Source organism: Dasypus novemcinctus, chromosome 8 (genome assembly GCF_030445035.2).
Source record: "Dasypus novemcinctus isolate mDasNov1 chromosome 8, mDasNov1.1.hap2, whole genome shotgun sequence".
Lineage (NCBI taxonomy): Eukaryota > Metazoa > Chordata > Mammalia > Cingulata > Dasypodidae > Dasypus > Dasypus novemcinctus.
Genome location: NC_080680.1, coordinates 119,266,162 through 119,554,519, shown reverse-complemented (window position 1 = coordinate 119,554,519; position 288,358 = coordinate 119,266,162). Strand labels below are relative to the sequence as shown.

At 38.0% G+C, this 288,358-nt stretch overlaps 1 protein-coding gene, 2 long non-coding RNA genes, 1 other non-coding gene and 1 pseudogene across 5 annotated transcripts; 2 read left to right on the top strand and 3 right to left on the bottom strand.

Moving 5' to 3' along the window:
- Positions 1–5,778: 5,778 nt before the first annotated feature.
- Positions 5,779–5,882, top strand: LOC111767305 (U6 spliceosomal RNA). The gene has a single exon (XR_002799157.1). It is a non-coding gene; the product is annotated as a U6 spliceosomal RNA (small nuclear RNA).
- Positions 5,883–61,781: 55,899 nt separating this feature from the next.
- LOC101440520 (translocon-associated protein subunit gamma pseudogene) lies at positions 61,782–62,339 on the bottom strand (annotated as a pseudogene).
- A 7,515-nt stretch (positions 62,340–69,854) lies between these two features.
- On the top strand, positions 69,855–203,612 carry LOC131279526 (endogenous retrovirus group K member 13-1 Env polyprotein-like). Of its 2 annotated transcripts, XM_058302591.2 has the most exons (5): positions 69,855–70,133; positions 154,852–155,037; positions 196,992–197,100; positions 201,356–201,445; positions 202,337–203,612. In XM_058302591.2, the coding sequence occupies exons 4-5, from the start codon at positions 201,359–201,361 to the stop codon at positions 203,126–203,128; spliced, it is 879 nt and encodes a 292-aa protein (XP_058158574.1). In that variant the 5' UTR covers positions 69,855–70,133; positions 154,852–155,037; positions 196,992–197,100; positions 201,356–201,358; the 3' UTR covers positions 203,129–203,612. The 2 variants fall into 2 exon arrangements, with proteins under 2 accessions (XP_058158574.1, XP_058158573.1); XM_058302590.2 differs by lacking the exons at positions 69,855–70,133; positions 154,852–155,037; positions 196,992–197,100 and having other exon boundaries at positions 197,117–201,445.
- Positions 203,613–214,623: 11,011 nt separating this feature from the next.
- On the bottom strand, positions 214,624–219,358 carry LOC131279635 (uncharacterized). The gene is made up of 3 exons (XR_009187032.1): positions 219,276–219,358; positions 216,174–216,312; positions 214,624–214,857 (listed from the first exon to the last, which is right to left on the bottom strand). It is a non-coding gene; the product is annotated as an uncharacterized lncRNA (long non-coding RNA).
- Positions 219,359–283,721: 64,363 nt separating this feature from the next.
- On the bottom strand, positions 283,722–285,243 carry LOC131279634 (uncharacterized). The gene is made up of 3 exons (XR_009187031.1): positions 285,160–285,243; positions 284,789–284,905; positions 283,722–283,951 (listed from the first exon to the last, which is right to left on the bottom strand). It is a non-coding gene; the product is annotated as an uncharacterized lncRNA (long non-coding RNA).
- Between the last annotated feature and the right edge of the window lie 3,115 nt (positions 285,244–288,358).

Below are 288,358 nucleotides of genomic sequence, written 5' to 3'. Positions count from 1 at the left end.
CTTAGACAATGCTTATGACATTTTACCAAAGAAGGTGGGGGTGTGGATGGAGAGCCCAATCATCTCAAAGCACTGTGGAAGTGTTATTTGGTTGCTTAAGAAGAGTGTTCAGAGGCAAGAGTGAGTTGAAAGTTAACTGGTTTATGTATCAAACTTTGTTTGGCCTCCAGGTAACCAAGAGCCTGTGCAGAGGGACAAATGGAGCTGACACACTCTCTGATCCAGTCTCAGTGTTTTGTTTGTTTGTTCATTTTGTTTTCAAAATAGAGGGTTTTGGAATCACTAGAACAGTGGTTCAGATAGATAAACCCTTGGGAAGCTTTTGCTTTGTGTCATGCTGCTGGGTCAGGCTTTGTATTATTAATGTAAAAAGGATGGTAAACATTGAGACACTAAGAGTTTAATGCTGTAGATAGGTTCAGAGATCATTTTCTGGCAATATGAGCAGGACAATGTAGAAGGAGATTCTAGATTTGATAAGGATTGAACAGAGGGCAACTTGGCTTTCTCTGTAAATCAAGGAATTAGCTAGAGGAGATACAGTAGTTTCCTATTGCTGCTGTAACAAACACAAACTTAGTGGCTTGAACAATATGAGTAATAATTCATAGTTCTTGAGATTAAAGCTTTGACATGGAGCTCACCAGACTAAAAGCAAGGTTTCAGCAGGGCTGCCTTCCTTTCTGGATGCTCTGCATAGGATCCATTCCCTGACTTTTCCAGCTTGTAGAGCCCACCCACATTTCTTGACTCATGGCCTTCAAGTCAGCAACTTCGGGTTGAGTCCTTTTCCCATTATATCACTCTGATTCTACATTTCAGCCTCCCCTTTCCACTTCAATGATTCATGTGAGGAGATTGGGCCCACTAGATAATACCAGATCATCTTCATATCTCAATGACTTGCACATGTGTAAAGTCCCTTTTGCCATGTGTGGCAGCATATTCTCAGGATGACTAGGTTGTGGACATCACTGTGGATCATTATTTTGCCTACCACAGGAAACATAAGCTCGGCTGAATTTCACAGCATTGGAGAGCTAACCAGGCCAGTAATGGGGTGAAAGGGGATCCAGGTAAAGGGAACAGAATTTGAAAGCCATCTGTGGTGGTCTGAGGCTTAGGGATAATCCACTCTTATAGGTGTGAACCTATTGTAGGTGGGAACTTTTGATTAGGCTACTTCAGTACGGCATGATGCAGTGTGGGTTTTAATCCTCTTACTGGAGTCCTTTATCAGTGGGATGAACATATAGAGAGACACAGAGAGAAAAGCCCCAGAAGCTGAGAGAAAAAGCCAGAGGATTTTAGAAGCTGAGGCAATGAAACCTGGAAGAGAAGGCAGAGACCAGCAGATGCTGCCATGTGCCTTCCCATGTGACAGAGGAGTCCAGGATTGCCTGCAGCTGTTCCTCAGGGTGAAAGCATCACCTGATGATGCCTTAGTTTGGACCTTTACTCAGCCTTGAAACTGTAAGCTTGCAACCTAAAAAGTCCCCATTGGAAAAGCCACCCCATTTCTGGTATACTGCATTCCAGCAGCCTAGCAAACTAAAACGCCATTCTAGTTTGGGCAGAGAACTTCAAATAGGCAGGGACTTGGACAGTGATGACTAGAAGTCAAGGTTGTCTTCTGAACACATTGGACTAATGATAAGAAGTACAAGTAAACATTTATTTAATGTGTATAATATCCTAATGCTATGTATTATGTTCTAGGTTTTATTCTATTCATTTTACATGTTTCAACCTCTTAAATTCCCCCAACAAGCTTATAAGAAAGGAAGTATTTATATGCCTTTTACAAGTAAAGAAAAAAGGCACAAATAGTAACTTGACCAAGGTCATGAAGAAAAATGTCCAGGGTTTGATTTCAGGAAGTTTGGTTCCAGGGTTTATTCTCTTGACCATGCCATCAGTCATGATTAGGGCGTCCGTCCACCACATGGGAGGTCTATTGTTCAAACCCCAGGCCTCCTTGACCGGTGTGGCGCTGGCCCATGTGCAGTGCTGATGCAAGGAGTGCCCTGCCACGCAGGGGTATCCTCCGTGTAGGGGAGCCTCACGGGTAAGGAATGCACCTCGTAAGGAGAGCCGCCCAGCGCGAAAGAAAGTGCAGCAGCCCAGGAATGGTGCCACACACACGGAGAGCTGACACAAGATGACGCAACAACAATAACAAAAAGAAACACAGATTCCCGTGCCACTGACAACAACAGAAGTGGACAAAGACGACGCAGCAAATAGACACAGAACAGACAACCGGGGTGGGGGGGAAAGGGGAGAGAAATAAATAAATAAATAAAATCTAAAAAAAAAAAGAGACGTATCACAAAGAATTGGTTTATATGAATGTGGGGCTGGCTACGCAAGTCTGAAAGTTAGAGCAAACCATCAGGAAGGGCAGGCTGGAACTCTGGGGCATTGGCTGCAGCTGCTGTCCACACTCTGCTTTTCCAGGGATGTCTCTGCTCTGCTTTTAAGGCATTCCAACTGATTAAATCAGGCCCATCCACCTTATCTAAGTATATATATCTTATATATTTAGGGTAATGTCTTTACTTAAATTCAATTGATTGTGGACTTTAACCTCATCTACAAAGTACCTTTGCAGCAACATCTAGATTCATGTTTTAGGGAAAAACTATAGCCCAGTTATTTGACACATCAAAAGACCACAGTGACCATTATACTATATTCCCTGTTCTGATCAATCAAATCTACATAAATATTTACATTGGAATGAAAATACCAAAGAAAAAGAGCTAAGCACATTGTCTTATCTCATTTTGTTTCAATTAAATATAGAATTTGATGCACTTTCAAATGAGTTACAAATCAAGGAATGTTGGTATATTAAAAATAGTGTAAAATCTGATATTAGTAAAGGATTAGCTTTGATGGATCAGGCTTTGCCCCTGTAGCAAAAATCAACCAAAGAACTATCCATCCAACCAAATAAATGCTTAAACAGTCTGCATCATGGGAAAACACATGATAAAATTTTCAGTGCAGCATATTCTGTATCAGATAGTGTATTCAATGGATTATATAATATATATATACAATAATAGATAAAAATATGAAATAAAATATAGCATAGCATATTTTCAATGTAATATATTTGATATTAAGTCCAGTATAACAATATAAATTTAGGCCTAACTTCATCTCTTACCTTCCCAAAAAGAAACTGGGAAATTCCCAAAGCAAATAATCCTGAAAATAAAAAATCAAGCCAAAAAGCGAGAAAGGCAACAATGTACTCATAATACAGTGACATTATTTCCCCTCCTCACTATTTTTAATGTCACAAATTGGGCTGAGGAGAACATTTTGATGAAGGAGTAAAGGTGTCTCAAACTTACATGAAAAACTTCTAGAATTTCTTTGGCAAACCACTTGGGATGAAGTGTTTTGAGGTGTTTTGGGTTCCATTGCACATATCTCTTGCTGTATTTTGATTGCAAGTAATAGAAGACTATTCTGGAAAACTTAAGCAGATGGGAACTTATTGAAAGGATCTAGAGAAATTCAGAAACTGAACCTCAGGAAGGATTTGAATCAAAATAGTTCAAGGACTGTGAGGAGCAGAAACCAATGAACAAGCTCTCCAGTCAATCCCCTAACTAAGATATTGTTTTGCCATCCTAATGTCCACTTATTTCTTCTTTAAAGTCCCTGCTCACATTGTACTGAAATCTTCTATTCACATCTTTGCCTTTTGACTGAATCATATCCATCCCACCACGTCTGTTTGAGTGTTACAGATTGCACAGACCGAGCAGGTTTTAACACAATATCATTTAATAGCTCAGAGTTCTTCAGGTCAGAATTTGAGGCATTATGTGATTAGATTCTGTGCTCAGGGTGTCAAAGACTAAAATGAAGATGTCAGCAGGGCTGAGGTGTAATATGGAAACTCTGGGAAGTATCCACTTCCAAGTTTATTCAGATGGCTGGCAGAATTCAGTTCCTTTCAGTTGTAGGATATAGGAGCCATTTCTTTGCTGCTTGTCAGCCAAGGATCTTTCTCATCTCTTAGGGGCTACCCTCAATCCTTGCCATGTTTCCCCTTCAATCTTCAGACCAGCAATGGTGACTCTTCTTCATGTCAAACTCTTTCCCTTGTGTTAAATTCCTCCCTTACTTTGAATATATCTCTTCAAGGGAAGCTCAGTTGTTTTTAAGAGAGTACTGATTAGATCAGGCCCACCAAAGATAATCGTCCTTTCAGCTGTCTTGGGACCTTGATTACATCTTCACAATCCTTTTAAATTCTACCTACCACTTTGCTCTACATTGTTTAAGCTTCACATTCCAAAGATAGTTGTTGGACTTAGCCTGGGTCACAGGTTCACCTTTTGGTTAAGGGAAATTGGGGCACCTTGGTTAATGTGTCCACCAGACTGATTGCAATGGAGGGCATAATATCCTTACAGAATATTGATGTTTTTCCATCAAACAAATGAAGCAGAAGGAAAAGAACAAATGTCTCTCCAGGACTCCTGGGGTTTTTGAGACTTCTCTCTTTGTGTAAAGAGATTGAAAAAATTCATTCTCTAAGGCAGGAAAGAAAAGAGGTTCTGTTTCCAAAAGAAAGAGGAGTCCCATTCCTTAATAATGCATATAGCATCTCCTTCATTTTCTCTCCTAGGTGAGAAAGTGAGATGACTGAAACATACAGTAGGAGAAGGAAATGCCCAACAGAAACACAGCAAAGTTATAGAGGTTTGGTGTTTCTGTAGAAGTATATAGGAAGATTTCTTCAGTGAGATGAATGCAGAAAGGGGTTATCAGGCTAAGCAGAATTTTAAAAATGCAACATGTGAAAAATACATTCAGCCAGTGTTACTGAAATGCTCCCTGGAGAAAGGAATATTCATTCTAGTTGGTAAAAGTGGGCACGCACGGACATGAAGTCTGAACAATCTTAATTTAGAACATTCTTTAAAATATATGTGACTATTTCACTTTCATCTTTGTGCTGCTTGAGCAATAACAAAGCACAGTTCTGGAGTGCTCTTAAGGCAGTCCTAGCTAATGAGGTTCAAAGATTTTTAAGATTCCTAAATGACAATGGAAATACTGAAGCCATCCACCTAAGGCCTGATTCTTCGAAATTGCTGCCCCTGTTATTTCTAATTCTATACTAATTCCTAATTTTAAGTATTAGGCTGCTTTTCTATTCTCCCTCTCTGGTTAAATAATCAGCCATTTGGAAAAGGAGTATCTGTATTGAGTTTATTAAAGAAAAATGGGCACAAGAGCCTTTGAAGGATCCTATAATGGAAGACTATAATGTCTCCCTTTTGGTGCTAAATAACTTAGAAACATGCACAAGTAAAGAAATGAGTTCACATTTAGGTAGATTTAATTCACTATAATTCCATCAACCTTTAAATTAAATAACAACACTATCCAATCTTGTATAATGACAGAAAATCTATGTGAAAATAAGTTGGAGATTGAAGTAAATTAGTCAGTATTGACTAATAAGTTGGAGATTGAAGTAAATTAGTCTGAAGATATGCCTGATATATCAGGAACTGAACCTCTACAATTTATTTTATTGTACCTTCATAAGAACTGTTTCACTGAATGAAATATATACCTTTAAATAGTTTGTTTTAACTTATTATATCAGCTCTGATATGCAAAGAGCTTGGAAGTTATTGTTCCAAGTGACCAAAAAAAAAAAAAAAAAAAAGGCAATACAAACTGAAAATCTGAAAATCAATGATTTTTCACTTGGACCCATCAAAAACCTTAAAGGCAGTGCTTGCTTCGGCAGCACATATACTAAAATTAGAATACAGAGAAGATTAGCATGGCCCCTGTGCAAGGATGACACACAAATTCATAAAGTGTTCCATATAAACAATAACAACAAAAACAACAAAACAACTTAAGGGTACAGGGTAAAATGCCTCTCCAAACTCTGGAGAGACAGGCAAATACGGAGAATCACAGCTATCTGCTTACCTAGAGTAGAAGCTGCTGGAATCAGAATGTTTAAATGGGAATTTTGATGAATTGTGGAGGGATGAGTTTGGACTAGTTTGAGAGTGAGAAGCTCCTGGGAACCACAGTCTTCCTCTCAGGGGAACCCCCACACTCCCCTCTCCCCTTCCGCCCCCCCCCCCCCCCCCCCCCCCCGGGCTACTATCAGGTTCCAGGTTCTTAGAGTGAAGATCTGGGAATGACCCCCTCCTCTTGGCTCTGGCAGGTGGGGAGTAGGGAAGGGAGTACCTCTGTGAAATACTCACAGAACTGTCTCCTTAACAACGTCCTATTTTCCAAGAGAAAGAACTTCACCAGACTGCAATTCTAAAACTTGATCCCATCTGGGTTAAAATTCTTCCCTACTCCAGCCCTTTCCAGCCTTTCTGTCTCACTTACAGGATGATATGGGAAGAAACCAGTCATCAGGATCTAGGGGTTCACTTGGGAATGTTGCAGTCTGGAAGGTAGTAGAGAACAGGGTGGGTGTGGGGAGTACACCACTAGAAGAAGGAAAGAAGCACTTTGAAGGCCACAGTCCCAAGACACAGCCCAATAAAAGACTGAGATTTACTAGAAGCCATAGAACCTTCTCCCAAACAAAGATTTGAAACACTGTATGTCTTAGTTTCCTAGCTCCTAAAAACAAATACCATATAATGAATTGGCTCCAAGAGTGGGGATTATTAGCTCACAGTTTTGAGGCATCAGCAAGGCGATGTTTTCTCCCCAAAGACTCTTCTGGGGCTGGCTTCCAAAGATCCTTGGTCCTTGGCTTTTCTGCCCCATGATGATGTGCATGATGGTGTTTTTTCCTTTCTCCTCTGGGTTCCCTTGACTTATGGCTTCTTCCTGTGGCTTTTTCTCTGTGCTTGATTTTCATTCTGCATATAAAGGGCTCTCAATCTGAATTAAAACCCAACAAGATTCAGTTGTGCACATCTTATGTGAAATAATATCCTCAAGGTATCCTATTTATATTGGGTCCATACCTACCAGGATGGAGACCAATATGTAAGAACATATCAAAACTGGGATATAATTTAACCCACCACACTGTAACCAAAAAAAAAAATTTCCACATCTAAATTCTGTTATCTTGTTAGCACTGGTAATATAAAATCTCTTTAATAAGAATACCAACTTCTGGTTTCATCTTTGACATATAAAGAGCTTAGAGTTTGTCACACCCTTAAAAGAAGATAAATCTGGTTAAACTGAAATCTATAACTTGTTTTGGACCCAGCAGAAAATTACCACCCCTGAATCTTGAGACACTGTTGTCACATACAGATTAGACACAGTTCAGATCTGCTTACCAGGATCAGAGGTGGCTGGAACAATAAACTGGTAAGAACACTTAAATGGTAATTCATCATCTCTGATGAATTCCTGGAAGTTGGCTGTGAACTAGTATGAAAGTGAGAGAGTCCTGGGAGCTTTGGTCTTAGGCAGCTCCCCATAATCTTTGGGGATTCACTTCTAGGAACACTGCCAGGTTCACACTGCAAAGATTCCAGAAAGAGTCCTTCCTTACCTTTGTCAGGAGAAGGGGAATAATAATCATTGTGAACTACACCTGGAGATGTCTCCATAGCAAATGCCTGTTTTCCAAGGGGAAAGACTTTACCAGAGTCTTATCCCATCTGGGCTAAGAAAATTCCACCCATTCCAGCTACTTACATATTTCCTACCTCACATAAGAGAAAAATAGTTAACAATGGTCAGGGATTCAAGAAAGTATATTGGGAGTACTACAACTAGGAAAAGAAATAGAGGGCTGGGCATAAAAGGAAAAAAAATGATACAACTGGAGAAAAACTTGTGAAAGACAAGGCACTGGTCCATTTAAAGGCAGATTAATCAGAAAACCACAGAATGCACCCATTCCCTACCATACCCACAGTGAATTACCATCGAAATTGCTGAAAGGTACAAACACTGCATGATGAGGTGTACTTAAAGAAGCCCAAAGTCCTGAGGAAAGAAAAACAATACTAGAGGAATTTAAAGTCTCTGGAACCTATAGCTATCACAAAATTAAAAACAGTCTAGCTCCTAGGCAGATCAACATAAATCCTTATACTAATGGTTTGACACAGTTATTATACAACTTGTCTGACTTTCAAGAAAAAATTTGCTATGCTTGCCAAAAGATAAGAAAAATGCAACTCTGATTTTGAAGAGACAAAGAATAGTCAGAATCAGATTCAGGTATAATTCAAATATTGGAATTGGATCTGGAACTTAAAATTGTTATGACTGATATGTTAAAGGTGCTAATGGAAAAAATATGCAACATAAAAGAAAAGATGGGTAGTGCAAGCATAGAACACCTAAAAGGAAAAAAAGGAAGAAAAGTTAGAACTTAGAACAACTGTAACACAAATAAAGACTGTAATCTATGGGCACATTCATAGACTGAAACAGTTGAAGAAAGAATAAGCAAGCTTGACACAGGACATAAAGAATCCCCAATTTTAAAAGCAAAGAGAAAAAAAAAAAAAGAATGAAAAAGCAAAACAAAACAGAACTAACATCCAAGAATTGTAGGACAATATCAAAAGATTTAACATGAGTGTAATGGGAATATTAGGAGAAAATATAGCGAACGGAGCAGAAAAACTTTGGAAGTATGTGGGAGTCCAGGGCTGGAACTTTCCCTCCTTGCCCCAAAGCATGTAGGTATCGGCATAATCTGGACACTCACTAGTCAAAAAAAAACAAGACTCCCATAGAAAAGAATATGCAGATGGTACTGCAAACTCTACTCTTTTCAAGGCTGTATGTATATTCCTTTCCCAGCCATAGCATCACCAAAGCACCCATTTGTGAACTCTTGCAGAAACTGTTCTCATACTCTATTGAATGTCTTTGTCCTGAGACTCCTTATATTGTCCCATCTATTCTCACCTCTTTGCAGAGTGTTACTGTCATTCTTTGGCCGCCATTAAAGAGCCTCTCCTGTTCCTAAGTCCCAATAAAACTCATGTCTATCCCTTTGCCGGTGCATTCTTTTCTCTTATGGCTGCCCCAAATTGTGCCCTTCAAAGTTGGATTGAAACAATGTATCAATGTCCAATAATTTTCTAAAGTTAATGACAGCTACTATGATACAGATCGGAGAAACACAGAGAACACCAAGTACCGTAAATGCCGAAAACCCACACATAGGCATGTCATATTTAAAGTGCAGAAATCCAAAGACAAATAGAAACTTTGGAAGAACCCAGAGGTAAAAGATAATCTTATCTAAAGACAAACAAGGAAAAGGATTATAGCAATTTCTCATCAAAATCCATGCAAGAAGATACTGGAGTGAAATATTTAATGCACTGATGGAAAAAAAAAAAGGAAAAAAAAACAACTTAGAATTCTCTATGAAATTATCCTTCAAAAGTAAAGGAGATATAAAGACTTTTTCAGACAAAATGTGGGAGAATTCTAAAGTAGAGAAAATTCAGTTACAGCAAGCAGAAAACTACAAAACAATGATGAAAAAAATCAAAATACTTATATAACACCAAATGCTGGTGAAGATGTGGAGCAGCAGGAACTCTCTTTCATTGCTGGTGGGAATGCAAAATGGTGCAGCCACATTGGAAAAGAGTTTGGCAGTTTCTTACAAAACTAGACTTAGTGTGACCATATAACCCAGTAATAGCACTCTTAGATTATTTACCCAAATGATGTGAAAATTTATGTCCACACAAATATCTGCATATTAATGTTTGTAACAGATTAATTAATAATCACCAAAATCTGGAAGCCACCAAGATGACCTTCAATAGATGTGTGGATAAACAAACTGGTATATTCATACGATGGAATTCTAATCAGTTATAAAAAGGAATGAGCTATCAAGCAACACAAAAATGTGATGAATCTTAAATGCATTTTATTAAGTGAAAGAAACCACTCTGAAAAGGCTACACTTTGAATGATTCCATTTATATTACTTTCTGGAAAGGCAAAACTACAGAGATTGTAAACAGATCAGAGAACACCAGACATTATGGTAGTGGTAGTTTTAGTAGGTGAAGTACAGGTTTTATTTTGTTTTGTTTTGTTTTTAGGGTAATATATTTTGTTAGATACATGACATTCTGAGCCCTTTTGGAGTAGAAAAAGTGAATCTTAGTAAATGGAAATTGATGATCTTCTCAAAAAACCAGCTCTTGGCCTTGTTTATCTTTTCAAGTGCTTTCTTATTTTCTATTTCATTTAGTTCTGCTCTTATCTTTGTTATTTCCTTCCTTTTTCTTCCTGTTGGGTCACTTTGTTGTTGTTTTTCTAATTCCTTCAAATGTGCAGTTAATTCTTCAATTTTTGCTCTTTCTTCTTTTTTGATATATGAATTTATGGCTATAAATTTCCCTCTCAGTCCTGCTTTTGCTGTATCCCATAAATTTTGGTATGTTGTGTTATCATTATCATTTGTTTCAAGGTAGTCATTGATTTCTTTTGAGATTTCCTCTTTGACCCACTGTTTTTCTACGAGTGTGCTGTTTAATTTCCAAATCGTGGTGTGAAACCTGGGCCTCTGTCCCTTGCAAATTTCCAGCTTGACTCCACTGTGGTCAGAGATATTGTTTTGTATGATTTCAATCTTTCTGAATTCATTCAGTCTTTCTTTGTGGCCTAGCATATGGTCTATCTTGGAGAATGATCCATGTGTGCTTGAGAAGAATGCATATCCTGCTGTGTTTGGGTGTAATGATCTATATGTGTCTATTAGTTCCAGCTCCTCTAATATACTGTTCAAATGTTTTATTTCTTTAGTGATTCTCTTTTGAGATGTTCTGTCCAAGGTAGATAGTGGTGTATTAAAATCCCCCACTATGATTGTAGATGCATCTATTGTTTCACTTAGTTTTTCCAGCGTTTGTCTCACGTACTTAGAGGCACCCTTGTTAGGAGCATAAATATTTATGATTGTTCGATCTTCTTGACAGATTTTCCCTTTCACTAAAATGTAGCATCCTTCTTTGTCTCTCACAATTGTTTCACATTTAAAGCCTATTTTGTCTGATATTAATATAGCTACTCCTGCCTTTTTTTGGTTATTGTTTGCGTGTATGATTGTTTTCCAGCCATTCACTTTCAATCTCCATGCATCTCTGGGTCTAAGATGTGTCTCTTGTAGACAGCATACAGATGGGTCATATTTCCTTATCCAATGTCCCAGTCTGAATCTTTTGATAGGTGAGTTTAATCCGTTGACATTCAGTGTTATTACTTTCAAGGAATTATTTGTGTTAGCCATATTTTTATTGGATTTGTGTTTGTCATATTTTGTTTGTATTTTTTTCCCCCGTCTAGTTTGTCTTTTTTTGTTGCTCTTATACTCTCCTCCAACTCTGCCTGTCCTGTTTTTTCCTTTCTTCCTGCAGAACTCCCTTTAGAACTTCTTGAAGGGGAGGTTTCTTGTTGGTATACTCTTTCAGTTTCTGTTTATCTGCAAATATTTTGAACTCTCCATCATGTTTGAATGTTAGTTTAGCTGAATATAGTATTCTTGGTTGGAAATTTTTTTCCTTTAGTACCTTGACTATATCATACCACTGCCTCCTTGCCTCCATGGTTTCAGATGAGAAATCAGCACTTAATCTTATGGAGCTTCCCTTGTATGTGATGGTTTTCTTTTCTCTTGCTGCTTTTAGGATTTTCTCTTTGTGTTGAGCATTGGATAATTTGATGAGTATATGTCTTGGGGTGGGCCTGTTGGGGTTTTTGACCAGTGGAGTGCGCTGTGCTTCTTGGATATGTACGTCTGTCTCTTTCAGTAGATTTGGGAAGTTTTCAGCCATTATTTCCTGCAACACTCCTTCTGACCCCTTTCCCTTCTCTTCTCCTTCTGGAATACCTATACTACGTATATTTGAGCGTTTTGCATTGTCATTCAGGTCCCTAAATCCTAGCTGGATTTTTTCTATCTTTTTATCGACCCCTTCTACTATCTGTTTGATTTCTGATGTACTGTCTTCCACATCACTAATTCTCTGCTCTGCCTCTTCTAGTCTGTTGATATTTGTTGCAAGTGTATTTTTGATTTCTTGAACTGTGGTGTTCATTCCCATCATGTCTGTTATGTTTTTGCGTATGTCTGCAATTTCCCCTCCCAGTGTTGTCTTCATGTTGTTAACCTCTTTCATTACTTCATCAAATTTGTTGGTGATAAATGTTCTGAGATCTTTCATTGCTTGTGCGAAGTTCTGCTCCCCTTCCTGATTTTTAGTTTGTTGATTGGATTCAGCCATGTTTTCCTGATTACTGATTTGGTTTGTCAATTTTTGTTGCTTTCTGGTCATCCTTTTATCTTGACGGGTTTAATGAGTTCCTTAGCTTCTTTGTCTAGTCTTGGAGATTAATTAGCTGTTATTTTTGCGTAAGTGTTATATCTTCTTTTTGTCACTTTGTTCTTCTTTTTCTAATTTCTTGTTGCTGGTTAAGTTCACTTTAAAGGAAAGTATTAGTGCCGGGGAAAGGCAATTGTGTAAGCAAGGAAAAGTGTAGAGTAGTATTGGTGATATATATTAACAAAGCAAGAATATGAGATCTGGGAGGATGGAGGTTAGATTCATTTAGATTGTGTAGAGTTATAGCTGTAGGTAGAGTACCTATTATGAGGTAGATGACTGAATATGGGAGGAATATGGTATGAGCTACAAAGCTATTGTTTTCGTGAGAGAGGGAAAAAGAAAAGAAAGGTAATAGTTTCAAGAGTGGATACCAGACAGAAAACAAAACAAAGGTATTAGAAATTAAGAGTTAGACACTTTGTGGATCAAAGAACGGGAGGTGGGGGGTGGAATATAGGAGAGACAGTAGATGATAGCAGATATCAAGATGCAGGGGAAGGGGGATAGTGTAGGTAGCCTAAATCAGTTCACACAGAAATGAGGCAGTGGAGGATGGGAAAACCCAGCAAATGTGAGGTGTTCCCTGTAGCACCTATTGTATACTTGAATTAAAATAAAATAAGTGGAAAATGAGGGACAAGAGGGAGAGAGAAAACTGAAAAAGAAAAACTAATAATAATAAAGAAAAAAAGAAAGACGAGAAGAAAGGAAGAAAGAAAAAGAGGGTGGGCAAACGGTGGGGAACAGGTAGGGGGAAGAGAAATACAGGTATACACGAGCCACAATTGCAACACTATCTAAAACAACAACTAAAAAACCCCTAAATAGCTGTATAAAAAAAGGACTTTGGGGGACACGCTAGGAGAAAAGACTAGGGGATAATGCAATATTAGCAATCAGGGCATCAAAAAGAGTAAAAAATAAGATAAAATGAAAATAAAAACAAAACAATATGAACCAATAAAGATAAAATGCAAACGTTAAGGTCCAGGGCACTCAAGGACCCCAGGTAGACCCCAGGGCGTGATGGATTCAGGGGTGGCAAGTCTGAGACACTGAAGACTCAAGAGGTGTGAGTCTGGGGTGTGGACCACCAGAGTCCAGGGGACCCAGACCTGGCAACCTCAAATCTGGTCAACAGGAAGCTTAGGAGCCCCGCAGTGCAACACAGCCCTCAGGGATCCCCGTAGCTGGGTGCCAGCCCCACGGGGGAAGCCAGATCCGCAAACTCTATATTTAATGTCTGAACCCTGCAATTCACCTACTCCTCAGGGTTTCAGCCTTTGGACAGCTCCCTCCCTGTGCTCCCACGCAACGGCCACTTGAGGGCGCCTCTACACCACAGCCAGTTCAATGACCCAGCTCCCAAGCCCCGCTGGGGGGCTGGAAACGCCAAAAACAGACTCCAAAACCAGAAGTCCCAAACTTCGCAAAATATTCCCCAATCGGCTTCCAGACGTGTCCCCCTCCCTCACTGGACCCTGCAACAATCTCCCAATTGTGTCCCCTTATTGCCAAAAATCCAATTCCGTTGCAGATCGGCAGCCGGACCCGTGGGGATGGGGCTCCAGGCGGAAGCGCTACCACCCCTGTCCGCAACCAAAACGTCCCCCGCTTCACAACAAAACACTGTCTGTCTCCCCAAATCGATCTGCAAAGGAGTCCTGTCCCATCAACCCCTCACCAGTCCGCCCAGTACCCGCAAATTCCTCAGCACCGCAGAGCCTCCAAAAAAAAGGGGAAAAAAACCCTGGCCGTGGTGGCTCCCGAGCTGCAGCAGCGCCCAATACCGCGGCTCCACCCACCCAAGGAGGGAACTTTCCACGCCCAGCTGGGACCTCCGTTTATATATTATAGACGTATCCTCTCTGTTACCTTCCCACTAAATCGACGTCCAGACACCTTCCAACCAGCAAAAATCCCCGAAACAGCGCAGTCCCAAAGAGCCTTCAACGCTGCCCAGCCGCCCCCTGCAGAGACATTACCAGGCAAGCTCACGCAGCCACCATCTTGCCCCCTCTCTCCAGTAAATGGAAATTGAAAGAATCATTTAGGAAGTTGGGGAGCCACAGGATGGAATGGAAAATTGTGACAGAACAATCCAGTTGTACTACAAATGGATGAAACAACCTCAATGATGGGGCAGAGGAAAAATACCTGACCAAAGCAAATTTGGAAATGACTATAGACTGTAAGTATAAAGGCAAGTGAAACTGTGTATTAAGTACTGTAATCTAGGTGGTAAACCATAGGTTAACCATTTTGACCACTTCCCATGGAAACTGGAATTAAGCATTTGATTAAGTGGGTGATCAATTGTGGGAGCCAGGTTTCTCACTCTCGGGTTGGGAGATTACCCAGAAGCAAGAAGTGAAAGTTAGAAAGATCCACATGGTAAAGGATTAGAGTTGGTGAAATCAGTATGAATTCATATTTAGCTTAAAATAGATGGGTACATATAGAAATATTTATAGATACGCGTCCAAATGTAGGTAAGTACACACTTGTACAAAGTCGCTATGTTAGTTGAGATGGCTTGGAACCAACAAAACCCCAGTAACAATGACAAGAGCTTGCTCTGAGACCTTCATTTTTGATGTCATTGTCCAATAAAAGCAATCAGGGCTTCTTGGAGAAATGGCTGATTCTAGGGTTGGGACAGGGAATATACAAGATGAGCATCTTGTAGTGCCAAAGAGTAAGGAAGTGCTACAAAAACCACAACATCAGCAACAGCTAAAAAAACCACAACGCAATGATAGGATACATCAAAAGGACACAGACACCAACTGAAGGAAACCCCAGTGACCAAAGCTGAAAGAGTTTGAGCAAGAAAATATATCAAGCACTACTGGATTATAATATTTCAGTGTTTAAAATAAATATCAAAGAGTTTGGTGCTAATATAAATAAATATATGGCGAAGAAGAGACAAGTCTCCTGTCCAGAAAAATTTCAAGCTACTCCAATTCCAGGGATGTGAGGCAGAACTTCCTACTCAACTGTGGCTTGGGCATAATGAAATAGGCATGATGTGGCTTGTGCACAATGAATCCTCCAAAGAGCATAGTATGGAAAGAGATTACAAGAGGAACTTCACCAGTGGTGAAACCCAACAAAGCCTATAGCCAAGTGATCAAATTTCAGATCACAGTGACAAGTCATGTTGATAAAGAATGGACCCTAGCAGTAATAATGTATCTTCATTAGTTCATTAGTTGTGACAAATAGACCATAGGAACATAAGATGTTAACAATAGGGGGAACTAGGTGCGGGGTGTATGGGAACTCTCTGTACTATCTTTGCAACTTTTCTAGGAATCTAAACTATTCTAAACTATAAAATTTATTAATTAAAAAAATCTATTAATAATTGGGAGAAGTATAGGGAAACTGCCAAAAGCTAAGTAAAGAGAGAAAAGGACTTTAGAATTTAAATTTGAAGGATTGACTCATGACAATGAAGAACCAGCGTGTGTCTTGTCCCCTGTTTACTAGATGGTGAAGCTGCTCTAGATCATGAACCCTGAATACTTCCTTTCACACACACACACCCTGCCCCCCATGCCATGCCCACCCACTACGTGCACAGCTTAAATGGGTGTTACTGAGCAACAGATTTTTCCTGGTCAATCCTGAATGAGTACAGCTCCAAACACAGCTTCCACTCTTGATCTGGGCATTAAAAATAAAATAACCCATTCTACTGCCTCTCCAGGGTAGCCCTGGCTTCCAACCCTAGCTCTCTACCTTTTTAACCTTGGGCAAAGCACTCAGCTCCTATAGCCTTAGCGTCAGCATTCTCGTCTCATAAATGAAGCTTTCCATGCCTAAGCCCAGAGGAGTCAAAGACAAAGTGATCAGGGAAGTACCTAAGAGAAACTACCCAGACAATGTCATAGCCGCTGTCTGCATAAGCCAGGTTCTCCAGAAGCAGCCCTTGGAACAAGGATTTTTTTGTAAGTGATTTATTTAAAGAAAAGGCCCAGGAGAAACTGGTAAGGAAATGGGTACAGGAGGACAGGGCAAGGGACAAACCAACCAAGGATATGATCTTAGGCACAGTCACAGCCTCCACTGCATCTTGCTGGGATGCTGCATTCCTGCCTATAGAGCAGGGGTTCTTAATCTTTTGCGTTCCATCGATCCCCCTTTGCCAGTCAGGTGAAAACCATGGACCCCTTACTAAGTCCACACTCTACTGTGTATTATTTGATAAATAGATCACATCTGCACCAACACATCCCCACAAGAATAATATTTTTTCAATTTCCATTCAAGCTCACAGACCTCTTTGTTAAGAACCCCTGCTTTATAGTGTCAAAAGTAAACAAGTGAGTGTGGCCATGTTCCAAATAAACTTTATTTACCAAAACAGGCATTGCACAGGATTTGCCTTGAAGGCTGAATTTGCTCAACTTTGCTCCAGTGCATAAATGTTACCTCAGAGAATGTCGGCCTCAAAGCCAGGAACTTGGCTTTCACACCAGGGGCAGCACCATGGAGGGACTTTGGGTGTGTGTGGACTGAGGCAGCAGATGTACAGATGGAGGTAATTTTGGTTTTCTGGGCTTGCAGCCTAAGGAAATCCAGAAGCCCATGGAGAATCCTCTAAAGGACAGGTGCAGACAATCAGAAGGAAAGCCAACAGAAGTTGGCAGGAGGAGCACAGGGGGCTACAGAGAACTAATACTGTGCCTCTCACTCCTCTCTAATAGCTTTGCTTTATTCCTTCCTCCCCACTTATTTCTGTTCTCCACTTCTTTCCTCATTTGCCCTTAGTTCTTATACCTGAGACTACCTCTTAATTTCCTTTGTCCAATTTCCTAGCCCCCATACCTTCTACTGTCTGGGAACCCTGTCTTAATACCACCAGATTGCTTAAAAATGACTAAAGACCTGTATCTAAAAGCTACCTGAGTCCTGGACATTTGCTATCTTAGAAGAGTTTCCTTGGGAAGCGGACTTGGCCCAGTGGTTAGGGCATCCGTCTACCACATGGGAGGTCCGCAGTTCAAACCCCGGGCCTCCTTGACCCGTGTGGAGCTGGTCCATGCGCAGTGCTGATGCGCACAAGGAGTGCCCTGTCACGCAGGGGTCTCCCCCGCGTAGGGGAGCCCCACGCGCAAGGAGTGCGCCCGGTAAGGAGAGCCGCCCAGCGCGAAAGAAAGTGCAGCCTGCCCAGGAATGGCACCGCCCACACGGAGAGCTGACACAACAAGATGACGCAGCAAAAAAGAAACACGGATTCCTGTACTGCTGACAACAACAGAAGCGGACAAAAAAGATGACACAGCAAACAGACACAGAGAACAGACAACCGGGGCAGGGGGTAGGGGGAGAGAAATAAATAAATAAATCTCTAAAAAAAAAAAAAAGAAGAGCTTCCTTAATGCCAATTGTTTTCCTGCCTTTCTAAGTATTCCTTGCTTTTTTTTGTTCTTCCCTTATCATTCATCTAGATTCCTACTGCAGGTTTCCGGGCTGTGTCTGGGGTTCCTTGTCCTACCTTCTCGTCCAACCCACTTACTGAATCAAATGTTTTTTAAAACAACAACTTGGCAAGGACCTGCAAGGATATGAGACTCCCAAAGCTCTAACCATCCACACTGGGTCATACCGGGATTGGGTGCAAGACCTTCCCTGCCTATCCCAGGTTGCTCTAAGTAAGGAAATTTACCTCGATGAATTTAGAGACATGATTGTGTAGTATTTTTATGGTTTCGTCATATCATGTTTTCAGAGAATCATTGACCTAAATTGAAATGCTTCCATCTCAATTGACAGATTTTATAAAAATATAAATGCTACACATGGACTAACTCACTTGACGCTTCCTCACAAAATTATAAAGTGATTCATTATGTTTTCAGGCAAATAAGCTGTAAGAAGCAGTTTCTCTTTTCTTTATCAATGCTAGATGAAAAACACTGGACATTTTGTCTAACGTAATGGGGATGAGTAAATCCATCCAAGAAGCATGCAGCTCCTTCTTTAAAGGCAGTAGAACCTAATAAGGAGAAATAGTGAAGCTGCGGGGAGAAGGAGGAGGGTCCAGAGCTTTCTGTTCAGATACTTCTCATCTCATGGATGCATTTCTATTAGATTTTCCATCCCTGTGAGCATGCCTAGGCTGAGAGGCAAGCATTCCCATTTCTTTGGATCACAATTAGTCTCCTTGATTCTTTTTCCATTTAATGTGTTCCAGCAGAGTATAACAAATACGTAGAAGTTTCGAATTTTTTTTCATGTACAGGATTTTGTCCTATTCAAGAACAAGAAAATAAGTACAAAACTGCAGTTAAATAGACTTTATGATATATTATAGTGTTTTCTATATATTGTTATAAATTTTAGGGTTATATCCTAATGTCTATAGTTATAGGCATTAGATTAGAGGAAGGGGCTCATTTATAATCATAAGATTTGTGGGATTTATTAATGTTTTTATGCTCCTCATAACTATTGTTTGGTGAATGAATGTGGTAAATTAGATTATTGTACAGCAAATAAATATTTCCTCCTTTTCATGGAGAGTGTATAATTCTGTGCCAGGTGATACTGCATTTGGTCATGTAACTTTCTTTGGTCAATGAGATGTGGACACTAAGAGAGATCATGTCTCTCTACTTGTACCTCGGGGAACTTATGACTTCTGTTATGACAACAACATGCTCCTGTAGCTGCAGCCCCTCCAGCCTGGGCCCCAGAATGAGGATGGAGTAGAGTGGCCCCAGGTAGCCCATAGACCTGCAGTCTGAAGCAGAGCCATCCCAGCAGCCCTGGAGACCCACAGCTAGCAGAAGAGCTGCTCTAGCCAGCTGTATTAGTCAGCCAAAGGGGTGCTGATGTAAAATACCAGGAACTGGTTGGTTTTTATAAAGAGTATTTATTGGTGGTAGGAGCTTACAGATACCAGGCCATAAGGCATAAGTTACTTCCGTCACCAAAGTCTATTTTCATATGTTGGAGCAAGATGGCTGCTGATGGCTGCAAGGGTTCAGGTTTCCTGGGTTCCTCCTTCCCAGGGTCTTGTTTCTCTCTGGGTTCAAAGTTTTTTCCTTCCTAGGGCTTGCTCAGCGTTCCTCTCTTTCTGGGGTTGGCTTCTCTTTCCTCTGAGAGCTTACTTCCTGGGACTCCAGTTTAAGACTTCAGCATCAATCTTCAACATCAAAACTCCAACATCAAAAACCCTCACATCAAAAACTCCAACTCTTTCCTTTGCTATGCCTTTTATCTGTGAGTTCCCACAAAGGGGTGGGGACTCATTGCCTTAATGACATGACCCAATCAAGGCCCTAATCATAACTCAATCATGCACAGTAATAGACCAGATTACAAACATAATCCAGTATCTATTTTTGGAATTCATAACTATATAAAACTGTTACACCAGCCCACAGGTCTTTGAATAGGAGGATAAATGTTTTTTGTTTTATGGCATTGGCTTAGGGGTTGGTTGACCATGCAGCATCATCATCACAAATATGTGGCAGTGGCTTGGAGAGCATCTGGTAGACGATGGGGACACTGGAGATGGAGGAATGATGATACATTATTATAAGAAGCTGAAAAATAGGAAATCACTTAGTAATGTATTTAGTCAATATCATGATGGCAGAAAAATGTACATAAGAAGCTGTTTGGATGAGAGAAATTCAAGGGAAATAATAAAAACGTAAACTAGTACAATAGTACAGAGTTAAGCTCAAGAATGAATTGGTTGAGGTGCAAATGAGAGGAAGTAAAAAAGCCCCCAAATTCTGGGATGCAAGGTAAAGGAAAAAACTCATAAAATTTAATTGTACAGAGTTTTTTTTTGTATTGATATAAGATTTTGGAAATGGCTGGTGGTGATGGTAGCACAGCATTCTGAACATGATTAACAAAACTGGATTTTATCTGAATGCTGTTAAAAGGGAAAATTTTAGGTTGTATGTATGTTACCAGTATAAAATTTTAAAAAAACATCACCACACAAATACTTAATACCAACAGGGAACTCTATTGTAAATGATAGACTTTAGTTGCTGGTATATTTATAAAAATGTTCTTTCATGAATTGTAACAAATGTACCACATGAATGCAAAGTATCAATAATAAGTATGGGAATGCTGCATTTTATGCATGATTTTTCTGTAAATCTACAACTTCTTAATTAAAAAAAAACCCAACCAAACAAACAAAGAAACAAAAATAGACCCATAGAGAACAATAACTGAGGTGAAGGAATATCCCTGTACCCAGGGGAGAAATATGTCTGTCTCCTAGGCAGGGGAACCTGTCCATAGTTGCCCAGAGGGATTTCAGAAACTGGGATGCTATTTGCTACTTCCCTTTTATAGAATGGAGGGTTTGTTCTATTGTTTGCACATCCAGTTGGGAAGTAGATCACAAGATCCTGTTTCATGAAACTGATACTGAGATTGGGTGAGACTTTTGGGGTTATTAGGATAAAGGAGAATATATTTTCAAACACAATCTCAAGGTTTTTATTCTTGAAGAATTATCAGAGATGAAATGTCACTGTTCAAAAATTACTTGATCTACCTAATTATAGGGCTAATTAATTTTTTATTCTTCCTTTAGCATTTACTGTATAACTAAGCTGAACGGGCTGCAAAATAAGGAAGAACTCTTCTATTTTAAGGACCTCATAATTTAGTTGGTAAAGAGGGATGTAAATGAGCACTCAGTAGTGAGAACTTGACGGCTGGGGAGAAAATTTGAAAGAAAAGATGGGTTAGCTTGAATTCAATATTTATTTGCTAAGTTGCACTGAAGTTCTTACCAACATAGACTCTACACACTGTCACAGAATTTCAGAGCTGGAGGGGATCTCTGTGTTATTTAATCTAAGTCTGTTTTGTGTATCTCATGAAGGAATTCCTTGGCAACCAATTTATAAGACAATGAGAATGCTTTTATTGAAAATGAAAGCATTAAAATCCTGAACAAAGAAATGTATTATTCTGATCATTAAAAAAAAAAATGAATGCAAAGATCTTTAAACTGATTTTAAATGAAAGGTTATATTTGAAATCCAGACATGATGAAATAATTAAATAGTAAAATCCAGGCTGCTGTTGAAGTAGGTATTTCATAGTGAATCACAAACTATATTTTATATTAATGACATACCTAATCACTGACACAAAGGGAACATTTGGATCTTACATTTATAATTTGGACTCAATTTCATAACTCAAAAAAGCTTTAGCAATATACAAGGGCCACCTCACCAAAATGGTCCAGGCAGATAAACCAAAGCCAGCAGGGTAAGAAGGAAAGCTTTTTTACTGTGAAAACAAAGACACCATTGCCTAGCAGCAAATATTTTTCAGAGTGAATGGATCAGCCTCAGTGGGTCTCCTTAAATACTATTGCACCTTCTCTCTTCACCCCATTCTCCAGTCCCATGAGGATGTATTTATTTCTATTCCAGATAAAAAGAATGCCTTGATACATACCTACCATTCATACCTTTGGCTTTTGAACCAGCTTGCCTCACTTTATGGATTATACCTCAGTCCTCAGTGGGTTCTCTTGATTTTCTCAGCTACTCTCCTCTTCAATTATATTCCTATTTCAGTTTCATTCTTCATTTTGATGCACAATTAAATCTTTCTTTTCTTCTGACAGTGGCTTCTCTCCAACAGGTTCTTTGAGCATCCTTTATTCTAACTTTCATTGAGTTTTCTCAGGTAACAGTCTTCTTAGCTCAACTCGACATCATTGGAGAACTGAATATTTAGTCCTTCATAAAACCTACCATTGACCCTGTCCTTTTAGTAGAGGCAAATAAGGTTTAATTAAGTTCCTGGCAATTAATTAAGTGAAGGATTAACTAAAGGTGTGGGAAATAGCATTTGTGAATGTCTCAATAGTAATCTATACTTATAATAATTGTAGATGGAGAAAATGAATATTTTTCAAGTTGAATTACTATTTCAGCACAGACAAAAGGTGCCAAGGATAATCTGGCAAGAATAAAAGTGGAATAAGAAAATTCAGAATGGGAAAGTTAACTTTCCCTAACCATACGATTTAGTCAAGTTTCTCTAGGGCAACAGAGCCAGCAGGAGATATATGTAAATATCATGAGACTTATTATAAGATTGTCTCATGCAACTGTGGAGATAGGCAAGTCCAAATTCCATAGGGCAGGCCTCAAACTAGGAATGCCTATGAAGGTTTTTGATGACTACTCTGGGAGAGGATGGCTAGCTCAAGTAGAGACGGAAATGCTTTCTTCTGACTGCTGAAAGCATCGCTTCTCCTTTCAAAGCCTTCAACTGATTGGATGAGATGCCTCTCATTGTTGAAGATAATCTCCTTAGTTGACTGTAGATGTCATCAGTCATAGATATAATCAACTTATTAATGATGTAAGTCCATGAAATATCATCACAATAACAATCAGATCAGTGTTTGCTTGACTAAATAAATGGATACCATAACACAGCCAAGTTGACATATGAACTTAACTGTCACAGCATACCGACAATATATTCTTTTAATCTGCCAACATGACAGACTAGGTAAAAACATTAAATACTGGATCCAATATTAAAACACCTCTTTAAATTTGTGCCTGAGTTAGAAAGAAAGTCAGAAAAATCCCTAGAGGTCAAAAACAGCAACAACAAATAAGTTTGGACATTTACTAATTGCTGATGCCAACATCTGACTAGAGAGCATCTTCCAAAGGTCGGGAGCCTTTGGTTTTACAATTTTGTTTTGTTTTGCTTTTAGGAGGTACCAGGGAATGAATTCAAGACCTCATATAAGTGGGAAGCAGGCACTCAACCACTGAGTTACATCTCCTCCTCAGCCTTTGGTTTTTAATAGACCTCATGAGAGAAACAATTGGCAATGCTCAGAGCCTGCACAACATGGAAAGTCACAAAAGGTTACCTATGTAAAACCTATGTAAAACTGAAAGATAATTTCAATGAAAAGGTGAACTAGGAGCAACATTGCCCTATACAGAGTGTCACAGTATGGAAACTTCCCTATCTCGGCCTTGGGACTGCATACAAGTGAGAAAAAGTCTCCTGTAAAAATTCCTTATGAAAAACTGGAGCAAAAATTGTTTTGATTCCAGAATTTACATTACCCATGTGTATCAGTCAGAGTTCTCTAGAGCAAAAAAAAAGCATGACAGATAGATAGATAGATAGATAAATAGATAGATAGATGATAGAAAAGGAATTGGCTTATGTAATGTAGAGGCTCACAAGGTCCAAATTCCATAGGGTACATTGCCACAGCCTAGAAATTCTGACAATGATGATGTTGAAATCTTTAGACCAACTTCCTGAGGGGAGCTGGCAGGCTAAAATTCTGATAAAAGTTGAGCTTGAAGTCTTGAGGTAGAAATTCCTCTGAGCACAGGAGCCCTGAGTTCTTCCGGTTAAGAATTCCAACTGATTATATGGGGCCCATCCACATTATGGAGGGTCATCTCCTTTACTTAAGATCACCTGAGTATAGATGTTAGTCCCATCTACAAAGTAAGGACTAGGTCAAGTTGACACATGAAACTAACTATCCCACTATGTGATCTCAAAATAAATTTTTTAAGGTGGTCCATGTAACTGTACTCCAGACACTGATGAAAGCAAATATGAGAACTCTCAGGATTGTGGGAAAATGGCCATTGGGTTAGGCAGATAAGGTTTAGCTCTCACTAAAATAACAGAGAAAGAGCCAAAGGCTGCCTTGTGGAACTGCTTTGGGGGACGGTAGACCAGGACACTGCTTCACAACTCCCAGGAGAGTGAGGGGCAGAGAGATGAAGAAAGCAAAACAACAAACTGTGGGTTTTTAATATGAAACCTCCCCAGCCACTGTGAAGGACTCCCATTCACCATCCCCAAGATTAAGTGAGGGTCAAATTCCTGGTGAATTGCATCTAACTGAGAGGAGAGCAGGCATCTTCCTCCCTGCCAGCTGCTTTGGATATATATAGAATGGGAAGGAGCTCTGAGTCATCTAGGAGGGTACTGGAAAAATAAAGAAGTCAAAGGAAAACTGTGATTGCTCATCAATATGGCTGGAAGCAGCACATATACTTCGCCCTCAGGGCAAATAGCCTAGGTGGAGCCCTGGCTCCCTACGCCAAACCCAGTGTGAGGGCAGATTCCCTGGGAGGAAGAGGGGTCCTGGAGGGTAGGGAGTGGTCTCTTTGCAGTAAGTTTGGCCAGCTGAATCCCCTATGAATATTGGAAGGGACTCAGACTCAACAGAGAGATGGAAGAGGGATCTCTTCAGGCAGATTGTCACATCCAGTTGCCCAGCTAAAGAGAGGAATTAGATTAGAGAGGAGACAGGAACAGACAGGTGCCTAATTATTAGGACTCTGGCAAACTGCAAGGAATTTAACCTACCCGAGGGAAAGTGGTCTGATAGTCTCCTGAAAGGCTAACCAACCTAAGAAGACACTTTAACTCAGTGGAAGAATTCCTTCCTTGCATGTACTAGGTCCCTGGTTCTATTTCTGGCTCTTCTTAGAGAAGTGATCCACTGGGTTATCAGGCATCCAGCTGAAACTCTATGATAGGGAACATATAGATATTCTTTTAGCTTTTATTGGATCTCTTAATTTTTTTAAAAAAAAGTTTCCTTTTTAAAATTTTCCTGACTTTACTCACTAAAACACAGTTCAAACCCTGCAGGGGACAGGTTGCAGGTTAATGGATTGATGGACACTGGCAGCCTGAGAAGATCCTTAGGGGTCTAAGAGGGAAGGCTTTTTTCCCATGTTTATTTTTGTTTTTTGTTCTTTTGTTCTTTCTCTTTTTAAAAAAATTAGTTGCAACTGTCTTGTTTGTTATGTTTCCCTTTCCTTTGTTTCCCTGTATTTTTTTCTTTTTTTAGTTTACCTACTTTTCCTACCTGTGCTATTATTTCTTTTCTTTCCTTTGTCATTCAATCTTCTGTTTTCTGTCGCTGTTCTTTCATTCCATCTCTTTTTGTTTGGTCTTCAATTTCTTGCATTTTTTTCTCTCTTTCTTTTTTTCTCTGTTTTATTTCTTTTTTAATTTTTTTCCTTTTTAATATTTTCTTTCTCTTTTATTTACCTCTCTTCCCATCATTCTGGCATTTTAATTCATTCCATACATTTTTCTCTATTCTGTTTCTCATTTCATTGTTTCTATTCCACTTTTTTATTCTTATTCCTCTGTACTTCTTACTCATGCTAAGTATTCATTTTCCTAGGTCTTGTACAGTTCCTCTCCTACCTTTTACTATTACTATTATTATTATTATTCTCTTCTTATCTCTTTCCTATTCTCTGGTTGTAGTTTTTTTCTTTCAAGGGAAGGTAGATAACAGCAAGGAAATAGAATAAGAGGAATGAAGTATCAAAGTGAAACCTTACCACAAACACAAAAACAACAAAATAAAACCTTAGAGTAGAGAGAGAAGCTAAGCAACTGAATAAACACATCAAGATAAACAGAAACTTAGACACTAACAACAAAAAAAAACCAAAAACCAAAAACAAGTCATACTAAGAAACAGGAAGACATGGTCCAGTTAAATGAACAAATTAAAAATGAGGAGGAGATGCAGAACATGGAAAAACTAATCAGAGATGTCCAAACAAATATCATTAATCAACTTAATGAAATGAAGGAAGAGATTAAGGATATTAAGAAGACACTGGGAGACCATACTGATGAAATTGCAAACATACATAAAAACATAATAGAAATGATGCTGATGAATGGCACAATCCAAGGAATCAAAAATACACTGGAAGCACATAACAGATTTGAACAAGCTGAGGAAAGAATCAATGATGTGGAAGACAGAACATCTAAAATTGGACAGTAGAACAGATAGATAAAAAGATAGAAAAATCCAACAGGCGCTTGGGGATTTGAATGACAACATGAAAGGCCCAAACAGGCATTTTAGGCATCCCAGAGGGAGAAGAAAAGGGAAAGGGGACAGAAGGTGTGTTGGAGGAAATAATAGCTGAAAACTTCCCAACTCTATTGAGGGAAATGGATGTACATGTCCAGGAAGTGCAGTGCACCCTAAACAGTATAATTCCTAACAGGCCTACTCTAAGACATATACTTGTCAAATTGTCCAGTGCTCAAGACAAAGAGAATACTGAAAGCAGGAAGAGAAAACAGATCCATCACATATAAGGGAAGCTCTATGACATTAAGTGGTGATTTTTCATCTAAAACCATGGAGGCAAGAAGGCAGTGGTATGACATAGTTAAGATGCTAAAAGAAAAAAACTTCCAACCAAGAATTCTCTATCCAGCAAAGTTGGCATTCAAAAATGAGGGAGAGTTCAAAATATTCACAGATAAACACAAATTAAGAGGGTATATCAATAAGAAACCTGCCCTTCAAGAAATACTAAAGGGTGTTCTGCAGGTTAAAACAAAAATACAGGAGAGAGAGAGAGTTGGAGCAGAGCATAAGAACAACTGAAAAAATAAAAAGATAAATAAAAACAGCATATGGCATACATAAACCTAAAGAAAATATTGCTAATGTAAGTAATTCCTTGACAGTAATAACATTGAATGCTATTGGATTAAATTCAAATCAAGAGACACAGATTGGCAGAAAGGATAAGGAAATATAGCTCATCTATATGCTGTCTACAAGAAAGCCACCTTCAACCCAGGGATGAAAGAAAGCTGAAAGTGAATGGTTGGAAAACAATTTTGCATACAAACAATAACCAAAAAAGAGCTGGAATAGATATACTAATATCAGACAAAATAGACTTTAAATGTAAAACTATTGTAAGAGACAAAGAAAAATTCTATAATAAATAAAAGGGTAATCTATTGAGAAGAAAGAATAATAATCATAAACATTTATTCACCTAATTAGGGCACTTCAAAATACATGAGGCAAACCCTGGAAAACTAAGTGGAGAAATATATGCCTCTACAATTATAATGAAGGGCTTTAATACACCATTATCACCAGAACATCTTGACAGAGAATCAGTAAATAAACAAAGACTTTGAATAATGCTTTAGAGTATCTGGACCTGATAGACATACAGAACACTACATCCAAATACAGAGGGATATACATTCTTCTCAGTTGAACATGGGTCATTCTCCAGGAGAGAGCACAAGCCAGACCACAGAACAACTCTCAAAGAGTTCAGAAAGATTGAAGTTATACAAAGTAACTTCTCTGACCATGCTGGAATGAAGCTGGAAAACCGTACAGGGAAGAGAACCAGATTAGGCAAAAAGATATTGAAGTTAAGCAATATACTCTTAGACAGTGGATCAAGGAGAAAATCACAAAAGAAATCAGTAACTACCTTAAAATGAATGAAAATGGCAACACAATGTATCAAAACTTGTGGGATGCACCAAAAGCTGTACTGTGAGGAAAATTCATAGCCATAAATGTCTATATTAACAAAGAAGAAAGAGCTATTTAAGTTGGTGTAAAAATAATTGCAGTTTTATACTGTTGAAATTTGCTGTTTGATATTGGAATTCATTCTTAAGTAAATGTGGTTATGTTATATATCACTTTAGTGTGCATTTCTCACTTCATGTTTTTTGCTAATTATTACTTGCCATTTATTTTATATTTATTGTAGATGATGGAAATGATGTTACCAAAAAGCAAATTTGAATGCTTTTTATTGAGTTCAAAATGGGGTCATAAAGCAGCAGAGACAACTCGCAACATCAACAATGCATTTGCCCAGGAACTGCTAATGAATGTACAGTGCAGTGGTGGTTCAAGAAGTTTTGCAAAGGAGATGAGAGCCTTGAAGATGAGGAACACAGTGATTGGCCATTGGAAGTTGACAACAACCAGCTGAGAGCAATTATTGATGCCAATTCTCTTACAATTACATAAAAAGTTGCCAAAGAACTCAACGTTGACCATTCTATGTCTTTCATCCTTTGAGGCAAATTGGAAAGGTAAAAAAGCTCAATAAGTGAGTGCCTCATGAGCTGACCAAAAATTTTTAAAAATCATCATTTTGAAGTGTTGTCTTCTCTTATTCTATGCAACAACAATGAACCATTTCTTGATCAGATTGTGACATGCGATGAACAGGGGATTTTATACAACAACTGACAATGACCAGCTCAGTTTTTGGACTGAGAAGAAGCTCCAAAGCATTTTTCAAAGCCAAACCTGCAACAACAACAACAAAAAAGGTCATGGTCACTGTTTGGTGGTCTGCTGCTGATCTGATCCACTACAGCTTTCTGAATACTGGTGAAACCATTACATATTAGGAGTATGCTCAGCAAATCAATGAGATGCACCAAACACTGCAATGCCTGCCGCTGGCATTGGTCAACAGAAAGGGCCCAATTCTTCTCCATAACAACACATGACCACGTGTCACACAACCAATGCTTCAAAAATTGAGTGAAAATGATGTTTTGCCTCATCTGCCATATTCAACTGACCTCTCGCCAACTGACAGCCACTTCTTCAAGCATCTCAACAACTTTTTGCAGGAAAGCTGCTTCCACAGCCAGCAGGATGCAGAATATGCTTTCCAAGAGTTTGTTGAATCCCAAAGCATGGATTTTTATGCTACAGGAATATAAAAACTTATTTCTCACTAGCAAAAATGTGCTGATTGTAATGGTTACTATTCTGATTAATAAAGATGTATTGGAGCCTAGTTATAATGATTTAAAATTCGTGGTTGCAAACTGCAATTCCTTTTGCACCAACCTAATAAAATCAAAGACCTACATGCACACCTGGAAAAATTAGAAAAATAACAAAAAACTAACACCAAAGGAAGTAGAAAGAAGGAAATAACAAAGATTAGAGCAGAGCTAGATGAAACTGAAAATAGGAAAGCACTAGACAAAATAAACAAAACCAAAACTAGAGATTTCGGCATTCAGAGAATTTCCCAGCTAATCTTTGGACAGCCAATGTCTCCTGGAAACTCATCAAGGACCTTCACTGGATTTTCATTAGTGCCCCTGTTTGTAGCCTGCCTGCGGAACCTGGACTGGTGCATCCCCACGTTCATGTGCAAGACTCTTATAAAATCTCATGCAATTTACAGATATCTCCTTGATTCTGTTTTCCTAGAGAACCCTGACTAATGCACCAACTATTAGAGAAATGTAAATCAAAACTACAATGAAATATCACCTTACACCCATTAGATTGGAGGCTATTAAAAAACAGAGGACTACAAGTTTTGGAGAGGATGTGGAGGAATGGAAACCCTTATCCATTGCTGGTGGGAATGTGGAATGGTGCAACCATTGTGGAGGACTGTTTGACAGTTCCTCAGGAAGCTAAGTATAGAACTGCCATACGAACCAGCAATCCCATTGCTGGGTTTATACCCAGAAGAATTGAAAACAGGGACACGAACAGATATATGCACACCAATATTCATAGTGACATTCTTCACTATTGCCAAAAGTTGAAAAACAGACCAAATGTCCATCAATAGATGAATGGATAAACAAATTGTGGTACATATATACAATGGAATATTACTCAGGTGTAAGAAGAAATGCAATGTTAACACACAGGATAACATGGATGGATCTTGAAGACCTTATGTTGAGTGAAGCAAGCCAGGTCTTGAAGGACAAATATTACATGACCTCACTGATATGAATTAAGTAAATTGACCAGACTCACAGAGCTAGAGTCTCGAAAATAGGTTTATGGGAGACAGAAAGGAAGACGGATGTTAGCCAATGCCCATATGGGCAAAATCTATGATAAGGTGGAAGGGTGCGGTCATGCAGTGGATGGGCATAGCAATGGTGCAGTGATGCTATTGGGCTGGATGGTGCTGGTCTGTGAGGGGGGTCAGTTGGGGAGGGTGGGTTAGACTGCCCATGGAACAAGGATGAGGGTTGGGGGAGGGAGCAGGTGAACTCTGGGGATTTGTGGGTATGTTGCTGAAACGACAAAGCTGGGAATGTTCTTTTGACAAAAATGGCAGGGGAGGGTTACTGGTTAAAGGTTTTGGATATGGGAGGCATGCAGGACAGATCATACCTGGGGCAGGCTTCTAGGGAGTGGGTAGCATTCTTCTTGTCAGAGTGTGTTGTATCGTTGTATGGGGGGGGGTTGGAAACTCACATAATGAGCAGAAAGGTGTTTGGCTCCCAACGTGGAAAGTCCTGCAATGAACTCATTTAAAGGGGCAGGAGTCTCTTGAGGACATAAGCAGTGTCTAATAGGAGAGGACAGGCCAATATGTTAAGTCCTCAATGTTGTTGCATGTTGTTATGAATCTGGTACTTCAATGAGTTAATCTTGGTGGTTTACCATGGGTCCGGAAGGGAGAGGGAGGGAGGAATAGAATAGATGAAATGCAGGACATTTTTGGGGTGATGGAATTGTTTTACAAATCCTGCAAGGATGGATACAGACCATGTCAAACTTCATCAAGATCTATGAAAGTGTATGGTCAAAAACATAAACCACAATGTAAATCATTGACCATGGTTAGTAGCAATATTTTAATATTTGTACATCAATTGTAACAAGTGTATCATCCACATGTAAACCGTTATTAGTAGGGGAAAGGGGAAAAGGGAGAGGGTATATGGGAATCACCTATATTCTGTACATGACTTTTCTTTAACCTAAAGCTTCTTTGAAGACAAAATGAAAAAAAAATTAGGCTAATAAATGGAAGCATATGTCACTGTACAAACAAGATAACAGATCTTACAGTGATGAAACACATAATGCTAAGAATTTTGTAATTTTATAATTTTATTTATATGTTATTTCAAGCTTTTAAATTTTTTTTTAATATTCTATTCATTGGTTTTAAAACCATCATTATTATATCATTTTCCTGTTAGTTGTATCTGGTTACTTTGTTTGGCTTCAATTTTGAAGAAGTTTTGGATCACAGAAAGGTTAGAACTGTGTCAGGGGAGGATCATTGGTGCGGGGTGTCACAGATGGAGGATGCATGGGAGGATGTTCACCTGGGGCATACTGTAAGGCACAGAATGTGTTCAAGTATTTATGGAGCATTGTTACAGTGGGTGGAGGTCCACACAGTAACCAAAGAAATATTGAATTCCCATCCTGGGAAATTCTGTCACATTTTCTAATGAGACAATAAGAATCCCCTGAGTACAGGGGAAGTGACTACTGAAGGAGAATGGACCATCAATGGGCCCTTGATTGTGATGACTGTACTTATGAACCTTTACTTTTGAAATGGAAATTTAGCCTACTATTATATACTGCCTAAGACTTACCTCCTGAGAGCCTCCTGGTTGCTCAAATGTGGCCTCTCTCTAAGCCAAAACTCAGCATATAATGGCGTTACCTTCCACCAACAAGGACCATGATTCCTGCGGATGAGTCTCCCTGGCACCAAGGGATTACTAAGAAAGCACCAACTAGTAATACAACTGGGAAAAGACCTTGACCAAAAGGGGGGAAATGCAAAGACAAATGAATTTATATGGCTAAGAGACTTCAAAGTGAGTTTGGAGGTCACTGCAGGGGTTGTGCTTGTGCACATCTCAGCAGGAACTCACTGACTGCCACAGTAAATGCTACCTCACATAGTGAGGTTCCTGGGGGCTCTGAAGACATCCAAACACTATAGGCAGAACTGATAGCTCAGGTATTTGGTGCCCTGCCAGAGAACCCTACTTTGGAATTTATGCTCCCCTGTATATAGAGTTCAACTCAGTTGTGTCTTCCCTACTCATGACTCTGTTGCCTCTCTATTTGAACCTATAATTAGTACGAGAGTTGATAGTTGTATGTCCAAGTGACTTGAATCTTTGGGCTGCTCATGTGCCAGCTGGGGCCTAAATATCAACAGACTTTCAATATCTACTCTCCAGTTCATTGAACTCACCCAGGACTACTAACAAGGAGATGATGACTGACAACAACCATCTCAAGTTAAAGAGAGAGTCCATAACTGTAAGCAAGAAAGTCCCATCCATCTGCTCCATGGAATGTAAGGCCCCTCTTAATTAGAGGTGGAGTGGGTATCATCATCACAGAATCCTCAGGACTGGGGAATGGGTGATAGACTAGAGTGGACTTACAGTTGTTCTACTATAGACTTGTTGTGATCCTAGCAATGGAAGAACTTTTATCATGGATGTGGCGGCAGTGGCCACTCGAGGTTCTGAGGGGAAGGAGAGGGAAAAATAGGTGTAATGTGACATTGACATTGCAATGACAGATACAGGTCATTGTATATCTTATAATAACTTGCAAAAATGTGTGGGAAAGAGTGTAAACTACAATGCAAACTATAGCCATCGCTGAATGGCAATGCTCCAAGGTATGTTCATCAGTTGTGGCAAATGTACCACACTAACGAAGGATGTTGTTGATGTGGATAAATGTGGGAGGGCTAGGGAGCAGGGCATATGGGAATCTCCTATATTTTTTGTGTAACATTTACGTAATCTAAGTGTCTTCAAAAAAAAATAAGTATATTTTTTAAAAATCTAAGTCTTAAAGGATTCTTACATAATAAATAAAAAAGAGTTTCTAGATATCATTTGTTATGTGCTTGACTTCCACTTTTGGCCATAATGAATTCATTGGTATTGGATTTACCTTCCTACCTTAAGACTATAAATCTAGACTAAAATAAAAATGAAACCAGTGTTTTCAGCCATTGTCTAATAAGTAGCACAGAATTATGATCCTAAAGGAATGAGAAACAGGACATGGACCTCTCCTCAGCTTTCTGCCAAGAATCATGTTTCCAGCAGCAGCAGAACAAAGTAGAACCTGAGATGCATCATAGTCTCGCTAAGATGAAGAACAAGAGATCTGGAGCTTGGGATTCATGAGGTGGTTGTTGGAATTTTCAGTGTAGGGCACTGGAGAGAAGGAAGCTATAAATGGGTGGGGCAACAGTGTTCAAGGGGTTTCTTTTCAATCCTTGGCTGTCTGCTAGAAATCTGCACAACAAAACTCCAAAAGAACAGCTGCTGCAAGAATGAGAGATACATAGAGATTCCAGGAGTTGCCTGGTGCTGGGAGATGTTGGATTATAGGCCTGTGCAGGGTGGAGGGATTTCACTGAGAACCCTGAGCATTCAGATATGAATCTAGAAAGGCCATATTTTAGGAGTAAGAGCCAAGCCCTGTGGCTCCTTTGGAATACTGATGAAACTCAAACAGATCTGCCTTAAGAAAGCATAAATCCAAGCCACCATGATCAACAGAATCCATGAGTTGTCTATAACTGTGTGCCAAAACAAAATACAATATCCTGAAAAGTTAATTGAGGGAAGCAGTTGTGGCTCAATCAGATGAGCTCTTGTCTACCATATGGGAGGCCCTGGCTCACATCCCAGGGCCTCCTTGTGAAAGCAGACTCTCCCGCAGATACCTTGGAGCGCCGCCAGGTCCGCAGGTGCTGTAGAGAGCCAACTCAGCAAGGTGACGCAATAAAAAAGAAGGGAGACAAGCAAGAACACAGAAGAGCCTGCAGTGAATGGACACAGAGAGCAGACAGCAAGCAAGCCACAAGGAGGGGAGGGGTTGGAAATAAAATAAATACAGACACAGAAGAACGTACAGCAAATGGACACAGAGAGCAGACTGCATGCAAAAAGCCGCAAGGGGAGGGGAGATAAAAAGAAAGTTAATTGAAACTATCCTTAGTGTATCACCAATGATATCCAGTATGTAATAAAAATTACTAGACAAGCAAATGTGATTCACTAAACAGTTATGGAAACAAAAATACTAGTACAAAGAAGAAAATTACAGTGTATAGTATACACTGAAGAAATAAATCAAATGGCTGAATTTGGTAGAAACAAAAAACAGCAAAGAGAATGAAGCCTAGATCTTCAGATTAAAATGTTCAGATACAGACTATGAAATGTTTTTAATGTATTTAAAAATTGTTTAAAAATCTTCTAAATTTTGACCAAGGAATAAAAAGATTGTATAATTTAGCCAGATGGGGGAAAAATCCAAATAGGAGTTCTGAACTGAATAACATATGAGGAAGAGAAATTCAGTGGGTGGGCTAAACAGGAGATTTGACACCAGAAGAATTAATAATAACCTGTAAGATAGATGTTAAGAAATTACCAAAAATTTGGCACAGGAAAAGAAGAGGTAGGAAATATGAGTGTTTTTTGAGGAGACAGTGAAGATAGACTATATCTTATTGGAATATCAAGAGATAATTGAGACAATGGGGAAGAGACAATATATGAGTGGACATTAGCTGAGAATTTTCCAAAACTGATGAAAAACATGTTTCTTCAGATTAAGGAATTTCAATAAATCCCAAACTGAGTTAAAAAAAATCTAGTTATAAATGTAGCATAGTAAAACTGCAGAGCACTAAAAATGAAGGAAAGGTACTAAAAACAGCTAGAGAAAATGACAGGTTATCCATAGAGGAACAACAATTTCACTGTTAAATATTTTCTTTCAAATGAAAGCAATGCAAGCCAGAAACTGTATTATAATCAAACTTCTAAGAGAAAATAATTGGCTACACAAAATTGTATGCCCAGTGAAACCATCTTTCTAGAGTTAGAACAAAACAAGGACGTTTTCATACCACCAGAAATGAGAGTATGCTACTAAAAGAATCTCACTAAAGGGACTAATAAACAGTGAAGAAAAATTAGTCTGGAAGGAAAAGTCTGAGAGCAAACAATGGTGAGAAAATAAGAGTAACTATGCAAACATGTTTTAAACAAAGGTTTCAAAATAATAACATCATATCCACCCATTAAAAGTAAACGTAATATAAATGAAACAGGCAATATTTGAATTTAACTTCTTTATGGTGATCAGAATATGTGTTTTATTTTCTTTGTAATGTGTATAAAGAGGCTAATGATATGGATTATTTTGAGTAAGTTCAACATACATTTTAACATTCTATAATAACTGCTAAAATTAACATAGAATGTATAATGTGCACATATCTAAAATGAAAAATCAGACTTAGAATAAAAGCAAATTTAACTAACACAACAAAAAGCAAAAAAGGTAGAAAAACCATAAAATGTGTCACAGACAGAAGGTACAAAGTATGACACTAAAATAAATCATTATCTGTGATGATAATAAATTCAAGTGGAGCATATCACCAGCTTCAAAAAAGAGAAGGTTGGATGTTAAAACCAGAACTGTAAGATATTTAATTTTTACTTCACTGAATAGCAATGCCTAAGATAACACTGAGGTAAAAAAAAATCCTTTATTGCGTTTAGAAAACATAAGTTAAGAAAATCCTTACATTGCTTGAATAGGTGGATATTTGAAATATGTTGCTATAATGTGATAATTGCAGTCAAGATTTTTTTTTTTTTTTTGAGATGCCGGGGCTGGGGATTGAACCCGGGACCTTATATTTGGGAAGCCAGGACTCAATTACTGAGCCACATCACCTTCCCTGAGTTAGTTTTTTCACTTTTTTTGCTTGTCATTTTGTTTTTGTTTTTTTCAGGAGGCTGCAGGAACTGAACCTGGACCTCCCATGTGGGAAGTGGGCGCTCACCACCTGAGCCACATCCACTTTCTGCAGTCAAGATTTTTTTGGTTAAAGTGAGCATATGGCTTAAGTGGGCTCCTTTGCAAAATGAAACCTGAATAATATATATTCTTATTTGAGTGTGGCTCATGTTGTATGAGAGCATATATAATAATACATTGATTAAAATAGTGAGATAATTGGTAACAAATAATTATTCAAAAACTTATTTAATATGGAGCCCATTAGATTACAAACTCCATATTCCAGGGATTTTATTTTTCTTAGCTGTCACATCTTCAGGGCCTAGCTCAAGGCTGACAAATAGAAGGTACTCCATAATATTTGTCAAATGAATGACATGGAGAGTGTGTTTGTCAGAAAAAAATTATACTGGGCTGTGGTAATAAATGGTCCCTAAATCTCAGTAACCTAAAACAAACAAACAAACAATGTTTATTTCTTACTCATGCTGAATCTACTAATAGTCTGGTCGTTCATGCAGAAATTCAGCAATCCAGGTTATTTAGATATTACAGATCCACCACTTCAAATATATGCCCTTCTCTGAGATCAGTAAAGCAGAGGAGATGAAAAACTGACAGTTGTACAGGAACTTTTCATTGTTTTTCACTGTCTTAACCTAGAAGGGACACAAGTTATTTAAGCTCACATATAAAGTATAAGAACTAGTTACATGATTTCCCTTAACTGCCAGAGACTGAGAAATAGAGGGAAGCCAACAATATTTGGTGACCATCATTGTTTCTCTTTCTGTAAGTAATTTCTAAAATTAATAAAGATCAAAAACTGAATCATATATTTATCACTTAGCCCTGTGTCTGGCACTTGCCATTAGTAAACAAATGTCTGAGAAATTTCAACTCTTTTAAATTTGATTACTGTTGTAGGGTGGCACCGTGTGGGAGCGCGGCGACAGCAAGGGTCGGCTCGTCTCCAGGCACCGGTGCGAGTCGGACCCGGGTGGCGGGAACGGGCGTTAAGGCCCTCCGCTTGGGGTTCGGGCATACTGCCCGCCCCTCTGCCCAGCTGCACCCACTTCCCCCTCGGTGGCCTAACCCCGCCTCTCCCCCGAGGGCCACCGCCGCACCATGACAGCCCCACCTCGCTGCCGCCGAGAACCCTGGCTACCCCGTCTTCTGCCCGCAACCAGTGATGCACCCCTGCACGAACCTATCAGCCGTCTGCCGCCCCCCGGCCACGCCCCCTGCCCCTCCCCCGTCTTCGCCCTATATTAACCGCTGTACTTCCTGCATAAATCAGACTTGCGCACAGATCCTGGTCTCCTCGGTAGTCTTCTTCCTACCGCGCGTCCTCCTCACCTTGCCGGCCCCGGAGCGCCTTCTCGGAAGGCCCCTCCGTGTGTTGCAGCCCTCCGCCCGAGCCCACACCGCCCCTGCAGCGGCCCTCCGGGCGAGCCCACACTGCGACAACTGTATGTAATTAATTGGTCATTTCCTATTAAGGGTGATTTCTAGATTACGCAATCTTACACATTTCAAGGTTCTCAATTTTTAATTCTTTTTCACTTTATAAATATGTAATGATTCTGACATCTTTCATCAATAGCAACTGTCTTTAAAGACCTTTTCTGCATGGATCATCTGCTTTAATGATGTTCACTTTTATTCTTCTTTATTCAAAGTCTATCATGTAGTATGATAAATAGAAACCAAACAGGAAATGACTTTCTTTGATGACCACATTTATAACAGAAATTCTGTTCAACAATTTCATTCATCATGTTTCAGATCAGTTTATAAAGAGACTTTGAAATTTGGCTTCTTAAGGTCTTTGAATATAAACCAATTTCCATTTCTAGACAGAAAGTACCTAAAACACTTATTCCTTTAATAATTAATTTTTTGCTATGATATCAAACCTGTTTCCTAAGGAAGAATAAAAGAACTATTACAGAGAAGGGCAAAGAGCAGGTAAGACTTGAATAGGCTGTAAAAAATGAAAGAAAATGCTAACTGGGCTGCTAGAACCAACGCAAAGTCAGACCCTTACATATCTATGAAAAGGAAATTGAAACTTCCTTTTTTTTAATATTATCCACAGGATCTTAGGAAAGGTAAATCCAGTATTATACTTACAAATCTGGGGTCCCAGAATCCTTTTAAATCCCCTAAAGGCAATAATGGTTATTTTCAATATTTCACAAAAGCTAATGGATAGTATCATCCTCCCCTTAAGCTGCACAAACTAACTGAAAGGAAATTCCTTTGATTTTGAATGCGTTTATAATCTGTCAATGTAGTGACATGGGCCATGTCATGTCTAAGGAAGCAAAGCCATAAGGTGAACCCTACTGACTGGATTCCAAATCCTGGTTCAAGTGCGTCTCTTTTGGAGTGCTTCCTTAGTTTGCCAGGGCTGTTGTAACAACCACAGGTGAGTTGGCTTAAATAACAATTTATTATCTCACAGTTTTGGACAGGAGAAGTCCAAAATCAAGGTGTGAGCAGGGCCATGCTTTCACTTAAAGAGTGGGTTCTGTGCTGCTCCCCTGGTTTCTGGGGTAGCCAGCAATCCATGCTGCTCCTGGACTGTGGTATGTGACCCAGTCTCTGCCTCCATCACATGGCTGGCGCTCTGACTCTTTTTTTCTCTGCTGCTGCCTGTCTCACTGTGTCCACATTTCTTCTCCTCCTGGGACCCCTCTCATACTGCCTTAGGAACTTAATCCAGTTTTGCCTTCTTTTAACTAATAATACCTTCGAAGATCCTATTTAAAAACAAACTCACATTCACAGAATGGGGGATTAGGACTTGAACGTGTCTTTTTGAGGGAGACAGTTCAATTCATAGCTCTACCTTGTGAAAATTAAGCTTTCTGATCTTCAGTTTCCTCATCTCTAAAATGGGAATCCTAATAATCACACATCATACTTTTGAGGATCAATGAGATATCAAATGTTAAGTGTCCAATATTTTCTAAGTGCTTACCTCATCATAAACTCTGAGTTGAAAAAATTAAAATTGCTATGAATGACAATATGCTTATAATATTAAAGGAATTGAAAGTCTGTAAATCCAACTACTGTAAAATCCAGTAGTTGAGAAAACTGATTTCTCAGCCCTGAAAAAAAGAAGTGATAATTCAATTGGGGGCAGACCAAAAAGTAATTCATAGCTTTCTCCAAATTCAAAGTGCACTGTGAAATTGTGGAAAATTTATCAAGGCAGAACATCCAATCTTGCAAAAACACATGGCCTTTCAGAAAAGGCCCTTTAAGAGTCAATGAATGAATGAATGAGTGAATACATGTCATAAATATTTATGTCAAAGTGTTTGACATTTGAGGAATTGATGTGAAAACCAACATCTTCTAGGCTTACTCAGTATTCACATGCAATAATCATACTTAGTATTTGTCATACTTACACAATATTAACAATATAAAATAGATTTAACTCCCAAATATAGCCCTTTTCTTGTTTGTTGAATTTCTCGCATAGGTTTAGGCCTAATGCAAAGGTGTATGGTAAATGCTAATATCCATGAAAAAAAAAATAACCACAAGAATAGCCTGATACATCATAGATACACAATAGACATTTGTTTTTCAAGGGTTTTCTGAATGAATTCATGATTTATGGTGCTGAAATCAATAACATATTTTGTTTAATTAAATATAAAAAAGAACAGGGTGACATGGGCAAGCAGTTCCAAGGTCACGTCCACAGAAACTGTAGATAACTTTTTAGGGGATCATTCCCTTCTGGGGTCCTGGAGAGAACGTGATGAAGGGCACCGTGATGGTGGAGGGAAGGGACTTCACTAATTGGGTCTACAAAACCAGTTGGGGAAGAAGGAATTTTAAAATTGGATTTATAGTGAGAGAGTTCAAAGTTAAATGCAATGATGGAGAGCTGGAAGTGTCTTTTCCAATCATAGTGTACAGTGTTCTGATTTTGCCAGGAGATTTTTTCTCTTGAAGTCATTTGGTTATCAGAGTCAGGCCAAAATTAAGATATTCTGGCTTCTGATCAAGGGTCTTTTCTATCACTGCACATTATGCTAACATGCGGCTCTTAAGAATATGCATATGCATGTATAAATCTTGAATAAGGAATCCTATTAGGGAATCCTAATTGGATTGTTGTTCAGCTGGAAGTAACAAACTCAATCCTACCAGTCATGAGAAAAGGTGTGAAGTGGAATAGAGCTGAAATAAATCAAACTTATAATTGTCTGCCTGTAAAATACTTTGCATCCCTCATAAAGTGGAGAATAGTCAGGAGGAAGCATTAATTATAGTATGGAAGAGAAATAAATTGTTGTTGTCAGACAGCCAGACATTACTATCTACTCAGCATCTAGTATATTCTCACTTCTGTCTTCTATTTAGAGGTCAGGAGCTTCAGGAATGGTTTAGCAGATCTTTTGGATCTTAAGAAGAAATTCCAAAAAGGGATTCTTAGCTTCCTGCTACTTGCAAAAATATGCTTTTGAGCTAACTGAAAAAAGAAAATTACTTTAAGCTAAACTATAGAGCTATCTGTAAGAGAGGGGCAGGTTGGCTGCTTTCTGGGTTCACAAGGAATTTAAAAAATACATTTTAAAGAGAGAGATATATATATAAAAGAAGCTTTAGACTACATAAATGATACATCAAAAGTAAAGGGGATTCCCATCTTTCATTAGTGTGGTACATTTATTACAACTGATGAACACATATTGAAGCATTGTACTAGCCAAGGACTATAGTTTACATTATAGTTTACATTTTGCCCTGCATAGTTCTATAGATTCTAACAAAATGCACAATGGCCTGTATCCATCATTGCAATGCTATGCAAGACAATTCCAATGCCCCCAAAATGCCCCCATGTTACTCTGGTGGCCACTGCCTTTACATCAATGATATAAGTTCTTCCATTGCTAGAATAATCATAAATCTACTTCAGTCCATAGTTGCTTTACACCCTTATGTTTGTTCATTCTTCAGTCTTGAAGATATTGGGATGGTGATGTCCACCCTGTCTCCAGTTGAGAGAGGGTTTAGATCCCACAGGGCAGATGAATGGAACTGTAATGCTTGCGGTTGCAGACACTCTCCACTTCCTGGGATGGGCATTGTCCACCATCATCTTTTTGTTAATTGTCCTGGGTGAGTCCAATGAACTGGAGAATAGGTGTGGCAACTCTGCTGAGATTCAGGGCTCAACTGGCATATGAACAGACACACACACAGATACAGATGTATTCTCTGGGTCATACATCCAACAAATATATACACACACAGGAAATTTGCATCTGGTTCTGTTTAGTTCTACTTTGTTGAGGGGCAAGAGGGGGTTCTCACCACCTCAAGCCTTGTTGTGGTTGAATGTGTGAATATACAATGTGGAAGAGGGTCTATGAGAACTCCAATATTTCACAAATGTCCCTCAGTGTTCTTATTTTATTAGGATCCACAATTATTTAGCCAACAATTGTGCAATTTCCAGATCCAATATTGTGACAAGGGGCATGTGAGGTGGGGATAAGCTCTCTTTTGCTGTGTGAGAGCATGTTGCTTCCACCTTTATAGCGTCCCAGAGCAGAATTTAGTCAAAGTGTTCCTATTAGAAGCAACGTTTTGTAGCAACATTTCTTAGAGGTGAAGATAATGAAGGAGGAAAACAATCTTACCTATTCCTCCATCCCAAATTAAGAGTCAGCTTAATAATCATATTTACACTAAAATTTCCCCTAATTGTAGTCATAGCTTAGTTTTGGATCTGTCATTCCTTTCAAGATTATCTGTCATGAGTGCATAATACTTATTTGCCCATTTACTCCTAAGCTGTTTATTTTTCCAATGAAAAGACCAAAGCCTTTTCTTTTCCCAAAGATGACCACTATCATTGTATTTTATTATTAATGTTTGTGAAGAAATATTTTAAGTCTCATTATTTTAATCTAGGACATATAACCAGTAACAAAGAGAACATCCAAGGTAGAGTCTTCAGATAAGTCAACTGTCCCTTTCACATAATATGATAGACTGAATCATTTCCCCAACAAAGACATGTTCAATTTCTAATCCCTCATGCTATAGATGTGAACTCATTTGTGATAAGGATCAAAAGATCTTCTAAGATCTTATTTAGATCAAATTGAATCAGGGCAGACCTCAATCTATATGAGTAGAGAGAGCTCATAAGAAGAGGAAATTTAGATGGAGACACAGACAACTGAGCAGAAGTAGAAGCCAGAGAAGGAGAAAGAGCTCACCATACGATGCATCTACAAGCCAAAGAACCCCAGGGATTGCTGACAAGCCAGCACTGCAATGCTATCAACTCTGGGAGGAAGCATGGCCTGGAGACACCTTGATTTTGGACTTCTAGCTTCCCAAACCACAAGGCAATAAATTCCTCTTGTCTAAGCCAAACGGTTTGTGGTATTTGCAAGAGAAGAACTGGCAAACTAATACTCCTAAGAAACATTTCATTAATCTATTACTAGTGTCATTATTATTGTTTTTGCTATTATTTTATCTATCAGGACATCATTTAATAATCTGACTTTCAGACCAAGGGCGATACCTGACTAAAAGAGATGGCAGTCTTTCCTTCATCTGTGTAATGGGCATACTTAATATATTTATTCATCTTTTCTCTTGTATCAGTGTGCAATTATATTGTTTCCACTGTTATTTCCTTTTATGAACAGTTCTATTATAAACATTCTATTTATGCAATTTTATAACATGTACCAAAGGGTAAATGCATGAGTGTAATTGTGCATTATAGAATAAATAAATGTTCAGTTTTATAAGAAAATGCAAAATTGTTTCCCAAAGTGTTGAATCAATTTAAACTTCCACCTGTAATCCACATCCTTTCTGACTTTCAGATTGTAAAGATGTCTTAACTTTTGCCTACCAAATTGGTACAGAGTGGTGTCTCATTCTTGTCTAGATTAGCATTTATTTGATTAATTGGGAGTTTATCATCTCTTTATGTATCTCAGGATACATGCCTTTTCCTATATTTTGCTTATATATTATGGTTATTTTTATAAAATTAAAAAACAGAAAAACTATATAATATAGCAGTTTGACATTGCATACAAATAACTAATAAAATTTATGTAAATAAATAATAAACACAAAGTTCAGGATAATGATTATCTCTGGGGGAATTTGTGGGAGAGACAGGAGAATTCAATAAGGATGGAGCAGATTGTTTATAGACTTTTTAAAATTACTATTCTAGTCCTTGGGTTAGGTTGTGGATCCCTGAATGTTCACTTTATTTATTTCATAAATGAATAATTGAAATAAGTAAGTGAATATAGTAAATAAAAAGGACCATGCAATACCAAAGATAATTATGTGCAATGAAACGAGGCTTAAGATTAATTCATGGTGATGGACTTGGCCCAGTGGTTAGGGCATCTGTCTACCACATGGGAGGTCCACGGTTCAAACCCCGGGCCTGCTTGACATGTGTGGAGCTGGCCCATGTGCAGTGCTGATGTGTGCAAGGAGTGCCGTACAATGCAGGGGTGTTCCTCATGTAGGGAAGCCCCACGTGCAAGGAGTGCACCCTGTAAGGAGAGCCACCCAGCGCGAAAGAAAGTGTGGCCTGCCCAGTAATGGCGCCGCACACATGGAGAAGTGACACAAGATGACGCAACAAAAAGAAACACAGATTCCTGTGCCGCTGACAACAATGGAAGCGGACAAAGAAGACGCAGCAAATAGACACAGAGAACAGACAACCAGGGTGGGGGGGGAGGGGAGAGAAATAAATAAATAAATAAACCTTAAAAAAAGATTAATTCAATTCTACATACATAGGTTTAATGAAATAAATGATTCGGCTACTAAGATGTCTATGATGGTCATCTAAAACATAAAAAAGGGAAATTATCTAAATGCGCAATGGTAGAAGATGGTTTATATAAATTGGTAGGATCTCAGCAGGAAACAGATGATTCTCTCAAATGGGATAATTGAGGAGAGTTTAATAAAGGGACTATTTAAAAAGGGTGAGCATGGTTAAAGAAAATAACAAGGGATGCTGAAATCCCCTGTGATTGACAGTAGTGGAGAAACTGGGAGCCTTTATCATCCAAAGTTCAAGTTGATAGTAATAGCTTCTTTCTTCCACCTCCCATTATGGAATATCTCCTTAAAGAACAGAGTACTATTTTAGTTTCCTAGGCTGCTCCAAGCAAATATGTTGAAATGCTGCTGGTCTCTCCCTTCTTTTCTGGGTTCTGTTGCTTTCAGCTTCTTGCTTCTGTGGCATTCTCTCTCTTTCTCCCCATAGTCATTCCATTTATAAAGGAGTCCAGTAAAAGGGTTAAGGCCCATCCTCACCGAAGTGAATCATACCTTAACTGAAGCAGCCTCATTAAAAGGTCCCACTTACAAAGGGTTTGTTCCCACAGGGATGGGGTATATACAGCTTCAAACCACCACAACTACCTTGACAGGAAGAAAATTCTTTACCTGTTGGGGTTCTCAAAATGACTTCTGCAGGATCTGAGACCATGAAGGTCCTATATTTAATGGATCTTTCCAGTTTCTCATTGACCGTTATTATGGACATGGCATACCAAAAGACATTTTTGTGAATTTCCTAGTACCAAAGATAGTTCTCATTTGTCCCCATTGTATGGCAGTAACCCAATTTCCCCTTGGTAATTCCCTTCTCTGCCTACTGGTCATTAGTATGAGGATAGTAGTATGGCCAGGAAGCAATCTCAGTTTCCAATTTGCTAAAACAATGATTGTTCCCTGGCAAGTAGAACTTCCAAACCTACTGAGGTCAGAGATACAAGGAGGGAGGACAAAATTTCCTTTAGTAAAACTATTTGGTATAACATTGAGTTGAGTCTTTCTTTCCCCATTATGGTACTTACTTAAACATAAGCAACTGATCAAGGTAGAGCATTAAATGTGCTCTTCAATTCTGCTTAGGCTCTGGGCTATATCCTCAGACAAATTTCCTTGACTACAGGAAATGAGTGAATTCTTTAACACTTCTATGGAGGTTTTCTGGTTTTCCGCACGTGTTTTCAGTTGGGCATTGAAAGATTTCAGTTTATTTATTAATCTGTATACTCTCTAAGGTCAGGAGAAGCTCCTAGATGACCTTAGAAATTTTAGAATTAATATTATTGTGATAGCAATTAAGTGCCACAGCCACTTGTTCTCCCAATACCTTGTTCTTTACTTGCAATTTATTTCATGACACTAGCAGTGGAACCTGGTCATTAAGGTGACATTTAATGCCACTAATGTTCCTTCCCACTACCTCAGAAGGTGACTATTTTGAGTGTGTGCTTTCTGTTTTCTGGGGTGATTCCTTGCACCACTTATTGCATAACTCTGGTTCCCAGCAAGAAAACAAAATACCACAGACAGGATTTTTGGAGCAGATATTAATAAAGGAATAATAGAAATGGTGTGGGGACTTTAAAAGAACCAAAAGGAAAGAAGAACCACTCTCAGGCTGGTAAACAATGAAGAAAAATTACCACTCTCTCTCAGGATAAAGGGAGGAAGCAGTTAATTGAACGTAGAGAAAGCAGCAGTAGCACATGGTGAAGCCCTAACAGTAGAACCCGTCACTCTAGGTAGACTCAGTCAATTCAGGGACAAGGCAGGAGGAGGTCAAGGATCATATCTCACTCCCCTCCTGATCTCTGATCTCTTGCTGGGGCCTCCCATTCGCTGAACTCAACTGGAGGCCATATGGCAAGACCCTGGCTGAGGCAGTCTATATGGGTTTTCCAGGGCACAGAAAGGATGAATCATGGTTGATGTGCTCTGAAGGGGCAGACAAAAAATAGCCATCGCACAGCTGAGAGATGAGATAGTATTCCATCAGTAAGAATGATGGTGGAGAAAAGTATTTATAGATATGGAGCAAGGTATAGATCATATTCGTAAGTTACAAAACAAGTTACAAAATACCATTTTATGATTAAGGTGAACATGGATAAATGGATTAGAGAAACCTAAAGCCCAAGCTGTCACTCTGGATGGGAGGACAGATTATTCTAGAGAAAGTGTCTCCAAAAGGGGGAATGAAAGGAAATGAAATGGGCTCATTCTGTTTCAGATGCATTGAGCCGCGATTTTTAGTCCATGCAGAAAGATTTGCAATGAGTTAGAGAAAGATACCATTAAAATGACCACAAATATAGGAAAAGAAACATCTTTCTGGCTGAGGTCCATCTCTTGATGTCCTAACCTATTCACTTACAGTGCTACATATACATATGTGCACATGCACACACGCACACGTACATACACAAAACATGTAAGAACACGATAAAATTATTCTCAGGACTGGTGATGTGGCCAAGAAGTCTCTGAAAAAAATGTTGATTCCTTTTTCAGACTGGGAATAAGGCATGAGAAGAAGGAATTCCATCATGAATTAATTAAAGCAATGTTCTTGAGGAATTGGGGAGACTTGGGAAGTCCTAAATATCCCTCAAAATTTGCATATCATCCTAGTGGGCCTCTTGAAATCTGTGCTCTAACCAGGTAATCAGATTTGTAGTTTGCATTTCTTTCCATAATGAATGGATTTAAATTCCATGCAAAGAAAGAAACAAACAGGAAACATAAATAAATGGATATATTTGGAAAATTGCATTTCACCACCAAACCAGAATTTCAGAATTGCAAAGAATCTAATGAGATGTGGTATTTGGTAGAAGAAAGTAAAGTCAATCAAGCTGTAAACTACACCAGTGGTGAGGAAGCCAGCAAGGAGAGGTTCGGGCAATTGAACACCTTTTTCTCACCTTATCTCTAACACATTTTCCCTTTCGTAATGTTTTCTGGAAATTACTTCAGTATTTGTCGAGGTTTAATTTTATTTCTTGAGGCCTTTAGTTAAGAACTTTTTAAAATTTCTAATTTGAAGCCACATAAGTTTTAGATGATGAAGACATTTCCATTCCCCAGTATGAGAGTTGATATTTTTTTAAACTGGTTTATAAAGTACTGTGCTCTTGTTTATTTTTCTAGCACAGTTTGCACCTCCATTCTTTCACTGATTTTCTGAAGAAAAGTTATAAGAGAGTAATTTAATTTTGACATTAAGCCTTAAGACCTGTTTTTACATTAATCTGAAAGGGAAGCTTCACACTTCATTTAGTGACTACACATTAAAAAGAAGTTGTCTCTTTTGAATACCGATTATAGACCAACCCAGATCCTCCATTAGGGATGAGAATCTTTTTCCTTAATTCCCAGGGACATCTAAAATCTTTTTGTATCTATTCTTTAAGATTAAACATGGAAGTATTTTACTTTGAAAAAAAGTAGTGTTCTTATTTCCTGTTTACTTTCTAAATCAGGCAGATTTAGTTCTTTATTTATCTCTTATAATCTCTATGCTTATCCAGTTCTAAACATATGCAAGTACTCAAAAGCTGTTTCTGCGCTTTGTAAATTCTCTATATAATTTGTTTTTATATCACTTATTATGTGTAAGGTATTGGAATAAAAAGACAAAAGAAACGGGCGTGGTCCCTGCCCTCAAGAAGTTTGCGAGCTTATGTTATTGATAGACTATTCCACAATATTATTTTCCCAAAGAAAAACTGTTCATTTTTTATCTTTTATTTTACTTGAAAGCATTGCCTCCTTCTTCTGTGCCTAATCATGGGGCAAAAAAGCAGCTGTTGGATGAATAATTTAGGTGAACTTTTTAACAGAGCAACTCCACAAAACTAAGGCATGTCCAAAGGTATTAGTCTGAACCACTTTCCTGCAATATACTTTTCCAGGCCTTGATTTTACAAGGGACACTGGCATATATGCACTCTGGCATATATTTTGTTTTTGTTTCAATACTTATGATATTTATTTCAATATCTAGTATTAGTATTCAAGTTCTTATAAACTTCATTAATATCAATGGTGAGAGTGAGCAACTTTTCGGACTTTAATACAAACGAATCTAGTTTTGCAACATTAAGTTTGATGTTATCTGTTGGTTTTATATATTCACCAACTCACCATTTTAAAAAAAATGTGATACCTCTCTGAAGTGTCTTGGTAACTTCCTGTGCAACTGTAATTATTTCCAAATAAAAAGTAAAAGAAAAGAAGCTTTGATAACTTTTGTTTCTACCTGTTCAGCACCTATTTTACCATTCTCTGGTTACAGCCCTGATTTTACTTTGGGAGCTACCCTTTTTCCCCTTTGATACAATCTCACTGGGACTGTGAACCAAAATCTCCACAGTTTTAGATCAAGAGAAATGGAAAGAATGACACAGGAAGACAGGTAAAGAGGAGTCAGAGGGAGGAGAAGCCTTCGGTATTCTTAAATTCAGGAAAAGAGAGTTTCAAAAAATATTTAAAAAAGAGAGAGTTTCAAGAAAGAAGTGATCCATGGTGTCAAACACTGCAGTGCGGTAGAGTAGGATGAGGACTGTGAAAATGCTTGTGGACTGACAACTTCCTGGTGCAACCTTATGGTCCAGGGTGTGAGCAATTTCAGTTCCTGTCAACACTGTCACCCTTGGAAGACTTAATCCCTCTCTATCGTTCCATGGCACTCCTTCCTACTACTAGTAACATTCTTGCCAGGTTGTACTTAGAGTTAGCTCTAACTTTTCAGTCTTTCATGCTGGGTTTTGGAAATTCTGAGTCAAGGCAGTGCCTGGTATTAGCATACATTTTACAAATTTTAAAATAATCTCTCTATTTTTGTGGTTTCCAGTAAGAAAATACTGCTACAGGTCCAAACTCTTGTTTACTGTGTCCATGGCTCAAAATTATCCCATTCTCCTGAGCTAAGTAAGATAACTAGCTTCAGGTTTACAGGTTGAACATTGATACTTTCATTAAAAAATGATTGTTTTCCTTGTGTTTTGTGTAATTCCTTGCCAATGAGAGAATATCTCTGTTTTAGTTGCCTAAGATACTCAAGCAAATACTATGTAATGGGTTGGATTAAACCATGAAAATTTATCCACTCATGGTTTGAGGCTGGGAAAAAGTCCAAATCAAGGTGTCATCAAGGTAATGCTTTCTTTTCAGAGACTGTGGCCTTGTAGGGCTGATGGTTGGCAATTCTTGGTCACTAACTTGTCACATGGTGGCATCTCCTGCCTTCTCTCTTCTCTTCTGAGTTCTGTTGATGTTTAGCTTCTTGCTGCCTGTGAATGTCTCTTCCTAAGTCTGAATTTCATTCCACTTATAAAGCACTCCAGTAATAAGACTAAGTCCCATCCTGACTGAGATGGAAAACAACTTAACTGAAGTAATTCATCAAAATGCCATACTTACAATGGGTACACACCCACAGGAATGGATTAGATTTAAGAACATGTTTTTTGGGGGTACTTACAACTCCAAACCACCACAATCTCCTTATAGGATTTCTTTTTTTATAAAATTTCCTGGGTACGTTTTCTGTACTACATATCTCAGCCCAGGTGCATCTGGGTGAAGTCAAGTGACTAGTTAAAGTCAATGGAATGCAGAAAGAAGTGATGTATGTCACCTTCCAGTTTTGGGGGAAATAATCTTCAACATATTTAATTTGATCCCTTTTCTTCTATAGGTGGTGGCATCGAGTGATCAACAGGTCTGGATCCTCAATAGCTATGTAGAATAGATTACCCTCCCCCATCCCAGAGCTTTGATTAATGTGATGGATAAAATATTTAGTTGTCTAAATGAGGAAATTATAAATATTGGTTCCTCTATGTTTAATGCCCTTTTTCCCCCTTTGGCTAAACACAGAATAGAAAAAACAAAAATTTTCCAAAAATGTTGATGAGCAAAAGTACTCTCATCAGCTTCTGGTTCAGAAAGGGAGATGCATATTTCTTCGTGTTTAAAAAGGGTGGCCAAGGATAAATAAATATACTCTGGCAATGTACTGTGTTGCTCAGATGAATGATTCGAGTCTTTTTTTCCTGTGGGACCTAAAGAGGTAATAACATTGAAAGGAGAACATTTTTCCAAGAAACCCATTTATATGTCCTATCAACAAGATCACACTACCATTAATTATCTGGAAGATACTGTTCCCATTATGTCCATGGGGACTTATTCAACAAAGTGATAGATTTCACTGTCAGTGCATTATTTCTCTTATAGACTCCCTTTCCTTTTCTTTAATTTTATCCTATTAGTGCTGGCTCTTTCAGCTCTCCAGCTTCCCTTCCTCCTTGATAAAGATGCCTTCCTTTTTTTAAAAGGAGTTAGCAATACTTAACCAGAACAAACCATCAGAAAGCCCTCCTCATAAGTAAAAACAATATATTATAGGCACAATTGTTGTAAATTATTTAAGATAGAATATGACTTCATTATTTTAAGTCAGTTTTCTTTTTAGTTATGGAACTTTCACCCCAAAAGTTTAAATTTAGGAATTAAAAGGATGACATTTCTAAACTATCTGAACAATAGCTGCATTCTTAAGGAATAAGGTGAACTCGAGAATTGCCTTTATGTCTTTTCAATTCATGAGCTGGAGGGAAGTTCACCTTTCCTTATCGGGGAAGAGGAGGGCATGTTCAGAGAATTGAGAGGGTCCTTAAGAGAAACACTCATGGAGACTAGAGTTATCTAGAAGGAACAATGCATAGATCACTTATATCAACTACAAAGTGGTGTCCTCAGTGCCTTATGGAACCAGAGTGAGGCAGTATGAGAACTACTGGAGAAACTGAAAACTTGATGTGTGTCCTGAAATTTGTCACCAATATGGATTTGTTTCCCACATGGATACTTGTGAAGGCAGAAGCCTCACTGAATTGTCCTATAATGTCAAGGCAAATAGAAAGAGGAGGGGACAGTTTGATGTTCTAGCTTTTAGTGTGGCAAAAATACATGTTTTACCTTTATAAAATAACTGTAAAATGAAATTATTTATAATAACAATATTTTGTCATTATCATGATCAGATAGGAAATAAAGATTGGGTGTAGAATGACAGAATGGTGATTCTTGTTAAACCTAGGTGATAAGTATAATTCATCATACTACATATATATAATATGTACTCAATATATTAGCATGTATTTTAATTTTGTTTTTAAATATGTACATATTTCAATTTTCCATAGTAAAATGTGTTTTATAACAGAATCACACTATTAGTTGTATGGTTGTTGAGAATAAGATGCTAAGTATGGCTGAAGACCAGGTTGTAATGGAAGTTCTAATGAAGCTGGATATCAATAACAGATGGAGAAAAGGAAAATTCACAAATATATGGAGATTAAACCACACCCTCTTAATAATCAGTGGGTTACAGAAAAATTTCACGGGAAATCAGTAAATATCTTGAGAAAAGTAAAAATTAGAACACAAGATACAGAAACTTATAGGAGGGAACGGATGTGGCTCAAGCAGTTGAGTGTCTGCCTCCCACATGGGACATCCTGGGCTTGGTTCCTGAAAAAGCATAAACAAACGACAAGCAAAACAAATGATAAAACCAACTCAGGGCAACTGATGTGGCTCAGTGCTTAAGTTCTGGCTCCCCACATAGGAGGTCCCAGGTTCAATTCCCAGCCCCCAGTACTTAAAAAAAAAACCAACACACAAAGCTATGGGATACAGCAAGGCAGTGCTGGGAGGGAAATTGATAGCACTCAGTGCTTACATAAAAAAGAAGAGCTAAAATCAATGACCTAATGGCAAACCTGGAGGAACTAGAAAAAGAACAGCAAACTAATCCTAAACTATGCTGAAGGAAAGGCATTATAAAGATCAGAACAGAAATGAAATAGAGAACAACAACAACAACGAAAAACCAGAGTGAAACAACAATACCAAAATTTGGTTCTTTGAGAAGATCAACAAAATCGACAAACCCTTAGCTAGAATGACAAAGAAAAAAAGAAAGAAGACACAAAGCCAAAATGAGAGGGAGGACATTATCACTGACCCCACAAAAATAAAAGCTACTATGAACAACTATAAGGCCAAAAACTAGACAATGAATATGAGATGAACAAATTCCCAGAAACACATGAACAACCTGCATTGACCCTGGAAAAAATAGACCTCCACAATAAAATCACAAGAAAAAAGAATGAAAAAGTCATAAAAAAACCTCTCAAAGATGAGAAGCCTAGGATCAGATAGCTTCACAGGTGAATTTTTTCCAGTCATTTAAAGAAGATTTAATATCAAACTTGCTCAAACTCTTCCAAAACATTGAACAGGAAGGGACACTACCAAACTCATTCTATGAAGCCAAAATCACCCTAATACCAAAACCAGATAAAGATATGGTGAAAAAAAGAAAAGTACAGACCAATTTCTCTAAAATGATGATAGATGCAGAAATTCTCAACAATATACTTGTAAACCAAAGCCAAAAGCACATTAAAAGAAGTATGCGCTGTGAGCAAGTGAGTTTTCTCCCAGGTATGCAAGCATTTTTCAACACAAGAAAATCAATTAGTGTAATGAAGCACATTAGTAAATTGAAGAAGAAAAATCACATGATCCTCTTGATTAATGCAGAAAAGGCATCTGAAATAATACAGCATCGTTTTTGATAAAAACACTAAAAGATACGAATATTTGGAAATTTTCTCAACATGGTAAAGTGCATACATGAAAAACCCACAATTAGCATTGTACTTAATGGTGAAAGACTGAAAACTTTCCCACTCAGATCAGGAACAAGACAAGAACGCCCACTGTCACCACTGTTATTCAATACTGTGCTAGAAGTTCTAGATAGACAATTAGGCTAGATAAAGAAATAAAAGACACCCAAATAGGAAAGGAAGAAGTTAAACTTTATTTGCAGATGATATAATCCTCTATCTAGAAAATCCTGAAAAATCTACAACAAAGCTACTAGAACTAATAGATGAGTGCAGCAAAGTGGTGGGATACAAGACTAATAAGCAAAAATAAGTAGCATTTCTATACAACATTGAAGAACAACCTGAGAAGAAATTCAGAAAAAATGTTCATTTACTATAGCAACAAAAATAATCAAATATTTAGGAATAAACTTAATCAAGGACATATATCTGTATTCAGAAAATTATAAACATTGCCAAAAGAAACCAAAGACCTGAAAAATGGGATTATATTCCATGTTAATGGATTGGAGGACTAAATATCATTAAGATGTCAATTATACCTAAACTGATTCACAGATTCAATGTAATCCCAATAAAAATCCAAACAACGTTTTTTCCCCAGAAATGGAAAAGCCAATTATCAATTTATTTGGAAGGATAAAGGGCTCTGAATAGTTAAAAAATCTTTAAAAAGAAGAACAAAGTTGGAGAACTCTCACTGTCTGACTTTACAGCATATTACCTAGCTACAGTGGTAAAAACAGCTTGATACTGGCATAAAATTAGACAGACTGACAAATGGAACCAAATCAAGAACTCAGAATTCATCATATCATGTTGGGAGAACTGGATATTCATATCCAAATAAAAGAAAGAGGACCCTATCTCATACCTTATTCAAAAATTAGCTCAGAAACGGATCAAGGACATGAAAATAAAAGCTACAACCATACAATTTCTAGAAGAAAATGTAGGAAAACATCTTCAAGATCTTGTGGTAGGTGGCAGTTTCATAAAATTTATGTACGAGTAACTAAAGAATAAATAAATACATGGAACCACCACAAAATTTAACATTTTTGTTTTTCATAAGACTTCGCTGAGAGGAGCAGATGGAGCTCAACTGGTTGAGCATTTGCTTCCCATGTATGAGGTCCCAGGTTTGAGACCCAGCACCTTATGAAAAAAAAACAAAACAAATGGGAAACCAACTCTTATTGGGTAACTGATGTAGCTCAGTGGCTGAGCACCTGCTTCCTATGTACAAACCCTATGTACAAAAAAGCACCCTACTCAATGGAAGAAAATATTTGGAAACCACATATCTTACAAGGGTCTGATATCCATTTTATATAAAGAGATCATATAACTCAGCAATAAAAAGTCAAGTAACCCAATTTAAAAATGGGCAAAAGACTTGAACAGGTATTTATCTAAAGAGGAAAGACAAATGGCCAAAAAGCACATGAAAAAATGTTCAACCTCACTGGCTATTAGGCAAGTGCAGATCAAAGCCTCAATGAGATACTGTTTCACACCTTATAGAAGGGCCATTATTGAAAAACACAGAAAACTACAAGTGCTGAGAAGAATGTAGAGAAATAGGAATGCCCCTTCACTGTTGGTGGGAATGTAGAATGGTGGAAGAATATTTGGCAGTACCTCAAGAAGCTGAACATAGACCTGCTGTATGATCCAGAAATCCTGTTTCTAAGACATATATTCAGAAAAACTGAAAACAAGGATGGGATCAGGCATTTGCACACTGATATTCATAGCAGCATTATTCACAATTGCTAAAATATGGACCAGCTCAAGTGTCTAGCAACTGATGAATGGATAAACAAAATGTATTATATACATACAATGGAATGCTATTTAGCTGTAAGAAGAAATAAAATCAGAATGCATATGCAACATGGATGAACCTTGAGGATATTATGTTGAGTAAAATAAGCTAGCACAAAAGGACAAATATTGTATCAGCTCACTAATATGAACTAAATATGGTGAGTAAACTCGTGGAGATAAACTCTAGAAATATAGGAAATAGAATGTGGATGGAGAATGGGAGCTGATGCTTAATGTATGTAGCATTTTTATTAAGGTTAATTTTAAAAATGTGGAAATGAGTAGAATTGATGGTAACAAATTATAGTGAGTATAACTAACACTTCTGATTTACAAATGTGATTGTGGCTGAAAGGAGTTATCTGCAGACATAAATATTAATTGAAAGGAGACTAGAGAATAATCTATGGAAATATAGTGATTTCAATGATAAATGAAGATTTTGGTTAGAATATGTAGGGGGAGCTAGAGTCCAATAGTTAAATGGCCTAAGCATCCTGGATACTTCTTTGCAATATCTGGGATGCAATGACACAGCATAACTGCACTCAGCTTCAGGGGGATGAACGTGATCCGACTGACCCATGCAACAGCTTATCAGTATATGTAACATGATCGGTATGCCACTGTAAGAGCCAATAACATATTCTGACAGTAGCAACATAAAAGCAGCTCCCATGTAAGCAAAGGAGTAGAGAGAACAAAGGAAGCTTAAAGGAACAGGTGCAGGAGAGAGCAGAGAGAGAGCAGGGGAAGGTAAAGAGCATGCAATAAACTCTATATGCGTAAATGCCCCATGGCTCCATGTGCCTTTTTCTTTGCTAGTGGCGCTGACTCCCCCACTTTGGCTGAGGAGCTCAGACCTGACAGTGTATATGTATATAAGAATGTTCCTTTTTAAAACAAAGTGTTATGAATATGGAGATACACAGAAAAGTTACAACTGATGTAATATTTTGCTGCACAGGCAAGAAGACAGAATATCAATTTTAAGAGACAGCAGTAGAGAGGTAAAATAGGGTATGATAATAGGGTATAGGATTTTTCCTTTTGTAGTAATGAATACTAAAACCGACCGAGGTGATGACAGCACAACCCTGTGATGAAAATGAGAGCCAGTGTGTGTACATTTTGTATAGATTGTACAAAGTATGGGACTGTATAATACAGGGTATCCAGTGGTGAAAGATGGACTGTGTTTAACAGGATAAGTAGGAGAATAGTCTATCCTGAATGATAAATACGTAATTCTAATACCAGGTGTTAATAATTGGATGGCTTGGAGGAAATAATATATATCAAATGTAAGCTATGGGCTATAGTTAGTAGTACTATTTTGACAATGCCCATTCATCTCTTGTAACAAATGTTTCTTAACAATGCAAGTTGGTGGTGGTGGGGAGATATATGGGAACCCTGTATGATGATATGCATGTTCGTTTTGTTAAGTTCACAGTTTAACTATACACTTACTGTTTATGTATGTTCATGTATGAATCATATACTTCCATAAAATTTTATTTTAAAAAGTCAATTGTGTGTTACAGTAGGAAGAAGGTAGAGGCAGTTGATCTGAGCCTGTTTATAAACTTGTTACACATGTAGTTTAGGGAATGGATTTATCCTTTGAAGGTAGAACCTTCATTTGAGAGAATGATGAATCACTTAATTTCATTTAAAATGATACCCACCTATCTTCTCTTGTACAGTCAAATTTAATTTTGAAATATTAATTAGGTTAGCTTTATAATTTCATTGTAAATTGGATAAAGTTTAATTTAAGCTTATATAATTATTTGACAAGAAGAAAGCAAGGAGATAGGTAATAAACTCGTGAATAGGACTGTGAGAATCAATGTCTTATATAAGCATGAAGTTCATCCTTTTTAGGAAAACAAATGTAAATAATTTGTAGCATTAAATTTCACATAAATGAAAAATTGTATACTCTTATAGCACAAATTTGTTTTCAAATAAATGCTCTGCTTAATCCTTCATTGGTCATTAAACCAATATCATGTTTTTATTATTAAAAATAACAGTACTGTTATCCATATCTATGTTTTACAATGTACTTTCACAAATACTACCACATTTGGTTATCAAAAAATTCTCATTGATTAAGAAACTAAATTTCTGCATTCACTAAGTTACATTCAGAGATGTGAGTACAGATATTTTTATTCCAGATACACAAGACTTATTCTAGTTTATCAGTACTCCAGGTCAACCTTTCCTAAATTTGGGTGAAGTATACATGAATACCTTTTAATTCTCTATATGTTCTGGTTCAGAAATTATTCCAAATACATGAAAGTTTTAGGCAATAACTTATTAATGGTTATTCTATTTACAATAGTAGAAAATTGAAATAGTCTGAATATAAGAATAGCATATTGTTATATGATATGTGGCAGTCAATAAAATGATGTTTACAAAGATTGGAGTGCACAGGTAAAATTATACTTCTTAATGGCGATAAAACCAAGTAGAAAGCCATATTGTGTGTTTATATCTGTGTATGTGTATAATGATGTGTATGTGTATATATACATTATAGTTATATATATATACATTCACGTGTACCTACATGCACTTAACTGTATCATTCAGGATATTTAATTATATTGTTTTAGTTTGCTAAAGGCTGCCAATGCAAAAATACCAGAAATATGTTGGATTTTATATTGGGAATTTATTAGGGAAAAATCTTTCACTTCTGAGTCTGTTAAAATGTCCAAATCGAGGCATCATCAGAGATGCTGTCCAACTAAAAGTCAGCTACTGGCAGATCGTAGACTCCTGCCACATGGCAAGGTAAAATGGCTGCTGGACTCTGCCTTTTTCTCCAGGCTCAGCTGTGGGCTATCAGGCATATGGTTCATCTCTCCGTGGGCCTTTTCTCTTCAGCTTCAGGCAACCCTTCTGATTCCAACCTTCAGCCTCTCTCTCAGCGTCTCGGGCTTTCAGTCTTTCTGTGGCTATAGGTGATCGCTATCAAATGGCACAGTGAAAATGGTGGCTCTCTTCCTCTTTTTAAGATCCAGTAAAAGGATTAAGACACACCTTGGGTCTTAGCAAGATTTGTAAGGCAGGCAGCAGGCTGAAAATTTTGGTAAGAGTGATATTACAGTCTTGAGTCCAAAACCTGTACAAGAGGCTAACAGACTAGAAACCTAGAGAGGAGTAGATGATCTAGTCTTGAGGCAGGATTTTTTCTTTATTTTCTGGAATCTTCTGTTCTCCAACTGATTAGATGAGGCCCACCCACATTATTGAAGGTATTCTTCTTTATTTAAGTCAACTGATTATAGATGCTAATCACATCTATAAAATGCCTCCATAACCACTTTTAGGCCAGTGTTGATCAGACATTCGGATACCACAGAAGAATCAAGTTGACATGTAAAATTAATCACAGTTATTAAATTAAAATAAGTATAAAAGATTGTATGAAATATATAACAAAATACTTAACAGACATCTCTTGGTGGTGAGATCATAAGTAATGTAAATTTCTATGTTCATATTTTTGAATTTTCAAATTTTTTATAGAGTATAATGATTTCATAATTAAAAAGAAACATAGTTTATAAAATGTGCAGGAATTTTTCATTAGCATGTATGTGGTGGATTTTACAACTTTCTAACCTCTTTAATTTTGCAAAAATAATAGTGTTATCAACTTAATAAAAAGAAATAAGGATTCATATTGACCCCATGATCCCATTATAGATGCCTCTGGTCTAGCTTTACAGAACGTATACTTGTGTCATAGTACTTAATTTTAAAAAGAACTATTGAATGGTGCTCAGAATAATCATGAGAAATGCTGTAAAGTGGCATAAAAATATGTTGAGTCTGACATTTTAAAAACTTGGCTTATTAGCAATAAAACAACAGATGGCTGGAGGATACAGGCATGTGCCTGTAGGCAGCAAAGTTAAGCCAAAGTTAAGCAAATACATAAGACTTAGGAAGACTTGGAGAGTAATAGGAAAGAGATGAGGGGAAAAGAACATGTATTCCCTGTATTCTGGAGCTGTCCTGTCTCCTCGTTGACAATTCAATGTCAGAAAAATCTCATCCCTCAAAGGAGGCCTGTCCATTTATGAACGGTGCTAACTGTTCCAAAAGTCCTTCATTTTATTTTTGGTGCCATCAGATTCTACCCCTAGGTACTTGTTCTCCACTGTAATATTACATAAAATGCTTGTAAATATTTTTACTTTTCATCCTGTAGCTCTTCTGCTATTTAGTAAAACCAGTATTTCTCTCTCACTCTTTTGTTGACACATTTCCAGCTCATTCCAGTAGTTGTCCTGTGTGCGTTTCAAGGCCCCAGTACTCTGCCCTTTTCCACCTGGCTGTTCTCTGGCATGGTTTATGAACAGTGTCCCTCCTGAAACCCACATTCCTAGTTTTTTCTAACTCTTGTCCAGCTAGTGTGTGTCTCTCCATGTTTATTTGGTCTTCTGTTCTGTGTGTGAGAATCCGTGTGCCTCCTTTGGCTATACTTTTCAATGGAATTGTCTCCTGTACATTTAAGCTTTCATCTCACCATTTGGTAGGTATATGTGCTCTATTTTCAAATAAGTAACAGATGTGACTTTTGATAGCAAGGAATAAGAACAATGCTCTGCAGTCATCACGAGCTTGCTTCATTGATTATCAAGTGACTTCCGTTTTGTTTTGTGCGTATGACCCTGGACCCTTCTCAGTAAACTAGCTAATGTTTCATCTTGTTTACAAAAATAAGAGAGAATGAAAACAATCCACGGGACTTCCTTTGGCAGCCATATTGGCTTTTCTCATATTCTTCAAAATGTTTATTAGTAATAACAAATGTTATTTATAAAATTAGTAGTGTTTTTATTTAACTCAAATTCTCAAAATCATCCTTTGCAACAGAATCTTCTTTTTCATTTTTCTTTTTTACCTTCTTCTTCATATTTTATTTTATAATTGAGGAAATAAGCTCATAAAGAGTAGCTTGGCAAAAGACACCAGCAAAGAATTTAAAAAAACCTTTCACCTGTTCCTCAGATCCCAGATTCTGGACTTGTTTCACGTCATGATAGCTAAGTTTCAGTGGGCACTGATGCTCGTTGCATGAACGCATCCACAAGTTCCTGAGACTTCTAGAAGGGTACGGATCTCTCTTTACAAGACTGGATTTTATACCTTCAGGTCTTTTACTTTCAGGTCTCTCTGCTTGTCGCTACTAATCTCAAGCATTAGTCCAATCACTTTTCATTCTGTGCTTCAAAAATAATTGTAAAATCATTTTTATTCTTTATAGTGTTATCTACAAACCTTTCACAATAGATCTTAAACTAGTTAGTATAATTCATGGAGATTTTCATCACTATTTATCTGTTGTGAGGCCATTATTCATAACCATGGTATATGTTATACAATACTACTTTTAAGAGTATATGCTGAGTATATATTGCACAGGCATATAAAGATGAGCACGTAACGATATTACTGCACACTGATCACTACACTGTCCTTCAGCATGGGAATGATTAAATAATCATTCACCTGTGAATTGAAACATCATGTAACCATTGACAAGAATAAGTTTACTCTGTATGTGTAAATATACAAATAACCAAATTGCATCTTAAGTAGAATTTTTGTTTATTTAGCTGTACTTTTTTAGGAGGTTAAATTGTAAGTCAGAGAAGTGTAGGAGTTACAAGGTGTTCTTCTTAAATAGAACAAAATTTTCAGCAGCCAGGAATTTTCACAAACTTCTCATACTACAACAGTTTTCTAATTGATGATAAGACTGTAACACAGATTCTTCCATTTTCCCTGATTTTCTCAAAAGTCCTTCAGGGATGTGACCTCTGCCTTTCTCTTCTTTTGGCCTCAATCATATCCTCTTCATGGTGTATCTGCTTGTTAATTTCCACTCAAGTTTGTAGCGATTGATAATCAGTGACTCCCTGCCTCACTTCTAAGAATCCCATTCTCCTTGGATGAAGTATTTTTTTTTTTAATTTTTTTATTTTTTATTGACTTTGTAATAATATTACATTAAAAATATATATGTGAGGTCCCATTCAACCCCCCCCACCCCCCCTCTCCCCCCCCCCCCAACAACACTCGTTCCCATCATCATGACACATCCATTGGATTTGGTAAGTACATCTTTGGGCACCTCTGCACCTCATATACATTGGTTCACATCATGGCCCATACTCTCCTCTATTCCATCAAGTGGGCCCTGTGAGGATTTACAATGTCCGGTGATTACCTCTGAAGCACCATCCAGGGCAGCTCCATGTTGGATGAAGTATTAACTTTCAATTCTGTTTATCAACTATATGTGTTATTTCATCAAGTCATAATGATACGCAAATTAATAAGATATATATAGTGTATAGATAATGCATATACATATATTAAATATGCAAGTTTAATAATTATACAAATTACAGAGATGAAAATCAATTCTAGTGTTTGCAAAGGTGAGGTGAGACAGTTACGCTTGTATAGTGCTAATGAGAATGCGAGTTGGTGAAAATTTTATAAAGTGGTTTCTGTAAGGTAATCTGTCACCAGAGAATTAAATTGCATTCCTTCTATATTACTTGAGTGGTATTTTATTTGCTCTCAAGCCCATCATTCTGGTACTTTATGTAATGGTTCATATAACTGAATCATGTTCTTTGAAACGAACCCATTTATCTTTTTCCTCTTCTGTGCTCATTGAATTGGAAGAAGTATTGAAAGCATTGTTGATCACCCAATTCATCCAGGGCTCTGAAAAATTCTATCAGCTTGCCCCGCCTCAGGCAGAAGTAAGCCTGGAACTGGACTCTGGACTGTTTCCAGAAGGAGGACTTACTGATTGAATGTATGGTGTATGTAGCCAGAAGCTATTCCACAGTTAACACGGACAGTGTGTTTTTGACTCTCAACTACTGGGCAATTCCAGAGAGACTGAATTGCTAATTTATCCTTGACCCATAAAACTCATTGTATTGAAACACCACTGGCTTGGTAGCAAGACAAACCAGGAGGGAAAACAAAGTCTTCCTTGAACCAAGCTATACATGTTCATTGGCCATAGCTGTTTTAGGGCGTCACTGCCAATTCTTTAGAAAGGAAGAATCAGAAAGTAATTCAAGCATATCTATATTTAAGTGTTAATTAGATATCTATTACTATATCTATAATTTTGCCAATATATATCTCTAATGCTATGCCTATGGCCATGTACTAATCATTATGCAAACTATATCTAGTTTATTTCTAATATGGTTTCAGTGAGTCTATCCTACCACTTCTCTTTTTTTTTTTTCTCTTTCAATTCATTTAATTTCAACAATCTGTCAAAAAGAGCCAATAAACAAATACTGAATTAAATTTTGTTGGATTTTTAAATCCTCAAACTCCAGGCTACAAAAACATCTTGTGTGTCTCCCACCCTGACCACCCTGCTACTTTTCCATATACCACAGGCCACCCCTAGACACAAAGTTGGGGGGATGCTGACGTAGTCTACTTGGAGCCAGCAGACAGGCGGGCAGTAAGTCTTGATGAAGTGCTTATGGACAAAATGTAGTTCACTGTCGGCCTGAAGTTCTTCAATATAAAGAAGGAAGCAACAATGACCAAGACCAGGAATAGAGTGTTGTTACAAAAGATGGAAAATGTTGTAGCTTCATAATCAGCAACTTCATTCTTCTTCCATAAGACTCTCTCATCTTTTTCCTTCCAAGACATCTTTCTATTGTCAGCTTCAGAAAGCTTTTGAGTCACTTCTTTGGAAACGGCATCCTCCCTCTTCTGTGCTACTTTGTGCTTGAGAACAAATTTTACATTCTTGTATGCAAAGGTAACCAAATAAGTGCTTACTAGGGTTATCACACTATACAGAACAGCAGACTGAATAAGATCCATATGCCGTATTTGCCAATATAACCAGATGCGGATGGCAGACACGATGAAGGCGTTCCCGAAGAAAAGCGTGGAGGACGTGGCTGAGAGGTCACGGCTGAAATCCTGCAAGAGCAAGTCCTCCTCGGACTGCTGCTTGGAGCCACCTCTGGGAGCCATGGAGAGGAAGGAGCCGAGAAGGCCGAGCTGGGTGCCAAGCCGGGCTGAGCCTTTGGCACCGCCGCCGCCCCCGGCTGCCCTATCACTTCTCTTGTATTTACAAATTTCCAAAATCCAGAATATTCTTCAAGAATTGTTACAGTTAAATTTTAAAATAAGTCAGCATGACTTATGATGATTGTCAAGATTCTATAATCCAATATAAATAGATCAGGGATAGTGATATTTATAAAGATATTTATATTGTTTGTTTACAAAAGAAATTGGAAGAATCACACTACCTGACTTCAAAACATACTACAAATCTACAGTAATGAAAACAGCACAGTATTGGCGCAAGGATAGACACACTGACCAATGAAACTGAATTGAAAGTTCTGATATAGATCCTCATATATACAGTCATATGATATTCGGCAGGGCCACCAAACCCACTCAACTGGGAGAGAATGGCTTCTTCAACAAATGGTGCCTGGAGAACTGGATATCCACATGTAAAAGAATGAAAGAGGATTACCAACTCACACCTTATATAAAAATCAACTCAAGATGGATAAAAGACCTACATATAAAAACCAAGATCATAAAGACCTTAGAAAGCAATGTTGGGAAACATCTACAGGACCTTGTAATAGGAAACAGCTTCATGAAATTCACACCTAAAGCATGAGCAGCAAAAGAACAAATAGATAAATGGGACTTCCTCAAAATTAAAGCCTTTTGCGCCTCAAAGGAGTTTGTCAAGAAAGTGAAAAGAGAGCCTACCCAATGGGAGAAAATATCTGGTAACCATATATCTGATAGGAGACTAATATCCTGCATATATAAAGAACTCCTATATCTTGAAAATAAAAAGATAAACAACCCATTTTAAAAATGGGCAAGAGACTTAGACACTTCTCCAAAGAAGAAATATAAATGGCTAAAAAGCACATGAAAATATGCTACAAATCACTAGCTGTTAGGGAAATGCAAATCAAAACTACAAAGAGATATAATCTTCCTCCCATGAGACTGGCGTTATCAAAAAAAGCAGAAGACTGCAAGTGCTGGAGAGGATGTGGAGGAATGGAAACACTTATGCACTGATGGTGGGAATGCAGAAGGATCCAGCCATTCTGAAGGATAGTTTGGTGGTTTCTCAAAAAACTAGCCATAGATTTGCCATATGACCCAGCAATTCTGCTGCTGGGTATATACCCAGTAGAACTGAAAACAAGGATACAAACTGATACATGCACAGCAATGTTCACAGCCACATTATTCACTATTGCCAAAAGTTGGAATCAACCCAGGTGCCCATCAACAGATGAATGGATAAATAAAATGTGGTATATACATACAATGGAATACTACTCAGCTATAAGAAGGAATACATTACAAGCACATGTGATAATATGGATGAATCTTGAGAACATTATGTTGAGTAAAGCAAGCCAGTCATTGAAGGACAAATACTACATGAGATCTCTGATATGAAATAAGTAAACCCAGCTGTCTCAGAGAGCTAGAGACTGGATGATAGGCTTAAAGGAAGTTGGGGGGAGAGGAAGGTTGTGAGCTGACACCTACATGGGTGAAACCTATGATAGACTGGAGGTGAGTATTTGTACAGGGAAGGGATAAAATGGGGGCATAGGGATACCTTTGGGTGGAGCTTTGAGGACTTGAGGGGGGCTAGGGATGGGAGGAACGGTCAGATGGCCCCAGAAATTGGGGGAAGGGTGGGGGAACATTTGGACATAGGAGATTGTCAGGTATATGGTTGAAACTATAATGCTGAGAAAACTCGTTAGAAAATATAATAAGGAAGTTTACCTGTTTAAGATGCTTAAGGGGGGACATCTGACACAAGGCAGACTTCTAGGGAGTGTATGAGTGGTTATTTTGTCATAATGGGTTATATCATTGGGTGTATATGTATACCATACAATGAGTGTGAAGGTATACCCACATCCTGGAGAGGACTGATGTTCTCAAACAGAGAGAATTGTGTCTCTCAAGAGAATTGGTGGCTCCTAATGGGTCAGGGCAGTTGATTATGTCAAGGCCTCAACATTGTTGCAAGTATTTGTCAATATGGTTCTTCAAGTAATGAAGATTGATTGTCACTGTGGGTGCTGTGGGGAGGGGGAGAGAGGTATTGAATAGATAGAATCAGGGTAACTGTGGGGCAGTGGAAGTGTTCCACAAGATCATGCAATATGGATATAGAACATGTTAAATTACACCAAAAATGTATAAAAGTCTATAGGCTAAAATGTAAACCATAATGTAAAACATAAGATAACTAAAATTTTAGAAAATTGTATAGTCTAATATATAAACCATAATGTAAACCAAAATGAAACCTTGTTTGAAAGCTATGTTTCAATAACTGTACATCAATACATTTTGGAGCACTGCTGCACCACATGAATAATGGTTTACATTATAGTTTACAGTCTCTCCCAGTCCACCTGGTGGGCCATGGCAGGACATACAGTGTCCAACATCTGTCCCTGCAGTACCACCCAGGACAACTCCAAGTCCTGAAAATGCCCCCACATCATATCTCTACTTCCCTCTCCCTTCCCTCAGCAGCTACAGTGGCCACTTTCTCCACATCAGTGCTACAATTTCTTCCATTACTAATCACAATAGTTCCATAATAGAATATCAGTAAGTCCACTCTAATCCATACTCTAGTCCTCCATCCTGTGGAGGATATACTCCACCTCTACATTGAGAGGGGTCTTAAATTCCACATGGATGATGGATACAATTCTCCTGCTTGCAGTTGTAGGCACTCTTGGCTCACACCTCAGCAGGGTCCCAGAGACAGCCAAAGTAGATATAACCCCAGGTACTGGTTCTCCTGTGGGCTACAGAGACCCATAGGTCTATGGTCATGGCAGATGGCTCTGGAGTTCAGTGCCATGTCAGTTGACCTTACTTTGGAATTTTTGTCCCTGAGTGTGATGGAGTTGGACTCAGATGTGACCTTTCTACACATGCCTCTTCTGTCACTTTTACTGGACTTGTGGTTGGTGCTGGGGTTGGTGTACACTCAGGAGACCTGAATCTCTGAACTGTCCATGTGACAGCCAGGCCCTGAGCCTCAGCAGACTTGCAATTCCTGCTGTCTGGTTTATTGGACTTACCCTGGCCAGCGAACAGGGTGATGAAGAAGGTCAACCACCACATCAGGGAGCCAAGAGTGCCTACAACTGTAAGTAGGAGAATTGCATCCATCATCTGTGTGGAATCTAAGCCCCCTCTATATATAGAGGTGGAGTGGACATAACCTTCCCAGGATTCACAGGATGGAGGAATACAGTATGGATTAGAGTGGACTTACTGATATTCTATTATGGAACTATTGTGATTAGTAATGGAAGAAATTGTAGCATTGATATGGAGAAAGTGGCCACGGTAGCTGCTGATGGTAGGGAGAGGGAATAAGAGATATGATGTGGGGGCATTTTCAGGACTTGGAGTTGTCCTGGGTGATACTGCAGGGACAGATGCTGGACAATTTATATGCCCTGCCATGGCCCACTGGGTGGACTGGGGGAAAGTGTAAACTACAATGTAAACCATTATCCATGTGGTGCAGCAGTGCTCCAAAATGTATTCACCAAATGCAACACATGTTCCATGATGACGAAAGAGGTTGTTGATGTGGGAGGAGTGGGGTGAGGGGGGTGAGGGGTTTGTGGGGATCTCCTATATTTTTTGAATGTAACATTTAAGAAAATAGAGAGAGAGAAAAAAATCTAATTATTAAAAAAAGAAATAAAAAAGAGATGTTTTGATTAATCGTAAATGATAAATTCAAAAATGAAGATAAAGTGATATATTCTTGAGAAATGTTCAAGTTAATTTTATAAAACTTCAAAGATTCTAGTACAATTGAAAAAAATGTATATTTTAAAAATAAAGCACCAAAATAAAATTAAATTGAAAATATCATTAAAAGTATTAAATTAATAAACAAAAGATTTATTTTCATAAGTCCAATATAATTTTGACTCCAAAATTAGACAAGAATGCATAAGAAATTAAATTTCTGAATAAATGAAACCTTGATATACATAATCTATTAATGTTCATGAAGAATACATCATGAAATAGAGTTTGTCCTGTAAATGCAAGGATAGTTTAATATTTGAGAGCTGTTATTATAATTCCCCTCATTAACAAATTAAAGATGAACAGGCATCTATCATCTTAATATAGATGGAAAAAAGTTAATATTTAGTATCGATTTTTTTCTTCATCATGCTTCTAATCATCATCAACTCTTTGAAAACATTGAAATAAGGGCCTTCCTAATCTGATCAATGGCATCCTCCAAACACTTCAAACAAACATGACATTCATCCCTTGCTATTAGAAATAAGACAAAGAAATCTGCCTTCATGACTTGTATTAAAATTTATAGAAGAGTACAGTGAAATAAGAAAAACTGACAAAACTTATTAGGGTTTGTCTTAGTTTGCTAAAGGCTGCCAGTGCAAACTACCAGACATGGCTTGGCTTTTATACTGGGAATTTATTAGGTTAAAGTTTATAGCTCTGAGGCTGTGAAAATGTCTGAATCGGTGTTACCAGAGATGTCTCACCAAAGGTCAGCTGCTTGTGATCCTAGACTCCTGAAATGTGGCAAATTACTATGGCAGCTGGTCTCTGCCAAGGTCTCTGTCTCTATTCCAGGCTCACTTCAGGCTCACTTTCTCCCTGAGCTCAGCTGTGAGTGATCAGGAACATGGCAGATTATAATGATCTCATCTCTTTCAGGCTCTCAGGGGCCTCTTTCCATGCCTCTCTGCTCCACTGATTCCAGCCTCTTGGGGTTTGTCTGTTTCTACTGCTTTTCTCTATGTGACTCTGCTTTCAGTACTCAGTTTATAAAGGATTCCAGCAAGATGGCCAAGACCCACCCTGGGCCATGCCTCACTGAAGCAATGCAATAAACACAGGGCTGGAAATAAGTATCTGCTGTAATTATTTGTGGTTTAATAATGTTCTACTTTATAAGAGATTTTACTACTAGAATTAATGAATTTAGCATAGTTCCTAGATGCAGAGTTTAATTACTGCCTCCCAAAATAAATAACATTTCTGTTTTCTAAATAAAAATCAGATATTGAAATAAAAATATACCATTCATGAAAGCAAAAAAAATTAATGTTCCTAGGAATAAATCTAATAAGATGTGCAGAGCCTTCATAGATGAAACTAAAGGGCATAAAAAGCCTAAATAAATGGAAAACTAAACCAATTCATAAGAGAAAATTTTGTGACTTGAAATAGCAAAGAACAAATGCACAAATGATAAAAAGATTGATAGATTAGACAATCTTAAAACTTTAAAATTATAGGAAATAATATATATTTATATAACATTAAAAGATATTTACAAAACATATTAGAAAAAGATTAGTATGTAGTTTTTATTTAAAAAAGCAAAAAATGTAAAACTAAGTCAAAGAATATAAAAAGGGTACAGGGAATAGGAATCTCTAATGTCAGTAAACATATGATAATATGCTTGATATCATTAATAATCAAGGTTGTACAGATCAAAACAACTCTGAGATATCATTTCACTTCCATGAGACTGGCAAATATTAAAATGTCTGTTAACACAAAGTTTAGGTAAAAATAAACTGAAAAATTTTATATAGGTGATGGAATTACAAATTGGTACTGCCCTGTAAGAGTGCAACTTTACCAAAAAGTTATCTGGTTATTTTGAAAAAACTGCATAACCTGCGTTCTAGCCTTTCTTTCTCTGTGTAACAGAAATTGAATCAGATTCTCCCTTTTGCTCCAGAAATGATAATCAGAGTCCAGTGTTCAGGAAGGGGCATTAATTACCCACCTTACAAAGGCAGTTATTAATGATAGGGATATCAGTGCTTACTAAGACATGGGGAAGCTAAGCTCGCTCACCCCAGACATCATCCATCACCACGCCATTCTTCAGTCTTCTCCAGCTCTCCAGAAAATGGAGTCAAAGAGAAGACAGGAATCCTTGGAACAGCCCTGTGTCCTTAGAAAGAGACCTGGAACATGAAAGGAGAACTTTCTTTTCCCTGGATCCAAGGGAGGTGGTTTCTGAAGACTACCTCATCAACCTGGGGGCTTCCTCAAGGTGGGGAGACAAACATTTTATTACTCAGTCATGCGTTCGCTTAGGAAGGAGTCTTGCTCATTGACCCTTTAGGTAGTGGAATAGGAAAAGCAAACTCAGATGAGGCAGGGCAGAAAGAGAGGATGATCATGGAGCCCACTCCATGCACGTGGTCCCTGTGGCAAGGTACAGGAATTTCTGGTGGGTCAAACGGGAAACACCAAGGAATTGTATTTCAGTTCCCTTGGCAGAACAGAAGAACTCCCAGCAGCAAGTGGCACTGATGTTTATTGGCCATGGATGGAGGTAAAGGTGGTGGAGGTCTCAAGTCTGATCTAGATTCCCCAAATCAAGAAATCGTAAAGTGGCCTCGGTAAAGGACCCAGTGTTTGTAAGGCTGCCACACCGAGAAATGATGGCCTCTCAGTATTAGCCAGAGAAGCAGCAATAAAGGACAGAGAAGGAAAAAAAAAAAAAAAAGGAAATTGACTAAAAGACTCCTTCCTTTACTTCTTCCTCTTCCTAAATCTTGTGGCCCAGATTCTCTACTCTTAGCAGCCCAGGTTTCATCTCTAACCGGGGATGAGGGAAGAGGGGACATGAGATTTAGGTAGAGGCTGCAATTAAAGCTTTAAAATAAAGATATTTTGATGTGGGGCATTTTCAGGACTTCGAGTTGTCCTGGGTGGTACTGCAGGGACAATTACTGGACATTATATGTCCTCCCATGGCCCACTGGGTGGACTGGGGGAGAGTGTAAACTATAATGTGGACCACTGACCATGTGGTACAGTAGTGCTCAGAGATGTATTCACGAAGTGCAATGAATGTCCCATGATGATGGAGGAGGTGGTTGTTATGGGAGGAGTGGGGCGAAGGGGGTGGGGGGCATATGGGGATCTCATATTCTTTGAATGTAACATTATTAAAAAAAAGACAAAAAAAAGAAATGAAAAAAAAAAGATATTTTAACTTCTAAAATGAGAATCTATGGAGCTCAGACAGTATATCAGCAAGTAATTAGGAAGGGAGATTACAACAGAAAGAACATAGTTGGAATACAGTGCCTGCATGAAACTAAAATTATTTTGTGTTTGTATTTGAGTTGAGAATATTCTTTAACCCAGAACACTCACTTGCACTGTTGCTGCCTCCCTTCACCCCTCCTCCTAGCCTTTGTTATCTCCCTTTTCCAGCCGTTGCTATCCTTCCCACCAGTCCCGTCCACTTAGCCAACTCATAATCTGCCCCCTTTCTTAATCACCGCCTACTTCATAGCTGCCTGCACAGTTCCGCCTATCCACTACCGCCCCGTAGTTTACCCGCCCCAATTCCTACCCCTCCCTTGACCCGACCTTATATAATCAAGTGTATTTCCGCAATAAATTGGACTAGCTCATTCTCACAGGCTGTCTCCGTGGTTTTTACCGCACGTCCCCCACGCCTGGAGAACCTAGGCCTACGCGTTGGCCTAGGGGCTCACCGCCGAGCCGTGGAAGCCCTCCCGGTCCTCGTAGGTTGCTAACTTAGAGTAGCAGCCCACAGCAGGGGTTGCTAACTTGGAATAGCAACTCTCAGCAGGGGGCTCGCCCGGGATCCTTTCCTTCCACCGCCCTCCGGCCCCTCTCTGCTGCTGCTGCTGCTGTCTACTGGCGACCATTTCAGCTCTCCAGGTAGGGACCCCATCGCCGTCTTTTCTTCTCCCACTATGGGCACCTCTCTCTCCTCACACCATACCCCTCAGGTTCGGCTTTTAGCCGCCCTGCTTGATACCAATGGAGTCCGCGTTTCCCTAAAACAGCTCCAAAAATATTGGGACCTGCTACTCCCTCTTAATCCGTGGCTTGCCACCTGCCAGCTCTGGAGCCCAGACACATACTCTCGACTCATAGATCGAGTCACCTCCGCCATAGAGCATGAAAAGCGGTCTTTTCCGCACGGCCTGCTGCCTGCTCTAGTAGCCATATGCGCCTGCCTCCTTGGTGCACCGTCAGAAGCCATCCGAGACAAATCAGTTAAGCAACCCAATGACTATGAGCCCGATGATCCTGGCGACCCAAATTCTCTGTCTGACCAGCTCGCCGCCGCTCTCGAGCGCGAACCTCCCCGCCCGCGCTCCCCATGGCCCGCAGAAGCCGCTTCAGTAGCTCCTCAAAATAGCGGACTTTCTCCTTTTTCTTCCACCTCTGCCCAAAATGGCACACTTCCGGCTTCTTCTTCACCTATGTCCGAGCCCGCCGGCGGGAACAAAGGCGCCTCCTCTCACCTTTACCCGCCCCTCCCTGTCTCGTCATCTTCCAGCCCTGCCCCGGACATAATGTCGCCGCCATCTTGGCCAGCCCCCGGAAATGACGTGACTTCGCCGCCATCTTGGCCGGCCCCCGGAAATGACGTGACTTCGCCGCCATCTTGGCCGGCCCCCGGAAATGACGTGTCCTCGCCGCCATCTTGGCCGGCCCCCGGAAATGACGTGTCCTCGCCGCCATCTTGGCCGGCCCCCGGAAATGACGTGTCCTCGCCGCCATCTTGGCCGGCTTCCGGAAATGACGTGGCTTCTCCGCCATCTTGTCCGGCGCCCAAAAAGGTCCCGCCGCCAGCTTGCTGTCGCTATGACGTTGCTAAGCTGCCGCTCTCTCACCTGTTTCCTGCTACTGTTCATTCCTCGCCACCGCCATATAGCGGCGGCTCCGGAGAAGCACACCCTTCCTCCCCCCAGCTATACCCGCTCAACCCGCTGCCCACGCAGCAACGCCCTCAGACTTGGCTTCCCTTCACAGCCGAAGAAGTTAAAACTCTTCGCAAAGCGGTTAAAGAAGACGGCATAGGTAGCCCATATGTCCAACAATTAATAGAAGAGTTAGGGGTCCAACTTGCTCTTCCTTATGACTGGATTTCTCTAGCCCGTTCCATCCTTCCGCCAGATCTCTCAAAAGACCTGACCCTGCATACTCCACAAGAAAGGCCTTCGCTGCCTCCCCAACCCGCTGTCGACAAGTGTCTGACCGTCACTAAAACGTGTCTTATCGCCCATCAAGAAAGGAACTCCCAGTGCAAATGCTCCTCAAGCTCCCCTCCCACCCACTCTTACTTTGCTTTTTTCTTGTAATTTTCACTTTCTTAACAATCTTTTCAGCTGTCTGTCTCGCAGCCACAGCCCCGACAGATTGGAACCTTCGCCAACGCCTTCTCCTCGCTGTCGCCTGGCTGCTTTTAATTGCCATCCTCATCTCCCTTGTAGTTCTTCTCCCATGACTACTATGCGCCCCCAAGTACATTCATCTGAGCCTGCTATTCCAACACCGTCGCCCAGGGGGACCACACCAGCTCTCTCTCGCCGCGAACGACGTCGACAACACTTCTTTGCCCGCCGCCTAAGCCGTCTTTCCCTTGAAGATGATGACCCCATCGAACGTCAAGTTCTTCAACTCCTCCGACAGGCCCGCTCTATTCAGGCCCCCGCTTCCTGCCCCTCCACCCTCCCCCGTCTCATTCATCTCCTCATTCTCATGTTGTCTTTAGCCTCCTCTGCCCAGAGTTATTCATCCCATCAGCCATTTAACTGGACCCTCTCTGAATGGAAATCAAACACAGATCTCGCCTTTAACGTGACCGCTGGAGCCCCCTCCTTCACAGTTCACATCTGCCGCCTTTCTGGACAAAGCCATAATTGTTACTCAGACTGTCCGGGAGGAAGCTGTCATAGTGGGTACGGGTATGGTGCTGCCCCGGGCCCTGATGAGTCAGCTTTCGGGATTGCTGGTTACTATATCTGCCCTTCTTCAATAGGCTTATCCTCCACTTCCTGCCATAACCCCGCGCATTTCTTCTGTCCCTCATGGGGATGTGAAACCATGGCTGTTGGTTGGGCAAACCCCCCTAACAAAGATCCTAACCTCTCCTTACTCAGCAGGCAACTATCCCCCCAACACCCAAACGTCTCCCTCCTCGTCAAAGACCCCTCTGCAGACACTTGGCTCGTGGGTCGCACTTGGGGAATTCGTCTTTACCAGACTGGTTATGATTCAGGAGCCTTCTTCACAATCCGAAAAAGATCCCCCTCCAGTCGCCCCGCAATTAATGTCAGCCCAAACCGAGTCCTCAACCCACCGCTTCCTACGTCTGCCACCCCTTCCACGTTCCCCCCCGCTTCAAGTATACAACCACATCCTCTCATCCCCTCTAGTCCCTACTTCAAACTCCTAAACGCCTCCTATTCCTCTCTCAACGCCTCCCACCCCAACCTCACTCGCTCTTGCTGGTTGTGTCTTTCCCCCAGCCTCCCCCTCTATGATCCACTTGCTATCCCTTCACCACTCTTTACTTCCTCCACCAACGATTCCCCCTCTTCCTGCAATTGGAATCAATCTACTCATGTCCCACTCACTTTTACGCACATCTCTTCCAAAGGTTTATGCATTCACCCCCGTTCTTCCCACACTCCTAGCCTTACTGCCTGTGCCAACTATACCTCCCCACACATCTCTGCCAAATACTTAATTCCTCTAAACACCACCCTATGGCTCTGCTCTTCCACTGGACTTACTCCATGCTTATCTGTTGCCACACTTAACAAGACCAAAGAAACGTGTGCTCTCATCCTCCTCACGCCTCGAGTCATCTATCGCACTCCTCTACATTTCTTAGAAGCCTTTGATCACACTCAAGAAGCTATTTACCTCCACAAACGCGAACCTATTACTGCTGTACTCACTGTCACTTCCCTCCTACCTGCAGCTGGAGCTGCCACTGGTGTTGCAGCTCTAGCCACACAAGGCTCCGCCCTTCAAAACCTCAGGCAAGCAGTAGACTCTGATATTATCTACCTCCGAGACGCAGTCAAATATCTTAGAGACTCTCTCAACTCTCTCTCTGAAGTTGTTCTGCAAAACCGCCGAGGCCTTGACCTCCTCCTCCTTAAAGAAGGTGGCCTATGTGCAGCTCTAGGAGAAGAATGCTGTGTTTATGCCAACTATACCGGTTTAGTAGACTCCAGTTTAAAAGAACTTGAAAAAGGTCTCAATCAACGCCGACTTGAACGAGCCCAAACTGCTGGCTCCTGGGGCTTCTTGCAGCCCCTCCTCCCCTATCTTCTCCCGTTACTAACCCCAGTTCTGCTCATCATCCTAGGTCTCACCGTTGGTCCTTGGGCCATTCGACGAATCATCCGCCTTGCCAAAGATCATGCTGACAGTGTATTTTCCTCATTTGTTCAAATCCATTACCAACGTCTTGCTACCTCTGATTCCATTCCTCAATCTCGACCACGTCCTCACCCCCCTTCCCACTGTACATCCCGCCTGTGAAGCTGCTTGCTGTGAAGCTCTCTGACTTTAGCCGTCGGTACGGGTTCGCTTCCCTCGGCGTAAAGGGCTTGGGTGCACCCTCCGCCCCCCTTTATTGCTATACGTCTGAGAATTCTTCGCAGTTAAGCCAGCCACAGCGCTATCCACCCCAAAAAAGCGTGCGCAACATCATGTTAGATATTTCGTCTAGCACCGGCACGCACCAACCCTAAGGGCGATGCATACATTCTGGCCAAATGATATGTCATTTGCCCATCGCCAGTCAATCCTGCCCCCTTTTTCTCTCACCCTCTACAGCCCATCCCTCTACTCTCTCACACCCTTTTTTTATAAAACAAAAGGAGCAATTGTTGCTGCCTCCCTTCACCCCTCCTCCTTGCCTTTGTTATCTCCCTTTTCCAGCCGTTGCTATCCTTCCCGCCAGTCCCGTCCACTTAGCCAACTCATAATCTGCCCCCTTTCTTAATCACCGCCTACCTCATAGCTGCCTGCACAGTTCCGCCTATCCACTACCGCCCCGTAGTTTACCCGCCCCAATTCCTACCCCTCCCTTGACCCGACCTTATATAATCAAGTGTATTTCCGCAATAAATTGGACTAGCTCATTCTCACAGGCTGTCTCCGTGGTTTTTACCGCGCGTCCCCCACGCCTGGAGAACCTAGGCCTACGCGTTGGCCTAGGGGCTCACCGCGGAGCCGTGGAAGCCCGCCCGGTCCTCGTAGGTTGCTAACTTAGAGTAGCAGCCCACAGCAGGGGTTGCTAACTTGGAATAGCAACTCTCAGCACTTGCACATGTAAAAAAGGCATTTACTGGTATGTTAATTGCAATGTTGGAAATAGATAGTGGAAATGAGAAACAATATAAATGACCATTAATTGGGCATTGATTAGAGATTAACATGAATCTGAGCCAACAAACATGGATACTATATAAGGACTCATTCAGTATGAGAACATTTAAACCACATACTATTCAAACCACATAATTCTATTTTCAAATACAGATAAATTTATTAATATATAGGATAACATATTCATGAGAGACTCATTTCAACTCTAAAATCATGGTTATATCTGGTGAAGGAATTCAAGAGATGCAGTGGAGTGAGGAACCTTAGTGATATATGCAATGTGTTATTTCTTTCCACAAAAAAAAAAAAAAGAGAAAGATCTGAAGTAAATCCTATGTAATATTAACTTCTGTAACTTTTTTTTCAGATAATGGGTATTTTGAGTTTTATTGCTATTGTATCAATTTCTTCATCTATTCTGTAATTAAAATAAGTTAAAATTCAAAATAAAAATTAAACAAAATTTTTTATATGCTTTTTGGCAAAATCTGGTTGGTAGTGTGATGTTGTGTATTATGTTAATACTTTATTCTTTACGTCTCTGGGCAAGAAAAGAATTGCCTTGAACTTACTTCAAATATTCTTTCTGGTTGCTATTTGTAACTTTATGAGTCATTAAAAAATCAGTTGTCTCTCTACTTCCTTTGAGGGGTTAAGTATCGTTTTGCTTTCCCTGAGAAAGGGAACACTTGGATCATGAATGTTTTCTTTTTTAATCTCAATTTGAAACAAAATTGAATATTTAGAGAGGCAACTGGTACCCCTTTCGTCTAACTAACTATGCTTAGCTAGTTTTGATGCATTGGTTAGAGCAGAGGCTTATACCAAGTTTTTTGTTTGTTTGTTTGTTTGTTTGTTTGTTTTTACAGTGCTGCAGTGTTAAGAACATGTTTCCAGTGAAGAGCTGGTGCACATTAAGAGCTTCTAAGCTGTTTGGTCCTCCTTTCCTAATAAAGTTCTGAGCATTCTTCTCAGTAGTAAATGGTGAATCCCAGGAACATGGGACCCACATCCATTTTCCTGTTAATCTTATCCAAATAGTCACACAGGTGCCTCCAGACTACATGAAATAAAATATTTTACAAAGGCATTTGTCCTGTACATTATACTTAAAAATATATGATTTGTCAGGCCAGTAAGATTATCCCTTCAGACCATGAATATTTCAGGATTTGAAAATATCTGTTCCCCATTCATAGTATTAAAGAAGAAATAGGGAAACAGACTTGGTCCAATGGATAGGGCACCCGCCTACCACATGGGAGGTCCCTGGTTCAAACACCAGGTCTTCTTGACCCATGTGGGACTGGCCCCTGCGCATTGCTGATGCACGCAAGGAGTGCCATGCCACACAGGGGTGTCCCCCATATAGGGGAGCCCCACACGCAAGGAGTGCACCCCATAAGGAGAGCCACCCAGCACAAAAGAAAGTGCATCCTGCCTGGGAATGGCACCGCAGACAGAGCTGCCACAGCAAGATGATGCAACAAAAAGAGACACAGATTCCTGGTGCCGCTGATAAGGATAGAAGCGGTCACAGAAGAACACACAGCAAATGGACACAGAGAGCAGACAACTGGGGTGAGGCGGGGAGGGGAGAGAAATAAATTTAAAAAAATACAAGAAGAAATAGGTGTTCTTAATTACTAGGGTAAGCCATTAATAACTGGTATGCGTAATTTATTTTGGGGGAAGCAAATATTTTCACAAATCTTTTCTACCAATGTAAGAAGGAAATAGAGACATCAGACCATAATACAGGACATGATTTTCATCAGCACAGGTATTGCCTGTGCCTTTATTGGACTCCATGTGCATATTTGTCTAAGGGTTTGAAATGGTTTGCTCTCCATTTATTACTCTCGTGCCAACTAACTAGCTCTCTCTAAATGTGAAGGAGATTCATAACAACTGCCAGACAGGGTTTAAGAAAATCATTTTGTTTCATGTAATCACACTTAAATGTATGTTAGAATACATATACATATACTATACATGCATATTATGTTCATACGTATTCATATATATTTATATTTGTGATAGATTTGCGTTCTATATTTATATTTAATTATCAGCCGTCTCTTTCTGCTAGGATTTAACTGCATTTTTCCACTCACATTTCTCGTTACACTTCACTTAAAATTGTATTGAATTTTGCTATTTCTGGCTTTTTATCTCTTATTCCTCATCTCCTTACTGTGGTTATGGGACCTTGACAGTGAAAATAAGATTCTTAGTTTTATGGAATCTTTATTATATGAAATGTGCATTAATGCCATTCTTATCTGTTAATGGCCTCCCTAAGCAGGAGAGGCTATGAGAGGGAATGAACATGATTATTTATCCACCAGCTTGGCAGAGCTTATCACTAATGAACCATGAATAGAGATTGTCTGAGCAAATTCCTAGGGTCATGCTGGGCACTATCTTTTGATTTCCTTGAAAATAGGCATAAAAATCATTTGCTAATACGTGCATGAAGATAATATATCATATTTTCAATCCACATTTATTTTAGTAAATTAGAAATATGCTAGGCTTTGAAATACAATGGATATGATGCTTGACAAGTGAAAATATTGTTCAGATATCTTGTTTTTCACAAGAGCAAAATACAGTTAACTCTGGTTGTGCAATTTCCATTCTCTCAAATTCCCCATATTTCAGTTATTAATTTGAGAAGATCTCTTTACCTAATTTACATAATTAAGGTTTTTAGAGTTTTAAAGATTTTTTAAAATTTATTTCTCTCCCCTCCCCCACCCCCCTGTTGTCTGCTCTCTGTGTCCATTTGCTGTGTGTTCTTCTGTGTCTGCTTGTATTCTTGTCAGCAGCACCCAGAATCCATCTTGCTGTGTCAGCTCTCTGTGTGTGTGGTGCCACTCCTGGGCAGGCTGTGCTTTTTTCCCATGGGGTGGTTCTCCTTGAGGGGTACACTCCTTGCATGTGGGGCTCCCCTACACAGGGGATACCCCTGTGTGACACGCCATTCCTTGTGCACAACAACACTGTGTGTGAGCCAGCTCACCACATAGGTCAGGAGGCCTTGGGTTTGAACCCTGAACCTCCCATGTGGTAGGCAGGCTCTCTATTAGTTGAGCCAAATCTGCTTCCCTCTTAGAGTTTTAAATTCAACAAATATTTATTGAGTGTGCCTGACATTGTGCCAGTTGCTGGGAACATAAAGATCAATAAGACAGTCAATGTCATCAAGGAATTAATTGTAGGAGAGACAACACGTTAAGAAACACGTAGGATTTTTAAATTTCCTTGAGTGGCTTGTCTTAATTAGAAGGATTATAACAAAGCTGCATGTAATGGTTCGTTTATTCCAAAACATTCTCATATTTATGTCAGATGAGCTGATTCCTACTTACCAACACAGTATAATGTGTGTACATGCATCTATGTCGATATTTATATATGCTATGCATATATATTTTTTCCTTCCTCTATCATAACCACAGCTTGATGTCCACGCTGTGGATTTAGTAATCCTACTAAATTACTTTCATTGTATATCTCTAGTCCTCTAAAATATTTAGCCTTATTAATGAAATTTTTTTCATTGACTCAGATTTTAATCTCCATTTGTGATACTATTATCAATAGTGAATAAACTGAGATGACCCATACATCATGCCCATCATCTAGTTTTTGGCCTCTTCACTTCAGTCAAGCTTTTCTAAACTCACTTCAGCTGCACATTCCTGTGGTCACATCATAGACCTGTTCATCACAGATAATCTTAATGACATCACTCTGCCCACTACCATTTATCCTCTGTTCCCAATGGTCCACTCCAAAATTTGGCCTCATGGATAGGGACCCCTGATCTATTGATTCATCAAACTTTCCCACTATCCCTCCCCGTCTTCTATCTTCATTTCTCTTCTTATCCAATAGGTTCACAATTCATTATTATAACTAGTTCATTGAAAGCACTCTGGAATCCATTTTTCCTCCCTCCCACTGTTTTCCCTTTCTGGAGAAACCCTGATTTTGATCAAAACCAACTCTAACCATTTCCTATATCTACATTAAAATATTTAAAGTTTTCTCAAAACTTTATGCTATTTAATTTCAATAATAATGGCATTTAATTTCATACCTAAATACCCCTAATGGGCAAAAAATATTTATTTTCCCTATAGTAATTTCGCCATTCCACTCCCCAAGATGCCTATTTCATGCTTAACCTCTTTTAAAATCTCACTCAGCCAACACCTGCTCACTGCTCACTTCACATCCTATTCTGTGCAGAAAAGAGAAACAGCTCAGAACCCCCTCAACTTCCCATGATCAAATCAGCGAAATTTCTTTGTGCTTGTATTCCCTCTTCTGTCCAATTCCATGGAAGAATAGTCTTTTCCTTTCCTTTTACCCTCTTTCCTCTTTTCAGTGTTTTTATCTTCTTAGTGACTTCATCTTGTAGTTAGCCCCCTTTTCTCTTACATCATTCTCCTTTACTATTCAATTGTTTCTATCTGTTTACAGACAAATCCCATTTAAAATCAACATTTAAAACCTTTGTATTAACTTCTCTATTCATCTCCATCTATTGTCCCAGTTCTGTTCTTCTTCTTGCAGAAACACTCCTAGAATGAGTTGTTTCTACTTACTGTCTCCATTTCTTGACTTCTTACTCACTCTTCAACCCACTCCATCTCCCTAAAGTTTTCAACATCCAAAGGCTACTCCTGAGGTTATTAAGAACCTCTCATAAAATAAAATTCAATTGCTGTCTTTCTGTTTTCATCTTACTTGCCTTACTAGTAGCTTTGAATATAGCTGGCTACTGATTTCTTTTTTAAATAACTCTTTCCACTTAGGTCTTTTGATAGATAATATAAATTGACTCATTTAATATCTGTTCCTATATTTTTCTATTTTGCCTTCTCGTACCACAGTAGTTAGCTGAAAACTGCATTTCCCAGACTTCCATATACACCAGTTTATCGGTGTAGGGATTTAAGTAATGCCAATGAGATATACTAGAATTTGAATTGAGAGAGGGAGCAGAGCATAGAGCAATAAGGACTCTTTTTGATGTGTATATCTAACAGGTGTGACTTGAATATAAAGTCAATTGATCTATGGCTTTTATTTCCATACTGTAGGTAAGGTAGTGGCAGAAGTCAGCAGCTGGGACAAATGCCTGCATGTTTCACCAGATATCTGGTTATGACATGTGAAGTGCTTCGCTTGACAGGATCTCAGCTATCTTGTTCTGAGTCTTTTCTGGTGGTCCAGCCCAAGCATCGTATTCCTAAGCAGCTAATTGCCTGTATTTAATCCCTTCCCCTTAAAAGTGATAGTTTATTTTCTGTTATCTTCAAATGAATTTCGATTAATGCTGTTGCTGTGACATTCCTTCATTGTTCCTTTCATCTCTCTTGTTGCTACTTTTAACTCTTCTCAGCTGGCAACTTCGCTCAATCTTCAGTACTGAAGAACTCTGGGCATCTATCCTGAGAGCCTTTCTCTTCTTTAACTAATAGTTTTCCCCAGGTCCTCTCTTTGGGCTCCTGCTTTAGAATGCCACCTGCATGCTGATGAACGGCTCTCCTTTCATTCCTTAAATGCTCTGTGAACTCTGGATTTTTATAGCAAAGTTTTTACTTCATATCATCACTTGATACCTATAAGGCATCTTAAATATTCTTTTTTTCCCCAAGCAAAATGTTAATCCCCAACTACCCCCTTCCCTGACTTAGGAAATGTGTTACCCATTTTGGTAAATGGCTTAGCAATGAACCTGAATATCTCAAAATTTTACAGAGATTATTTTATCTAACTCTCACATCAAACCTGTGAGGGATATGCTATTATAATTCCCATTTTAGGTATAATAAAGCCCAGAGATATTATTTAACTTGTGGCATATCACATAGTTACTAAATGGAAGAACCCGGATTCTGTTCCCACTCCTTCTCTCCTCCCTCTCTCCCCACATTGTACCTTGCATATTGAAAATCTTTTTCCTCCAAAGTGAAAAAGAAGCATTTGGACTCTGAAGACAGAAAGTAAAAAATCGCTGTGCAGAGTTAATTAATAGAACTTGAATATAAGGTAATCCCTCATTTTTAAAATGAGAAGCTCCTTTAAAAAATAATTTGATCAGATGAACTACACATAAATTTAGAAATATAGATGAATATGCTAATTTGTATCTCCATAATATTTAATTTCTTAATAGAGCTGCATATTTTAAAAATATATAAATAACAGAAAAACATATTTTTATAATATATTATATAAATCAGAGATAAATACAGATTTTCTTTTCTTGATGCTCAGATTTTATCCAACAATTTTATTTAGGTTCTTTACTTTCATCTCTTACATCACTGTCTTTTTTCACCATTGGAGCCACATTTCAAATCGTCCAGCTCAGTTTGTCAGAGCATGTCATCCTCCTTTCCATCTAAATTATTTTAAATGCAGCTCCTTTTAAATCCATATATAATTCTGTCAGTGGAAAAGTTAGTCCAAGTTCCAAGTACCATTTTTATAATTTTTTTAGGATCTTTTTTAAAATTTTTTATTCTAAAGTTATAGTTTCTTCACCACACAAGATAACTCTTTTTTCCATTGCTTTAAAAAAAATGAGTTTTAAGGGCCTAGTTGTTCAGATATGTGACACTTATTAGCAATGTCATATACATGGAGATAGTGACTAAATTTTTGGCAAATTTCTTTGCCTTTTGTTTTCACTATCACCACCAGAATTTCTTAAACATTCCAGACATCTCTGGTCATTCCAGGCTATTGTTTGTTTAAAATAAATAATGGGGAAAATGAACTATAATAAGGGAGAATTTTTAGGATTCATATGAGGTGGTTCATTTCTGAAGGATTTCAGGGAATGATCTCCTGTTATATCAGGCATAAATGGTATATGAGAGAGAAGGAAGGTAAGGAAGGAGGAGTGTAATTAAGCTAAATTCTTATTTATCCCAGTAGGAAGTCAATAAATAATTTATCAAATCAGTAACCCAATAAAACCTCTACACACATATCATTTAGAGAGATTGAAATAACCACTGGAAAAAATTTTAAAACCAGAAAGCATTAAATGTAGGTTTTTACATCTAGGAAAAAAGATTTGTAGTGATTAGTGAAGAGCAGGAGATCTTTTAATTAAAAGAGATTCTCTATTATTTTATTTTTAAATCATGAGCATTATTACTTTTGACCATTGCAAATACAATTAAACAGCCACAAAAAAAAAACCTTATTTAATGCATTATGTCAAAACTGTGGGCCACAAAATTCATACTAGCTAAAGTAATTCTTTATGAACATATGATAAAACCTTAGGTAGCTTGTTCCTATGGACACGTTGTGGATTACTTCACTTCAATCACAAAATATACCCCATCACTGTGGAGCTCTTCCACATGAATCAATGAAGGATTCTGCCTGATGCTCCACTAGTCCCTCTCGGTAGTAATTTTTGGAAACGTTTGGCTATAGTGCTGTTTAGAGATGGTAGTGGGTGACGGCTGAAATGTGTTATGCACGATGTCCTATGGATCCCCTTGGATACAAATGTTTAATTACTCCAGTGGAATGAAGCGAAACGCTAGATTGATTTGTCAGGAATAAGACATTCCTTGCTCGGCTAATTCTTGGCTCTGGCTATTAAAGAGCCACTGCTTCTTGGTTTGTAGCCTGGAATAATAAGTTACATAAATAGCTTCCTTCGTCTGGTTCTCCTCTAAACGTGATGCGGTGCCACTATTCATTAATAGCATGTCGGTGAGCAGACCTGCTTGGAATATTCAATGCTTTTCTTCATCTAGAAACTGCAGGAACAGCGACAGGATACGCAGTTGAATGCAGGTTAAATACCACTTTAGCCCATGCCGTCACCCAGAAACCTTTTGCTTAAAAAAGCTATTTTCATGACCTGGTGGATGACATATGTCTACCCTGCTCTTTTGAGCCCTGCTCATAATAACATGACAAAACTTACAAGCTCTCTAAAATGAATTCTCACTTGCTCCTTGCACTAGGCAACAATCATTATCTATGATGCAAAGGATGTAATTATGGGCTAATATTAGATTGATGTGTATGCATTTGTCTTACATCAAAGAGAAATTATTTCTCATTATCACATCACTTTTCACCAGAGGAATGCCACGGAGGCTCAAAGAACCTGCTAAAACTATGTGTTCTTTTCTGTGTAAGTGCCAATGTCTCTCACTAAGAGTGGGAAGAACGCCAAATTTGTTTTCTGGCTACAGTTTATTAGATGAATGTTCAGATACGAGGCAAAAGTAGCTATGTATAAGAGCTAATCAGGATAAGAGGGAGGCCAAGCACCTCTGAGGTGAATTCCTGTGCGATTTTGAATGCAAAGGGAACCCCAGATTGATGTGAGCAAACCACGCTAATTAGAAACTCTGTTGATGTGTGCAAATGCTGGGGACATACGGAAAGGCAGACCAATTGATCTGTCTCTAGAGGAATTTTTCTGCTGTCAGTATCAACTGTTGATTCCAGTCGTTGTAGCATTGGAACATAAACTGATTTTGGTGGGAAAAAGAAAGCTGCCTTATGTTACTACATTTGCAGGTATCACCTTAACAAGCCTCAAAACCAAAGATTGTTATCTTCTCCCTGCAATACTCTCGATTATGTTTCTAGGAAAAGATTTTTGCACCAATAAGTCATTCACCGAAATGCAGTAGGAGTTAGGAAGATCCCAAATCTCAGCTGAGTATCAGGGAAAGGACAGAACACTGCTTGCTTTCATCGTCTACCAGATTCAAAATATTCCTGTGGGACAAATATGATTTCCAGAAATATAATGAAATTCTATTACTCCAGAATATTTCAGAAGTCCCAGACTGCTGTGGTATTTCTTAGCTTTAATTTTTAAAAATAATGCATTACCTTTATTTACAGGTACAAATTACTTTAAATAATGGCAAAGGGGTTCAAAAGACCATCCATTGCAAATATATAAGAAAGAATTATTTTCGTAGGGAAGCTTCCTTATGCAAATATACATTTGTGGAATGATACTTTGCTACTTGTAGAAATGTATGTTAACAAAGAAATAAGGGAGGAGGTATCCCTTTTCTTAAAAAGCAGTATTGATATATTATTAGTATTTTAGGTTTAGTAAAGGCATCCCAAGGATTTGTTTTAATATGAACATTTTGAAAAATAAAAATGAAAAGAACTTGTGTATTTCAAAACAGAAGAAATATAAGCCTTTTAACAATTCCTAGAGAGTTTTAGAACAACTTAAGAGCAATGATACCATCTTTGGGAACTCAGTTTCTAAGATTCACCAGAATTCGGTCTGCAGAATCCTGATGTGGAGAGAGGTTTCCTGTCAATTGTGCCACCTCAGTTCCTGGTTTCTGCTGCTTCACCTTGACTCTCCAGTTGTCTCTCTTTTGATGCGTCATCATCTTGCTGTATGACTCATTTGTGAAGGGTGCTAGCTTGCAGCGTGGGTACGATTTTCTCTTCTTTTTCACCAGGAGGCTCCAGGGAGAGAAAATGAGAAGAGAAGACAACATAGACAGCAAAAACAGCAGGGCGGGAGGAGGGGAAGGAGGAAGAGTGAATAAATAAATCTTAGGTGAAAAAAAGGAGGGATTTCCAGATAACAGTTAACTTTAAAAAAAACTTAGTTTCTATGTAGAATTCCAGAAATATTAGAAAAGTATCAATCTGACCAAGTCAGAAGTCCCTCAATCCCTCATGTCTTTGGTTTCTTCATCTATAAATGGGGATACACAATTAAATAATGTCTGTTACACATATCTCATTTTATAATTCAGAAAATAGTACTTTTTGTCTAAAATAATCTGTCTACTCTTTATTTTTGAATTTTAATATTGTTGTTTTTCAACCTCCTACCTCACCATCAGCCCTTCTTGGGTGTCTCATTTTTTTTAATGCTTGTAATAAACTTTTAAATTTTAGAATAGATTTATATTTACAGGGAAATGGCAAAGATAGTACAGAGAGTTTTCATATTTCCCACACCCATGTTTTACTTACTATTAGCATTTTACATTAATATGGTACATTTATTATAATTAATGAAACAATATTGATATTTTATTAATAAATGAAGTCTATATTATATTCATATTTCCTTGGTTTTTTGCCTAGTGTCCTTTTCTGTTCCAGGATAACATCCATGGTTCCATGTTGCTCTGTCCCCTAAGGTTCCTCTTGGCTGTGACAGTCTTTCAGACTCGGCTTGTTTTTCATGAGCGTAACACTTTTGAAAGGTATTGTTCAGGTATTTTTTCCAATGTCCCTTAACTGGGATTTGTTTATTTTCATCATAATTAGACTAGAGGGAGTTATATGTTTTTGTGAGGAAACCACAGAGGTAGAGTGCCCTTCTCAACAAGCTAGCAACCTGACTCACCACTGCTGACGCTGACTTTGATCACCTGGCATCATTGTGATGGTTATGTTTTTCCACTGTAAAGTAACTCTTTTACCCCCTTTCTATACTGTATTCTTTGGAAGAGTTTTACAGGCCACCTTTTGGAGGAGGAATTATCCTTCATCTTCTTGACAGCAGAGAATCTCAATAAATTGTTTGGAATTCTTCTTCAGGGGGGGTTTGTCTATTCTCCCCCATATATATATTGATGCAATAATTTATTTATATTATTATGGATTCATGAATCTTTATGTTGTACATTGGATTATAATCCAATATTACTTTCTTTTATTGCTCAAATGGTTCCATATTTTGCCATTGATACTCTTTCCATTGGCTTCAAATGTCCCATTGGCATATTCCCATCATGTGGTTTGTTGTTTTGTTTTGTTTCAAAGCATTTCCTTACCTTCTGGCACTAGAAGATGCTCCAGACTCATTTTGTATAATTCCTGCCTCAGTCCTAGAATTAACCAGTTCTTAAAAGATCCTTGGTTCCTTTCATTGGTGCATGATATTAAAAAGCTAGACATGATCTATAGAAGTACTCCTTGCTACAGGGTTGTCATTGATTTTTAGCTGACCAAGGGAATATTTGTGTGTATACTGACTAATTCATGTGCACATATTGATAGCTATTTATAAGTGCATCTGTTTTATCTATGTTAAGCTAAACATGAGTTCATGCTGATGTCTACAACTCGAAACCCTTACCACAGGGACTGTTCTCACCTTGCCCATCTGTAACCTCCACTTCAACAATAAGAAACCTGGCTGACCCCATCGGCTATCCCTTTAATTAACTGTTCAGTTCTAATACACATTTATAGTAGTTTCAGAATTATTAACTTGTAGCCCTGTGGGAAAAACCCTTTATTAGCTAGAACACAATGTTATTAAGTGCAGATCCTTTTACTGTTAGTCTTACCGTCTCCACTCATTTTCAAAGTCACTTTGGTGAATACTTTCCCCTCAGCCTTTTCATCAAGGTTGTCTCATTCTGTGTTATGCAGATTATTTTCTCACAGCCTGGCCTCCATTCTGGGATTTCGGGACCTCCCAAATAATTTATTTTTAAAATTTGCATTCATTAAGGTTTACTCTTTTATAGTAACGATCTATGGGTTTTGTCATGTACCTGCTGTTACAGAATCATACAGAATAGTGTTACCACCCTACAAAATCTCCTGGGTTTCACTTTAGTCAACCCTCTTTCCTCCCTCCCAAAGCCTGGCAACCACAGATAGGTTTACTGTCTCTATAGCTTTGCCTTTACCAGAATGAATTATAGATGTAGTCATACAGTATGTAGCATTTGTAGATTGGCTTCCTTCATGTAGTAATATGCATTCAAGATTAACCCATGGATTTGTATGGCTTGAGAGTTCATTCCTTTTTAACACTGAATAGCTTTCTATTTTATGGATGAACTTCACTATTCTTATCTAATTACCTATTGAAAACCATAATGATGACTTCCAGTTTTTAGTGATTATGATCAAACTGCTGTAAACATTTGCTTGTATATATTTGTATGGACATAAGATTTTAAATGAGATAAAAATCTGGAGTGCTATTATTAGGAAGTATAGTAAGACTGTATTTAGTATTGTTAGAAATTGCCAATCTGTATTCAAAAGTGGCTGTGCCATTTTACATTCCCAGCAACAATAAGTGAGAGTTCCTATTGCTCTAAACTTTACCAAAAATTGATATTGCCAGATTTTTAGGTTTTTAGCCATTGTAATAGGTGTGTAGTAGATCTTGATTTTTAAATTTGCATTTTTCTAATGATAAATGATGGGTATCCTCATAGGTTCATTTGCCATCTATATATTTTCTTGGTGAGGTGTCCATTTAGATCTTTGGCCCATTAAAAAAAATAGAATGCTCTGTTTTTACTGTTGAGTTTTTTTCTTCTTCTTCTTTATTTTCTTTTAAATATTACATTAAAAAAGTGAAGTCCCCATATATACCACACCCCCCTCACCGCACTCCTCCCATATCAGCAACCTCTTCCATCATCATGGCACACTCACTGCACCTGGTGAATACATTTTGGAGCATTGCTGCACCACATGGGCCGTGGTCTACATTGTAGTCTATACTCTCCCCCAGTCCACCCAGTGGGCCATGGCAGGACATACAATGTCCAGCATCTGTCCCTCCAGCACCACCCAGGACAACTCCAAATCCTGGAAATGCCCCCAAATCATATCTCTTCTTCCCTCTCCCTACCATCAGCAGCTACCATGGCCACTTTCTCCACATCAATGGTACAATTTCTTCCATTACTAATCACAATAGTTCCCCAGTAGAACACCAGCAAGTCCACTCTAATCCATACTCTAATCCTCCATCCTGTGAACCCTGGAATAGTTATATCCAGTTCCCTTCTACATCAAGAGGGGGCTTAGATTCCACATGGATGATGGATGCAATTCTCCTACTTACAGTTGTATGTACTTTTGGCTCCCTGGTGTGGTGGTTGACCTTCTTTACCTCCCTGTTAGCTGGCTGGGGTAAGTCCAATAAACCAGAGGGTAGGAGTTGCAAATCTGCTGAGACTCAGGCCTGACTGTCACTTGGACAGTCCAGAGATTCAGGTCTCCTGAGCATACACTAACCCTATGCTAACCACAGGTCCAGTAAAAGTAACAGAAGAGGCATGTGTGGAAAGGTCACATTTGAGTCCAACTCCATCACACTCAGGGACACAAACTCCAAAGTAGGGCCAACTGACATGGCACTGAACTCCAGAGTCATCTGCCATGACCATAGAATCTGTGGGTCTCTGTAGCACTCAGGAGAACCAGTACCTGGGTTTCTATCTACTTTGGCTATCTCTGGTATCCTGCTGAGATGTGCATAAGTGTTACCTCTCTGATGACTTCCCTCTTTTTTAGAGACTCATAGCCATATAAACTCACTTGTCCTTTCCATTTCCCCCTTTTATCCAAAGTCAAAAAGCAGTTTTTAACACCTGATATTACATGTAGGCTGAGATATTCTGCTGGTCTAAGTTGACCCTTTTATTCTAGGTCTTTTTTTGGTTACATCATCAGCTGCTGCTTGGTAGTAATCCCTTGGCACCAGGGAGGCTCATCCCTGGGAGTCATGTCCCACACTGGGGTGAGGGGGAGGTAATGCATTTACACAATGTGTTTGGCTTAGTGAATGGCCACATTTGAGTAACATGGAGGCTTTCAGGAGGTAACTCTTAGGCACTCTGCAGCTCTAGACCTAGTTTATATTTCAGGCACACAGGCTCATAAGGATAGTCATCAATATCAGGGGCTCATTTTTGGGCCATTCATCTTTATTGGTCTTTGCCATTGCATTTGAGGGATTGTTGTTGTTCCATTGGGGAATATGATAGAGCTCCCTGGCTGGGAATTCAGCACTCCCTCAGTTGTTTTTAACTGAAACCACTATGAAAATATCCCAACATTTTTATGTACCCTGTATACATGCCCTGGAGAACTCCCTCCCAACCATGTGCCCCCTATCAATAACACCCCACACCAGTGTTCTTCCCTTGCCATAGTTGAACCTCTCTGTAGTCCAAAACTTCTTTAAAAATGAAGCCTAATATATTGCCAGATTCCATTAATAGTAAAATAGAATTTAGTGATGGGTTTAAAGTTTAGATATAGAATACACACTAATTTAGAAAAATTAAATAAAGGAAAAATAAATTGGGGTATCAAAAAATGAAAAAACTTTGTTTTTGCTATTTTGCCTTTTATCACTACTATAGGTGTTGTCCTGTATGTACAGCGGCAAGGCAATTTCTTCTATTTCTTCCTCAGTATCTACATCCTTTCTTTTTTTCTCCTAATTATTAAGTTTGTATTCACCTAAGTTTTAGATCACAGAAATTCACATATACAATATATGGTACTCCCACATATCCAACATCAAACCTTTGTCCCTTCCCAAACAATGATCTTTTTACATGTTCATATTATATTTGTTGCAGCTGATGTACAGATATTGAAACAATAGCTTTCATACATGGTTCCATTTGGGTTTACATTATGGTTTATATTTTAGACTATAAAATTTTCTAAATTTTTATTTATCTTATGTTTTACATTATGGTTTACATTTTAACCTATATACTTTTATACATTTTTGGTGTAATTTAACATGTCCTACATTTGATCTTTGCATGATCTTGTGGAACACTTCCATTGCTCCACAGTTAAACACTGATTGAGTTTTATTAGTTCTTTATTTATGTTGGGTAAATGTCTATTGTTAAATATGTGTTTTGAAAATGCTTTCTCCTGGTGAGTTTCTTTCACAGAGCAGAACTTTGTATCTAATAAGTGCAATTTATCATCATTTTCCGTTATGGATCATGTTTCAGTAGCTAAAAACCCTTAACTAAACCTAAAATCATCTAGATTTTCTGCTGTTTTGTTTTTGAAGTTTTAGAATTTTTGCATTTTGCAGCGATCCATTCAGGGCAAATTTTTATGTAATGTGTAAGGTCTGTGTCAAGGTTATTTTTTTGCATATGGACATTTAATTTTTCCAATGCCAATTGCTGAAAACATTATCCTTTCTCCATTCTATTGCCCTTGTGTATTTGTTAAAAATCAATTGACTGTACTTTATATAGATCTATTTCTGTGAGTTCTATTCTGTCCCACTGTTCTTTTCTATTATTTTGCCAATATCATACTGCATTATATATTGTCGCTTTATAATAGATCTTGAAATCAGATTGTATGAGTTCTCAACTTTGTTGTTTTTCTTCAGTTTGTGTCAGCTATCCTAGGTCTTTTGTGTTTCCACGTAAATTTTTGAATCATTTTGTTGAAATCTACAAAATTGTTGAGATTGTGAATCTATAGATCAATTTGTAAAGAATTGGTATATTAACAATATTAAGTCTGTCAATACAGAAACATAATATCTCTCCATTTATATAGATATTCTTTGATTACATTAATTTCTGCTCTAATTTAAAAAAAATTATTCTTCACCTTACTTTAGGCTTAATTTCTTCATCTTTCTCTAGTTCCTTAAGATGGAAGCTCAGATTATTTAATTTAGATCTTTCTCTTCTCCTCTTGTGTATAATCAATGTTAGAATTTCCCTCTAAGCACTACTGTTACTACAACCCACAGTTTTGATAACTTGTATTTTAATTTTCATTCAGTCAAAAAAAATTTTTTTTTATTTTTCTTGAGATTTCTTTTATGATCCATGGGTTATTTGGAAGTGCATTGTCTAATCTCCAAGTATTTTGGGATTTCTAGCTCTCTTTCTGTTTTGATTTATAGCTTAATTCCATTCTGTTTGACAACTTATTTTGTATAATTTTTATTCTTTTATATTTGATAAACTGTATTTTATGGCCCAGTATGTATGTTATTTGAATGACTCTTCCAAGTAAACTTGAGAATGTATATTCTGCTGGTGTTGGATGGGCAAGTAATCAATGTCAGTTAGATCAAGTTGATTGATAGTACTATTCAGGTCAAATAAATTGCTACTGAATTTTTTGCCTGCTTTATCTATCAATTACTGAAAAGGAGTCATAGAAATTTCTAAATGTGATAGTGAATTTGTTTATTTTTCCTTTCAGTCCAATCACTTCTTGCCTTATGTGTTTTCATTCTCTGTTCTTAGGTGCATATGTGTTTAGGATCTCCATGTCTTCATGGAGAAATGAACACTTTACCAATATCCCTGGTAATTTTCCTTATTGTGAAGTCTTCCAAGTATAAAATTAAGTTAGTTACTCCAGTTTACTTTTGATTAGTGTTAGAATGGTTTATCTTTCAGTATCTTGACTTTTAATCTATCTGTGTCCTGATATTTAAGATGGGTTTCTTATAGACAATATTTTGTTGAGTCTTCTTTTTAAAATTCACTCTGACAGCCTCTGTCTTTCAATTGGTGTATTGAAACCATTCACATTTACAATAGTTATTGACATAGTTACATTAATGCATACCATGTTTATAATTGTTTTCATCCATATAACTTGCTCTTTGTTCTTTGTTTTTTTAATCACACTTTTTTTCTGCTACCTCCAGTTTTAATTGAACACTTTTATATTATTATTTTAATCTCCTTTATATAGGAGATTATATATAGTATCCATTGTTAGCTAATCTAACTCAGCCTTCAAATGTACAACTTCACATGCAGGGAAGCAGATGCGGCTCAAGTGAGTGCAGGTACCTTATAAAAGAGTACTCCATATTTCTTCCCTTTTTTGCCATATTTCTATCATCCTTTTCACATATCCATATGCTTTAATTACCTAAAATCTTAGTGCTATTTTTTAAAGAAACACTTAACTTTTAAAAAAGTATTTATTTTAAAGAAACCTTAGTTTATATAAATGTTGCTTTAAAAATATAGGAGATTCCCATATACCCCACTCCCTTCACCTCCCAAACTTTCTCATAGTAACAACATCCTTCATTAGTGTGGCACATTTATTACAATTGATGAACACATATTGAAGCATTGCCATGAACTGTGGGTTATAATTTACATTATAGTTTACACTCTATCCAGCACAATTTTGTAAAGTGACAAAATATATAATGACCGGTATTCATCATTGCAACCTCACGCAGGACAATTCCAATGTCTGAAAAATGTCTCCATATTACACCTATTTTCCCTTTCCCTCCCCTAATAACCTTCAGTGGCCACTGCCTGCACATTAATGATAAAAGTTCTTCCATAGTTAGAAAAACACTAAGTCTACAGTAGAATGACAGTAAATCTACTGTAGTCTATTGTTCATCCCCCAAACTTGAAGATTTGGGGATGCTGATGACTATTCTGCCTCTAATTGAGAGGGGGCTTAGGTCCCATAGGGCAGATGGATAGAGATGTCTTGCTTGCAGTTGCAGACTCTTTCTGTTCCTTGGGGTGGGCATTGTCCATCATCATCTCCTTGTTAGTTGTCCTGGGTGAGTCCAATGAACTGGAGAGTAGGTGTTGCAACTCTGCTGAGATTCAGGGCCCAACCAGCACATGGATGAATCAAAGATTTAAATCTCTTGGACATATACTTATGAAATATAGTACTAAATATATGTTTAAATAGAAAGGACAGAAGAGCTATGTGTAGGGAAACCACAAATGAGTCCAGCTCTGTCACACTAGGGAGCATAAATTCCAAGGTAAGGCCCACTGGCAAAGTGCCAAAATCCTGAGCTGTCAGCCTTGCTTGTAGTGTTTGGATGTCTCTAGGACCCTCAGGAGCTCTGCTATTTGAGGCAATATTTACTGAGGCAGTCAATGAGATCCTGCTGAAACATCCATAAGTGTAACCTCTGGAATGACATCCCATTTCACTTTGAAATCTCTTAGTCATAAGAACTCATTTGTATTTACCATCACCTTATTGTCAAAGTCTCTTTCCAGTTGCATTGCCAGTTGGCACTTGGTGATAATCCTCAGTGCCAGGGAGGCTCATTCCCAGAAGTCATGCCCCACACGAGGCGAAAGGTAGTGTGTTTATATGCTGAGTTTGGCTTAGAGAGAGGCCACATTTGAGCAACAAGGAGGATCTCAGGAGGTAACATTTAGGCAACCTACAATACTAGGCTAAGTTTCAGTTTCAAAACAAAAGGCTCATAAGTACAGTTATCAATATCAAGGGCCCATCAATGAGCCATCCTCCTTCATTAGTCATTGCCCCTATCTTGGGGGATTCTTGCTGTCCCATTAGAGAATGTAGCAGAACTCCCCAGAATGGGAATTTTATATTCTTTTGGTTATTGGGTAGATCTCCACCCACCATGACAATGCCCCATGAACACATTCATATACCTTAGAGGGATGCCCCAGGTGAACCCCCTCCCTTGCATCCCTCCATCACTGACACCCCACAACCAATGTTCCCCCCCGCCACAGTTGTGACCCTTCTGTGATCCAAAACCTCTCTAAAGATGAACCTAAGAAAATAACCAAATAAAAATAATAATACAATGAAATAATGATAGTTTTGAAAATAAGATATAAAATACAAAAGTAAAAAAATTTAAATAATAAAAAACTTTTTTGACATTATGTCTTTCATCGCTGTAAGATCCTGTATGCAGAGCGATATTTTCTTCCATATTTTCCCCAGTATCTTTTTTTTTTTTCTTGATTTTATCTTCAAAGAAGCTTTAGGTTACAGAAAAGTCACATAGAAAATATAGGGATTCCCATATACCCAACACCCTCCCCTTTCCCTTACATCAGGATGGAACATTTGTTACAATTGATGTGCAAATATTGAAACATTGCTACTAACCATGTTCAACAGTTTATATTATGATTTATATTTTGGACTGTGCACTTTTATAAATTTTGATGAAATTTAAAATGGCCTGTATCCATTACTGTGAGATCAAGCAGAAAAATTCTAATGCCCTAAAAATGCCCTGTATTCTATCTATTCTATTCTTCTCTCCCCCTCCCCTTGGGACTTATGGTAACCACAAAGTTTTACTTTTTGAGGAATAAGATTCATGGTTACTTGCAGCAATATTGAGGACTTAAAATATTGGTCTTGACATGATTCCCCATGATGGGAGTTTAATATTTTCTTGTTTTTTGAAACACTTACCTTAAAGATCAATTAATAATAAAAAATATTTCATTTTATGTTCATTTATTCTCTGATATTTTTCTTTTCTTTATGACAGTCCAAATTTCTGAACTATATAGTTTTCTTTCCACCTTTTTCTGGTGGGTAGTATTTCAATATTTGTTTTAAATTTGATTCAAAATTAGAATTTTCTTTAAAAGAAATAACATATATGTTAACCCTAGGGAAAAATGGTAATTATTATTTCTATTTTCTGACAGGGAATAACTCCTATCCTTGACAAACTTTATGGCTGCATTTGATATCTGGCACCCTAGTCCAAATAAATTTTCTCAGATTTTTCCTTGTTTAGTGGCATTTAAATGATATTGAGCAAGTTGATGAAAACTAAAATTTTAATGTTATTTTTGTTCTGTCAGTGCTTTAGTGCTTTAAGTAAGTAGAAGTTCAGGGATCTTTTCAAATATAGAGCCAGCAGGAATTCTGGCTGTTAGGAGTTCCATCTTAGCTCCTCTGGGCAAATGCCTCTTTCCTTTCTCTATAGGTCTGTCTAATGTAATTATTCAGAGTTAATGAACCAAAGAAATCCCATTTGGGAAAGAAAGGCAAGATCTCAGGGGAATGAAACCTTACTTGGTCAGAAAATTGACAGAACTTGATTCTAATTCCTTCTCATTTCATATAAAACCAAGATATAAGCAATCAGATTATTCTGGAAACATTTTGTATCCAAGAAGGATTTTCATTGATTGAAATAATTAAATAGATGCAATAACTATTTATGAGTAACAATTTCTTACAAACACACAATCAAACACATACACATAGGGTCTGCTACAGTGTTAAGTGACAAAATTTCAGGCTAATAATAACCAAGAGAAATGTTTAATAAATGTGTTGCTGTTAAATCTTGGGATGATTTATTTCTGAGTAGAGGAGAAAGATATTTTCAAAGGTAGTTATCAAAACTTGGCAGCATCCTGGCAAGGCAGGCCACAGTCATGCTACCTTTGTGTTGTTTCCACATAGGAGAAGAAAGTCTTTTCTCAAGTAAGTGCAACAAGAATATTTGCAGAACACTTATTTTAAGTTGAGCTAAACTGCTGAAAACCTAATATTTTCATATAGATATGTGACTCTAAAATATTAGTAAAACAAACTGTGAGGGCAAATAAATATGATGATGGAATTTATGTGAACTCTGAACAAACTGCACAGGAATACAAACTAAATTAAAAATTGTCTCCCATAAGTGTAGTAATCTTGAGCTGAGGTGGTGATCACACTGCTGATCATTAACATGCCATACAGATCTGAGTGGCTTTTAGAAATGGATCAGAGGATAACATGGAGCCAGCTGGATGCCAAAAAGGAAGGCAGACAACTTTGGTCAGTTTCTTAGTTTTCCTGATCTGCTATCATAAATATCATACATGATGTTGGCTTAAACAATGGAAATTTATTGGTTCAAGGTTTTGAGGTTAGACGGAGTGAAAAATCAAGGTATTGGCAAGGTTTGTTTTCTGGTGCTGACTGCTGGTGATCCTTGGGTTTCCTAAGCTTGTATCTCTACTTACCATCACCTGGCAATGTCCTCTCCTTTGTGACTTCTGTGCCTCACCTCTCTGACTTCTGTTGTCTTTATAAGGCTTCTAGGAATCTGGATCAAATCCCACCTGGTTCAGCTGGCCCACTGTCACTAAAAATAACATGGTCATCGCCCTATTTATGATGGGCTCACACCTGTAGGTAAGTGGTTAAAAGTAATACCATGTGTTTGTTGGGGCACATAATTCCACCCATCACAACCAGTATCAGGGAAGAATCATTTTTCCCCAGAATTTCCAAATACTCTATCAGTTCTTTTTTCATGGGAAAATTGGGAGTTAGCATCAATTTTAAAACTAAAAGATATGACTATTAATTTTAATACTGTATGTGTGGCCTAAGGAAGCAGACTCCTGTGGATGAGTTGCTCAGATTTGAATCTGCCCCTACCACTTAGTAGTGGTAAATATTGGGGAATGATTCAGTGCTTAGAAGGGAGCCCTGTATTTAAAAAATGCTCAAAAAGTGCTTTTATTATTATGTATTATGCAAGTGATACATGAAATCCTAATATTGGAAATAAATATTCTTATTATAAATTATGTATATAATGAACAGTATGCAATGTTGTATACCATAGACATACAAGATAAGCTAAGTATATATATATATTAAGTAAATTTTGTATATTTTGTATATAATTTGTATATAAATACCTAGATAACTGGTCTGGTGCATTTTATAAAGCTGATTCTCTACAGTGTGTTGAGTCTTTTTCAAATTATATTTTTATGAATCAAAAATCATACATCAAAAGAAAAAAATTAAATTTATATTAAATCACCTGACATTGGAATATTAAAATTTGGAGAATCAAAATTATGTCATGGATGAGCAATAACCAGTAGGCCTAATATTATTTGGTGTGATATGCACTTGAACAGCAAAAGAATATTAATTTAATCTACCTTCTGTGAAAGGGTTTTCATGAATTCCATTAAGGGTATCTTTTAGAGACAGATGACTAAGTTTCTGTTGTAATTATTCAAGTTGATTATACTGGCTATCCAGATTCACCACTTAATTGCCTACTTTCCATTTCACCTTTTACTAAATAGCCTTTTTGAAAATGAGGAATAGAGTAGCGAATCTATAAATGTATTCCCATGTTATAGCCATTTTTCATACTTCATTATGACTTAGAAAACCACACGTACACACATACACACACATGCTACACATGATTTTGGGCTTTGAACTAGAAATTGTTCAATTCTAGCAGCATAAAGTACAGTTAGAGTGACCATATAATTTATCACTGAAAGTGAAAACATTTGAAAGTAAAAGGTGTCTCTGTATAATTACACAGGGACAGCAGGTGCCAAGGGGACTGTCCTAGGCAAACTAATCCGAACCCTGATGAAGGGAGGAAAGCATATCCAGTGCTTACCAGGGTGGACCCTGCAGTTCACACACTTGGTTTGAATCCAACTTTGACCTTTTCCAATAGTGCCAATAAATCCATAACCTCTTCAATCACATGTTCTCTCATCTGAACCCTCCAGAAATTGTTGAGAGAGTTTGTTATGAAACTGTTTGTAATGTTTCTGTCACATAATAAGTCATTAAAATATATTAGCCATTGTATTACTACAAATAGGTTTAATAGTTAAATAATTTGTTTTCTAATGATAACCCATAATAACCCATGTATGCAATACCATACATGTACTGTTGATAAATCTGGTTGATTGATAAGTACAGCTTAGCATGTTCTTTAAAATGAAATGAGTTAGATTCTACTTGTACGCCTCCTGCTTTTGTTCTTACCTGTATTTATTTGTATATATACACACACTTACTTTTCTTTAGTTTTTAATTTTCCTGAAGATAGAAACAGCATCAGTATGTTTTCCTAAGCCTTCTTCAGTATCTACCTGTGTGTTTTGGGCATAAACCACATTCATGATATGCTGATTGATGCGAGATGAAGTGAAACTGCACAAAATAGGGTATACAACTAGATCTTGGGCCCTGGGGTACATTTTCATAAAGAAATCCACCAGAGTGGATCGTGGTTTGTGAGACTACAATTAATACTGTCCTTCTTTTTCAGTGCTACTCTGATAAAAATGCCTTCATATGCTTATTTGTTTTTTGCTGATTGCCTCAACATCCTGCTCTATCCAATGTTACTAATATTCTAGTCCACAGGTTCCAACCACATCTTGCTTCACTACTTTGTTCTCTGAAGTGACAACAAGATATTGACCTGTACTTAAAAAATGTTTCCAAGTGAAATCAGTTCTTTCTTTAGTCATTAGTATTTATTGATAGAATTTTAAAAAATATATGTATACATACATTAAGTTCTAAAGAGTTTATCCAGATATTTCTTATGATTGTTTTGAAGCAGAAACAGTCTTCCCATTCTTAAGCTCTGTGGCCATAATACAATAGGTAGCTCTTGAAGCTGCTTTAAAACTTTATCATGGTATTTTCAGGTTTGTTCTAATATAAAAAGTATTCATTAATATAAAGACAAAACTTGGGTTTTTATTAGAGATTCTATATAATTTTGGATCTGTTCTGGACCAATCATTCAATATTGAAATGCATAAAACTTGTTTCAAAAAGTATACAGCAGTTGTATATGTAGAACAGAGAAATACTATTTTATAACTCGATGATTATTCTCAGATTAGATTTTGTCATTAAAGACACATTTGTTTTACAGCCTATACCCAGTTTATTACAATGAATAACAAAGTTATAAGTTATAAGAAACCTGTCCCAAAGAAGTACATAAAGAAACATCAGATCTCTTGGCTATAAACCTTTGTAGCAGTCTTGATAAATTAAAAAACGATTCAAATTTATAAAAAAGCTTAAACAGTTCTAGAATCTGTGTAACTGTTATAACCTACTTTAAAATAATAACAGTAATCTCTTGATATTGAATTGGGTTGACATGACATTAGATTTAATTTCTACAATGTTATGATAAAAGTATTAGTAGGGTGGTGTTCATTCTGAAAAATTTATATTTTTAAAATGAAGTATCTCAGCTACCTCTTAAACTTTGTTTAGTTAACGGTTTGTGAAGATATAGGTCTTTTACGTTAAACATAATATTCAGAACTTTCAAAATGGCTGAAGGAAAAAGTCATTTTGTCTATTAATGAAATGCAATGGGATCTAAGGGTACATTTATATTGGTCTGTGTGGGTACATAGTAATTTTAGATAACTCTGCCTCATATATAATTGTCTATCACAAAATCTTAGAATTGTAATGAATCATTCTAATAAGAGCCTTCATAGCAAAATGTCAATTCCTCTTATATACTTTCAATCACAAAGAATTTACTTACCTCACAAGAAAGCTCACTATTATCCAACAATGTAAGAAAATTCAATGTTGTATTGACTTTAACTTGCAAATTTTATGTATTAGTTCTAGTTCTAGATTTTGTACATTAAAAAGTAAGTCTGATCTTTATTTGATGTACCTTCAAATATTTGGAAAGAACTACCAAATCCCCCACTAAATTTTAAAATTTAAGGTTGGTCCTCAGGATGGAGGAATAAAATATGGATTAGAGTGGATTTACTGGTAATCTACTATAGAATTATTGTGACTCTAGCAATGGCAGAAATTATATCACTGATGTGGAGACAGTGGACACAGGAGTTGCTGAGGGGAAGGAGAGGGAAAAAGAGGTGTGACATTGGGGCATTTCCGGGTCTTTTCGTTGTCCTGAATGATATTGCAGGGACAGATGCAGGACATTATATATTCTGCCATAACCTACTGAATGGACTGGGAGAGAGTGTAAACTGCAGCATAAAATATAATCCATGAGCTGCTGAGCTGCAGCAATGCTCCAAAATGTACTCATCAAATGCAATGAATGTACTTCACTGATGAAAGAAGTTGTTGATGTGGGAGGAGTGGGGGGTGTGGAAAGTGGCGTATATGGGAGCTTCTTATATTTTTTATTTTAACATTTTGTGTTATTTATGTATCTTTTTAAAAAAAGATAATTTTTTTTAAAAGAAATGATCCCAGCTCTTTTAATTATTCTGGTCATCTTTCAAAAAGTGTGTACAGACGTGGTCATGGTGGATATGGTCTGACTTAAAAAATTACAGTGGATTTTTTATGCCATTTCTCCAGACCATCATATTCAAGTATCCTCCCTAAAGCTAATGTTAGATTGCATATATTCAGCTTGAGACTATGTATGCACTTGTTTTAAAGTATTTATGTGTTTATATGTGTGTGTGTGGGGGAAAGGCTGCATTCCAAAGACTTGGAGCCTACATAATGACCAAAGTTACACTACGTTGTTTTTTTTTTTAATAAATGGTTTACTTCATTTCTTTGTCGTTCTACCTGTCCTCAGGAATTATGACACTGGTGTTCATATTCATTACAGTTAAATTATCACAGCAAACTCTCAAAAAGCCACAAGTACACAGTAGTCAGGACATATATGAGAAATGAGAGGATTTGTAGTACCATTAGCATAACGGACCTATGAATAATCCAAACTCTTAAAAAACCTTCAAGCTCAACGTGATGAGGGAAGGGTCACTTATTCTTTGGATTTAATTATAATGTAATAAGATTTGGGAATGCATCTTGAAGAGGAAGGGTTGATTAAAAAAAAGAGGTATTGGCAGCCCAGAAGTCATGCTTGGTAGTTTATTGTCATCTTTGTATTTTGTTTAAGCTCATTATATATTACATTGATTAATGGACTGATTTTATGTCATACCCTGGTAATTATAAAACAAAATATTTGATAAGCAGAAAATCACTTTTCATAATAGAAACATCTCACTAAGCCAGTAAAGGGACAACTTAGTTTGAAGGGGCATAAAGATATAATTACTTTCAGAATCCTGGAGTTTCAATCGCCTTTAAATAGCTCTATGAATCTGGGTAGATAATTTATTCTTTCTTTGCTTGATTTTCTTACTTTAAAAATGTGGGATTTAGCCTCAGTAACCTCCAAGTTTCCTTCAAACATGAATAATTTATGATTAACTCCAAGAGATTTTGAGAAGAAGCTAAAAATTCTACCAAACTTCAAAATGTATAAAATCCTGAGGCTGTTTCCAACCTATCATCAGGCTAGTGGCTCCCTTTGGAGAAGATGCTCTTAGGTCTTACTTTTCCACTCACATGGCTAGAGTTCCCTTTTATTTTACTTTTATTGACTATAGCAATTTCTATGCCTCAGCATGACCCTGTGTTGACTTCTGGTTGTATCTCTCATTGAGCAGACATTTTTAACTTTATTTCTCTGGTTCCCATTATACCTAACTGCTATCATTATACAGGGATAGTCCACAATCCCAGTGCTAACACTGACAATCACTTAGACTCCCTCTTGTCTCACAATTCCAATAGTTTGCAACTCCATCATTCTTACGGCTATATTTTCTAACTTGTCATCGTTCAAAACAATCCTTCATCTGAATTTTTACTTTCCAATATTCCATTCTCTGAACTGAATATTATATTCCTACAATAATCTTATTTATTTATTCCCTGTATGTGTTCACATAAAAAAGCCCTGGTCTCTTCATGAGTTCATTCCCCCCCCCCCCCCCCCAATCAATCCTGCTTCTTCTGGTTTTATTCTCTTTATATTATATTAAATATATGATATATCACTACAATTGCTTTATCCTTTCTTTCACTGCAAATCTTTGGTCATTTCTGTATCTATGCCTGGGCCCTTGAACACTGTTGGAGAAAATGGTATAACTATATGTACTATGGCTACCACAATTGTATATGCTTTCAATGTAACAGGATCCTTGATGTATGTGTTAGGTTCCACTGCCGTAGCAATGCTATATAACAAACATGTTGGGAAAGTCTTCATACATCATGGCAGAGGTTCAAGGGGAGAAGTCCAGAAATGCACGAAATTTTCAGGTCCTACCTTGCATCACATCTAATACCTTCTAGAGAATATAAGTCACATTGTTGAGTCAAATGTTGAGGAGGGTTCTGCAAATTTAAACAGCAAGAGGCGGATGGTATAAAAACTTGGGTTTGATAGTGCAATCTACCACCATCTACCAAAATGCAGGTTAAGAAATCAGCACTATTGCATATCTCTATTTGACTCTATTCATAATTCCCTTCAGTAAACTATTCCAAATTTGTATTTCCCTCCTTAAGTTCCACGTCTGCTATATCTTATCCTAACTGATTGTTTTGTCTCTTATTTCACAGGGGAAAAAAAGGTCAGACATGAATTTCAATTTTCTGTCTTTCTGCTCTCACCTTTGGACTGAACTATATTTATTTTTATACTTTTCTATATTCTTATATACATATATATGGCGATTTTTAAAAAAATCTGAGTGCCGGTCTCTCTTTCAGTACATTTTCCTCCCCTCCTTGCTCTCTTTCTCTTTCCCTCTCAAGTACGTGTGTTGTTTACGGATGGTGCTGTAATAGAATCTAAGATCTGAAGAACATGTTTGCTTAAAATGAAAAGATATTCTGACTCAATTAACTGGGAAAGGAAATTTTTTAAAAAAGACATTCGATTTTGTAAAGTCAATTATCTTCTGACACTTCAAAGAGAATATAGAACAGAAGAAAGTCTGCCATAGTTCTCAGAAACTCTTATAATTAATGATGTTACAACAGGAGTTGTAAATTGTCAAGGTCACTGAACACTGTTCAGGTTTTGTCTGCCTTGACCCCTCTCTGTAACCACAATCTTTGAAATGAGTCTCATATTCTCTTCATCTGGGAGAATGTTCTTCAAGAGTAGCATTTTTCTCTGCTTGCTGCTAGAGTATCTCTTTTTGTGGGGATTTTGTGGGGATTGTGATATAATATACCATATCAAGGGTTATAATAAAACTATTCAGGGAAAACTTGATTTTTCTTAATTCTATAGCCTTGAGGGCACCGCTGTCAATGCAGGGCATACAGTTCTTTAATATTCACTTCCTTAGCTTCCATGTTGTCCTCTTATGACTTATTCCCTTTTTTGTGAATACCTCAGATATTTTATCTTTATTTCATCTGGATAGAAATGTTTCCTTGATAAGGTGAGAAATGCTGCAAAATGTGATTTATTTGGCTCTATGTTCTCCAGGGGATTGTCCCACTACTGTGTTTTGTGTTATTTTGGATTCTTCTGTGAGTTATAACAATTTATCCATGAAATAAACTATCTCTCACCACAAAAGATTGACAGAATTAAGAAATGTCTGCCTTTAAAGAATAAAAAATGTAAGGAGCTTTTGCAAAGTGCATGAGGAATTCCTACGGACTTATTTAGAAACTCAGTTTCTTTGGGGACAGAAACTCAAATTTTATTTGCTATTTTTTAAAAAACAAATCTTTTCCCAAGTGAATTCATTGGGATTGGTGTTTCAGAGGTTTCATACACTCATATAGTATCCTCTTGGGAACTCCCAAACTTTAAAATAGCTTTAAGCATTTCAACACATTTTTAATGCTGAAAACTTTGTATTTTCAATGATTAATTTCATACCAAAAATTTTAGAAGAGACAGTTTAAAAAAGGAGTGGGATGATTCAGTAGTTAACTGAAAGGGCAGAGCAGGTCTGTAACTCAGAGCTGATGACTTTAGAATGAAATCTCTCAAGGAGGGAAAGGTAAAGGTGTTGGAAGATATCCCCTGAAAGCTGCAAGAAATGGTTTAAATCAGAGGATCTGTCTTTAAGCTATTAATATTGGTGTTTTTGGTTTGACAAGCTCTCTTTCCTCTGCTCTCCTTGTAAACAGTGGTCATTTATGTTAATAGAGGATTGAAGATAAATTCAAAACAAAAACAAGTCTTAAATAATAAGCAAAACCAATATTGCGAATAAAAGGCTCAAGGCCACCATCAGAGAAGAAAGATTGAATCCATGAGTTAGTTCTTGCTCTCTGACTTTGCCTAAACCTAACTTTTCCTCCAGAGGTTCCTTGAGCTTTAAGATTTTTTTCTTCCTACTTTCCATGGTCAATGAAGTATTATGGAACTCTCTATCTAGTTTAAGAGGATCTTCTATGTATTTTGCCCATCGTCAGAAGATAAAACATTCTCTGTGAGCTTGGGTACCCCTAGACTGATGAGTTGCTTCACTGAATTCTCAATTCTCTGAGTGCCTGCATTGTCCCTGGTCCCTTAATTGAAATCTGCTTCCTTTTATGTAAGTCAGTCCAAATCATTCCCAAAAGGGAAAAAGAGGGAAAGTGGAAGTGAGAGCAGAAGCAGGGAGCTGGAAGTGGGGCTGAAAGTCGCCCTGTTATTCTTCCTCAACTAGATGGAGCTTATGGAACATTTGATTTTAACACTATTGCCATTCACACAGAAACTCCACTTCTAGAACTATCTCCACCACAATTTCCCTTCTCCACTAAGGCTGTGCCCTGGATCACAGTGTTTCTGGTTTGAATAGGACACATCTTTTTTTTTTAAATATATTTTTTATCTTTTTGAAAAGATACTTAAATTACATAAATGTATCCTAAAAAATAAAGGGGGCTCCCACATGCCTCACTCCCCACAATTCCCACATTTTCCCACATCAGCAACATCCTTCATTAGTGTGGTGCATTCGTTACAATTTTTATACACATTCTGGAGCATTACCACTAAGCATGGATTATAGTTTACATTGTAGGTTACAATCCTTCTGGTCCAATCTTGCAGGTTATACGATGGCAAGACATACGATGGCCTGTATCTGTTGTAGCAATGTCATTTAGGACAATTCCTGAGTTCCCAAAATGCCCCCATATTACACTTATTCTTCCCTCTCCATGCCCTCAGAACCTCCAGTGACCACTGCCTCCACATCAATGATATAAGTTCTTACATTGTGAGAGTCATAATAAATCTATAATAGAATACCAGTAAGTTTACTTTGGTCCATCGTTCATTCCCCAAACATGAGGATTCTGGCATGGTGATGACCACTCCACCTCTAATTGAGAGGGGGCTTCGATTCCACAGGGAAGATGGATGGGACTCTTTTGCTTGCAGTTGTAGACTCTCCATTCCTTGGGATTTTCATTGTCCATCATCATCTCCTTGCTAGATGTCCTGGATGAGTCCAATGAACAGGAGAGTAGGTGTTGCAACTCTATTGAGATTCAGGGCCCAACTGCTACATGGACAGCCCAAAGACTTAAGTCTCTTGGACATACACCTATCAATTCTAATACTAACTATAGGCTCAAATAGAAGGGTCAGAAGAGTCACATGTATGGAAACAACTGAGTCCAACTTTGTTACATTGGGGAGCATAAATTCCAAAGTAGGGCACCAAACTCCTGAGCTGTCTGCCCTGCCTATACTGTCGGGATGTCTCCAGATCCCTCAGGAGCCCTGCTATTTTAGGTAGTATTTACTTCGGCAGTCAATGAAATCATGCTAAAATGTGCATAAGAGTAACCTCTGGAATTACCTCCCAACTCACTTTGAAGTCTCTTAGCCGTATAAACTCATTTGTCTTTGCATTTTCCCCCTTTTGGTCAAGGCTTTTCTCCAGTTTCCTTGTTAGTTGGTGCTTGGTAGTAGTCCCTTGGTGCCAGGGATGCTCACCCTTGGGAGTCATGTCTGAGCTGGGGGTGGGAAGCAATGCATTTATATGCTGAGTTTGACTTAGAGAGAGACTACATTTGAGCAACAAGGAGGCTCTAGGGTGGTAATTCTTAGGCAACCTATAATACTAGGTTAGGTTTCAATTTCAAAAGTAAAGGTTCATAAGTACAGTTAGTTATCAATATCCAGGGCCTGTCAATGGACCATTCTCCTTCACTAGTCATTGTGCCTATACTCTGGTATTTCTTGCTCTTTCATTAGAAAATGTGGCAGAGCTCCCCAGGATGGGAATTTGATATTTTCAGCTATTGTGTGAATATTCCTCCACCATGACAATGTCCCATGAACAGTTGAACACATTTTTATGTTTTATATGTATGCCCCAGGTGAACTTCCTCCTATATTCCCCCATCACTGACACCCCACACCAATGATCCTCCGATCATAGTTGAAACCATTTTGTGATCCAAAACTTAAAAAAAAAAAATTAAGCCAACAAAATAACCAAATACAATTAATATGAAAATGGAATAAGAATGAAAGTTTTAAAAAATAAGAAATTAGGGAAGTGGATGTGGCTCAGGTGACTGGGCTCCCTCCTACCACATGGGAGGTCACTGGTTCAGATTCCATTGTCTCCTAAAGAAGACAGTGCTCTGGCATGGCAGACAGGTGTGGTGAGCTGACACAACAAGATGACATAACAAGAGATGCGGGGAGGAAAAACCACAATGAGAGATGCAAGAAAGCAGGGAGTGGAGGTGTCTCAAGCAATTAGTCACCTCTTTCTATGGTTTACATTTTGGACCATACACTCTTATAAATTTTGATGAAATTTAACATGATTTGTATCCATCATTGCAAGATTGTGTGGAACACTTTCATTGCTGCTCAAATGCCCCATGGTCCATCTATTCTCTTATTCCCTTTCCCTCCCTTCAGGACCCACAGCAACCACCAAGCTTCACTCCTTGAAGAACAAGATTCATAGGCACTTGCAACAACAATGAAGACTTGACATACTGGTCTGTTTTCCTCTATTAGGCACTGCCTTGGCTCTTGAGAGACTCCCATCCCTCTATCTGAGAATACAGCCAGACTTCCCAGGATGGGAGCCCAACACATTCCTGTTCATTATGTGGCTATCCACCCACTGATACAACAACACACTAAGACAAGATGAATACTCAAACACTCCCCAGAAGCCTGTTCAGGTGCACCGGTCCCAAATGCCACCTACAAACAACATCTGAAACGAATAACCCTCACCTGCCATATTGTCAAAAGAACATTCTCAATGTTGTAGTTTCAACCACAAACCTGCAAATTCCGTATTCACCTGCTCCATCTCCCAACTGTTCCTCCAGTTACATGGACTATCCAAACACCCTCCACACCCTAGAAACCTAACAAACTAGGACCACCCAACCCAATAGTGTCACTGCATCACTGTCATGCCCCTCCACTGAACAACTATACCCTTCCACCTTTGTGGGAGGAAGGGTGCCCGGCTTGCCACAGTAGCAAACGGTGCGGCAAGAAGTGATACCGCCTCTGCCCACTGGGCCTAGATAAGGTGACCACGCCTGACTAGGCCTTTGCTGCTAACGGCTGGCCGGCGCTGCCCTCCCCCTTTTTATCTCCCGCCTAGCCCAACATCCGGCCAGCTCTCACTCCCCCTTTCCCCTCCCCTATTCCAAACCTCTCAGCCAGCCCTCTGCCTAGCAACCGCTTACAATCACCTATCAGGAAGCAGTACCCGCCCGCACCTATCAAATCCCTCCACGCAGTCCCTAACCCTATAAAGCTGTGTCCCCTTCCGCAATAAACCGGACTTGCGCACAGACCTGGTCTCCGCGGCATTCTTCCTCCCCTCGCCGTGCGTCCTCCACACCTGAGAGCCCCTCTGATGCTGTCTGCCGTAGCATCAGACGCCACTGCATTCTAGTCTGACCCCTCCAAACCCCCCCGTCAGCATCAGGGTGCAAGCCGCCCCAGCCGCACACCTTATCATATTTTGCCCATATGGGCGTTGGTTTACAACTTTCTTCTCCCTTTCAATCTCCTGCAATCTTATCTTTAGACTCTAACTCTGTGAATTTGTTCAGTTTGCTTAATTCATACCAGTGAGGTCAAGTAATATATGTCCTTCAGTGCCTGGCTTGCTTCACTCAACATAAGGTTTTCAAGATTCATCCATATTATCCCATGTGTTATACTGTTTCTTTCTTACAGATGAGTAATATTCCATTGTATGTATAAACAATTTGTTTATTGATTCTGGTGATGGGCATTTGGGTTGTTTCAAACATTTAGTGATAATGAATAATGCTGCTGTAAACATTAGTGTGCATTTATGTGTCCGTGTCCTTGCTTTCAATTATTCTGGGTGTATACCCAGCAGTGGAATTGCTGGAACATATGGCTGTTCTATAGTTAGACTCCTGAGGAATTGCCAAACTGTCCTTCACAATGGCTGCATCATTCTGCATTCCCACCAGCAATGAATAATGGTTCCTGTTCCTCCACATCCTCTCCAACACTATAGTCCTTGGCTTTTTTAATAGCCACCTGTCTAATGGTTGTAAGATGGTATCTCATTATAGTTTTGATTTGCATTTCCCTAATAGCTATGATGTTGAGCAATTTTTCATGTGCTTTTTAGCCATTTTTATTCCTTCTTTGGAGAAGTGTCTATTCAAACCACTTGCCCATTTTTAAAATGGGTCGTTTGTCTTTTTAATTTTGAGGTATAGGATTTCTTTATATGTGCTGATAGACCCCTATTAGATATATGGTTACCAAATATTTTCTCCCATTGAGTAGGCTGCCTTTTCACTTTCTTGACAAACTCCTTTGAGGTGCAAAAGGTTTTAATTTTGAGGAGGTCCTTTTAATCTATTTTTTCTTTCACTGCTTGTGCTTTGGATCTGAAGTCCATGAAATAATTTCCTAATACAAGATCCTATAGATGCTTCCCTATATTATATTTCAAGATTTTTATGGTCTTGGCTCTTATATTTAGATCTTTGATTCCTCTTGACTTAAGTTTTGTATAGGACATGAGATGGTGATCCTCTTTCATTCTTTGGATATGGATATACTGTTTTCCAAGCACCTTTGTTAGAGAGGCAATTCTCTCCCATTTGAATGGGCACATTGGCGTTGTCAAATATCAGTTGACTGTATATGCAAGGATGTATATCAGAACTTTTTTAAAAGATTTATTTTTTATTTATTTCTCTCCCCTTACCCGCCCCCTCCCCCCCAGTTGTCTGCTCTCTGTGTCCATTCACTGTGTGTTCTGTGTCTGCTTGTATTCTTGTCAGTGGCACCCGGAATCTGTGTCTCTTTTTGTTGCTTCATCTTGCTGCATCAGCTTTCTGTGTGTGTCATGCCATTCCTAGGCAGGTTGCGGTTTTTACACACTGGGCGTCTCTCCTTATGGGGCGCACTTCTTGCGTGTGGGGATCCCCTTCATGGGGGACACCTCTGTGTGGCACAGCATTCCTTGCGCGCATCAGCACTGCGTGTGGGCCAGCTCATCACACAGGTCAGAAGGCCATGGGTTTGAACCTTGGACTTCTCATGTGGTAGGTGGATGCCCTATCTGGTGGGCCAAATCCACTTCCCTCAGAATTTTCGATTCAGTTCCATTAGTTGGTATGTCTATCCTTGTGCCAATACCATTCAATTTTGACCACTGTAGCTTTGTAGTATGTTTTAAAGTCAGATAGTATCATTTCTCCAGTTTCATTTTTCTTTTTCATATGTCTTTGGCTATTTGGGGCCTGTTACCTTTCCAAACAAATTTCATAAGTAGCTTTTCCAATTCAGTAAAAAAAAAATGCTGAGGTAATTTTCATTGGGATTGCGAAATCTATAAATCAGTTTGGATAGGGTAGACATCTTTTTTTTTTTTAAAAAGATTTATTTATTTATTTATTTCTCTCCCCTCCCCCCCCCCACTCCGGTTGTCTGTTCTCTGTGTCTATTTGCTGCATCTTCTTTGTCCGCTTCTGTTGTTGTCAGTGGCATAGGAATCTGTGCCTCTTTTTGTTGCATCATCTTGTTGTGTCAGCTCTCTGTGTGGGTGGCACCATTCCTGGGCAGGCTGCACTTTCTTTCATGCTGGGCAGCTCTCCTTATGGGGCTCACTCCTTGCGCGTGGGGCTCCCCTACATGGGGGACACCCGTGCATGGCAGGGCACTCCTTGTGCGCATCAGCACTGCACATGGACCAGCTCCACATGGGTCAAGGAGGCCTGGGGTTTGAACCACGGACCTCCCATGTGGTAGATGGACACCCTAACCACTGGGCCAAGTCCACTGCTAGACATCTTAATGATGTTTAGTTTTCCTCTCCATGAACAGGGAATATTCTTCCATTTATTAAGGTCTTCTTTAATTTCCTTAACAGTTTTGTGTAGTTGTCTGTGTGCCAGTCATTTACAGCTTTAGTTAAATTTATTCCAAGGTATTAGATTCTTGTAGTTGATATTGTAAATGGGATTTTTTTTCTCGATGTCCTCCTCAGATTGCTCATTATTGGTGTATAGAAATACACCTGAGTTTTGCACATTAATCTTATAAACTGCCACTTTATTGAACTCATTTATAGGCTCTAGAAACTTTGATGTAGATTTCACAGCTTTTGAAGTATATGATCATAAGATCTGCAAATACTGAAATTTTTACCTCTTCCTTTACAATTTGGATGCCTTTTATATCTCTTTCTTGCTTAATTACTTGTGCAAATAATTCTAACACAATGTTAAATTAGAGTGGTGACATTGGGTATGGTTGTCTTTTTCCTGATCTAGAGGGAAAGCTTTTAGGATTTCACTATTGACTATGTTGTTACCTGTGGGTTGTTCACACGTATCCTTTATCATGTTGATAAGTTTTCTTCTGTTCCTATGTTTTGAAGTGTTTTTATCAAACAAGAGTGCTATATTTTGTAGAATGGTTTTTCTGCATCTAGAGAGATGATCATGTGATTTTTTTCTTTTGATCTGTATATGTGGTGTGTTACATTGATTGATTTTCTTATGTTGAACCATCCTTGCATACAAGGGATGAAACCAACTTGGTCATGGTGTATAATTCATTTGATATGTTGTTAAATACGATTAGCAAGTATTTTGTTGAGAATTTTAGCATCTAGTTTCATTACAGAGAATGGTCTATAGGTTTTCCTTTCTCATGGCATCTTTGCTGGCTTTGGTATTAGAGTGATGTTGGCATAATAGAATGAGTTAGGCAAGTCTCCTCCACTTCTATTTTTTGGAAGAGTTTAAGCAGGATTGGTGTTAGTTCCTTCCAGAGTGTTTGGGAAAATTCACCTGTGAAGCCATCTGGTCCTGGGCTCTCCTTAGTTGGAAGTTTTTGATGACTACTTCAATATCTTTACTTGTGATAGGTCTGTTGAGTTAATCAATTTCTTCTTTTGTCAATGTAGGCTGCTTGTGTGTTTCTAGGAAATTGTCCATTTTCTCTAAATTATCTATCTTGTTGGCATCCAATTTTCCAAAGTATCTTCTTATGATACACTTTATTTCTGTGGGATCAGTGATGATATGCCTTTCGCTCATTTGCATCTTCTCTCTTTTTTCTGTGGGATCAGTGGTGATATCCCCTTCCTCATTTGCATCTCTTTTTTTAAATTTGTTAGTCTAGCTAAGGGTTTGACAATTATATTAATCTTCTCAAAGAATCTGCTTTGGTTTTGTTTAATTTTCTAGTGCTTATTTTCAATTTCATTTAGCTCTTCCCTAATCTTTGTTATTTTTTTCTTTTTACTTCCTTTGGGTTTAGTTCATTGTTCTTTTGTGCAATTAGGTCTTCGATTTTAGCTCTTTCTTCATTTTAATATATGCATTTATGGCTATGAATTTCTCCCTTGTTACATCTTTCTGTGCACTGCATTTGTATTGATACATTGTGCTGTCATTTTCATTCATTTTAAGGTAGTTACTGATTTCTTTTACAATTTCCTCCTTGACCCACTGATTTTCTAAGAGTGTGTTTTTTAACTTCCATATCTTTGTGCCTAATCTGTTTCTCTGTCCCTTACAGATTTCCAGTTTCATTCCATTGTGATCAGAGAAATTACTTTATATAATTTCAATCTTTCTGAACTCATTGAGAGTTGTTCTATGGATAGCATGTGGTCTCTCTTGGAGAATGATCCATGTTCATTTGAGAAGACTGTATATCCAGCTGTATTTGGATGTAATGTTCTGTATATTCTATTATGTACAAATCCTCTAATATATTATTCAAGGTCTTTGATTCTTTATTTAGTCTCTGTTGAGATATTATATTGTAATGGTGATAATGGTGTATTAAAGTCCCTGATAATAATTGCTGGAGGCATCTATTTCTCCACTAAGTTTTTCCAGTCTTTACCTCATGTATTTTGAGGCACTGGGGTTAGATGCATACATGTTTATGATTTTTCTTTCTTCTTGATATATTATCACCTTTATTTTTTATATAGTGGCCTTTTTGTCTCTAAAAATAGTTTTGCATTTAAAGTCTATTTTGTCTGATATCAGTATAGCTACTCTTGCCCTTTTTTTGGTTACTATTTGTATACAAAACTGTTTTCCAACCATTCACTTTCAGCCTCCTTGATCCCTGTGTATAAGGCGAGTTTCTTGTAGACAACTTATAGATGGATCATAATTCCTCATCCATTTTGCCATTCTGTGTCTCTTGCCTGGAGAGTTTAATCCATTAACATTCAGTGTTATTACTGCCAAAGAATTACTTATATTAGTCATATTTTCTTTAGGTTTATGCAAGCCATATGGTTTTTTTATTTCTTTTTTTCAATCTTTTTAGTTGTTCTCTCACTCTCCTCCAACTCTCTCTATCCTGTTTAGTCCTTTCAACCTGAAGAACTCCCTTTAGTATTTCTTGCAGGGCAGACTTCTTATTGACAAACTCTCTTAATTTCTTTTTATTTGTGAATATTTTGAATCTCAGTTTTGTTGGATAGAGAATTCTTGGCTGGAAGTTTTTTCTTTCAACACCTTACAAAGGCATACCACTGCCTTCTTGCCTCCAGATGAGAAATCAGCCCTTAATCTTATTGAACCTCCCTTGTATATGATGGATCTCTTTTCTCTTGATGCTTTCAGTAGTCTCTCTGTTTTGAGCATTGGACATTTTGGAAAGAATATGTCTTGGAGTAGGCCTGTTAGGATTTATATTGTTTGGGGTGCTCTGTGGTTTCTGTGCTTCCTGAACATGTAAGTCTATTTTCCTCAATTGGGTTAAGAAATTTTCAGCTATTATTTCTTCCAACTCTCCTTTCTCCTTTTCTTCCTCTTCTCCCTCTGGGATTCTTGCAATGTTTATGTTTGTGTGTTTCATGTTGTCATTCAAGTCCCTAAGTCCCTGCTGGTTTTTCACTATCTATTTATCTCTCTGTTCAACTATCTGTTTGAATTCAGCTGTACTGTCTTCCACATCACTGATTCTTTCCTCTGCCTGTCCAAATTTGCTGCTATATGCTTCCAGTGTATTTTTTATATCATGCATTGTGCCATCCATCACCATCATATCTGTAATTTTTTAATGTACATTTATAATTTCTTCAGTGTGTTATTCTCCCAGTGTTTTCTTAATATCCTTAATCTCTTCCTTTACTTCATTAAGTTGATTCATGATATTTGTTTGGACATCTCTATTTAGTTGTTCCGTGTTCTACATGTCCTCCTGTTTTTCACGTTGCTCATTTGTCTGGGCCATGTCTTCCTTTTTATTAAGATGACTTTTTTCTTTTAGGCATGTGTTTATCTTGATGGGTTTATTCAGCTGTTTTGCTTTTCTTTCTACTCTAGGGTTTTATTTTGGTTTTATTTTTATGAGTGAAGTAAATTTTCACTTTGACACTCCATTCCTTTTATTATATTTCCTTTCTGTTGTCTAAGTTCCCTTGAGAAAAAAAAAACAAAACATTAGGACCAGAGGATTAGAAAGAGGTAAGAAGAGAAAAAAGATGAAAGTAATAATAATAATAAGAGATAGAAGAGGAACCATATAAGACCTAGGAGAATGAATAAATAACTCAAGATAGACATACAAGAGGAATAAGAATAAAGAAGCAGAACAGAAACAATGAAATGAGAAACAGAATATATATTGAATGAATTAAAAGGCCAGAATGATGAGAAGAGAGGGAAAGTGAAAAGAAAAGAGAAAAAGAATTAAAAAGTGAAAAAAGAAAACAGAAAAAATGAGAGAGAAATAAAAACAAGGAAAATTGAAAACCAACAAAAAGAGGTGAAATGAACAACAACAGTAAACAAAAATAGAAAGACAAATAAAAGAAATAGCATAGGTTGACACAATCAGTAAATGAAAAAAAGGGAAAAAAGAAAGGGAAAGAGGAGGACCTATTTTTTAAAAATGGAGAAAGAAAGATTAAAAAAAGAATAAAAAATGAAAAAATGAAAAAATGAAAAACAGTCCTTCCTGGACCCATAAGGAGCTTCTCAGTCTGTTGGTGTTCATTAATCAATCATCCTGCAGCCTGACTGCTGCAGTTTTTTTTTTTATTCCTCTGCAGGTTTTGAACTGGGTTTTTTTTCAAGTAAACTAAGTTGAATTTTTTAAAAAGAAACTTTTTAAAAGAAAAATAAGAGCTCCATAATAGGCTAATACAAAAAGAATGCTTATATTAACATTAGTATCAGCTTTATGTCTGACATTAGTATCAGTTTTATGTCTGAAGAGCCAGGAATTGAACCAGGGTCCTCATATATTCAAGGCAGGAATTTCTACTCTGAGCTAAACTTTCTCCTGAGGTTAGTTAGCCTTTCAGAAAGCTATTCACACACTTTCCCTCAGGTAAATTAGAATCTTAGCAGTTTGCCCAGTCCTGCTGAATAGAAGCCTGTCTGTCCCATCGCCCTCTCTATTCTAATTGCTTTCTCTCTCAGGATGACTGGGGGTGACAGCCTATCTGAGAGGATCTCCCCTCCCCTCTCCTAGTGAGGTCAGATCCCTTCTGAGATTCAGAGAGTCCTCAGCTGTCCAAACTCACCACAAAGAAACCACTCTTGACCCTCTTCCTCCCAGGGAACCCTAAATAGGCTTTTGAAAAGCTTGAGCTCTTTTTCTTTTCCCCAAAGATTTATTTTTTATTTATTTCTCTCCCCTCCCCTCCTACCCCTCCTTTTTGTCTGCTCTGTGTCCATTTGCTGTGTGTGCCCACCTACAATGATGCCATCTTTCTTGGACTCTCCCCCCCCCCCCCCACACACACACTTTTTAAATATCTTGGTGTTTGACATTTCCTTTTCCAGTAACAGGGAGGAAGGAGAGAGAAAGAGAAAGAATGAGAGGGAGTGGAGAGGATGTCCTAGGAATCTTTCCTTTCTGTTCCCCCAAAACCTGTTAGACTTTTTTTTCTTTCCCTGTCAACTCTGTGACTGGCCTGATGCACACACAACCAAAGCTATTTAGTAGGAAATTTAGCAGCTGAATTGTTAACAAAGTGGAGGGTTAAAGTCTGCCTTCCTTCTTTGCCTCCATTTCAAATCTCATCCCAGACTAAAAGAGCTGAGAAACATGTGGGGGTGATCTGAGTAAAGAGGACTCAGCCATGAATTTGAGAGAGATGGCATCAGAAGTAATCTAGGGTCCAAAAGAGCTCTCAATCTGATGGTCAGCTATTGTGTTTCCTGCCATTACCCCTGTAGAATCAATCATGTTTTTAATTATCTTTTTATTTGGGTTTTAATTAGATACTTCTTTTGATTTCCTAAAAGGATGGTTTTCATACCCACTCACAGAGAATTAATAAAATTTAGACATAATTCTCTCATGTCTGTAATTTCCTAGAAACTTCTTGGGCACTTGGGCCATGGATTGTCTGATGGTGCTGATACTCACCAGGAACCTTCTATCATCATTCACCAAAATTTTCTGCCTGCCACTTTACCCAATTTCACTTTGAGGTCCTGAAGGGAAAATTGAGCAGAACATACCTGCCTGTTTTTGCACCCTGAACCCAAGCCTTCACTATATCACCAGAATCTACTTACCTATCTATGGTGGTATGAAGCTGTACATACCCCAGAAAAACATGTTCTCAAAATTAATCCATTCCTGTGAGTGTGAACCCATTGTAAGTAGGACCTATTAATGAGGTTGTTTCTGTTAAAGGGCGATTCATCTCATTTAGGCCATTTAGGATAGGTCTTAATTTTTCTTTTCTCAAGTCCATTATCAACAGAATGGATTCAGAGAGAGAAAAAGAGAAAGGCAGGGGAGCAGGAAGCTGAAAGTGGAGAAGCAGCAGGATGGCATCAGTTTAAGGGAGCACTCATCATCTCTCTCACAAAAAATGACTCAGAAGGGGCAAGACCCTGAGTGAGCTCTTTTGGGAACCCAATGAGCAAGAGGCTTCAGGTCGTCGATAGAAACAACTGGACAGAGACAAAAAGCCCTAGGGAATACTGTACAATTCTCACCCTGGTAGCTGGAAAGGGCAGGTACTGCTGTGAACCCACTGATGCTCACCAGCCACTGAGCAGAAGGGAACATTCTTCAGGAGTAAGAGGGTTCTGAGGAAGGGTGAAGAGGGGTTTCCTTTCTGTGAATGTGGTTACCTGGAGCCCCTTTGAACTTTAGGGAGCATACCAGCTGGCAAGAGGTGACCCCAGGAAGAGGGAGAGTGAATCTGCCTAGGCAGCCTGATTTACCTAGTAGACCTGGAAGACAGGAACTTGGGCTGGAAGAGGATGAGGTCAGGCAAATGAAGTCTGGTGCTGAACATTGTCAAAATTCCAACTCCCCTAAGGGAGGTGGGCAGTAGGAAGTGCTTAGTAGCCTTCCAAGGGCGTTTTTAAGGTTCCCTGGGATTAGGGGGAGGTCTCGAAGAGGGTTGAGACATTTCTCTGTTGTGAGTTCAGATGCCAAGGTCACATTTGAATTTCAGAAGGGAACTAAACCTGACCAGGAGAGGTGTGGGGGGATCCGATGTCACAGGCTATGGCATCTTGCTGCCCTGGCAGAGAAAACAATAAAAGAAAGGGGGCAGGGACAGACAGGATCCTAATCAGCAGGAATCTACCAAACTGCAAAGAGTCAAACTTGCCCTAGAGAAAGTGACTGGATAGCTCTCTAGCTAACAGAGCCAAAGAGAAAGTTTAGCTCAGTGGAGTAGTCTCTGCTTTGAATATAAGAGGTCCCTGGTTTGATACCCACTTCTCCTTAGAATAGTGATCTACAGGGTCATCAAATAACCAGCTGATACTTTAGGATAGGGAACACACAGACATTATTTTTGTATTATCTTCTCTTGGGTCTTGGATGAAGGGATATTTTGGGGGTGTAGAGATACTATTGGGTTGGGTCATGCAAGGTTGACAGGGGGGTAGGTTGGGGAGGGTGGGTTGGATGCTCCATGGAACTGGAGTAGAGTTATGGGAGGCAGTAGGTGAACACTGGAGATTCGCGGGTATGTGGTTGAAACTTCAATGTAGGGAAAACTCTTTTGGCAATATGACGAGGAAGTGTTACTTGTTTAGGGTGTTGGAAGGGGAGGACTGCCATCCTGGGGAGGCCTGATATGTTCTCAAACAGAGGGGAGGGTGTCTCTCAAGAGCATGGGCAGTTCCTAATAGGGGAGGACAGACCAATGTGTTAAGCCCTCAGTGTTGTTGCAAGTAATTGCGAATCTTGTCCTTCAAGGATTGAAGCCTGGTCGTCACCATGGGCCCCAAGGGGAGGTGGAAGGAAAAATAGAGTAGATGGAAGAGGAGGTACTTAAGGGACAATGGAAGTGTTCTGCATGATCTTGCAATGATGGGATATGGGCCATGTAAAAATTTCATTAAAAATTTGTAAGTATGTGGTCTAAAGTGTAGACCATAATGTAAACCATTGACCACGGTCTGTGGCTATATTTCAATACTTGTACATCAGTTTTAACAAATGTACCATCCACATATAAAAAGGCTACTGAAATGGGAAGGGGGAAAAGGAGGAGGATGTTTGGTATATTGAAGATCCTGTGTTCTGGATGTGACTTAACTATGACTTAAAACTTTGTAGACAAAATGAAAAAAAGACATTGGGGAACAAATGGAAGAAAGTATCACTGTACATACAAGAAAATAGATATTACAGTGGTAAAAGATGAAATGTTCAAAATAATTTTTAAAATATTTTTCATTATTTTTTAGTTTCCTAATTTTTAATTTTTAATTTTTTGGTTTATTTAAATAAATCATTATGTATTTTATTTCTTATCTTCAAACCTACCATTATTATTTCATTTTCCTATTAATTGTATTTGATGATATTCTTGGCTTCATTTTTGAAGATGTTTTGGACAACAGAAAGGTTACAACTATGACAGGACGATCACTGGTGTGGAGTGTCAGTGATGGGGACTACATGGGAGGAATGTCACCTGGGGATACATATAAGGTACATAAAGGTGTTCAAATGTTCATAGGGCATTGCCACAGTGAGTGGAGATTCACACAATAACCAAAATATTGAATTCCCATCCTGGGGGATTCTGCCACATTCTCTAGTGGAACAGCAACAATCCCCCAAGTGCAGGGCAAAGTCTAGTAAAGAAGGATGGTCCACTGATGGGCCCTTGATATTGACAATTATGCTTATGGGCCTTTGCTCTAGAAATTGTAACTTAGCCTAGTGCTGTAGGGTGCCTAAGAATTACCTCCTGAGAGGCTCCATGTTGCTCAAATGTGGTCTTTCTCTAAGCCAGATTCAGCATATAAATGCATTCCCTTCCTCCTATTGTGGTACATGATTCCTGGGGATGAGCCTCCCTGGAACTGAGCATTACTAACAAACACAACCAAGCATGCAACTTGAAAAAGACCTTTAATTAATGGGGAAAAGATAAAGACAAATGAATCCATATGGCTCAGAGACAAAAAAGTGAGTCGGGAGGTCATCCCAGAGGTAAGGTTTATGTACGTCTCAGCAGGATCTCATAAACTGATGAAGTAGATACTACCCCAAATAGTGGAGATCCTGAGGGCTCTGGAGACACCCAGGTCCTATGATCATGGCAGATAGCTCTGGAATTGGTGATTTGCCAGTGGGTCCTTCTTTGGAGTATGAGCTCCTGAGTTGGACTGAGTTGGACTCAGCTGTGACTTCTCTACACATGCCTCTTTTATTCCTTCTATTTAAACCTATACTTGGTACTGGAGTTGGTAGGTATATGTCCTAGAGACTTGAAGACTGGAACTCTACTAAGTCGTCAATAACCTTTCAGTGTTGTGGAATTTAAGAGAAGTTTAATTATTTGAGTATAGAGAGGCTAGGACTCAGGAATGATTTTGAGAAGGAAAAATGGTTTATTGACGGCCGGCCGGACTCGGGAGCTTTCAGTTTGAATCTCGAGCCCTGAACAAGATTTTTAAACGTCTTTTATACAGAGAGGAAAGGCTAAATGGTCCCTTTGTTTTAGTTCTCAATAGGCTTCAATTAGCATATATCTCTTTTACATCTTAGGTAAGCTTTTAGCAAGGACTCTAGACATTCTAGATAAGCTTTGGTTTTTGCATTTCTCTTAAATACTTAAAGTTTATAGTCTTTGCTTTGTTAAACATTTTCTGGGACTGGAGCCTGCTGTCACTGTCCCTAAGGGCAGGACTGCAGCCTCTTACCGTTCTACACTCACAAGTCAAACAACTTAGTTATCTCTGAAGAGACACAGAGCCTTCTACCCATAGCCCACATCATTCCCCCCTTTTTGTCAAAGTTTACTTGCTAAGCTTTGGCATAATTATTGTTGGAGCTATGAGGTGGATGGCTGTTTGTTGTCTTGACTGATTATTTATCAGTCTTTAGTACAGCATCTAGGACTGTTTTTAGAAGTTTAGAACTTTTTATTCTGGACAGCAGAATCTTGGGCAGGGGCCTCCCGCAGTTATTCTGCTGCCACTGGCACTCACGTGGATTTTTAGTCAGGTTCCAGATCTATCTATTACTTTTATTTTACTCTTAAAGAGTTTACACCTTTAATTTAAAAGGGGTGCTGAAGGGAGACGATTTCTTTTTTGTAACTGCTTTTTGCTGGCCATGGGCTGTAGTCATTGCTTAATAAGGTGTAAAACTCTTTAATTTATTTTAACTGGAGGAAGATGGATCTGGCATTTTGTACGAAGTTGGATGAAGTTTTCATATGGTTAATAAGATGTTCACTCTGAAAGAAACAAACTTAATTAAAATTTTGGAATACTTGTTTTTAAAAGAGGACACATTGGATTACAGAGGTAGACAAGGTTAGGTGCTTATAAAGATGGCATTTTTTAAAAGCTGGTGGGAACAGCATATATATATTTTTTTAAGTTATTTATCTTTAGAGAGAAATTGCAACAGACACTTAGCTTTGTCTGAAGACACATTTTAAGCTGTTTAATGATTGACACTCATTCGCTCTGTCAGATGCTCTTGGTGAACTGGTACTCTTTGGGCAACTGGCTTCACTCAGGATTAGAACACTAATTTGGAAATACTCTTAGTTTTTACTTGTGGGAGTGATTAGAACTACAGAATAAAGATTTTTACACTTTGGTTTTTATTGTACAATTTTTAGCAATTTTGACTTGTTTAATAGGTGACTTATTATTAGCAAGCAAGCTTTACTTTTGCTAACTGAGACTGGCTGAGACTGCCACTTTATTCTATAGACATGTTATTAACTGTTTAGAAAATGATTTTACCAGGAATTTAACATGTCTAATATACTTTTGCACTTGAATTAAAATAGAAAAGATAATATTACAATTATTAGGCATATATTTAGTACAGGATAAAAGTACAGCACTTAATATTAACTAATGTATTACTTAATGCATAAGGATTCAGAGTTGCCATTATTAGTTTTGAGTTTTAGGTTTGTAATACTTTACATGTTATCTCTCCATGAGAGCAGGCTATAATGCTAATTGTGTTTAAGTTTTACTTACAGTTTCTTGGTATCATGGCTCCACTTAGCATGTTCTTTAACGCAGTGAGCAAGTTGCAGCATCTTTTTAGTATTTCAGAGATTTTTTAGTATTTTACTAGCTTGGTGCATAGTGCTCTCTGGCACCATGGAACAGTGCCAGTCTGGAGGCGATATTTATTGTACACTTGGCTGTACTGAGTTATTATTGGCTGCAGGAGCTTGAAACTGCAATATAGTTTCTATCGACTTTAGGAGCAGAACTAGAGACTGATATAGCACATATTTTTAATTGAGGGGTCAGTGACTAGCTTAGCTAATAACTCACATGGAGAGGCCACTTGTAATGTATACAAGGCCTGGTTTGAATGCACAAGAGTTTGACAATGTTAAAGTTTATTTTTTGTTTTATATATATTTTTTAAACAACTTAACGCAATACATATATTAAATGACTATTTACTTACACAATTTTACTATGAAGATAACAGTAGGTACTTTACTTTAGTAATAGAGGAAAATATTATTTTTCATTGTTAGAATGAAAACAGAATATTTCTAATAGAATCAAGACAACTTTTTTATTACTATTTACTTAAATGTGTATTTTGCAGTGGCTTTTAGACAGGTTTATTATTATGAAGTTATTTTTGCTACTAATACTAATTTAAGTTTTTTTAGTTAACAATGACTTTTACAACTAGAACTATTTAAACATTTTCAGCTTGGAAGATGTTTTACAAACTTTTTATAATTGACTATAACCACATTGACTAGCTACTTCATGTTTAAATAAATTTACTAAATTACAATTACTAATGAAAGAAATTTACTTTTTATTTAAGAGAGCATATTTACAATTTTTTTTAGCCTAATTTCACTAATGTGAACTTACAATTTTTATTACTGTAAAGATTTTGTATATATAATGTTAATTTAGTTTATAAATTAACTATGGGAGATTACACTCAAGTTAAATAAAATTGAAACTATAATAGTTTATGCAAGGAATGTTTTTTTTTTTTCTTACAGGAAGCTAAAAACTTTTTTTTTTAAGTTATGAATATTATTAAATTAAAAGTATACTGACTACCAGGTTTTAAAACACATTACACAATTACTTAATTTTTTAAAAATTATAACTTAGGAAAGATTTTTATAGTTTTTATGGACTTTCTTTTACTTACTGAGAATTTGTTGATAGAGCTACTAATTACTTTTATTTCATTGGAAAGTAATCTTCTGGAAGAAATTAAGGCTCACTAGATTGTGGAGAAGAAAATAATTTATTTTCAATTTTGCAAGAAGGGGTGCAGAGCCAGATATGGCTGGTGCCGCGAACAAAGAAAAATGACACAATTTATACTCTTAAGCTTAGTATGTGAGCTCTTCTTGTTTTTTTATAGATTGGATACTTCAGAAGTTACAGCTTATTTGAGATTTAACTTTCTCACGCAAAAGTTTGATTTAACTACTTTTTTTATTACATTTTAACCATTTTAGTTTTTACCTGCTTTCCTCTTTGTCAAATAAGGAATAGAATTTAGTGCTGAAATGGCACCGACTTAGTTAGCTTTTTTTTGGGCATCTTTTTACTGCTCATAGGACTGGCCTAAACTGGTCTCTTTTACTGCTGTCTAACCCGGGAGTGGGAGACTGAGGCAGCAGGCCGTGGGGTCACATCAACATTTTTCTTATGTGAAAATTAACTTAATCTTTGTTTTTGTTTTTGTTTTTGTTTTTTTTTAATTTATGGCTGACAAAGGTTGAAACTGGGAAATTACTAGGCAAACTGATTTTTAATTCTCTAGCCTAGTAGATAGGTTTAATCTGCCACACCTAGTCTTGCTTTAAAAGCTCTTGCAAAGAGGAGGCCCTTTCTTAATTGTTTTTATAATCAGATTTTTATGACTTTTTCATCTTGCTTAGTTTAATTTGGGCTTTAAGAATATTTATAAATATAACTGCATATTTAATTTTTAACAATTTGAATAGACTTTTTTTAAGAATTTTTATTTGTTAATTTGATATTATCTTGATGTATGAAGACATACATTGAGCTTTTTTTTTTTTTAAATGGGCAGACACAAAGAGTTAGACACAAACACAACTCATTGATATTACTTATAATTTGCATTATTTTATATACTGTTTAGCTTAATTAATTAGGGGTCTAGAAATGCATATTACTTATATAACTGCATATTTAACTTCAACAATTTGAGCAAATAGGCAGACACGAATAGTTTGACACAACAACATGACTTTAGTTACTTTAAACTTTTCAAAGACTTTTGAAACTTTTCTTAATTTGCACTATGACCATGCAGTTTACTACAAGAATTTTCTTTTTTACTTAATGGATTGTAATAACTAAAATGTTCTTAATGCCTTAGCACCATTTTGTTTTAGAACTTTATATTTTATTTTGAAATTAGCAGAATTTTGGATAAGCAACAAGATTAATTTTATATATATTTACTGAGGCTATTTGAAGCCTCAGGGAGACAGACTGCTTTCTCTCATGAATTGCCACTCTTAGGAACACTGACCGTCAAGGCAGGAGATTTTTTTTCTTCTACCCCCCTTTTTGATTTTGGAGATAATAAAACTCTAGTGGCCATTTAACTTTATTTTATCAGGCAGCAATTTATTTAGTTTACACTTGAATTCATGAGAGAAAGGGTTACTAATACCAGGAGAGGAGACAGTGATGTCCCAGCTTTTTTCAATTATGAAATAACTATAGGCAAAGGCAAAGGGTGAGGTTAGGCTTGAAGTAACTATAAACAAAGGAAAGGTTAGTGTAGAATTTACACTTAAATAATAGTTTCAGGCTAAATTTACCCAGCTATAATCTCAGTTATTGTCTTTTTACTGTTTTATAATATAAATGCATTTATAAATGATTTTAACTCTTAGTTACAGTTTTTATTAATTTTTTTAAAACTTATTAATTTTATAACACTTTTAAATACTTTTCATTCGACTTATAACATATTAAATGAACTTATTACTTTAATTTTTCTTTTAAAGTAAAAGAATAAATCTCTGCAGTTAGTTTGAAATAAAAGGCTACTTTTCAGGATTTGATTTCTAGAACATAAATGTTTTTTTAAGAGGTAAGACTCTTTTTTAAACACTGAGGAAATGATGAGGTTAAAGCACAAGAAGCTATTGATAAAAGATTTTTTTTGTATATTGATCTTATTCAATTTTAATTATAAAAATTTCTCTTTTACAAACTTTCTACACTTTCAGTATTCATTCAGGTTCTGTCTTACACTTTACTCTTTTCAATAATTAATCATTTTATCTTAGGACAAAATTATTTTCTGTTTTTTTAACAATAAAAACTCACTCTATATATCTCACATACTAAGTTACCAGGCAAACTTTTTACAACATATAATTGCTATTAATACTAAACAAGTTTGTTAAAATAATGAACTTTTTTTCACTTTAAATACTTAGTAGCATGTAATACTAGAAACAGTTTTTTTGGAAGCAAGTTGGCAGGGGAGATTGGCTGCCGAATAAGTTTGTTATAAAATTGCTTTTTATTATTATTATTATCAATTCAGTTTTGTTAAATAATGACTTTTTGCAATTAGCCACTTAAATACTTTAAACAATGCTTTGTAAAACTTTTATAATTATTTATACTCTTAAGACAAATTTTACCTTCACAGAACACATTTTCTTACTTAAGGTTACTACAATACTTTCTAAGAACCTGAGCAGAATGCAAACGTATTTTGGCTTTGACACCCTAAGGAGGGAACTTTACTGCATTTATTCTGATTCTGCTTTTCACTTCTTTCACTTTTTCCCCTTCCAGGCAGTCGGGTGCACAACAAACAGGAATGCGGCTTATGAATAGAAGGGTGAACTCACTGGAAAGGGGCAAGCCGCTCTCCCCTTTCCAGCTTTCAGCTAAAATGGGCAGACAGAACTTACTCAAATTTGGCAACTCTCTCAGGAACCTAGCAGCCCTGACTGGGACATTCTTAACAGACTTGGGTGCTTGGCATGGACACAGATGGCCTCCAAGCCCCGGCAAAGGGCTAGACTAGAGACAAGACAGCAGAGCATGCACAAATATTTAGACTCTGCAAACATCTAGACTCTTCAGCTTTTGCCCCAGAATCATTTTACTCCCTTGCCAATGGCAAGGGAGGGCTCTAGCTCAGCTGTAATTTTACTTTACATAAGGACACAACTCTGACACTAACATTGAGCTGACACAGACAGAAGCACAAAGGTTACTAATCTGACTCACAAGTTATATATTTATTTTTACTATGGCTGCCCCCACAGCCATTACAAACTTTAGAACACTTAACATTTGGTATAAAGCGAATTTATTTACAAATTAGCACTATAACAAAAGATTTTAGCTAGACTTTTTTACTGTTTAAACTTTACACTCAGACCAAGCTCCACCAGAAAAGCTGATTTATTTTCTTGTAACTAAGTTTTGTTTCTCTTAATCTAGACTAATTTTTAGGACATTAGGACTTGAACTTATAAATAGCTTTTCTTATTAAAATCGAGACTTTACTCTTTTAGTGGATATAAGACCAGTACCAGATTCTAACATGCAGTTAGACAAACTTAAAACATCAGGGCTTTTTTCCGGTTTTCTTTTTTTTCTTAAGCTTAGAGAGAACGGCTTCCCCCCAGCCTTCTGGGGCTACTAGGGTTCTCTCGGGAGGTGATCAGCCTCCCCTTCTTAGCAATTAAAGCTAGGGCTTTCCAGACTGTGCTTACCCGGGGAGTCTTACTTTCTTCTATGTTCGGAGTTCTTTTTCATTTTCAGAATCTTTTTTTTCAGACTTTCTATTGCCCTCGATTTTTGTCGGGAAGATTCTGGTGGAGCTCACATCTTTTCTGGATTAAATTTAATCTAGGGGTGCCCAGATTTGGGGTTCACCCGAGTCTTCTCGGCTTCCTCGGGAATTTGGAAGGGGCAGCAAAATGCTACCGTCTCTGGCTTTTATTTGTAGTCCCTTCGTGGTCGCCAAATATGTTGTGGAATTTAAGAGAAGTTCAATTATTTGAGTATAGAGAGGCTAGGACTCAGGAATGATTTTGAGAAGGAAAAATGGTTTATTGACGGCCAGCCGGACTTGGGAGCTTTCAGTTTGAATCCCGAGCCCTGAACAAGATTTTTAAACGTCTTTTATACAGAGAGGAAAGGCTAAATGGTCCCTTTGTTTTAGTTCTCAATAGGCTTCAATTAGCATATATCTCTTCTACATCTTAGGTAAGCTTTTAGCAAGGACTCTAGACATTCTAGATAAGCTTTGGTTTTTGCATTTCTCTTAAATACTTAAAGTTTATAGTTTTTGCTTTGTTAAACATTTTCTGGGACTGGAGCCTGCTGTCACTGTCCCTAAGGGCAGGACTGCAGCCTCTTACCGTTCTACACTCATAAGTCAAACAACTTAGTTATCTCTGAAAAGACACAGAGCCTTCTACCCATAGCCCACATCATCAGCACATTGTCTACTTGTCTTCTCATTTTTCACCCAATCAAAACAATGTCAAAAAACTTGATAAATCTATTTCAACTGAGTCAAACACAAAAGATTTCTTAGATGCTATATTAAAGTATTAGTAATCTGTCAATACTTTGAGACATTGCTGCTAAGTATGACTCACTGTGGACAAGAAGTAAGTGTTGCCTTAGGGTTGACACATTACCCACTTACAAAGTCATATTTGAGAATTATAAATTGGGGGAAATTCTCTATTTACATTAACAAACCATAAGTTAGGGAGTTGTGGGCTACTATGGTGTTTTACTTTTTCCATTGTTTGTTGCTTGGTGTATGGGTTGCTTGATAAGTAATAAATTATCACAAAAAGCAGTGGCTTCAAACAAGAATAACTATTTTTCCTCTTGGAAAGCATTCAGGTGTTACGGGAAAAACACCCTCTGCAACAAAGGCTCCCCCATTTAAAAAACTTCCCTGAGGATTTTGGGGTTTTGACTCCCACCTGGAAATCCACTGGGCCTGGCAACAGCTCACTGTGGGGAGAGACAGGAAAATAAAGCATACAACTTGAGGTGTCCTTGAAGTGCACTTTATTTTGTGGATTTGGTTGTTTCTTCCTGAGGCCCCAGTACCCACCTGAAGTAGCCTGAGGCTCCATGTGTAGGTCCCAAGAAGCTGAAGCTTGCTTTAGGGAGCCCCTGAACTTTTTGGCATTTTTTCTAGGTTAGAGGACATCCCAGGGGCTGGTTCTCCTCTGGCAGATTTCGGGGGTCCTTCCTGCTCCTTTGTCTTTCTATTTTTCAAAATCCAAAGAAGGGCCCTCCTTACTATGTTTATTCTTTTTGTTTTTGGGAAAACCTGGGAGTTTTCTTCCAGGACTGGTGGGATAATGAAACAAAGGTTGTCAGGAAAATCTCTGATCTGGGTGGGAGGCTTCTCTTCCCATGGCCTTGGGGGTCCCTTACCCTTTTCTGGTGGACATGTTCTAGGAAGACTTTAGGTTGCCCTCCTCTTTGAGAAGTGGATGGAATGTAGTCTAATTAGAGTGCTTCTTTGTAAGGAGGACTTAGGGAAGTCCTGCTGCAGGAGGCTGCTCCCCCTGGTCTCCCTATAGGACCCGCCATCTGAGAAGTGGCCAGGTCCCCACCGGTCCCTCCCTGGGCATAGCAGTGAGAGCCCCCAGAAGCCAAACTGTGTGATTCCAAGTCCAGTAAAATTTGGAAATCCTAGAGCTGTGGCTGTACATCCACGTTGATTCCAACCTCAATGGGAGGGGTATTGGTTGCTATTAGCTGCAAAATCACAGTAGCCATGTGTGTAGGGGTGAGGGGTAGAAGGTGGCTGCCCACTGCCCTCCTGGAAAGGCTCTGATTGGCCCTGATGTTACTGGTGTTCCTGGCCTGAATTAAGGTGAGGAAGAGGGCAAGTAGATGTGGTGGAGTGATGCCTCTTGCCCAAGCCCTTTGTGGATGTCCTGAAGGAACAGAGGAGGGCAGAGGGGAGAGGCAAGGCAAGGGAAGGTGTGGGCAGGGGTAGGGGGCAGGACAGGGGTGAGGGTAAGGAAAGGGAGGGACAGAAGAAGGGCAGGTGGAATGGGCCAGAAGCCACCTGGGGCAGAGATGGAACAGCTGGTGGCAGGGATGATGGGAACATCAGGAAGACAGAAAGAGGTGCTGGTGAGGGGAACCCAGGAGGCAGGGGTGAAGGGGCTCTCAGGGTGCAGGTCAAGAAAAGGGATGGGAATGTTGGGGGCAGTGCCAGGGAGGATTCCAGAAGGAAATGGCCAATGATGTTGGTGATGAGGGGGTGGCCAGGGTGGGATTGGGGGGGGAGGGGTGGGGAGGAAAAGGGAGGGAAAGAGGAAGGAAAGGGAAGGACCAGGATGGTGTCTCTAAAGAGAGGGTGGTTTCTCCAGACACCACCTGGAGGAGGTTCTCACCCCCAGCAGTGCTGCAGGGCCTCCCACAGAGGGGCAGGAGGTCGTGCCCCAGGAGGGAAGAGGGAGCCGCCAGAGGCAAAACTTGGAGAGAACCCAGCTGGAGATGTCACAGGCAGGTCCCTCTGCATGTGTGGAGGTCACCAGTAGACCAGATGCCGGGCTGCCTAAGGGGTCACAGAGAGAGCAGCGTCCTCCACATGGTCCCCCTTTGGTAGATGGTCATCCTGGGGAGGTGGGAAGGCCCATAGGTGACAGGTGACATGAGGGTGTCTGGCCAGTCTAGTTTGCTTGCACAGGGGGCTACAAGAACAAAGTAGAGGTTTGTTCAGAGGAAGAAGGGGCACAGGGAGCCCCAGCAGGCCTGGCCGGGGGAGGTGCTGCTGCCCAGTCCCCACTGACTTCTTGCATCCTTGGCTTTCTAAGAGACATTTTACCGACTCCCATGGTGTTCTTGTGCATTTTTTCTCTCTGGTCTCCCCTCATATCCACCCTGCCCTGGGAACCTGGATAGCACAGGCCATGCTGAGGAGTGTGAGCGGTAAAGAAGGAATAAAGATAAATCAACTTATCCCGGGAGGACTCCCACCTGGTGTCCCCATGGTGCCTCCCTGGCAAGCTCTCCAAACTGGGAAATCAGGAGACTGGGTTACATGTGGTGAGGGCAGGAATAAAACACCTACTATGGGGCTTCTTGTCACAGCCCGTTGGGTGAGGCTTTTATAGAAATAGATTCTAAGAGCCCCAAGAATGAGGAAATGATGTCAAATGGTCAAGGATTTTCACATTAATTGTATCATGTGATCCCTACAAATATCATGTAAGTTAAACTGCAAAAAAAGTTATTTCACAGGAGGAATCTCAGGTGTAGTGAAATTAAACTCTTTGTCCCTAGCAGGCCACACAATTCCTAACTTCCCTTCCCATGGAGATTTGTTTCCCTGCTTCTCACACATGCTGCATCTCCAGCACCTTCCCTCTTTCTTTACAAGGATGTGCGGCGGATGTGAGAGTGTCCCAGGGTTTGAGAGTCTTCCTTGTCTTCATGCCCTCTGGGACCTCTGCTCTCTGAGAGGCTCTTTAACAACTGACAGGCTCAGACTATTAAGGTGACTTGGGCTTCAGGGATTGAGGTTTGGTTCACCCTTGAAGCAGGTGTGTTGGGAGAGCAGCACATTACCTGTTAATTCACCCTTTCTCTCCACTTAATTGCCTCTGCACTGACACTATAAAACCATACGAGAAGATACGATCTCATGGGATACAATCTCTGTCTTTTCAAGGAAACCTTCAGAACCTTATCCATGAAGAACGTATCCTTTGTATTAGTCTGTTAAACATTTTTAGTGAGTTAATTCAATTTATTATCTTTTCATCTTTGAATAATAAATATTTCCTGAGTGAGATATCAATTGATTTTTAGTCAAGAGTCTTTTCTGAGAAGAGCCCTCTTATGAGCAGGACATGGAATCTCAATCCTACCGGAGCAGATGTGACCTTACAAATGGATGCTGGTCCCTGATGTCACAGCTTGGACATGAACATCTCATTGAGCCTTCTAGAGGCTCAGCACTGCTCTCCACATCAGCCCAACCACATGGAACCTGCTTGGCCCAGAGATACCTGATGTGGGAGATGGACAGTGAGGAAGTGTTGAGAGACTGACTTTAGTTGAATACCCTGAACTTCCTAAACCTTACAATTCATAGCCACTAAAATGTGTTTGTGAATTTATCCCTGAGGCCTCTGCCACACCCACATGGATGGTCTGTGAAGTCTGGAATTGAATCAATTGCTCCACTTCAGCATTGCCCTCTCCTACCTGCTCCCTAGATGATAGTCTCTTCTCTTTGAGAGTTTATTACCAAGATGTCCCTCTGGGCCTACATAATGGGTTTAGAAAGTGGGAAGTGGGACAGGAGAAAACTGACTCTCTAATGTAAACTGATCCCAGGGTCCCTTACCTCAGTCAAGTCTCCTCTTCTCTCAAATCTAGTGACCTGTATTTTTGTTTGTAAGTGTGTGTGTGTATATGTGTGAAATATCTCAACTTTGATATCAGAGTTTCTATCCATGGTCACTATTGAAATTTTGGCTTAGATTTTTTTTTTTTTTTTGAGGAGATTTTTGGTCAGATATTTCTTTTAGGGTGAGACTTTACCAGAACTGAGACATCCTTTCTCTGATTGCTTTTTCCTGTATTGTTACCATCCCCACCATCTCCTTTACCCAGAGAACTTAAAATTAAAGCAATATGCCTCTATGTATTCTCCCTTGACTTCAGGAGTGTTCTCTGTTTTTGTTTTTTTTAAATTCTATTCACAAAACCTGTCATTTAATATGGTTAAAACATACATTTTAATATTTTTCAGAAAACATTAGATTAAAAGAAAGTTTTAGAACAACAAATAAACTTACAAAAATTTGGCATACTCAGAACAATAATCACCAACTCATAGTAATAGTATACCAATATGTATTAGTTAACTAAAGGGGTACTGATTCAAAACCAGGCATCTTTTGGCTTTATAAGAGGACTTATTTAGGGTGGAAGCTTACAATTACATGGCCCCAAAGGTCCAACTCAAGGTACCAGAATAGGTGGTTTCTCCCAATATATTGTTACAAGATGGTGGGCAATGTCTGCGTGGGTCCAGCCTTCCTCCTTCCTTTTAAGACTCCATGGTCCTAGCTTCTTCGAATCTTAGCTGTAATCTGGCATAAGGCTCCTATTCTCCCCTGGGCTGCTTTCTTTCCTGGCTCAGCTTCTCTGTTTCCTCTATAAGGTCAGCTATAGACTATCAGGCTCATCTCTCTTCCCTGAGTCACAATCCTGTCTAATGAGCTTTCTCTCTTTCTCTGTGTTCTTCTGTGTGAGTTTCTGCCCACCAAGGGGTGGGAACTCAATGTCCTGCTGATGTGGCAGGATTAAAGCCCCAATTTAATTTAATCAAGTAAAAGTGAAACCTCTGAATCTAATACTAGTAATATTAGTAATATTAGTAACATAAGTAAAGTGCTGAACACACCAGTTCACAAACATAATTCTCTATCTATTTTTGGAATTCATAAATAATATCAAACTACCACAGTATAGAACACAGATTGCCCCAAAATTGTCAGAGAATATTTTTAATAATGATTATTGGTTGATAATGAGTTTGGTTGTGAAGGTCAAGTATTACTGACCATACTGAAGGATCAAATTAAATGTCTAAAATTTAAAAAATCATGAAATAATGGTGCAAATACTATTTTAACATATGGATGTCAATACTGATTACAAGAGCCGAAAGTTTAAAGAAGTTGCTCCTGGGAAGAAGGACTTGAAAAGTAACTGGGAAAAGAGACTGGGAGAGTCATTCCTTTATTTTTTATATTTTTATTTGTTTTATAGAAGAACTTGATATCTAAACATCTTTCTGTGAATAAAATTAAAACTACTTTAAAAATAACAAGTGACGCCCCACAAATGTTTGATGAGAATTTTATTTTAAAATTTCTAAGTTAGCCCAACACAAAAGTCAATTGTAAGTTCTTATAGCAGTTTGGTATTATTTAAGAATTCTAAAAATAGATATTGGATTATATTTGTAAACTGGTCTGTTCCTCTGGGTGTCTTAGATTATATTGGATTCAGAAATTTCTCTTTTACTTGATTAAATAATGATTAAGTCTTTGATTGGGCCACATAAGTAGAATGTTGAGTCCCCACCGTCAAAGACTCACAGAAAAAAACTGCACTGCAGCGAAGGGTAGTTGGAGTTTAAAGCTTTAAAGCTGGAGCCTCAGGAAGTAAACACACAGAGAAGCAGATATGTGAGGAAAGAGAAAATGCTCCATTAGACATGGCACATGTTCCTGGAAGAGAGAGGAGCCATTTGCCTGATAGTTTATAGATGGCCTTTTGAGGACAGCATAGCAGCTGAGCCCAGAGAGAAATGGAACCCTGGATAGAAATGAGACATATCCCAGCCTACAGCTGATATTGGAAGAAGCTGAGACCATGGAGCCTTAAGAGGAAGAGGGAGGCTAAACCATTGCAGATGTTGGTGGCCATCTTGCTACAACACGTGGCAACAGACTTTGGTGAGGAAAGTAATTTACATTTTATGGCCTGGTAACTGTAACCATGTACCCCAAATAAATAAGCTTTTATAAAAGTCAACAAATTTTTGGTACTTTGCATCAGAACCCCTTTGGCTGACTAATACAGTTCTACTTACAATTAAAATGCAATTTAAGAAGACAAGACATTCAGAAGTGCCCTCCTACTGGAAAACTTCACATTCTGGATTATATAGAATGAGTACATTTTGAAAAATATTTCTGAGCTCTCAACTTACAGCAAGTTTTCAATGGATAACAACTACCACTACAACAAAAATCATAAGCACACCATGAAAATCAAAACAACATTAAACTTATGACTGCAACTACACTGGAAAGACCACACTGAACCAGGTAGCCCTGGAATTGTGTCTAATTCATAATCTTGGTGCTTCACTGGATTTGAGGCTCACGAGGAACTGCCTTTAAACTTGGCTAATTGGAGGCATTGAATATGAGACAACCACAGTTGTACTCAAAATGTCATGTATTCTGCTGTATGCAAAAAAAATCTTTGCCCTCAATTGAAAAGAGGGAATTAGAAAAATTTGGGACTTGGTGGGAACTTGATAATTACTATCAAATATCTTCCCTAATATTTCTTATCTGTAGCCCTTCTCTCATATAATCCAGGCATTTGGATTATGCCATACTCTCAGAATGAGGATCCCAAGTAGAGAAAGAACATTTAAATCCTTCCAAATTGTTGTTTTCTTAGCATCTGGCAGAAACCAAGGCAAATCACCTTCACACTGTCTTTCGATGATTCCTAAAGCTAAACTTCAAACATATAGTTTATATTTATATTTAGAACTAGGTGAGGGAACCATACACCCTTAGCAAGGGTCAAAATGTTCTTCAAAAAGCAGCAGAAGCTGTATAAGGAGTAGAGATACCAAACTTGTTTGAAGCAATATACAAAATAAACACACATAAAGAGTTTAAAAATCAATCCTCAGTTTTAAGAAGCACAATGAATTATAAAATTTATTTCTAGTCACATAGTAGAACCAAAAGAGAGGGAAATGAAAGTGAAGACTAAAGCATCCACAACAATTAAAATCAAAGACTCTGTGTGATTTCTCCAAAACATTAACAATATAGGCAACAAAAAGACAAGCATATGGCAAGCAAAATAAAGATAATACTTAAGAGACCCATTCCTTTATCTTATGGGCACATTCATTAACTACTTAGAAAATGAATTGAATTCACCAGGACCCTCAACAATGTTCATTATCCCTCTGCATATGACCTAGAATAGAAGAGATATAGGTAAAGTACTTAATACTATTAAATGCACTAATCAATGTGTAAGTTTCTCTTTGAGCTGCAGTTGCCTATCCTGTCTTTAAGAGTTTATCTCTGGCAGTGCCTATCTTCATGCCTCTCCCAGCTGTCCTAAGTATAACCACTGCTGTGGGAACTGAGGTTGGCAGTTTATACTAAAACCCAGTGCGTCCACCATAGTCTCTCCCTAGAGTTAACCAACAACATAAAATAAATCAAGGAAGAATGCTGTTTCCCATCAACTTTGAGAGGTTGCAGCTTCTGAAGTCACCTGGCCTTTCTCACTCTCATGGCCTAGTATACCATGACTGGCCCCTTTTGAGGCCTGCTTACCCTCATCTTCTTTATCCTTTTAGTGGTAACTATCTTCAAAATCCTAATTAAGTTTATTTCTTTACTTATGTGGGGATTTCATCCATTTCCAACCAGAATACCAGACCTGTCTTCTCCCAACCACAATAGAGTAGGCAGAGAGGTTTATGCCCTGTATGATAGGGACTACTGCCCTAATCATCAGGAAGTAGCTACAGAATGATGACCATCAGCTCTCAGTGCCCTCTTAGGAATGAGGGTATGAACTCTCTGAAGGGGGAGTAAAGGCAGGTTAGTGTTATAAAAGGGGGAAGGCTACCAGCCTGGCAGGCAACATGGTTGACAGACAACATGGCTGATAGACCACAAGGCCATGAGACCCCACCTGGAAACCTCCTGAGAAGAATGCTGAAATCCTGGCCATGAGAATCTCATTTGGACTGAGAGGGAAAGCCCCAGATTTCCTTAAAAGGGGCCTCAACATGGGTCCCCTGGGAAGCTGATAGGTGGGCGATTCAATCAACAGCAAACAGCTAAGGCCCATTCTCGAACATTATCAAAGGGGAGGAATAATTAATAGTTTAAAAGGTAAATACACAGGTCAAATATCTCACTCTCTGCCTAGAGGGGCCCACTTTAAATATCAGTGTGTATTTCAGTCCCTCTCTCCCATTTTTCAGCAAGCTCTGTTCTTTCCCTCATTTCTCAATAAATTATTTTTACTGGCCTAGCTAAAAAAAATCTAGCAATAAATAAAATTTTAATTAATATTGTTTAACATGCATAACTATATTTCAAGGACAAAGGATGAATTGTGAGAAATTGGCAGAAAAGGTGGCAGAGTTTAAGAATTCCCTCATGAAATAGAAGGAAATTAACAATAGAACAAATAAGACATTCTCCACCAAAACAGGTGGTAAGGCATTAAGAATTTCCAAAATGTAAGAAATAGGACAAAGTATCAATGACCATCAAGAGTTCACGTAATCCATGTCTGTGGAAGGAGAAGCAGAGTGAAGCCACCAAGTCTCAGATGGACCTGAGAAAAGGGACACACAAAAGAGTCAATAGGTATTTATCAGAAATAAAACTGACTGCTCATAGTGGCAGGTGCCAATCTGGTCACAATGAAATGTGGGGAGAAGGTATAAACTGGATGGAATGGAAGATAGCACTAGTGGAGATAGAGAGAAATTACCCAACATGAGGATAATGCAGCAAATTAAAAACCAAACCAATGAAGTATTAAAATGATGTGATTCATTTGTGATTGAGACAAAAGCCAAACTAAACTTATGGGTGAATTGCTACGTCTCTCTCCCCAGGGCTTCTGCTGTGTTTAAGGAGCCATCACTATTCCTCTGTGTTCTTCTCCTGTGTGTTCACTTCCAGGACTCCAGCTCAAAACTCCAACATCAAAACTGTGCAGCAAGATGACGGAACAAAAAGGGACACAGATTCCTGGTGCCACTGACAAGAATAGAAATAGACACAGAAGAACACACAGCAAATGGACACAAAGAACAGACAACTGGGGTGGGAGGGGGGCAAGGGGAGAGGAATAAATAAAAATAAATCTTTGAAAAAAATAAAAACAAAAAAAACCCTCCAAAAATTGCAACATCAAAACTCCAATATCAAAACTCCAACTCCCTCCTCTGCAGTGCAGTTTCTCTGTGACTCCCTGCCTGCCAAGGGGTCAGTGACTCAACATCCTACTGACATTGCCCAATCAAAGCCTTATTCATAATTAAGTAAAAGCAAAACCTCCAAATCCAATACACTCTAATATGCCCAGGGGTACCCACCAGTTTACAAACAATCCAATATCTATTTTTGGAATTCATAAATCATATCAAACTGCTACACCTCACCCACTGAATTCCGAAGAGACACTACAATATGTTTTTTAGAAACTTAAATTAGTAGCAATGCTAAGTATACAATCACATTGCAATCAGTTTAAATGAGTTCAGTTTGTCTTGGGGCAAATCTCATCTGCTGTAGACTTCTGAAATTTACAAAATCATTTATCTGCTTTCAATACACAAATGGACAAAGAATAAACATTTTCATTACTATAAGGAAAAATTGGGAGGGAAACATGAGATATGATTCCTCTATAGTTCAATGAAACTGCATGGGATCCTCCATTAGATTTCAAAGTCTAAGAGTCATTACTAAGATGATGGTTTCTTCTCCTTGGGGCTGCATGGGGACCCACACTTTCCATAGGCTTTCACAATGGCCATTTTCTTGGCTCCACCCTCATCAAGCATCTGGGTGGTGACCATGCTCCAGACCTCACCTTCAAAGAGTATTAGGGTGATTGCCACACCTTACCCAATCTTTGAGTTAGAGACTTAACACCCTTAGTAAATTGCGATGAAGGCAACAGTGTCTTCCCTAACCTTTGGCATACATACTCAATCCTCTCAGAGCAAGAAGTTATCACCTGCCTTCCCTAATCCATGGGGGACAGGTGCACCCCTCTCAGACCTATGGGGTGCTAACCTTAACTGCCCTAATCCTTCAGGAATGTGCTCCACTCTTTCTGTACCCTGGGGTGGCAGTCTCTCCCTGAACATCAGGTGAGAACATCCACTCTCTTCAACTGCTGGTACAAATTCACCCTCTCTGTACACATGGGTGGGGTTCCTCTTTTTGCCCAAGGCAACATCTTAATTCCAGATCTCAGTTACCATGATTTTCCTCTTAAAGCTGTTTTCTCCTTCAATCTCTCATTTCCATGCCCCTTTTATCCAAGCTGACAGTGGTTTTGTTCATACAACTCTCTCAATAAGCTTTTTGGTTTAGCATGCAAAAAAGCAGGGGTCCAAGCCATCAGACAGTAAGACTTTCAACAAGTCTCTCCAAGATAACTGCCTCTTCAATCCTGATTTACAAGTTCCAAGTTTAGTTAAGTCCTCAAATGGGGACCTATCATCTGGGAGCTTGATTTCCAGAGGTTTGGAATTTCCAGAGTCAGTTTCTGGTTTCTTTGTGCCCAACAGTTCAGCCCTCAGCTTACCTTGTTCATCTAGCATTTTGCTATAATGTGCAAGGAGAAGCCAAGTTGCATTCTCCCAGTTTATTTTGGAAAGTTCTCTAACTAAATGCTCATGTTCACCATTTTCAAATTCTGTCTCCCATAAAACAGGAGTTAATCTTGCTAACTCCTCTGCAGCTTTAAAAAATAGATCCCCTTTCTTCCAGTTTCCAAAAACAGTTTCATCATTTACTTCAAAGTCATCATAAAAAGTCTCTTTAGTGTCTGTTTTACTACAACAGTCTGTTCAAAGCACTGAGGTGTTTTCTAACAAATATCTCACAATTCCTCCAAAAAATACCCCTTATCCATTTATAAAACTGTTCCAGCATTTTGGTAATTGCAAAAGCACTTCCTCTCTCCTCAGTACCAAATTCTGTATTAATCTGCCAAAGGGGTGTTGATGTAAACTACAAGAAATTTGTTGGCTTTCATAAAAGGTATTTATTTGGGATAGAAGCTTACAGTTACCAGGCCATGAAGCATAAGTTACTTCCCTCATCAAAGTCTATTGCTGCATATTGGGGCAAGATGGCTGTTGACTTCTTTCAAAAGTTCTGGCTTCTTGGGTTCCTCTCTTCCCAGGGCTCGGTTTTTTTCCCCACTTGGCTGCTGTGCTCTCTTCACAACATCAGCTGTAGACTATGAGGTGAATGGATCTGTCTCTCTCCTCAGGGCTTCAGCTGTGTCTAATGAGTTATCTCTATCCTTCTGTGTTCTTCTCCCATGTTTTCACTTCCTGGGCTCCAGCTCAAAACTCCAGCATCAAAACACCAACATCAAAACTCCAACTCCCTTCTCCACAGTATGGTTTCCAAGGGGATGGGGACTCAGCATCCACTGGCATTGCCCATTCAAAGCCTTAATCATTATTTAATCAAGTAAAAGCAAAATCTCTGAATTCAATATACTCTAGTATGTCCATAGGGACAGACCAGTTTACAAACATAATCCAATATCTAACCATATCAAAATACTATAGTGTATGATGCATTTTATATATAATGTCACAAATTGGTAAATATATATATAAAGAAAATAGAATATTGCTTGCCAGGAGATTGGGGATAAGGATTGTAGAGTAACTCAGGGGATATGGAATTGCTTTATGGCATAATTAACATTTTTGAAAATAGGAAATGACAATGTTTGCACAAGTTTGTAAATTTATTATAAACTACAGAATTGTATATCTTAAAAGTGTGAATTTTCTGGTATGTGAAGTATATTTCAATAAAAAAATGTAGGAAAGGAGAACTGTGAGAAGGTGGTGTCAAACTAACAGGCATGGCTCAATGTTCTAACAAAAACAATGCAGAAAGAGTCAAAAGCTACCTGGGGTCCTGCTTGGGGGGTCAGCAGACTAGGACAGTACTACACAATTTCCAGGTGGGTGAGGGGCAGAGAGAACAAGAAGCCAAAAGGACAAAAATAAGGTACCAAGCTCCTAGTGCAGCCAGAAGGGCTCCACTTCCCCACCATCAAGATATTAAGCAGGGATAAAATCCTTGCCTCCCAGCAGCCATTTGAGAGGGGACCAGACATTTTCCTCCATGTCAGCTGTCTAGAGGGAAAATGGAGGGGTCTCAGGGTGCTTCTACACAGTGAATTGGGCCAGCAGAGCATGCTTTGAACCTCTACTCTGGAGATTCAACAACAGAACACAGGAAAGCCCAGACTGAAACATCTCTGTGGAAAGATGCAATTGACGTGTGCCATCTGCCAATATGGAGATTGCATGGACAAAAACTTGATTCTTTCTGAATCTTACCATGGGAGAAAATCTGTGCCCCACCAATGAGGCCCTGGCCTGATTTTTATAACTTTAGCTGGACAGTTTTAAAGACTTAGAATAAATTGAACCAAATATCAAAGAAAAGCTGTGGGGAAAAACACAATAGGCAATAGAGAGAAATTGGCCATGAAAGCAAATTCACCAACATATTTAGATGGCTAGACATAAACCAAAAATTACAAATCATATTTGGAAACACTGAAGAGATGGCCCAGCCAAAAGAAGTAACCAAAGATTCTGAAGAGATACAGGACTTACAATTAATCAGTGATAATCACATTACTCTTATAAATCATTTCAAAGAATTTAAGAAAACATGAATAAGAAATAAAAGATATTTAAAAAACACTGGTAGAGCATAAAGAACAATTTGAAAGCCTGCAAAGAAAAGTAACATTCCTAATGGGAATGAAAGATATGATAAGTGAGATTAAAAGTACATTAGAAGGAAGCGGTTGTGGTTCAACTGATAGAGCATCCACCTACCATACGGATACCCAGGACCTCCTGACCCATGTGGTGAGCTGACCCATGGGCCGTGCTGCCGTGTGCAAGGAGTGCCGTGCCATGCAAGGGTATCCCCATGTAGGGGTGCCCCACACGCAAGGAGTGCACCCCACAAGGAGAGCCGCCCTGCACAAAGAAAGCACAGCCCCGCCCACGAGTGGTGCCGCACACAGAGAGAGCTGGTGCAGCAAGATGATGCAACAAAAAATGCGAAACAGTTTCCCAGTGCCGTATGACAAGAATGCAAGAGGACACAGAAGAACACACAGTGAAAGAACACAGAGAAGACAACAGGGGGGAAGGGGAGAGAAATAAATAAAAATAAATCTTTTTTAAAAAAGTACGTTAGAGGCACATAAGAGAAGAACTGAATTGCTCAAGTAATTAGTGGTTTTGAGACAGAACATCTGAACTGGAAGAAAGAGAGCAGAAAGAGAAGAGAAAGGAAAAAGGAACAGAGTCTCAAGGAATTGAATGACAGTGCAAAAAGCACAAACATCCACATTTTTGGTGTGCCACAAGGAGAAGAGAATGGAAAAGGAGCAGAAAGAAAATTTGAAGAAATAATGACTGAAAACTTACCAAACTTTATGAAGAACATAAATATCAATACCCAAAAAGGGCAACTCACCCCAAACAGAATAAATCCAAATAGACCTGCTACAAGACACCTACTATTCAGAATGACAAATACCAGAGATAAAGAGTGGATTCTAAGCAGCAAGAGAAAAGCAAAGCATCACATACAAGGGAAATGGGATAAGATTAAGTGTAGACCTCTCATCAGAAACCTTGGGGGTGAAAAGAAGGAGGTATGATGTATTTAAGGTACTGAAAAAGAAAAACTGCCAGCCAAGAATTCTGTATCCTGCAAAACTGTCTTTCAAAACTGAGGGTGAGTTCAAAGTCTTCACAGACAAACAAAAACTGGTAGAATATGTTTTCCAAAGACCAGAACTACAAGAGATAGTAAAGTGAGTGCTGCAGCCCGAAAGGGAAAAAAACAAAACACATTTTTAAAACATATCTTGGTGATTGTAACTAACAGAGCTATTATATGGGTATGACAGTGGTTGAAAGGGAAAGTCTAAGCTCATGTATATTACTGGAAGGAAAGCTAAAAAACATAACATGAGGCTGTATAAGATAGTAAAACTCATGTAAAACATGAACATGGGTGATATTGTATATATGACTGTTTTTACAAAATATAGATACAAATATACTAGAGAGAAGAAAAAAATAACAGCTATGTACAGCAGGTACATAGAGGCATTGAGAGGTGATGGTTTATTATTATTATTATTATTGAAATATTGAAAGAACTCTGGAATGATTGTGGTGATGAATGACAGATATGTGATTACACTGAACACCAGAGATTGTACGCTTTGGATGGATTTATCCTTTATTAATGTGTATCAATAAAATTGATTTGTTTTTTAAAAACTGCAAGTGTCTGAGAGGATGTGGAGAGAAAGGAACACTTAATTTGCTACTGGTGGGAATGTGGAATGGTACGGCCATTGGCGGTTCCTAAGGATGTTAGGTGAAGATTTACTGTGTGAACTGCCATACCACCATTAGGCATATACCAAAAAGAACTGAGAGCAGCGATATGAACAGACATCTGCACACCAATGTTCATAGCGACATTATTCACAACAAAAGATGGACACAACTATATGTCCATCAACCAATGAATGAATAAACAAATTGGGTGTATACAGGTGATGGAATATTACAGTTATCAGAAGAAATGAAGTCATGAATCATATGACAACATGGATGAACCTAGAGGACATTATGGTGAGTAAAGCAAGCCAGACAAATATTTTATGATTTCTCTATTATGAATTAATATAATTAACAAAATCCTCGAGTTAATTGCTAGAATATGTCACCAGAGAATAAAATGTGGTTAGAGAATGGAAAGCTGAGGTTTAATCTGTGGAGAATTAGTAAAAAGTTGTTTGTGAATGTTTGTAAATGAAAAGAAATGTTAAAAGTACATCATAGGATTTGCAATTAGTACAGCTAACATATGGGTATGTTAGTGGTTTGTTTTATGTGTTTTTTTATTTTTTGGATTAATGATAATAGTCTAATAATGATTGAATTGATGCATGTACAACTCTGTCATTATTCCAAATGCTATTGGGTATACATTTTAGATACTGTGTGGTTTATGAACAAAAAAATAATAGGGTAGTCTGGGGAAAAATACAGCAAATATAAGATATGGACAATAGTTAGTAAAAAAACTTTTGTGATGTTGTTTCATAATTTCTTTTTTTTTTTAAAGCTTTTTATTTATTTTTTTTAATTATTTATTTATTCTTTTTAATTACATTATGAAAAATATGAGGTCCCATTCAACCCCACCGCCCCCGCCCCCCACTCCCCCCACAGCAACACTCTCTCCCATCATCATGACACATCCATTGCACCTGGTAAGTTCATCTCTGAGCATCACTGCACCCCATAGTCAATGGTCCACATCATAGCCCAGACTCTCTCACGTTCCATCCAGTGGGCCCTGGGGGGATCTATAATGTCCCGTAATTGTCCGTGAAGCACTATCCAGGACAACTCCACGTCCCGAAAACGCCTCCACATCTCATCTCTTCCTCCCGTTCCCCACACCCAGCAGCCACCATGGCTACCGTTCCCACACCCATTCCACATTTTCTCTGTGGACATTGGATTGGTTGTGTCCATTGCACATCTATGTCAAGTGAGGGCTTAGATTCCATATGGGTACTGGATGCACTCCTCCTGGTTCCAGTTGTAGACACTCTAGGCTCCATGTTGTGGCGGTTGTTTCATAATTTCTTACAAATGTTTCAAAACAATGAGAGGTTTTAGAGGTGGGATGAGGTATGGGAGTCCTGTATGATGTTATGCATGTTCATTTTGTAATTTTACAACTTTTACTATACACTTATTTTTTAATGTATGTTCATGTATGAATGATATATTAACACTTCAATAAAAATATATTTTAATAAACTACACTTTAGCAAATTTTTAAATGAAAAGCATGTAGGAGAAAAAAGTTCTTAGTAATTCATTAAAAGCATATAATGAGAAAAGGTGGAAATTAGTATAGTGTTATCTGGAAACACTTGAATGTATGTGTAATTTCAAATTTTTAAAAATAAGTTTCAAGATCAAGGAAATGTTCTTAACTTGGAAAACTTTCTGAAAGATTTAAAGATGCCAATAAGGAAGAGATTGAAAATGTTCTGCAGTTTGTAAACAATTCTAATTATTTTTCATGGTGTTTGCATATGTCTGCATATTTTATGTTCTGCTTCAATAGAATATAAGACCTGGAATGATCATGATCTTTTCATACAACATAATTTCCACTTATAGCCAATTGTTAGATTGCTGGAACATATTTTATTCAAATCCAGATGTAAAGGCTTTAAATCATTTTTAAATTATTCCCACCCTTTGATATTCTTTTATTAATGATATTAATTATTTTTCACTCATTAAACTAAGTGATAGCTATGCTTTTAAGCAAACACATAAAAATACAATTATAGAAGAGAGGCCAAGAGAGATAAAAAATAAACCATCAAAATAACAGAAAGCTATCTTACCCCTTACTACATCATATACAAATGATGCTATCCTAGGATTTCAAATTATTTAGTATAGCACCAGTGTCATGTATCAATAAATATTTGCATGCAACTTTATTTTAATGGCTGTTCAGGGCCTGATTCTATGTATCATCCATAAATTTAAAGTGATCCTATGCTATAGACATTGAGATGTCTTTCAATCTTCTGATAATGTAAGTATTGTGTGAGTGGATTTCGTAACATGTATCTTTGTGAAAATATCTTATTTTCTGAAGATACCTTCCAGAAGGTTAATTTCTACATTAGATACTTCTACACGTAATGGCAAGGTATTTTATACATTGTCAAATAAACAATTGCAAATAGTATCCCAACTTATAGTTACGGAGATACTTTATTAGTTTGTCAGATTCTTGAAAACACAGTTCACTATCATTTTATTTTAAATTAACTTAAATATATACGTAACTTTTTTGTTAATTGCCTTCTTAGTTATTTTTATTTTTATGGGTTCTTTTTCTCATAGATGTATTTAAAAAATCACTAAATGCTTCATGTAACAAATGTTACATTGTAATTAGCTTAAAGATTCTTATGAGGTAGCCTTTAAATTTATTATGTAAGATCATTGAAATCATTTCCTTCCTGGTTTAGACTTTTTGTATCACACACACACATATACACACACATTTCTGTTTTATTGTTTCTGGATTTTGTTTTCACTTTTAAGAAATGATTCCAGCTCAAGTTTTTTTTTTGTCCGTATTGAAATGTACATCTTTTCCATCAAAGGGCAAAAATAATCCCAAAAGCATTTTGAAACTATTTCATAGTTTTATCACTAGATGTGTGGCATGGGTTGGCAATGTACGGTAAATATCAACCTCACTTTCTGGATTGCCATTTCAACTCTTAAATGTATCCTTTCCAATGACATCACTTTTGAGCGTACATTTAGTTTGATTCAACTATCTCTTCTCTTATTGGTTGTGAATTTTGTGTTCTGTTGTGTTCAGCAATTGACTTTGGACAGAATATGAATGGGCATCAAGTTTTAGTCTTTCAATTAAGATTACACAAAAGACATAGCAGATTGCATTGAAAATATTTTTTTCCCATTTTGCTTTTGGCCCACGTTTGTCACAACCGAGTAAATAAATGCATATACTTCTGGAACTTTTGCTGCCCTCTCAATTCAGGTTCTTTTGCTCTTCTCTATACTGTCTTAAAAATACCTTTATAATAATTCTTGTTTTCTGGTATAGCCAGTCCTACCATTGTATCCTTTTTAAAAGTTTTTATTGAATGTATATTGGAATCTTTTGGGCTCAGAGATTTCTCTGTGGGAATGTTCATGATTCTGAACATTTAATTTATGAGTGGAATTCTAAATTGAGTTTCCTAATTCTTCTTATGTCAGATTTGGTAATATTTTACTATCAATGATTTCATTTCATTGAGATTTCCAAATCTATTCACACCACTTTTGAAATATCATTTGTTGAAAAATATTTAATTATGTCTTTTTATTTCTGATGTTGACATTTATGCCTCTTTCTTTGTTTTCCTTGATCAGTCTTAACATACCCTTATCAAGTTTATTACTCTTTTCAATGAATCTATCTTTAATTCCGTTCATCCTCTGTCTATACTTGATTTGAGTTTTCAATAATTTGAGTTTTCCTTTTCCTTATATTTATCTCCTTTGAGTTTAATTTCCTATCAATTTTGGAAAATTCTTGTGATTGCCGGCTTTGTTTCTTTATATCTAAATCATGCATTGTAAGTTAGAAGTTTTTGGCATCCATCATATTTTGATATATAGTATTTAAAAATGAATTCCAACATATTATCTAAATTCCTTCTTGAATTCATATCTGAACTATGGGATATTTATGGTAATATATTTTAATTTCCAAACATGTTGGAACTTTCTGTTTGCTCATTCATTCTTATTCATTTCCATTTACCCATATTTTGAACACAATCTAACCTGCCTGTGGTTGTGACATTTTGATTTATTTAATACTTTTTTTAAGTTCCATATATTGGTATTTTAAAAAATCCATTGGTGCTTGTAAAAAAATTTCTTGTTGAATCTTCTATACAATTTTAGATTAATTTCAGGTTAATAAGTGAGTTGCTTAAAGTAAAAAACATGAAAAATACCATGCAAAAACCACAACAAATCTACTAGAACTAAAAGACAAGTTCATCAAACTTGACAGGGAGCAAAATTAATTCTTAGTGCTTCTATACACTACTAATAAGTAGGAAGTCAGAAAAGAAATTTCATTTACAATAGCCACTAAAAGAATCAAATATTTCAGAGTAAACAACTAGGGACATAAAGGACCTGTATTCAGAAAATTACAAAATGTTGTAACAGAAACCAATAAGACCTAAATAAATGGGAGGACATTCCATGTTTATGTGTTGGAAGACTACATATGTTATAATGTCGATTCTACCTAAACTGATTTACAGAACAATGCATTTATTAAAATGAATTGATAACATATGTTTACATCAATTTGTAGATTCTATTCCACTCCACTGATTTAAATGACTAAACTTATATTATGGCATTAGGCTGATTACTAAAGTATTAAGTGTGGAAAAGAGATTGTGTTAACTTCTTCAACTTATTTATTTTTAAAAATTGGTATTGAGTATATCACGTCATTTTAATTTTCATATACAGTTTGAAAACATCTTGTCAATTTCCACAAAAATGCCTCATAGGATTTTAATTGAGATTGTGTTTAAGTATATAAATTTCCTTTGAGGTGAATGAGCATTTTGAAAACAGTAATTTGATTCATGAATATATTATGTCTTCATTTATTTAGATCTTCTGTAATATAATTAGCAATGTTTAATAATTTTTACTGTACTGCTTTTTAAAGTTTTTGCTAATTTGTTCCTAATAGTTTGTTTATGCAAATATGAATGCATTTTTTAAATTTCCAACCTTCAAAAGCTCATTGCTAATCTATAGGAATTACATCGTTTTCTGTGTATTAACTTTCTATTCTGCATCCAGATTAAATGTACATATTTCCCCAGTGGTTTTATGTTAGACTCCTGATGATTTTAAGGAGGCTAGTGTTTCTCCACTGGGGGTTATTTTGCCCCCCAGGAGATATTTGGCCATGTTTAGAGACATTTCTGGTTCTCACCACTAGGAGAATGTTCCTGGCATTTAATGGCGAAGGATTAAAGTTACTGCTAAACAGTTTACATTGCACAGGGAAACTGCACAGAGCAAACTTTTTCTGGACTGAAGGTAGTGGGGAGGTTGAGAAACCCTGATGTAAATAATCACGTTGACTGCAATAGATAATGTCACTTCTTTCTTTCCAATCTCTGTCTCTTTCATGTGTGTATGTGTTTGTTTTTACTGCCTTAGTGTTCTGTTTAGGGCTCCCAGAATAATACTGAATAGGGAGGGGTTTCGAGCTTTATGTCCTCAGCATCTTTCCAGAGTCTGAAAAATTATTGAGAACCATAAGTAGGTTTTCTTTATGTTGGCTATTGAAGGTCACTGTAATATACATTAAAACTGAGAAAAATATATTTATTAATGCACTAAAAATAACAATCCCCATTATATGGAAACATAAATATTGTATTTTATAATAAAAACGTATTTTATTCAACAAAAATAGTGAGATTTTGCAATTTTTAAAATATCTGGTTTAATAGGATACAGAGAAGTTGTCTGTTGCTACATTCAATCTGTTGAAATATTTTGTTTTTTTTTTTGTTGAAGCATATGAAGAAAATCCTGCCTCATGCAGGAATGTAATGGGGAAAGGAGAAGAATTGTAATATAATTTTTAGACATTTCTAATTATTCTCTTTTGATAATATGCTAAAACTTGCCAAGAGATTGTTTCTTAAAGCTTAGTTGCAATGTGGAAACTGAAACAATGTCTCTTAACTTGTTTTGCGTATGTTAAAATTCATTAGTTAATATGGAATTTTAATGGACCTTTTACCCATGCATAAATTTGTAACATCATACATTGTTTATGTGGAAAAATACTGATTTTTTGAGTGTCTTGGTTTCATAGGGCTGCTGCAGCAAATTACAATACACTGGGTGGCTTCAAGCAACAGAACTCTATTCTCTCACACTTCTGGAGGCTCTAAGCCTGATATTAAGGTGCTGGCAGGGCTGTGCTCTCTTTGAAGGCTCTAGGAGAACTTCTTTCATAGTGTCTGCCGAGCTTTGCGTGGTTGTGGCAGCATAACTCCTGATCCGGGATTTGACACACAAACTGATGTTGTTTCTTCACGAGTCACGTTTATCCCATTGTTTTATAACTAATGTGTTAATTTTGTCTACGTTGTCAAATTCACTGGCATAAATTTGGCATAAAAGTATTCATAACATTCACTTATGGTACCCTCTCATTCATTCCTGTAATTGCTAATTTTTTTCCTCTTTTTTCCCTTTTCTCATGATTAGTCTTGATGGGGACTTATCAAATTTAATAATCTTTTCAAAGTATCAAGTTTGACTTATAAAAGGTTTGGTTGTCTTTTCATCTCACTGATTTATCTTATTATATGGTCATTTCACTTTTCTACATACTTCATATAATTCATTCATTTTATTTAAGCTTCTTAAAGTGGATATATAAATCATTGTTATAAAAATTATTTTCTAATATAGCCTTATAAAACTAAGGTTTTCCCTCTGAGTACTGCTTTAGCTACATCCCACCAATTCTTATTAAATTCGGATATTTCTTTATAATTTAATTCAAAGTATTTTCCAATTTCTCTTTTAATTTCTTTTTGCCATTTGTGTGTATCCTATAACTGTTATTCAGGTGAAGTTGGTTGATACATCTGTCATTATCTTCTATATCATGGTTGATTTCTGTTTATGTTTGTATAAATTCCCAAGGAAGTCATGTTAAAATATTCCAATATGATTGTGGGTTTGTCTACTTCTTCATTACATTACTCCATTTTTACTTAATGCATCTGTTATTGAGTGCATACACATTTTTGATAGCTTTGTTCCCTGATGAATTTGACTTTTATTATTTTGAAATGCTCCACTTTATGTCTGACAACACACTTTCTTTCCTTAAAGTTTATTTTGTCTGTTCGTTGCATCCATTCCTACTTTCCTATGCTTATGATTTGCATGAAACATTTTCTATCTCTTTATTTTCATATCATGTGAGTCTTTATGTGTGTTAATTGGATTTTGTAGTATTCTAGATTGACCTACTTTTATATTCAGTCTGAAAAAACCATACCTTCTAGTGCATTTTTATGTGGCGTAATTATTGATATATTTATGCTTAAGTCTATATTTTGCTATTTCTTTTACATTTTTTTCTTCTGTTCATTCCTTTGTTGCTATTTTCCTACTGTGGCTTTTATATGTAGAATAGAATTTTTTAAAAATTTATTTTTATTTCCTCTATTGATTTTATAGCTCTACATTTTATTATTATCTGTTAATTGCTCTTAGGTTAACAAAATGCATCATTAACCTATCAAAGTCTATGTTAGGGTTATTATTAAAATTGATTTTAAATCATGTCCCACATTTCAAATGTAAAATCCTTTCAACTCAATACTTCTATTTATCCTCATTGTTAGTACTATAATTATTGTACTTTAAACTTCTGCCTAGGATGTAAACCCCATTTTACAATTTTATTATTTTTACTTTGTAGTTGAAGCAATCAGGTGTACATTAAGGGGATTAAAGGAAAACATGAGACAATATATTTGATATTTGCCCACATATTTGCCATTTTCATATCTTTGTGTAATACTTAGTGTCTCTCTGTATCATTTCCCTCCATCTTGAAGAATATTCTTACCATAGATTTTGCCCATATGGGCATTGGCTTACAACCTTCTTCTCCCTTTCTCTCTCCTGCAATCCTATTTTCCAAACTCTAGCTCTATGAATTTGCTAATTTTGCTTAATTCATATCATTAAGATCATGTAATATATGTCCTTCAGTGCCTGGCTTGCTTCACTCAACATAAGGTTTCCAAGATTCATCCATGTAATCCCATGTGTTATACTCCATTCTTTCTTACAGTTGAGTAATATTCCATTGTAGGTATATACTATAATTTGTTTATTAATTCTGTTGATGGGCATTTGGGTTGTTTCCAACATTTGTCAATAATGAATAATGCTACATATTTGTGTCCGTGTTCTTGCTTTCAATTCTTCTGGCTGTATACCCAGCTGTGGAATTGCTGGATCATATGGCTGTTCTCTAGTTAGCCTCCTGAGGAATTGTCAAACTGTCCTCCACAATGGCTGCATCATTCCGCATTCCCACCAGCAGTGAATGAGGGTACCACATCCTTTCCAACACTTGTAGTCCTCTGCTTTTTTAATAGCTGCCTGTCAAATCGTTGTAAGATGACATCTCATTATAGTTTTGATTTGCATTTCCCTAATAGCTAGTGATGTTGAACAATTTTTCATATACTTTTTAGCCATTTTAATTTCTTCTTTGGAGAACTGTCTACTCAAACAACCAGCTCATTTTAAAAATGGGTTGTCTGTCTTTTAATTTTGAGGTATAGGATTTCTTTATATGTGCTGGATATTAGGCCCCTATTAGATATATGGTTACCAAGTATTTTCTCCCATTGAGTAGGCTGTCTTTTCACTTTCTTAACAAACTCATTTGAAATGCAAAAGGTTTAATTTCGAGGAGGTCCTATTTATCTAGTTTTTTCTTTCACTGCTTGTGCTTTGGGTCTAAATTTCATGAAATCATCTCCTAATACAATATCCTGTAGATGCTTCCTTACATTATCTTTCAAGATTTTTTTTTAAAGATTTATTTATTTATTTATTTCTCTCCCCTTCCCCTCCTCCACCCTGGTTGTCTGTTTTCTGTGTCTATTTTGCTGCGTCTTCTTTGTCTACTTCTGTTGCTGTCAGCGGCATGGGAATCTGTGTTTCTTTTTGTTGCATCATCTTGTTGTGTCAGCTCTCCGTGTGTGTGGTGCCATTCCTGGGCAGGCTGCACTTTCTTTTGCACTGGGCGGCTCTCCTCATGGGGCTCACTTCTTGTACGTGGAGCTCCCCTATGCGGGGGACAACCCTACGCGGCAGGGCACTCCTTGTGCACATCAGCATTGTGCATGGGCCAGCTCCACACAGGTCAAGGAGGCCCGGGGTTTGTACTGTGGACCTCACATGTGGTAGACGGATGCCCTAACCACTGGGCCAAGTTCGCCGCCATCTTTCAAGATTTTTATGGTCTTGGCTCTTATATTTAGATCCTTGATCCCTCTTGACTTATTTTGTATAGGTGTGAGATGGTGTTCCTCTCTCATTCTTATGGATATGGTTATCTAGTTTTCTAAGCACCTTTGTTGAAGAGGCAATTCTCTCCCATTTGAATGGGCATGTTGGAGTTGTCGAATATCAGGTGACTGTATATGCAAGATCTATATCAGAACTATCAATTCAGTTCCATTATTTGGTATATCTGTCCTTGCATTTATCCCATGCTTTTGACCACTGTAGCTTTGTAATATGTTTTAAATTCAGGAAATGTCATTTCTCCAATTTATTTATTTTTATTTTTATTTTTTATGTCTTTGGCTATTTGAGGCCTGTTGCCTTCCCAAACAAATTTCATAGTTAGCTTTTCCACTTCAGTAAAAAATGCTTTGGTAATTTTCATTGGGATTGTGAAAATCTGTAAATCAGTTTGAGTAGGATAGACATCTTAATGATGTTTAGTTTTCCTCTCCATGAACCAGGAGTATACTTCAATATATTTAGGTCTTCTTTGATATCCTTTAACAGTGTTGTGCAGTTGTCTGCATACCAGTCATTTACAACTTTAGTAACATATATACCTAGGTATTTGGTTCTTGTAGTTGATATTGTAAATGGGATTTTTTTCTTGATTTACTCTGCAGATTGGCCATTATTGGTGAATAGAAATTCACTTGATATTTGCACATTAATGTTATAACCTGCCACAATAATGAACTCATTTATAAGCTCTAGAATCTTTAATAAAGATTTCACAGTGCTTTTAAGATATATGATCACTGGATCTGCAAATACTGAAATTTTTACCTCTTCCTTTCCAATTTGGATGCCTTTTATATCTCTTTCTTGCTTAAGTAATTGTGTAAATAATTCTAACACAATGTTAAATAAGAGTGGTGACATTGGGCATCTTCGACTTGTTCCCAATCTAGAGGGAAAGCTTTTAGGATTTCACTATTGACTATAATGTTACTGTGGGCTGTTCACATATATCCTTTATCATGTTGATAAGTTTCCTTCTATTCCTATGTTTTGAAGTGTTTTTATCAGGCAAGAGTGCTATATTTTGTAGAATGCTTTTTCTGCATCTATAGAGATGATCGTGTGATTTTTTCTTTTGATCTGTATATGTGGTGTGTTACATTGATTGGATTTTCTTATGTTGAACCATCCTTTCATACAAAGGATGAAACCAACTTGGTCATGGCGTATAATTCATTTGATATATTGTTAAATACGATTAGGATTTTAGCATCTAGTTTCATTAGAAAGAATGATCTATAGTTTTCCTTTTTCATGGCGTCTTTGCTAGCTTTGATATTAGGGTGATGTTGGCATAGAATGAATTAGGCAATGTTCCCTCCACTTTTTTTAGAAGAGTTTAAGCAGGATTGGTATTGGTTCTTTCCACAGTGTTTGGGAGAATTCACCTGTGAAACTATCTCATCCTGGGCTCTTTTTAGTTGGAAGTTTTTGATGACTAATTCAATCGCATTACTTGTAACAGGTCTGTTGAGTTTATCAGTTTCTTCTTTTGTCAACATAGACTGTTTGTGTGTTTCTAGGAATTTGTTCATTTTCTCTAAATTATCCATCTTCTTGGCATGCAATTTTTCAAAGTATCCTCTTATTTCTGTGGGGTCAGTGGTGATATTGTTTTCCTCATTTTCATCTTCTTTTTTTTCTGTGGAGTCAGGGTGTTATTCCCTTCCTCATTTAAATCTTCTCTCCTTTTTCTTTTTAGTCTAGCTAGAGTTTCACAATTATGCTAATCTACTCAAAGAATCTCCTTCGGTTTTGTTTAATTTTTTAATGCTTTCTTATTTTCATTTTCATTTAGCTCTGCTCTAATCTTTCTTATTTTCTGCTTTCTACTTCCTTTGAGTTTAGTTCATTATTCTTTTTCTAATTTCTCCTGGTGTACAGTTTGGATTATAGCTTTTCCTTCTCTTTTAATATAGGCATTTATGGCTATGAATTTCTCCCTTGGTACATCTTTTGATGTATCCCATTGGTGTTGACACTGCATTGTCATTCATTCATTTCAAGTTAGTTACTGATTTCCTTTGCAATTTCCTCCGTGACCCACTGATTGTCTAAGAGTGTGTTCTTTAACTTCCATATCTCTATGCCTAGTCTGTTTTTCTGCCCCTTACTGATTTCCAGCTGCATTGCACTGTGGTCAGAGAAATTACTTTGTATAATTTCAATCTTTCTGATTTCATTGAGAATTGTTCTGTGGCCTAGCATTTGGTCTCTCTTGGAGAATGATCCATGTTCATTTGAGAAGAATGCATATCCTCCTGTATTTGGGTATAATGTTCTGTATATGTCTATTATGGACATATCCTCCAATATATTATTCAAGGTCTTTGATTCTTTATTGATTCTCTGTTGAGATAATTTTTCTTATGGTGACAATGGTGCATTAAAATACCCTACTATAATTGCAGAGGCATCTCTTTCTCCACTTAGTTTTCTCAGTGTTTACCTCATGTATTTTGAGGCAGCCTGGTTAGGTGCATAAATGTTTTATGATTTGTCATTCTTCTTGATTTTATTTGTATATAGTGGCTTTCTTTGTCTCTCACAATAGTTTTGCATTTAACGTAGATTTTATCCAACATTAGTATACTACTCCTACCCTTTTTTGGTTATTAAATGCATGTAAAACTGTTTTCTAACCATTCATTTTCAGCCTCCTTGATCCCTGTGAATAAGGTCAGTTTCTTGTAGACAATGTATAGATGGATCATATTGCCGCATCCATTTTGCCATTCTGTGTCTCTTGCCTGGAGAGTTTAATCCATTAACATTCAATGTTATTACTATCAAGGAATTACTTACATTAGCCATATTTTCTTTAGTATTTTTGCATACCATATGTTTTTTTTTAATTTCTTTTTTCAATCTTTTTAGTTGTTCTTATACTCTCCTCCAACTCTCTCTATCCTGTTTAGTCCTTTCAACCTGAAGAACTCCCTTTAGTATTTTTGAAGGGCAGGTTTCTTACTGACAACCTCTCTTAATTTCTGTTTATCTGTGAATATTTTGAATCCCAACTTTGCTGGAAAGAGAATTCTTGGCTGGAAGTTTTTTTTCTCTCAGCTCCTTAACTATGGCACACCACTGCCTTCTTGCGCCCCTTGTTTCAGATGAGAAATCAGCACTTAATCTTATCAAGCCTCCCTTGTATATGATGGATCTCTCTTCTCTTGCTAGTTTCAGTAGTCTCTCTTTGTCTTGAACATTGGACAGTTTGGCAAGTATATGTCTAGGAGTAGGCCTGATAGGATTTATACTGTTTGGGGTGCTCTGTGCTTTCTGTACTTGCTGAACATGTGTGTCTATTTTCCTCAATAGGGATGGGAAATTTCCAGCCATTATGTCCTCCAAAACACCTTTCTCCTTTCCTTTCTCTTCTCCCCCTGAGATACCTATAATGTGTATGTTTATGTATTTCACATTGTCATTCAAATCCCTAGGTCCCTGCTGGAATTTTATTATCTTTTTATCTATCTGTTCTACTATCTGTTTCATTTCAACTGTATTGTTTGTCTTCCCCATCACTGATTCTTTCCTCTGCCTGTTCAAATCTGCTGTTATATGTGTCCAGGGTATTTTTTGATTTCTTGCATTGTGCTATTCATCACCTTCATATCTGTGCTCTTTTTATGTACATTTATAATTTCTTTGGTGTATTCTTCCAGGGTCGTCTTAATATTCTTAATCTCTTCCTTCACTTCATTAAGTTGATTCATGGTATTTGTTTGGACATCTCTGATTAGTTGTTTCATGTTGTACACGTCCTCCTGTTTTTTACTTTGCTCATTTGGCTGGGTCATGTCTTCTTGTTTCTCAGGATGACTTGTTTTTTATGTTTTGTTTTGTATTTGTTTTTTGGTGTCTAAGCATCAGTGTATCCTGATGGCTTTATTCAGTGGATTAGCTTCTCTTTCTATTCTAGGGTTTTATTTTGTTTTTGTTTTTATGTGTGAGGTTAGTTTTCACATTGACACTTCATTCCTTTTATTCTATTTCCTTTTTTTTGTCTATGTTCCATTGAGAGAAAAAAATTAGGACAGAGAAATGGAAAGAGGTAAGAAGAAAAAAAGGATAAAAGTAATAATACTTGTAAAAAAGAAGAGGAACCATATAAGACCTAGGAAAATGAATAATTAACTCAAGTAAGATGTGCAAGAGGAATAAGAATTAAGAAGTAGAATAGAAACAATGAAATGAGAAACAGAATATGGAAATATATATAGAAAGAATCCAAGGCCAGAGCAATGAGAAGAAAGGGAAAGAGAAAAGAAAAAAGAAAAAGAATAAAAAAGTAAAATAAGAAAGAGAACAGAGGAAAAAGGAGAAATAAAAACAAGAAAAATTGAAAACAAAACAAAAAGAGGTGTAATAAATAAACAACAACAGTAAGAAGATAGAAAGGTGAAAGAAAGAAAAGAAATAGTGTACATAGATAAAATCAGTAAATAAAAAAGGAAATAAAGAAACAGAAGACAGCAAACAAGAAATGAGAGTAGCACCTAATTTTTTAAAAAAGGAGAAAGACAGTGAAGGGAGAAAATAGAACAAAAAACAAACAAACAAAACAAAAAGAAATAATGAAAAACAGCCTTCTCTCTTGGACCCATAAGGAGCTTCTCAGGTTGTTGGTGTTCATCAATCAATCACACTGCAGCCTGCACTCTGCAGGTTTTTTTTTTTTTTTTTTTAATTCCTCTGCAGGTTTTAAACTTTTTTTTTTTCCTCAAGTAAAAAAGTTAAATTTTTAAAAAGGAAACTTTTTAAAGAAAAATAAGAGATCCACAAAAGGCTAATACAAAAAGAACGTCTGTGTTTCCTGTCATAAAGTATTAGCAGTGTGTCTGATACTCTGGTGGATCACTTTTTTATGAGAGCCAAGAATCGAACCATGGTCCTTATATATTCAGGGTGGGAATTCCTACTCTGAGCTAAACTTTCTCCTTAGGTTACTTAGCCTTTCAGAAAGCTTTCCACACACTTTCCCTCAGGCAAATTAGAATCTTAGCAATTTGCCTGAGTCCTGTTGAACAGAAGCCTGTCTGTCCCAGCTCCCTCTCTACTCTAATTGCTTTCTTTCCCAGGCCAACTGCGGGTGACAGTCTGTCTGAGTGGATCCCCCCTTCCCTCTCCTGGTGAGGTCAGAATCCACTCTGAGATTCAGAGGAGCCTTATCTGACAAAACTTACCACAAAGAAACCATTTCACAACACTCTTTCAGATCCCTCCTCCTCCCAGGGAACTCTAAATCGACTTTTGAAAGCTTATTGGGCTCTTTCTACTGCCTGTTTTCCTTAGAGTAATATGGCCTGTCCATAAATAAAAAACTTATTCTATATCCAAGTGTCCCAAGTTCCCTAGAAAGTCAATTAAGAGGTATAAACTCTATAGGCTTTGGATATTCAGGGACGATACAAACTAAATGTGTTAATTCAAGCTTACCTGGAATGTGGGGGATATGTGTTAAAACTTACCTGGAGGATATAACCTATCTGAAACTCACATAAAACACTTGAAGAAACTAACAAACAGGTCCTTTTGCATGGAAGCACCATTTGACTCCCCACTCCTATATCCTCTGTGTAAAGGGGACCCAAAAGTCCTATTTGGGGCTCTGTTTTCACTAGGACAGAAGTCTGCCAAGTCCGGCTGTTCATAATAAATCTTCCTTCTCAGCTTCTCACATCCTGGCCTTCGATACTGCATACACCTGACTGCAAACCCCAGACCTGGATGCCCCTGGACTCCCCTTAATCCAGAAAGAGGTTGTAGACTTCACCAGAGCCATCCCAGAGAAACTGGAGGCACCAGAGGTTTTAAGAGACCCTGAGAATGAAGAAAGGAACTCTGCATGCCACACAGGTAAGACCCCCAGGGGGCATAGTGCAGGAAAAGCCTAATTCTGAAAAATAAGGAGAGGAGCCTGATCAGCTCTCAAAGAAGACCCCAGTACTCCTGAGGAGAAGGGGGAAGCCATCTTCTCTAGGTCCAAGAAAGGAAAGAGGGTGGTTGTGTGCATATGATTGTGGAGACTGAGTGAGACACAGAAACACACTTCTGCAGGGTGAGTGCAGAGTCCAAATCCATGGTTCTGTGGTGACATCATCTCATCAAAGGTGGTCTGGAGGGCCTCCCTGTCAAGGTACCCTCTTCTGAGTTAGGGTTTATACTAACCCACTAAGGCTAAGAGGTGCCGTAAGCTCCCACAAGGAATGTCACTGGAAACGGATGAAGTGAAAGGCTGACTAGTGCTGTGCAGCATCAACACAGGGTGGAAACATGGGAAACATACAAAGCAGGACCCCATTAGGTTTTATGCTGAAAAACTTTTCCTGAGCATTCCATGGAGATGTTTATGGCATAAAGTTCCAACCAGGAAAGCTTAGAATGCTTTGTGAATTAGAATGCTAACTTTCAGAGTGCATTGGCCCCAGGAGGGCACTTTTGATCCTGGATGATCCATAAAGTCCATGACATAGTAATCAAAAAACCAGGGCACCCTGACCAGGTCCCCTACATCGATGCCTGGCAGGATGCGGTGAGTCAAAGTTGGCCCTGGTTAGGGAAATGTATGACTAAGGAAGCCAGGATTTGCCTGGTACAAAAGCCCAGAAGCACTGTCCCAGGAACCAGATCAAACAAGCACCATGCAAAGGGTCCAGAGGAAGTGAGCCCCAAATCCAGTGCCGACCCACCCATTCTAGAAGGGTCTGGTGAAAATGAACTGCCACTCTATGCGATTGTTCTTACCACACCAGTGCTGAGGAATGGGGATGAGCCAATTTCCCTAAGCAGCATTCCACCATCACCATCATGCTGGGAAGTGCATCCACACCATCCCAGCAGCTGTCTTTGTCATCATCCATACCAGGAAGTGCATCCACATTGTCCCAGTAGCTGTTTTTGCCACCATCCACACTGGAAAGTGCATCCCAGCCACCCCTGCAGCCTTTTGCCCCTGGCAGTGTACAGCCAACTATCAGTCAGGAAGGAGTCCCTGAAAAAAGACAATTCAGCTTACGGTGAAACCCAGAGGCAGGTGGAGCAGGGAAAAGGACTGCCCTACAATTACCTCTCCGTGAAGCCCGACCTCCAATTTATTATGATAGAGATGGCCAGATTCAAGGAGGAAACCAAATATTCATGTACCAACCCTTCACTACAACTGACCTCTTTAACTGGAAAAGCCATACTCCACCATACTCAGAGAAGCCTCAGGCCATGACGGACCTCTCCCAGTCCATCATACAGACCCACAAACCCACCTGGGCTGATTGTAAACAACTCCTCATGACCTTACTCAACTTTAAGAAGAGAATGTGAGTCACACAAGGGGCTCTAACCTGGTTCAAAGAGCACCTACCTGAGGGAACCCTGGACAGCGACCAATATGCCTGCACACAGTTCCCAGATGAGGACCCCCAATGGGATCCCAGTAATACAACTGGGCTCAACCGACTAGAAACTATCCATAAGGCCTTAGTTGAAAGGGTCAGAGCTGGGAGCTGAGAAGCAGTATACATGGCAAAAACCACCCAAATTCTACAAACTCTCAATGAAAGTCCAGCTCAATTCTATGAGAGACTGTGTGAGACATTTTGTGTATATACACTCTTTAACTCAAATGCTCCCAAAAGTAAAGCAATGGTCAATGCAGCATTCGTTGCCCAATCACAGACTGACACCCAAAAAAAGCTACAAAAGTTAGATGGGGTCACTGGTATGAGTATCTCTCAGCTCATGGAGGTAGCCACCAAATTTTATGTCAACTATGATGTAGAAACCAGGAGGGAGGAAAATTGGAAGATGAAAAAAAAGCAGACCTTCTCACAGCAGCAATAGTTAAAAAAAAGCAATCCTGTGACAAGGAAAGTAACTGGGAAATTCCTGCCCGAAGGAGGTGGAGAGGAGCTGACCCCTAGGGTGAAATCAGTGTGTGTACTGCAAGGAGGAGGGGCACTGGAAACAGGAGCACCCCAACAGACCATTCGACCCCATCATTACAAAAAGAACCACCAAAGCATTAGCCAGAAGAGCTTGTGGAGCATCACAAACTAAGCCCTGGGTTCACAAAAATTCAGAAGGAAAACCTGTGAATCAGCTCATCAGACTTGTGAGAATAGAAGACTGATGGAGATTATTAGTACAGACCAGTCTTCTATTCTCTCAGCCCCATGGAGCCTATGGTTGGAGTCCAAACTAGGGGCTACACCATATGTATGATGGTCAACACTGGGGCTCAACACTGTAAATGACCAAGCCAATCAGGCCATTATCAAAGCAACAAGCCAGTTTTGTAGGGGCAACTGGTAAAAGCACACAGCGGCCCTTCCTCCAAGCCAGGACCTATAACATTGGGGGTAAGGAAGTCGCTCAACAATTCCTGTATCTCCCAGAATGCCCAGTCCCCCTCCTGGGTCAAGACCTGCTATCTAAACTATAGGCTCAAATTACCTTTAATGCTAAGGGGCAATCCACATTAACCCTGGGACTATCAAACACTCAAAAAATAGAGCTAACCCACCCTCTGCAGGAGGAATGGAGACTTCTGCCTCAGCGAAGCTGGCCAATCCACAGCCATGCAGCTCCCCTTCAAAGATGTGCCCAAAGTATGGGCAGAGGGAAACCCAATGGAGATGGCACATGACATTCCTCCAATTATTATTGAAATAAAGTCCAGTGAGTATAAAGCAATATCCAGTTCCACAGGAAGCGCAAGAAAAAGTCTGGCTACATATTCAGAGATTGCTGAATGAAGGCATACTAAAGCCATGCCAGTCTCCATGGAATACCCCACTCTTCCCAGTTAAAAAGGCTAATGGGGATTACCACCTGGTCCAGGAGTTGTGAGCAGTCAACTCGGCAGTAGTAATCCTCCAAACAGCAGTCCCTAATCCTTACACTTTCCTCAGCTTGATACCCTCATCAGCAAACTTTCATGCCTGGATCTTAAAGACATCTGCATTTGGATAAGCCCTGGAGCCAACTGATTTTTGCCTTTACATGGGACAATTCAAACTCTGGTGAAAAGCAACAGCTAACCTGGACATGGCTCCCCCAGGGATTTTAAAATGCACCTGTTATTTTGGACAAGCCCTGGTGCGTGATCTCAAATCCTTTAAACCAGAAAGCCATAACTGTTTTCTCCTCCAATATGTAAATGGCCTCATCCTTGGAAGTCCCACCTACCAATACTGTGCTAGCAGAACCCATGCCCTCTTAAAACATCTGCAAAATGGCTATTGGGTGTCCAAGAAAAAAACCCAAATCCACCTACCTCAGGTAAAATATCTAGGTTATAAAATAGCACAGGGGCTCTGTGAATTGGAACTTGAAAGAAAGGAAGCAATCTGTAGCCTCCCTTAACTCAGCACTTGCCAAAAGTTGGGAGAATTCCCAACTGCTAGATTCTGCAGCATTTGGATCCCTAATTTTGGGGTCCTCATGTGCCCTTTATATGAAGCCACAAAGGGGGGAGATCATGATCCCCTGTTCTGGGAAAGCCCACAGAAAGATGCTTTCACTGCTCTCAAGCAGGCTCTGTAGAAAGCACCGAGCCTTGGGCTTCCAGATCTCAGTAAACTGTTCTACCTATATGTTCATAATCACCAAACTATTGTAGTAGGAGTACTCGCTTAATACCTGGGTCCCTGGCAAAGACCTGTAGCTTATCTATCCAAACAACTGGACACTGTAGCCCAGGGATGGCCATCATGCCTGCAAACTGTAGCAACTGCAGCAATGCTAACACTAGAAACCATAAAATTAACTCTTGGGCAGCCTATAATTGTTTGGGTTCTGCATGCAGTAATCACAATCTTAGAAGCCAAAGGAACACACTGGCTTACTAACAGCCACCTGGTTAAATATCAAACCCTATTATGTGACAATCCATCCATCCAACTGCAACCTGTAAAAAACCCTGAATCCTGCTACCCTCCTACCCATTAAGCCAGGAATTCCAACATATAACTGCCTGGAAACATTGCAAGAAGTACATTTCAGCTGGCTGGACCTCCAAGACCAGTCAGTACCAAATCCTGATATGGAGTTCTTCATGGATGGGAGTAACTTTATTCAGGGCAGTGACTGGCGAGTGGGATAAATTGTAGTAACCTCTGAAACCACAGTGGAGGCCCAGTGCCTCCCAGATAACACACCTGCACAAAAAGCCCAACTCATTGCCCTCACCTGAGCCCTACAACTTGTGGCTGGGGCCAAGGTTAACATCTACACAGACTTTGAATATGCCTTTCTTACCCTCCACATGCATGGAGCCTTACACAAACAAAAATGACTCATTAACTCAGGAGGAAAGAGCATTAAATATGGCACACAGATTCTGGAACTACTAGAAGCATTTTGGGAGCCTGTCAAAGGGGCCGTGATGCACTGCAAGGGACACCAGACAAGACACAGACCCGTCGCTCAAGGAAATCTGAGGGCAGATGCTGAAGCAAAAAGAGTGGCATGGGAAGGATCCCTATCTGAAAATCTGGCTGCTACCCTCCTTCCTCAACCTCGTAATTATCAGAAACTCCAGTATACACTGCCTGCTCTTGTCCCACAGCCTCTGAATCACTGGGAACCACAATATACTCAAGCTGAGAGAGAGTGGATACTCTGAGAGTGGGACACAAGGAGCAAACAGGTGGTGGACATTGCCTGATGACAGAATAGTTGTGCCTCAAATATTAGCCACAACTGTAGTTCAAGACTACCATGAAAACACACACTTGGGAAAAACCCATCTTAAAGAAGTGTTAGAAAGGTTCTTCTACATCCCAAGTGTAGCTGCTATCACCCATGCCGTATGCCAGCAGTGCATGATATGTACAAAGAATAACACTCACCAGAGACCCATGGGAGCCCCAGGAGTCCAAAGAATTGGCAGTATGCCTCTTGAAGATCTAGTGGTGATTTTGCTGAAATGCCATGATCTGGAAGCTATAAATATCTCCTAGTTCTCATTTGCACCTTTTCCGGCTGGGTGGAAGCCTTTCCCACTAGAACCAAAAAAGCTGAAGAAATGGTCAAAGTTCTCCTCAGGGAGATCATACCCCTTCAATTGGCTCTGACAACAGACTCACCGTCATCTCCAAAATCACCCAAAAGATTGCCAAAGCACTGGACATTCGACGGAAACTTCATACTCTTTACCATCCTCAAAGCTCAGGAAAAGTAGAGTGAATGAACCATACAATTGAAAACTTATAATGCCAAAATTTGCCAAGAAACTGGGTTAACATTGGTGCAAGTACTCCTAAGTGCTCCCCTCCAAGTTTGGGCCAACCTAAGCAGAAAGCTAAGTCTAACCCCTTAGGAAATCCTCTTTGGGAGGACCCCCCTCCTCCTTAATCTAACATATAGAAGGGGATCTCAGAGAAGGAGGAAACTTATCAATAGCTCAGCAAATGATAAGCTTAGGAAAAAGCCTACAAAACCTTCATCACTGGGTCTAAGAAAAGGGCCCCATTAGATTCAGCAGCTCCATACACTTGTGCAAGCCAGGAGATGCAGTCTGGGTCAAAGACTGGAAATCAGCTCCACTAACCCCTTGATGTTGAGGACTCTATCTTGTCATTTTATATGACCCCAGTGCAGTTAAAGTAGCTGAAATTACCCCCTGGGTACATCATAGCTGGGTCAAGTGAGCTGTTCCAGAATCCTGGGCTTGTATTCCAGATACCCACAACTTAACCAAATTCATCTTGTGAAAGAACAAAACACCAAGCCCTGCTCCAGTCACACCCTGGAAGCTGACTGGTCCATGCATGGCCAAAGGGTGAGGACAGAACACCGAACTCTGCTCCAATCACACCCCAGAAGCTGATTGGTTTACACATAGCCAAAGAATAGCAATCTGGTTTAATCCTGTTACAATACCCCTTCGGTTATTTTCCCTACTCCTAATCCTGACCTTCCCCTGGTCCCAGGTCAGCACCACAGAGTGTAAGCCATGTAGCCAAGATGTGCAAACGGGGGCCCATATCAATACTACATTAATATATCATAGCCATGACACCTGCAAGGACCATATAATCACCTGCCAGTTTCAAGGAATCTCCTATAGTGTCTGTAACATATCGGCCAAATAACCTGCTATGACCCCAAGCCCCCAACAGTCTCCCATAAATGGGAAATAAGTGTTTAATAAAAATGGGGAGCTACTTAACCCCACCCCATCACTAGCTGGAAGCAACAAGTGTCCCTCCTTTTGATGCATGTCAAGTTATAGATTCCGGGATACCATGGAACACCAAATGTGGAGGGCTCAGCTTGGAGCAGAAATATACTCATATACTCAACAATAAATATATGTGTGCTCCAGAATTGAAAAGTGCAGCCTGAGGAGGGGTCTTCTGGTGCATACTATTGTCCCTACTGTTCCTGTGTCACCTGGGCCACCTGGAACACAGACACCACTAAACAAACAGCTGTCCTTACCAAAGGAATGGCCCCGGTTAACTGTCCATGCAGTCAATGTAATCCCTTAACTCTCATCATCCTTAGCCCTGAATCCTGGCAGACTTAAGAGTCCAAATGGACCTCTGCATTGACAAAGCCTATATCTGGGTTGGGTATTGGGGACATCCATTCACAAGTAAAGTCCACTCTGTGTTCCACTTCTTCTATGAAGAAATGGAAAAGCCCTTTTCCATTCTGCAAGCAGCAAAAAACCTCTTTATAAAGCTAGCTGAAGTAGTAGGGGCAGCCTTAAATGTCTCCTCATGCTATGTATGTGGAGGTAATAATATGGGAGACAAATGGCCCTGGGAAAATAGAGAATACAGTTACAGCCAACTATATAATGAAATTGGCCTCCCAGCCATCCCCCAAGATAGTATGTGGCCCTTGCAAACTTCTGTCATAGGAAAACATTGTGCTTCAAGAGCATGCCTAAACTCCTCTATATCTGTTGGAAATCTAACATGTACAGGGGGAAAATTCCAAAATTACACCACCAATACAACAGAGCCTTGAGGAATATGGAATGAATCTGACCTCATTCTCATAAACTGTACTTTCCCCAAATTAATCACAGTGTGGACCTCCACCACAAAAGGCCCTTTTACTGCCCCAAGTGGTCTGTACTGATTTTGTGGAAAGGTCACATTCTGAGAACTTTTCTGAAACTGGTGTGGTACTTGTATGCTCGGTACATAAAACCCTCCTTCTTCCTCATTCCCTTAGCAGAAGGGAAAGAGCTAAGCCAACCAGTGTATCAAAACATAAGAGAAAAAAGGGCTCTCATTACCTGGAGAGGTGAAGAATGGCTCCCTGAGCATATAGTCCAGTACTATGGGCCAGCAACTTTGGCAGAGGAAGGCATGTGGGGTTCCTGGACCCCTATTTATATGCTAAACTGAATCAACCTCTTACAAGCTGTGGTAGAAATAAAAACTAATGAAACTGCCCATGCTCTAAACTTACTAGCCAAACAGCAAACTAAATTCAGAAGTGCTATCTATCAAAACCATCTTGCCCTAGACTATCTCCTGGCAGCTGAAGGGGGAGTTTATGGAAAATTCAATCTCTCTAATTGCCGCCTTGAACTAGACAGCACTGAAAAGGTTATTGAAGAAATTACAAGCAAAATGGTAAAAGTTGCTCATGTTCCAGTGCAGACCTGGAATGGTTGGAATTTAAGTAATCCCTTTGGAAACTGGCAGTCAATAGCAGACAATTTTAAGCTTCTAGTGGGAATAATTGCCTTTCTTATAGGAAGATGCACCATAATTTCTTGCTTCCTCTCTTTCATTGTAAACGGAATATGCATCCTAATAAATGGTATAGGAAAAACACAGAGAGCTGCCCATTTCATGGTTCTATATACATACCAGTCAGTCCAGAAAGACTCTAACAATAGTGATGCCAAAGCTTAATAACCTTAAGCATGCATCAAAGGGGGGAAGAAATATGGCCTGTGCATAAATTCAAACTTATTCTATATCCAAGTGTGCCTAGTTCTCTGGAAAGCCAACTAAGAGGTATAAACTCTATAGGCTTTGGATATTCAGGGAGGATACAAACTAAATGTGTTAATTCAAGCTTACCCAGAATGTGGGGGGTATGTGTTAAAGCGTACCTGGAGGCTATAACCTATCTGATACTCAGATAAAATGCTTGAAGAAACTAACAAAAAGGTCCTTTTGCATATAAGCACCATTTGTCTCCCCACTCCTATATCCTCTGTGTAAAAGGAACCCAAAAATCCTACTCAGGGCTTGGCTTTTATTAGGACAGGAGTCCGTTGAGTCCAGCCAGTCATAATAAATCTTCCTTCTCAGCTTCTTGTGTCCTGGCCTTCAATATCGCATACACCTGACTTCTCTCTGCTACAACAAGGGGAGTTGGAATTTTTATGGTTTTCACCTGCTGGCCTAGTTAGTTGCCTGTCTCTGTTCCCTCCATTTCCAAGTTTCTCTCTCCTGGGGCAGCTGAGAGGGCAGATACCTCTCTCCCCTCTCCCCAGGGCCACCTTGATGCTGGATGGCATCCTCCTTGAGACTCAAAGCAGGCTCAAGTGTCCAAACCCATGGAAAGGAAACCACTCCCCACCTCACACCAGAAACCTCCTCCTCCCAGAGAATGCTCCCTCCCACTCCCTGACTGGTGAGAGTCAGGGGGTCCACAGAAGCTATCCTCCCTGAGGATGGGACCAAGGTGCCTGCCACTTCCAGCCACAGCAGCAAGCAACCCATGGCTTTCCTTTGGGTTCTCCATCTCCTTATCCAGTTCTCTCTGGATTGATGTCCTGAAGTCTCCTACTATATGGTTTCCCAAAACAGCTCACTTGGGTAGGATATTGCCCTTTCTCAGCCATTTTTTTGCAAGAGAGCTATGGAGTGCACACCCACAATGATGCCATCCTGTTGCATCTCTCCCCCCCCCTTTTTAATTTTAATCTTGGTGTTAGACATTTCCTTTACTAGTAACAGGGTGGGAATAGAGAGACAGAGAGAGAATGAGAGAATGAGGAATTTATCTGTCCTAGGAATCGTTCCTTTCTGTTCTCCTGAAGCCTGCTAGACTTTTTTTTCTTTCCCTGTCAACTCTGTGACTGGTCTGATGCAGGCACAGCCAAAGCTATTCAGTAGGAAGTTTAGCACCTCTATTTTTAACAAAGTGGAGGGTTAACAGTCCCCTTCCTTCTTTGCCTCTGTATCAAATATCCTCCCAGACTAAGAGCCCAGAAACATATGGGAGTGATCTGAGTAAACTCAGCCATGAATTTGACAGAGATGGCATCTGAAGTAATTTGGGTCCAAAAGAGCTCTCATTCTGTCAGCTATTGTGATCCTGCCATTCCCCCCTTAGTATTAATCATCTTTTTAATTATCTTTTTATCTGGGTTTTAATTAGCTACTTCTTTTGATCTCCTCGAAGGACGTTTTTCACCCACTTACAGAGAATTAATAAAACTTAGACATAATTCTCTCATGTCTGTAATTTCCTGGGCACTTCTTGGGCACTTGGGCCATGGATCTATCTCATGGAACTGGTACTCACCAGGAATTTATATCATCATTCATCAAAATTTGCTGCCTGCAACTTTATCTATTTTTACATTGAGGTCCTGAAGGGAAAATTGAGGAGAACATACCTGAGCATTTTTGCAACCTGAACCCAAGCCTTCACCACATCAACAGAATCTATCTACCTATAGGGTGGTCTGAAAATTGGGTTCTCAAAATTAATCCATTCCTCTGGATATGAACCCATTGTAAGTAGGACCTATTAATGAGGTTCCTTCAGTTAAAGTGTGGTCCATATAGTTTTGGTCATTTAGAATGGGTCTTAAGTCTTTTATTCTGGAGTCCACTATCAACAGAATGAATTCAGAGAAAGAGAAAAAGAATGAGAAAGAGAAAGCCAGGGGATCAAGAAGCTGAAAGTGGAGAAGCAGGAATATGGCAGGTTTATGGGGGCACTCGTCAGCTCTCTTGCAAGAAATGGCTGCGAAGGGACAAAACCCTGAGTGAGCTGTTTTGGGAACCCACAGAGCAAGAGCCTTCAGGTCATAGAATAAAAGGAACTGGACAAAGAGACAAAAAGCCCAAGGGAAAACCATGAATTTCTCACCCTGCTGTCTGGAAACAGCAGGCAGCTAAGCCCCACCCTCAAGTCAAAATGCCACTTTGAACCCACAGATGCTCACCAGTGACCAAGCAGAGGGAGCATTCTCCGGAGGAAGAGGGTTCTGAGGAAGGGTGAAGAGAGGTACCTTTCGGTGGATTTGGTTACCTGGATCTCCTTTGAACTTTAGGGAGCATACCAGCTGGCAAGAGGTGGCCCCGGGAAAGGGGAGAGGTGAATCTGCTTAGGCAGCCTGTTTTACCTAGTAGACCTGGAAGACAGGAACTTGGGCAAGAAGAGGATGAGGTCAGGCAAATGAGGTCTGGTGCTGAGCATTTTCAAAATTCCAATTCCCCTAAGGGAGGTGGGCAGTAGGAAGTGCTTAATAACCTTCCAGGGGCCTTTTTAGGGTCCCCTGGGAGAAGGGGGAGGTCTGGAAGAGGGTTGAGATTTATTTCTCTGTGGTGAGTTCAGAGGCCAGGGTCACATTTGAATTTCAGAAGGGAAGTTAATCTGACCAGGAGAGGTGTGGGGGGATCCAATATCACAGGCTATGGCATCTTGCTGCCCTGGAACAGAAAGCAGTAAGAATAGAAAGGGGGCAGGGACAGACAGGCTCCTAATCAGCACGAATCTACCAAACTGCAAAAAGTCAAATCTGCCCTAGAGAAAGTGACTGGATAGCTCTGCTTTGAATATAAGAGGTCCCTGGTTTGATTCCCAGCTCTCCTTAGAGTAGTGATCCACTGGGTTATCAAACACCCAACTGATACTTCAGGGCAGGGAACACATAAACATTATTTTTATATTTGCTTCTCTTGGGTCTCTTATTTTTCTTTAAAAAATGTCCATTTTTAAAAATTTAACGTAGTTTACTTGCTAAAACCTGGTTCAAACATTGTAGAGTGCAGGGAGCAGGTTGACTGAATGATGAACACCGGCAGCCTGAGAAGTTCTTCAGGAGTCTAAGAGGAAAGGGATCTTTTCCTTAGTTTTTGCTTGATTGCTTGCTTGAATGTTTGTTTTTTGTGATTTCTTTATTTTAATCCCCTTTCTCCACCCCTCCACATTTTGTTGTTGTTGTTGTTGTTGCTGCTGCTGCTGGCTAGTTTCTTGTTTGCTGTGTTTCCCTCTTCCTTTGTTTCTCCCTTTTGTGTGTTCCAATTTTGTCTACCTACACTATTTTTTCCTTCCTTCATCTTCCTATATTCTGCTATTTTTGTTATTACATTCAACATCTTTTTGTCTAGTCTTCAATTTAAAAATATTTTTTTCTATCTCCTCTATTCTGTTTTCTTTTCTTTAACTTTTTTCATATTGTCTTTTCTTTTCTCTTTCCCTCTTTTCTTATAATTATGGCCTTTTAATTCTTTCTAGATATTTTTTCTATTCATTTTATTGTTGTTACCCCACTTTTTAAACTCTTATTCCTCTGTACTTCTTACATGAGTTAATTATTTATATTCCCAGGTCTTATACAGATCCTCTTCTACCTTGTACTATTTTTATTATCCTTTTACTCTTCTTACTCTTTCCCCTTCTCTGGCACTAATCTTTATTTTTCAAGGGAACATAGACAACAAAAAGGAAATAGAATAAGAGGAAGAAAGTGTCAAAGAGAAAACTTCCCACACACACAAAAACAGCAAATAAATAAAACCCTAGATTAGAGAAATAAAATACTCAGTTGAATAAACCCATTAAGATAAAGAGATGCCTAAACACCAACAAAAAATTATAAACCATACTAAGAAAAAAGAAGACAAGGCCCATTCCAATTAACAAACTAAAAACCTGGATTAGATGCATAACATGGAACAACTAATCAGAGCACACTTAATGAAGGAAGAGATTAAAGATATTAAGAAAAAACCAGGAGAATATAATGAAGAAATTGTAAACATACATAAAAAGAAAAAGAATATGATGGTGATGAAAGGCACAATCCAAAAAATAAAAAATATACTGGAAACAGATAACATCAGATTTGAACAGGCAGAAGAAAGAATTAGCAGTGTGGAAGATAGTGCATCTGAAATCAAGCAGATAGTAGAACAGATAGAAAAAAAGATAGGAAAAACCCAGCAGGGACTTAGGGATCTGAATGACAATACAAACCAAAAACATAGGCATTATATGAATCCCGAGGGAGAAAAGTAGGGACAGGGGACAGGAAGGAATAGCTGAAAACTTCCCAATCCTACTGAGGAAGAAGGATGTACAAGTCCAGGAAGCACAGTACACCCCAAACAGTATAATTCCCAACAAGTCTACTCCAAGACATATACTTATTAAATTGTCTAATGCTCAAGACAGAGAAAGAATACCAAAAGCAGCAACAGAAAAGAGAACCATCACATACAAGGGAAGCACAATTAGATTAAACGGTGATCTTCATCCAAAACCATGGAGGCAAGCAGCTAGAGGTATGACATAATTAGGGTGCAAAAAGAAAAAATATAGCCAGCCAAGGATTCTCTATCCAGCAAAGCTAGCATTAAAAAATAATGGAGAATTCAAATATTCACAGATAAACAGAAATAAAGAGAGTATACAAATAAGAAACCTGCCCTTCAAGAAATATTAAAGGAAGTGCTACTGTTTGAGAGGAAAAAAACAGAAGAGAGAGATTTAGAGGAGATTGGAAAGAAAAAATAAATTAAAAAAGAGAAAAAAACAACATTTGACATATAAACCCAAAGAAAATATGGCTAATGTAAGTAAAGTAATTCCTTGAAATTAATAATACTGAATGTTAATGGATTGAACTCACCAGTCAAAAGATGCAGATTGGCAGAATGGATAAGGAAGTATGATCTATCAATATACTGTCTACATGAAATCCCCCCTAGACATAGGGCTTCCAGGATGCTGAAAGTGAATGCCTGCAAAACAATCTTACAAGAAAAAACAACCAAAAAGGACAGGAGTAGCTATACTAATGTTTGATGAAATAGAGTTAAATGCAAAACTATTTTAAGAGACAAAGGTGGACATTATATATTAGTAAAAGTGATAATCTTTCAAGAAGAAAGAACAATCATAAACATTTATACACCAATCCAAGGTCCCTCAAAATACATGAGGTAAACAGTGGAAAACCTAAGTGGAGAATAGATGCCTCTACAATTATAGCGAGAGACTCTAATACAACATTATCATCAATAGAGAAAACATATTGACAGTCAATAAAGAAACAAAGACTTTGAGTAATATATTAGAGGATCTGTACCTAATAGACATATACAGAACACTACACCCAAATACAGCATGATATATTTTCTTCTCGAGGGCATAAGGATCGATCATTCTCTAAGATAAACAACATGCTAGGCCACAGTAAAACCATCAATCAATTGAGAAAGACTGAAATTCTACAAAGTAATTTCTCTGACCCAAGGGAATGAAACTGGAAATAGTAAAGGCCAGAGAACAAAATGAGGCACAAAGATATGAAAGGCAAACCACACACTCTTAGATAAACTGTGGGTCAAGGAGGAAATTGCAATAGAAATCAGTAACTACCTTGAAACAAATGAAAATGAAAACACAACATATCAAAATCTATTGGATGCACCAAAAGCTGTACTGAGAGGGCAATTCATAGACATAAATGCATATATCAAAAAAGAAGAAAAATCTAAATCAAAGACCTAATGCATACCAGAGAAATTAAAAAAAAGAACAACAAACTATGCACAAAGGAGTAGAAATAAGGAAATAACAAACAATAGAGCAGAACCAAATAAAACAGAAAAAAGGGACTAGAAAAAACAAACAAAACCAAAAAGCTGCTTCTTAGAGATCAATAAGATTGACAAACCCTTAGCTAGACAAAAGCAAAAAAGAGGAAGACATAAATACACAAAATAAGAAATGAGAAAGAAGCTATTACCACTGACCCCACAGAAATAAAGAGTATCATAACAGAAATACTTTGAAAAATTATTTGCCAAAAAGAAGGCTAATTTAAAGGAAATTGACAAATCCTAGAAACACAAAGCAGCCTACACTGATGAAAGAAGAAATTGATGAACTCACCAGACCAATCACAAATAATGAAATTGAAACAATTATCAAAAACCTCCCAAATGAGAAACAGATGTGGCTCAAGCAGTTGGGCTCCCTTTACCATAAAGGAGGTCCAGGGTTTGATGTGCAGGACACAGAGAGCAGACAACTGGGGGGTGGGGGGAGAGAAGTAAATGAATGAATGAATGAATGAATGAATGAATGAATATAAAACCTCCCAACTAAGAAGAGGCAAGGACCAAAGGGTTTCGCAGGTGAAATCCACCAAACATTCCAGAAAGAACTAACACCAATCCTGCTTAAACTCTTCCAAAAAAATTGTTGAAGGAACATTACCTAACTCATTCTATGATGTCAAATTTACCCTAATACCAAAGCCAAACAAAGACACCACCAGAACAGAAAATTATAGACCAATCTCTCTAATGACTCTAGATGTTAAAATCTGCAACAAAATACTTGCTAATCATATTCAACAACACATCAAATGAATTATACACCATGACCAAGTGGTTATATCCTTGATATGCAAGGATGGTTCAACATAAGAAAATCAATCAATGTAATATACCACTTTTTTCAAAAAGAAAAAAAGTCACAAACTCATCTCTATGATGCAGACAAAGCAGTTGACAAAGTACAGCATCGTTTCCTGATAAAAACACTGAAAAGTATAGGAATAGAAGGAAATTATCTCAACATGATAATGGATATATATGAAAATCCCACAGCTAACATCATATACAATGGTGAAATCCTAAAAGCTTTTCCTCTAGATTGGGAGCAAGACAAGGATGCCCACTCTCACCACTCCTATCTATCATTGTGTTAGAAGTACTTCTTTGAATATTTATGCAAGAAAAGGATATAAAAGGCATCCAAATTGGGAAGGAAGAAGTCAAAATTTCACTATTAGCAGATGACATGATCCTGTACATAGAAAGCCCCGAGAAATCTACATCAAAGCTTCTGGAGCTTATAAGTGAGTTCAGGAAAGTCACAGGTTTTAAGATCAATAGACAAAAATCAGTAACATTTCTGTACAACAATAATGAGCAATCTGAGGAGGAAATCAATTTAAAAATCCCATTTGACCAAAGGTGTAATTGACTTATGCACAGAAAACTACACAATACTGTTAAAGGAAATCAAAGAAGACTTACATAAATGGAGGAATATTCCCTGTTCATGGATGGGAAGACTAAACACCATTAAGATATCTATCCTACACAAACTGATCTACATGTTTAATGCAATTACATTAAAAATCAACACAGCAATTTTTACCAAATTGAAAAAACCAGTTATGAAATTATTCAAAAGGGCAAGAGGCCTTGAATAGCCAAAGACATAATTTTAAAAAATGCAAATGGAGGAATCACACTATCTGATTTTAAATCATACTACAAAGTTACAGTTGTCAAAACTGCATGATATTGGTACAAGAGTAGACATACTGACCAATGGAACCGAATTGAGAGTTCTGAAATAGATCCTTGTATATATAGTCATTTGATATTCCAAATAGCCACCAAGCCCACTTAACTGGAAAAGAACAGCCTCTTCAAGAAATGGTGCTTGGAGAACTGGATATCAATATCCAAAAGAATGAGAGAGGAACACCATTGCACACCTTACACACCTTACTTTTGAAATACTCAATATTGATAAAAAATCTAAATATAAGAGCCAAGACCATTAAAGACCTTGGATGATAATGTAGGGAAGCATCTATAGGGCTTTGCAGTAGAAAATGGTTTCATGAACTTCACACTGAAAGCATGAGCAGTAAAAGAAAAAATAGAGAAATGGGACCACCTCAAAATTAAAACCTTTTGCACCTCAAAGGAGTTCGTCAAGAAAGTGAAAAGACAGCCTACCCAATGAGAGAACATATGTGGTAACCAAATATCTGATAGGAGACTAGTTTTCAGCATATACAAAGAAATCCTATATCTCAAAAATAAAAAGACAAACATGCCATTTTAAAAATGGGCAAGTGATTTGAACAGACACTTCTCCAAAGAAGAAATAAAAATGGCTAAAAAGCACATGAAATGATGCATATCATCACTAGCTATTAGGGGATGTTAATCAAAACTACAATGAAATATCATCTTCTACCCATTAAACTGGCAGCCATTAATAAAACAGAGGGCTACAAGTGTTGGAGAGCATGTGGAGGAAAGGGAACACTTATCCACTGCAATTGGGAATGTAGAAATTTCCAGCCATTGTGGAGGACAGTTGAGTAGTTCCTCAAAAAAGTAACTGTAGATCTGCCATATAATCCAGCAATTCCATGGCTGGATATATACCCAGAAGAATTGAAAGCAAGGACACAAAAAGATGCATGCACACCAATGTTCATTGCAGCATTATCCACTATTGCCAAAAGTTGGAATCAACCCAAATGCCCATTAAGATGTGAATGGAAAAACTAAATTTGGCATATTCATACAATGGGATATTACTTAGCTCTAAGAAGGAATACAATACTAATACACGGGATAATATGGATGAATCTTGAGGATCTTATGCTGAGTAAAGTATGCCAGGCATTGAAGCACAAATGCTACATAACCTCACTGATATGAGTTAAGGAAATTGAACAGACTCAGAGAGCTAGAGTCTGGAATATAGGTTTACAGGAACTAGAAAAGGAGGTTGTGAACCAATGCCCGAATGGGTGAAATCTATGATAAGCTGTAAGTGAGTAGTTATACAGTGAAGGGATATGATAGGGGTGTAGTGATATTAGGTTGGGTGGTGCATGTGACAGGGGGGCACATTAGGGAGGTTTGGTTGGAAGGTCCATGGAACTGGGGTAGAGTTGTGGGAGGGAGCAAGTGAACACTGGGAATTGGTGGGTATGTGGTTGAAACTTCAGTGTAACATCCTTTAGCATTATTTTAAATACAAGTCTGTTGGTGATGAATTCTCTCAAGTCCTGACCATTTGAAAGTGCCTTTATTTCATTCTTGTTCTGAAGAATATTTTTGCTCAGTAAGGAATTTTTGGATAGCAGTTTTCTTTATTTTAAATTTCATTCCTTTCAATATATCTTTCTATTGTCTCCTTTCTTCCACTAGTTTTGATGAGAACTCATCCATGGCTAGTGTCCCCCTCCCTACGTAAAGTTCTCTGACTATTTTTAACTAAATGATGGTGGTTTCATTTTGTATGTCTTGCTCTTATCTCTAATTCAATGTTTTTCATTTTATTGGGGAAATATTTGAACATGATATCCTTTATGTATTTGTCCTACCACCTTATCTTTCTTTTCTCCTTCTGTGATTCCAGTTACGTGGACTTGAGAAAGCTTGATATTATACCTCAAATTGCTGATGTCCTGTTCCGTTTTATATAACATAATCTATTAGTTGCTTCTCTTTAATTTTCAGATTGAATTTTTTTGTTACTTAGTCTTTCTTCTCACATTTACAATGCATTTTTAAGTCCAAGAATTCAGTTTTTTATTTCAATTATTGTACTTTACATGTTTAGAATTTATTATTAGTTTACTCATTTAGTTTATATTCTCTTCTGAATCTCCCTATTAATCCCTAATTTAGACCAAATGGTAATTTAAAAATAGACCCAAATTCTTTGAAACTGTACCCATTGAAATTTGGCTTCCATTTCTTCTTTTCTTGATTTGGGGCTTGCATATAAATGTTTTGAACAATAATTTATGGCAGAAGTAAAACTAGCTGTTAGGAGGACCTACAACTTCTAAATTATTTTCATGGAGGCTTGAAGCACCATTTAAGAAGTTCAACTACTGTGCTGTAAAATCCACATGGAGAGTTCCTGAGACAGTGTGAAGTAGGAAAGAGCATCAGCTGAACCCGACCTTTAAAATAGCCCCACCTGGGCACCAGCCACGTGCATACGATCACCTGTGACCTCTAGAGTGGACAAGTCATAATCTGATCACAACTGAGTGACTCCACTTGATATCAGATGGAATAGAAGCATTGACTAGCCTTGACCTGCTCACATTACTGACCTAAAATGTGCCTGTAATAAAAATCACTGTTCTTTAAAGCCCTTTAGAGTAGCATGATGTATAGGATAGATAACCAGAACAAAACTTAATACTGGACTGGGGTGATGCTCTAACAAAAAAACGAGTTCCTGGCCTGGACTTTGGAATCAGGGTTTAGGAAGAGGGTGGAACAGCATTATGGACACAGTTAGTGATAATCTTTAGGGAAGAAAAGTAACTGAAGAAGGTCACCTGTGGCACATACTGGCAGAACAGTTAGTGAAATTTTACCCATGGTAACATGGAAATTAGGAATGGTATCCAGTGTTGTCAGATGTAGGAAAGGAGATTTCCTGGCAAAATACTGAACTTTCCAACTAACTTTTCTTATTGCCTATAACAGAAGAAGAACAGAGCACTGAAGGAAGAAATGTTCAATTTTTTTCCAAGTAGAATTAATATTTATTATAAAGGAGTCAGGATTTTACAAAATAGAAAATTTAAATTCTCACCGCTTGTCTCTCCTGGGAAAATACATTAGTCAAAGTAAGAAATGGCATCAGAAACTTCCACTGAAATATGCCCTGAGGTAAAAATGTCAAGTATGTGGTTTTATACTTTGTTGAAATTAAAGAATGTGCTTACTAAGACTTACTAAATCTTAAGGCTGTGATTCCACAGTCTTTTGAAAAGATAAAACTCATTTAAGTATTTTTAAGGCTTTGTTCACATTAACTTGACTTTCACTCCAAGGAAGGAAAGAGGTTGTCTCAGAATAATATTTGTGTGTTTCTTTTATCGAATGTCATAGCTTGAAACACTGTGCAATTTGAAACACAGAAAACCCACAATGTTTTTAAAGGTATTTTGTGAGCATTTACTAAAACCATCAAGGGTCATTCCAATTAAAAGGAGGCCTATGGTACCCAGACAGCCATGGGCGGGAAGAAGCATCAAAGGATGACTCAGTCACAAACAGGTGCCACTCATTATGGAAACTGAAGACTGACTCTGATGACAGAAGCCCTGCTCAAGGGAAACTTCTAGGAATGCTTGTTATTACCAAATTTGTTCTAATTTAGTTACTTTGGTTTTCTTTATATTTGATTATCATTGACTTTCCTGGACTACAGTTAAAATAATGAAAGGCAAATAATGTGTTTGATACCATTTTTCCACACACTACAAGCAATTATTATGAATCGCATGCTTCCTTATGTCTAAAATGATCCTGAAATCTGAAAACTAAAAGTTTATGTAAACAATGGAGCAGAAAAACTTTTTTTCTCTAATTTTTGCATCTAATTTTTTCACATGTTAGTGATATATACAGAATTAGACAAAGGATTGTTTAAAGTATGAGTTTACAGGGGTCTCTCAATTTAGATCAAAATCATCTTGGCTCATTTGTGATTAGAGACTGCTGTCAAACAGAACATTAATTCCCACATGACCATAAAAGAGGATGTGATGGTGGAGGTCCAAGGCTATATTGAAAGGAATACTCCAACATTTTTCTTCCCTGGAAAGTATTCCTGTACCAGCCACACCCGTGGACTCTATAAAATTGGTTGTGTAGGTTGTTTCTTTGTGCTTATTTGTGTCACCCCATGTCCATCAATCTTTTTATCCTAAAGTATAAAACCAAAAACTCATATTTAATGAAGCCCCCAGTTTCAAATACAGTTTTGTGAAATCATATTCACTGCTACCACAAAATGGCAATTATGGAAATTTGAAAGATGTTCTTTTGTGATGATTAATTTTTAAAATCTCTCTCTCATCTGTCGTCTCTCTTTTTATCATCAAATATTTCCTTTATGTGAATGCACTTCGCAGCACTTTGAGTGAAATGGGCACATTCCCTGTGCCCAGTTCTTTTTAATTCAATCCTCACTGCAACCTTATTGGGTAAATAAATGTGTTCCACTCAAAAATGAGAAAAGGAAACTCTTAAATGCTAAGTAACTTAAATAAATTCCTACAGCTGATTCCAAAGACCATTTATTTTTTCTATACCACAGATGAATTAAAATGATGGATTGTGGAAGGAAAATATGAAGAGTAAGTTTCCTGTTATCATCTTTTGGCTGATTGAATGAATACCCACAAGTACCTTTTATGCTAGGTAAACATGAAAACCTCACAATGATAGAGAAAAATTGCTAATTCTTCCTGAACACTTTAAGTTCACATTATTCTAAGGGCAGAGCATGCCACAGCTTCAAATTTTTTCATAATACAGCCTATGGTGTTTTTTTGTGTGTGTGGTTTTTTTAAAGATTTATTTCATTTATTGATTTCTCCTCATCCCCTCTTTGTTTGCACTTGCTATGTCTGTCCATCTTCCTTGTTTCTTTAGGAGACACTGAGAACTGAACCCAGAACCTCCATTGTGGGAGGGAGGTGCCTATTAACTGGAGCCACCTCTGTTCCTTGCTTTGTTGTGTCTCTGATTATGTTTTTTATGTTGTGAATCTTGTTGCATCATCTTATGGCATCAGCTTGCCATGCCTGACTGTCATGTCAGCTGGGTATCTTCTTTAGGAGGCCCTGGGAACTGAACCAGGGACCTCCCATGTGGTAGGTGGGAGACCAATGGCTTGAGCCACATCCACTGCCCATTTTCTTGTGTTTTTATTTATATATATGTGTGCATGCATGCAAGGCTTGTTGGTAGGTTTTTGACTAACTTTTGTCTATAGGTGTAAGATAATTGAAGAATAATACAGAAACAAGAATTTTGAGAATAAATCTTTTTTTAAATATACTTTTTAATTTAATTTAATTTTTAAAAGACATTTAGATTACTTAAATGTTACAAAAAAATATAGGGGATTCCCATATGCCCTGCTTCCTAGCCCTCCCATATTTTTCCACATCAGCAACATCCTTCATTAGCATGGTACATTTGTTGCAATTGATGAACACATCCTGGAGCATTGCCTCTAAGTGATTATAGTTTACATTGTAGTTTACACTATCTCCCACACACCCTTGCAAGTTATTACCTGATATACAATGGGCTGTATCTGTTATTGAAAGTTCATTCAGGATAATTCCCAAGTCCTGAAAATGCCCCCAAATTACTTTTCCCTCCCCTCAGAACCTCCAGTGGCCACTGCCTCCACATCCATGATAAAAGTTCTTCCTTGCTAGGATCACAAGTCTATAGTAGAACAACTGTAAGTCTACTCTAGTCCATTATCCATTCCCCAATCTTGAAGATTCTTTGATGGTGATGCCGCATACCACTTCTAATTGAGAGAGACCTTAGGTCCCATGGGGCAGATGGATGAGAGTTTCTTGCTTGCAGTTGCAGACTCTCTATGTTACTTGAGATGGTCATTGTCACTCATCTTGTTAGTTGTCTTGGGTGAATCCAATATATTGGAGAGTATATGTTGCAACTCTGTTGAGATTCAGGGCACAACTGGCACATGAACAGCCCAAAGATTTAAGTCTCTTGGACATACAACTAAGAATTCTAGTACTAACTATAGGTTCAAATAGAGGGGCAATGGAGCCACGTGTAGGGAAAACACAACTGAGTCCAACTCTATCACACTGGGGAGTGTAAATTCCAAAGTAGGTCCCACTGGCAGGGTGCCAATCTCCTGAGCTGTCTGCCCTACCTATGGTGCCTGGATGTCTCCAGAACCCACAGGAGCTCCACTATTTGAAGTAATATTTACTTTGGCAGTTTATGAGTTTCTGCTGAGATATGCATAAAAGTAACCTATGAAATGACCTCCTGATTCACTTTGAAGTTTCTTAACCATATAAAACCATTTGTCTTTACCCTTTCTCCCTTTTAGTCAAGGTCTTTTTCCAGTTGCATTGCTTGTTGGTGCTTAGTAGAAATCCCTTGGTACCAGGGAGACTGATCCCTGGCAGTCATGTCACACACTGGGGGGAAGGTAATTCACTTACACGCTGAATTTTGGCTTAGAAAGAGCCACATCTGAGCAACAAAGAGGCTTTCAGGGGGTAATGCTTAGGCACCTACAGTGCTATGTTAAGTTTCAGTTTCAGAGTAAAGATTCATAAGTACAGTCATCACAATCAAGGGCCTGTCCTTCACTAGTGTCTGTCCCTGTACTCAGGGAGCTCTTGCTGTCCCATTAGAGAATGTGGCAGAGCTCCGTGGGATGGAAATTTGATATTTCTTTGGTTATTGTGTGGATCTCCGCCCACTGTGACCATTTGAACACATGAGCATTTGAACACATTCATATTCATTATAGGTATGCCCCAGGTGAAGCTTCTCCCATGCATCTCCCCTCTCTGACACACCACACCAATGATCCTCCACTGTCAGAGGTATAACCCTTCAGTTATCCAAAATGTCTTCAAAATTGAAGCCAACAAACTAACTGAATACACTTAATAGGAAAATGATATAACAATGATGGTTTAAAAATATGAATAAAATAAAACTTTTAGAAAGTTTGAAATAATGAAAACAATTAAAAATTTAAAAATTTTTAACATTATCTCTATCATCACTCTAAGATCTGTTGTCCTGTATGTACAGTGACATTTGTTTCCATTTATTTGCCCAGAGTCAAATTTTCTTCATTTTGTGTGAAGCAGCTTTAGGTTACAGAAAAGTTATGTACAGAATATAGGTGAATCCCTTATACCCACCATGCACTACGTTTTCTCCTTTTTCTTATTAATTACATTTTACATGTGGATGGTACATTTGTTACAATTGATATACAAGTATTGGAAAAATGCTATTAATCGTGATCACTGATTTACATTGTGCTTTACATTTTGAACCGACACTTTTATAGATTTTGATAAGTTTGATGTGGTCTGTATCCATGCTTGCAAAATCGTGTAGTACAATTCCATCCCCCTCTTTACACCAGGTCATTATATGACATGGTGGAATCAAAGCCCTAAGCTTGATTTAATAAAGTAAAAATGAAACCTCTGAATTTAATACATCCAAAGGGATATCATGCCTAACAAACAGTAGTTTACAAACATAGTATCTCTTTTTGGAATTAATAAATAATATCAAACTGCCACACCTACATATTTAAGAAGCTATGTGTTCCTAAATGTATTATAATGTTAAATTTATTCATCAAAGCTTGAATTACTCTATTTAAGAATTTGTTTAGTAGACATTTATATCATTGAAAGAATAATTTTAATTGTTAAGTGCTATCAAAATCAGGAAGTATGTTTTTTTTAAATTATTTATTTATTTTTTAAAAATTACATTCAAAAAATATGAGGTCCCGTTCAACCCCCCCCCGCCCCCACCCCCTCTTCCCCCACAGCAACACTCTCTCCCATCATCGTGACACATCCATTGCACCTGGTAAGTACATCTCTGAGCATCACTGCACCCCTAGTCAATGGTCCACATCATAGCCCACACTCTCCCATGTTCCATCCAGTGGGCCCTGGGGGGATCTAGAATGTCCCGTAATTGTCCGTGAAGCACCACCCAGGACATCTCCTCGTCCCGAAAATGCCTCCACATCTCATCTCTTCCTCCCATTCCCCAAACCCAGCAGCCACCATGGCTACCCAGGACGTATGTTTTATTCTCAAGCAGGTAAAAACAGATTTTATACTCTCTGACATTACACACAACCAGATACATATAAAACACTAACTTTCTATACTTTGTTTCTGTGCATATTCAGGAATTGGTCAAAATACATTTTTTAAAAATAAGCCAAATATTTTGCCTCATATGTTTCAAAGACAGATGTAATCAATGTGCTTGTGGGTATATGCAGCTATATACAGCATGATTTTTAGAATGCTGAAATAATAAGTGCAGGAAGAAATTTCTAAAACAGCAACTGCCAAATGAAAGTTTAAGCAGTTATTGAATGATTATAATGTACCCATTAGAAATCATTTAGTAATTAATTGAAATTAAGGCCCAAAATTATTGAGACCACTTAAATACTGCATTACATTTGAGCTATCATCTCAAGATTATCCTGAGAGTGGGTGTAGCTCATGGATTTGAGCTCCAGCTTCCCATGTACAAGGTCCTGAGATCATTCCCCAGCACTTCATTTAGAAAAATTATGTAGACACTGCCTTTCACATGTGTGGTAGATTTAGTTGGAACTGGTGATCTAACTTACGTTATTCCAGTCCTTAGCCTTTAGCCCTTAGCCATACATTGTGGAAATGAAAAAGCCATCCCTACTATGTTTTTTCTGAATTTCTGATCCATGGTATATTTTAGCATGATAAAATGGTTTTATTTTATAATACTGAACATTGGTATTCTTTCTTATTGAACAATTGTTAGCAGAAACAACAGCACATTTCTTCATTCTGCCACTCTTCTCTATTCTACTTTAAATGATTTCTTTCTGAACTCACATATGATGCTGTCATCTACTCCTACTGGAGACTAGAGGGCTCCATGCCTTTAGTCTCTGTCTTCAGGCATATGTCACCCACAACGTTGTATTGAGTGAATTTTCTGAATCTCAAGTTTCATCAAGTTAAGTCCCTTCTTAAATTCCTTCAGTGAGTTCTCATTGTCCTCAAAAGAAAATTCAAACCTGCACTCTAATATAGGCATTTTTTAAAAGATTTATTTTTTATTTATTTGTACCCCCCCCCCCCAGCCAGTTGTCTACTCTCTGTGTCCATTTGCTGTGTGTTCTTCTGTGACCACTTCTATCCTTATCAGTGGCATCAGGAATCTGTGTTTCTTTTTTTGTTGAGTCATCTTTTTGTGTCAGCTCTCTGTATGTGTGCCCATTCTTGGGCAGGCTGCACTTTCTTTTGCACTGGGTGGCTCTCCTTATGGAACTCACTCCTTGCGCGTGGGGCTCCCCCATGTGGGGGACACCCCTGCATGGCAGGGCACTCCTTGTGCACCATCAGCACTGCACATGGTCCAGCTCCACATGGGTCAAGGAGGCCCGGGGGTATGAACTGTGGACTCTATGTACACTCTATCCATTGGGCCAAGTCTGCTTCCCTAATACAGGCATTTTGTAACATGATTCGAATCCATATTTCCAACCTATTCTCTCCCCATGCCATTCCCCAATCGAAAACAAAAACACCAAAAAAAAAAAAAAAAAAAAGTGTTGCCCCCCATCCAGCAACATGGCTCCTAGTTCAGAAAGAATGTGGATTTAAAGACTATATATTGAAATCACAAACCATGGCAATCCTGCTATTTTGCCTGAAAAAGGCATATGCCAAAATTTTTAGCTTTTTAAAGGTATATTACTCCTTTGCTTTTACACATGATATTGTTGTAATGTGTCTTCCCCTGATTTTCGCTCAAGATGCTAATATCGGTTTTTCCTTAAGAGTAGCATCCAGTGCCACATTCCCTTGAATGTATCCAACACTCACTCTTCTCACTGTCCTCAAATCCACTACTGATCCACTTTCTTCTTACAAGACAATCCAGCTTATTAGTAAAAAATACGTTTCATCCATCATGAGAGATCAACCTCATCTGCGAGAATACCTGCTATAAAGTTTTCATCACCTCCTTCATCCAAGTGTGAGTGCCTGGTGTGCTTCATAATATTTGAGGTTGTTATGCATCACACACCTTTGGTTCAACTTTGTCCTAATGTATTTAGAGTACAGTGCCTTCTCTCACTACCCCATCATTCCTCAGAGTGAATGGCTCCCACTCTACTTTCTCATGTATAACTTTAAGCATGCTCAAATCATTTCTATCATAAAAATCCTCTCCCTAACATGCATCTAATTAGATGAGATATTCCCCCATATCTCATCTAATTATCTCACAGAATATTTTTCAGAACACTGCCATAATCACTTTCTCACCTCCTATTAACTATTCAAGCACTTCTACCTGTTTTCAAATTCATCCCTCAGATCTCTCCATTCATCAGACTAATTTTCTAACCTGTAAGCCTGGTCACGTAATTTGAGTTCTTCAGATCCTATGGTAAAAATAGATGAAATTGAAGCCCACTCAAGGATGTAAAATACTTTTTGCCATATCGCTTCTCAAATTTATCATCACGTTTCTGCCGTGCTTTCTGTCATGTCCTCTTTGGTTGTTTGTTTATAAAACTTACTAATTCTGATATAACACCTCCTTGGTCCATAATATCCCCTGCTGATTGAAATGTCTGTCACAAAATTATTTTGCATGGTGAAGTTTTTTCTCAGTATTTAGGAAGTGTCTTCTTCAGGGGAATACTCTCATTTGATGTGGTACTAGGTAGTCTCCATTCATAACTCCACTGCATTCCTGGACACAGTGATAATGCCATTGGCTTTTTATTGTACCCTTTATATTACTTTGTCTTGAATATATTTTAGTCATCTCCTTCTTGAGGTTACTTCCAGTTAAAGCCTGCATCTGATTCATCTCCAGCAGGGGTTGGCAAACATTTTCTGTAAAGGAACAATTAGTAAACATTTTAAGCTTTGAGGTCACATAGTCTTCGTTGCAGCTACAAACTCTGACATGTTAGCACAAAAATAATCATAGACAATACATAAATAAATGAGTGTAATAAATAAAGTTCCAATAAAACTTTAACACAGATACTGAAATTTGAGTTTCTTACAGTTTTCAACAGTCATGAAAAATTATGCTTCCTTTTATTTTTTAACCCTTTAAAATATGAATATCAATTTAAATTCTCAGGTCATACAAAAACAAGCAATAAATTATATTTGGCCTGCTTACCTCTTTTCTATATAATTCCTACTCACAAAATACCTAGCTTCTTATAGGAACTTACAAATATCTGTTGAATGAATGAAGGAATGAAATGGGTCGATATAAGGTTAAAAAAAGTATTGATGAGTGTGTCTATCTTTGTGCCAATACCATGCCATTTTGACCACTATAACTTTGTTTTAAAGGCAGGTAGTGTGATTCCTTCTATTTCATTTTTCTTTTTCAATATGTCTTTGGTTATTTGGGGCTTCTTTTCCTTCCAAATAAATTTCATAGTTAGTTTTCCCAGTTTAGTAAAAAATTTTATTGGGATTGCATTAAATCTGTAGATCAGTTTGGGTAGGATAGACATCTTAATGATATTTAGTCTTCCTATCCATGAATAAGGAATATTCTTTCATTTATTTAAGTGTTCTTTGACTTCCTTTAACAGTGTTGTATAGTGTTCTTTTATAAGTCTTTTACATCTTTAGTTAAATTTATTCCTAGGTATTTGTGTTTTTTATTTACTATTGTAAATGGTATTTGTTTCTTGATTTCCTCCTTGGATTGCTCATTATTGGTGTACAGAAATGCTACTGATTTTTGTGCACTGATCTTATAACCTGCAACTTTACTGAACTCATTTATAAGTTCTAGGAGCTTTGTTGTAGATTTCTCGGGCTTTCTATATACAGGATCATGTCATCTGCAAATGGTGAAATTTTTACTTCTTCCTTTCCAATTTGGATGCCTTTTATATCTGTTTCTTGCCTCAGTACTCAAGCAAGTACATCTAACACAGTGTTAAATAGAAGTGGAGATAGTGGTCACCCTAGTCTCATTCCTGATCTTAAAGGGAAGGATTTTAGGATTTCACCATTGTAAATGATGTTGACTGGGTTTTTCATATATACCCTTGATCATGGTCAGAAAGTTTCCTTGTATTCTGATCTTTTGCAGTGTTTTTTGTCAGGAAAAGGTGCTGTATTTGGTCAAATGTTTTTTCTGTGTCTATAGATATGATTATGTGATTATTTTCTTCTAATCTGTTTATGTGATATATTACATTGATTGATTTCCTTATGTTGAACCATCCTTGCATACCAGGGGTAAAACCCACTTGGTCATGGTGTATAATTCATTTGATGTGTTGTTGAATACAATTAGCAAGATTTTGTTGAGGATTTTAGCATCTAGAAAATATTTGGTAACCATATATCTGATAGAAGCCTAATATCCAATATATATAAAGAAATCCTATATCTCAAAAATAAATACAAACAACCCATTCAAAAAATGGGCAAGAGATTTGAATAGATGCTTCTCTGAAGAAGAAATACAAATGGCTAAAAAGCACATGAAAAGATGCTCAACATCATTAGCTATTAGGGAAATGCAAATCAAAACTACAATGAGATCATGTTATACCCATTAGACTGGCAGCTATTAAAAAAATATAGGACTACAAGTGTTGGAAAGGATGTGGAGGAATGGGAACCCTCATCCACTGCTGGTGGGAATGTACAAGGATCCAGCCATTCTGGAGGACAGTTTGGCAGTTCCTAAAAAAACTAACTATATATTTGCCATATGATCCAGCAATTCCACTGCTAGGTATATATCCAGAAGAGCTGAAAACAAGGATATGAACTGATATATGAACACCAATGTTCATAGCAGCACTATTCGCAATTGCCATAATTTGGAATCAACCCAAATGCCCATCAACAGATGAATGGATAAACAAAAAATGGTATATACACATAATGGAATACTACTCAGCTGTAAGATGGAATACAGTGTTAGCACATGGGATAACATGGATGAATCTTGAGGACCTTATGTTGAGTAAAGCAAGTCAGGCATTGAAGGACAAATACGACATGACCTCTCTGATATGAATTAAGCAAATCAAGCTGTCTCAGAGAGGTAGAGATAGGAAGATGGACTTACAGGAAATAGGGGGGGGAGAGGAAAGATGTGAGCTGATGCCTATATGGGCAAAATCTATGATAAATTGGAGGTAAGCAGTTGTGCAGAGAAGGGATAAGACGGGGGCATAGGGATACTATTGGGTGGGGCTTTGTAGGCTTGAGGGGGACTAGGGTTAGGAGGATGGGCCAGATGGACCATGGAAATAGGGGGAGGGTTTGGGGTGAGTGGGTGAACATGGGAGAGTGTCAGGTATGTGGCTGAAACTATAATGTTGAGAAAACTCTTTAGAAACTATAAGGAAGGCTTACTTGTTTGGGGTGTTTGACGGGTGCATCTGGCACAGGGCACACCTGGGGCAGGCTTCTACGGAGTGTGTGGGTGCTCATCTTGCCATATTGTGTTGTATCAGTGCATGGATATATATATAATGAGTGGGAAAGTGTTGTACCCCATCCTGGGTTGGACTGCTGTTCCCAAACAGAGGAGAGGGTGTCTCTTGAGAGCATGGGTGGCTCCCAATGGGGGAGGACAGACTAGAGTGTCAAACCCTCAGTAGTGCTGTAAGTATCTATCTTGTCCTTCAAGCAGTGAATCTTGGTTGTCACTGTGGGCCCTGAGGGGAGGGGGAGAGAATGGATGGAAGTAAGGGTAACTGGGGGGCAATGGAAGTGTTCCACGAGTTTGTGCAACAATGGAAATAAACCATGTTAAATTTCACCAAAATTTATAAAAATATATAGTCTAAAATGTAAACCATAATGTAAACCATAATGTAACCAAAAATTTAGAGAAGTGTAGTCTAAAATATAAACCATAATGTAAGCCATAATGGAACCATGGTTGGTAGCTATATTTTAATATCTATACATCAGCTGTAGCAAATATAACATCCAAATGTAAAAAGATCATTGCTGGGGAAGTAGGAAAAGGGTTCAATGTTGGGTATATGGGAGTCCCCTATATTGTATATGTGACTTTACTGTGATCTAAAACTTTTAATAGGCAAAATTAAAAAAAAAAAAAGGATGTAGACATTGAGTGTAGCAGTTTGATATTATTGATGGATTCCAAAAAGAAATATTGGATAATGTTTGTGATCTGATCTGTACCTGGGTATGATTGAGTTATGATTAGGGTATTGAGTCCACACCCCTTGGTATCTGTAAGCTTAACTCCAAATAAATTTCCTTTATAAAAACCAACCAATTTCTGGTATTTTGCATCAGCACCCCTTTGGCTAACTAATACACTGAGGAACAGAGGAGATAGCCTTGCCACTGTACATTCAGGGCAACACCTATTTCTGTGATGAAAGGCAAAACATCAAAAACAAAGCTTTATGATAGTTTTCATTTTTTAATACCCCAGTTTATTTTTTACTTTATTTCAGTTTTTCTAAATTATTATATATTCTATTTCTAATCTTTAAATCTGTCGATACTATTTCATTTTCATACTAATTGAATCTGGCAATATATTAGGCTTCATTTTTGAAGAAGTTTTGGATCACAGAGAGGTTCAACTATGGCAGGGGAGGAGTACTGGTGTGAGATATGATTGATGGGGGATGCATGGGTGGGAGGGAGTTGTCCTGGGCATACATATAGGGTATATAGATATGTTCAGATGTTCATTGGGTATTGTCACAGTGGATAGAGTTACACATCACAACTGCAGGAGTGCTGAGTTCCCACCCTAGAGAGCTCCGTTGCATTGCACAATGGAATAGCAACAATCCCCCAAACGTAAGGACAAAGACCAGTGAAGAAGGATGGTCCAATGATGGGCCCTTGATACTGGTGACTATGCTTATGAGCCTGTGAGCTTGAAATTTCAACAAGGCCTTAAGCTGAGGGTTACCTCCTGAGAGCCTCCATGTTGCTCTAATGTGGCCACTCTCTAAGCCAAACTCAGCATGTAAATCCATTATCTTCCCCCTAGAGTGGGATATGACTCCCTGGGATGTGCCTCCCTGGTGCCAAGGGATTAATACCAATCACTAGTTGGTGATGCAACTAGAAAAAGACATTGAATAAAAGGGAGAACTGGTAAAGACAAATGAGTTTATATGGCTCAGAGACTTCAAAATGAGTTGGGAGGTCATCAGAGAGGTCAAGCTTACACACATTTCAGCAGGATCCCAGAGACAACCAAATTAGATACAATTCCAGGTACTGATGCTCCTAGGGCTATGGGGACACACAGGTTCTATGGTCATGAGAGATGGTTCTGGAGTTCATTGCCTTGCCAGTGGGCCCTACTTTGGAATCTGTGCTCCTGATTGTGATGGACTTGGACTCAGATGTGACCTCTATACACATGCCTCTTCTGTCACTTTTACTGAACCTGTGATTGGCACTGGGGTTTGTGTATGCTCAGGAGACTTGCATCTCTGGACTCCCCATGTGCCAGCTGGGCCCTGAGCCTTAGCAGAGTTGCAACACCTAGTCTCCAGATCAATAGACATACCCAAGTCAGCTGACGGAGAGGCAAGTGTGGTCAACCACCACACCAGGAAACCAAGACCGTCTACAACTGCAGGTAGGAGAATTGCATCCATCAGCCATGTAGGATCTAAGGCCCCTCTCAAGTTAGAGTTGGAGTGGATATTGCCATCCCAGGGTCCATGAGATAGAGGAATATAATATGGATTGGAGGACTTGTTGGTATTCTACTATAGAACTGTTGTGACTCTAGCAATGGAAGAAATTGTATCATTGATGTGGAGATGGTGGCCATGGGAGTTGCTGAGGGCAGGGAGAGGGAGGAAGAGGTGTGATGTGGGGCATTTTCAGGACTTAGAGTTGTCCTGAATGGTATTGCAGAGACAGATGCAGGACATTGTTTTCCCTGCCATGACCTCCTGGATGGACTGGGAGAGAGTGTGAACTACAATGTAAACTATGGTCCATGTGGGGTGGCAGTGCTCCAGAGTGCAATGAATGTGCATCACTGATGAAAGGAATGTTGATGCTGGAGGAGTGGGGGGTAGGGTGAGGAGTGGGGTATATGGTAACCTCTTATGTTTTTTAATATAACATTTCATGTGATTAAACAAATGAAGCAATTATGTTTGGACTCTCAGTGCAACGTTTTTATTATTCTCAGAGCTATAAATGATATTGTATAACCCTTAACCTTAAAAGTAGTTTTAATAGTTTGATATGGTTATGAATTCCAAAAATAAATATTTGATTATGTTTGTAATCTGCTCTATACCTGGGCATGATTGAGTTATGATTAGGGGTTTGATTGGGCCGTGTCATTAGGATGTTGAGTCCCTGCCCCTTGTTGGGTGGGTATTCACAGATAAAATGCATGGCAAAGGACAGAATTGAGGACTTTTAATGTTGGAGTTTGATGCTGAAATCTTAAGCTGGAGCCCTGGGAGAGAGAAAGAGCTGTTTGTCTCATCGTTTACAGCTGGCTTTATGGAGAGAGGCAAAGCATGGAAAGCCTCATAGTCTACAGCTGACTTTGTGGAGAAAACAGAGATGCTGAGCCCAGAGAAACCCAGGAAACCTGAACCCTCATAGACATCGGCAGCCATCTTGCCCCAACATGTGAAAATAGACTGGTGAGGGAAGTAACTTATGCTTTATGGCCTGGTATCTGTAAGCTCCTACCCCAAATAAATACTCTTTATAAAAACAAACAAATTCCTGGTATTTTGCATCAGCACCCTTTGGCTGATTAATACAGTATTGGAGTGAATTAAGGGCAAAAAAGGGAAACGGACTTTGGCCCAGTGGTTAGGGCGTCCGTCTACCACATGGGAGGTCCACGGTTGAAGCCCCGGGCCCCCTTGACCCGTGTGGAGCTGGCCCGTGCGCAGTGCTGATGCGCGCAAGGAGTGCTGTACCAACAGGGGTGTCCCCCGCGTAGGGGAGCCCCATGCGCAAGGAGTGCACCCATAAGGAGACGCCCAGCGCGAAGGAGGGAGCAGCCTGCCGAGGAATGGTGCCGCCCACACTTCCCGTGCCGCTGACGACAACAGAAGCGGACAAAGAAACAAGACGCAGCAAAAAGACACAGAGAACAGATAACCGGGGGAGGGGAGGGGAATTAAATAAATAAATAAATAAATCTTTAAAAAAAAAAAAGGGCAAAAAAATCATGATTATATCAACAGAAAAAGCATTTAATAAAATCCGACACCCTTTCATGATAAACAGACCAATAGGAACTACTTAAATCAGATTAATCCCATCTACAAAAAGTCCATAGCCACCAGATGTAGAATAAAACTAAGATGAAAACATGAAGAGGATGGAAATTCTAGCTACTGCTATTTAACCTTGTAGTGGAGGTTGTAGACAGGGAATAAGGCAAGATAAAGAAGTAAAAGGCACACAGTCTGAAAGTGAAGTACGTTCATTCCCCCTCCCTTCTCCCTTCTGGATCCTAGGTCCATTGGTAGCTCCTTGCACATCTCCAGGGTTCCTTACCCTAGGCCTATCATGCAGACACTTTTAAATTTACCTCCTTTGATTTCCAAGAAAATCTTTGATAACTTTTTTGTTGACAGTTGCTCTATGTGATTTTTTACAAGCTTCAACCAGAAACATCGATGTGGACAAAGGTGTTGACACATCTGGAGACTTTTGCAATTTATGCTTCATGGGACTGAGTAGGGATCCAGTGATCCCCAAACCACTGTACTCTTTATGTAAGGTATGGGACACAGCTGTGGTTAATGCCCTGAGGCTGAACCAGGGGAGATTTAGAAAGATCAATTTGTAACATGTCTATCACATTGGGGGCAACACCATAATGACAGCAAGATCTTAGCTATTCTCATCAAGTAGGGACAGAAGAAAGAGAAGATCTCCCCCTTTCTCAGAAAGAGAGATTCTAATGCTAGCACCATTTTCCTTGAACCTAAATCCCAAACCCTTGTGAACTCTACAGAGATGGCAACAAATTGTCCTTCAGAGCATTGGCCAACCACAAGGAGGTGAGTCTTTGAGCTGTGTGTGCATGTGTGTGTGTGTGTGAGAGAGAGAGAGAGAGAGAAAGAGAGAGAGAGAGAGAGAGAGAGAGAGAGAGAGAGAGAGAGAGAGAAAGAGAGAGAGAGAGAATGAGAGAGAATCAGTGTTTATTGTAGTACCTGCATTGGTTCTCATCAACTGGTCATTTTCTCCCTCTTCATTTTCTTTCTTCCACTCAGTTAATACAAAACCTTATCTTAAATTTACACTTCATACACTTCATGTTTCATAAGGTGTTCTGTGTGGCCACAAAGGAAACATTATCTCCAGAGCCAGCTGACTGAACTTTCATGCCAGCTATTCTGAAGACTATGTGGAGAGGTGATTGCATACCTCAAGGTACCTACTACTTGGGGAGGCCTTAATGTTGAGTTCAGAGTTAAACTACAGCCATGCAGGATATATATGTAGCACCTGTCCTATTTCTAGGCTCCACACCACCCAACCCAGGATACATCAAGGTTTATTTCCTTAAGAAACACCTAAGCACTCTCCAGATAGCACTGGAAACTACTTACTGTTCCTGACCCAGTTCTGAGTTGGGGTAGGCATGGAGACATGGCCCTACCCAGGGGTCTAATATTATGTACCTACCTTTAAAGTATCTTCCCAATGAGAGTTTGGGAAGTAACTGAATACTTGTGGGTTGTTTGTGATACCTTATTTAAAGTGAAAATATCATGTGCTTCTTCACCTCTCAGTTTTGCTAATACCTTTTTTCTGCTATCCCTTCTCTTTGGACTCCTCTTGTTAGGAAATGGAAGAAGATAAGGAATACGGTTTTACTGAAAATTCCCCTATTCCACAGACTTCAAACCCAGGCTTACAGTGTAAAACAGCCAGCAAGCCAGTTAACTCCACACTTAGCCATACACCTGTATCATTCACAGCAAGCTGTCTTCCCTCTCTGAGGGTGGAAGAGAAAAAGTAGTTCAGGGTCATTACATAGGCCATTAAGCAAGAGTCAAATTCCCATTGAGACAAGTAGGTGAACAGGAGGACCGCCACATCACATCCTGCTCCATGCCTAGACTCCACAGATTTGGAAGTTTCCAGTTCCCCTCCTGTTCTCAAGTATGTGAAGGTGGAGGAGGGGAAGTAGCTGGGCCTCTATAGAATTCCATTCCACAAGGCTACTTGGGAGGTGAGAACCAGTGCATTTCTCCCCACCTCTGGCTGCATGGGAAAGGATTCTTGGGGCAGCTGGCAACTATTCTTCATCACTGGAAACTGTATTCTTATCAACTGTCAATACAAGGTCTCATCACCACCAAATTCCTCCTCAAAATTTTCTGTACTATAAAAGCTACTTCAAACTTATGCATTCTGCAAGCTGAATGGGATATTTTCCTTTTCTCTTCCCAAACACCCCACTTCTGCCTGTTCTCCATACACACACATATATAACATTAAAGGATGAGAATGAGTGGGATAATGTCTAATTTATATTGAGATGTTATTTGAACAGCTCCAAAATTGATTAATGCATTTTTGTTATATTTCTTCTAAAAATAGATGATGAAAAAAACTACTTAATTAGATCTCTGAGCAGGTGCAGTGCCAAAACCCAGAAATGGGGGGTAAATCCCACCACTGTCACCCTCTTCCTATCCTCTTATACCTTGAGAAATCAAAGCAGACATTCATTAAGAGCTAAGGACATCCCCTTCTATCCCCTAAACCCAAAGTCCTGGGATATCCTAAACATTTACCCACAAGCAAATCACAGGCAGAAGGCAGCATATGATGGTTTCAACAAATAAATATACAAATGGTAAGGATCTCTGCTTATGATCAGAGAACTTCTAATGTCAGGGCTATTAGATAATGTGTAAGTGTGCTGATTATCTTGACATTTTCTGAATTTTTGGTATACTTTGAAGCTCATTCACATTGCAGAAAACAGTTCCTTGCCTGCATAGGATGTCCCCATTTCCTAGCTCCTAGCAATTGCCTGCATTCTTCCTCACACAGGTAGCTGACTCCCTGCAACTTCAAACTAGCAATGGCATGTTAACCTCTCACACTTAGTCTGATTTCCTCTTCTGCCACCAGTTGGAATACATTCTCTGCTTTTAAATAGTTCACTGATTAGTTTCCCTTTACCATAATCTCCCTTCTGTGTGACACAGTGTTAACTGATTGGTAACCTTAATCACATCTTCAAAATTGCCTTTTTCCAATTAATAGCATAATTATGGAGGGGCATGGTATCCTATAATATTCACAGTACTGGGGATTATGGCAACACATCTCACCTCTGTCAACAAAATTTGGACAAACTTCTACAACCATTTACTCTATTAACAGTTTTTACATAAGGATATTATTCAATGAAAGCAACAAATACATCATTGGTTTAACTACAAAAAAGTTTCATTTATGTTAAACCAGAATGTTAATTAGATAACAATAAATATGTGGAATTCTAAGATAAGGAATGGATGTTAGTGAATTTGATTTCCATAAATATGTGTGTGATCCCAGACTTATTTTTTTTCTTTTAGTAAAGCCATTTTATAGAACCAACTTAATGAAGCAAAGGGAGAGACCAAGGATATTTAAGAAGACACTAGGAGAACATAGAAGAAATTGTAAACATACATAAAAAGATAACAGATATGATGGTGATGAAAGGCAAAATCCAAGAAATAAAAAATGCACTGGAAACACATAACAGTAGATTTGAATAAACAGTGGAAAGAATTAGCGATGTGGGAGACAGTACATCTGAAATCAAACAGATAGTAGAAGACATAGATAAAAATGATAGGAAAAATCCAGCAGGGATTTAGGGATCTGAACAACAATACAAAATGCTCAAATATATGCATTATAGGCATCCCAAAGGGTGAAGAGAAGGGATAGAGACAGAAGGCATGTTGGAGAAAATAATAGGTGAAAACTTCCCAACTTTATTGGGTGAGATGGATGTACATGTCCAGGAAGAGTAGCACACCCCAAATATTATAAATCTCAAAAGGCCTACTCCAAGTCATATACTTTTCAGATTGTCCAAAGCTCAAGATAAAGACAGAGTAATGAATGCAGCAGGAGAAAAGAAAACCATCACATACAGGTGAAGCTCAATAAGATTAAGTGCTGATCTCTCATCTGAACCCATGAATGCAACAAGGCAGGGGCATGACATAATTATGCTGCTAAAAGAAAAGAATTTCCATCCAAGAATTCTCTGTCCAGTAAAGCTGGCATTCAAAAATGGTTGAGAATTCAAAATAATCACAGATAAACATAAATTAAGAGAGTAGGCTAATAAGAAACCTGTCCTTGAAGAAATACTGAGGGGAGTGCAGCAATTTGAAAGGAAAAAACAGGATAGAGAGAGTGGGAGGAGAGTGTAAAAAGTAAAAAAATTAAAAAGAGAGAAATAAAAACAACATATGACATACATAAAACCCAAAAAATTATGGTTGATATAAATAATTCCATGACAGAAATAACACTGAATGTTAATGGATTCAACACTCCAGTCAAGAGACATAGATTGGCAAAAGGAATAAGGAAATATGACCCATCTATATATTGTCTACAAGAAACCCAACTTAGAACCAGGGATTCAAGGATGCTGAAAGTGAATGGCTGGAAAACAATTTTACAAGCAAACAACAACCAAAATTTTGTGGGAGTCATGATAATAATATCAGAAAAAGTAGACTTTAAATGCAAAACTGTTTTAAGAGACAAAGCTGGACACTGTATATTAGTAAAATATATAATCTTTCAAGAAGAAAGAACAATCATAAACATTAATTCAGCAAACCAGGGCAACCTCAAAAAACATGAAGAAAACATTGGAAAAACTAAGTGGAGAAATAGATGCCTCTACATTTATAATGGTGGGCTTTAATACACCATTATCATCATTAGACAGAACATGTCAACAGAGAATCAATAAAAAAGCAAAGAATTTAAATAATACATTAGAGGGTCTGGACCTAATAGACATAAACAGAACACTACACCCAAATATAACAGGATATACTTTTTTTCTTGAGTGCACATGGATTATCCTCCAAGGTAGACCACATGCTTGGCCACAGAACAACCCTCAATGAATTCAGAAAGACTGAAATTATACAAAATGATTATTCTGACCACAATGGAATGAAGCTGGAAATCAATAATGGGCAGAGGACCACGTTAGGTGCAAAGATATGGAAGTTATACAACGCACTCTTAGACAAACAGTGATTCAAGGAAGAAGTGACAAAAGAAATCAGTAACTACCTTGAAACAAATGAAAATGACAGCAGTACATATCAAAACCTATGGGATGCAGCAAAAGCTGTACCGAGAGGAAAATTCATAACCATAAATACATATATCAAAAAAGAGGAAAGAGCTAGAATCAAAGACATAACTGCACACCTAGAGGAATTAGAAAAAGAACAGCAAACTAAGCCCAAAGGAAGTAGAAAGAAGGAAATAACAAAGATTAGAGCAGAAATAAATGAAAGAGAACACAAAAAAGCATCTAGAAAAAATAAACAAAACCAAAAACTGGTTATTAAAAAAGTTTAATAAAATGGACAATCCCTTAAGTAGACTAATAAAGAAAAAAAGAGAGAAGACACATACACAAAATAAGAAATAAGGATGGAGAAATCACCATTGATCCCACAGAAATAAAGTGTATTAGAAGAGAATATTTTGAAAAACTATATGCCAACATTAAGGATAATTTAGAGAAAATAGACAAATCCCTAGACACACAGAAGCAGCCTACATTGATAAAAGAAGAAACTGATGAACTCAACAGACCAATCACAAGTAACAAGATTGAATTAGGCATCAAGAATCTCCCAACTAAAGAGCACAGGGCCAGATGATTGCACAGGTGAATTCTACCAAACATTCCAAAAAGAACTAACACCAATCCTGCTTAAACTCTTCCAAAAAACAGAAGTAGAAGGAATATTCCCTGACTCTTTCTCTGATGCCCACATTATCCTAATACCAACACAAAACAAAGATGCCACAAAAAAGGAAAATTACATACCAATGTCTCTAATGAACCTAATTGCTAAAATCCTCAAAAAAATACTTGCTAATCATATTCAACAACACATCAAGGAAGTATGCACCATGACCAAGTGGATTTTATTCCTGGTATGCAAGGTTGGTTGAACATAAGAAAATCAATCAATGTAATACACCACATAAACAGATCACATTAAAAAAAATCACATGATCATCTCTACAGACGCAGGAAAAGCATTTGAAAAAATACAGCCCCCTTTCCTGATTAAAAACACTGCAAAGGATAGGATTAGAAGTAAACTTACTCAACATGATAAAAGATATATATGAAAAACTCACAGCTAGCATCATATACAATGGTGAAATCTTAAAATCTTTCCCTCTAAGATCAGGAACAAGACAAGGATATCCACTATCACATCTATTTAACATTGTGTTGGAAGTACTTGCTTGAGCCTGAGGCAAGAAACAAATATAAAAGGCATCCAAATTGGAAAGAAAGAAATCAAAATTTCCCTATTTGCAGAGATATGATCCTACACATAGAAAGTCCTGAGAAATCTACAACAAATCTTCTAGAGCCTATAAATGAGTTCAGTAAAGTCGCAGGTTATAAGATCAATGTGCAAAGATCACTAGCATTTCTGTACACCAATAATGAGCAATCTAAGGAGGAAGTTAAGAAAAAATTTACAATAGTAAATGAAAAATAGCAAATACCTAGGAATAAATTTAACTAAAGATGTAAAAGACTTTTACACAGAAAACTATACAACACTATTAAAGGAAATCAAAGAAGATTTAAATGGAAGAATATTCCCCGTTCATGGATAGGAAGACTAAATATCATCAAGATGTCTATCCTACCAAAGACTATCTACAGATTTAATGCAATCCCAATAAAAATCAACCCAGCATTTTTTTTTACTGAATTGGAGAAATTAAGTATGATTTTTATTTGGAAGGGCAAAAAGTTCTGGATAGCCAAAGACATATTGAAAAAGAAAATGAAATTGGAGAAATTATACTACCTGACTTTAAAACATGTTACAAAACTACAGTAATCAAAACTGAATGGTATTGGCACAAGGATAGACATTCTGAATAATGGAATGGAATTGAGAGTTCCGATATAGATCCTCACATATACAGTCATCTGGTATTTGAGAAGGTCACCAAGCCACTCAACTGGGATAGAATGGCCTCTTCAACAAATGGTGCTTGGAGAACTGGATATCCATATCGAAAAAATGAGAAAGGAATACCATTGCATACCTATACAAAAATCTACTCAAAATGGACCAAAGATATAAATACAAGGGCCAAGACCATAAAGAACTTTAAACATAATGTAAGGAAGCATCTCAGGAACTTGTAATAGGAAATGGTTTCCTGAGCTTCACACCTGAAGCACAAGCTGTGGAAGAAGAAATAGATAAATGGAACCTTGTCAAATTTAAAAACTTTTGCACCTCAAAGGAGTTTGTCAAGAAAGTGAAAAGACAGGCTACCTATTGGAAGAAAATATTTGGTAGCCATATATCTGATAGGAGTCTAATATCTAGCATATAAAAAGAAATCCTGTATCTCAGGGGGAAAAAAAGACAAATATCTCATTTAAAAAATGAGCCAGTGATTTGAACAGACACCTCACCAAAGAAGAAATACAAAGAGTTAAAAAGCACAAGAAAAGATGCTCCTCATCACTAGCTGTTAGGGATTGCAAATCAAAATTACAATGAGATATCATCTTAGACCCATTAGACTGGTGGCCATTAAAAAGCAGAGGGCTGCAAGTGTTGGAGAGTATATGGAGAAATGGGGACCCTCATCCACTGCACATGGGAATGTAGAATTGTCCAGCCATTGTGGAGGATAGTTTGGCAGTTCCTCAAAAATACTAACTATAGCTCTGCCATATGATCTAGCAATTCCACAGCTGGATATATACCCAGAAGAATTGAAATCAAGGACACAAAAGATATATGCACACCAATGTTCATTGCAGCATTATTCACTATTGCCAAAAGTTGGAATCAATCCATAAGCCCATCAACAGATTAATGGATAAACAAAATGTGGTATATAAATACAATGGAATGTTACTCAGCTATAAGAAAGAATACACTGCTAACACAAGGAATAACATGGATGAATCTTGAGGGCCTTATGTTGAGTGAAGCATGCCAGGCATTGAAGGACAAATATTACATGACCTCACTAATATGAATTAAGCAAACTGAACAGATAGAGAGAACTAATTGTCTGTAAGATAGGTTTACAGGAAATAGATAACGAGAAGAAGGCTGTGAGCCAATGTCCACATGGGTGAAATCTATGATAAGGTGGAAATGTGTAGCTGTCCAATGAAGGGATATGACAAGGGTGTATTGATACTATTGTGTTGGGTGGTGCAAGTTTGACAGGGGTGCAGGGTGGGTTGAATGGTCTATGGAACTGGGGGGAGGGCTGAGAGAGGAGCAGGTGAACACTGGGGATTTGTGGGTATGTGGTTGAAACTACAATGTTGGGAAACCTCTCTTGGCAATATGACAAGGAAGAGTTACTACTTTAGAGTGTTGAATGGGGATGCATGAGACAGGGAACACCTGGGGCAGGTGTGAGTGATTATTTTGTCATAGTGTGTTGTTTCAGTGTGGGAAACAAAGGCATGTTGTTTCCATGATAACAAGTTACTTTCTGACCGCTGGGTCACGCTGTCCCTGGAGATGTACGTGCAGGTGGCTAATCTCTCTGTGAAATACAACATTCCAGCAGTACCCAGACTTGATATCTCAAGTAACCTGGGCAACAAGATTTATGAGTATACTTGTTTCAATAACATAATAGAACATCTTAGGCTTTAGTTACTCTCTTATCCACTGTGCACTGTGTTTTCATTAACGAAGTTATGGGAATAGTTAGCTAGAATAGTTGCTGGTTCTCATGATTGCTTGGGGTATATAAAGAAGCCCCTGATATTAATAAACTTGTCTGATGAGCTTGAGAAATCAATGCTCTCAGAACCCCTGATCCCAATCTCTCTTTGTCTTTCATTCCCGATACCCTTCGGGCCCATCACTCCGACATTTGGCGCCCACCGTGGGGCCCGAAGTAGTGATTGCAGCAGAGATTCTTCCACAACAGTATCAGGAACGTGGAACTGAAAACCTTCCAGAAAGGTTGAGGCATCCATCAAAAGGTGACTCGAGTCTGACCACACACTGGTAAGAATTTTAATTAATCCTGTTTTCTGCTAGCATCAGGGTATGGGTAATCAACCAGGATGGATGGAAAATATTCACAGGTACCAAAATCTCTTTTAAATACTGTCGGAGTTTCAGTAAAAAAGGCTGATTTACTTGACCTTTTTGCCTTAGTTCAGAAATATTGTTACTGGTTTCAGCCTCAGGGGCGTAATGTTTTAAATTTGAAACAGTGGAAATGGGTAATGAAAGCTTTAGGAAGAGTATATCAAAGAGGGGAATCCATTCCTTTATCTGTGTGGGCTTTGTGCCAGCAAATTGCTGCCACCTTAGATCCTTTACAGTCTGAAGAAGGAGAGAAAGATGAAATTACTATATTTTCTAAGCCCATAAGTAAGTTTAAAATGAAAGGAAGTAAATTGGAACAAGAACAGGAACTTGAGGCGAATGGGGAACCATCAGGTTTTTTCCCTCATCCTGATATTAACCCTTTCATCAATAAAAGCTCAGTGAAGTGTCTTAATGAAATATCTTCTGTGTATCCAGTACAATCCTCTGCACCTACTGAATTGCTTTCTGTTACTAAGACTAAATTAGAAATGTTTTCAGATGTTGCCGATGCTTTGCCTTATGTTAAACAATTATTATCTGCTTTCCCCGTAACATTACATGTGATACCACCAGATACAAATATATATAATTTGCAAGGGGATGTCAAGTTTCATCCTGAACCAATACCTTTTAAACTATTGAAAGATTTAAAATGTGCAAAAGTACTAAACAAAGTCCTTGTTAGTGAAATCAGGCTTGTAAGAAAACTCTCTGTTAAAGTGTTAACTAAGATAAGGAAACTGTTCTGGCAGCAACTCAGCAAACCCCCTGCTGTCTACATGACAATGTAGCTGTGGGCTACTGGGGGTTAATTGAGTTAAGCCACTGGAAAAAGAGAAAAACATGGTAACATTGGTGTTCTGTTTTATTTCCATGCTAATTCTAATTGGGCTTATTTAACCATGATAATAAAATTAGCACAAAATTTTTATCAAGGTTTAAAAAGGAATTTTCAGTTTTAAATCAATAGTTTACTCCTGAACTTCAAGTCTCGGTATAGTCTTACAGATTAATAATCCAAAAATGTGTGTTAACGGTCTGTCTCAAGTTATCTTAACTGATTGCTGATAACTAATAAAAATGTTTCCAAGCACAAGCTTGCATGTTACAGGCAACATGGATTCCAGAAGAAATCTTAATAAGAACTTAAAAGCAGGTATACCAAGAAAGTAAGAATTATGAGTTAATTGTAAACTGTATGTTTCTGTTACTGTGTTGTGATTGTTCTGTGTTTGTCTGTTTGTTCAATGTCAGTGTATATTTTGATACCTCTGGATGGTAATATAAATTAACAAAAATTTATAAAAGAGCTCTATTCAAATGGCCAAAAATTAAATAAGCGCTTATATTAATACATAAGTCTAAATGTTAATAAGATCTCTACAATGATAAAAATTGTGAGTCTTGATTAACAAAATTACTATAAGTCTTTTTATAAAAAGTTGTTCTTGCCTAGATTGAAATGAATAACTTATTTTTCTTCACAGGATAATATGAAGGATGTAAAACTTAAATGAATATTAAAAAGGTTAAAAGTTTGTGAGAATGCTAACTGAAATTTAATACATTTTTGCAAAAAGGTGTGTTTTGTCCTAAAGGAGGATGGCTAATTTTCATAAACTCTTGGAACTTAAATGCATGTGGCAAGTTGTAGAAAGTATTGTGGTAACTTTAAGTAAAGAAATGTGTTCTGTAAAAGTAAAATTTGTCTTAAAATAATATAATTATAGTCTATATGGTTATAAATAATTATAAAAAGTCTTATGAAGCATTGTTTAAATTAAAGTGTTTAAATGGCTAATTCCAAAAAGTCATTATTAAACAAACCTGAATTAATAATAATAATAATAATAATAAAAGGTAATTTTATAATGGGAAAATTCATCAGCAGCCAGCCTCCCCCGACAACTTGCTTCTAGGGGACTGTTTCTAATATTGCATGCTACTAAGTCTTTAAAGTGAAGAAAAGTTTATTATTTTAACAAGCTTCTTTAGTGTTGATGGTATTATATGTTGTAAGAAGTTTGCCTGGTAACTTAGTATGTAAGATATATAGAATGTGATTTTATTATTAAAGAAATAGGAAGTGATTTTGTCCTAAGATAAAATAATTGGTTATTAAGAAAAAATAAAATATGGAACAAAACCTAGGTGAATACTGAAAGTGTAGAAGGTTCGTGGAAAAGAAATTTTTATGATTAAAGTTAAATAAAATTTAATGGATCTATCTATAAAAATTTAAAAGGTTTAGTATCAAGTAGTATACTAATGCAAACTTAAAATTTTGTTCTTTCTCAAAACCTCTCAAGTCATTAATCTGTTTTGGTAAAAGCTTTTATCCTGAATAATCTATATATAAAGAAAGTCTGTTTTATCAAAATAAATTCTTGTGCTTTAACCTCATAATTTCCTCGGTGTTCCAAGAAGGAAAAGTTTTATCTCTATTAAAAGAACATAACATTCAAACCTGTTTTCTCAAAATTAAACCCTGAAAAGTAGCCTTTTATTCCAAACTAATTATAAGAGATTTGTTCTTTTACCTTGAAAGAAAAATTAAAGTAATAATTAAGTTCATTTAATATGTTATAAGTTGAATAAAAGGTGTTTTAAAGTGTTATAAAATTAACAAGTTTTTTCTTTCCTTTAACCCTCTTTTAATTAAAGTTGTATGAGTAAAAGGTTTCTATAAATGCTTAAAAGTGTATAAAGTTACCAATATTTCAGCATAATATTAAAAAGTACAATGTGGTTAATTATGGTTTTAATAATTATAAAAGAGTGTGTGTCACAGAAACAACCTCTTATCATAGATTAAAGTAACAACACTGTAGTATGCAGCTATCCCAGACACTGCTAGTTTATTTCAAGAAGTTAATGTCCAGCTGTGTTGCTATCACTTTGTTTTAAAACTTGCTAAAACTTTCTTTAGTGTCTTCTTAAACAAATCAAGCCAGCTGCATTCCTCTATCTGTAAAAAACCCAACAGTAAACTTTTGCAGTGCTTTTCAGGGCTATGTGCATAGCCCAACCATCTTGTACAGTATTTACTGATAGTAATAGTAATAAAAAAGTAGCATACGTTACTTCTCAAAAAGAACAGGTTTGACAAACTCCTTATTCATCTGCTCAACACACAGAGCTTTCAGCCATCATTAAGGTTTTACAAATATTTCAAGAGCCCTTAAATACTGTCTCTGATTCTGAATATGTGTGTTTAACTGTAGCTCATATTGAAACAGCTCATATTTTTATTACTAATGAATTATCTCAACTTTTTGCCGGCCTTCAAGCTCTCATTCAGCAAAGAAGTCAGCCCATATGTATATTACTCCTAGCCGATCTTATCCTTCCCTTCCTGGTCCTCTAGCTACACAAAATGCAAGGGCTGATTTATTAGTAGGATGTTTGCAGGATGCCAGTAAATATCATACATTAACTCATATTAATATCAAGGGACTTAAACATAAATTTCCTCAATTAACAAAACATCAAGCTCAAGAAATTAGTTGTACCTGTCCCACCTGTGGACCCTTAACTACAGTGCCTTTTCAGGCTTGGACTAATCCCAGAGGCCTGGCTCCTAATCAGCTGTGGCAGATGGATGTTACTCACATACAATCATTTGGTAAACTACAATATGTCCATGTCTGCATTAATACTTACTCTCATTTTTCGTGGGTTACTGCACAAAGTGGTGAACATTTTCATCATGTTCACTCACAACTCTAGTCTGCTTTTGCTGTAATGGGATGCCCTCTGAAAATTAAAACTGATAATGGACCTTCTTACATTAGTAAATCCTTTGAATCCTTCTGTTTAAAATATGGTATTGAACATGTTACCAGCATTCCTTATAATCCTACAGGTCAAGCCATAATTGAACACAGCCATCATACTCTAAAAACTATGCTTTTAAAACAAAAAGGGGGAGATGATGGTATTATAACACCAAAAGATCAATTGGCAAAGGCTTTATTTACTTTAAATTTTCTTAATGTTTATAATTCATTGACACCTGCAGTATGTCACTTTGGAAAATGTCAGACATCTACAGTGGACGCAGGAAATGAAGATCAACCAATATTCTGGAAAGATATTTTAAGCAATGAATGGAAAAAAGGCAGGATTAAAGTAAGGGGGCAAGGCTATGCTCTTATTATTTCAGAAAATGGAGAACAAATTTGGCTACCTGCAAAGAGGATTAAACCCTGGAATGAAGAGATGGGGTCTCCTGCAACTTCTGATGATGGTGATCGTAAGTAATGAAGAAGCTGCCAGTAATTACACTTATTGGGCCTATATACCTAACCCCCCATTACTTAAAGTATTAACCTGGAAAGATCCATTCTTTCATATATATCTGAATAAAACCCATATATTCCCTGGACCAATTGATGATTGATTGCCAATTAAACCCTATGAGGAAGGACAAAGAATCTATAATCCGGTATTACCATTTGATTATCGACCTTTATGCATTGGTAACCATCCTTCCTGTATGTATGTTAAAAATCGGGCCACAACTATCTTCAAAAATAATAATACTCTGTTTATTGTGACTTTATTTCCCTCTTATGATTTAATCATGACTAAAAATCCTGATTATGATTGTCCACAAAAAGAAAGTAAGGATAAAGAAGGATGGCAAGAGTGCCATATGGGAAGAGGATCTGTCGTTTTTAATGATTCCTATGGAATAGTGTGGGAGAGTGCCCCAATGGGGAGTCCCTCTCCATATAATGACAGATTTATTTGGTATGGTCTAAATAGTAAAGGACAGCAAATTAGTAATATGCACTATCCATTTCATGAATCCTTAAATCATGATGAAAAAATAATCTTTACTAAAAATAATAGTGATTGGAAATATATAGGAAAATGGATACCTACTCCATGGTGTGATGTTACATCTATACATATTCAAAAGAACTTATGGAAAGTTTTTCTAGAAATAGCTCCTACTATAGAATGGATTGGGAATAATAGTAAGTATGGTCAATATCCGCATTTAAATCAAATTCATCATCTTCAGGAGTGTGTAAAAGATGCTTATGTGTTTGTGGTTGGAAAATTAACTATAACTGAGAATGCTCTATTTTATAAAAGTGGGGCCTTGCATACTTATTTGTCTGAGAACATTTTACAGAATGGAGACTTCATCACAATGGCTCGAAGGCAGCGGGGAGTGTGGATTCCAGTGCGACTGAACCAAATTTGGCAATCATCACCTGAGAGTCAACTGCTGTTCCATATGGCTCGAGAAATCCTGAAGTGCTTGAAGCGATTTGTGGGACTGATAATAGCTGGCATCTTAGGACTGATTGGTGTCATTGCAGCTGCCACTATAGCTATCATGGCCTTGCATGAGACAGTGCAGACTCAACAATACGTGCATGAATGGCATAAGAATGCTAGTGACTTATGGCATAGTCAAGAATATATTGATGGAGAATTAAACAGTAGAGTTAATAATTTAGAATCAGCTGTTTTGCATATTGGAGATCAATTGTATAATTTAAACTTAAGGGGATTGAAATGTGATTGGAATGAAAGTAACTTTTGTATTACTCCACTTGCTTATAATAAGTCTATGTTTGATTGGGAAAAGATTAAAAATCATTTAATAGGTCATAAAGGTAATATGTCATTAGAAATAGAAGAATTACAGAAAAAGATATTAGAAATGTCTCATAATCAGATTTATGTAGCTGAAGATAAGGATATCTTTAATGATTTAATTTCTCATATTAATAAGTTTAATCCAGTAGATTGGTGGAAGTCTCAGCATTTTTTATCAGCATTAGGAATAGGACTTTGTGTATTAATCTTGTTGCTTATTGTGGTTGCTTGTCTGGGACGAGAAATATGCCAAAGACTGCACCATGTTGACGCGATGGGACAAGCTAATAATTTGGTACTTGCTAAAACCCTGATATAATTCCCCACGGTCAGAGCGCTTGGCTGGTAGTCAATGACGGGTAAGACTCTCAGAGGAGGGCAACCTAAGACAGGCACAGTCACCCTGACTAAAACAAAAAGGGGGAAATGTGGGACACAAAGGCATGTTGTTTCCATGGTAGCAAGTTACTTTCTGACCACTGGGTCATGCTGTCCCTGGAGATGTATGTGCAGGTGGCTAATCTCTGTGAAGCACAACATTCCAGCAGTACCCAGACTTGATATCTCAAGTAACCTGGGCAACAAGATTTATGAGTATACTTGTTTCAATAACATAATAGAACATCTTAGACTTTAGTTACTCTCTTATCCACTGTGCACTGTGTTTTCATTAACAAAGTTATGGGAATAGTTAGCTAGAATAGTTGCTGGTTCTCATGGTTGCTTGGGGTATATAAAGAAGCCCCTGATATTAATAAACTTGTCTGATGAGCTTGAGAAATCAATGCTCTCAGAACCCCTGATCCCAATCTCTCTTTGTCTTTCATTCCTGATACCCTTTGGGTCCGTCACTCCAACATTTCAGTAGGTGGAGACCCACATAATGAAGGAGTTGGACTCCCATCCTGGGGAGGCCCAATATGTTCTCAAACAAAGGGGTGGGTGTCTCTTGAGAGCATGGGGGGTTCCTGATAGGGGAGAGAGACCAGTGTGTCAAGCCCTCAGAGTTGTTTCAAGTAACTATGAATCTTGTCCTTCAAGGAGTAAAGCCTGGTTGTCACCATGGGCCCTGAGGGGAGGGAAAACAAGGAATAGAGGAAATGGAAGAGGAGTTATTTAGGGGCAATGGAAGTGTTCTGCATCATCCTGCAGTGATGGATACAGGCTAGGTTGGATGTCATCAAAAATTCATAAAAATATATGGTCTAGAGTGTAGAAATAATATAAACCATTGTCCATGGTTAGCAGGTGTGTTTCTATATTTGTACATCAGTTGTAACAAATGTACCATAAACATTTAAAAAGGTTATTTATATGGGAAGGGGGAAAAGGAGGAGGATGTTGGATATATGTGTTTTGTATGTGACTTTACTCTGGCCTGATACTTCTTTGAAGATAAAATGAAAAAAACTAAGACACTGGGGAAGAAATGGAAGAAAATCTCACTGTACATACAAAACAACAGATATTACAGCAATAAAAGGCAGAACATCAAATAATTTTAAAATATTTTTCATTTTTTATACCCCTATTTTTTAAGTTTCAGTTTTTCTAAATTATTATGTATTTTATTTCTTATGTCTAAACCTATCACTATTATTTCATTTCCCTATTAATTGTATTTGGTGATATCTTGGCTTCAATTTTGAGGAAGTTTGGGATCACAGAATGGTTACAGTTGTGGCAGGGGAGAATCACTGAGCTGGGGTGTCAGTGATGGGGGATACATGGGAGGAAGTTCTCCTGGGCATACATTTAAGTAATATAATTGTGTTCAGGTGTTCATGGGGCATTGTCACAGTGGGTGAAGATTCACACAATAACCAAAAGAATATTGAATTCCCATTCTGGGGAGCTCTGCCAAATTCTCTAATGGAACAGCAACAATCCCCCAAGTGCAGGGCAATGACTAGTAAAGACAGATTGTGCAATGATGGACCCTTGGTATTGACAACTATGTTTATGGGCCTTTTCTCTTGAAATTGCAACTTAGCTTAGCACTGTAGGGTACCTATAAGTTACCCCCTAAGAGCCTCTATGTTGCTAAAATGTGGCCTTTCATGAAGCCAAACTCTGTATATAAATGCATTACTTTCTCTCCAGTGTGGGGCGTGAGTTTCAGGGGTAAAATTCCCTGGCACCAAGGGACTACTACAAAGTGCCAAATAGCATTGCTTCTGGAAAAGGACCTTGAATAAAAGGGGGAAAAGGTAAAGGAAAATTAGTTTATATGGCTAAGAGGCATCAAAGTGAATCATGAGGTCATCCCTGAGTTAACAGTTATGCATGTCTCAGCAGGATCTCATAGACTGCCAAAGTAGATACTACCCCAAATAGTGGGGCCTCCTGAGGGCTCTGGAGACACTCATATCCTACAGTCATGGCAGATAGCTCCAGAGTTTTGTGTTTGCCTGTGGGCCCTTCTTTGAAGTTTGTACTCCCGAGTATGACAGAGTTGGGCTCAGTTGTGACTTCTCTACACATGTCTCTTCTGTCCCTTTTATTGAACCTATAGTTGGCAGTGGAGTTGGTAGGTATGTGTTCAAGAGACTTGAATGTTTGGTCTGTCCATGTGCTAGTTGGACCCTGAGCCTCAGTGGAATTGCAACACCTACTCTCCAGTTCATTGGACTCATCCAGGACAACTAACAAGGAGGTGAGAATGGACAACCACAACAGCAAGGAACCATGAGCGGCTACAACTGCAAGCAAGAGAGTCCCATCCATCAGCCATTTGGGATCGATGCTCCCTCTCAATTAGAGGTGGAGTGGCCATCGCCATCCCAGGATCCTCAGGATTGGGGAATAAAATATGGACTAGAGTGGACTTACTGGTATTCTACTATACACTTATTGTGATTCTAGCAATGGAAGAAATTATATCATTGATGTTGAGACGATATTGAGCTGAAGGCATGGAGAGAGAAAAAGACATGTAATATTGGGGCATTTTCAGGAGTTGGAATTGTCCTGAATGACATTGCAATGACAGATAACACAGGCCTTTATATATCTTCCCATAACCTACAGAATTGAGTGGGAAAGAGCATAAACTATAATGTAAACTATAATCCATGCTTAGTGGCAATGCTCCAAATGTGTTCATCAATAGCAATAAATGTACCACACTAATGAAAGAAGTTGTTAATATGGGAAAGGGTGGGAGATGTAGGGAGTGGGGCATATGGGAATCCCTTATATTTTTGTGTGAAACATTTTGTGTTAACTAATTATCTTTTAAAAATATGTGTGTATTTATATATATTTTTTAGTTTATTGAAGTATATCACTCATACATAAATATAAATAAATAATAAGTGTATAGTAATGGTTGTGAACTTACAAAACAAACATCTATAACATCATACAGGACTCTCATAACTCACCTTACCACCAATAGCTTGCACTGTTGTTAAACATTTTTAACTAATGATTAAAGAGCAATTTCAAAATATTACTACTAACCAAAGTATTTTCCCCCAACCCACCCTATTATTATTTTTATCTTTATGTCATTTATATATGAACATACATAAACTATAAGTGTATAGTAAAAGTTGTGAATTTACAAAGCAAACATGCATAACATCATTCAGGGGTCGCATACATCAACCCTCCACCAACATCTTGCATTGTTGTGAGACGTTTGTTACAAATTTTGAAAGAATATTGTCAAAATCTTATGACTAATTATAGTCCTTATCTTAAATTTGGCATATTTTCCCCCAACCCACCTTATTATTATTTTTTAAATATATTTTTATGACAGAAGTTGTTAACTTATAAAACAATCATGCACGTGTGCAGAATTCCTAAACAACATCCTCTATGAACACACCACACTGTGGTGGAACATTTTTCACAGATAAGATAATATCATCTGATCATTACCATGTCCAGAGTGTACGTTTGGGACACATTTTCCATACAGTATCAGTACATTTTTGGCATAGGTGCAAGAATATCATATTACTGCTACTCACAGTCCATAGGTCATTCCTGTGGTGTTTTTCCTATGCTTCTCCACATTCTCACTACCCTGCAGTAGTGATGCACATTTGCTCTAGCTCACAAAGGACACTACTGCATCTGTACCTTAAGATACAATTCTCATCCACCTGTTGGATTACTGTGTTATTCAGTTCCTAGATTATTCTCTAGCATTCTGTCGTTCGGCATTTACATACTTAGACTACCTTTTTCAGCCACATCCCCATTTATAAACTAGCTGTTACTATTTGTTACCATCCACTCTATAAATTTCCATGCTTTTACAGTAAAGCTAGTTAAAACTTCTACATACATTAACCATCAGTAGTCCATCTCAGTCCTCCTCTTATCTCCTTTAAAAATCCACCACCTATCACCAGGTCTTGGAGATATTTTCCTACAATTTCTTCTAGAAGTTTTATGGTTCTTGCTTTTATTTTTAGGTTTTTGATCCATTTTGAGTTAATTTTTGGATAAGATATGAGATAGGGAAACTCTTTCCTTCTTTTGGCTATAGATATCCAGTTCTTTCAGCACCATTGTTCTGCCCAAGCTGTGTGGGCTTGACAGGCTAGTCAAAAATCACTTGGTCATACAAGTGAGGGTTTGTTTCTAAACCATCAGTTTGGTTCCATTGGTCTATGCATCTGTCTTTATGCCAGTACCATCCTGTTTTTACCACTATAGCTAGGTAATATGATTTAAAATCTGGAGTTGAGGATTCGCTTTTCCTTTTTAAGATGTGTCTGGCTATGCAGGACCCCTTACCCTTCCAAATAAATTTGAAAAGCATGTTTTCAATTAAAAAAAAGTTGGTGGAATTTTTTTGAGATTGCATTGAATCTGTATATCAATTTGAGTAGATTTGACATCTTAATGGTATTTAGTCTTCCAATGATATTTAGTGCTTTACATTATTGGTTAAGTTTACTCCTGACTATTTGAGTTTTATCTGTCATATTTTATTTTCACCACTCTTGACACTTTTAGTTACTTTTACTGATAATCTTCATTTCTAGACTCTCTTCCAGGCCTCTCTCTCCAGTCTTTTCTAGCATACCCTTTAGTATTTCCTGAAAAACTGGTCTCTTGGTTATAATTTTCTCAGCGTCTGTATATCTGTGAATATTCTAATCTCACCCTCAGTTTTGAAAGACAATCTTGCTGGATATAAGATTCTTGGCTGGAAGTTTTTCTCTTGTAGTATCTTAAATATATCACATCACTGTCCTCTTGCCTCTATGGTTTCCGGTGAGAAATCAGCACTTAATCTCATTGGGTATCCCTTATATGTATGCATTGCTTTTCCCTTGTTCTTCTCAGAATTCTCTGTCTTTTTCTTTGGCATTTGACATTCCAATCATTTTGTGTCTTGGAGTCTGTCTATTCAGGTTTTTTCAGATGGGAGTATGTTGTGCTTCTTGAACATGAATATTTATGTCCTTCAAATAGGGTTGGGAAATTTTCTACCATTATTTCTTCAAATATTCCTTCTGCCCCTTTTCCCTTCTCTTCTCCTTTTGGCACACCCATGACACATATGTTTGCATGTCTTTTGCTGTCATTTAGTTCCCTGAAAACTTGTTCAACTTTTTCCATTCTTTTCTTCATCTTTTCTTCCCTATGTTCACTTTCAGAGGCCATTTCTTCAAGCTCACCAATCCTTTCTTCTGCCTCCTCAAATCTGTGATTATATGATTCCAATGTTTTTTAAATTTTATTTATTGTACATTTCATTCCTATAAGATCTGTTATTTTTCTATGCATGCTTTCAAATTCTTTGTGCTCATCCAATGTCTTCTTAATATCCTTAATCTCTTTAGCCATCTCATTAAATTTATTATGGAGGTTTGTTTGAACATCTATGATTATTTGTCTCAACTCCTTTATGTCATCTGGAAGCTTATCTCATTCCTTTAAGTGGGCCATAGCTTCCTGTTTCTTGGTGTGGATTGTAATGTTTTGTTAGTGTCTTGGCATCTGGCTTACAAAAGCATTTCTTCTGGGTTCAGTTTTGCTGTTTAGTTTAGGGCTTCCTGCCCTTTGTCCCTTGCTGGTTGTGCAGTAGGAATCAAGGATGAATATGGTGCTATAAGCTGTGGCGGCTCAAGCTGTCCTCATTGTTCCAGAGACTGATGAAGCTTCTCCTAACTTTCTCCTTGCCAGGTGTAGGGACAGAGCCACAGCTGTGTGGAATAATGTAAGTTGTGCAGGCCTAGACTATAGCTGCCCAAAGAGAATGATAAAGCTTCATGCCCCTTTCTCCCCTGTCTGGGGTGGGGATGGAACTGCAGTAGTGGGCAGCAATCTACGCAGTGTGGGTCCAAGATGACTGCAGTTGCCCCAGTAGACTTCTGATTATTCAGTCTGTGCCAGTCAAAGGCACCTGCAATTACCTGGACAGGCTGGTGCAAGGCTCACCAGCCTCCTTTCTGTCAGAGGTGTGGCTGAAGCCTAGCCTGGTTTGCAGGCCAATCTGCATGAAAGAAACCAGTTCCTACAGTCACTGTGATTTTTGGTCAGCCCAGCTTCTCCTGATGATGGGGGCAGAGTCAAAATGGTGGCCACTGACCTCTTTCAGACTTGGACAGATTCACACGCTAGATGTTCCTAGGGTTATATCTTAGCCAGCTGAATCTACTAATCAGTAGCTGAAATCTGTGGCCAACCATCTCCTCCTCCCATTTTTGGGAAATGGAGCTTCTAATTCCAGCCACAGAATAGCTCCTGCGGCAGCTTGTGCTGACAAAGTAGGATAATCATCAGCCTCCATGGCTTGGCCAGTAATTTCCCAGAGAGGCTGGCACAGATCCCCCAGCATCCTCCCTGCTGGAGGTGGGGCTTAGGCTAGACCTGCAATCTGATCTGGTTGGAAAGAAGCTGGTCCCTACCAGCTCTGTGATTTTCAGCCCACTCTGCTTCCCCTTGTATCAGGTGTAGAGTTAAGATGGCAAGTACTGGTCTCTTTCTGATTTGAACAGGTTCAAACTTTAGCTGTTCTCAGGATTTTACCTTAGTCTGCTGAACTTACTCATCAGTAACTGAAGTTGGTGCCCGACTATCTCTTCCTCCCCCATTTTTCGGAAATGGAGCTTTCAATTCCAGTTGCTAAATAGCTCCTGAGGCAGCTTGTTCCTCTAGTGGAGGATGGGCACCGGCCTCTGTGGCATGCCCATCTTCTCTGCAGATGGGCAGTCTCCTCTTGCCATTCCTTTGAGGATGTTGCAGGATGCTCTTCTGGTCTCCTGGAGCACCTAAACAGGTGCTTCAGCTAGCTCCAGATAGTCTGGGTGTTTACTAACTGCCCTGCAGCAGGAGCTGACTCTAGGTGCTCCTTACACTGCCACCATCTTGCTGGTTGTTAATATATATGTATTTTTTAAAATAATGACAAGGAAGGAAGGAAGGGAGGGAGGGAGGGAGGGAGGGAGGGAGGAAGGAAGGAAGGAAGGAAGGAAGGAAGGAAGGAAGGAAGGAAGGAAGGAAGGAAGGAAGGAAGGAAGGAAGGAAGGAAAGAAGGAAGGAAGGAAGGAAGGAAGGAAAAAAAAGAAAGAAAGATGTTAAGGAAAAAAAAGCTAAAAGCAACAAAACCCAGAACAGAAGGGAGAGACCAGCACAAGCTGCTATATGCCTTGCCATGTGGCTTAAGAACCAAGGATCCCTGCCAGCAAGTCCTCAGGAGGAAAACATTGCCTTAATGATGCCTTGATTTGTCTCAAACTGTAAGTTAATAAATTTCTATTGTTTAAATCAACTCTTTTCATGGTATCTCTTTTGAGCAGCCTAGGAAATGAAAACGCTACCCCTTATATGGAAACTGCTTTTATTCACTGATTTCTTATTTTCTAGAAAATAAAATTGTTTCTTGGGTCTCATCTGGGTGAGCACTGACTTTTCCTTATCTCAGAGGTTCCTGAGAACAGAGGGCTCCAATCAACCAGGGTCCTTCAATTCTGGATCCATACCTTACCATTTAGAATGGTGGGTAGCCTTGTTTCCATCACTAGTGTAGTTACCATATCACCTGTAACCTTCTATTAATTAACATTGGAGAGAATACTGTTAAATTCTACATGTGGGAAAAACAAAAACATAAAACATTTCTCCTACAAGCCTTCATCTTCCACCCCTCAGTTATTGTCCTTAGGTAGTTCCATAATCTACCTAAGACCTAAAATTGTCCCTAAGTTGCTCCTTGGATTGGATTTAATTCTTTTCATTCAGTTCACACTGTTATAGAACAGGGAGAAGTTAGCCAATTCATCTTTCTTATTAACTGGCTTTCTGCCCTGACAATCTGTGATCTTAATGAAGGCAGGGATTATACCTGAATAGTTTATATTAGTAATCCTGAGCATAGGCAATGCCTGGTAAAACATAGGTACTCAATAAATATTGGTTGTATTAATAAATATAGGTCTTAGGCTAAAAAGACAAAAACTGTCTTGAGCTCTGGTAGTCCATCAGAGTTTACCATGGCTAGAGAGTCTGCACAGCAGATGGCAGAAAGAGCTATCTTTATTTATTTATTTATACTGTAATAAACAGTATGGAATTGGGTGTTCTCCATTAGTCCTGTAACCACTGTAAGAAGCTGATTAAGGACTAGAACCCTGGCTATACCTCAATCTCTCTTTATACCAGGGAAGACACCAATATAAATTAAAAGCTAATACAGCTGAGTCTTCTTGAAGGATTCAGAATAAAAAAGAAAAGGAAGCAATTAAGTCATTCACTTTCAAATGGGTAAAAAAATATCCCTCTCTTCCTGCCAGGGTGAAGTCATAGGCCTCCACCAAGAACCACCTGTGGTTATGATCCAGCACTAAGAGAAATCTCCCAGACCCTCTCCATTACCTTAATTCCAACACCTTTTAACATTGGCTTCATGTATGTGGTTTTCTCTCCATTTCTCTATTTCTAGTTTCTGCCTCACTGCCCAGAACTTTCAGGTTCTTCAATAGCAATTTATATTGTGTAATCCAAGTTGATCCCCTGGATGATAGTGGATCTATGCATTATTGCCCATGGACCTATATCTACCACATATCAGGCCACTATTCCTCCTGGAGGGTGTTCAGAATTCATTAATGGTGTTTGGAATTCATGTCTTGCATTTGTGATTTTAGGGGTCAATTCACTTAGGGGCATGGATTGAAATGCAATTCAAACGTGGATGGGAAAACAACCTTAAATATGAGCCTAGTTTACTCATATGCCACTAGCACTACTAGAGTTGCTGCTTCCACCACTGCACTTCCTGAATGAAAATTTGGGAGTTTATATACATTTTCAGGAGACTCTATGATCTCTGTGCAGGGGTGTTGGTGGTGGTGGTGGAAGCTATATGTGGGAAAAGAGTGGCAGTGCTTCTTGACACTGGCTTTTTTTTTTTCTTGTTTATTTTGCTTTATGATGATGAGCAGAGCAACAGTTCTTTTCTCACCTGCCATAGGGCTACTTAATGTTGGAAAACACCGCAAGAAGGAATAAAAGAATTAAGGAGAAATATGTAAAGATACAATGATGAAAATAGGTTTGTTGGCCAGATTTTAGGATACCCCACCTGCGCTAGTTAAATAGGAAGCCAGGGCAACCTGAACTTGAATCACATAGGTAGTATGAAGAAGCTATTGGAAGCTTGAAGCTATCACTGAGGAAAATAGGCATTGGAAATAGGGACAGTCAAGCAAAAATAGGATTTTCAAGGAGTATCATGGGGGTTAGCTAAAATTTAATGTCATGAATTTGAAGAGAAATATATCCAAATAGTTGTGTGAATTTCTATAGCAGTGACCAGCATTGTGGAATAAATTAGGACAATTGCTGACATGTTCATTGCTGTATATTGAGAATACATGGCTAGAGGGTTGAGGGTACTGGCAGAGCTGCTCTGGAATGACATACCTTGATGTGGAATGGATAAGGAAGAAAATAAATCCAGTAAATTCTGATTTTTTGTGTGCCACGATCCTAGTTTATTCTTCTGTTTAATGCTCTCTGATCATTTTCTAAAATCCACTGCTGCCCACAGTCCTAGTATATCTAAAGTGTGTGTAACCGTCAACACATATAGGGTAAGCATTAAAAGAATTTGCACAAAGTATGTCACTTCTTTATTTTTATTACTGTAACAAATATATAGTAAGCTGTATATCTAGAGTCTTCATACTCAAAAAGCAACCTGAGTACAAGAATATAATGGCATTATGATGACTGTGGTAGTTTGAACCATCTACCCTGAAAAAGGACATGTTCTTAATCTTAATCTACATTCCTGTGAGTGTGGACCCATTTGTAAATTATACCCATCAGTTAAGGGATGGACTCATTTGTGAATAGGTTTTTCTATGATCTTAGTTAGGTATGGCCAAACTGAATCAGGGTGGGCTGCGGCGGCTGGCTCGGTAGGTCGAGGTGGGGTCTGGCTGCGGACGAGGGGTCGGTCCAGCCTTGGACGAGGGGTCGGTCCGGCAGCAGACGAGGGGTCGGTCTCACAGGGGTTGCGCAGTTCGGCTGACGGGGTCGCCCGGAGAAGCAGGCGACGAACTGGGGACAAGGGAGGCCAGGCCCTTGTCGGGGGCTCTCAGGACTGGAGGGCGCACGGCAGAAGAACTACCGCGGAGACGAGGTGAACACGCAAGTCCAACTTTATTGAGGGAGAGGCAACAGTTTTATAGGGGCTGGGGAAGGCTGATTGGTCGAAGCCACACCCTGTTCTGATTGGCTGCCGGAGAAAGGTCAGTGGGAGGTACTGGAAGGGGGAGGGGTGGTGGTTAGGGATTGGCTGTCGCTGTTGCTGGGGGAAGTGGCAGGGTTTAGGGATTGGTGGCTGCTGTTGCTGGGGTAGAGGGCAGACTTGAGTTTCCTGCCTTGCGCCTGGCTGTTGCTGCTGTCGGGGGGAGGGGGAAAAAGGGCAGACTGGAATTTTCCGCCCTGCGCCTGCGCAGGGAGAAAGAAGAAGAAGGGTGCTGCCCCACAAGGCATCGTGTGGCGCTATCCGGGAGGAGGGGTGGCCGCGGAAGCATGGCTGCCGAGAAGGGGAGACCCGAGGGCACTCTGCGCCCATGCCGAGCTCCCTTCAGGGGTGGCGGTGAGTCCGACCAGCCACCCTATTATGGGGGCAGCGGCTTGGAATTAGGCCTACCGCGGCCGCTCCCCTGCCAGGCCAGCAAACCACACTTCAGCCCGAGGGGTGACCGCAGTGGGCCTTTAATTCTTATGACTGTAGACATTATAAAGAAAAGCCAGACTTCAGAAAGAGCCCCAGGAGGACATCAAGGGCATCGCCATGTGACGGAGGCAGACATGTAAGCCTAGGAGCTCTGGGGATTGTGGAAAGCCAGTACCAGAACCTACAGGCTTTGGGGAGAAAGCAGGCCCTGCTGATACCTTGATTCTGAACCTCTAGCTTTCAAAACCGTGAGCCAACAAATTCTTGGTTAAGCCAACCCATCATGTGGTATATGTCATAGCAAGCCTGGAAAACTAAGACAACAAATTTTAAAACAGGCAAGAGGTAACAGGAAAATTCATATATTGGGGATTCTAATTTCTGCAGTGCAGAGAAATAGTTGCTAAATTTTCTACCTGATGTCTTCAAAGGAAATGTTATTTGACCCGGTGGCAAGGAAAAAAGTGTGTTTCTACAGCCTGGCTTCTGTGGGATAATATAGTAGGTGAGGCATAGCTTTTCTTTTTTTCCTTCCAGATATATACATACCATCTTCATATTCTCAGTGCCATTTACATGGTTTTTATGGCTTCAAAATCTTAAACTATCTTTGCTTAAATGTCTACAAAAACAAAACAAAACAACTAAGCTATGTTGGAGAACAGTTTTCTTATGTTCTGTAATAGAGAAGGGCTACTTTGGTTCTAAAAAAACATGCTGGAAGAGGCAATTGATTCATCTTCTCCATTAAAACGAAGTCTTTAAATGCTAATAAAATTGCTTTAAATGAAAAAAAGTGTTTACAAAATGTGAACTTTATATATGTAGATCACCATAAATGCTTCCATTATACTAAAGTCCTGTGATGAAAGACCATGTTGTTCCTGGAAAGAAAAAAAAAACAACTTTAAGAAATTTTTTATCTCCTTTGGAGGAATGAGTAGTCAGCCAACTGAGAACTAATAAATGGAAATACTAATGCATGCAGCATAAAAATCAACCTTGGGAATGCAGTTTACACCTGTTCACATCAAGTCAAACTCTGTATCCTGATAATTTCACAACCATTAATAATAGCCCATAGCTAGGCATACCATGATAAACCTGATTAATTTTCATACATCAGGGTAAAAATGGATTTGTTAAGGGGGAAGAAGAAGTTATTTCCTATTAACAGAATTCGGTGGTAGCTTGTTACTTTTCCCCAACTTAGCAGATTGCTCTATCTTACAAAACATGAAATAGGTCACCATAGATAAAGGAAAAGTGAACTAATTCCAAGTCTTTCCTCATTTTAGTCTCTGAAAGCAGAAAGACTTCAGTTTGAATCACAACTCTAAATATTGTTGGCTAAATTAATTAATTTGGGCACTTTGTTCAGAATTTAAATCTCAGATATTTCTCTTTTAAAATGAGGATGAAAATACCTACCTTATATGATTAATGGGAGAATTAGATAAGATAGAAAGCATAAAGTACTTCATGCTGAGTCTGCTATAGGGAAATCTCCAAAAATATTAGTAATAATTCATAGTATTTTTACAATTATAATCGAAACATGTTATAAATATTGTTATTATTTGTGAGTAGCTATAAATCTAAAGATAACCAGCCCCATTAAAACAATATATTCAATTCTAACTTGCTTGCAGTGTTTTATTAATGATTTGTCTCCTGGAAATTTCATTTGCTTTTATTAGCATTTTCCTGTTTGAAGCACATAAATTTTTTTCATCCATCTGGAATGCTTTGATAATGTATCTTGAAACTTTTAATATTTTTACATGTTATTATTTTAATGAATACAGTTAAGATATTAGACTTGATAACACAGGCCAATTTAAAAGCTGAATATCAAATTAGTTAAATTAGAGATTTATAGAATTTGTCCATTTTGAATATAGAGCTGAAAATAGGCCAATTGTCCCATTTAGTGATAAGAAAGCTATTTCTTTCACAAAATGTGATGTTATTTGGATATAACTTTTAAAATGGACATAGACAAACAGTCTAAAAAGTCTAAAATATTTCCATTAGTGGCATGTATGAGGCTTCATGAACTGGCCTCTCTGCCTACTTTCCCAGATTTACTGCTTGTCACTCTGTAGATACGGCTTGTGTTCCAGTGACCCCAAGCCACTTCTGGTCCCAAATTTTCAGGTTTTTTTCAGATGCTAATCCTGTTTTAGAAGTCCATTACCTTCCACTTTTCTTCTTTCCATGTCTGACTCTATATTATCCATCAAAGATTGTTCAAAGTCAAATTGGAGTCAAGTTTGCAGACGACAGCATTTTATTCGAAATACCAAAGTTTTGCTGCAGCAGAGGAAGCCAGATCCCTGTCAAGAGCACAAGTGACTTTGGAATTCAAGGAATGGCACATGAGTTTTGTAGACAGAAAAACGAAATTAGCTTGGCTCCTATTGATTGGGCAAGGGTTTGTCTGTCTTATTTTGTATTGGGTCAAACTTAATGAACCATGGGCTTGATTGGCTATCTGGGTTAGCTGTCTTGGTGGAGATCTCATATTTCAAAAGATAACAAGAAGAAACTCCAGAGGGAGCTCAAAGAAGTAGAGCATCCCTCTACCCCCAGGTGTCCCCAGGGCTTTCTATTTAATTTTATAAATATTCAATTAACCTGTCATTTTCTAAGAGAATCCTTCCAAGAACAGCATCGCTTTTCCATCAGTTCTTTCCAGGCAAACTAGAGACAATGTCTGTATCTTAAAAAGTGAGGCAAGCCTCTACTAGAAATTTAGTTTTGCTTTGTTTTCTCATTTGTAAGCCTGCCTCTTTCAGTATTTTAAAAGTTCATAGGGGGCAGGGACTATGTTTTATTCATTCTAATACTTACCTCTGTGCTTGGCACAAAGTAAAAACATACTGAATAATTATTGCACGTACAAATGAATAAGGAGATAAATGAGTGATAGTATTTTTGATTCTTGAAGTTGCATTTGGCAGATCTCTAGAACAATACTAAATCCTTCAAAGAAGACGTTATTGCTTTTAAAGAAAAGTATGCTCTACAGTTATAATTCACATTTTAAATCTAAGGTTTTAATATAAGAGTCTAGAGCTTAATACATGTTCATTCATTATATTTTTAAATGAAAACTAAAATAAGCTCAAACAGATATTTTTACTACACAATCAACATTATAGTATTTACAGAACTGTAATAGATAACATTAATCAATATTTATATTACCAACAAATCAAAAAAAAATTTTTTAAATTTATTTTTAAAGAAGTTTTAGATAAATAATTGTTACAGAAAAAATATAGGGGACTGCCATATATCCCACTCCTTCCCCTTCCCATTCCTTCCCAAATCAACATCCATTATTAGTGTGATACATTTGTTACAGTTGATGAACACATATTGAAGTATTGCTTACCATGGATTACAATTTATATTATAGTTTACACTCAGGCTTGCACAATTTTGTAGGTTATGACAAAATATACAATGGCCTGTATCCGTCACTGCAATGTCCTGCAGGACAACTCCGATGTTCTGAAAATGTCCCCATATTACACCTATTCTTCCCTGTCCCATCCCTCAGAAATTCTGGTGGCCACTGCCCAATTTTTATTAGTTTTCTTTCAGTCCTCATCTACCTGGTGACATAATTATTAGTTTTCTTTCAGTCCTCATTCATCTGGTGACATAATTTTACAGGATTGTAACCATGTTGTAGATACTATTTTTTTTCGACATTTTAAACTTTTTCATACATTGTAACTATTCACGTGTCTTCACATTCTTGTTACATTAAAAATTCTATATAATATTATTTTAAATGGGTGTATCTCTTTAGATAGCTTTTTACATTATAAGTAGAATTTCAATGGGTATTTTTTGACATTTTTTCACTCTCTGGGTCCTTATCACTTAAAATTATCTTTTAATATATTTTGTAAGTGTTTAGTAAGTAATCCAATGCCATCTCATCCTAAATAACTGGAACAATCAGTTTGACTTTTTAGATTTTTTCATACATTATAACAATTGTTCATGTGTCTTCATATTATTATTACCTTTTAAAAAATTCTATATAATATTTTAAATGGGTATATCTCTTTAGATATTTAGCTTTTTACATTATAAGTAGAATTTCAATGGGTGTTTTTTGACATTTACTTTTTCACTCTCTTGGTCCTTATCACTTAAAATTATCTTTCAATACATTTTGTAAGTGCTTAGTAAGTAACCCAATGCCATCTCATCCTAAATAACTGGAACAATCAGTGCAACAGAGATCAAACATGCTCATCTCCTAACCTACCCCTTTCCACACCAGCTGTTTTTATTCAATTCAAATGAAAATAACTCAAATTGTTCTACTTGATAAAAATAAAATAGAGAAAGATGCCCTAATTCCACTAGTAACCAAGAATTTGATTTTTTAAAAAATGATGTAACTTTTTCTTAACTTAGATTGCAAACATGTTTTCTATAAAATATATATATTGATGGGCAATACTCTATGTTTAGCAAGGTAAAGAAAAGGTAGTGAATAGAAAAGAAACCTCGGTAAAGAAAAGGAAAATATAAAAGTGAAATAAATTTTAATACTGAAAGAATTCATTATCTGTGATAAAAATTCACTGGATGCTTTTAAGAAAATAATGGAGATGATGGGGGAAGAATCAGTGAACTTAAAAATAAATCATTAGGAATTCTCAAATCTGAAAGAAAACATAGATTTGAAAAAATGAACAGTGCCTCAGGGATTTCTAAAGATCTAAGATTTGGGAAGTTTCCTAGCAAAGAGAGAATGGGACAGAAACATTACTTAGTGATAGCCAGAAAATGACTCGATTTGGGGACAGATACAAATTTACAGATTAAGGTTTAGCAAAACCCAATGTAGATGAATTTGGAGACAATAAAGCCTACCAGTGCATAAGCGTCAAATTGCTGCAATCCAAAGATAAAAGACAGTCTTGACAGGGAAAACCTGGACATATCATAAACTGGGAAAAATTGATTTGTTAGAAACCATAGAGACTAGAAGACGTATCTTTAAAGTTTAAAAAAATACAATTTACAAAAATGATGTGGTGGGGAGTGGGGAGTGGGTTATATGGGAACCTCTTATGTTTTTTGTTTTGTTTTTTAATGTAACATTCCGTGTGATTTTTTAATTTAAGAAATTAAAAAAAAATAAACCATAATGTAAACCAAAATAATAAGTTCAACAAGAAAAAAACAAACTGACCAACCATCAAAAACCGCCCACCTGTTCATATTCAGCAAAGCACAAAGGTATGTAGGTGTAATTAAAACATACCGATTTAGAGGAGAAAAACAAAAAGGAATTGGTTGTGCCCGCAGAGTTCAGCGCCCCCGAGGCCGACGCAGGAGGTGTTTGTGCCCAGGCTCCCCTCCCGGCCCCTCGCCCCCCTCCCCGCCCCAGGCCACTGGGAGACCACAGGGGAGGGGAGGGACCCTGCAGAGGACAGCAGCCCCGCGACGGATGGGATGACCAAGGCTGCGGCTGCTGGGACGAGGCCCGAGGCTGAGGAGCAGGAGGTTCACCGTTCACCGCTGACAGCGGCCGCCCAGACGGCGCAGCCCGCGGGCGGACGGAGCGCGGCGGGCAGGAGCCCGGGGCCGTCCCCAGGGCACGCGGCGCCGCGGGCCTAACGCAGGGCCGGGCCCCTAGCCACCCCGCAACCGCCTCGGCGCTCGGGCGCGCGTGGGGAGGCCGGGCTCGTGGGGCAACGACCTCCGGCTGCGGCCACTGCCCAGAGCCCGCGGCGCCGCAGAGCTGGCAGGGGGCGGGAGGCCAAAGGCGCCCGGGCCGTGGGGCGCGAGCCCCGGAACTGGGCCGGCCCAGGGTGCGGTCCCGCAGCGCAGCCACCGGGGGCGCTGGTGGTACGAAGCGAGCGAGTGCTCCGCGGGCCCGCACTTGTCACGGGGCCTGGCTCAGCGCCCCAGGAAGTTGAACTGCGCACCCGCTTCCTTGCAAGGAGGTATGGATAAAAAAACAACGATGAAACATTAAAATGAAAGTCTAAAAATAAATCATCCAAGAGAAGGGCGAAATTAAACAAAAAACAGGGAGCAAGTGTAAAACAAGTTATAAAATGGTATAGTTGAATCCAACTACGTCAATACATGTGTTAAAAGTTAATGGACTGAAAATAAAAGAAGTGGCTCTTCACCTAGAAAGCAGGGAACCTGGGGCAGGCCTGTGCCCAAGGCAGACTGCGGGGTGAACTTAACCCATTTTTGTAGGAAACATCCTTGACCTAAGACCTCAGGCTCGGGTATTGGTCCCCATCAAACTTAGAAGCGTCATTTCAGCCGGCACCAGCCGGCATTTAAGCTGAAGGCACTGGGGAGGGGGAGGCTGGGTCTGAAAGCAGAGCCGTCATGTCTTAGGGAGGCGGCTGCTTTGGCCAGCATTAGAAGCACAGGCAACAAAAAGAGACACAGAGGAGAGACAGAGACACAGCACACCAGGGAGCTGACGTGGCACAAAAGATCCAGATCCTCTCTCCCACTCCGGGAGCTCCCAGGATCAGTTCCCAGTGCCACCTAAAGAGAAGACAAGCAGACACAGAAGACAGGGAGCAGACAGCCAGTGCAAAATAAGTGGGGGGTGGGGGTGTGGAATCTTAATAAATAAATAAAAGAAGAAGAACAGGCAGAGGGCCTCTTCCCTGACTCTCTGGGTCTGTCAGCTCTCCCATACAAGTTCTCTAGCTTGATCACATGCCTGATTTTTCTGAAGTAACTGCTTTTCGGTGGCAGTTGAAGGGAGGACTCCTGTGCCAAGAGGGCGTCTCTAACAGGGTGAGGGGGAAGTAAAGAGGACTGAGAAGACTGAATTCACCCTGTGGAATTCCTGGAGTTAGAAAGGTATCCTGTGCTGTTTTATGAACTCTGCTTAGAGCATCGGTCATGTGTTATGATGCAACTGTTCTATGGGATTTCATAATGATAGTACTTAGTTATACACTTAATTGTTTTTCTTTAATTACATCATATTTGAGAAGACTTGGGTGGATATCTTCCCTTTTTCTTTTTTCCCTCCAGGTCTCCTCGCTCAACTTCTCTGTTTTGCATGGGCTAGTCTGTAGTAACTTCTTTAACATTTGCTCTGATTTCTAGCTGGATTTGGCCAATGGGGAGCCAAGTAGGAGATTGGTGGGGAAATGGAAGGTGAGGTCTGGATATTTTTTCCTCCAGATTGCTTCCCTGTTGGCTTGTCTCAGGCTGGCTTCCACCTCTGCAGTCCTTTCTCCAGAACTATTGGATGACCCCCTCCCCAGGTCTCCTGGATCTGGAGTTGGGAACAACCTCCGGGAGGTGCTTCCTGTACCCCGTTTACATCTTTGCAATTAGTCACTTTATTAAATCCTCTATGAATAATCATAATTAAGTATGTACCATCTGTTTCCTGCTAGAACCACAAATGATACAAAGACAAATTGGGAAAAGGTTCTGTTCTCTATTTTCTACTCTTAGTACCCTCTGTCCATGTTGTACTTACGTGGTCTGCATACAAGATTATCAGCCAACCACTTGGCTATGTTATCACATCCCAAACTTCTAGCAATCAAAATATCTTGTGAATTTTTGTTTTCTGTTAACTTGGGCCTTGTTATTTATTGTTTTTTTTTCTTATATATATCTACCCTATGTTTATATGGATAGACTTTTAAAATAATATACCTATAAAGAAAAAAATTCTTTAAGAACTTGAAGAACTTTCACTCTCACTTCCTAGCACAGTGTTTGGAACATATTAGAAAAACTGAAACATTTACTGAGTGAATAAATGATGGAAGTAAATAACTTCAATTAGTTGTAAGTAGTTTGTGGCCTTTGATTTTTACAATAATGTTCTTATCTCTACCTTTCTCATCCACTGTTGATTGTGAATAAAAGAAGCAAGAAACATTAAATGAAACAATCCAAAAGCACTCATTGCCTTGCCTGTGGAATTCCCCTAAGGTAATTAATCCTGTGTGGAAAAATTTGGGGACCATTAAACTGAGAGTCAATTAGATTGGAGATCACTGAGTTATAAATTACTCACTAGAGAAAAGACTGGGAAAAATTGAGTGGAAAGTAATTGAATCGCATTGTTTTAGCCTAACAGCCCAGTTAGGTGAAACTTCTGGGAAGAAATTCCAAGAACAGAGATTTTGGTATATGTCATAAGAGAGAGAGGGGTAATATGATTCACATTTCTAACCTCTTTCTGTGATTATTTAGTGATTTCCTATATTTTGAATCATACTTGTCTTCATGGATTACACACTATTTGGTCATTATGCATTATTTTCAGAATCTTTGGATTTTAATTTGCTAAGTCTGAATTTAGACTTTTCAAAGAAATCTACATTGAAATTATAGTTAGGCTGCATTTTCCCCTTATTGGTGCTTTCTCCTTTACATGTTATTATCAGCATTACAATATGCTAACGAAATAAATTTTGTGGCCCTGTATCAATTTATACAATCTAGGTATTGTATGTTCCTTAATGCGTGGGGTGGCACATCATGTAAATTTATCTTCTCCTGGTACCTTGGATGTGATAGTTATGGAAAGAATTACTTGATTCTCCTTCATGGTGAATCACCATTCCTGGATTCTAACTTTTCTTGGGTTCACACTGATCATCATTGGTGAAATAAAGCAGGAGGAATCATCTTTGAATAATTCCTTTCCTTGATCCTCAGTATCTAATCCATCAGCCAGTCATGTTGACTCTACCACCAAAACACGTCACATTCTCTCTACTTCCAAATGCTCTGTAGAAGCCACGATCATAGCTTACTTGGACATTGGAAAAATTTCTTATCTAGCTTCACTCTCCCATTTTTGTTTCCCTATAATCTATTCCCTGATATAAATAAATAAAATTGTGCTGTTCTCCTCCTTAAAGTACGATGTTATTGCTCTCAAATATGTGCTGCCCCTCCTGGGGGCATTTATACGCTACACAAGTGATGAAGGCTAGGCCAGATGACTTGCTCTTGTAAAATAAATGTGAGCCAATAAGTGTGAGTCAAAAGGATGTGTGCACTCCTGGGCATATGCTTTAAGACCCAGCTCATGTTACAATGCTCAAGGTTCCTTCATCCCTGCACAATCTCGGATGACCATCTGTTTGGTAGACGCTAGGCCACGTGGGGACCTTGAGCTCTAAGAGAGCATAAGAGAGGAAGCTTTGATTTTCTAGCTTCTAACCTGCAGATAAGAAAATTGCAAGGCATTGGAAAATGAGAAGTGTAAGCCATTCTCAATTATCTTCCACAGTAAACTGCAGAAAAAAAAAGCTGGATAGGTAGAATAATCTGGACAGCTGCATATATGGGGTGAAGTAAAATGGGGGAAAGGAGTTTTTCACAACTTAGATTCTACCCAACTACTGCCAGAATAATTTATTCCTCATTTTCTCAAACTCATCAGTTATCTCCCAGTATAGGATAAAGGAGCAAGTCACACTGAAAAGCCCCTTATCCATTTTTGCTTTTGTCTAAATGGCATGACTGATATATTTCCCTTTAGCCTTACTTAAATTTTCTTTAAGGATCGAATAAATACTTGAGACTGAAAATTCATTAAGAAGTATTTGCCACAGCAGAATGATTGCTAACGATAGGCAGAATGAAACATAAGACATTCTCTGGATGGTGTAGGTGATCTGAGCAGTTTAGGTTTACACTTTAAGCAGGAGGTGTTTGAGAAGGAACTGTGATTCTGCAAGCAATTGAGAATAAATTATATTTTTGCTTTGTTTTATTTGAATTTCTACAACACAAAAATAATGCATTTGATAATGCTTTCATTTTTTATTGAGACAACTGTACACAGGCATATAATTTATATATATATGTATATAAATCTATACTGACATTCTTTCTTCAGTACAAGAAAAAGAAGACATTATGGTCGACTTTATAATCATCTATGCTTAGATAGGGAAAATAAAACACATAAATTAAGAACTAACTAACATCTCTCATTTTAATGGAATCTTGTTTCTAGAGAAAAATTTACGTAAGTTCAGGATATGTTTCCTTTGTAAAAATCACACCTACAGTTGCTGCTATAATACATATAATAATTTTGCAGTGATTTTTATTCTGTGGCACACAGTCGAAGCACAGAATAATTCAGGATAGTTGGCTAAAACTTCACATATCCCAAGAAATTACAATTTAAGAGATAAAAGGTGGATATAAATAATGTTTTGTTTCTGAAATAAATCAGTTATTCCAGTGATTATTTCTGTACATCACAGCATAAATGGAGTCTGCAAAACACTGAAAAATTGGATCTTGAAATTTCTATGTGAAAAATCTAGGCCCTAATTTTCCTTCAATTTATACGTCATATAAATCCTGCATGGTGTGATTTGTTCTGAGTTTTGAGTGTCAACATCAAGCACGAGTTTTAGATGTGTTGTTTATGGTGGTTTCCATCTGAGGCCATGCTATTCAATTGTTAATGGTTTTGGTTCTTAGGGTTAGAAAAAGGTGGTTTTCCAGAGTTGCTCTGCCAAAGTGGAAAATCAGATGAGGAGGTTTTCTGGAGTTGCTGAACTACCATTTTGATGTACATCTTGTCAGAAAACCGCTATTTGACAGATGAAAGAAGGTATGTAGTAATACTGTAAGTTAATGGTCTATAGTGTGAGCTAGACCTGTCAATGCATAGTTTCTTAGTGATACAAACTATTTACTGGAATGTAATATTCTTTAAGTTTTATTGGAGAGTTGAATCAGGCTGTGATTTATATAATCTTAATGGCATTTTAGAAAAATAAGGCATGAAGAATTTTGCTTATTGATTTTGGGGAAAAACTGAAGTAAGGACTTTCAGAGAAACAGCAATTTAGTAAATTTCCTCTCCTCACAGATTCCGAAGGTTATTTTAAAAAAACATACAAATACAATGTTACAAAAATTCTTCCTGGGAAGGAAGGGTACCATTTATACCCAGAAAATTTCAGCCACAAAACTGAATGAATGTACCTACTTCCTATTAATTCTCTTGAGAATTTCTTATTATTTTTGGAAAGTAAGTGGAAGATAAAATCAGAATTCCACAAAACATCTTATAATTTGGAGAGGTAATGAGAACTATTATATCAGACCACAAGGATAGCTCTGGTGTCTCTTTACCACATGTACAACATTTGAAAATACGAGCAATAGTATTTAAAAAAGAAAACCTCAAACTTGGAAACAACTGAAGTGTCCATCAACTGGTGCATGTGATATATCATTGTAATGGAATACTACCCCATAACAAAAAGGAACAGACTACTGATGCAAAAATATGGGTGAATATCAAAAATATTTTAAGTGAAAGAATGTAGACATAACAGAGCACATATTGTGTGTGATTTTATTTATGTGAAATTTCTAGAAAACTATAGAGATGAAAATCAGATTAATATTTGCTTTGAGTTGGTGGTGGGAGAGAGGATTGTCTGCAAAGCTGGATGTAAGGAATTTTAGGGGCGATGGAAGTGTTCTAAAACTGGATTATGGTGAAGGTTGCACAATTGTATACATTTACTAAAGCTCACTGAACTGTATACATGCAATGGGGGATTTTATGATTTTGTGGTAAACAATACCTTGTTTAAACTTTGGACAAAATAATTGCAAAGGAAGTTGAAAGGGTTTATGCTGTGGCTGACCCAAGCAGTAAGTCAGGGGGAAACTTTTTCCTGACATGATGCATGTCAGCTCTAGGAAAGAAGTCAGAGACACCCACAACGTGCTTCTTCATGGTAGAGAAATCTATGCAGATGCACCACTTACGCAAATATAGAGTTCACTGGTGAGATTGTTCATAACTCTGGTTCTCTCATCCCTATATTAAAGAAGCTAAATAACAAAATTGGTAATTACGTTTACATCAAATAGTCATTAATCAAAAGCTCTAAGCAAAACATACCAATAGGAAACAGAAATGCACAGGTAGATAAAAATAAGAAATAAGACTTGATATACTTTAACAGTTAATACAAACAACACAGATTTATCATTAATAAACTCAAATCATTCAAGAGACAGTGAACAAAAAAGAGTATATCTAGCTTCTAACAGTCTTTGGGGTAATGGCAGCATAGCTTGTTAGTGCCAACACTACCACAGAGGAAAACAAACAACAACTAGGAAAGCAAATCTATTTGAAATTTGAAACTACTAGCAAACAACAGAAGAGAGTAATCTCCCATTGAAGTATGAAATGCTACATGTAAAAGTTGTATTTGTGGCTTTTTGACAGAAGACACTCTTCAGTTGAAGACAGCTCTGAGGGAAGAAAGCTTTAGGCTCACTGGTTTGAGGTCAGAGGACAAAGTTGTGGTTAAAAAATAAGGCAGAAAATTAAGAGGGAAATGTTGGGAGGGAGGAAACCACAGGAAAAATGGACCCCAGATATCTGTATTCAAAATTCACCTAAAATTCACAAAACTCATGCTTAACCTATGAATGCATGAGGAGAACACAGGAAGTTTGGCCAACTGTAGCAGGTAGAAGCTTAAAAAAATGAGTAGAAATTTTAGCAGGGGAGGCAGAGATTGACTTATGGGTCCAGCCTTAAAACAAAAGCTCACTCTTCCTGGGAACATAATAGAATACAGTCTTTACACATATCAGTCATAATGTTTAGTACCCAATAAAAAATCACTACACATGCAAAAAACAAACAAACAAACAAACAAAAAACAAACAGAAAAATGTGACCAATTCTCCAGAACAAAAAAATCATCAATAGAAGTCAAAACAGAGGGAACTCACATATTGTGATCAAGAAGCAAGAACTTTAGTGCAGTTAATATAAATATATTCAAGGAGTTAAAAATTATACGCATAATTCATAAATAGATGGAATTAGGACAAACACCAGTGAAGAAAGATGGTCCAATATGAGCACTTGATACTGATGACTATGCTCATGAGCCTCTGTGCCTGAAATTTGAACTAGGCCTAGAGCTGCAGGGTGCCTAAGTGTTACCTCCTGAGAGCCTCCATGCTGCTCAAATGTGGCCACTCTCTAAGCCAAACTCAGCATATAAATGCATTACCTTCCCCCCAGCATGGGACAAGACTCCTGGGGATGAGCCTCCCTGACACAGAGGGATTACTACCAATCACTAACAGGTGATTCAACTAGAAAAAGATGTTGAATAAAAGGGGGAAATGGCAAAGACAAATGAGTATATATGGCTAAGAGTCTTCAAAAAAGAGTCAGGATATCATCAGAGGGGTCGTGCTTATGCATGCCTCAGCAGGATCCCAGAGACAGCCAAAGTAGATACAACCCCAGGTACTAGTGTTCCTGAGGGCTACAAAGACACACAGGTTCTTCAGTCATGGCAGATGGCTCTGGATTTCAGGGCCTTGTCATTGTGCCCTACTTTGTAACTTCTGGGTGTGATGGAGTTGGACTCAAATGTGAACTTTCTACACATGCCTCTTCTGTCACTTTTACTGAACCTGTGGTTGGCGCTGGGGATGGTGTACACTCAGGAGACTTGAATCTCTGGACTGGCTATGTGCTAGCTGGATCCTGAGCCTCAGCAGAGTTGCTACTCCTACTCTCCAGTTCAATGGACTTACCCAGGTCAGTTAACAAGGAGGTGAAGATGGTCAACCACAACACATGAGAGTGCTACAACTCCAAGCAGGGGAATCGCATCCATCAACCATGTGGGATCTAAGCCCCCTCCCAATATAGAGGTGGAGTGGACATCACCATCCCAGGGTACACAGGATAGAGGAATAAAATATGGATTAGAGTGGACTTACTGGTATTCTACTATAGAACTATTTTGACTAGTAATGGAAGAAACTGTAGTACTGATGTGAGAAATTTGCTGAGGTACTTGCCATGGTAGTTGCTGAGGGCAGGGAGAGGGAAGAAGAGATTTGATGTAGGGGCATTTTGGGGATTTAGAGTTGTCCTAAATGATACTATAGGGATGGATGCTGGACATTATGTATCCTGCCATAACCCACTGAAAGTATTGGGGGAGAGTGTAAACTACAATGTAGACTATAATCCATGCAGTGCAGCAGTGCTCCAAAATGTATTCACCAAATGCAATGAATGTGCCATAATGATGAAAGAAGTTGGTAATGTGGAGGAGTGGAGGGTAGGGGGTAGGGTATATGGGAACCTCTTATATTTTTTAAAGTAACATTTTTGCAATTTATGTATCTTTAAAAATAAAAAATAAAAAAATAAAGTAAAAAAGAAGCAAGAACTTTAGTGCAGTTAATATAAATATATTCAAAGACTTAAAAATTATATACATAATTCATAAATAGATGGAATTTTAAGCAAATTATGGAATATAAAAACAATCATAATTCTAGAATTGGAATTCTAATAAGAAATTAAAAATTGACTTGATAAGCTTAATAGCAACATATTATACATAATGGAACAGTACAAATGATCCTGACTTCTCACCTGGATTAATGGCAGCAACAAGAAAAGGGAATGCAGGAATATGCTTTAGCTGTAAATAAAACTTTTAAATTTCAAAAGATAATTCTACATAATATGAAAATATTGTACAAAAGTGAAGGTAAAATAAGAACACTTAAATATTTAATAAAAATTCAGTAAGGATATGAAGATTCAAATGACACTATCAAATTATCGAATTACACTTCATCCGCCAATTGCAGAATGCACAATTTTGTGTGTATGTGTGTTTGTACTGGAAACATTCACCAAAATGGAATATGTGCTCAGCTGCAACAAAAATCTCCATGATTTTCAAAGTGCCAAAAGCTTAATATTTTAGTGTCTAGGCTGCTTAAGCAAATACCATGAAATGGGTTGGCTCAAACAATGGGGATTTATTAGCTTATTGTTTTGAGGCTGGGAAAATATCTACATCAAGACATCAAGACAATATTTTCTCCCCAAGACTGTGGTGTTTTGGGACTGGCTGTGGTGACCCATGGTCCTCAGCTTGTCACAAGGCAAGGCACATTGTGGTGTCTCCTGGGGTTGTCCTTCCTTCCAGGTTTCAATGATTTTAGCTTCTTATTTTCTGTGGCATTCTCTCTGTATTGAATTTCCTTCTCTTATAAAGGACTCTAGGAAGAGGATTAAGATCCGTTCTGATTGAGGTGGGTCCCATCTTCACTAAAGTAGCCTCACCAAAAAGGTCCTACTTACAATGTGTACACATCCACAGGCATGGAATAAATTTAAGAACAGATTTTCCTGCAATACATAACAGCTTCAAAACATTACACTCCCCCAAGTAGACCCCAAAAAAACACGTTCTTTCTGTATGCAAAATACATTAATGCCATTACAATGTCCCAAAAGTCTTAAGTCATGTCAGAAACAATGCTTAGTATAAAATCTCATCAAAATATGTTATGGATGTGTCTGTCCTGTGGCACACTTCCCCGCAAGTGGACCTGTGACACCTAGAGAAGAAGTTATCCACCTTCATTATACAATGGAAGGGCAGGCATAGGATAAACATTTACATTCCTATAGGGAGAAAATGAAAGGAAAACAGGGGTCATGGGTTGCAAACAGTTCTAAAACTTTGCAGGTCATATAATAGTAGATTTTCAAGATCTGAAAGTTATCTATAGAATGATGTTTTTTCCTCTGGGTCTGATGGAGTAGCAGCCCCACACCTTCCAATTGCTTGTGCAATGGCCATGCTCTCCTCAAACACTGGAGTAAAGGCTTTATGCTCTCCAAACAATGGGATGGCAGCCAGGCTCTCTGCAAGTGCTGGGACACAGGCCCCACCCTCTCACAACACTGGGATAGTGGCCAGACTCTCCACAATCTCCAGACTCTACCCTCTCTGAACCTTGGGGTGGTAGCCCTCTTCCTGAACAATGGGGTGGAAGACCCACTCTCTTCAAGTGCCAGAGAAGACTCACCCTTTCCACATATGTGGGTGTACCCACTACCTTGGCCAGAGAAGATGTCTTCAGTCCAAAACTCAGCTTCTTTCTTTCTGCACTTGAAATGATTTTTCCTTTAATCTCTTCCTTTTCAGTCCCTTTTAGTCTAGGCTGGCAGTGGTTCTGTTCATACAGCTCTCACTAAAAACTTGATTTTGCATGTAATACACAGAGGTTCAGATCATCAGACAAAAGAACTTTCCACGTATTCTTCCTGGATAACTGCATTTCCAATACTGACTTCTCCAGAAATTGCTAACTGGTGGAATGTTCATTTAAACCCTTGGATGGAACATTATTCTCTGGGGACTCACTTTCCAAAAACTCAGAATTTTCCAAATCATCAATTTCTGGTTTCTTTGTGCCCAGGAGTTCAGTTCTCAGATTATCCCTTTCCTCTTGTATTTTACTGTAAGTTGCAAGGAGAAAGCAGACTTAGCTTTCCACACTTACATTGGAAATTTTCTCAGCTAAATATTCTAGTTCAACCCTCTTAAGTTCTATCTTCCATCTGACATCAGAACTCAATTATGCGAAGATCTCTGCCACTTTAAAATAAGGATCACCTTTCCACCAGTTTCCAATAACTCAATCATCATTGTTTTCTAAGGCCTCATCAGAATTACCTTTAGTATCCATATTCCTGAGAACAGTTTCTTCAAACCAGTCTAGGCCTTTTCTGTCAATCCATGATCAAATTCCAAACCCATTTCCACATTTTTGGTGTTTGCAGTAGTAGCACCCCACTCTCCTGGTACCAAAATCTGTTTTAGTTTCCTAGGCCTTTCCAAATAAATACCATGAAATGGGACAGTTTAATAAATGGGAATTTATTAGCTCATAGTTGTAAGGCCAGGGAAACATCCACATCAAGGCAACTCTTTCTTCCCAAGACTATGATGTTCTGGGGATGGTTACTGGTGACTCTTGACCCTTAACTTGTCCCATGGTAAGACACTTGGTGGTGCCTCCTGACTTATTCTTTCTCTTCTGGGTTTTGTTGGTTTTATTTTTTATTTTCTGTGGCTTTCTCTGAATGTCTGAATTTCCTTCTCTTATAAAGGACTCCAGTAATAGGCCATTATTTTAAACACATTTTAAAATAACTCATGGATTAAATGGATTAAAATAGAAATCATAAAGGAAACAATATATCATTCAGAATTAAATGATAATGAAAATAAAGCACAGGAAAATTTTTAGGATGCAGGAAAGTAGGGACAAGAGAAAATTCTATTAGTAAGAATAAAAGCTTAAAAGCAATCATGTAAGTTTGACTTTGTGAAATTAGAACAGATTAAAAAAAATTATACCCAAAGTGAATAAAAGGAAGGAAAAAGTAAATACATATTTTGAAATAAGACAAATAATAGATAACAAAGCCAAAAGTTAGAAATTTGAAAATCTTAATTAAATTGATAAGCTCTTAGCAAGATTGAAGAACACATTGTCAATATCATGAATAGAAAGAGCTATTACCACAGATCATGCAGACATAAAAAGGATATTAGAGGGAAGTGGACTTGGCCCAAAGGATAGGGCATGTGCCTACCACATGGGAGGTCCGCAGTTCAAACCCCGGGCCTCCTTGACCCGTGTGGATCTGGCCCACGTGCAGTGCTGATGCGCGCAAGGAGTGCCGTGCCACGCAGGGGTGTCCCCAATGTAGGGGAGCCTCACACACAAGGAGAGTGCCCTGTAAGGAGAACTCCCCAGCACAAAAGAAAGTGCAGCCTGCCCAAGAATGGCGCCGTACAAACAAAGAACTGACACAACAAGATGATGCAACAAAAAGAAACACAGATTCCTGGTGCCACTGATAATGATAGAAGTGGTCATGGAAGAACACACAGTGAAGGACACAGAGAGCAGACAACGGGGGTGGGGGGGATGGGGAGGAAGGAGAGAAATTTTTAAAAAAAGGATATTAGAGAAATGTCATGACAATTTCATGCCAAAAATCTAACAACTTAGATAAAATGAATAAATGTCATGAAAAACACAACTTATAAAAGTGGGGAAATGTGATATTAAAAAAAGTTCTAACACTGTATCAGAGAAATTGAACTTGTTATCAGAAATCTTCTCACAAAGAAAACTCCAGGTCCAAATGGTTTTATTAATAAATTTTATCCAACATTTAAGGAGAATATATCAAACTCATACAAACTTTTTCAGAAAATAAAGGAAACCACTTCTCAACTCATTTTAGGAGACCAGCAAAGCCTTATATTAAATCTTGACCAAAAAAAGTTACAAGTAAAGAAAATTACAGACCAACATCCCTTATGATCATAGATGCAAAAATCCTTCACAAAATATTAGCAAATCAAATTCAGCAATAAGGAAAAAGAATACTGTATCATTCTTCAGCAGGTTTATCTCAGGAATACTAACTTAATTTAGCATTGAAAAATCCATTAATTTAATCTGTTATATTAACAGAATAACAAGAACAGATACATATGATTTCTTCTATAGGTGCAGAAAAAGCATTTGAAATTTTCAACAACTTACAAGATAAAAACACTAAGCACACAGGAAAAAAAGGGAACTTCTTTCTGATAAAGAGGCATCTACCAAAAAAATCCATATACTTATTGTCATAATTAATGGTAAATAACTGAATACAAACATTATGCTCTTACCACTTCTAATCAACTTTGTACTTGAGATATTAATAAGATTAATAAAGCAATATAAAATAAAAGCAGAAAAATAGAGAATTAAACTGCTTTATATACTAAATTATCATGTACATAGGAAACACTAATGATCCTCAAAAAATTGGAACTAATAAATGATTTTATAAAAGGTCTTAGAATACATTATTTTATGCAAAAAAATCCATTGATTGCCATATGCTAGAAATGAATAATTAGAAAATATAAACAGATACAATTTCATTTAAAATATTATAAAATAATAAACAACCAGGAATAAATTTAACACATACAGAAAACTTCTACAATAAGAGCTATAAAATGTAGCTGAAAGAAATAAAAGAAGACTTAATTAAATGGAGTGGTATATCATGTTGTAGGACTGATACATTCAATATTCTTAAGGCTTTTCGGCAAGATGGTGGCTGCGTGAGCTTGCCTGGTAGTGTCTCTGCAGGGGGCGGCTGGGCAGCGTTGAAGGCTCTTTGAGACCGCGCTGTTTCGGGGATTTTTGCTGGTTGGAAGGTGTCTGGACGTCAATTCGGTGGGAAGGTAACAGAGAGGATACATCTATAATATATAAACGGAGGTCCCAGCTGGGCGCGGGAAGTTCCCTCCTTGGGTGGGCGGAGCCGCGGTAGCGGGTGCTCCTGAAGCTCCGGAGCCGCGGCGGCCAGGGGTTTTTGGGTTTTTTTTCCTCTTTCTGGAGGCTTTGCGGTGCTGAGAAATTCGCGGATACTGGGCTGGCTGGTGAGGGATTGTTGGGACAAGACTCCTTTGCAGATTGATTTGGGGAGACAGACGGTGTTTTCTTGTGAAGCGGGGGACGTTTTTGGTCGCTGGACAGGGGGGGGCAGTGCTTCCGCCTGGAGCCCCATCCCCACAGGTCCGGCTGCCGATCTGCAAAGGAATTGGATTTTGGACAATAAGGGGACACAATTGGGAGACTGTTGTAGGGTGCAGTGAGGGAGGAGGACACGTCTGGAAGCTGATTGGAGGATATTTTGCGAAGTTTGGGATTTCGGATCTTAGAGTCTGTTTTCGGCGTTTCCAGCTGAAGCCCACCCCACCCTGCGGGGCTTGGGATCTGGGTCATTGAACTGGCCGTGGTGTAGAGGCGCCCTCAAGTGGCCGTTGCGAGGGAGCACAGGGAGGGAGCTGTTCAAAGGCTGATACCCTGAGGAGTTAGGTGAATTTCAGGGATCAGAAATTCAATATAAAATTCGCGGATCTGGCTTCCCCCACAGGGCTGGCACCCAGCTACGGGGATCCCTGAGGGCTGTGTTGCACTGCGGGGCTCCTAAGCTTTCTGTGGACCAGATTTGAGCTTGCCAGGTCTGGGTCCCCTGAACTCTGGCGGTCCACAACCCAGACTCACACCTCTTGAGTCTTCAGTGTCTCAGACTTTCCACCCCTGAATCCATCACGCTCTGGGGTCTACCTGGGGTCCTTGAGTGCCCTGGACCTCAACGTTTGCGTTTTATCTTTAATGGTTCATATTGTTTTGTTTTTATTTTCACTTTATCTTATTTTTTTACTCTTTTTGACGCCCTGATTGCTAATATTGCATTATCCCCTAGTCTTTTCTCCTAGCGTCTCCCCCAAAGTCCTTTTTTTTTTTTATATACAGATATTTAGGGGTTTTTTTGGTTGTTGTTTTAGATAGTGTTGCAATTGTGACACGTGTATACCTGTATCTCTCTCCCCCCATCTGTTCCCCACCGCTTGCCTATCCTCTTTTTCTTTCTTCCTTTCTTCTTGTCTTTCTTTTTTTCTTTATTATAATTAGTGTTTTTTTTTTTTTCGGTTCTCTCTTTCCCTCTTGTCCCTCATTTTCCACTTATTTTATTTTAATTCAAGTACACAATACGTGCTACAGGGAACACCTCACATTTGCTGGGTTTTCCCATCCTCCACTGCCTCATTTCTGTGTGAACTGATTTAGGCTACCTACACTATCCCTCTTCCCCTGCATCTTGATAACCACTATCATCTACTGTCTCTCCTATATTCCACCCCCCACCTCCCATTCTTTGATCCACAAAGTGTCTAACTCTTAATTTCTAATACCTTTGTTCTGTTTTCTGTCTGTTATCCACTCTTGAAACTATTACCTTTCTTTTCTTTTTCCTTCTCTAATGAAAACAATAGCTTTGTAGTTCATACCATATTCCACCTATATTCAGTCATCTACTTCATAAAAGATACTCTACCTACAGCTATAACTCTATACAATCTACATGAATCTAACCTCCATCCTCCCAGATCTCATATTCTTGCTTTGTTAACATACATTACCAATACCACTTTACAGTTTACCCTTGCTGACACAATTGCCTTTTCCCAACACTAATACTTTCTTCTAAAGTGAACTTAACCAACAACAAGTAACTTGAGTAAGAAGAAAAAAGTGACAAAGAGAAGATATAACACCTATGCAAAAATAACAACTAATTAACCTCCAAAAGCAGACAAAGAAGCTAAGGAACTGATTAAATTCGTCAAAATAAAGAGATGACCAGAAAGCAACAAAAATCTACAAACCAAACCAATAATCAGGAAAACATGACTGAATCCAATCAACAAACCAATAAGCACGAAGGGGAGCAAAACTTGGCACAAGCAATGAAAGATCTCAGAACATTCATCACCGACAAATTTGATGCAGTAATGAAAGAGGTTAACAACATGAAGACATCACTTGGAGGGGAAATTGCAGACATACGCAAAAACATAACAGATATGATGGGAATGAACACCACAGTTCAAGAAATCAAAAATACACTTGCAGCAAATATCAGCAGACTAGAAGAGACAGAGCAGAGAATTAGTGATGTGGAAGACAGTACCTCAGAAATCAAACAGATAGTAGAAGGGGTCAATAAGAAGATAGAAAAAATCCAATTAGGATTTAGGGACCTGAATGACAATGCAAAACGCTCAAACATACGTATTATAGGCATTCCAGAAGGTGAAGAGAAGGGAAAGGGGTCAGAAGGAGTGTTGCAGGAAATAATGGCTGAAAACTTCCCAAATCTACTGAAAGAGACAGATGTACATATCCAAGAAGCACAGCGCACTCCACAAGTCATAAACCCCAACAGGCCCACCCCAAGACATATACTTATCAAATTATCCAAGGCTCAAGACAAAGAGAAAATCCTAAAAGCAGCAAGAGAAAAGAAAACCATCACATACAAGGGAAGCTCAATTAGATTAAGTGCTGATTTCTCTTCTGAAACCATGGAGGCAAGAAGACAGTGGTATGATATAGTCAAGGTACTAAAGGAAAAAAACTTCCAACCAAGAATACTCTATCCAGCTAAACTAGCATTCAAACATGATGGAGAGTTCAAAATATTCACAGACAAACAGAAACTGAAAGAGTATACCAACAAGAAACCTCCCCTTCAAGAAATTCTAAAGGGAGTTCTGCAGGAAGAAAGGAAAAAACAGGAAAGGCAAAGTTGGAAGAGAGTATAAGACCAACAACAACAACAAAAAAGACCAAAAAAATATACAAACAAAATATGACAAACACAAATCCAATCAAAATATGGCTAACACAAATAATTCCTTGATAGTAATAACACTGAATGTCAACGGATTAAACTCACCTATCAAAAGATTCAGACTGGGACATTGGATAAGGAAATATAACCCATCCATATGCTGTCTACAAGAGACACATCTTAGACCCAGAGACGCATGGATATTGAAAGTGAATGGCTGGAAAACAATCATACAAGCTAACAATAACCAAAAAAAGGCAGGAGTAGCTATATTAATATCAGACAAAATAGACTTTAAATGTGAAACAATTGTGAGAGACAAAGAAGGATACTACATTTTAGTGAAAGGGAAAATCTGTCAAGAAGATCGAACAATCATAAATATCTATGCCCCTAACAAGGGTGCCTCTAAATACGTCAGGCAAACGCTGGAAAAACTAAGTGAAAGAATAGATACATCTACAATTATAGTGGGGGATTTTAATACACCACTATCAACTCTGGACAGAACATCTCAAAAGAGAATCACCAAAGAAACAAAACATCTGAATAGTATATTAGAGGAGCTCGATCTAATAGACATATATAGATCGCTACACCCAAACACAGCAGGATATACATTTTTCTCAAGCGCACATGGATCATTCTCCAAGATAGATCATATGCTAGGCCACAAAGAAAGGCTGAACGAATTCAGAAAGATTGAAATCATACAAAACATTATCTCTGACCACAGTGGAGTCAAGCTGGAGATTTGCAAGGGACAGAAGCCCAGACTTCACACCACGATTTGGAAATTAAACAGCACACTCTTAGAAAAACAGTGGGTCAAAGAGGAAATCTCAAAAGAAATCAATGACTACCTTGAAACAAATGATAATGATAACACAACATACCAAAATTTATGGGATGCAGCAAAAGCAGTACTGAGAGGGAAGTTTATAGCCATAAATTCATATATCAAAAAAGAAGAAAGAGCAAAAATCGAAGAACTAACTGCACATTTGAAGGAATTAGAAAAACAACAACAAAGTAACCCAACAGGAAGAAGAAGGAAGGAAATAACAAAGATAAGAGCAGAACTAAATGAAATAGAAAATAAGAAAGCACTTGAACAGATAAACAAGACCAAGAGCTGGTTTTTTGAGAAGATTAACAAAATTGACAAACCTTTAGCAACACTAACAAAGAAAAAAAGAGAGAAGATGCAAATACACAAAATAAGAAATGAGAAAGGCGATATCACCACTGACCCAACAGAAATAAAGACTATCATAAGAGGATATTTTGAAAAACTATATTCCAACAAAAATGACAATCTAGAGGAAATGGACAAATTCCTAGAAACACATAAGCAGCCCATATTGACGAAAGAAGAAATTGATGATCTTAACAAACCAATCACAAGCAGAGAGATAGAATCAGTTATCAAAAATCTCCCAACTAAGAAGAGCCCAGGGCCAGATGGCTTCACAGGTGAATTCTACAAAACATTCCGGAAAGAACTGACACCAATCCTGCTGAAACTATTCCAAAACATCGAAACGGAAAGAACATTACCCAACTCCTTCTATGATGCCAACATTACCCTAGTACCAAAGCCAAACAAAGACATCACAAGAAAGGAAAATTACAGACCAATTTCTCTGATGAACCTAGACGCAAAAATACTTAACAAAATACTTGCTAATCGTATTCAACAATACATTAAACGTATTATACACCACGACCAAGTGGGATTCATCCCAGGTATGCAAGGATGGTTCAACATAAGAAAATCAATCAACGTAATACACCATATAAACAGATTGAAGGAAAAAAATCACATGATTATATCTATTGATGCAGAAAAAGCATTTGACAAAATACAGCACCCTTTCTTGATAAAAACACTCCAAAAGATTGGAATACAAGGGAATTTTTTGAACATGATAAAGAGTATATATGAAAAACCTAAAGCCAATATTGTTTACAATGGAGAAATCCTAGACTCCTTCCCTCTAAACTCAGGAACAAGACAAGGATGCCCACTGTCTCCGCTCCTATTTAACATTGTCTTAGAAGTACTTGCACGAGCACTGAGGCAAGAACCAGAAATAAAAGGCATTCAAATTGGAAAGGAAGAAGTCAAAATTTCATTATTTGCAGATGACATGATCCTATACATAGAAAACCCTGAGAGATCTACAACGAAGATTCTAGAACACATAAATGAGTTTAGTAAAGTCGCAGGTTATAAGATCAATGTGCAAAAATCAGTAGCATTTCTGTACACCAATAATGAGCAAGATCAGGAGGAAATCAAGAAACAAATACCATTCACAATAGTAAATAAAAAAATCAAATACTTAGGAATAAACTTAACTAAAGAGGTAAAGAACTTATACAACGAGAATTATACAAGATTGTTCAAGGAAATCAAAGAAGACCTAAATAAATGGAAGACTATTCCTTGTTCATGGATAGGAAGACTGAACATTATTAAGATGTCTATCCTACCAAAATTGATCTACACATTCAATGCAATCCCAATAAAAATCAACGCAGCCTTCTTTAAGGAACTAGAAAAACTAACTATGAAATTTATTTGGAAAGGAAAGAGACCCCGAATAGCCAAAGACATACTGAAAAAGAAAAACGAAATTGGAGGAATCACACTACCTGACTTCAAAACATACTATAAAGCTACGGTGGTGAAAACAGCATGGTATTGGCATAAGGAAAGACACATAGACCAATGGAATCGAATTGAAAGCTCTGATATAGAACCTCACATATATAGCCACATAATATTTGATAAAGCCACCAAACCCTCTCAATTGGGAGACAGTGGCCTATTCAACAAATGGTGTCTGGAGAACTGGATAGCCATATGTAGAAAAATGAAAGAGGATTACCATCTCACACCTTATACAAAGATCAACTCAAGATGGATCAAAGACCTAAATATAAGAGCCAAGACCATAAAAACCTTAGAAAGCAGTGTAGGGAAACATCTACAGGACCTTGTAATAGGAAATGGATTTATGAATATCTCACCAAAAGTACAAGCAGCAAAAGAACTAATAGATAAATGGGACTTCCTCAAAATTAAAGCCTTCTGCACCTCAAAGGAGTTTGTCAAGAAAGTAAAAAGGGAGCCCACACAGTGGGAGAAAATACTTGGCAATCATATATCTGATAAGAAACTTATAACTTGCATATATAAAGAACTCCTATATCTTGAAAATAAAAAGATAAACAACCCATTTAAAAAATGGGAAAAAGACTTAAACAGACACTTCTCCGAAGAAGAAATACAAATGGCAAGAAAGCACATGAAAAAATGTTCCAAATCTCTAGCTATCAGGGAAATGCAAATCAAAACTACAATGAGATACCATCTTACACCCATAAGATTGGCAGCTATGAAAAAAACAGAAGAATACAAGTGCTGGAGAGGATGTGAAGGAAGGGGAACACTCATCCACTGCTGGTGGGAATGCAGAAGGATCCAACCATTCTGGAGGACAGTATGGCGGTTTCTCAAAAAACTAGCCATAGATTTACCATATGACCCAGCAATACCACTGCTGGGTATATACCCAGCAGAACTGAAAACAAGGACACAAACCGATATATGTACACCAATGTTCATAGCAGCATTGTTCACTATTGCCAAAAGTTGGAATCAACCCAAATGCCCATCAACAGATGAGTGGATCAATAAAATGTGGTATATACACACAATGGAATACTACTCGGCTGTAAGAACAAACACACTACAAACACATGTGATAACATGGATGAATCTTGAGAACCTTATGTTGAGTGAAGCAACCCAGACATTGAAGGACAAATACTACATGACCTCAATGATATGAAATAAACAAGCTGCCCTAGATAGCAAGAGACTGAACGATAGGCTTACAGGAAATCGGAGGGTGGAGGAAGGATATGAGCCGATGTCTGCAGGGGTGGAACTTAAGACGAGATGGTGGTAAGTATGAACACAAAGAAGAGATAAAATGGGGGCAAGGGGTTGCCTTTGGTTGGGGCTTTACGGGTTTGAGGGTGGCTGGGGAGGGACGGTTGGGTAATGTTGCCCAAAAGTGGGGGGAGGGAGGGGTAGCATATGAACACAGGAGAGGGTTAGGAGGTGGTGGAGAGTAAAATGCCGAGAAAATAATATCAAAATATAATAAAGAGGGTTAGCTGTTTAGAATGCTCGGAGGGGAGGGTCTGATGCAGGACGGGCTCCTGGGGAATGTCTAAATGCTCATTCTGCCAGAGTGGGTGACACCATGGGGTAGAATCCCAAGTAGTGAGAGTGGGGGTGGACCCACATCCTGGGGAGGACTAATGCCACCAAATAGAGGGAACTCTATCCCTCGAGAGAAAGGGTGGCTCCCAGGGCATTGGGGCAGATGAGCAAGTTAGGCCCTGAACACTATTCCATCTATCTCTGGAAGTGGCTCCTCAGGAAACAGAGGTTGACTGTCACTGTGGGCACCAAGGTGGAAGGGAAAATGGACGTTAAATGTGTGGAACCAAAGTAAATGGGGGGCAAGGGAGGAGTTTCTTGAGAGTACACAAGGATGGATATAAAACATGTAATATTACACCATAACATATAGGAGACGACAGACTGATAATGTAAACCATAATGTAAAACATAGGAGAACTAAAAAAGTAAAAAACTGTGTATCCTAAAGTATGCACCATAATGTAAGCACGGATATTACCATGTTAGAAAGCTAATATCTCAGACTCTGTACATCACCTTAAGTAAATATGATGTGAATAGGGTGTAAGAGTATTGCTGTGGAAGGAAAAAGGTGTTGTGGTGGATGTATGGGAGTGCTGTATATTATATATATGCATTGCTGTGGTCTAGGACTCCTACGAAGAAACGCTGAATAATTAGGGGGGGGGGGGGAAAAGGATAGGATGTGGAATTTTTTCAAGTCAACATTCTTTATCTAAGTTCTTTATCTAACTTTATCCAAGTTCTTTATCTATCCTTTAAACCCATCGCTATATGCCATTCCCTAGTAAGGGACCATGACATTATATTGGGCTTCAAATTTCGGGGAGTTCTGGATCACAGAGTGTTTCAACAATGGCAATGGAGGGATACTGGTATGGGATACCAATGACAGGTGATATATGGCTGACAGGGAGCTGTACAGAACATATGTCCAGGGTGCATGGTAATGATTGGATATACTCATAGTGGCAACAATTAAAAACCCAGCAGGGGGGGTACTGGGTCCCTGGCCAGTGGTGCTCTGTCGTGGTCCCTAGGGGAGCAGCGATAGTCTCCCAGGTACAGCGGCGGGGACCGGGAGGGAGTGAGGGTTCAACAGTGAGCCCCTGATGCTAATGACTATGCTTGTGAGCTGATAAACCTAAAATAAGAACAAGGCCTAGAGCAACATTGTGCCTGGGAATTTCCTCCTGTCAGCCTTCATGTTACTCAAATGTGGCCAGGCTCGAAGCCAAACTCAGCATGTAAATGCAATGCCTTCCCTCCAGCGTGGGACATGACACCCGGGGATGAGCCTCCCTGGCAACGAGGGACCACTATCAAATACCAACTGATGATGCAACTGGAAAAGGACCTTATATGGAAGGTTCAATGCGGATCAGCAGAATATCCATGTCTACATAAAACAACATGACTTTAAAATGCTGTTTGACCTAAAGTAAGGGGGAAATGGAAAGGAGAAATGAGTTTATATGGCTACGAGTTTCTAAAAAAGAGTCTGGAGGCTGGCAGAAGGATTGCCCTCATGCACAACTGAGCAGAGTCAGAGAGACAGATAAAGCAGATACAACCCCCAGATATTGGTTCCTATGAAGGCTAAAGAGACCCATGAGAGTTATGGTCATGGCCGATGGGGTTTACTACCAGGGCAGATGGCCCCTCTCTGGAAATGGTGTTTATGTGTGATGAATCTGGACTCAGATGGGATCTCCCTTCATAAGACTTTCATACTAATCTGCTGGAGGTGCAGTTAACGTTGGGGTTTAAGATATAGTTAGGGGATTTGAATCTCTGGACTGATAAAGTGATAGCCAGGTCCTGAGCCTCAACAGACTCCACCACCTACAATCTGATTTATTGGACTTACCACACTCAGCTAAGATGGAGTTGAAGAAGGACAATCACCACACCATGGAGCCTAGAGTGATTACAACTGAAAATGGGAGGATGGCAGCCAGCATCCATGTGGAATCTGAGCCTCCTCTTGACATAGAGGTGCAATGGACACAACCAATCCAATGTCCACATAGAAGAGGTGGCATTGGATTGGGAAAAGTGGACATGGTGGACGATGGGTATGGGGAAGGGCAGGAAGAGATGAGAGGTGGGGGTGTATTTGGGACGTGGAGCTGCCCTGGATGGCGCCTCAGGGGTAATCACCGGACATCGTGGATCCTCACAGGGCCCACTGGATGGAATGGAGGAGAGTATGGGCCATGATGTGGACCATTGTATATGAGGTGCAGAGCTGCCCAAAGATGTACTTACCAAATCCAATGGATGTGTCATGATGATGGGAACGAGTGTTGTTGGGGGGGGAGAGGGGGGGTGGGGGGGTGGGGTTGAATGGGACCTCACATATATATTTTTAATGTAATATTATTACAAAGTCAATAAAAAAAAAAAAAAAAGAAATACTATGAAAAAAAAATATTCTTAAGATGTCACTTCCCATTATTTATTGGTTCTGGGTAATTCTAATCACATTCTCACTATTTTAACATGTAATTTTCATACTGATTTTAAAGTATACCTATACAAAGGAAACACAAGTAAGCAAAAATAGCCAGAGTAGAAAGTGAATATCAGCAGAATATCCCTGTCTACATATAATAACATGACTTCAAAATGCTGTTTGACCTAATGTAAGGGGGAAATGGAAAGCAGAAATGAGTTTATATGGCTACGAGTCTCTAAAAAAGTCTGGAGGTTGTCAGAAAGATTGCCCTTATGCACAACTGAGCAGAGTCTCAGAGACAGATAAAGTAGATACAACCCCAGGTATTGGTTCTTTTGAGGGATAAAGAGACCCACGGGTTCTATGGTCATGGCAGATGGGGTTCACTGCCATATCAGATGGCCCTTCTTTGGATCTGGTGTTTCTGCGTGATGGAACTGGATATCTTTTCACAAGACTTTCATGCTACTTTACTGGAATTGTAGTTGGTGCTGGGGTTTAAGATATATTTAGGGGATTTGAATCTCTGGACTGACAATATGATAGCCAGGCCCTGAGCCTCAACAGACTTCAGCTCCTACACTCTGATTTATTGGACTTACCCCACTCAGCTAACATCAAGTTGAAGAAGGTCAACCACCACACCACGGAGCCTAGAGTGTCTACAACTGAAAGCAGGAGGAGTGCATCCAGTATCCATGTGGAATATAAGCCCCCACTTGACATAGATGTGCAATGGACACAACCAATCCAATGTCCAGAGAGAAAATGTGGCATTGGTGTGGGAAGGGTGGCCATGGTGGCTGCTGGGTGCGGGGAATGGGAGGAAGAGATGAGATAGGGAGGCGTTTTCGGGACTTGGAGTTGTCCTGGGTGGTGCTTCATGGACAACTATGGGACATTGTAGATCCCCCCAGGGCCCACTGGATGGAATGTGGGAGAGTGTGGGCTATGAAGTAGACCATTGACTATGGGGTGCAGTGATACTCAGAGATGTATTTACCAGGTGCAATGGATGTGTCCTGATGATGGGAGAGAGTGTTGCTGTGGGGGGAGTGGTGGGGTGGGGGCGGTGGGGTTGAATGGGACCTCATATTTTTTTAAAAAAATAAAATAAAACAAAACAAAACAAAACAAAAACCTACACCTACCATACAACACAGTAAAAAAAAAAAAAAAAAAAGAAAGTGAATATAGGTAGAGATGTGCACTACTTAACTCAAGATTTACTGCAAAGCTTATGCAATCAAGATAGTCAGTTCCTTGACATGGACTGCCAAATATATCAACAAAATGTGTCAGCTTGCTAGGCTATAGTGTCCAGTGGTTTGGTCATGCACTACTCTGCTGGTTACTATGAGGGCATTTTGTAGATGGAATTTGCACCTATATTTAGTGGGTTACATCTATAATCAAAGGAGATTGCCTTCTGCAATATGGGGAGTCTTCTCACACACTCAGTTGGAAGACTTAAAAGTCAGAACTGAGGATTTCAGGGTCTGTAGAAGAATTTGTGCCTCAACTTCAGCATTGGCTCTTACTGGAATTTTCAGCCAGCTAAATTTCTTTATGAAATTTGGACTGAGGCCTTCAGCATCACCTTTATTGGATTCAGTGACCTTGTGGCCTACCCTACAGAGTTCAAACTTGTCAGCCTTCCCAGTCACATGAGCCAATTCCTTCTACTAAATCTCTTTATATCGTTATATATCCAGTTGGTTCTGTTTCTCTGGAGAACCCTAACTAATACAGAGACATAGCTATACAGTAAAATAGTTTTCAAGATGCACAAAAGCAATTTCCTGAAGAAAAGAAAGTCTTTTCCACAGCTAGTACTCAAACAACTGACATCTATATAGAAAAATAAGATGAGCTTTATCCCCTGTCTCACTCAATGTGCAAACATTTATTTGAGATAGATCATAAGATGTAAGCCTAAATGTTAAAAATATAAAGTATTTAGAAGGAAGCAAAGTTGAATAATTTTGAAGGTAGGCAAAGACTTTTTTTTGAGAAGACACAGAAAGCATAACCATAAAATAAAAAAAAAGACTTAAAATACTACAAACCTCTTTCAACAAAAATACTCTACTAAAAAATGAGAAAGCACAGGAGGGGAGAAAATATTTGCAAAACCTGTATCTAACAAGGACTTTTATCCTAAAACTCTACAATAAAAAATTCAAACAACTCAGTTTTTAAAATTGGCTAAAATACTTGAAAGACACTTATCAAAGTAAAATACAGAAATAAGAACATGAAAAAGTGTCTCCACTTCATGAGTCATATGGAAAATTCTAATTAAAATTAAAATGAGATATTGCTATGTATGCACTATGATGGCCTAAAGTCAAATAACTGATCCCACCACGCACTGACAAAGAATTAGAATGACTTGCACTGCCATGTGCTGCTGGTGGGAATATGAAATGATATAACCTCTTTGGAAAAGAGTTTGGCTATTTTAAAAATAAGGTTAAATAGACCCTTAACTTTGATCCAGCAATTCGTCTCCTAGGTTTTTGTCTAAGAGAAATAAAAACATATGTTTATAAAAAGACATGCAAGAAAATTCACAACAATCTTATTCACAACAGTCCCAAACTGGAAGCAACCCACGTGTTCACCAAAAGTAGGACTGATTGAAGAAGCGTGGTGTAATCATACTGAGACAGGCTGTTCAGCAATAGAACAAAGGAAGCCCTGGCAGTGCGCCGCAACACGGATGCATCTCCTCACAGGTAGAATTCTGAGTGAAAGCAGTGCATACAAAAAGGTGCCATATTATTCTATTTATGTGAAATTCTAGAAGAGGTAAAAATACCCTATGGTGAAAAAAAAATCAGAGAACTGTCTTTTTGGTAGAAGAGGCTAAGGAATAGGAGGCATCATTCTGGGGAGATGAAACAAAATACTACGTCATGATATGGATGTGGGCTGCACAATTGTATCCATCTGTCAAAATTAGAAAGCTAAGATTCATGATGCATGCAAATTACACCTTAAACTGAATGGTAATAATAAAAACAGTGTTGTGGGTGGTGTCAGACAAAATAAGAATGATAGAATGTTAATAACTGCTGAATCTTGATAGCAAAAAACGGGGTTTCATTATGTTTGAGAATTTCCATAATAAATAGCTTAAAAATAGTGCCTTCATAATAAAAGAGAACATGGCCTTCAAAAGGGATGATACCATGCAAATTTTTAGAAATAAAACTTTGCATTGTGTTAACTACCAAATGTTAAGAAACCATGACCTCTGTTGAAACAGCTGCAGTTAAAATATTCTTAGATTAAATGGGTATTGGCTAAGAACACCAAATAAAAAGATAAGAGAAAAAAAAATCATGCAATTGAAGAATCTTAAAGATGCTTTAGAAAGAAAAGGAAATATATATTACAGAAAATTGAATTACTCAGTGGAAAACAGAGGAAGTAAAATTATGTTAGACAATTCTGTACAGAAAAACATATTGGAGGGCCATCATACAAATATTTTGGTGTTTTATATAATGATAAAACTGAATGTAGCAGAAGCACTTGGAGAAGTTATAATGGAGAGAAATTTTCCTGAAATGAAGGAACTTCTAATTCAACAGTTTCACTAAGTCCCACACAAATTATTAAATCAGTCTCAAGCCCTACATATAACTTGATGGACTTTTTTTTTAAACTTTAAGGAAAATTTAAGAATTAATAAGACTCTAGTAGAAAATTAATAAATGGATAAATATAGATAAGTTCTTTTAAAAAGACCGGCAAATGACAATTGTGAATGTAGAGAAGGTTTAGAACCTCCACTAGCTTGATAAAGAAACTGGAACATGAAAAGAAAGGCAGATACTTAGAATCTTAAGGAATCAGGACCAGGGACTTGACTGATCCAAGACAAGCCCCACTGCACTGCTGCCCTTTTCTGATTACATGATTCCTCAGCTCCTCCATATTACTTAACCCAGTTTAATTTGGGTTTTCTGTTCCTTATAGCTTAACACATTCTAATGTCTTTGAAAAATGCAACCTGTAAAAATTTCTTACTTACGAATGAGTAAATGGTTGACAATCTCAGTAGAAAATATTTCAATAGCGTTTCACCTAAAAATATGAATTCATCATTCAGATATGAGAAAATTTCAATTCAAAGAAACAAAATTAAATAATAATTTTTTACCCATCAAATTGGTAAAAACTAAAAATAAATTGAAGTTGACATTTGAGTGAGAATTCAAAGGGAAATGGATATCTTCATATAATTAAATATCCTCATATATTGATTGCTGATATAGAATTTTTTCATTCTCTCTGGAGGGCAATTTATCAATGCATTAAACCTTAGAAAATGTTCATGCCTTTTGACTCAGTAATCGCATTTCAAAATGTTCTCTTAGGAATTTCAAAATTTACTCAGATATTGTATAGGATGTCATTCAGAGTAGTATTTATAAAAGTGAAGGAAGAAAATCCAATTATCTTGTCAATAATTGATTGCTTAAATAAGGCATTTTATAAGTAAAGACTATACAGAAATTGTAAGTTATGTTTTAATGATATGAAAGACTGGTCATGAAAAACAATTTAAGTCAAAAGGTAGGCAGCAAAACAATGAATATATACATATAAATACTTAAATGCAATAGACAAGAGGAAATTAATCAAAATAATGGCATGGCTATCTTTGATGGGTAAACTTAATGACATATTTGTTTTAAATTTCTTTATTCTTTTTATGTTTTAAAAATTTCCTGTGATAAAAATAGAAACATCATTATTCAATATGAAAGCATTAATATACATGAAATTAACATATTTATACTATACAAAAGAAAAGCTGTGTATTGAACTTATTTTATTTCACAAAGTTAATCATATTATTTTCTGATTCTGAAACTTAAAAAAAATTAGTCACAGAAATTAAAGAATATTAATTTCAAAATTGTACAAATTCATTGCACAAATGCATTAATCATTTATTTAAAGCAAATTCATTATTATCATAAGCATGGTGCTTGATAAGGTCTTTCAATATACTTTCAAAGCATCAAAACATTTTTAACTTTATGAAACTTAAATTTTCTCCCTTTTAAGCTTGTTTTAATGTGAAAGAACTGACCTTTATCAAACAAAAGCAAAACAAAACAAAACAAAACAAAATTAGACCATTTGTGTCTCAAGTATATTAAAGCTTGCTAATTACCTTTAACAACAGTTTTTACATCTATATTATCTTAGCTGTATGTATAAAAGTGGCTATATCACTTCTAAGGTCTGTTCCAGGGTCACCACTTACAGCTGACAAGGTTGTACACCTTTTAGTCTGTGTGAATGGTGCCCTCTGGTGCTGTGCCCAGATTCAGTGATTTGGATTCTATTTTAAAATTGATTCTTCTTTAATACAAAACAAGATCCACTTAGTGCCTATTTCAATAATAATGCTAGCTAGTATTTCTATAGTTTCATACCGACTAAAGTGCTGGAAGTTAGAGAAATTAAATGTTGAAAGTTCTTGCTAAGTGGTGATCAATCAAGGATATGAAAGAGTGAAAATGAAATTTTGGCATGAAGATGAAATTGTTGACAATGTACACATGTTTGTTCATGGATCAAGTTAGGAATCAGTATGAACTATATACCGTATTTAAAGACAGTGTTACTTGGTACTTGGGAGTACTTAACTCTTCCACTTACTATCCTTGTGATCTTGGCTAAGTGATTTATTTCTCTTTCCTGGGATAGTAAAAGAACTTGTCTTATACATTTATTGTATATGTAAAGCATATACAATATGTAAAGCAACAGGGTACCTGTTGTATAGTTATTGCTTAATTAGTGTTATTTTTCTTACTGATTTTATTAAGGGAAGTACACGGCAGTCATCATTTTGTCTGTTTGCCAAAAAAATTTGACTAAATATATAAAATACTTGAAAAGGAATTGTCAATTGTCCAAATGTCCCTTATCTGTTAAAGTCTTCATCAAACAAATAAAACTTGTTCCTATTTGGCTTCTGACTTTCCTTTGTTCCTCTTCAAAGAAAGCTCATTGTCTTCTAATTTTGCAATGTGAAGCCGATTATATTGCTTTCAGATGTACCTCATGTGTTACTCATTGTATTTCTACAAATAAAAGCTCACCACTGGGCTTCAAAGATCAATTTACATTATCCAACAAATTTAACTGACACTAATACTTTTCAGAGAGTTTTACGTAAGAAATCAATAGGAGGGACTTCTGTTACACTAGTAGAAACCAGAATAGCCATTTGGAAATGTTTTTAAAATTGTAATTGTTGAAGAATACACTGTTTCATAAATTTGGGGATATTTCAATGAGTTTTGATTGAAAATATTATTCTACACATGTATTTCCCATTTTCTTCAGTTCAAATTATTTTTAAATTTTTATTTTTAAAACTGAAGCTTCTAGTAACTTAAGAATTTACCAGACCAAGCAGTTACTATAAAATTTTAAGCAGAACTTAGAACATTATTGGAAGGCAGGGAAACCATGGGGCAATTATATCAAGAGAAAATAAATATTCAACAATCACAAAAATGGAAGGACATGATTGTGGAAATGGATGAAATCTTAATGTGTTACCAGTTATCTGACTTTTTAATCAATGGAAGGAACAAAGAATAACAAGGATATAGCACAGAGAAAGATTTATTGGGTGAGAGAAGACACTCTTGAGAGGGTATTTGGGCTTTGAGCAAGCTTTGGAGCAGAGAAACAATTTTCTGGGTTTTGCCTTCAAAGCCATATTTAGCAAGTTTAAGTTGAAATCTGAAATTATCCTGTGCATATTGCTATCATAGCATTTATCATATTGTAATGTAAGTGTCTCTTATTTGGCTCTCTCATACATTTTAATCATCTGTCCCATCCTCTAGCATCTAGAGGAATGTGTGTGTGTGTTTCTTCTTTATAATCTTCCTTTGTAATCCCAACACTTAGCATAGTACTTAGAGTATTAGGTGCTCAAAAAGTTTCAATTAATAAATGATTGTTTGTAAACTGGTCTTATCTAGAAAAACAAATGTTTGTATTCCAGGGTTCCACCTCTACCTAATGGAAAATATTAGAATTCTAAGAATAAAAGCATAGAGGAGAATAACCTCCTCTTACGGTGCAAATCTATGTCTATAACAACCTGGGAGAGGTCAGAAGGTTCTTGTGTTTTTATGCGATTCTACTGTTATCATCTTTTGAATTTTCATGTTAATATAAGGACTTATAAGATAGCAGGGGTGTTTCTCGAGTTGGCGTCTTTGTGTCATCTTGTGGAGCTTATTAACAAAAAAGAATCCTGTTAGATAAGAATTGCCTACACAGTGGTAGGCTGGCATCCGGGGCTTTATGTTCCAGTGGTCCAGAGCGAACCTCTGTTCTGGGGGAGTCGCTCTGGTCGTATGCTCTAAAGAGTCTGAGAGAACAGCGAAGAATATGACTGAATATTTCATAATTTTTCTTCCCATAGTAAATCTGAGGGAATTTTCTAGAAGCTGTAGGACTTACCAAAGATAAAATGGCTTTTCATGGGAGAGTCAGAAAGAGTCACAAAAAACAGCTGATAAAAAGCAAATGTAACAGTTGGAAACTGTCCCCAAAGAATACATGATTATACCAGGGATTCTCCTCAAGGTAGAAATCTCTACACACTAGAATGTAAAGCAGTTAATTTTGAAAGGGAAAATAACACACCCAGACACACAACTGTGATAAAAAGTGGATAACAAAATACATAAAAATAAAAGTATGCACCATAGACTTCAGTTAACCCTTGCGTAAATGCCACTTCTAAGTCCTGGCCTGGATACCTCAGTAGGCTGATATGAGGACCATATAAAATGACAACTATTTTAACATATTGTAAAATGCAAATGACTGTTCAAATGTCACATACATGTTAGGACTAGCCATACAATAGTGGTTTATAATTTTGGTCTCTCTGAAGAAGGTAAAAGAGTTAGGTAAAACATAAGCCTGAGAAAAGAAAATTGGGTCTTCTGAGGAAACTGTTGTGTACTGATGGGAGGGCTCTCCTCCACCTCTTTGAGGGCTGTTCTGTCCTCCACCCTTTGTGACTTCCCATTAGGTTATCAAACATGTCTACTGCTTTCGCACCTGCTGCCCTTAATTCAGGCCCTTCCCTCTGCATATTTGGCTCTTGACTTCATTCTTCATGTGCCTCATTTCTACTCAGCCCTTGCATTAAAAGACACTTTCAAGGTAAGGTCTTTCCTGAGCAGCCTAAAAGAAGGTATTCCTTCTGAATTGTTCTGAATTTTCTAAATAAGTACCCATTAACCTTATTTTTTCCTTAATAGTACTCCTTACACATACAGAAATTTTAAGTGAATTTTAACTTTTTTATTTTCTCTCCTTCAAAAGAATGCAAGCCCTGGAGTGAACATGTCTGTCATGTTTACTTTTAAGCTTCAGAATAATGCCTTTTAATAAGTTCACCCTAAATTTTTATCTTGCAAATGAATAATATTGTTTCTGGACAAATTTCTGCATATTTCAAATTATTAATATCTGTAGGTTTTGTTGATATAGAGCTATCACTGTGTTCCTTTCTACAACCAAGTCTTAAATATACTGACTAAGGCAAGAAATATTGCATCCCTTTTGACTCTTAAGATACTTATCTTTTGCTACACATTACACTGTTTTAGTTTCCTTGGCTGCTCAAGCAACTACCATGCAATGGATTGACCTAAACAATGGGAATTTTTTTAGCTCTCATTTTTGAGGCTAATAGAAGTCCATATCAAGGCATCATCAAGGTGACCCTTTCTTTCTGATAACTAGTGTTCCAGGGCTGGCTGCTGGTGATCCTTGGCCCTGGGCTCCTCTGACACATGGTGGACAGAGTCTCCAGGATACTCTGGTCCCTCTCCAGTTCTGTTGGGCTTCAGCTTCTGGCTGATCCCTCTCTGGCTTTCTCTCACTCTCTGAATGTCATTCTGCTTATAAAGAACTCCAGGAATTAGGATTAAGATCCTCTTGACTGAGGTGGGACACACCTTAACTGAAGTAACCTCATTCAAAGCCCCTACTTAACACCAGTTTCATACCCAGAGGAATGAACTAAGTTTAAGAATTTTTTTTCTGTGGTACGTAGCTCCAGTCCACCATGCACTGCATAAAGAGTAAAGAAGAATGAAAAGAAGGTGGGGAAGAATGCGATGCACACAGAAAAACATGGACTGGAAAATCCCTGGTTGTTTTGGCATGGGATTGGTCAATAGTTTAATATGTAATGTTGGTCTATTCAATTCCCATGGATTATAAATTATTCATTTATATAATGAATGTTGGATTAGATAATTAAGTTACTACAAATCCTAATTTTCTACTGTTCTAAGAATTAGAAAAATTAAACAAAAAATTTTAATTTTGAATTTTAGATTCACAAGTATTACTGTATATGTGTGCTTGGCAGTGGTATGCTCTGTATGTAAATGCATTTATCTGTTTAAGAAACATGCTTACACTTAAAACATTCATTTTGCGGGTATTCTATAATTTTGGAATGGTGCAATAAAGTTGTAGTAAATACATAACATTAAAATAGCTAGTGATATACTAGAGAAAATGTGTGTCAATAAAAATCATATTGTAGAGCACATAAGTTATTTATTTTAAAAGGATAACAATTGTTTCAACAAATCTTATTCTGATTCTTTCTCTTGTATTGGCTGATTTGCCATTTCTAACCAAGGAAACATTTTTAATGGGCTGATATGAAATGGATTTTATTTTAGCCCTCTGTAAGCTTTTGCATGCTTCATTAACATTATACACTGCAAGGAACTGCTTTCCTTAAATTGTAACTCTTTGGATATAAATTCAAGACTGTAGTAAATAATTGACTAGTGAATGAACACTTGTAGTATGTGCACAGATGAGTTAGCTGAAGTGTATAATTAGGATATAAAGTTTAGAATGGCTTATTAAATCATACAACACAAAAGAGTCTTTGGAATTTGAATTAATACAAGGAGTGTGTTCTGATTTGAGGGAGGTTACATTGACAGATATAATTTTGGTATTTCAAGTTCATTAAAATTATACCTGCATTGAGAATTTTGAATATCCTATACATACTTTATGCAGTATCTAAAATAAGGTAAATAAAATAAGGTCAATTAAGTTCTACACCATTGTGATATCCTTTAGGACAACAAAGAAATGATTAACACAGCTGAATGAGGTTTCCATTTTGTGTGGGTATACACACACACACATATGTGTGTCTGTATGTATGTAGTGCAAGAGATATAAAGGAAAAAAGTACTTTTTTGGCTTGTGTCTATAAACCTTAGATTTCCTAACTTCTGAAAAAGGAATCTATGTGCTTTGACTCCTCTCTTTTCTCATGCCTCCTCCCAGTTCTAATTCATCCTATTGATGCTATGATTGTCACCATATCTATAATCTGTTCACTTCTTTCCAAATATACTGCTACTCCCCCCACACACAAGCCTTAAGTATCTCTTATATGTCTCATAGGTGTTAACTGCCCTCCATTATTTAATCAGCAACAAATGTGATCTTAATATAACTTGGAAATTGCACATCCTAACTTTTCTTGTGTATGGATTTAAGTTTAGACCAGCAACTAATGGAGCTTTTGGAGGACTTCCTAGCTCTGTGATAAATGACACATCAGACAGTATAACTTTTAATTTGCACAACCACCCTGTGAGGTTGGTTATTAACCCCATTGTGTAGAGGAGGAAACTGAGGTTCAGACACTTGACATTTCGTGCCTGTTCTCATCCATTTAGTGACAAAGATGGAATCCAAGTACAGGAGGGTTGTGACCCCAAAGTCCATATCTTCAACTCTATCTTTAGTAATGAAGCCTACTTGAACCTTCCAGTAAGTCAGGTTAGCCGCCCCCGAATTCAGGTTTCTCCTCCCCTGACCTCCATTACTCACCTATGTTAACTTTTCTGAGAATAGTTGTGCTAGGTAGTAGGTAATAAATCACAACCCAAATGCTAGTCCAATAGACAGTCAAAAGAGGCCTTTGTCCCTTTTATCTCACCCCTGCTTACCATCCTGTGATGACTTTCTTATCGTATGATAAAGCATAAAGCTTGTCATGCCTTTAAATCACAAGACAATTGGGGCTTTATTACTGTCAGATTTTCCTCAAACTAGAGAACAAACCTTCACTTCTTTTTGTCTTTTGGTTGAATATACATTGCTGCAGAGTTGTGACAGGGGAAGAGTTGGTCGCTAGCACTTCTAGTTCTGCTAACCTACCGGGGAATCTTTGGAGCCCATATCAGGTTTCCAAGAGCTACATTAAGTTTAGAAAGAAACAGTGAGTTGACTCACTGATAGATTCTGTCTTTGTGTTGAGCTTCTCAGCTGCAAAAGCTGTAGGAATATTGGTATGTTAGGAATGCTGTACTTAGACCATTTTGATTACTGAGGACCAGACAGCCAGGTATTTACTCAGCCCCTCCCAAGTGCCTAACAAGAGGGGCATATAGAAAATGACCGCTTTTTGCTCTCAAATGTGCCAATTGAAGAGTGTGACAGGTTGAAGCTTGATGGACGCTAGAAAAAATCATATTCTTACAGCTAATCCATTCTTCCTGGTGTGAACCCATTAGGTGGGACCTTTAGACTAGCAACTTCAGTTAAGGGCCTTTTTGATTAGGTTGCTTCCATAAGGAGTGGCCCAGGATGGGTCTTAACACTCTTCCTGGAGTCCTTTATAAGGGAACAAAATTCAGAGTAAGAGACAGAAAGCCATAGAAGTTGGAAGCTGGAGGCAAGGAAACCCAGAATAGAAGGGAAAGCCCAGCAGATGCCACCAAATAATTTTCCATGTGACAGAGGAGTTCAGGATCACCAGCAGCTGGTCTTCAGGGTGAAAGTGTCACCTGATGATGCCTGATCATCTACAGCTGCAACTTGGTCAAACAGCATGTCTTAATGATGCCTAAATTTGGACATTTTTATAGCCTCAGAACTGTAAGCTTGTAAGCTAATAAATCCTCATTGTTAAAGCCAACTCATTTCTGGTATATTTGTATATTGCTTTCAGCAGCCTAGAAGACTAAAGCAAAGCTTATCAAGAATACAAGACATTGTAATTTGCAAATTGGCTTGTGTTGAATCTCTGTCTTGTGGCCATATGATCAATAATAAGTGTTGGCTTGCATTGTCCCCTGTGAAATCTTGCCTCTTTGCCCTAGGAAAATGATGTGCCTGACAGACTTTTCTCCCTTGCTGAGGATGGAATCATGTACCCACAAAAGACAAATACAAATCTTATCTGTGTTCCTAAGAGTGTGAACCCATTTGTCAATAGACTATTTGAAGATCCTAATTAGAAAAGGCTAAGTTGAAACATATGTTTTTAATCCATATGACAGGAGTCCTTATAAGGCAGAGGAAATTTGGATACATCAGTCAGTAAAAATCAAAAGTCAGAGAAAGCCATAGGACGAGACCAAGGAGACAGAGTGCCATGTTATGGAGTCAGAGACACAAGCCAAGGCTCTCCAAGGATTGCAGCAAACCAGAATGAGTGCCAGGACACTAGAAGACTCTAGAAGAGAGGATGGCCTGGCAAGACTTTGATTGTGTAATTCTAGCCTTCAAAATGGTGAGATAGTAAATTCCCATTAAGTATTCCAACTGGTATATGGTTTTTGTCATAGCAGCTCTGGCAAACTAAGACATTCCCCCACTGGTTTTCCAGGCCCTTGCTTTGGGGCTTTTGTGTATGCTATAGCTAAGTTATACCATAGATCAATGATAATTTAATACACACTGTGGATTGAATTGGGAGGAAATATGCTTCCAGGAAAGATTAGGATGAAGACTTAAGAAAGGCACTGAGTCTTGCATATACAGTGACATCTTCCTTTGTTGCAGAGGAAATACTTTTAGTTCGAATAAAATTCTAATATCAAGGGGTGTAACTGCCACAAAGCCTGTGGTGGTCTTGGGCATCCTTTTGAGCTGCATGGTTGAAGCAAGATCATGGACTACCTTTTAAGAAGTCATCCCATGAATTGTATGATCCAGCTTTGCAGAGTCACATTCTTCGAGAAGGGAATGTTTGGCTTTGGAAGGAACCTGCCAATTTGTCCCAACCCTAAGGCTTTCCCATGGGCCCTCATCATGTTCAAAGTTTCCTCCTATCTGCTTCTGCCCCCTCTTCCCCAGTAAGACTTTTAATCTCCATTTAGGGACTGGGTAGAAGTGGGGTATGCTACCCTTGTGGAGTGCCTTATATAGTGCCATAGACAGTAGTCTTAGTTTCTTGAACTTCTTTAAGTTTTAAAAGAAGGTAATCTCCCCAAGCTTATTGCAGCAGTAAGAGGAATTCTACTAAGGTGTCTGTATTTCATGTTAGTTTATATCCGTTTATTCCTTTTCTCTGGTGTAGTTAAGAATAATGCCCTCTTTCAGTTTCAAATGGATGATGATAAAGTATGGTCACATTATCTATAACCCAGAATCTCTGCTTCAAGATACTAGACCCTTTCTTACCATCCTCTGGACACAATGGATCTTGTAACAAGATATTTTCAGCACCCAATTTTCCTCTTATAGAACAAAATTTAAGATTTCTAGCTCTATAAGCACTTATCATACACCCTTGTTTTAGATTCCCAGCTGCTAAAAGAAATTCCTGGTCTCATAACAGGAATTTGTTGGCTCATGGTTTCAGAGTCTAGAAGGTTTGCATCCTCCTGGGATTGGTATCTTCTGGCTGATTGGCATTCTTTGGAGTTCTTTGGCTTTTCCATCATATGGTGGCATCTCCTCTTTTCTCTTCTGGATTCTGTTGACTTCTGCTTCTGGCTAATCTCCATGGCTTACTCTTGTGTCCAATTTCCTTGGCTTGTAAGGACTTCAGTCATACTGAAGGGAGTAGGGTCCACCCTTGTTCAGTGTGATACAACTTAGCCAAACATCTTCAAAGGTCCTTCTTACAAATGGGTTCATACCCACAGGACTGGGGTGGGGACCTGAATGTGACTTTTGGGTGGGGCATTTCCAGCAACTCTCAACAAACAGAAAAATATTTATTGTTGATGTTTCCTTGTATTGCAAAACATTCATTATTATATAAGGAAAGACTAAAGAGTGATTATTAGCTGTATCATTTAGACTATGGACTTTACCACTAGATACCTTTTCTTTCTTTAATTTTTTAAATAAAAATAGTGAATTTTGAATTCAAGATAAATGGTGGGAAAAACAGCTTGGATCAAACCAGTCTCCTTCTTTCATGACTGCCCATTTCACGTACTCCTAATACAGTCAACATGGCCCTGTATAATCTGACTCCTGCCCTCTTCTGAAGTCTCATTTTGTGGAGTTCCTATCCTCAGCCTGCTCCAAGCACATTGGTTCTTTCAGTTCTTTGATGCATTTTCTACCTCAGAAAAAAAATATTTCTTTCTTGCTTGTGATTCTGTTTCCTTAGATCTTCTGCCTGGAAGGCCATTCAAGGAAGCCTTGTCATTCTCCTTTATCATCAATGGTTCTTGCTTTTGCTCTACATGCTTCTAAAAAAAAAAAAGCTACCTTTCTTCCTGGTACCCAAACTGGGCTTCCAGAGAGGTAGAGAGCAGGGCCTTGTATTAGTTAGGGTTCTTCAGGAAAACAAAAATAATATATGTATTTACTAGAAACCTGTCTCATGAAATCCTTGAGAACAAGTCTAAATTCTATGAGGCAGACACCAATTGGCAACTTGATAGTGACAATGAATTCCCCAGGAGAAGCTTGTTGGCTGAAGTAGAGGTAGAAATTCTTCTTTCTGACTGCTGAAATCATCAATTCTTCCTTTAAGGCTTTCGACTGATTGAATAAGGAGACTTTTCTCATTGGGGAAGGCAGTCTCCTTTGTTGATTACACATGTAATTAGCCATAGAAGTAATCAACTGACTAATGATTTGAATCTGTCAGTGAACTCCTTCACAGTAACCATCAGGCCAGTGCTTGCTTGGACACACAACTAGTTACCATAATACAGCCAAGGTGACACATGAAATTAACCATCACAGGCCTACTGGACAATTGTGTCAAATTTAATCTTGAGTATTGTGTTAGGAATAACTGTAGCTCTAATCTCACAAGGTCTCTTTTGAATAGTACTAATAATTTTTGACCCTCAACCAATAGGCCTTGAACAAAGTCCGGATGGCAGGAATGAAAATAAATGCCATGTCACTTTCTATATCATCTTCATTTCTTTTCTACAGGTGAATTCTCCCACTGAAAGTATATCTTCCCAAATATAGCTATAAACTAAAGCTTCTATGCATATGAATTTAATTTCAGAATTACTAGGGGCCAAGTGTGGGATTTTCTGTGGTCACTTATGAAGACTATTATGTTCCCATTCTGGATTTTCCTGTATCTGATCATCTCACCAATGCCTACACTCTTTTTAAAAAGTCAATGTGGATGAAATATTGGAATTGATCTCTCTGAGTTAGAAAGTTTCTCTTCTTTCTTTACTATCTCAGGTTTAGCGTTACACCAATAGGACAGGGATTCAGACATATAACTAAGTTATCTGCCTGTTAAATTCTGTGTTCAGAGGATAGCATATTTATATAATAGCAGAATTATTTAAAGAAAGATGCTTTGAGTCCTCTAAAAAGCCATATAATGACATGATTAGATTTTTTTTTTCTCAACTAAGTCCATTTATGTAGTACCAGTCTCTTTGTTCTTTTGTGCTTTTATGTATCCTTGATAGGAGTTGAAGTCTCCTTATGTCTCATCACAGACCTCATCTCTGCCTCATTTACCAGATCTTAGCACTCTGCCAGTCTCCTTTAGGAAGCAGTTCAACTGCCCTATTTTTGTGCTGACAGCTTATATAGATCCTATCTTGGTAGTGATAAAGAAGGATACCTATGATGCACCAAAATTGTAATAGATGGTTTTTGCTTGACTTTGAATTCAATTAAATATTAAGGCTATTTCTTGCAATGCAAGTCTTATTATTAGCTGCTAAGTACCTTCATGTGACCAGAGATTTATAAATTATTTCTGTTCTCTGCTTAAAGTTGCAAATTAGAAACATATTTGAGCTATGAAGCTAGAGCTATTTTACAAGGTTGACTGCTATTATTGGATTGATGAATTTTAAAATGTAGATATTTGTGAGAGGCTCACACAACAGACTTCCCTGAATTTAAGGCAAGACACTGATGTCACATAAAGAAGTGGGGTGGGGAAATGGCAGCACTTGTAGAGTTTGCTTGCTGTCTCTCAATTTATGTTCCAAAATAGTTTTGGGTTTTTTACTAAATGTTAGAATAAAATAATTTATTAGGTACACAATGATTAATATATGATGAGATCATATGCTCAGTATTTCCATGAACTGTCAAAATTTTTGCGATTATAAACCTTAGCCCTATCAATTTCATTTTGGTTTCTAGTTTAATGATCAGTTAGTGTACTTTAACCTATTCTGATATCATCCATGCAAAGATGCATTTTGAAGATATATTTTATAAAGTTAATCTGCCTTAGCAGATATTGGTTAACATCAATATGTAAGACAACTTGGAAACAAAGACTTCTTTCATGTAAGAAATCCGTTCTTATTTAAAGTGGAACAAAATATTACATTTTGCTATCAGGTCTATTTGTTACACACATTGAATTAACAATAAAGCAAAACACAGTGTATGTATTCATTTCATTTACTCACATCATCTTTTATATCCTACAGAAATGTTTGCTATATTTCTTCAAAGAGATCCTCTATTATTCATCTAGAAGTAATTCTTAGAATTTTGATTTTTTTTGTTTTAGTTTATCCATTATACATCAGATATTCTAAAAGATTATGGTTTATAAGAGGTTGGTTTATAAGAAAGATTAAAATTTTAAAAATCATCTTTATTGGGTTATAATTGATCTTCAATAAAATGTATTCATTGTGAGCTAAATGTTGGATGAGTTGAGCAAATATAGCTACAACCACAAACAATGTATAGAAAATATCGCTCCAAAATGGTTCATTATGCCTCTTTACAGTTCATTTTCCCTCCTTACATTCCAGGAAATCACTGATCTAATTTCTGTCAATTTAAGTTAGCTTTTTTCCGTTTGGGAATTTCATATTAATGGAATGATTCAGTATATATTGTTTGTGTCTATTTCTTTCACCCAGTCTATTTATTTTTAGAATGATCCCTATTGCATTTATTAATAGTTGGTTCCATTTTATTCCTAAGCAGTATTGTACTGTGTGGGATATACCACAAACTATCCATCCATTCGCTTTGTAATGGAAATTTGGCATGTTTCCAGTCGAGGCTATTGTAAGTAAAGCTTCTATGGACATTCACAGTTGAGTCTTTGTGCAAAAATATTTTCAATTTTCTTCGTTAAATAGCTGAGGGCAAATGTGGATTATATGCTAAATCTATATTGAACATTATAAAATAATGCCAAAACATTTTCCAAAATTGGTAACAATTTCATACTGAATTCAGACATGTATTGGTGTTCTGGTTGTTTTACATCCTTCTCAATACTAGGAATTGCCTTTATAATTTGTTACCATTCTTATAGGTATGAAAATGCATCATATTTTGGTTTTAATTTGCATTTCTCCCTGATGTCCACAGATGATGATCATCTGGCCATGGACTTGTTAGCCATTTGTGTACCTCCTTGTGGAGTATATGTTCAAATCTATTACTGATTTTTAAAGTGTATTGTTTGCCTTATAATTCAGATTTTTTAGTATTCAGGATATGTCATTGATCAGATATATATCTTGTAAATATTTCTCACAATATGTCTTGCCTTTTCCTTCACTTAATCATATACTTTAAAGAGCAGACAGTTCTAATTTTGAAGAAGCCTTATTTTTCATTTTATTATTACTGCTTTTTGTGTCCAAAAATATCATTGTCTATCTAATGGTCATGAAAATTTTCTCCTAACTTTTCTTTCAGAAGTTTTATAGTTTTACATTTCCTTTTAGATCCTTAATAATTTGGGATTTTTTTGTGTGTGTTTGGTATGGAAGGATTAAGATTCTTTATTCTCCTTTTTTTCCATATAGATTTCCAGTTGTTTTGACATTATTTGGTGAAAAGACTATCCTTTCCCCCCAACTGAATTCCCCTGATATCTTTATTGAAAATCTAATTTATGAATCTATTTCTAGATACTTTATTCTGCTTCATTAACCTATATGTCTGTCCTTATTACAATATCATGCTGTTTAATATGGCTTAATAGAAAGTCTTGAAATCAGACACTGTATGTTCTCTATGTTTGCTTCTCTAAGTCTTTTGAAATTCTAGGCCTTGTGCATTTCTATAAACATTTTAGAAACAATTTCTCAGTTTCCATTTTTAAAAAGTCTGATGAGATTTTGAATGACAGCATGTTGAATCTATATCTACCTTTGTTGAGAACTGACATTTTAACAATATTGAGTTAACCAATCCATTTGTATAGGACATTTATCAATTTATTTATCTTGTTTTTTAGCAATGATTTATACTTTTTACTGTACAGGACTTAGGCATATTTTGTTAAATTCATTCCTAGGTAGCTTATTATTGATGCTATTGTTTCTTATTTCCATTTAGTTTTTAAAACATGTAAAAATTTACATATTTTTAAAATTTTGACACTCTATTCTTCTGTGTTCATCTGAGTTTCTCTCTGGCATCATTTCCCTTCATCCTAACGATGTTTCTTTAATGTTTCTTAAGGTGTTGTTTTGCTGGCAACAAATTGTTTTTGTTTGCTTAAAAATGGCACTTTTGCCACTAGAAAAAGACCTTGAATAAAAGGAGGAAATGGTAAAGACAAATGAGTTTATATGGCTAAGAGACTTCAAAATGAGTCAGGAGGTTATCAGAGAGGTCACGCTTACACATGTCTCAGCAGGATCCCAGAAACAGCCAAAGTAGATACAACAACCCCAGGTTCTTGTGCTCCTAAGGGCTACAGAAACAGACAGATTCTATAGTCATGGCAAATGACTCTTGGAGTTCAGTGCCTTGTCAGTGGGCCCTACTTTGGAATTTGTGCTCCTGAGTGTGATGGACTTGAACTCAGATGTGACCTTTCTATGCATGCTTCTTCAGTCACTTTTACTGAACCTGTGGTTAGCACTAGGGTTGGTGTATACTTGGGAAACTTGAATCTCTAGACTGGCCATATCCCAGCTGGGTCCTGAGCCTCAGCAGAGTTTGCAACACCTACTCTCCGATTTGTTGGACTTACCCAAGTCAGCTAACAGGGAGGTGAAGATGGTCAACCACCACACCAGGGAATCAAGAGTGTCTACAACTGCAAGCAGGAGAATCGCATCCATCATCCATGTGGAATCTAAGTCCCCTCTTGATTTAGAGGTGGAGTGGACATCACCATCCCAGGGTCCACAGGATGGAGGAATAAACTATGGATTAGAGTGAACTTACTGGTATTCTACTATAGAACTATTGTGAATCTAGCAATGGCAGAAATTGTATCACTGATGTGGAGACAGTGGCCATGGGAGTTACTGAGGACAGGGAGAGGGAAGAAGAGGTATGATGTGGAGGCATTTTTGGGACTTGGAGTTGTCTTGAATGATACTGCAGGGACAGATGCAGGACATTATATATCCTTCCATAACCCACTGAATGGACTGGGGGAGAGGGTAAACTGCAATGTAAACTATAATCCATGCGGTATAGCAGTGCTCCAAAATGTGTTCATCAAATGCAAAGAATGTGCCACACAGATGAAAGAGGTTGTTGATGTGGGAGGAGTAGGGGGTGTGGGGAGTGGGGTATATGGGAACCTCTTATATTTTTTAATGTAACATTTTTTTGTGATCTATGTATCTTAAAAAAAAAGACAAATACAAATTTAAAAAAATAAAAATATAAATAAATAAAAGATGGCACTTTCAGAGATTGTTCTTATTGCATATAAAATTCTCGGCTGAGTTTTTAATTTTTTCTGCACTATGAATATTTCATTACATTGTGTTCTGACGTGCATTGTTTCTTACAAGAAGTCAGAAATAATTTATTTTTTCTCTCTATGTAGTATTTTTCCTCCTATGATGCTTGTAGTAGTTATTTCTTCATCAATGGTTTGCAGCAATTTAGTTGTGATGTACCTTGGTGAGTTTTTCTTCTCTGCTTAGGGTTAATTGTGCTTTTTGGATCTGTGGATTTAGAAAACTATTAAATTTTCAAAATCTTAGCAATTTTTTTCAAATATATTCTTCATCCTCTTATTTCTGAGACTCCAATTAAGCCTTTTAATCGTGTTGATACTGTACCATAGGTCAATGAGTTGATGTTAATTTTTTCAGTGTTTATGCATCAATTTAGAACGTTTCTTTGCTTCTGAACTGTTCCTGCTACTCTGAAACAATTAAGTGAATATGTTTGAGTGCTAAAAGTTTAATTTTATTCTACATTTTCAGCTTCCAGTTCTTTCCTCTTTATTTTAATATTGTCCTTTAAGTCTTTATGCATATTTGTAATATCTGCTCAAAATCATTGCATCTAGTTCCATTGTCTCTGTCATTTCTGGGTATTTTTCTATTGATTTATTCTTCTCCCATTATTGAGTCATCATTTTCTGCTCCTTCATGTGTCTGATATATTATTATTGGGTACTGGAAATTTTGAACAGTACGATGTTCCCTGTCTGGATATATCTTATTTTAAAGAAAGTGTTTTGTTTGGGTAAGATGATCAACTTGACCTTTTTGAGGCTTGTTTTGATCTTTTTGAGAATTTGTAAAAAGTTTAGTTTGATATTGCATTCTTAGAGATTATGTCCAATAGTCAGAGTTGTAATATAAAAATTAGAATTATGTTAAAATTAATTTTTATTATATTTGAAATATTATTTATGTTTGTTGCTATGCTCTCTATTTTTATAATTGATTATATTAAATCTAATCATGCCTTACAAAAAAAAAAGTTTAGTTTGGCATGCCTAGAGTAGACTTGACTCCAGGGATAACTTAACCATTGTCCTAATGTGTGGCTTTTCCATTGAACACCTTAGTTGTTTAATGACCTCTTTCCAGTATGCCTCACCACAACCCTATGTCTCCCAAACCTGTAGTTTTTCAGCTCATACTGCAAGGCAATTTTTTTTTTTTTTGTATAGTTGTTTCATGTCTAGCCTTGTGGAATCTCACACTGTGCAACTGAGGTTTATTATTCAGATGAATAAATTGTCAAGGGAATCCCTTGCAGATTTCAGGAGCTTTTCTCTTCAAAGGTTAACCTTTTCTGGTACTTTCCCCAGGAATTCTAGCATTCTCAACCCCTCTTCACAAATGCTATTGTCTTGCTCTCTTCAGCTCAGCAAGCTGGCAAATCTTTTTCCTCACTATGCCGATAACTAGAAAGTGTTCTAAGTACAAAGTCTGCATGATCCTAAGGCTCCTTTGTTTGTTCCTTTTCCTAGGCATCACAACCCTCTGCCACCTCTGCCATCCAATGTCTGAAAACAAATGTTTCATATATATTTCTCCAGTATTCTAGTTCTTTATGGTGAGAGGGCTTGTCTCATGACAAGAAGCAAAAGACTATAGCTCTTAATATTTAAACACTCGATTTGCAACTTGTGTACAACTACAGCATTAAATTTCCTTATTACCTCCAAATAAAATAAGTGATTCATTTTTAAAACTGGATTAACTTGCTTTTTAAAGTAAATAGTTGTCATTTCAAAATAACAACAATATTACATTTTCTTTTTCCCTTAAGAGTTAAACATAGTAAAATTTAAAAAATATTGCATCATCAGTAAATCTGCGGATTCAATGAAAGAATTGATATCTTGGTACTATTCTGGATTTTAAAGTAAATGGCTATAGTATTTTGCTTTAAATTATTGCTGGAACATTAATTTGAAATTGGAATTTATATTCCTTAAGAAAATATTCTCAGAATTTCCTGAGAAATTTATTTTTTCAAATTTGTCCTCAGCATCTATCAATATTCCCATTTACTTTTTTTCTGTTAAACTATTGCTATACTGAGTCATTCTTGTATTCCTGAAATAAAGTCTACTAGATTATAATACATTTATTATTCTTAATAACTGATTGTTAGTACTCTATTTTGGATTTTTGCATCTATATTCATAAGTAAAATGAGCTTATATTTTATAATGATATATATTTGGGGAATAAGGTTATATAGTTTTATAAAATGACTAATGGAACTATCCAATAATGGAGTTGTCTATCCTTTAGTTTATATAGGAATGAAATTATTTATTTTTAGAAATTTTAAGTAATTGATTTTTTAACCATCTTAATGAGGTATATTCAATAAGAAATAAACTCCACATATATAAAGTGCAGAGTCTGAGTTTTGACCTAGCTATACACTTGTGTTATCATTACCACAGTTAAGGTAACATATATCCACTTTCCCCCAAAAGTTTCATCTTGCCCCTTTGCAATCCTACCCTTCCTCCTCTACCTCTCTTCTTCATGCAACCATGGATTTTCTCTCACTATAGATTAACTTGCATTTTCTAGAATTTTACATAATGGGATCCTACATCATGGACTCCTTTCTTGTCTAGTTTTTTTCACACAACATAAATATTTGAGATTTGCCATGCTCTTGTCCATATTTCATTGTTTTTTATTGCCAAATAGTAGTATTGCATTGTATAGACACCTACAATGTGTTTGTTTCTTCATTTATTGAGGAAATTACTGCTTTTATATAAAGTTTTTTGGCTGTTACAATAAGCTGTAATGAGCTTTCATGAGTAAATCTTCATGTGGACATATGCTTTCATTTCTCCCAGATGAATATTAAGAGTAGAATGCTCCGTCACATGTTAGGTATACATTTAACTTTTTTATGAGAATTATTAATACATTATTTCATTAGCACAGTAACTCCCTTAAGTCAAGATGTTGGACAGGTGAACTTCTTTGTATAAGTTTTTTCCCCCCATCATTTCAATCTCTATTAGAAAATATTTTAAAAGACATTTTAATGTGAAAAGTAGGTGTCAAAATTTGGGGCTAAGTCCATGTGCGAGTTACTAATTTAACATGACAAATGTAACTACTGCATTGCAAGAGCCAGACCTTCTTACCATTCTCTGCTCCCCTCCTCCATGCCCACCCCCGGCCCTCACTGCTGACTCTTCCCTGGGCCTAACTGTAATCTGCCTTTTGGAGGGGATCTAGGGCAAGCCTGACTTTTATAAATACTGTTAGGTGATAAGCATAATTACAAAAAGTCTCCGTTCAGAAAAATACCCACTCCATTTTATAGTACAAATTTAAAATTCATTTAGAATTTCTCTCCTCCCCTGCCTCCGTTCTACTTCAAAGCAGGCCCCTTGGGATGAAAAGTGTGGATAGCAAGCTTTTTTCCATGTCCTCCATGTACTTGTCTTTTAGTGATTCCTTAAAAGGGTTGAAACTGGACAGAGAGCCCAGGCAATGGCAGGTAGGGTCTTACCTTGCTGGATTTTGAGGTAGTCTCTGTGTCATCGGCCACTCTAGGTTTGGCAGGTGTTTCAAATTAGCACTGTCCGTGGCGGGTGTTCAAGCTAGCACTGTCTATGACAGGTGTTTCAGGTTAGCACTGTCTATGTCTAGATAAGTTCCTTAGCACCTGTCTCCCCTCCACTCACTGTGAGGTGAATGCATCTTGTCATAGTTTGCCCGGGCTGCTAGGAGGAAAAACTCACATGTACTGGTTTGCTTAAACTATAGGAATGTCCTGTTGCACGGGGTTGGAAGCTAACAGTCCAAAATGAATGTCTCAGCAGCCATGCTTCCTCCTGGAATTTGTATTGTTCTGGCCATGATTGATTCTTGGGCTTCTTTAGCTTGCCTCTCTGCCTCTGTCACATGGCCATCTGACACATTCTCTGGCTTCTTTCTCCTTGTTCAATTCCCTCTGCTTATGATTTGCTTCAGTAATGTTGGAAAAAGGCTTGCCCTCATTCAATTTTGCCTCATCTTAACAATTAACATCCTTAAAGGCCCTGTTTATAAATGGTTTCATACCCATAGCATGGGGGATGGGGAGGGGAGGACTTGAGCATACTCTTGTGTGGACTTGATTAAATTCTCAGCCCCTCGGCATTGGCAGTTCACTTCCAGCTTCTTTCTGTTAAGGCAGCCTCATCCCTCCAAGAAGTTCCACTGAATAATATCTAAGACAATTGCAGGCTGATTCTTAAATGGCTCAGATGTGGCTGAAGAAACTCATGTATCCTTTGCCCCAATGAACTCTTGACCCTCAAGCTTCTCCCAATTCAGAAATAACCATCTTCTTGCTCTATTATCAAAACAGTGCCCCAGACACAGTCTCTAGCTCTTTCGATTTCTGACTTGAGTCAGAAATCAGCTTTTTATGACACTTTTACACCAAGCTCCACAGGGAAACATTGTAAGTTCTTTTTTTTTCTTAAATATAATAAACTTTATTTTTAAAGACATTTTAGATTGCAGAAAAGTTACAACGAAAGTTTGAGGGATTCTCATGTATTCCCTTCCTTCTCCCACATCATCCCCTATTTTTTAAAATATAGCAGTAAAATTTATTATGATGTATTTTTAAAAGCCACTTATTAAAAAAATGCACATTTTAAAAAATAACTCACTTGTAAGAACTAACCTACCTACAGTAATAATCTAAAAAATAAAACCATCATTATCACTTTTATCAGTACTTCACACATCTGAACAAATACTGAAGGAGGCAACTACCACTGTTATAACTTTGTTAAAGCCAAAAATTTCAGCACAAATCAGAATTAAGAGAAATTTCAGAATGTTCACCTTTGCATGCATTTTTGGCTGAACTTTCAAAGATTCCACATATAAGAAAACCACATCTTTGAATCAAAATGATTATAAACATTTAAGCCTTGTGACAAACTTGCTCTGTAGAAGAAAGGAAAAAAGAGTGAATAGTAATAGCAGTATATTTGTAGGAGAGAAAACAATCATTTATTTCCTTTATCATAAAGCAAAAGTCAATGAATCAACACTTTAAAAACACTGATCAAGTTATTTACTATTCAAGAATTTGCTTTCACGTTGTGTCTTTAAAATGTATCCATCCATATATTTGGATTAAATTAAATTTATATATCAAAAATATTTTGCTCAGAATTCTAATCTTAAGTATAAACCATAACTTATCAAAGCATACTCCAACTACTATACAATAATGCTACCATTTAGATTTATATTCTTCATCTGAAAGACTTTTCTTATAAACAGGAGTTTTGCCCTGTTTCTACAGAATAAATGTCCCTGTGTCTAAAACTTTAAATGATAATCAAAAAAAACAAATTCCAATAATTCATGTTATGCATTTTCCTTCAATGGGCTTTGATAAAAACAGAGCCATCTGGTGTGGAGCACTGTCTTCCTTCTTAGTTACAACCTCTGTAGTCCCAGAAGCAGACACAATAACCATTGCTTTATTTGTTGAAACTGTCTTCTGTTTCTCAGCAATAGCTGCACAAACAGCAACAATCTCAGCACTTTCAAAGTCATAGTCAGAAATCTGTTAATTCTGCTGATGATTCACTCTTTTTAATCCTCTGTGCCACTTTCTGCTGTTCCTGGAGTGTTCTTGCTCAAGAAAGGTCTTCTTTCCATATTTCAGTGCTCATTAGATAGATGTGAAGGGCTACTTGAAAACTTCAAATTGCTTCATCCATTTTGTCCTTGTCTCTGTTGTCATATTGTTCTATTGTCTGTCTTCTTATCCTTTAGTTTACCCTTCCTAGTAATCTTCATTTCTAAACTCTTCTCCAAATCTCTCACCCTTGTTTTTTCCTTTCAGGCTGCAGCACCCCCTTTAGTATCTCTTGCAAATATGGACTTTTGATAACATATTCTATTAGTTTCTGTTTGTCTGTGAAGACTTTGACCTCACCCTCATTTTATTTATTTATTTATTTATTTACTTATTTATTTATTTATTCATTCATTCATTCCCCTTCCCCCCCTCCCCCCCGCTGTTTTTGCTGTCTATGTCAATTCCCTGTGTGATCTTCTGTATTTATTTCTCTTTTTGTCTCCTCACCTTTCTCCTTTAGGGTTCACTGTGGTTTGAACCTAGGGACCTCTGATACAGAAAGAGGTTCCCTGTCTGTTGCCTCACCTCAGTTCCTGGTCTCTGCTGTTCTTCACCTTGACTCTCCCCTTTGTCTCTCTTTTGTTGTGTCATCATCTTGCTGCGTGACTCACTTGTGTGGGCACTGGCTCATCGCATGGGCACTCGGCTTGCTGCACAGGCACTGGCTGGCAGCATGGGCACTCACATGATCACTCAGCTCAACATGCAGGCACTTACTTGGGCACTCTGCTCACCATGCATCACCCTCGTTTTTGAAGGACAGCTTTGCCAAATACAAAATTCTTGGCTGGCAGTTTTTCTCTTTTGGTACCTTATATACACCATACCACTTTCTTCTCTTCTCCATGGTTTTTGATGAGAATTTGGCATTTAGTCTTATCAGGTGTCCCTTGTATGTGATGCTTTGCTTTTTTCTGGCTGTTTTAAAAATCCTCTATCTCTGATATTTGTCATTCTGAATAGTAAGTGTCTTGGGGTAGGTCCATTCTGTTTGGGGTGCATTGTCCTTCTTGGATAGTGATATTTATGTCTCTCATAAGGGTTGGGAAGTTCTCAGATATTATTTCCTCATAATCTTTCTGCCCCTTTTCCATTCTCTTCTTTTAGGACACCAATAATGTGAATGTGCATTTTGCATTGTTATTCAATTCCCTGAGACTCTGTTCCATTTTTTCCATTCTCTTCTCTTTCTGTTCTCTTTTCTTCTCCAGTTTCAGTTCTGTTTTCAAAATCATTAATTTTATCTTCAAGCAATTCAAATCTTCTCTTATGTGCCTTTAACGTATTTTTGATCTTATCCATTGTGTCTTTCATTCCCATAAGGTCCGTAACTTTTCTTTGCAGACTTTCAAGTATTTCTTTATGCTTTCCCAGTGTCTTCTTAATAGCTTTTATTTCTTTAGCCATATTTTATTTAAATTATTTGAAGTAATTTAGGAGAGCTGTATGATCATCACTGATTAATTTTATTAAATTCTGTATCTCTTTAGGATATTTGGTTTATTCTTTTGGCTGGAACATCTCTTCCTGTTTCCTAGTATGGCTTGTAATTTTTTTGCTGATGTCTAGGCAACTGTATATCTTGGTGTATTTACTCTTATGGCTAATTTCTCTCTCTTACCTATTGTTTTTTGTGGGTCGCCCCACCCCTCCCACCCCCGTCACAGTTCTTTTTTGATACTTGGTTCAACTTATTCTCAGTCTTTAGAAAATACCCTGCTTAAGTTTTCAAAATCGAACCAGGGACTCACTAGTGGGATGCAGATTTTCTCTCAAGGGTTGGATACAGAGAGTGAGAGCAGTTTTTATTCATGCAGTTCCCAGACTGACCAGCAGATGGAGTGAGTAAGCACCTCTTTCCATAGCGGTGTTTCAGTCTTGGCTTTCTGGTGTTCCTGTGTTGACTCTGGAGATCAGAGATTTAACACCAGCTCTGCTGGCCGAATTCATTGAAGAAAAGCACCCTGACCTCCCCTTCCTTTTCCCTTGAAACAATTGACAGGGAAGAAGATGTCTGTTCCCCTTTCAGTCAGCTACAGTGAGACAGGTTTTTATCCCAGATTCTTATCTTGGGGGTGGGAGAGGGGAGCCCTTCCCAGCTGCACCTGGACTTGGTAACTCATGTTTGTCTTCTCCGTTTCTTGATCTCTCTGTCCCTTGCCCTTCTGGGGTTTGTGTAGCACCGTCATGGTCTGCTGACCCCCAAAGCAGGTCCCTTGGACAGATTTTGACTTTTTTCCATTGTTTTTTGTGAGAGCATTCAGCTCTGCCTGTCAGTCTGTTGCCATCTTCCCACCATCCTCAAAGTTCCTAAACTGATCTCTCTGAATTGAAGGCAAGAAAAAATGCATTCCCTAAAAAGCCCAGGGGGCAGTCTATGCACCCTGACATTCCTTTAAAAATCCCTCTCTCAGTCTTTGTGTCTTCCATTAACTGGGTATCAGTGGTTAGCTAAGACTCACAAAAAAAGTTTTCAGAATCTTCTGTGTCAACTTCTGCTTTGACAGGCACGCATTTCTCTTGGGAATTTGGGACAAGTTGGAACATGTTTTTCTTGGAAACACAATTGAAACTGATATGGAAAGAGTTACTTTTTATTTTAACATCCTGTTTATTACTACTAGAAATTCTAAACTGAAGGGGCAGTTAAGAGTTACTGAAACTATTTCTAATGCACAGACACACTGGAATCAACCACAGCATTATAACTTGCTACTCTATGTGATAGTTACAACTATGTTTAAATGATTGCAAGACTCAACTGAATTTCAGAAATTTTAAATTGTGAAAGTAAAGTTTAGGAGTAAGAAAATATAAGTATTTCATTATTATACTTCAGTTAGATAATGCTACCCCAAAATTACTCTTTTGTTTGCTCTGATTATTCTGAAGTTCACTCTGTATTATTTCCCAATAATTTTCACAGTGTGGCATAGATAGTAAATTATAATGATTGTATGCCACACCAAGATAAAAAGAGATGAGTCTGTTCATTTACCTTCCCAGAGGGCTGAGAGAATCAATATTTGGACACAGTTGCTGTTGTAATGTGTGGTCAATTTCTGGAACACATTGCATTGTCAATGTTCATAATTTAGTACATATGGTCTTAAAATGACTTTATATATATGTATATATAAATTATATAATTTATGTATATATTATGTAGTTTATATCCCTAATATTTCTTTTGCCTATTTTATCCTCCAAAGAAGGGAATGTATTAGAAATTCCTATAGATATTCAGTATTGGCCAAATTATACATGTTTGCTGCTAAGGTATTTTCCTTTATAGAATTCAAAGCAATGCTATTTGTTAATACAGATTCATGAATTTTAAACTTCCATGTATATCTTATCATATCAGCATAGGTTCTTGGATCCTAAGGGGCTAGCACCTAAAACTAATTAGGAGAAACATAATTAGAAATAGACAAGTATACAATTCGAGTTCCAGAACTTGAAGCTGGTGCAATAAATGGATGATATTTAAGTCACCTAGTTTGAGAAGGGCAGAGTGTATTTGTGGCTGTATTTGGGATAGCTGCATTAAGTAGTTTTGGGAAATTTTAAGTATTTTTATGTACAAGAAAGAAGATTTAGAGGATATAAATAATAGCCACTTACTCTTATTGCCTGCCCATCATCAATTCTTTGAATAACAAGACCCTGCTATCCTGGGAGGAAATCATTCCAAACATTTTATAGTATCTTTGTTGAATTTGATTAAATTTTATTTATTATCTCTTGCATGCTTCTGGTTTGGAAGCTATGCATTCATGACTATTTGTCTAGTGAATATCATAAAGGACTTTTTATTATTTTATTTTGCTTCATTTTGCTTTTTTAAAATTAAATAACTTTCCAAAAAAAAAAGCTAATCGATTTTTCTATTCTTTTTTCTTAAGATGAAATGGTCCTAGAATGGTTTAACTAGTCAATTTTCTATTCAATTTTTATCTAGCATTTTACTTATTTTTAAAAATTAGTCACTATTTTAATTTACTTTATATCCCATTATTTATTGAGTTAGTACAAATATACAGATATCTCTATTCATTTGTTGTTGTTATTGATTTTTGCATCCAACTTTTCTCTTGATTAACTATCCTGATGTACCATCAGTAGAATAGTAAACTATTTCAGCCAGAAATATCTTTTTATTTCACCCATACTCACGCAAGAAGCTTAGCCAAGCATGAAATTGTAGGTTGATGAATACTTTTCATCACTTCTTTGAAGATATTTAGAGTTTTCCATTTCTTTAACCTTTTCAGATGCTAATTTTGAATTGTTTGTTGGGTACTGTAAAAAGGGGAAGTGGATGAACTTGTTTAAAAAGCTAGAATGCTTAAATAATGGCTCTACACCCCACTGAACATTTTAAAACCATATGAGACACTTGAAGAATCCTAAGAACACCTGATCAAAGGGACTGAGATAAGAACTGAGACTTGTGCCAAAGAATTAGCTTCTGGCTACTTCATTTGTAAACAGTTCTGGATGCTCGATGTTATGCAACTTTTCCTAACTGACGAGGGTGGTTCACTGTGCCTAAACTGCTTGTACAAATAGTGTGGTTTAGGCTAAAAAGCTGCTTTCCTTTCCAAGAGTCTGGGATTTTCGTACATGATAAGCAGAAGGTACCCACGGGACTAGCTTCTTACACAGGCCTTAGGCATTGAGTCTTCAGTGGACTTCCTGGGGCAAAAATATCCTATACATATTGCTGTATTTTTTTAAGAATAAAATCATATTTATTTGTGCTTAAAAATGGAAATTTTAATTTACTAACAGCTCTTCTGAGAAATAACTTTTTAAAAAAATTTCTATATACGTTGTTCTAATGTGTTGTTGTTTTTTAATTAAAGATGTTGTGAGTTTACAAAATAATCGTGTATACCATACAGGATTCCCATTTACCACTCCACCACCAACACCTTGCTTTTTTGTGGGACATTTGTTCCAACTGATTAAAGATCATCCAAATAGTACTACTAACCATAGTCCATAGCTTTCATTAGTATTGCTGTGTTTTTGTTGCTGAGGAGAAGCATACATTCCCCTTGACCTCTCATGGGAGAGAGAAATCTTTTTAAAGGTCTGCAAAGGGATTCTTGCACTCGTTGCCAGTGTTGTTTCCCCTTACAACATGGCCATGTATTTTCTCTACTTTGCTATAATAAATCTTAGCCATGAGTTTGAGTCCATTACATTGAATCACATAAGTCCTGTTATGTAGGGGTGGTCTTGGGAATGTCCAATACAAGGTAAGATATGAGATAGTGATAAAAAGAATCCTTGATACATGGTTCATATTGTTAATGTCACTCCATGGAACTTTGACTGTTTTAGGAAATCCCCCAGTCCATCTGTGGTACCCATGGCAATATATGAAGACAGAACTCATTGAATTTCAGAATATTCAGATATGCTAATGAATTTATGATGATCACTGGGAGCAGGCTATACAAAGACTATATGGTTCACTTTTTCCTCCATATTTCACTATCTCCTCCAAATTTATCTACTAGTATTATGAATAATGATCACTGAAGTCAGTGTCAGGAGAGAGAAAAATAGAGAAATATCACCTCTGGCCCTTATTCCCAAATTCTGAGAATTTAAACTTTTATGTCCCTTAGCCTTATCATCTTCTTATAGGTAATTGACCATGTGTGATATTAGTACTGGAAAGTCTATAATTATATCTGAAACACCCCCTCTTCTTAGACTCTTTTTTCATATGCAATGTGCAATATTTCTAGATATGTGAGTTTGGAGAAAGGCAAGTCTGGATTTGAGTTATAGTTCTTTATTAACTATATACAATTGTTGCAGTTACTTTTGGGGGATCTTGTTTTCCTTCATTCTAGTTTAAAAAAAAGGACAAATAATTTCCTATAGGTTTTGATATAAGGAGAATGATAAATCGATAGGTAGACAGATGAAGATAGATAGATAGATAGATAGATAGATAGATAGATAGATAGATAGATAGATAGATGATAGATAGATGATATAGTATGTAAACTGTGTAGGATAATTTTGGATTCACAAAAGATGCTCAAATATTGATATCAATTAATAATAAAGTATTGCATTCTGCATTAGTCAGCGATAGGGATGCTGATGCAAAATACCAGAAATTGGTTGTTTTTTATAAAGGGTATCTATTTGGAGTGGAAGCTTTCAATTACCAGCCATAAAGCATAAGTTACTTCCCTCACCAACATCTTTTGTCACATGTTGGAGCAAGATGGCTGCCAGCGTCTGCCAGGGTTCAGGCTTCCTGGGTTCCTCTCTTCCCAGGGTTTGCTTTTCTCACAACCAAGTTCCTCTGTGTGCTTACTTCCTGGGGCTCCAGTTCAAGACTCCAGCATCAAAACTCCAATTCTGTGCTTTGCCATATCTTTTATCTGTGAGTCCCCACTCACCAAGGGGAGGGACTCAACCCCCTACTGATGTGGCCCAATTAAAGCCCTAGTCATAATTTAATCATGCCCAGGTACAGACCAGTTTGCAAACATAATCCAATATCTATTTTTGTAATTCATAACTATATCAAACTGCTACACTTCACCCTCTGAATTCCAAAAAGACATAACAATATTAAAAAAAAAACAACCTTAAATCAGTAACAATGCAAGTAATAAATTACATCACAATCAATTTAGAGAAATACAGTTTGTCTTGGGGTAAAGTCTTATCTGCTTTAGGCCTCTCAAACTTAAAAAACAATTCATCTGCTTCCAATACAATGGACAAAGGACAAACATTCTCATTACAATAAGGACAAATTGGGAAGGAAATGTGAGTCACAGTTTCTCTAAAGTTCAGTAGACCTGCAGGGTGTCCTCTGTTCAATTTCAAAGTCTGAGAGTTATTCTTAGGAGGATGGTTTCTTTTCCTTTGTCCTTCTTATGGGGACCCACCCTTTCCACATGTTGCCCAATGACCATTTTCATGGTTTCACCCTCCTCAATCATCTGGGTGTCGACCAATCTCCAGACCTCACCCTCTAAGAGGGTTGGGGTGACTGCCACACTTTACCCAATCTTTGGTTTAGAGACTTAACCTCCTAATACAGTAAGGTGAAGACAACATCCTCCCTACCTTTGACACACAGGCTCAACCCTCTCAGAGCAATGCATTGACCACCTGACCTTCCCTAATCCATGGGGGACAGTCCTGACCCTCTCAGACCTATGGGGCATTGACCTCAACCTCTCTAATCCTTGAGGAATGTGCTCTGCCCTCTCTGTAACCTGGGGTGGCAAAACTCTCCCAGAACATCGGGAGGGAACATCCACCCTCTTCAACTGCTTGGGCAAACTCACCCTCTCTGTGCACATGGGTGGAGTTCCTCTCTTGGCCCAAGGTGATATCTTAATTCCAGCTTTCAGCTTCAATGGTTTTCCTCTGAAAGCAGTTTCTCCTTCAGTCTCTTCTTTCCATGTCCCTTTTAATCCAAACTGACAGTGGTTTGGTTCATACAGCTCTCTCAAAACTCTTGATGAGTTAGCATGCAAGAAGAAGGGGTCCAAGCCATCACACAGTAAGACTTTCCACAAGGCTTTCTGAGATAACTGCATCTTCAATCCTGATTTGCATGTTCCAAGTTTAGTTAAGTCCTTAAATGGGGCACTACCTTCTGGGAGCTTGATTTCCAGAGGCTTGGAATTTCAAGAATCAGTTTCTGTTTTCTTTCTGCCTAACAGTTCAGTCCTCAGAGTATTTCTCTTGTCTAGCATTTTGCTATAACCTGCAAGGAGTAACCAAGCTACATTCTCCAGATTTACTTTGGAAAGTTCTTCAGCTAAATGCCCAGACTCACCATTTTGAAATTCTTCCTTCCATAAAACACCAAGAGTTAATCTGGCTAAATTCTCTGCAACATTAAAACATGGATCGCCTTTCCTCCAGTTTCCAATAATAGTTTCATCATTTACTTCTAAGGCATCATAAAAAGTAACTTTAGCATCCATATTGCTATCAACAGTCTCTTCAAAGTGATTTCCATCAAGCATTTCACAATCCTCTGAAAAAATACCCCTTACCGGTTTATAAAACTCTTCCAGCCTTTTGGTAATTCAAAAGCACGACCCCAGCAAATTCTGTATGAGTCAGCCAAAGGGGTGCTATATTAGTCAGGGTTCTCTAGGAAAACAGAATCAGTAAGAGATATCTGTCAATAGTAAGAGATTTTATCAGAGCCTCTCACATGACCATGGGAATGCACAAGTCCAGGTTCCTCAGGCAGGCTGTAACCAGAGGCTCCAATGAAAGTCCAGTGAAGGTCCTTGATGAGTTCTGGGAGATGTTGGCTGTCCAAAGATGAGCTGAGAAATTCTCATTCAATTCTGGAATCACTTCTCCTTTTAAGGCATTCAATTGATTGGATAAAGCATCATCACTCATTGCTGATGGCATTTTCCCTGACTGATGTAATTGTAATCAGCTGTCTATGATTTTCCACTGCAGGAAAGTCAATGGTGACTAAAGTCCATAAATGTCCTTGTATTACAGTTAGCCCAGTGCTTGCTTGACCAAACAACTGGGCACAATTACCTGGCTGAGTTGACACTTTAGCCTAACCACCACAGGTACTGATGGAAAATACCAGAGATTGGTTGGTTTTCATAAAAGGTATTTATTTGGGGTAAAAGCTTACATTTACCAGGCCATAAAGCATAAGTTATTTTCCTTACCAAAGTCTTTTGCCACATGTTGGAGCAAGATGGCTGCTGACATCTGCCAGGGTTCAGGCTTCCTGGGTTATTCTTTCCCCAGTGTTTGCGTCTCTCCAGGCTCAGGGTTCCTGTCTTCCCAGGGCTTACTTCTCTTTTTTCACAATCAAGCTCTTTTGTGTGCTTACTTCCTGGGGCTCCAGTTCAAGACTCCAGCATCAAAACTCTAACATCAAAACTCCAATTCTGTCCTTTGCCGTGTCTCTTACCTGTGAATGCGCACCCACCAAGGGGCGGGGACTCAACACCCTACTGATGTTAAAGCCCTAATCGTAATTTAATCACTACCAAATCCAGACCAGTTTTCAAACATAATCCAGTATCTATTTTTGGAATACATAAGTATATCAAGCTGCTACACGTTTTTTCTCTACTTTGTAAATCCAAACAACACATCACAACTCAGTCAAAATATCAGTTTATCTGTAAGGTTTTTATTTTCTTTCTGAAGCTTAATGGAATATTGTGCATCACTTTGTTATAACTTATTTTATTACATACAGCTCTGTAAAGTTTGTATTTGCATTTGAAGCTCGAATCCTGCTATCTACTCATTTACCCTTGAGAACATTGACCATGTTTATTCAACATTGTGCTAGAGATTATAGACAGGTCATTTAAAGAAAGGTGAAAAGAGCATCTAGTTTGAACAGGAATTGTAGAACTATTTATCTTTCACATGACATGATCTTGTGAATTGAAAAGCCAAAGGAATCTTTCTTCTAACACACACACACATTTGCCCTTGAAGTCTATGATCACATTTATTCTTCATGATAACATCAGTAATGATGCTAGTACCTGACCCTAAGAGTCTTTCAAATGGTGAGCTAAGAAGTTCATTGAATTAATAAATTATTTATTTTATAAAAGATTCTTATTTATGATTGAAATGAAGCATTCAGTATTAAACACATACACCCATACACACACACACATACCTGTGAGCAGCGTCCCTGGGACTGAGTTTAAGGCCTAATATCTTCATAATATTGAGTGTTCCTTAATCGTTCCTATTTTTTCCCCTCTCCTATTTCTATTTCTGGGATATTTGACTTAATGAACACTTTCATATTCCAGTATTTTTTTAAAGCTGGGAACATGTGATTTATAGTTCTTAGTCAATTTGTCTTAATGCTTCTAAATGTTTGTTCATTGTCTTCACACTAGAATTAAACTTGATTAAGAGTGTTAGTATTAGGATACATTTTCCTCAGAAAGGTTTAAACCTGGCTCTATTGACTTCTGGGGTTAACTGTTGATGGCTGGATTTCTGATTTCCCCTGTCAGGCAAGTTGTTTTTTTGCCAGGTGGCTTGAAAATTTCATTCTTAAAAATTAAAGCTCAATAGCATTGCCACTATATTAGTCAGCCAAAGAGATGCTGATGTAAAATACCAGAAATTGGTTACCTTTTATAAAGGGTTTTTATTTGGGGTAGAAGCTTACAATTACCAGGCTGTAAAGCATAAGTTACTTCCCTCACCAAAGTCTTTGGCCACATGTTGGAGCAAGATGGCTGCCAGCATCTGCCTAAAATAGAGGTTTTAATTCATTGTGCTTCTTAAAACTGAACATTGCTTCAAAACACTTTAAACATAATTATTTTGCATACCACTTCTTGTATGTCCAATATCTATGCTTTATGCACATTTTTTGCTTTCTGTAGATTCATTTGACTGCTGCTTTGGGGTAAACGGTTTCTTCATCTGTTTGTTAAATATAACTCTGAACTATGTGTTTGAACTTTGTAACTTTAGACCTCCTCAGGAGCATGCATTGAGTTGATTTGACTTGGTTTCTTCTAGGTGCTAGGACTACTACAAATTTGATCCATTTTAAATGATATTTCTTACATTGGAGTTCTTATTCTGAGAGTATGGTGTAATTCAAATGCCAGAATTACAGATACAAATCATTAGGGAGCACTATTGATATTAATTATCAATTTCCCACAAGTTCCAACACAAACTGATTGGTTTTACTTTGATTCACTTGGGCAGCATGCAGGATTTTCTAAGTCCCTTTCTGCATTTGAAGATAAGTCTTTCTTAGATAACTCCATAATTGGAGGTGGTCTCAGGTTAAGCCCCCAGCTTATCAGGTCGAAAGGCTCTTTCTCAGTGGGGTCCATACCCAGTAAAGTTCTAGGATTATGGGTTGGGCACTCTTCCAGGGCAGCCCTGGTTTTGGTGTGGCCTTTTCAGTTGAGTTTCAGTTGTAAGCTTATTTCCATTTTGTTTGCTGATGTTTTTGTTGTGGTGGTGGTTGTTATTCATTGAGGACTTGCTTTACTTTCTTGAAAACTCAGCAGTGCTTTTCAAATTAGGTTCACTCTCAATAAAATAGCCTTGGGATGTTTTCCATTGTGAGGGTATAACAGAGTATCTGGTCTCCTTAAATTGCATTTAAATCATAAGTAGAACTCTTTTTTAAAAAATTATATTATTCTAACATACAACATTTAAAATAAAGTCCCAATCAAACACCCATACCTGTTATTTTTACATTAATTATTTCTTTCAGAGCAATCTGTTTAGAAAGCAAATACTTCTATAAAACTGATAAATGTAAAACAATAAAACCCAGCATCTCTTGTCCCAAGTTACTTCCTAAGCCCAGTTTCCCAGAGGCAACCTCTTCAAACTTTTAGCTTTTGCATTCTTTATTGACCTCCATATTTTAAAAGACCATTTGCATCATGTCTTCAATTTTGGAGTTACTCTTTAAAAACTTTTCACTTTGAAATAATTTCAAACTGACAGGAAAGGTGCCAAAATAATACAAAAACAATACAGAGAACTCCAGTATATCTCCCACCCAGAAATCCAGGGTGACTGAGTTTTAACATTTTCCTTCCTCTTTCCCTCCTTCTGTCCCTTCCTCCCTCCCTTCCTTCCTTTCCTTCTATCAATCCATTTTCTACACATTTCAGAGTAGGTTGCATACCTCATTCTCCTTTGCCACTTAATACTTACATGTATACTTTCCTAAAATCAAGGTTATTCACTTATATAACCACAGTAGGTACAGTTATTAAGTTCAGGAAATTTACCCTTGATAGAAAGCATATGATATATATATACATATATTACAACTTTTTACCTTCTCCTCCATTACTAGATCCAGTCAAGGATCCTACATTGCATTTAATAGTCATTGACTCTTCAGTCTCTTTTTTTTTATATGCAACTTAAAATTCCCCATCTCAACCACTCCTAAATATTCACTTCAGTGGTATTAATCTCATTCACACTGTTGTGTTGCCGTCACCTCCATCCATCATCAAAATCTTCGCATCATCCAGGGGAATAGGTGTAGTTCAAGGGGTTGAGTGCCTTTTTCCAATTTATGAGATCCTGGGTTCAATCCCTGGTATCTCCTAAAAAAAAAATCCATCATCCAAACCAGAGACCCTGCCCCATTATGTCTTAATGCTCCATTTTCTCCTCCTTATTGCCCCTGGTACCTCTAGTTTACTTTCTGTCTCTCTGAATCTGCATGTTCTGGTTACATAAGTGGAATCATTCAATATCTGTCCTTTTGTGTCTGTCTTACTTCACTCAACATGGTATCTTCAAGATTCATCCATGTTGCTACATGTCCCAGCACTTGATTCCTTTTATGGCTAAGTAACCTTCCATTGTATATGTATGCCACATTTTGTTTTTCTCTTCATCAGTTAATGGACACTTGGTTTGCTCCTGTCATTTGGCAGTTGTGAATAATGCTGTTATGAACATTGGTGTATATATACAACAATTGAAAGCCACTGCTTTTAGTTCTCTGAGTATATAGCTAGAATTGCTATTGCCAGGTCACAGGCTAGAACTATGTTTAACTGTTTGAGGAACTGCCAAACTGGTTTCCATAGCAGCAGTAGCATTTTGCTTTCTCGTCAGTACTTGTTATTTTACCGTGTTTTACTTCTTTTTTTTTTTCAAGAGAGCATGAGGTGGTATCTCATTGTGGTTTGGATTTGCATTTCCCTGATGGTTCAGCATCTTTTCATGTGCTGTTTGACCACATCTTCTTTGGAAAAAATTGTATTCATGTCCTTTGCCCATTTATTATATTGTTTATCTTTTTGTTGTTGTTGAATGGTAGAAATTCTTTTCATATTCTGAATATTAAACCCTTAACACATACATGGTATACCAGTTTGACATAGTTATGAATTCCAAGAATAAATATTGGATTATGTTTGTAAACTGGTCCAAACCTGGGTATGATTAAGTTATGATTAGGGCTTTGATTGGGCCAGGTCATTAGGATGTTGGGTCCCCACCCCTTGGTGGGTGGGAACTCACAGATAAAAGGCATAGCAAAGGAAAAAGTTGAGGGTTTTTGAAGTTAGAGTTTTGATGTTGGAGTTTGATGCTAAAGCCTTAAGCTGGAGCCCTGGGAAGTAAGTTCACAGAGGAGAGAGAAGCCAGCCCCAGGAAGAGAGGAACTATGAGCCCTGGAGGAAGTAAACCCTGGGAAGAAAGGTATCTTCGACCCAGAGAGAAGCAAGACCCTGGAAGAGAGGAACCCAGGTAACCTGAATCCTTGCAGACATTGGCAGCCATCTTGCTCCAACACGTGAAAATAGACTTTAGTGCGGAAAGTAACTTCTGCTTTATGGCCTGGTATCTGTAAGCTCCTACCCCAAATAAATCTGTAACAAATGTTCTACCAGGGCGTGGAGTTGTATGGGAAATCTACACATCTGTATGATTGTTTTGCAAGTTCACAATATCTGTAACAAAAATATATTTTAGAAAAATAGTATGGGTTGGGAGAAAAATGCACCAAATGTAAGATAAGGACTATAGTTGGTAGTAATATTTTGACAATGCTCTTGTATAACAAGTTTGTAACAAATGTTTCACAACAATGCAAAGAGTTGGTGGAAGGGTGATGTATGAGACCCCTGTGTGATGTTATGTATGTTTATTTTGTAAGTTCACCATCTTTATTCATACTTATTGTTCATGCAGTTCATGCATGTTCATGTATGAATGATATACTTCAATAAAAAATAAAAAATTTAAAACAAATTAAAAAACAACCAATTTCTGGTATTTTGTATCAGCATCCCTTTGGCTGACTAATACATATGGTTTCCAAACATTTTCTCCCATATGTTAGAATGTCTTTTCACTTTCTTAATAATGTTCTTTGAGGCAGAAAGTGTTATGATTTATTAATTTTAACATTTAATTTGACCTTTTAACTGTGGATAGCAATGCCTTGGCTTGAACATTTTCCTAAGATATTCATTTAAAATAATTGTATCATAATTTTGGTTAAATCTATGTAATGTAGTTACAATATTATGACTTCATAAATACTTTTTCTGAATTACCCCAGATTTATGTAAGTGAATTTGTTAGTCCCACTATTTTAAATATTTGCTATGAATCACTGGTATTTTGAAATGTCATATTAAAGCATAAGGCTTCAATCAATTAAACATATTAAGCTAAAATTTTAGAGGGAAGAGAGATTTTCTTGAAGTAAAGGGAGAACAGATAGAAGAATATGGCTTAAAATTGAAGTTCTGTGGGATAAAAGACAATGGGAAAACTACTGATGCAGGACAAACAAGCATAGGTAGGTGCAGTCAGTGCTAGTTGAATTCTTACCATTTGGATGGAAAAGAATTGAACTTCTTGGGCCAAGGTTAATACACTATAATTAGCAGTGGCATGAGTGAAAATAAAGTCAGGAATTGATATGGTGCTTTACTTCAGCATTTTATACTTTCTCACTGCCTCATATGGGGAGATACTATGCACAGATAAACATTGAAAGGCATATTTACATAAATCAATAAAAATAATATCATTTGTTTTTAAAGTTATTGAGGTTCAACAGTTTTTATCTAAGTCAGTGGTTCTGAAATTGTGTGATTTTGCCCCCTCAAGGAACACTTGACAACAGAGTCTTGGTTGTTGCAATGAGGGGAACAGGAGGTGCTGCTACTGCCATTTAGTGGGTAGAGGCCAAGGATGACACTAAGCATATGACATTCCAAAAAATAGCCCTGCACCAAAATGAAATGTCTGACCTAAAAAAAATGTCAACAGTGACAATGTTGACGAGTTCTAAGCTGAGGTTAACAATAAAACCAAAACAACAAATTTATACTGTTCAGGGAAGCAAAAGTTAAGAGCAGAAGAGCTTCCAGGTATAAATCAGTAGGTTTAGCAGTATTTCCTAGGAAACATTCACACTTTCAAGGACTGTGGAACTGATTAATCAGTGAGGTAAGGGACTCTGGGACCAGCCCACAGTAGAGAGTCACTGTTTTCTCTTGTCCCACCTCTCACTTTTCTAAACCCATTATGTTGGCCTAGAGGGACACCTTGGTACAAAATTCTAGGAGAGAAGAGACTGTCATGTAGCAAGCAGATAGAGGATGGTAATATTGAAGTGCGCAGTCGTTTCAATCCAGACCTCACAGACCCTCCATGTGAATGTGGCAGAGAGCTTGAGGATAAATTCATAAACACATTTATTTGTGGCTATGGATTTTAATATTTAGGAAATTTCGGATATTCAGCCAAAGAGAGTCCTTGCTCACTGTCCATCTCCCACATTAAGTATCTCTGTTCCATGCGGTAGGGCTGATGTGGAGAGCAGTGCAGAGCCTCTGGAAGGCTCAATGAGATGCTCTTGTCCAAGCTGTGATGTCAGGGAGCAGCATCCTTTTGTAAGGCCACACTTGCTCCTGTAGCGTTGAGATTCTGTGTCCTAAGAAGGGTCTTCTCAAAAAAAAAAGACTTTGATTAAAAGTCAATAGAGTATCCACCCCCCCACACACACACACAAATTTGTATTATTCAAACCAATCATCTCACTTAAAAGTGTAAAACAGGCAAAGTACAAAGGATACATTATACATGGATGAAATTCTCCTAAAAAAGAGAGTTCAAGAATTGGGTTCCATGGCTTCCTTATTTTTGTTTTTTATCATCAGTGCAGAGACAAAATGGAGAAACATGGTGCATTGAGAGGTGAGCTTCTGCTCTCCTGCACACCTGCTCCAAGGATGAACCAGCCTTTCACCATCCCTGACTGCCAATGCCACCTGCACGTCTCTGAGGATGCCAGTTGTTGGAGTAAGTACCTCTCAGTTGGCAAAGGTTCCAAAGGACTGGGTAATAGGAAAGACACCCAAACCTTGGGGCACTCTCACATCCCTGTTCTGCCCACCCTTGGAATGAAAGAAAGGAGCTGGGACTGGGGCATGTGTGAGATGCAATGGAATAAGTTTTGGTTTGTTTGGGAGGCAGGGATTCAGGGACCTGCTGTGGGCAAGGAGTTTCATTGTACTCCTGAGATTCCTCCTAAGAAATAATATTTGTTCAGGCTTACTTCAGTGGGCATTTGTGGGATCACAGGAGTTAATTAGTGTGTTGATCAATGCTAAAACACAAAACACGTGTGAGCCTGTACATTGTTTCTGATGACCCTTTGGCATCATGTCGTCATTCTTGGAGTTCATATGCTACTGGTCTCTGAGACTCCATAAAGAACTGTGACATACTGTTCCTGCCATCATCACATGTAACCTAGTTTTCTTTTTCCAGTGTGGAGACCTTGCCAGGGAAGAGCTGGATGTGTGTCCTCCTTGGATAAGGTGATTCATCTCTTCCCCTTCTTTCTTGTTCATCCTTTTTAGCATAGCCAAGGGTAGTCCAGGGTCACAGAGCCACCTAGGGTGCATAGAGGAGAGGACCACATCGGGAATGAATGTTTAAGAAAGCCATGGGGTGAGGGTTAAATATCTACTGGAAAACCAGTGATGCAGGGAATGGGTTGGGCCATGGTGCACCAGGAAACCCTACCCAGCCAGGCCTAACAGAGCTTGCTGTCTCACATCTACTTCTCATGCAGCTCCCTGTGCAAGCACCCTGGACTGGCCAGATATTTTGAAGATAACCTATCATTCATGGGCATGCCTGCCTACCTGGAATGACCATCTGCCAGAAGGGAACTGTCTGGAGGACAGGAAGCTGCTCCCTCTGTGACCCCTCCTGCATCCCAGGGTCTGGCCTTCAGGCTCCCTCCACACCTGCAGAGTGACCAGTGAGAAACATCTGTGGCTGAGTTCTCTGTGTACGTCTCACCTCTGCTGTCTCACTCTTACCTCTGGGGGCCGAAACATCTGCTCCTCAGTGAGCAGCCCCTGCAGCACTGCTGGGTTTGATGATGCCTGGGGAAGCTCCTTGTCCCATCCTAGTTCCATCCTGTTCTCCCACATTTCCATCCTTTTCCTCCTCCCCTTATCACTCTTTGGCCATTCCCTGCTATCACAGCCATCACCTCCATCACCGGCCTTACCCTTGGCTACAAAAGTCCTCCCCCTAGCATTGGCTCCTACATGCCCATCCCCACTTATCCAGCTCACCCTGAAAACCTCCTCACCACTGCCGCTAGGGTTCTCCTAGCCCCGTATCTTTTTTTCTCGTCTTTCTATTTCCCCTGCCCCTGGCTTATTCATCTTTGCCATAGGTGACTTCTTGCCCATTTGATCCTCTCTTCCTCCATTTTTCTCTTTACACACCCTCAATTCTGGGTTGCTCTTTGTCACTCGAGTGCTTGTGCCTTGAACCTGCCCACCACCTCCCTTTCCTTATTTTCACCCTCCCCGCTGCCCACCTCTATGCCCACAGTGTGCTTTTATTTCCTCCCTTCCACCAGAGTGCTTCATATCCTGGACCCCCTCCCCCTCCCTGGCCTCACCCTGTCGACCCCACCTCTTCTCCTGACTATGTCCTCAGTCAGGACATCAACTCCCTTCCCATCATGTCCCATGCCAGAAGCCCCAGGGGTGCATTGGGCTTCCGCCTTCTACCACCACCCATCTTTGCACCACAACTAGCTGCCACTGTTCTCACTGTGCAGCTAGTTCCTCCTCCGTCAAGAGCCACAGAAATCCACCCCTCCTGGTTGGTGTCTTCTCAGCCAGAGAAACCTTGCGTTGACTCTAAAGCCCCTGCCCCAAGCTTATGAGATTGAATTGACCCTAAGATCAGGTAAGTTGGCTTCTCAGGCCTCTCACTGCCTAAGGGGGACCAGTGAGACCTGGTAGCTTCTCAGCTGATGGAAGCCTCTAAAGGCTGTGGCTGCTGGAGTTCTCTCAGCACCTCCTTCAAAGGAAATATTATAATAAGACAACATTCTACCTACATCCATACATTCCTCAAAGAGGAGGGCCATCTGTATCCCACCTTAGAATATGTCTACTTAGAAAATGGCTGAGGTACTCCCAAGACCCAAGGTAGAGGCCCTCTGCCCAGGCTGGAGATTTCCCTGACACCCTTCATTCCATGATGTTCCCACACCTGGAAGAGAACCCCACTGTTCCCCAAACAGGAAAGGGGGTATGCTAAGGAGGGTGTTTCGTTGGTTTTGGAAAAAGAGAAATATCAAGGAGCAGAGAGAAAACCTGAAACCAGGTAAAAGAGGACCAGTCCCCAGGGCAAGCCCAGGCCCGGGGGAAATGGCTCCTAAAATCCTGGGTTCCCTGGCTCCAGCCTTCCTTAACATGGAAAATAATACAGGCAGGAGCAGAGGCACAGAGCAGTCCCAGCAGGTGCGGGGGCGTCAGGAGCCATCGCGTGCTTGAAATGCGTGCTTTTTGAAGACGCCCTGGCTGCCTCCTCTACTTTCCTCTCACCCTCATTGCCCCCCACCCCACCCCAGTGAACTCCAGCCAGGAGCCATCATTTTCCACTTTGAGGTAAAAAAGCAGTCCTCGGGCACATTCTTTACATGGGCATGACTGTGCTGTGGAGGCTGCAAAGCCTGAATGCATCCCCCTTCCCTACAAGGAGAACAATAAAAGTGTGTTCTTGTTTTAAGACACTGACTTATGTGGTAATTTGTTATTTGTCAAATAACTAATACAAGCAAACACCCAAATAATGAAAAAAACAAAACGAAGAACCAACACCCCATCCCTCTCCGTTCTACTCCTTTCCTGTCTGCATTTTTGCTAATCAGAGAATTTCCTTCCATTTGCAATTGCCAAGTGTTACTTTTTGAGTAGGTAAGTCACTTTCAGGCATAGCCTAAAATTAAGTCCACTGTAAACTGTATATAGTGAGTTCTCCAAGTTTGTCAGGCTATATTAAAAAATCCTTTTCTGATTTTTTATTTCAATTTTTTTTCCAAATAGATTATTGCAGTTTTGGGGCCATTTTAATTTATTAAAGGACAGTGAGATATTTGTCCCTGAGTGGTTAGGAGAGAGACAGTCTTAAAGGTTCTCAGCTAAGCCTGACCTTTAGATGTAAAGTTTTGTGGGTTTCATATAAAGATATTATGCTAAATATGCAAAAATATATAGTGCTAAAAATAAAAAATGAAAATCAAGCAAAAGATATTCTTATATCCCTTTTAAAACACTGAAAGCACCCCCCCCCTTTTTTTAAAGCAAAAAGTTCTTATACTCCTAGACTTCTTTATTAGAAAATGCTTTATAAATCCATGCACTAAATAGCTAGCAACTTCCTGCTACCTGGCACAGGAATAATTTGCAACTTGAAATATTTCCATACATTCAGAGCTTTGGTATTTCTTTATATGGACTTAACTTATTTTAGTAATTTTGGTCTTACAAAGTACAAAAAATGAATCTATGATCATAAGTGCATTTTTGGAAATCAAAATTCACATCCATCTCACATCCTTGCATTCAACATATTTCTGTTACCTAATATGGCAGTTTAAAGTAATAAAACCAAGGTTGTATGGCTCCAACAATGGTTTGTGTGTTCTTGCTTTTATTGACTAATGCCATTAAGCAGAAACTAATAACATAGTACATGGATGCCGATGTCTATGGAAATTTAATGAAAAAGTCAAGAATTCCTGCCATTTCCCCAGGTCTGTGGCTATTAGGAGATATCCATAATTATACTGTTAGATGGAGAATAGGGAATTTTGCCAAAGTAGTTGTGGTAGGTTGGTATTTGTGAATTTCAAAAATAAATAGTGGATTATGTTTGTAAACTGGTCTGTTGCTCCAGGGCATATCAGATTATATTGGATTCAGAAGTTTTACTTTTACTTGATTAAATAATGATTAAGGCTTTGACTAGGTCTGAACTCTTGGCAAACGTCAGCAGTCATCTTGCCCCAACATGTTGCAATAGACTTTG

Bases quoted from the DNA above. Each gene is read 5' to 3' on its own strand.
- LOC131279526 (XM_058302590.2), top strand. From the start codon at position 201,338: ATGCTCTTATTATTTCAGAAAATGGAGAACAAATTTGGCTACCTGCAA. The intron at 201,446-202,336 runs GTAAGTAATGAA...AACATTTTACAG, and splicing joins AACTTCTGATGATGGTGATC to AATGGAGACTTCATCACAAT.